This window comes from Sphaeramia orbicularis, chromosome 24, assembly GCF_902148855.1.
Source record: "Sphaeramia orbicularis chromosome 24, fSphaOr1.1, whole genome shotgun sequence".
Classification (NCBI taxonomy): domain Eukaryota; kingdom Metazoa; phylum Chordata; class Actinopteri; order Kurtiformes; family Apogonidae; genus Sphaeramia; species Sphaeramia orbicularis.
In genome coordinates, this window is record NC_043979.1 from 31,272,348 (window position 1) to 31,503,136 (window position 230,789).

Genomic DNA, 230,789 nt, shown 5'->3' on the forward strand with positions numbered 1-230,789 from the left:
TAAGTGATTTATCACCATTTATTCTAATGTTATTCTTTGTATTTTGCATTTTTTCAATGAAAATCAGGTATTTTCCCATATTTAGGAGGGGCGATTGAAAAGTTTTGAGCCTAACATGGAAAGGATTAAGATACGAAGACCAAATTTGGTCCATGAAATCTTTCACATATCTTAATCCTATCCACTAAATTTCTTGGTCATAGCAATCTTTTTCCTTGTTTTACAGCTCCCTGAACTTTCTGTATCAAGTGTTTCCTGAAAAATGGACGAACTTGAGTATTGGGCTGTCATTAAGTACGTGTACGACCTTTGCCTTCTTTGGGGTTGGTGACATGGGATGTTTCCATTGTTTTGACTGCTCCTTGGTCTCAGGCTGATAGTGATGGACCCAAGTCTCATCCATAGTCACAAATCAGCCCAATACTCAAGTTCATCCATTTTTCAGGAAACACTTGATACAGAAAGTTCAGGGAGCTGTAAAACAAGGAAAAAGATTGCTATGACCAAGAAATTTAGTGGATAGGATTAAGATATGTGAAAGATTTCATGGACCAAATTTGGTCTTCATATCTTAATCCTTTCCATGTTAGGCTCAAAACTTCTCAATCGCCCCTCGTAATTCACTGATCATGTAGATGTTCATAAAATCTCAGATTAAAGTTGTTATAATATCAGAACCAGAGAAAAATGAAGAAAAAGTGACTTTTTCAACAAAATCAATCATTAACTGAACACAAACCCAGTATCTCCATCCACTGTCATTGATCCAACTCCATGGGTTTTACTGGTGAATCAATGTTGTAGAAGATGACGGTGTTTCCAAGGTAACTACGGAGCCTCTGAACGTCCAAATGGGTCATATCTGATGACCATGAAAAGATGAGAAACTGTATTTTACACCAATTATTTACATGCATTGATAGGATTAGTGCAGTGTTTTTCAACCTTAGGGTTGCCTGAAAGTTCTTGTAATTGATTAAAAAAAAATTAAAAAATTACTAATAAAATAATTTTTTAATAATTCAATAAATATTTCGTAATATTAAAACACCACAAACTATTCCTATAAAAATCAAGTTCAAATAAAATGCAGGATATAATATCTGAGAGGGCATATCTTGACTGACGTGATCATGTGAGCACATGCGTTAGCTACAACGCTTCAACCTGCCCGGACACAGTTGCAGTCAGAAAACTGGACCGAACAGAATATATGTCCGTATACAATACATTATATAGCCTAAATGTCGTCTAAAATTAACTTTTACTTGCAACATTGTAAACTATTACGTGATCAAAAAAAAAAAAAAAAAATTAGTGAAAAAATGTCTCTGTTTTGAATATCTGGGGTCGCCAGAAATTTGTGATGTTAAAATGGGGTCATGAGCCAAAAAAGGTTGGGAACCACTGGATTAGTGGATCAACAGGTATTAAACAGTTACATCAGTGGATGGTTTAGGTCACCAGTGGCTGTTTGGGTCTTTATGGGTTAAACTAGATCAGGAGATGCTTTTTGGCTGTTGGCAGATATTTAGGTCTTTGAGGGTTGAGATATTTCTTTCCAGAATGAATGAGTTGTTTGGTGTCTGCTGCTTCAGCACTGCACTGACATGTATTACAATGGAAGGGAAGCTGTATAAGCCAATAATGTAATAACAACCGATAACGTAAGAACAGCCGATGTAATAAATTTGCTGTTTTTAAAATGTAATAGGCCAATAATGTAATATCTGGCCAAAAAGTCCTGAACCGATAACATACTAGCATTAGGTCAATAACGTTATAACTTATTACGTTATTGGCTCAGTCATTACATTTGCAAAGAATTTTTTTTTTACCAGGCCGATAACGTAATAACCAGCCAATAAGTTACAATGTTATTGGCCAAAAGTTATTACATTATCGATTCTGGACTTTTATTACGTTATTGGCCTATTACATTTTAAAAATAGCAAATTTATTACACTATCGGTCGTTATTATGTTATGGGCTGTTATTACATTACTGGCTTCTACAGAAGCATTAGTAGAAAATGCAAAAAAGACTAATAATGGGTCGTGACTTAAGAAACTGTATTTTTATAACAGATGTGAATAGTTTTGCGTCCATTCTTCGTTAGTGCTGTCCCAGTGTTGTAGCTACGTCCACCACCGTTCTGGAATAGAGATAAAAGTCATCTGGTTTGTTTGTCCAGTTCTTGGGCAACGCTGAATGCAGGATGTAGCAGTAGTGCCTTTGCAAAAATTGTCAGGAGAGAAGTTATTTTGATAGAACATGGGTGCATGAAGGAGCATAATATTAATATATGACTAAAAAAAAACAACAAACCCCCCCCCCACCCAAAAAAAAAAAACAACAGAAAAATTTGCATCTCAGTCAAAACTTGCCATTTTCAGGGTGTAGTTGCAGAATGGAGGTTATTATTTCTCGTAGCGACTGAAATATTCTCTTTTATTTCTGCATTAGTTTCTTATATCCATCCAGACTATGATGTAAATAAGATGAGCATTGAAGCACAGTGTTTGTGGTGAGTTAACACCTCACTGAATAAACACCAGCTCAAGCCTCAGGTATTGTTTAGTCCCGTTTTTTATCGTTATGGCATTTACCAATTTGACTTTACATCCCATGAGGATGGTGCAAAATTTTGTTTGTCCTTTAAAGATTTTCTATTTTAATATATTCCCCCAAGATTGTTATTCTTTCTTCATTGCTGTATTATTTATTACTGTGTCCAAACATTGTTTTTTCTGTTGTGTTAACATGTTGCATTCAGCTGGTTGTTAACAGTAATGTATAATAGGTTATATTTTGATATCATATGTTGGGGATTTTATACATTTTTAACCAATATGGCTGTTTATTTCACTGATTTCAATCCTAAATTATTTATTCAGTTGTGGTATCATCTCTCTGACTTCATATGTGCCCTTTCTTTGCACAAAATAATAATAAAATAATAATAAAAAAAAAAAAACAAAACAGGACTTAGATGCAACAATTCACAAAAATGCAATTCTAACCATCATTAAGTACTAGTCGACACATTATTTAGATAAAATAACTAAAAACGCCTCTGGATCTAAATGAAATCTGTCACGCTGACGACTATTTTTGAACTGTTTCATTAATTTAACACATTAAGACAGCAAATAAGCTCCCATGGTGTTTACTCCTCCTTCAGTAGAAACATGAAACTGGTTGACAAAACACAAACAAGGTCTGCATTGTTAAATATAGCCACAACAGTGACCCTGTCGATAAATACTAATTAGCTCAAGACAATAGAAAAGTATAAATAGAAAACAAAAAAAAAAAACTAAGCATTGTGTTTTTCATTTTAATAAGAACACCAGCAATTTAAAGCTACAAACAAAGTCTACAAGGGAAATTAATGACATCGAGGCAGTCAAGTAAAGGTTTCTGAAGTCCTTTAGAGTCTTTACAGTCTCATAAAGCAAACATGCTTAAGGTAAGAGAGCCTTAAAATGTCCGTACAGAGGATGAAAATGAGGCTGGTGATTTACAGGTGAAGTCCACAGGTGCCGGACCCCGGGCTATGGGATGGCCCGGTTGGGTCTCTTTGGAGGCGGAGGGGGCATTAGCTCCGAGTCCGGGTCGGGCGGGTGTCTCCGGTTCTGGGCTTGGACGCCACAGCGGTCCAGGAACTCCAGCAGGATTTCCTTAGTGACGGGCTCCTGGATGCTTTTACACACAGCTGGACAGAGATGAAGAAAACACATGCAGAGGAGGAAGGAAAAGGAAGGAAGTGAATACAGAGATGGAGAGCAGCTCACCCAGACGCTGAATGATGGCAAATTATGTTTCAATCAACTTCAAAAAAAAAAAAAAAAAAAAAAAAAAGTCCTGTCTGTTTCTGATCTATACTCTGCAAATACTACAGCTGGTTTAGGATCCAGTAGAATTTAAGTATTTTTTATTAATCTGCTTGACATGACTGATGAAGGAGGCTGAATTATTCATGCCTTATTTGTGACAATATAGAGGTGTACTGAACAAACACATGTAGCCTATGTGAAAAACACAAACACTCGCCTTAAGTTTCCACACGAGCATTGAAGGAGAATGCACACAGTATGAGCACAGTGGCCGCAAGTGGAACCCATGTGAGATATTTGATATCCTAGTTGGACGTCTAAGTGGTCCACACACCATCCACGTGCTGAAGGTGAACCAGTATGGCAGATCTTAGCAGCATCACAGGTACAAAGTCAGAGTTGGAAGACCCTCCGTTTTCTCTAAAGTCTCCCTTTTAGGAGCATTTCGGATTCCATGTCAGTTATGTCAAATGAGAGAGACAAGTCGACAAAACCAGAGCAGTGTGCTGCATTGGTTATATTTAAAGATTTTTAAAATGAAATTGGTCTCCTTCACTGTACTGAAAATGAATCGAAGCTAAATTTTTCTGTACTGTTACACCCCTACTGCAGACGGTTTAAGACTGTCATTATAACAGGTGGCCTCGGTGTATTCATGTTTTCTTTGCAATAAAAGTGTCAGAAAATGTCTTTTTTAACAATTTTTTTTTACCTTTGTTTTCAGGAAGAACTTCAATTTCAGTATCTGGCCATTAATTATTGTTATTACAGACAATAAATGCTCAAAACAGTGTGTTTTAGTAAAAAAGAAAAAAAACACACTTGAAGTATTCAGCATATACAGGGGTTGGACAAAATAATGGAAACACCTAACATTGTGGCATCGTAGAAGGTGTTTCCATTATTTTGTCCAACCCCTGTATATTAATCCGAAACAAGTTTAAATGTCCATAATGAAACTTTTTGAGATTGCAAAAATAAACTTTCAACTATTTTACATCTGCTCAAATATGCTTTTTGGTCTGCAACATTTTGCATCCCTATTATGACTTCATATTATTTTTTTTGTTATTTTCTGGTGTTTTTTAGCCTGTGTGGAAGTATCTGAAACAGTTCCTTTCTACTTATAATAGAGTCCACATAGCTGCTGTAAAGTGTTATATAGTGTTGGAAAGCTCAGGATCTCAGCGTTACGATACCGTTTGAATTTTGTGAATAATGTAAATGGTTCAGGACTTACAGTAATTTGAAAGCTGTAAAGTGCAAAATGCAGCGCTGGAGAGACTGCAGTTGTTAAAGGGCTAACTTCAAAAAGAAACACTATATTTCTTCTACTGTTTATAGTCACTGCAGCGCCGCCAAATGGTGACAATACAGTCTAGTCTAGTCACTCTAAACTGGTTTATGGAAATACCTGAAATATGCATCTGTATTCTCTACAGAAAACTAATGGCAATACATAATGGACATTTTGTGGACAGGTATTCCATTAGATGAGGATAATGAAAATTGTAAAATGCAGCGTAACTGCATCCAAAAGTTGCTGCAGGTATTTTATGGCTTTGCAATTCACTTTAACTTATTAAGCCTGGGCCAATTTGTTTCTAGTCAGAATCATTTTAATATAACACATAATGGATTAGCCGACAGCAGACGCTTCATTCATTTAAAACCAGGGATCAGAAAACAGAAAAGGCAAAATTTATAATCATCTCTTAATAACGTGACCTTTAATTTTACACTTTGTGTCGTTCAGTGAGTTTTAGGGGCAAAGAAATAATACTTGTACTGTTGGGTCTGTTTGTGTTTGCTTAGCGCTGCAAAATTTCTCTCATTGGTCTGTCTGTTTGTTAAATGATTCATGACATTTGCAGGTCTTGGACTGTTAGCTTATTTTAGATATTTTCCCATTTAACCTTTCTCTTGTGTTAGGGTTGCCACTGACCCATTTTAGGTTTTAAATGCATAAATGACCCACATAAAATTTGTGTATTGCATCAAGGCTTTTTGACTTTGCCAGAAACCTCTAATAAAAAAACAAACAAAAAAACAAAACAAAACAAACAAAAAAAAAAAACGAAAAAAAAAAAAAAAAAATCACCATATTATGAAATGCTCTGGTTGAATTTATGACCTTCGTGTTGTTAGGGTCAGTTTGACACAGTTATAAAAATAAGATTATAAAGCAATAATTAGAGCCAAAACTGAAATCATAAGTACAATGACAGCCAGCTCCTCTCCCAATCATGTGAATTTTCACTTTGCCTTGTTATACAGTACACCTGCACACAAACAAAACAAGCAAAACAAAACAAGCACAGACGGGCATGTCCACATGTGAGGTCCATTCAATGTAGAGTTGGTGACTGCAGAGTGCACATCAAAGGGTATACTGACAAAAAAAGGCCCAGAGGCTCACACCAAAAATATTAAAACCAATATTTTCATAGATAAGGAAGTCTAACAAGGTAACCAAGAGATGAGACACAAATTGGATGACAGATAGTGTATTTTACAGTTGATTTAAGACATGGGTCAAAACTGACCTGTTCACATAAGAGATGGGAACAGAAACTAACAAATGAGGAAGGTTAAGTGCTTGTTTGAGTTGTGTTCTGCGTTCTTCTGTTTACGTGGATGTATCTAATGTGTAGATTAATACAAGAGTTGCGTAGCATTACCATGGCAACAGACAGAAGCACCTCTTCCCAATAAATTCGAATGTTGAACTCGTTTTTGCTACTAGAAAAGATGATGATGAAAAAAATAACAAAATAGATAAGCAGAGGTACAAGTCTAGATTGTAAATTCTGAAGTCTCTACAATCTTTCCGTTCCTCGCTTGCAGACAGCGAGGGCGATTTCCTTTCTTCTTCTTTTCCTGTTTGAAACCTCTACTACTTCCACTTTATTACATCTCCCATTTTCATTTTTACATTTAAAAAGTGTCCGTAAGAAGTTACTGATAAACACTGACAAATTAATAAACACTTGTAGATGGCTTCCAACTACATTAAATGTGTTTAAATGAATGATAAACTATTTAATGGATGTTGAACCGTTTTCCGCAGCATCATGTAAATGAGTTGTTTTTTATTTTTCTAAACATAACAGTGTTATCAGCTCCAGGAGCAATATAGTGTTATTTATCTAGATTTTAGATTAAAGGTGCTTTTGCCACTGGGAGTCCGAGGCTGCAGCCACCGTGCGCCTCCAGATGTAAACCTCAATAACTCAAAACTATCTTTTCTATCTTCTTCTATCAGTGCAATTCATTCTTTAAATGCATTTTCTCTTGCTTCGGCTACTTGTTTTTATTGCTCCAATTTGTACAGTTGAGTACTGTTTTGTACACTGTGACGCCGGAGTTTAGGAAAGTGCTGCACAAATAGATACTGTGGTAAGCTTCTAGTTTTACATTTTCTCCATTAAATATTACTGTGTGTAGAAGCTGGTAGAGTTGTACATCTCTTGAAGAATGATTACTGAAACCAAACCTATTTTCTCAAAGGGATGAAACAAGATATTTAGCTTCAAGAAACAAGTAAAAATGATCAGTGCGTAAAAACAGAAGGAGAAAAAAAAGCAGAATACTGATTAACGTAATGAATAGATATCAATATTAACATTTTTACAACACAACATGCAAAATCTTTTTATCTTCATCAATAAATCCTGAATACGTAGCTATGTAGCGTTTCCCAACTGCAACAACTGCCTGATTCAGCAACAATTAAAGCAAATGAGAACACTGAGAGTAAACAGTGGAAGGCTGCAGGGTGGAAAATGAAAATAATGATCTGAAAGCTTCTAAAATCCTTCACAGGGTAGAGAGCTGAGTCAGGAGATGATTAGTTATTAGTATGTTAATGAATGAGTTGTCCTAGATTACAGTTTATCAAATTATGATCTAATGTGGACTGAAAATATTGATTAGTGCTGCTTGAACTGTCGTATAGTAGTAGATAGCTACTATGTGTAATATACAGCAGCTTTTCTAATCTGTTTACTATCTGTTATTTACATTATTAGGACTCTAAACGGATTTAACTGCATCATTAAGGAAGCAAAAGTAATGTGTTATGTTGTATAAATGTGAGATGGGGTTGGAATTTAACCCTTAGGAGTCTGAGCCTATTTTGGCCATTTTTGATTTTGCCTCTAAATACTATATAAAGAAATGTTTACTACACCCATGTTTGGTATCTTTTTTTTCAGCACAACTTCATCCATCTCATCTGCCTATTATTTTTCGCTTTAACCTACTATATCTACACAAAAGGACAAAAAACACAAAAAATATAAAATCCGATTTGAAAAATGTATATAACTTATTGCATAAATAACACAAAAGATGCTTAACGAACCTTTTCAGAGGCTTTAAAAGTGAATATTGGTTCCAAATATTTGGTATATAAAATCAAAATTGTATTAAATTAAAACTATACTCAAATATTTTACATAAAAGCATATCTTTACATAGGCGTTTTCTCCGGTTTTCTCACCCCCCCAGTCCTCCCAGTTTCCACATCCGGTTCAGGTGGGGGTCATTCTCACCCTTACCTGTAATGCTAATGCAGTCTGTGGATTAGATTTCACAGATCTGGCCATTTTTTTTACATTTTGAAAAAGGACAAAAAATGATGAAGATATGGTAAGAAATATAACCCCACCTCATTTTCATACTTTTATTCATGTTTGTTTTCTCTGAGTTCAAACCATCATATCTCCAGTTGTATTTGCTCTATCAACATCAAATAAAAAGTGGGAGAGTGTTTCATCTTTGCAGTTTCAAATGCAACTGTCCCCAGTGGTCTACGTGACCGACTTCTGATGCTACGACATGTTGAATATGTCATGTGATTGAGTCACAGGGCCATGACCGTGGACCCCTAAGGGTTAATAAGCTTTGTTCTTCCCACTCCTTTTTGAGCAATACATATTGAATTTATTGTTATTACAAGTGTGCATGACAATTGCTATACTGTCTTCATCACCTTTATTTATTAATGTATTTGCTCTGATATTAGTTCCTTGTACACATAAAAATGTTTAGTTTTTTCTTCAGCTCAGAACAATTAAATGAATGAAAAAAAAAAAAAAAGAACCGTCAATCTGATAAAACTGAACTATAAATAGGAAATTGTTTAGATTGTTTTTGGTTCAAAAGGGAGTAGATGAAGAAAACAATTTGTCTCAAACAAGTGAAAGGAGAAATCTGGGCATTAAATACGAGGCCAGACTGTGTGTGTGTGTGTGTTCCTCTTAGCGGTGAATACACACAACATCTGCCCCTAAACGCAGGAGCCTGAAAAATGAGCCTTTAATCGCAGGTTGTTATTCACTCTGGTTGATGCAGAGACGACTGTGAGATATTAATGAACAACTGTAGGACAGCGAAGGACATAGTCTCACCCATTGCCGTGTCGTAGGAGTTGGGGAAGCTCTTGTCGACTCTCTGCCTCATGAACACCCAGCTGTTGTTTGCGAAGGTGCACTCGATGATCTTGTTGTCGTATGGTTTCAGCTCTTTAGTGGCCTGTGCAGACAAACATGAAGGACACACATGGTTTGTACTTTTACAGACTGAAAAATACCAGGATGTTTTCATTCTCTTTGTATTAGCGCTATTGTCCATCTCTCCCCTGTGCGAGGTAATACGTCCGCTGATGTGACACAATATGATACAGTCCTTTACAAATCTTTCTTGTAGATATCCATTTTCAATTATATCTTCAAATTTAATACTGTTTTTAGTCATATTTTCATCAGTGGCAGAGTATACCAGTGCTTTTATTAGTAATTCTCTGTTTTTAACCAAAAGATATAATAATAATAATAACTTTATTTATATAGCACCTTTAAAAACTGAGTATACAAAGTGCTTTGACAGGCAAAGCAAAAGTGCACAACAGCAGAATAAAAACATAGCAAACAACACAACACAATGAAAGAGATGAGTACAGCAAACATGAAAACATGACTAACTTTGAATGTATCATAGTGGAGAGGGCAGAAATAACATAAAATGCTGCGGTCAGATCAACGTGAAATGGAGTGGAATAAAACAGCATCATGTATGTCAATATAAATGAATAACCAAAACGGTAAAATTAAATATTCAACATTAAAAACATTAGAAAGGGACATCACATGAAGGCAAGTCTATAAAAATGCGTTTTAAGAAGTGATTTAGTCTTAAAATAGTCTTGTTTAGACCAAAATCTTGTTTAAACCTATTATTAACTGGCAGCACATTACATTACCAGAACTTTATTCATATTATTATTATTTTTACCTGGCCTATAAGTGAGAATAAGCAAGTTCTATAACTTTGCTATTTATTGATCTACAGTTCAGATTAAAGTATTACAGTTCTGACCTTGTTTAAATGATTCCAAACAGATCTTTTAGTGACGCTATTGATAACATAAACTGTCAAGAAAACAGGTGATATATGGTTTTACTGTGGCTGATTTCTGGCTACAAACAGAGCTAAGCTAACAGAGCTATAATGTAAACTATCAGCTGATGCAGAAGGTGAAGTTATACAGTACAGTGTTATTTTGATCAATTGTCAAAATAACCAGCTATGAGTTTTTGTTAAAGAAAACTTTGATGATGCCATGATACGGATGTGTGTAAACAATGAGTTTTATACTTTATTCAGTGTGTGATACAGTCTGTGGATACATAGCATTGATTCATTGGTCCTTAGTATGCTCTGGGACATGATTTCCCCCTGCTGTCGAGCGTTTGGAATATTAATACTACACACAATACAACTCCTGTAACTATAATTTTAATACCTTCACATGTACAGGTTTTGGTATCTAGAAAAACCATGCTAGCTTGGATTAAACAAAAATACTTCAACATGCAGCAGGACATACTTGCATTTCAGGGGTAAAGCACTAGATGTAGTAATTCTATTTCTGACAAAGAAAAAGCAATGTTTTTATTCTGACAGCGTTTTAAACTAAAAGCCATCTCTGTCCAAGATTGTTTTTCGAAATTGTTTCAGAATCGTTTCCCTCATTTCAGAATTAGCCACCAACTGTTCTAACATGTCTGAAGTGCATATCGCATGACTAGCAGGGGTGCTGGTAACGCCACAGGACTTGGAAATTGTTAGACTGCTTGAATAACAGTGCGCCTGCTGTGAATGTAGAGAGTAACACCATGATAAAAGGCAGGATTTAAGTGCACAACAGCTGCTGGAAGAGGCAACAAGGATGGAATCGACTAAAACTGGCAATTTATGTTGGATTAGCAGCTGGTAGTCAAGGCTAACCCCCATATGATGTGGGCGTCTACATCTTCATCTCTACAAGACTGGTTTTTAGAGTCGGTTGAATGGAATAGTGGGTTTTGAGACATAAAGATTGTGGAGAATAGGCTGCAAAGCTCCAGTCAACTAGTTGTTACTTAAAGGTTCTTGAGGATTTAAGGTGCAATCAGATTGATCGAGGGGTTTGTGTATCAAGGTGAGGCAGCTGCATCTTTAACGTTAAACCTGTTCTGATTTATACTGAGTGTTAGAGCCCATGAATGTTTTAACATGCTAGTGTTATCATCCTACAGCCAAAAAGGGCAGAATGAACTGATACACAGCAGGTTTGACTGATCTCTATGAATTTATGGCGTCTGATTATTAAAAAAGCTCTCAGAGACACGCTGTTACATTGATGTCAAATGCGGGTGAATCGGTGGGTGGATGTCCTGACCCTGTGTCTCTAATGCAAACCCTCTGCATGAAAGGTTTTTAGAAGACATCAGGCGTTCAAACGGCAGCAAAAATGGGAGTAAGCAGTGCTGTACTGTGCATTTTTATATATGGCTTATGAACCAGACCAGGGCTGTCAAACTCATTTTACGAGGGCTGTTCAATAAGTTCATGGCCTCACCCAGAACAGAACACAGACTGATAATTTATATTTTATTTTTCAACATAATCTCCATTTACAGCAATGCATTTGGTCCATCGATGTTCAAGCGTCACTATCCCATCACGAAAGAATGTAACATCCTGTATTATAACAACCAGTATTTCTGGGTGAGGCCATGAACTTACTGAACGGCCCTCGTAGTTCAGGGGCCCAATGTGTACTCAAGTGGGCCAGAATAGTAAGTAAGTAAGTAATGAAAATGAATAACCATGTGCAACCTTAAATTTCTTAAGGAAAATAAGTGCAATTTCAACAATATTATGTCTTAGCTTATGAATAACACAACTTCCAGATCACAGTGGATACAGATATACAAATGCATTTAGTAACTAGGGATGTCCCGACCCAATCTAAAAGATTGGTAGTGGTTGCAGATCTGGCATTTTTTAGAAGATCGGATTGAATTTAGTCACGAGATTGACCCAATCCAGGCCTGGTTCTAGGGGAGGTCAAGAGGGAGCAATGCCTTCTTAAACAAACATCCTGACCCCCTCAAATGAAAAAGGAAAATGAGCTGCACAACAGCAGAAGACTTAGAGGAATTAGTAAAACATCTCAAGTTTCACTTTCAGTTTGTACGGTTGTATGGTCTGCATGTACTCATTGTGAGGTACGTACAGCACGGAATGCACCCCCTGTATAATCCCTGGAAGGACCTATCCATAGACGCGCGATAGCAGGTGTGGCAAACATAGGGCCCGTGGGCCAAAACTGGCCCACCAAAGGTTCTAATTTGGCCCACAGTATGAATTTGGAAAGTTCAAAAATTATACTAAAGTTAGTAAGAGTCAATGGTGTCATACTTGTTTAGTTCAGGTTCCACATTCACCCCAATTGTGATCTCAAGTAAAATAATAGCATAATAACCTAGAAATAATGACTCTAAATTTAAATCAAAATTTCATAGTAAAAAGTATTGGTATCAGCAAAACTAATCATTAAAAAAACTGGATCGGAAGCAAAAAAATCCAGATTGGGACATCACTATTGGTAACAGGGATTATATAGTTAAAATCACTCTTACTTCTCTTAAGACATTTCAGGTTCAGGTTCATATTTGTTCAGGTTATTCACATTTTATTGTGAAAGGATAGTTAGTAAATGTAAATATCATGTAATTTTACTTTTTTCATATTAAACCAAGAAGGAAATTGCGAGTTGCCATCATTTGCAGGTTATTTGACTGGAGATCACATTGGGCTGTATGTGGTCCCTGAAATAAAATGAGTCTGACACCCTTGACTGTTAATATCTCCAGTGTTATTTCTGCACTTGTTTACTGTTATATATGAGCCCTGAGCCTTGTTGTTCTGAGTCTTATGGTGTTACTCTGATCTTAACTTGTTCTGTTGTATTTATTTTTATTTATTTTACTGAATTTTTTTTTACTGTGCTCTTACTCTTTAATTGTTGCTGTGTTGTAAAGCCCTTTGATCAGAAGCGTTATATAACTAAAAATTATTAGTTTTATCATCACTTCACAAATTCATCTTGCAGGCCAGATTGGACCCTTTGGCGGGCTGGTTTGGGCACACAGGCCATATGTTTGGCACCCCTGAGCTAGACCAAGACATTCTGTTACTTGTCATTTTAATTTTCCTCATTTTGACAGAACAATTACACCAATAACCTATAATAAAATCTAAAATACATTGATTTCTTTTTGCTGCAGTGCTACTTAAGAGTCAAGGCGAACTCTGGTAGGTTCAGAGAGTGTCTGTATCTATAATGTAGCTTTCTACAAAGAGCAACAGTTCCTGCTCCACCTACTGAGGTACACAGGATCACTGACTTCTTACATCATGCTCTGCTTTGAAAACAAACTCGGCTCTACACGCTTGTACACATTGTAACACAGTTGAAGTATATGAAAATGGCACATGATACTGAAGATCAAGCATGAGTCAAAGAAGACATTTGAGCATCTGTTGTTTATTTGTCGAGGGACTGTGTCTCACTGACAGGATTCTCAACACTTGGAAAAAGTAAGTCTTATTGCTGCAAAGAAAGCAGAAAGCGAAGCTAAAATAGTCAAATGGGAACAATGGCACGAGCACAAAACAATACAGTGACATAATGGGTTATCATGAAGCTTTCATCTGCGATTTTCAACAAGAAATGCACCCGGATCTCCATTCTGTTACTGTACTGGTATTTGGACACTTTTAGAAGTGAAGAGCCTGACCTGCAGGGATCAGTGTGAACATGTCATTTCAATCCAAGGTCAGTGAGTGACCACTGCTGCCAGAAAAGCACCAGCGTTTGGCAAGATGTGAAAACACAAAGTAAGAGCTTGTCTGATCCTGTAGTGTGGGGCATCTGGGCTCGCAGTGGGTGTTGAAATCACAGAGGAAGCAAGAAAGTGTGCGAGGAAGGAAGACAGACAGAGAGGGAGGTAAAGGATTCTGGCTCAAGAGAGGAATACTGTTTGTGGCTTTTCGGAAAATAAACTTTATACATCATAAGCCTCCACAGTCCCTGAAAATGTATATTATTCTCCAAAATGCCTTTATTTGATTTTAGTTTGAAGATCGCCTTTGATAAGGTCGACTCTTATTCGAGCAACGGTTCATCACTGCTGGCAGACGAAACTAAAACGGTGACAGAAACACAAAGCTTTCCTGAAGCCCGACGCAGGAAGCTGCCAGAAAACTGAAGGGCAGTACAGGCAGGACGCAGAGCTGCAGGCTGGGATCTCTTCCCGCTGGTGAAGGGTGACATGTTGGCTGCCATTTTTCATCACCACTTGGTACTTAATCCAGCAAAATCTGTCTGATTATGGCACCACACATGTGCCACCAGTTAACAGGGACGTTGCCAGTCAAAACTTTAAGAAGCCAGTGTCATTAACGCAGAAGATGAAGAAGAGCTCTGTCTTTTATTCTTTACCTGGTGAGTTCACATTAGCACAACAGACCATCTGCTCCCAAAGACTCATGTGACATTTGATGACATTTGCAAAATAAATTCAGATTTTACATATCTAAAAAACTTGACGGATGAATGTTTGTATTTTTCTGCTAAAACCTGTTCTACTATTACTGAGAAAAATAATAAAATCAGTCCCATCCTGTTATTGGGGCTGGGTGATATGGCACAAATTAACTTTCTTATCTGTCAATATAAATAATGACCATGAGAAATTTCAGCTCACTAATTATTTGAGGTTTGAAATCTGACATTGCTCCCAATGGAGAGTTGAAGAAAGCAGAGGCTTATTTGGGTTTTTATGGTCAAAATGTGACAAACACTTCAGAAATGTTGACAACTATAATAAAACCTTTCTTTCCTTATCAGAATATATAACATTAGTATTAGTAAAATGACCATAAAACAACGCTGCGATTTATCCAAAAGTTGTCAAACTCTATAAACTCTTACTGCAAAGGAATTATAAGACAACATAGAAGGAGTGTCCTTCTGAAAGATGTGGAAACAGATCACATCAGTAATCAAATAATCGCTCTGTTTTAAGAGTGAAATGGAGCTTGTGCCAACTGGGTTTAAAAGCAAGACATATATTTGTTACAAACAGTAAGAGCAGGTAGTAAAAAAAAAGCAATACATAGAAAATGGTTGAGTAAAGAGTCTCCAATAAATCTTTAATAGATAGAAATAGATGAGGAAATGTACATTTTGGAAGGATTGACATGTGCCATTAAAATGTGAGAAATACTAGAAAAACTCATTCATTTTCTGAACCTGCTTTATCCTCACTAGGGTCACGGGGGTCACTGGAACCTATCCCAGCTACTTGTGGGTGAAGATGGGGTACACACTGGACATGTCTCCAGTTCATCACAGGGCTGACATATAGAGACAAACAACCACTCACCCTCACATTCACACCTATGGGCAATTTAGATTAACCGATGAACCTATCAGTGCATGTCTATGGATGGTGGGAGGAAGCCGGAGTACCTGGGGAGAATCCACGCAGACACAGGTAAACTCCACACAGAAAGGTCCCACCCCCATCGACTGGTGTTAGAATCGAACCCAGGACCTTCTTGCTGTGAGGCATGAGTGCTATCCACTGCAAAACCCTATTGGAAAAACTGGGGGTTTCATTTAGAACTTCAGCTTTTTCTTTTGTATATGTTTATTATGTATGTAGAATGTTGTTTAAATGGACTGATTGAGGGGATGTTAGGACATAAATGAGTAGAAAACCTTTGCCTCCTTAAAAATACCTTGGTTTTGCATGAAACAAGAATCTGTTATCAAACTAGAAACCCACACTATTATAATAATATTTTTAAAAATCATTTTAAAAAACAATAACATTGTTATTGATTTAAAACAACAAAAGCAAGAAAACCAAATATTAAAATATAATTAACTGTGCAGGTGAGAAAAAACTCCAAGACGTTTATAAAATTATTTCACTGTAACAAGAAAAAACACAATACGACAACAGACAAAGAAGACAAAAATAACTGTCAATAAATAAACAAGTAAAAACTCTGAAATATAGTCTTGTGTATGTTGCATTTTGAATATGGATGGATGCCATGATGAAAACACACATACATATACATCAGGGCTCGTGACTGCGACTGAATTACGGTCGCATGCGCCTGAGAATTTCGGTAGTGCAACTGTTTTTGAGATTACGATCGCACGGTGCGCCAATAAAAAAAATGAGCGAAAATTAATACGTGCGCCTAGAATAATGGCTGCAGAAGTAACTCGTCTGCTGAAAATAAACAAGCTCCACGCCCCGCTGACTGAAGTGGAAAATCTAGTCCCCGCCCCCTCGCGTGCGCAGGCGGCATAAACAAAGGGATCAAATAACTCCACCGACGTTTGAAACAATCTCCTGACTTCAGGCGTGGTGTAGACCACAGTGACTAAGGGTACGTTTACACGGCAACACTCCGCAAAGATTTCTCCTTTGCGTTATAAAATCATTCCGCGTTAAGACGCCGCCGCTATGATAACGATCTGCGTTAACATGAGTCCGCGAGGACGGCTGAATACGCTGTAGTGGCCATGCCAGACCAGTAGCTGGCGATGTAGAGCTGTAGTGAAACAGTGGTGGTAAAACAGGCGCCTGCGCACAAACAATTTCCGGTTTAGACAGCCTTTAAATGAGGAGAAGAAGAAGAAGAGGAGGAGGCGGACAACACTATTTACAAACAACAATGGCGAGTGGTCGTACAAAGACGCAGGACTTCTTTGTCTGGACAGACGAGCTGAGCACAGTTAGCAGCACGTATGTTGTTCTGAAACCGGCCATTGTTGTTGTGGTTGTTCCTTCTTTTTCTGCAGCTTTATTGTGTCATAGAGGCTGGCAAACCAGCTTGGAGGCGCTTTACCGCCACCAACTGGCCCGGAGTGGGTTAACTGGCGGTTGTTGGCTGCGCGCGCATGCGGTGACGTCATATTTTACCCCGGAACGCTCCGATTCGCGTTAACACGGAGCTGGAATGCGGAGCGTATCGATAACGTTCCACCCTGGACCCTGGTATCAAAAGTTTCCGAATTCAGGCACTCTAGGCACCGTTTCCATGTTAACAGAAGGCTAATCCGCGATGAAATCTTCCCGGAGTCGACTGAATCCGACGCCGTGTAAACGGCCCCTAAGGGCCTTTAGGCCATGAAATAAAAAAGTTGGTTGTTGCAAATAATGGTGTGATTCGTCTTTCTTCTCCAAGAACCAACTAAAGTACATACCACACATTGACAATTGTTTTGCACCTGTGTCAATGTAAGCTTTTTCTTTCATACTCTATTCAAATACTTTATTCTAGGTTGTTAACATTGCTTAAATACACATAGGAATATTACTTGGTATGGCCAAGAGTTTTGCTTGTTCTCCAAATTTTTTATATAATAGTGGTGCGCCTAGATTTTAGCCTGTGCTCCTAACTTTTTAGGGTTAGGTGCACAGTGCTCCTAGGTCAAAAAGTTAATTTTGAGCCCTGTACATGCACACAACTGAGATTACCACAGCATAATTAAAAAAAAAAAAAGTACATACAGATCCAGTGTTTCCATTAATTACTTAGATTGTGGTCACCCATTATCTCCTGCTGCACTCTAACACAACTCTAAAGCATCTGTATAAATTGGATTCAGCCTTATGGTATTTCTCATCATTATGTCTTCAGCAGCAGCAAAACAACACATTCCACAAACTCTACAGGTTTATGTGGACTAAAACTAAAGAGCTTAGTGAAGACAGATGCTTAAGTATCAGTGTAAACAGAATGAAGTTAACTCAGTAGCCTAGCAGCCTGTGATACTGACATTAATGTTACACAGGTCACTGCAATGCCCTCTGTAAAATACCATAATTACCATAATTATGTTGATGAATGGGTCATCGCTGTCATTTATTTTCTTAATGACATGATCCCATTGAACAGCAGATCATGTAAGAAATTAAAATCAATCATAACCTTTGACTGTGTGATCCCCTGGTCCAAACTACTACTATAAATACTCTGTAATAAAGTTGTTTTCTCCACAGATGGAGTCCTACAAAATCACTGCAAAAACATCATGAATCTCAGTTAAGGACCATGGACAGCTCACGGAGAGGGTTTCATTGGATCCCTTGAAACACTAAACAACAACAGCATTAATTCCATATCAAGTTGTGACAGGAACCAAAACAAACTCAAACAGAACAGTGGACTTTCCAACATCAAACCTTCGACCGTCTGTGCAGAACGCAGACAGTCAACCTGCTTGTGTATCACATATCCGGGTCTTTGTGCATCGATGCATTGGAACTGTGCGCGACAGCATATTACAGGATGTTCGCGCAGATCCCGACACAGATGAGTAAACATTCAAAGTTTGTAATTTCCTTGAATAGCAGTTTTTTTGTATTCCCTGACATGGCTCTGTGACTGACCTTGCCTTTGTTTCATGGCAGACTTAATCAGAACCAACCCAGGGGCCTGCGCCATTGAGGCACTCTGGCCCATTTTAATAAGAAGAAACTAAATGAAAGAATATATAAGTGGGCAGACATAAGATGCAAACACTCCAGTAGAGGGATGGTATCTAAACTAATATTCAGTGTTTCATATGCTTTCAAACATGACAATACATATTTTGCTATGAGGACTCACAATCAGTTTGGACTAAAGCATACTAAAAGTGTAAAGTCTAGACTCTCATATATGCATCACATGTTCTGTCTCTATTATTTAATTTCAAGAGTGAATTATAGCTACACATAAGGTCTTAACCCTTTTCAGACTGCCATTATAACAGGCTGCCTAGGTGTCTTCATGTTTTCTTTGCAATGAAAGTGTCAGAAAATGTATTTTTTGCCAATTCTTTTGCACCTTTTTTTTTCAGGAAGAACTTAACTTTCAATATCCGGACATTAATTATCATTATTATAAATGATAAATGCTTAAAACAGTGTGTTTTAGTAAAAAAGAAAAACGCGAACTTGAAGTTTTTAGCATATTTATTATCAGAAACAACTGTAAATGTACAAAACAAAACTTTTTGAGATTGCAGAAATAAACTTTCAGCTATTTTACATCTGCTAAAACATGCTTTTTGGTCTGGAACATTCAGCATCTATATTATTATTCTTCCCACCCCTTTTTGGCTTCTTCCCACCTCTTTTCAGGCATGTAAATAAAACTATTGTGCTTAATTGTTGACTTTTGTATTATTATTTATGTTTTGCTTGTTCACATATATGATAAATTTCATTACATGTTCAGAACAAATCACTAAATCACATATTTTTTGTTATTTCCAGGCATTTTTCAGCCTGTGTGGAAGTAAAACAGTTCCTTTTCACTTGTAATAGAGTCCCCCATCGCTGCCGTAAAGTGTTATATAGTGTCGGAAAGCTCAGAATGCTTTAAAGTGCAAAATGCAGCATCAAAGAGATTGCCGTTGTTAAAGGGTTAAATAGGTATGTCAGAGCAAAACAAACAACTCAGTGGTTCTACATCTTATTAAATGACGTCAACACAGGGTCTCTGGGGAATATGTATAACACCAATCATTATCCCACGCCCTCAGATTGACTGTCACATCATAACTGAGAAGGGACTTTCTATGATGAGAAAAACAAGGTAATAATGTGTAACCGAAGAAAATGAGGGGGAAGCAGACCTCACACTGTCAATTCTGCCTGTTAAACAAGTATGAATAGACCAAAAAAAAAACAAAACAAAAAAAAAAAACAGTGCACAGCCCACAGAATTGTGTTTACTTCCCAAACTTTTAACTGATTAGTTTGTTTTGTTATGGTACTTGATTGACTGTTATATTTTTGAAGTTTATTTTGTGGGCAGCGCATTTAATTATTCTGACAGTATTCATGATTAATACAATCCCCGCATTTACCAGACAACAGGTGTGGGCAACAGAGATTTGATAAATAAACCGAAAACTAAAGCCTATTCAGTGTCACATTTTCAACTCAGTGTCAATGCGATATGACTGATTAAAACTTATTCTTGTGAAACTTTTTCACTCTCATTAATGCCGTTGGTACAAATTGAGGAAATCAAAGATGAGGGAAAAAAATGCCGTCACATATTTCACCACTCAGCAGGTGAGGCGCACTTTGCCAAAATCGTGCAGCTTCATCAAAGCCGGCGGTCTCCGACGGGGAGCTGCTCTTATCTCCGTCTCTTGTGACGATATCTGTCACACACTATTCAAAGTATTTATGATTAATGAGCCTTACTCGCAGGCCACACACGGCGCAGCACAGGGAGCCGACTATGAAGCAGTGAAGCTAAACATGAATGCAGAATCAATAGTCATTACCTCCAACTTCTGCAAAATCCACCATTTTTAGAGTCACTACTGGAATAAAGCGCACAGCCTGAAGGACGGGCGTCACATTTTTCAGTAAAATGGAAATAAGCGTCCAGGGCTAAACAGTTGATGTTCACTGGGGGCTGATTCTCAGAAATCCGCATGCTATTATCGCCCACTTTACAGCAGAAATAAACATGTTTACAGCTTGGTCTCTATTGTTATGTGAAATGGCAATAATGTTATGTCGTAATAGCAGCGCCTCGTAGTTGGTGGGATAAAAATTATGTGAACATTGAGTCAGTGGATTTGATGTGCTGGACAGGGCAAATTGTGATGGATAGAAACTATGTTAGAATACACACCCAAACTGCAGGTCTTGTTGGGCGTTTCTGGTCTGCAGTGGTTAGGGTGTACTAAAAGAGACAGCCAGATCTCTACCCAATAAAAGCTATAATGTATGATCTGGCATTTTTACACTTTTCTTTTGTAATTTTAAAATGCTCCTAATAAGCGTGTGGCAAACTAAAGTGTAAAAGAAATCCACTAGGTTTTGAAACTCAAAAATGTTTCATTCTCATATATTTCTGATAAAAGTCTGACCAATCATTTTATTCGGTCCGAGTGAAATGATTGGACGAGCCTGGCTGAGCCTATTGTCTGTCATCGGTTGCCACATCCCACATCAGTTGCCAGTACCTCTGAATCTGACCTGTTTCACTGGCGCTTCTCCTCCTGTCTAGGGGTGTGACTGGATAGGACTCAAATGCAAGGTGTTGAAGGGAAAAAATGGATTTATTAACAGAAACAACTAAAGGGAACAAATAGAAAAACCCAATTGCAGCAGTCTGAGTCCGGTGAATGAAGGATGATGATAAAGTCTGGTTTAAGAACCCCTCAGAGTCGGGCATACTTGACTCTGCACGGACTCCACGTACTCGGTGTCACACAATGTAGGATGATGTGAATGCAGGACACTGTCACGAGAAACTGGTATGCTTGACTATGAAACCTCAAATGTCTGTGCTGCTCAAGGTCTGCCTGACTCTGTGTGAGCCTTTATTGTAGGTGATGACAATGATCCAGCGCTGCACAGACCAGACCCTTAAATACAGAGTCTCCTAATGATTAAGGAGCCCAGCAGGTGGATGATGTTGTGTTTGATTGTTGAGGGAGGGGTCCGTGGTCACACCAGAGCGGACCGCAACACCTCCGCCTCTACCTCTGCGTGCGTCAGTGGAGGAAGGAGCGTCAGATCTTGGGCAGAGGGAAGCAGGCAAGGCTTTGAAGGGAGGAGGGTTGCTTGTGTTCAAATTTTTACGAAGTGCTGTGCGACATGCCAGATCAGTAGGTATAGCTTTATACATCTGTGGGAATATAACTGCCAAATATTGTGCAGGTCCCCCTTTTAGCACAAAAACAGCTCTGACTTGAGACATGGACTCCCACAAGTCCTCTGAAGGTATGTTAATGTTATCAGGTACCAAGATGTTAGTAGCAAATCCCTTACATCCCATAAGGTGGAACAAGGGGCTTCCCTGGATCAGATAGAGATACAAATGCTCAGTTGAGGTGAGCTCTGGCTTTCTTTCTTTTGATAGGTACTAACCACTGCAGACTGGGAACAACCAACAAGACCTGCAGATTCATAATATGGCCCTTTTCAGAGCCATTCAGATCCTTATGCTTGTTCATTTTGCAAATTCCAACAGATGAACTTTGAGGTCTAACTTCTGTTCCATATGTGTTTTGAAAGTGAGAAATGTTTTCGTTTTGCCTCCGTACATCATGGTGGATCTGAAATGAAGCAATTGGGATGTGACTAAAGTGTGGATTTGCAGTTAAATCACAAATTAGGTGAGGTGAGGTGCCATGGTAACAAAATAATCAACATTATTGCCACTTCACCTGATGAATACTACCTTATATTATTGTGGCTTCAATTGGCGGTTATGTTGTATGCACCAAGATAAATACTCATATCTCCAGATATGCTGACATTACGTTCAACGGGGATTAAATACAATGTAAACAGACTTTAATCATACTAATTAAGATTACTTGATTACCAGTTCATTTTCTGACAAAACTGGGAGAAAACTAGGGTAAATGTGTTACCTTATATTTCGATTTCTTCTGCAGCTTTCCACTGGCAGACAGGGCTGACATTGTACCTGTGACACACTTTCACTGATTAATTTTTCAGGTACTGCCTTGCTTTTAATAATAAAACATTTTTAGCCAATGCTCAAAAAGTCTCTGTGGGTTTTAGTAAAGTAAACAGGCCAGTGACACAAAATGTTTTCACTTGGTGCTCTTTTGGATTATTTGCTCTTTTCGGGAGGCTGCGCTGATCATAAAAGCTGTCTTCCAAGATTCATTTTAGCCATTCCCTGTAGGTACAAACTGTGTAAGTAATTACAACAATAAGCAGCTCAACTGGAAGAAATGAGCCAATAAAAAGATTTTCATGAGGATATGGACGTTTTTCTAATTACCAGTAAAAGTTGGTTTGAGTTTCTTTTCTGGCTGCCAAGAGAATTTCAATGAGGTAGCAACTGGATGTGCCTCAAATTGCACGTTATCTGAGGTGACTAACAAACCTATAAGCAAGGCTGTAAATATGAAAACTCCTATGTGTGTGTGTGGTGTCCTGCAGGCTATAAAGCAACACTGACTGTGCAGAGGTGGCACTACATGACAGACATATCAGGAGTATTTTTTCAGGCAGCCAAAAGCACACGATGCCATGTCCTACATTGGAATGTAATTACTTTTTTTTTTTTTTTTTTTTAAGCATATTTGCACTCGGACTGACTGTGAAACACCCAGTCACCCCACAAAAATAGCAGCATGAAAGCTGACAGAATGACCTCAGGGCAAAGCAGCTTTTGCTCTGTATCCCTGAGAGAAGCTCAGGGACTGAGCAACAACACACAACCTCTACCTTGTTCAGTTACAAAGCCCAGGGCTGATACATGGGAATCTGGCACAACTCTAACAGAGGAAAAAAAAAAAAGAAGTAACAACTCACTCTACTATGACTATTTACAGGCCTATGAGTCATTTAGATGAAGCAAGATATTTCCATATATTGTAATGATGATATAGAAATCTACGCCCCTGTTCTCTGGCTCTGAATTCCCATATTACCATAATAGAGATGATCTGATCGTTATTGTGGAGTGTACTCGAGAGTGTTTGAGTTACTGTAGGTCAGAGGCCTGTGTGTGATCCCACATAACTGTAGACTCATACTGAGAATATGCACTGAGGCAATCCTCTAACTGTAGCAGAGAAAACCCCTCTGTCAAACCCACAGACAGTGCACTAAGGCTGAGTATAAATGGACAAAATAAGAGGAATCAATACAGTTCAGGAAAAAAGAAATAAGCAAAAAGGCGAGATGACATTTGGGCGAGAAAGGTTTGCATAAAAGAACACTTCATTTTTCAAAGTTAAAGTCTTAATATTCATACACTGTGGTTCAAACCCATGATAACTGTTACTGTTTAGATTAATCTGGCAATTCAGTCATTAATGTTTTGGTTTACCAGTGTCAGAACTGATCCAACAGTTACTGCAGGTTTTTAACCACTTTGGTATCTGAATGTCTTACAAAGCAAAGAAAAGCACAAACACCTAAGGGTTTTTTTCTTTTCTTTTGCAAGTGATTATTCCACACTTCAATGCATTTTTTTTTCAACTGTTGTTTTTGTTCTGATACTTTCAAACAGAGCACGGATATTAAACTGTGAAAAATCAACACTTTACTCAGACGAGTGAAGTTTTGGAGCTTTTGCACAAGAACAAAAGTGTCAACAAACACATTGCACACTGTTGTCTCAGTCATCACTGTCACGCCACCTTGTATTACACAAAAAAAGAAATGGAGCAGCATCACTGATCAGGATAGAGAGGAGATTATGTAACTTTATGTCATATTGTTCAAAAACTGGAGATTGTTTTTTTGCCTCGGCACAGAAAACAGATGACACACAATGATTATTAGAGCACTAGAGCAATTCTCTTGGAAATTTAATACAAGAGCCCTTCAACATGACCTTCTGATACTCAGTTTTTTGAATACTTATATTATTTCTTGTTATTGAGGGAATTAGATTTCTGTTGTCAGTGACTAAAAAAAACCCCTCTCTCTTTATTAAATTTGTGAAGCACACATTCCATGTGTCTTTTGCCCCATTTTCTCCTCACATTTGCAAAACCTTGGTAGTGTTACACATGACATTTGTGACAAATGCTGACAGTGGTCCTTCTTTACACATGCTGGCTTCACATCATAAATACTACAACTCTCAAAAATTCACATTGCCATCAGTTTATATAGTTTTGTTTTTCATGTTGTTTGTCACATTCTAAACATGCAAAGGCCTATACACCGGAAAACCAGAGCATATTTAACTTTTTTAAGGAGTTAAGGCTTCTTTTAAGACCATCTACATTTTTTTTGTGTCAGTTGAGTAAGACTGTCACAGCTGCGGAACAGAGGTCTGTATTTTAATTTTTTTCCCTAACAGACTGTGGCTCTTGCAGCTTTAATTAGGGATTACTCGATATAAGACACTGACTATTTATACACTATATTGCCAAAAGTATTTGCTCACCTGCCTTGACTCGCATATGAATTTAAGTGACATCCTATTTCTAGTCTATGGGGTTCAATATGACGTCGGTCCACCCTTTGCAGCTATAACAGCTTCCACTCTTCTGGGAAGGCTGTCCACAAGGTTTAGGAGTGTGTTCATGGGAATTTTTGACCATTCTTCCAGAAGCGCATTTGTGAGATCACACACTGATGTTGGACGAGAAGGCCTGGCTCTCAGTCTCCGCTCTAATTCATCCCAAAGGTGTTCTGTCGGGTCAAGGTCAGGACTCTGTGCAGGCCAGTCCAGTTCATCCACACCAGACTCTGTCATCCATGTCTTTATGGACCTTGCTTTGTGCACTGGTGCACAGTCATGTTGGAAGAGGAAGGGGCCAGCTCCAAACTGTTCCCACAAAGTTGGGAACATGGAATTGTCCCAAATGTCTTGGTATGCTGAAGCATTCACAGTTCCTTTCACTGAAACTAAGGGGCCAAGCCCAGCTCCTGAAAAACAACCCCACACTATAATCCCCCCACCACCAAACTTTACACTTGGCACAATGCGGTCCGACAAGTATCGTTCTCCTGGCGACCGCCAAACCCAGACCCGCTCATCAGATTGCCAGATGGAGAAGCGCGATTCGTCACCTCAAAGAATGCGCCTCCACTGCTCTAGAGTCCAGTGGTGGCGTGCTTTACACCACTGCATCCGGTGCTTTGCATTGCACTTGGTGATGTATGGCTTGGATGCAGCTGCTTGGCCATGGAAACCCATTCCATGAAGCTCTCTGCGCACTGTTCTTGAGCTAATCTGAAGGCCACATGAAGTTTGGAGGCCGATTGACTCTGCAGAAAGCTGGCGACCTCTTCGCACTATGCACCTCAGCATCCGCTGACCCCGCTCCGTCAGTTTACGTGGCCTACCACTTCGTGGCTGAGTTGCTGTCGTTCCCAAACACTTCCACTTTCTTATAATACAGCTGACAGTTGACTGTGGAATATTTAGGAACAAGGAAATTTCACGACTGGATTTGTTGCACAGGTGGCATCCTATCACAGTTCCACGCTGGAATTCACTGAGCCCCTGAGAACGACCCATTCTTTCACAAATGTTTGTAAAAGCAGTCTGCATGCCTAGGTGCTTGATTTTATACACCTGTGGCCATGGAAGGGATTGGAACACCTGATTCTGATTATTTGGATGGGTGAGCCAATACTTTTGGCAATATAGTGTATATTCTAAAGACATCTGTGGTTCGGACTTTGGTATAGTCATTTGTTTTGTGAATTTTCATGGGTCCGGTTCAAAATGAGCTGTTCATATATCCAATGTAGGAACAATAAGGGTTAAAAATGATGATGGGAATGATTCAAGTGTTTGGCTGGAGGTTTCTAATGCTCTGTTATTGTAAAGTTGTACCTCTGTAGTTGCTGAAGTACTCTCCAAGACAGTGTTTCCCAACCTTTTTGAGCTGCGGCACATATTTAACATTAGAAAAATCACAAGGCACACAACCAAACAAAAATGTCACATCTAGTCTCAATTTACTCATTCAATGTGAAACCTGGGCCTGTTTAGTTGAACACAAAGCTGATATTCTTGCAGGAATTTACGAAAGAAGTAGGCTGTTTGGAACGAGAAAGCTGAGAGGGGTGTGTCAGCGACCCCTCGGACGGACCCCCAGCTTACGAATTGAGATCCATATAATAGAGGCATGTCCCCCCACCCCAACTCGAACCACAGGTTCCATGGGTAACCCACTGATCCACGCATCACTAGTGAGGAGGGCTTTATGAACAGAACGCACCGCATTGGGGCCGGTTCACTTTCATTTTCACTTTGCAAAGGAAAACTGTTATTGTAGAGTGGATCATTGCTATGTGCAGTCATACGTATCTATATCACGCCGCTCTCTGGAGTACCAATCATTTGAAAGTGGATAATCTTCCACAGTGGTTTGGAAACACTGCTCTAGGATGTATTAAGAAACATCTCCATCTTTATTTGAGACTTTACTGTAAATGAACCAACTTCACTTAACAGCTTCCAACTGCTATAAATCTTCATGTCTCACAGTAACAGATGAAGAATAATCCTACTTGAGCTAAATAATGAGGGCCTTCTTTAAAATTCTGGCAGTGTATTTTTTGCTACATGCCTTCAACAAGACTAAGCTGTTGTGCCTTGCTAAAGGGAAACTGCAAGAGCACAGGGGGCTTTAGTTATCTGGCACAGGGCTGAATTGAACAAAACAACACATTTACTTTCTCACCTTCATCTTTGCAAAGGGCCTGTCATAGTTGCCGACGTACAGCAAGCCGACAGTCTGTGGAACCAGCCTACAAAGACAAAAAGATCATGGTTAACACCCACAACAGACTGAGCACTGGGTCTCAATACAAAGAGTATCCGAGTGGTAACAACGGTGCAATGGAATTGCTACTCTGCCTCCATTTTCCAGCTAGTAACAGAACAGCAGAGATGTGAGATTACACCTCTGAGCCCTTTCTGTCTCTTAGCACAGCTTGATGTTTCTAAATTTACAAAGACAGCCATGGTATGGGCACATTTAGAGTCTTAGGCAATAAAAAAATACAGATATTAGACAGTGAAATGTGGCTATTATACTGTATCTTCGAGGGCTGACTGTTAACCCTCAGCTAGTGAAGTCTTCAGTGTCTGTATTTCAGTGCTTTACATGATTTGTCCAAGCAGTATTTGTGTCTCATCCTAGAGATCACGCCCAACAGATGTCTTAATCACACACTGCTTCCTTATGTCCTTCCACTAAAAACACCCCCAATGTGCCTGTTGTTATTTCCAGACACTTTCTGTGCCGTTACGTGAGCCTTTTCCACTCCATCATTGTGGAGAATACTGGCTTCTATCCTTTCTCTGACCATTCTTAGTGCAGACAAAAAAGCAACAACTTATTCAGAGGCTTTTAAGGATTTCAATTTAGCGTCTACCCACGTTCCCTCCCATCGTCTGTAATGACAGCAGGAGAAGGAAGGAAGCAAAAGTGTGCATTAAAAGAGTCAAATAGCTGTGCAGTGATGGATACAGAAGTCTATTTGACTCATTCTTCTATTAATACATCACAGTAACATGTCACGTGCTGAATACGTGTGCTCCCATCATTCATATAATACAGGGGCTGAATTGTAAAATAATAATTAGCATGATATAATGTTACATCATTTCTGAGATATATATATATATATATATACACACACACACATATATATGTATATATATATATATATATATATATATATATATATATATATATATATATATACACATATATATATATGGGTAATTTTCCTTGACTGATTATTGCAATATAATCATACATACATTTTTGTGTCTTTAGGGTTTATTTCATTCACACTGTGAACAAAAACAAACATGATCGTCATGTTGTCTATGTGATGAATAAGAACTCTGATTGTGCTCATTTTATTTCTAAAGATTAATAATAAAAATGATAAAAAGAAGAACTAAATGACCAAACAAAAGTTCATCTTGTACAAAGTTTTAAGTCATTTTAATCTTGCTTTGTCTTTTGTATCACCTTCATCTCGTTATGTTCTTTACATTTTGTTCTTTTATGAGTCTTACTGTTCATTTCCATCTCATTACATCTCATGGTGTTTTCCTCTTACCGTGCCTTAAAATGTCTTCATGTCATGTCTTTTACATCATTTACATCTTATTATTTTCATTTACAGCAATGTGATCTCGCTTCACCTTTTACATTATTTTTATCTTGTTCTGTTTCTTATGACAACTTGTCTTGGTATGTCTGATTAGTCAGTATACTTTATTATGTCTTGGTGTATTGATAAAAAAGAACAGTGGATGAACTGTATATTGTGGAACCAGTAGGAGAAAGGCTGAAGAAATCAGTAAATTGAGTGGTGTATAATAGGAATTAGGTACGAACATATATGTTTATACTTGGGCCTAATGAAAATGTGTGTATGTTTTGTAATAATTGTAAAAATTGTGAATGTGCAACATTTTTTAAATAAAATGTATCTTTCTATATATAATGTTATGTCTTTTATGAGTCTCATAAAATGGTCTGGGGATCCTTCACCTTCTACTCAGGACCTAAAATTAGCCTTTAAGAAATATTATTTACTTTATTTACATCAACTGATATGAACCAAGGTTATAATAGCTTTGGATTTTTCATTATTGTTTCGTTTTATTTAGTTTTGACTTTTTTTTTCTCTAATTCAGTTAGTTTTAATTCATTTTTAGAGGAAGTTTGCTAGTTTTTATTAGTTTCCATTTTTTTCTAAATGCTTAGTTTCAGTTTAGTTTTAGTATTAATTTTAGTTTTGGCGTATCTTTTATCTTCCTCGCCATCATATTCCGATAAATCCCAGACAGGACTCTGCTGTCTCCCAACTTTAGTCTCCATGTTTCTGGGTAGTGGGGACAAGAAGACGACTCTAAACCACAAGTGATGAGAAGTGAAGTTTCGTATGGTGCCACTAGCTAAAATTGCTAGAGCAAAATAAATCGATTTCATATCAATCCGACATTGACAAAGACAAAAATGAAGGGAATTTTACCCATAATTTTTATACATTTTAGTTAGTTTTGTGAGCACATAATACAGTTTCAGTTAGTTATTGGTTTTTCTTTCAATTATAGTTTTTATTTATTTCAGTTAACGAAAATGTTTTTCTATTCTAGTTTTCGTCATTTCGTTAGTTTTCGTTAATGATAGTAACCTTGATATGAACATTTTAATCATGATAACATTGTTGCCTATCTGTACATTACACTACTTTACCAAAACTGAAAGAAAGTAGTTTCTAAAAACACCTCGAATATAAATATTTAACCAGCTGATGATGCTCTAATTTAATGACTTAATGAGTCAGATAAATTAATTTATAGTGAGAAAAAATAAGACAAGAACAAAAGCGAAAATGTTGTTAAATGTCACAGGGGTCTTTAAACAACATGCAATCAGACCTGTGTCACCGATCAGCAAGTGATTTATAGATTTATTAATAAAAATGTATGACAGGAATGTCATAAACAAACGACATGAAGCTCTGTGTAAAAAAGAACTGTGCGCAAATGAAAAAAAAAAAAAACCTTTTATAACCTGTGCCAACATAAAACATGACAAAATTGATGGGCTGCCTCTCGTAACATATCTGTCAATATTTCAGAGCAACACTTCATTTCGTTTCCCTCTATATTAAAAAGGAAATGTCTGTAATATTCTTATACGCATATTACCTTTTTATACTATATGAATAAACAATAAATCATCAGAACAACAAAAGTCGATTTGGTCTGACAAACGGCCCCTGCTCGTGTCTCAAAAAGACTGTTTTATGTCTTGAAATACCTTTGCATTCCTGTTTTATATTATTTTGCAGTGTGTATGAATTATGCTATCCAAACTTGCACCAAATATGGTTTAGGACTGAATGTCACAGACAGAGCTCTTCAGCATTAAAAGACAAATTAACATGATTTAGTAAATGAAAACACCACACTATACTTTGAGGTATAATATATAAGTATTCAGTGTGTTTGTGGACATCTCAGCTTTTGTTTCAGTGTTCTCAATGGTGTGTTCATGTAGATAAAACGGATCCAAATCCATAAATATTTATTCATACAGACTGTGAGCATAGGCCAAAAGCTAAAATGAGCCTTCACGCTAGTAACAATTTGAGTTTAAATGTGCTGAAAATGTAAGCTTGTGATTGCATGCCAAGTAGAGACAGCCGGGTCACCGACAGCACAAATCTTTCTTTTCATACTGAGAAATCCATTCACGGGTTCCAGAGTCCAAAGACAGGCTCTGTGTTTGTTTGTCAGAATGCTTTGTGTTTGCACCGACGGCTAAAACACTGCAAGCAGAGGCTCTTTGGACATCACAGATCCACCTGCTTAGAATTTCACGACAAATGCTTTTCCTCACTTGACTGCTTCTGTGTAACCTCTAAAAATGATGGCCACCTGTTGGCATTTTACTGTTACTCTTTCATCTTATTACAACTAATATTACATTATCTTTTATTGCGAGATGTGAGCACATGGCGCAGACGGGACGTTAGTACTTGCATGGATGTAGACTGAGATGGTCATGGTCTGAGGGTGAAAGCTGATTAATTATGTAATATTTAGACAAATTCCTTCAAGCGAAAAAATTCAACATGATCTGGAGTTAGTGTGTAAAATTTCTAGCTTGTGTTTGCAAACAGAACTGTTTAATCATGGCCCCTCCTCTGCACTCAGCCAGCAAGGTTAAGAAAGCAATAGTCTGCCTCCAGAGAGCAGTGAAATAGAAAATTAAAACATTTACTATTACTGTCACACCAGCCACATTGTAAAAAGAACACACACAGCTATGCAAAACTCAATCTGCATGTTTCAGAGGCAATATAGGCAATATTTTTGGGATGTGTGTCACCAACTGGTCTGTTAGAGGCCATAGGCTTAAAGGTTTGTGTGTATGCGTTTGTTTTGCTCCGAGTTTTGTTTCTAAGACAGAACTGTGCAGTAACGAAGAAGAGCAGAGAGAGGTGAGAGCTGTAAAATCTTTGTCTTTCCATTGTAAAAATCACTATGCGATGCTTTTACAGGTCAACTCTACTTGAACGGTCAATACGGACACTTAATAAACGATAATGTACTAAACTCTGCTGCTACCTCCCTCCTCATGTGCAATAATACCTCCTATTTATTTACCTGCTTCACTTATATACCACCAATAAGATCATATTTATGCTGTGTGTATATGTCTGCCTCAGTGTTAAATGCTGACTGATGTGTGTTTTTATTGTCTAGTCACTTTTAATTTGTCTTACATACTTTTATTGACTTTAAATTGTTTTTAGCTACCCTTATTTTGGATATAGCTTAAGTTTTCTTTTATGTTAAGCTTGATTTGCACTGACCTGAAGAGCACCTTGAATTTCGTCATGTGATGCCTTGTGCTAATATGATGACAATAAAGCTTCTTAATAAAAGTAAACCGGTCTTGTCATCATTTTTAAGTTTCAACCTTTGTATTTTCAATGCGTTGTACTTTTATTGTGTTGTTCTTTTATTCTTCTATTTGTATGTTTGTGATGTTTTTGTTATATGCCTTGGGACTACGGATATTTACGTCTGAGGTTGTTGAATACAGATGTTCATTTAATAAATTAAATGTTGGCTATGGTCTCTATAGGTAAATGCAAAAACCACACAGATAGAGGATCAGAAGTAACCTCTATAGTGTTATAGTCTATATAGTGTAAGGAAAATGTTCCATTAGTTATCTTCAACTTTGAATTTTCATCACTTAAACCAGTTTAGATGTTACTTTTTAAAAATTTTTTTACTGCTACAGCAACTTTTCATTCTAAATGCACTTTTTCGGTTGTAAAAGCCCTTGAAAAAGGATTTTTTGAGTGGTTTTTGGGGGCTGGAAGGGATTAATCATATTGAAATGAATTTCAATGGGGAAAATTGATTTGTAAAACGAGTAATTCCCAAAATTTGCACGGTCATGGAACAAATTAAATTTGTACTGTGACATTCCACTGTACAGAGAAAGTACCATGGTTGAGCATTGCTGTTATACGGTAACAATTACAAACAACCAACTACTATATTTTTTTTTTTTCACTAATTCCATTTTTTTCAAAAATTTTAAGTAATGACTAATTTATACAACAGAGTAACTAAATGAAAGACTTCCTAACACGCTGCACAGTTTACAGAATCTTTTCTCTCCGTAGGGGAAACAGATCCTCTGGCTATAATGTAAATTAGACTGCTTTTCACTGAAATATACTGCATAAAGAAAAACTCTGCACCACTGATCATAGGCTGCTGTTAACATAATTTTGGTGCTCTTACATCAGCTTTGATTGAAAGAGTACCTGACAAAGTACTGCTTCGTCTGCTGCAGATTCTTTTTACAAAATATAGATTTGGATGCAGTAATGACAGCTGAGTCGACAGACAAGAGACACCGCTAACAAGAAGTCTGGACGTTGGCCTCTAGAGAGCCTCTCCAACCAGTCAGACAGACCATTCTCCATTTCTGGCTTCTCAAAATCACTACACACCAAAAGACGGATGATGTAACCACCAGTCATTGCCTCACAACACTAGCTCAAATTATCCATAATTCAAGCGATCTATACAATACTTGAGACTGTTCAATTCTGCACTTGGGAGGGGCACTTGCATGCTTTCTGGAATTGCTTCATTTTTCCATTTTGTCCGTTTCTACCTCTCAACTCTTCCCGCCACACAGTAATCACAGTCTGCCTTTGTGCTTGCTTTGAGAAAAGGTAATAAAACTTGCAAGGCTGTGTGCCTCCATGGTACACAAAGATGAGCTCAAGGATTGATTGTGTGGGCTGATGAATAAACAGTTGTTACCTCCTTACATGTATGTCTGTATCCATCGCTCTGCCTTTCAGACAGTAACTAAGGAGAGATTTGAAAACCTACACCACTACCAAGGCCTTTCAAAGTGCCAGTAAATTCATTTTTCAGGGAAATATCAGAACATTCTCCAAAAGCAACAATAATCGTCTGTGTTCTCCCACACACAGGGAGGAGTCAAGATGCTGACTATCTGGCCTGCTGGTTGGCTTTGGAAAAGAATGAGCGACTGTGGCCGACTGTGATCCTGTCAGTCTGCTGATGGTGAATAGTGGCAGGCTCGTAGGCTACAAAGCTGGGACAGTCACCGAGGTCACCTGGCTCTCAGAGGAAAAGGCTGCGTGTCCAAAGAGCTCAGTGCCATGAGTCTGTTTGCTTTTCTGAGATGGCACTCACATAGTACACTGTGGAAATCGCACAGAGCAAGAAATGTGCATTGTGCCGACAGAAGAAAATTGTGTTTTCATTGCTAGCTGTAAATTACTTTTCTTTTCATAAAATATCTTAAAATGCTCTGGACCAGCCTGTTAGAAAATGACCAATTTCACAACTACTCTAGTTTTGCAGAATTTAAATAGACAGCCTTCCCAAACTTCAAATTACCTGCAAGTAGTCCATTGTCTGGGTCTAGTTTAGAATTGCTTTTTCTGCAGAGTTTTAATGTTTACCAGGATGAAGGCTGGGATGAGCAGCGGTGGATCTGAATAATTTATGCTGCAGAGGATAATAAACATAAAATGAGAGAATAAAAAATGACTGTTGTTTTTCTTTGCATTTACGTCAACTAAAAAAAGCTATGGACAAAAAGGTGTTTGTAGGCAACGGTGGAGTGAATGAGTTGTTCTGTTATATACTGTAGCAGCGCTGCAGCCCCATAAAGAGTGAACCCTAAGGCGGAAAGAAATGCAAGAAAAAAAAAAGGGATATCACAGAATAGAAAGATTAATGTCTAAGAAATGCAATGCTTTTCCGATTTGGACATGGACTCACATAGAAAATGCACGTGTGGATGTCTGAGTACCCGAGTGTGTCACAGAATGATAGGTGCTATTACAATCATCAGGCAGAGCGTTTCCCTGGCAACAGACTTACCCTTCTCCTCCGACTTTGGTGATCTTAAGGCGAAAGTCCACGGAGTTGAGGTTGGGGGGCTTCCACTTGAGGATGTCATCACACCTTCCCGGCTTGTATCTCTGCGGGGAAGAGTACAATTCATGAATAAATCACATTACAAGGATAAATAAATATTAAATCTTCTTTAATGGTAGACTGATGACATGTGGCTCCACAAGTAGTCAGTTCTTTCTGTCAACTCATAACAGTGCCGACTTAATGGCGAGGTAATTTGAGAGCTGAGCTGAATTTTTAAGCAACAGTCATAGTTAATGAACTGAAAAACCTCTCATATGAATTAGACTCCATTAGGATTCACCACTGTTATCTCACTGTGAAAAGCAGCACGACTTGGTTCGAGATTTGAAATTCATTGTTTTGGTTCCGACAAAACCATGAAATGCAAACAAATTTGTTACCAAAAAAAGAGAGAGCTAATTAAAGGATTTGTTTAAGTACTCCTCTTTTGAATTGCAATGGTTCTAAGTGGAAAATTGCTAGGGAGCACAAGTAGAAATATAATTACATGGTGACAAATACACAATGATTCAACATGATTACATTTTTTCTTTTCACATCACTACTAGGTTTTATTGTACTGTAGCTTATGACACATACCAAACATGCTTTCTTCTGTGGCCATCATTATGTGTGCGTGCATGACATTTAAAAAGACATGAGACAAGTACAGTGGAACATGAGAAATGTAAAGGCATGACGGGTGGAGGCGGGAACAGATGACCAGATTCTGTCACTGTCAGGTTGCCCGGTAACAGAAGTCTACTCCAAGGAGATGTGTGGAAAACAGACAGGATTCCTCAGGAGAACCTGCACTGTCACAGCACATGACCAAATGCGGAGTTCCTAGCTCCGCCAACGCACGCCTCTATGGCAGGACTTTGAAAAGAACTTCAAATCATCATGGACACAGAGAGAAACGTACCACTGCTTGTCAAAAAACCTACCCTACTCCTCCACAAACACAAGGCCTGGTGTCCTAGTTTGGCAAGCTGTTGGGTTGCTGAAACTGCATGAAAATCTCACAGTCTGACACAGAGTTCCTATGATGGTTTTGAAGCAATTCAGGACCAATATCCTTGAGAACTGGAGAATTCTGCAGCACTTACAGCACTGACACTGGATGATACTTTGCCCTTGAAAACAACAAGTGAAGGATGAGAAGACCGTGATTTCAAAGCCATGGTGTCACAAATCCTACAGCAGATATTTCCACTTATTTTCAACTACATTATGAAGACGGTATTTCTAAGGATCACTAGTTTTCGGTTTAAGGGTTTCTGCAGGTTTCAAATTAAACTGAAGATAAATTATTAAAGACGCAATTTAACACCATAAATGCAAAAAAGTACAGAGGATATGAAGTAGAATACAAGTCTGCTCAGAAAAATATTGGACGATTGCAGTCATTCACTAGTGACGTTTTACGGCTGTTCTATATTTTTCTGACCTCCCCATTAGAGCACTCTTCATGATTTCCAACAGGCTTCATTCAAGCACTACATGCGCTGTTCTTGAGTTAGATCCTGTTGAACGCGCACTTACTCAAATTAGATGAAAGTAGCGTTAAATGGAACCATTCTAGCTTATTACCTTTAGAAGTAGCTATTTCTATTTTTGAAACAGGAACTGGATATGTGAGCGCTATGACTGCTGGTTCCATGTTAGCTCCTGTTTAGTACTTTTGTTATAGTGAGATCACATTATTATTTATAATTAACTCATTTTGAGGCTTAATATTCAAACTGGTGGAATTTTCACGCTTATTAAGTATCCGAGGATGACCTGTAAGTTGTCACAGAGCAAATACCAACAAATACTACAGTTACTACATGTCCAGAATGATGCATATATAGTTAGAGGAAGAATTACTCAATTGCACCTTCCTGTCTAATGAGGTGAAAGTAAATGTCATGTGCACAAATGATGCTAAAATACAGACAATGATATAGGTTAAAAACTGAATTTGGGTGGCACAATACGCTCTGAACCCATGTGATAGATCCATCCATCAACGGTGTCCAGTGTTACAGCTTTACTATCAATACGAATGACACTGACAAGTCCAGAATTCTTTGATCCACTCGAATTGTGCGTCCTCAAGCTTACGTCATCCTTTTACCAATTAAGTGGTGTTTTTTTTGGAAGAAAATGTAATCTCTCTGTTCTGGTTCTAGTAATTGTTACCACTGTAATTATCATCATGGTTGTTATTGTTGGTATTGTTGATATTCTCTTGTGAGGGTCTTTGCCATCTTCTTTTTCCTTTTTCATCCCCCTTCTCTCCTCCACCTTTCTTCTCCTCCCCCCTGTTCCTTCATGTCAGGTTCGGCATCAAAATGTGGTTCAACAAAACTCAAAATAAAGACAGAAGAATATCAAGGGGAGCCTCATATACTTCATGAATTTTCCCTTGGCAAAGCAAATTTGTTCAGCACAAAAAGTAAGCCTGACCACCATTCTGTTGTTATGATGCTGGACAAGACAAATGAAGGGAAAAAAAAATGTAATCACACAAAGAAAATTGATCAGGAAGAATGACAAGTAAGGAAAATTGATTATGGTAATTGCATCAATAAGCTTTTATAGATTTCCATCACTAGCTGTCAAGAGGCAAACCCCAACAGGGAACTAATCACTCAATCATCATTTTCGAGGCTGCAATCCAAAAACAAGACCCCCTGCCCATGCATCTGCAAAGCTGAATACCAAAAGCATGTGAAATGTCTTGTCATTTGGGGAAGGATGCACTTGTTTGGTGCTGAAAAGTCATAAAAGCATGTCATGAACAGCCTATAACTCACTGTTATTGTAACGTGGGAGCGGTCTTATCAACTTAAAATCTTTAGCTAATGGCAAAAATCAAGAAATTAGAACTTTATAATAAAGTTAAGGCATGTCGACTTTGTCATTTTTTATGTAAAATGAAGGGAAGACGAGGACTGTGTGTCCGTCTGCTTTGTCAACGGCGGATCTCGCCGTGTGGGAGGTGGCCTTCATGTGCTTTTGAAACCAGCACACTCCACAAAGGCTATTCACTGCAGTTAGCTAGAGAGCAGGAAAAGAGGGCATGTCTCTTTTTTGAAGATCGTCTACAGAGTACATCTTTTCTTCTGGAAACGTGGGAGTGGAAAGGAACATTCTTCAACACACTTAGTTATGCGATATTGCACAGCTATGAAAATAAACTCTTCCGATATGACTTACTTCACTGATGCAGCTCTAATGTGAAATGAAATTCCTCATGACAGCTGCCTAAAGTGCTTCAGATTTTTAATGATTAAAAAGGAAATGCTACAGGACTTCATCAAAAGACAGTCACAATGTATGTTTACATGATTTATGTGCATTCCTATTGCACAATGAATAGCTGCGCCTTAAAATCCTGTCTTAAGATCTCAGAGCTGAGGCTTGTTTCTTATTCTGCATACTCAAGTGTCTATTTAATGTTCCACTAAAGCGAAATGTGCTTTAAATGAACTCAAGCCAGTAAAACCATGGCAACCACCTGATGAAAACCCAATCACACTGTATACTAAATAAACAGGCGACCTTCAATTTCATTTCAAAATGAAAAGAGCGCTACAGTCGTGCTTCCATTACTATTGTTAGCCTCGTCAATAAGCGACTGCGAATACAAAACAAGAGCTTTATTGCTGGAGTGCAAAACAGACCTTCAAACTCGACCTTGCATTCGGGAACACATCTCTCATTTATCAAATTCATTTTCATGTAATGGGGTTTCATTGCATGTAAATTGTCCATTTCAAACCAGAAATTCGAGTGACTGGCAGTCTGAGCAGAGGTAAAAAAGCAAATGAGAAGCACTCAGCAAAAGGAGAAAGCGCTTCTAAAAACTTTAGAAAGGAAGGGACAAATGCCAGCAAATGACTCTCATTTATTGTATAGCAAAGCAATTACACTGTCTTCAGAAATAGGCAGAAACATGGACGATAGTTAAATAGAGATCCCACACAGGGCTTACTTGTTAAACGGCATTCAGACTGGAAGCAAAATTCACTGTAGATGGGAATGTGTTTTAAACCATATTTGATGCCAGGTTTCAGCAAAACTTACAAAGAAAATTTAAAGGAGTGATATTTTGCTTTTTTTAAATGAAATTATTATTATATTTTAAAACCTTTCCCTGTGGTCTACATAAACTGTAAATGCTATGCTTGGGTCTGAATTCTTCATTAATTCAACTCCACAGGTCCATCTTCAACCCTATTTCTGAGTAATGACACCAGAAAGGTCGTTTTGAGTACTGGCCCTTTAAATGCACATGAGCCACTTCATGCCCCACCCCCTCCAGGTTGTTGACTGTGCTGTTCTATCCCGTTCAGCCATTTGTGTTCGTTATTACGACAACAACTGAACATTTTAGGTACTTGGCTTGAAGTTTGGACATATTTTCAGTATGGACTACAAATGGTGCTGCTGATAAATAATTAAGTTGTACTCGGAGAAATGTTCGTTGGAAGTCTTGACCTTATATGTGCAAATGTTGTGATGTAACTAGTTATAAAACATAACAAACTAGAAAAGTACTCGGAGAGCGCAGACCTCTGCCAAGGCAGATCAGTTCATTTTTTGACAAAAATTACTTTTTTTGCCTAAATCATCAAATACTCAATTTCTGGTTCCGTTTTTTTCTGTTTCCTGAAAAATCTGAAAAAATAACAATCAAGCGGTAACACGTGGACACATTTCATGTTCAACAGTCTCTGTAATGTAAGCAGAGTAACTTACATAAATGTATTATACTATTTGAGTAGGTATTTTGAAGCACTTCAACATGATGTAAAACAAAATTTGGGGAGATAAAATTTTTAGGTGAAAAATGTCAAATTACTGCTCATTAACATGTGGACTTGAAACGGACATCAATTTTTTAAGCTTTACGCAAACATTCAAAACATGCGGTTCTCGACAAATTGATATCAAGTAGGACAAAACCTTTTGGAGATTATGTTGAACTATGCTGAAAATAAATTTTGGAGTAAAATATTGAAAAATCTCATAAGAATGTGGTATTACGTGGACAGGCGGCCATAGTAACACATGGACGACTCTGTACCATTGTATACATCACCCAAAATATTGACTTATTTTTTAAAACAACAAGCCAGATATAATACCAATGCTTTATTTAATGTATTTAATACTAACACAGTGTTATTTACAACTTGTGGTGGTCCATACTGATATAGGGAAATTACAAATGACGGGTAATTTCTCGGTAACAGTTCACAGATATTCTTATTAAATGTGACCGGTGTATGAGTTCACAAACTTCATTCAGGATTTTAATTTCTCAAAGTAACAGACAGTCTTTTGCATGTCTTTTTGTTAATTTAATGCAGCCTAGCAGAAGGTTCGGAACTTCTCCTGTACTGTGTAAGTGGTATTTTTAAAAGGATAACAGTTCCATAAAATAGAGATCTTTAGCTAAAAAATGAGCCCACTTGATAAATGATGTGTGCAAATATACTTCTTCATGTTGATGTTCACTTTCGCTTAAGGGACCCAAAGGCAATTTAGGAAGGTGGTGATATTAAAGCAGCAAAGATTCTGGATGTTAGACCAATTTGTAGTTTGCATGATTTTACACCACATTTAATATAGCTTTGGGTCGCTGTGGCCTGGGGAAAATGAAGGAAATAGCAGGAATAGTGTCTGATAGTGCCTGGTGTTCCACGTTCTCTTGCAAAAAAATAATCTGTCATGTTCCTTCTACAATATGTCTGTTTGTGACCTTAATGACAATTTCCCTCCTTCACATGTTCTGTGTGGAAAATTACAAAGGCACATAAATAAATAATGAAGAGTGATGCTATAATGAGTGTGATTTGCATATATTTTCTATACTTCCAATGCATCATAATATAAAAGACAGATGCATATCTATTATGAAATAACATACTGTCATTATCCACTGGTAGGGGAGTGGAATTCTAGCAGTGCATCATATTCTGCCTGATCATCATATGTTTGTAGCCACTGTCCTGTGAGAGCAACGAATCTCCAGAGTAAACTTTTAATGAGCTCCTTAAAACAGCCTGTCTCAGCATTATGACTTAAGGAAAAGGAGAATGTTCCTAACACATCACAAGACACCTCCTTAAATTTATCAAACATTCAAAATCAGCATGTTTGGAAGTATGTGGTTATTCCTGCACAGTGGATGAAAAACTATAATCTGAAAAGAAACTAGAAGTGGACAGACAAATGTAGTGGAGGAAAAAATACAATGTAGTGAAGTAGATATATAAATTTGCAAAAGTAAAGAGTACTGGGTAAATGTACTTAGTTACATTTCACATTTGGTTGCATTTAATGAAACTGTTGACAGCTTTTAAAAAACTCCAGTATGAAATGACTCTGGGCATTGACGCCACCATAGCTGCAAATCTGCTGACTGTACAGTTTTCCATTTCTTCTTTAACTAAACTTTCTGACCAAGATAAAAAAAAAAACCTGAAACTTTCTTTCACCAACTACAGCATGTTCAAAGAAAGAAAAACACAACACAGCAAACAAACCTATAATGTTTGCTTGAGCATCAGAGGTATGAAGAGTATATTACAACCTTCAAGAAACCCACGCGGCGCTCATTCGAGTGCCCATCCGGCCGTCAGACAGATAATAACTTTATAGATGTTCCTGTCATAAGTGAAACACCGACTTTTTGCGACAAAAACAAAATGTAGCCCTTCCCTAACGTCAGTACCGGGAATAAATAGTCTGGAGACAGGGAGAGATAACAGCAAACAGGCAATGTGACAAGCTATTGAATGGCTGTGGATCAGAGATTTGTTACCCTTTTTAAAGTCCAGAAATAGCTGGGTTGCATTTGATCCAATCCATAATTCTACAGGAAGAAATAGGGCCTTATAATTTCCTCTCTTCTAAAAGTACAAGGAGGAAAACAAAGAAAGTGCATGCTACAGTTCATAAAAAATGAATTGTAGTTGAATATAAAAGCTGAATGATTAATTTTAGTTTCATTACTGACCTAAGAACTGTTGTTGTAAAGCTCTCTGCATCACTTGGAAAAAAAAAAGAAAAAAAAAAGGAAGATATTCATAGATGTCGATTATGTTAAGCCAAAGCCTCTCTAATAAATTATACAAATAACGTTATCTTTTTATATATGGAGACTTTGAAGAGAGTGCACACATAATTTAATGTTATCTAAAGCTGGGTACACATACTTTGCCACGATTGAGTTTAATTTGCACATCATGTGTGATGTATGAGCTGCACTAAACCAACAAGTAGCTCATCATGTCCTGTCAAGTTAAGAGATCAGAAAAGAAGAAGAAGCTTTAGGGTAAAATAAAGTTATTCTATACTCTAATTGGTGCTGGAATTTTGACCTGCTACAGTACAGATATTAAACAGCTACAACTGAATGTACCATGTAAGCACGATGCTAACTTCTTTGTTGATGGATTGATAGCGATTTTTTTTTTAATATTTACGGTTTATTTTTTATATTTACTGGGCTGGAACAGAATGTTTGGATATTCATTTATTGGGTGGGCATCCAGCTTCCAGTGACAAACACTAAAGTAATCTTGTAGCCACCTTTGAAATTAGATAAGAGCATTGCATCCTGTTACACACAGACTCCCTTTGTTGAGATAAGAGGGTCAACTTCCGCCCACTAACCAAGCATTAATGTGGCTAGGCTAGCGGGTTCATTTCAGTCTGTTTCCAGTGATGCTTTAGTCTGCCTGCCCTGATGGATTTCGGTTCATTCACTTTAACCTGCAGATCTTTGTGTGAGGTGTTTGCTGACATTAAGTCATAACGTCAGACATAAAGCATGCTGCCGTGAGTTTACCTCTGACCAAACTGGTACACTCATTTTGTCATGTCATGTTGTTCTATGTTTGTTTTTTTTCCTCATCTTTATAGTTTTCTTCATCTTGTTATGCAGTAGATAAATGTATGTTGGTGATGCTGAAGCCATGATGCTGTAAGTTCATGTGTTATGATGCTGGGATGAATTATGACAATATGACCCTGTAAATAATTAAAGATAGTGTGAAGATGTGTGAATTATGTGTCACTTACACTTTGTCACAATATTCACTTTCAATGAGTAAAAAACACAGCAGCCCGGAAAAAGGTATTAGGGCCAGCATTAATAGTAAACATAGTTAAACCATTACAAAGCTACAGCTATTTTTGTGGCAACTTTAAAATGATTTCCTAAATGATTTATAACAATTTATTATACAACTCTCTGAATTTTGCATTTTTCATTAAAAGTCAGATATTTTACTTTACTTTACCAACCTTGTAGATGTTCATAAAAGTGAGTAAATTCAAAGGTTATCATATCAAAACAGAAAACTAACAAAAAGTGACTTTTTCTGCAATATATATCATTAACTGAACATAAAAATAAGTAACTACAGCCACTACCATTTGTCAAACTACATGGGTTTTATTACTAAATCAGTGTTGCAGCAGATGACTGTGTTTCCACATTCACTACAGGGTTTCTGAACGTCTAAGTGGGTCATACCTGAAGCCATTGAAAAGCTGAGCAACTCACTTTTACCTGAATTATTTTAATTTATTAATAGGATTTAGCAGTTCAAAAGTTATTGGATATTTTACTTCAGTAGATGGTTTTGGCCGACGGTAGCTCCTTAGGTCGAGGGTTTATCGGTTTGACTGATAGTACCAATATTGTGCTTTTCTTAGAACTATCAGCAGAACTTTCTGCTGATGGTGGAATGCAATAATTGCAGTCTTCAAACTGAGACAACTCACTAAGCTGTAATACCTGTAGGCAAATAATCACTCCTACCTTGATTTCCACAGATCAATATTTAGTAATTCATCCAGTTTCTAATAAAGTGACAGATGGTTAATTTCAGATATGCATGTGTTTTCAGTGTCAATCTTTATTCAAGGATGACACTAGGTTTTCCCTGATTTAAACTGAGGTTATTAAATCAGTCTAGTAGGCTGATATATGGCTAAATGTGCTTTCAAATGAAAGGGTGCAGATAATTGAAGGTAGCTCCAGTCTGTGTCATGTGGATTAAGTAAGACTCTGATTGCAGGGTTTGTCTTCTGATTAGTGACTATTTGGTGGATCAACACAAGTCGCTTTTCCACTGGACATCTGCACAAAACTTTACCAATATTTACTAAATGTCAAAAAAACAGAAGTGCGTAATGTTGGTTTTTCCATTAAATCACAAATGCGATGATTTGTTTATTTATTATCGCGAGATGACACGAGAAGTCATTCCATAAACATGGCGATGAACGTAAATATGGTGTTGATTTACAGATGTATTCATTATTATCAGATATTACCCTTCTATCTTCTATTAAATTAAAAATGATTGGGTTTCCTGGTGTGTCCACACATACCACGACATGTTTCTTCATCTTCTTTGTTTGTTGTAACGTCCGTCAACATCCATTTTTTTAATTCACCCGACTCTAGCTGCGAAAAAAGGTCTTTCCATTGCAGTTTTGTGTGATATACCATTTGTGCTACACCGGAAAAACCACCTCTTGCCAGCGCAAAAACTTCTGACTTTTGGTGAAATTGTCATTTTTCCATTAGGTAAATTTTTATGCACAAGTTACATTTGCGCAATTTGATGGTCAATGGAAAAGCGACTACGAACAGAGATGACGGGCTACTGCTGGTTCTCAGGCTTCAGGAGGCTTTTTCATTATGACCACTCATTTATGTCCCTAAAGCACCTCAGCTAGTTGTCAACTGTGTGCCCAGCTTAACACATTTATATGAGTGGAAATCCTACATCTTCTTCTAAGTACTTCGCAATGAATGCAGTTTTAGATGTAATGATAGCAGTGACAAAAATATCTGTGATACAATTATTCACAAATACCTAAGAGCGCACTTAATATAAAGCTGATTGTCTGTAATTGTACGAATCACCGATGTTGTCAATAGTAGAAATTATACTAGACGCCATCCATAATTTACAAAAGCTCATTAAATGTAGAAAGCTTCATTCTACTGAAGGAAGAGAAGCTTGCTTGAGGGTGTGCTTTAAGATAAGCCCCTTGATTACAATGTTTTTCAAAGTCTCATTTCAATAACAGCTTTTTGCTCCCAGGCAAGACTTCTTGGTTAAGCGTGCTGAGGATTACAGACAAAAGGCTGGGCAAGTCCAATAAATCTGCTCCCTGGAGAAAAGCGCTCTCTGTTACAAGCTCAGACACACTGGCCCATTTCTTTGGCAAGTCACATTGATGCCGAGGGTGTGTTTGTGCGCACGGTCTCCTTTTTTTAAGGTTTAAATGTCCAAAATGGTGCTGACAGCGGAGATCTGCCAAGCAATATACAGGGTTAAGGAATAGAGTGGAAATTTAAAGATAAATCTTGAGAAACGGTCAACTGTTATGACGCATATATACTCTGAAGAAAAACAAAAATAACATAAAATTATAGTGATTTATGAAGACCATAAAATGCACAATAAAAATGATGTGACCTTCCTACAGACACACACATCTATATAGTTTAGTTTCTACCAATATGACTCAAAAGCTTTTATTCCAAAAGTCCAAACTTGGTATGAAATGGGCCCTCTGCAAGGCTTTAAAATGTGTCTAGAATAGAAACCATTAAAAAGATAGAAAAAGAAAATAAGTCGCATTTTTTACTCGCTTTGTACAGAGATCACCATCTGGAGTACTGTCCCATAAGTGATTCCGCCATCTGTGGAAACGGTTCCGTTATAAATTCAGAATCTCCCCCAAACAAAGACAAACACACTCCAAGGACGCCATGTGTTGGCTGAGATAACACACTCGGTGACCGCAGCCTCCTGCAGCGGCAACCTTTGTGCTCATATTAATGGACATTCACAGCAGCAAGACCCTGCTGAGATTAACCCTGAGACCAGCTTAATCCCAGTCACACAAGAAAAGATTAACGTTGCACTGGGTGGTGTAGTGAATGACAGAAATTGATGACTTTGGAAAAAAGATTGTAATTTGATGCAGTGCTGTCCCCGACAGACACTGGTGGCAGTAATTAGGACTGTCGTGATCATGACATTTTAGTTGAAGATTAAATGTAATGTGAATGCATACGACACCTTTCTCGATTCAAAGATCATACACATCATAATAGGATCAAATTACAATGCAGTAGATATTAATAATTCTACTTTTAATGCACTGTAGAATTACTTGTGCTTTGTTTTTGTAATGCAAGTACTGATGTGTGTCGATAGATGACAGATGACAAATAGATGATAGATAGATGATAGTCAGTCAGTATTCTTTAAAATATTGTGGCCCACATCTTTAGAATAATCACCGACCTGAACTTCAGTCAACATCTTCTTTATCATTATTTAAAAAGTATCTGAAAAGGACTCTAATTCATGAAAAAATGTAAGGCTGTATATCATTTGATCTGTATTTGATGATTTGTAATTTGATTTGTATTTTTGTTTTGTTTTTTTTACTTTAGTTTATTATTTCAGTTATATCGTATTTTTAAATTTTTTTTTTTTTTCCCCCGTGTATTGTTTATTTCCAAGGAGGTATTCACATAAGCCTTTTTTGGCTTCGAGGCTCTCCTGCACAATGATGTTACTTGTTTGAATGTTGTTTTTTAAATTTTTCTCTTGGTGTTTTATGATGTGCAAATAAATAAAATAAAAAAAAAGACAGACAGACAGACAGACAGCACACATTCAGTAACAATAGTATAATAGCACAGCAAACATGAGTAAAGACAAATATAACATAAGAGCAAAGACTATATACTGTACACTATAAATTAGAAGTATAAAAAGATCTGAAAAGAATCTCTATAATAACTGTAATGTGCTGAAAAATACCTGTAATGTGCAAAACAGTTGAAATCTTCCAATATTATAGATAAGCTATTCTCAGACCATTACCTGACCTTGAAAGCACTTGATAAATAAAGAGTTCAGATGTAGCAGGCTGATCAGAAGTGTGGCTGATATTGATGTTTAAATGTCAATTTGGCTGATACCCAAAGCCAGTATTGATGTTGTATTCTGTTAGAAGTGTGTATTCTGTTAGCTGTGCTCTACAATGTTATGTAAACCATTTATTGGTTTTGTTGTAATTTATTCCCCCTTTGTGCCACAAAACAAAGATGTCATTATAAAAAAAACATAGCTGAACCGTTTTAAAGACTTCTCACATTACATTATAACACCAGATAAAGTTCAGCCACTAGATCACTAAAATGACATCATATTTGCTGACACCACCCTTCGTCTGATATGTCTGTGCATCCCCAATGAAAACAAACGCATCAGTAACCATATTAAATCAAATATTAAACTGTTGACAGACAAATCCTCATTAAATTAAATCTAGGGTCAGCGAAAATGCAGATCTCAACTTAATAAAACTGTTTTCCACTTGGTATTGTTTGTCTAGTCTCATTAACCTGTGCTTTATTGTTACAAAAAAGTAAAGGGAGAATGTCTTGGCTTTTATAATTCCGATAATTTGTTTTTTATGTTCATTTTATGCCACCATTACAATACACATACAACAGTTTAAATATACACATATTCTCGAACTCTATGACAAACAGCAGCCATTTACTGGCATTCAACACCGATAAATAATACACAAATACATCTCTGTTTTCCCTTTAGGCTTTGTAAACAACAATCGCACGAGGCAGATGTGACTTAAATTATATACACAACATAAATTTAGAAGTACCTTGAGATCAACAACTGTTGGTGATAATTAGTCACTCAGATGTCACTGAAACACAGTAGAAGAAAGGCGAGATGATGTTGCAAAAGGAGCCAAAAATTATGTGGAAATAATGATGAAATATTACATTTCTTAGTCACTTCCAGCTGTTTTTATGCAGGTGAATAAAATACAATTCTAATGAATATGCAAAAGGACTGTGATTACCTCAAATTATTGCAATTATGGCCTCAACTAGCGCCGAGTAAAGCAATTAAAGCTATTCCTACTGTCGCATTTGCTTTAAACTACGGTGCATGTACAATTAACAAAGAAGCACTCTCATTAAATGCTAAGTTTGTTCATGCAAATTCAATATTTTCATTCCAATAGTTAAAAAGTGTACAAATACAGAAATTCAAATCTAATACCAACAGTCTCTTTGGTATCCAAGTGGGTCTATTCTTCCTTCATTTCACAAACTCATATTCATCTTAAGGTAATCTTGTCTCCCATACAAGAGGATACTAAACTGATCTACTGCATGACATTTAAATAAGATGCTGATGAAGGAAACAATCTTTGCTTTTATATTGAACTGAGAACATTGGGTTTTTGCTCCCTCAACTCTCAGTGCTTAACAATGACCGTTTCTTTAAATAGGTCGACATGCTGAGGAGATTTTAAAACAAGAACCACTATGTCAATCAATAATCCATTGTCACAAGCTAAAGGTCAAACTAGTACATGCATTTTAAAAAGTTCATTAATTCAGTAAACCGCTTAACCTGCAAAGTAAATCGCACTTTTTTCCTTCCTCTATAAATATTTAGCATCTAGCATGTCGATATTTATTATATGTTCCACTACATATTAGCCGTTGGTTTTACTTTATGTTTGAGTGTGCAGCTGCAAGAGGAAACTGTGGCAACTATTAGAACTGTGTTTGACTCGGACCTAAAGTTTGTTCAGAACACAGAGTCAATGGTCAAATGAGGTCAACAAAGGATCTACTTGTTGCAGAAGCTGAACTCTTTTTGTGTTTCTGAGGTCATTTTATCTTGTTTTTATCATTCTTTCATTGAAAGTCTTTTAATGTTTTCATTCATTTGCTGGTTCCATGGACTGTTTGTACAGGATAGAAACAGCTTGAACCAGATTGTTCAAAGTCTGTTCAAAGATTATTAAAGTTCAGCTGACGGACCTGAGCTCTCTCTGTGAGAAACATGTGGTCCATAAAGCCACATTTTCTTCCCCGACTTTTCTCTCATGCCCTCTGGACGGCGCTACTATGCACCCCCTAGGAAAACAAAGAGATAATCCAACTCATTTATTCCCCCAGCTATCAGGCTGCATAACCCTGGGAAGTGACTGAAGGTGATTTGATTTGCTATTTATTTGTTCATTTTCTGAACCCACTTTATCCTCACTAGGGTCACGGGGGTCACTTGGAGCCTATCCCAGCTACTTATGGGCAAAGGCGGGGTACACCCTGGACATTTCACCAGTTCATCGCAGGGCTGACAAATACAGACAAACAATCACTCTCACATTCACACCTATGGGCGATTTAGATTAACCAATTAACCTATCAGTGCATGTGTTTGGATGGTGGGAGGAAGCTGGAGTACACAGAAAGAACCCACGCAGACATTGGGAGAACATGCAAACTCCACACAGAAAGGTCCCACCCCCACTGACTGGTGTTGGAATCGAACCCAGGACCTTCTTGCTGTGAGGCTGCTATTTACTGTGTTTTTATTCTTTTTAGTATCTTCATCATTTAATTTAATTTCATTTAATTTCATTTCACTGTTGAACTTATTGCCCGGTTGTGGTTCTACGCTACTGACAGGTGAATGTGTATGTGGCTGTCATATGCTGCTATGAATGTTGTGCATTTGTTTGTTTGTCCCAGATTGTTTGGATGTCCAATAAGGCAGGGTAACTGTGAACTGAATTGCCCTTTGGGAATTAATAAGGTAGTCTGAATCTGAAAACAGTTCTTTTAGGTTTATATATATATATATATATATATATATATATATACATACACACACACACACACACACATACACATATATACATATATACATATATATACAGGGTGGGGAAGCAAAATTTACAATATTTTGAGGCAGGGATTGAAAGACAGTGTATGACCAGTTAGTTTATTGAAAGTCATGAGAATTTATTTGCCACAAGAAAATTGACATAATAGAAAATGTTTTTATTCTATGTGTCCTCCTTCTTTCTCAATAACTGCCTTCACACGCTTCCTGAAACTTGCACAAGTGTTCCTCAAATATTCGGGTAACTTCTCCCATTCTTCTTTAATAGTATCTTCCAGACTTTCTCGTAATAGTTTTGCTCATAGTCATTCTCTTCTTTCCATTATAAACAGTCTTTATGGACACTCCAACTATTTTTGAAATCTCCTTTGGTGTGACGAGTGCATTCAGCAAATCACACACTCTTTGACGTTTGCTTTCCTGATTACTCATATGGGCAAAAGTTTCTGAAAAGGTATGGATAATAGTGTTAGGTATGATTATGACATCAATATGTGTTTGGTTTCAAAATAATTGACATAGTGCCTGCTGAGAAAAAACAACTAAATGTTCATTGTAAATTTTGCTTCCCCACCCTGTGTGTGTGTGTGTGTGTGTGTGTGTGTGTGTGTGTGTGTGTGTATATATATATATATATATATATATATATATATATATATATATATATATATATATATATATATGTGTGTGTGTGTGTGTGTGTGTAAAATCACCAGCCAAAACCAGCACAGACAGAACATGTCCCTCCCTAAAAACAAAAACTAACTTTATAAACTTTACTTCATTAGTGGAGAACTCTTAAGGATGGCTTTCTGCTCCTGTGCACTTGCCATCTCATCAAATCTCATCAACTAATGAAGGTTAAGAGGGTCGACTCTGTGGCTCACCGACAGTCTTCAAAAGATCAGCGGAAACTTTACTTTGAAGCGGACCAAACACAACAGCAGATGAATCACTGGTATTTTATGTGTTTGTGTTCTGTCAGTCACCCTGCCTCCACCAGTTAAAGTTGTTAAGTGTTATTAACTTTTAAATATGTTTGTGCTGCTGTAAATGACACAGGGCTTTTTATGATGATACAGATGCCACAATCACACTGTTGTTTTCACAAGTCAATAGTAGTAGGATTGATGCAACTAATATATTCCAGATGGAGTCACTAAACTTACTTCAGTAACTTTGTTTTTTTTCCTCTTTTCATTTCACATTATGTTTGTGTTAGTTGAGTTAGTCCCATTAACATGCTGTTCAACTGTTTAATGTCACAGAAAAGGAAAGACAATTTCAGTATCATTGCCTCTTATGATTCCACATCAGATGGACTACTTGCAGAATCATTTAGTCACATTAGATACTCTGGTTTTGTTACAGCGCCAGGAACCAACTGCTGACCTGCATGAGTTTAGAGAGATTTCCTTCTGTCTGACTCATGAAATTGCATGAAATTTTGATTAAAACCAGATTGTATGCATGGCAGTTTACAAGAAGTGGCATGGAAAACTCTCCCAATGGTCGTAATTTCTGACAAGAACTGGTTATCGTGCACTGCCTTGCGGTGCTGTAAAGGGACTTGCATCTAATTCAAAGCTGAAAATTGAATAAGAGGATGAAATGGAACACCTGCAAACAAAATGGATTCATCTGAATGATGGTCCAGCCGTGCAATCCCTTTTCTTATTGACAGAGCATTTACACATTGCTGCAGCCGATTGTATTCCTGTTGGTTTAAAAGCAACCATCTCAACTGCAAAATCCCTGACCAAAACAAACCCTTGTTACCCGTGCATTCCTACTCCAACCCTGCAGTGTGGATGATGTCGCTGCGGTTTCCTCATCTGATTTCATAAACGCTTATTGCTCCAGACACACACATCCTAATATCCAGCACCTCTTTTTCTAGCACAGTTATTCATGAGACATTTGATCCATCACATTCACTGAGGCTACAGAGGACAAACGGCCCCTAAATTGAGGGTGGGCTGCTTCAAATGCAGCTACACTGATGTTCCTGGTCACGACTGTGTATGAAATGGAAATTCAATACAGTCTGATATTTTCCATTCAATGTCAAAGGCCTCGTCTACAACAAAATGTGCAACAAACTGAACATTCATACCCTATTTTCCCGTACAGGATTGTTATTAACACTAAAAATTCCCTTCTAGAAATAGCAAATTTCCATCCTGTTGGCAGCCTTCCCAATCTGGGAGGAGAACGTAATACCCCGGTACTAGAATACTGTATACTTTTTCAGCATTTTCATCAAAATAGGCACTTTTCAGCACATGCAGTGTCTATCATAATGATTAGGGGTGTTAGAAAATATCAGTTCTGCAATATATTGCGATATTTCATTTCACAATACTGTATTGTTATTAAAAATACTGTATCAATATTTTTATGCATTTATTCAAATGCAGATATGGCGGAGGTTCATTTTGGTTTTTTTGGTTTTCTTTATTGTTTATATCTTATTTATTATTATTTAACACTGTTTTACTAAATAATTGCTATTTGAAGCATCCTAAAAGTACTTTTCACTGTGTGAGAGGCAGATGTTAATTCCTTTGTTGGGATTGCACAAAAATAATGTTATGTTAGTTATGAACTAATAGAATATGAACATTTGAACAGGATCTTAAACTGTAATGTCTGTAAAACATAATTTAAGTTTCAACACAGGAACATTTTGTGATATATACCCTGTTGTGATCAAATAAAAATGTGTTTAGTATTTGTGCATATTCCTGGTGTAATTCAATTCTTCAAGGAAATAATCATTTTAAAAAGAGAAACAAACAAACAAAAAAATTGCCTTTTTAACAGTATCATGATATATTCTGATATATCGTATCGTGATGCTTGTATTGTGATTTGTATCGTATCTCCAGATTCTTGCCAATAAACACCCCAAATAATGATACATCTGACCAAAAGTAGTATCACTGTCTCAGCCCAAGTCACAGAACTCAGCTTCCTTTTGTGTTTGGTGCATTGAAACCAGTTATATAACATTAAAGTTCAAGAAAGGATTTTTTCCAGCTAGAAAAGACTGAGATAGTACTGTATGAAAAAAGGCAATAGGAGACAATGGGAGATACAAGCCCTTGCAAAATAAGACAGTACGTTGCAATATTGATCAAGGCCGTGCCACATAAATTAACCAGGTTGAGGGAAACATCTGCTTGGACATGAAATTCTTCTCCGTTTGTGTCGTGGTTGAATGAGAGAGCAGCTGGTTAAACTGGTCTCTGCCAGATTTCAGTGTCAGGTTGACTAAAAACCTTTGCTACCTGATGTTTAGAGCTACATTTAGACCCTTTATGATAATGACTTCATAGATTACAGAGAGGACAAAACAGACGACAATGCCCAATGATGAGAGGGGGAAAAAAACAACAAATGGTTTAGTATATCAGGTGCAAATTCCCAATTCCCAATCACAAGCTTTCTTTGGCTTTGAAAGGAGAATTAGTCATCTTTACTGCTAATCTGAGACCTGTTTACTCCCTATCCAATCAATAAACAATAGAATACCTACTTTAATAGTACTTAGCAGAAAATAATTGATAGTTCTTGGAATATTTATGAACTTTGCAGAATAAATGAAAATAAGACTACATGTTTTTTAAATAAAAAAATAATCTTAATCATATAATTGCAATACAATACAAAACACTTCACCTCCCTTCCATGGAAAACAAATACTAGGAATATTAGCCTTTATTCATTGTAGTGATTGCCACAGCCACTACAAGGGAACACACACACATACAGCCGCAAACATGATATCTTAAACCCTTGAATCACAGGATCTCTGTTTTGCACCGTTATCAGACTGAAATGCCTGTTGAGCTAAAAGTCAAACACAAAGCAGGTGCAAAAATGATTCCTGATTTCCCTGATTGGCCTCTATTCAGAGATGAAACGCACCTGAAGTGCATCACACCTGAGGAAAAGGACAGCAGTTGGATATTCTGTTGCTTACTCACCCTTGACTAGAGAAATGTCTGACATTTAAAGGATCTAAATAGAGAAGAAGGTCCAGACACAAAATATATGTTTTTGTAGACATTTGACATATGTTTTGCGATATAAATCAACTAAACCCATCAGCTTACTTTTGCTTTTATACATTTAGATTTAAAGTTTTGCTTCTGATTTTGCTTTGAGTGCCAATTTTCTCTGCTGTGGGTTGAGCTGTGTTAACGGCTCATTGTGTGCAAGAATAAAAAGGCCGAACAGAGGATGTGACAAACAATGTCATTTGTTCTTTTATCCTTCAAAACTTTTGCAACTTCATTAAATTAAGACTTTAATTACAGTACCTGAGAAAACTAAAGTGAAAACTTGTGGAAACTTCAAAACTTTAATAATAGAAGTAACATTCAACACTAATGTTAATGCTGCTCCTGTTGGCAATTTTATTTTACAAATCGGCTTGATGACTATGAAAAATGACCCACTGTAGTACTGTATCCTGCTTTTACAATTTACTGCTTGGGACACACCAAAACTGAGTATATTAGGCTGAGATTTTCGTGGTACAAAACCAGAAAATACAAAAGAAAGAGTAAAAACCCGATGTGGGTACAAACTAGGATACAGGTTTTTAACACTGACAATCAAATGTACAAGATTTCAGTAGCCTGCAGCTTTATCCTCCCCATTTAATATTGTCCTCACATCTAGAGACCTCTATGTCTTATTCCAGGGTCCAGGTTATGTTAAATGAAAAAAAAAAAACTGTATGAACATGACAGACACAAGTTATTGTTTGTTGTTCAGAAAACCGTCAATCAGCATTCCAAGCAAGGTCATTTCCCTCGTAACACAAGTGCCGTGTGCCTGCTGTGTTCTGTGTCGACGTCTTCCAGGGAGGCTTGTGTTGATGTGGATTTATGTAGGAGTGTGGTTTTCCTTTTACAATAACAGAGGGCAAGACTGATAAAGACAGTGACAAATGGTGGATGGTAGATGTGTCAAGCTGTCCAATTTTCATATAGAAGTTTGGTGAAAGAAAAAAGCTACGTCTGACAATCAACCTGTGGCAACAAGGCTGCCGCTTTTGAGAAAGTGACATGTTGTCAGACATAGATGAAGGCTTACCCCGCACGGCTGGAAGATAAGCCCGTCGACTTCGTGGCTGACCTGGGACGTGAAGCTGCCTTCCAGAAGCTGGAGAAGGAAAAAAAAAAAAGAAAAAAAAAAGAGTACGCTCTCAGTAAAGCAAAACTGATCAGTGATAAGAAGAATAGCTGAAATCTTCAGCTTGTAACTTATGATATAACATTGATTTATAAAGTTAACTGGAAAGACTGCAAACAGTGAGAGCCCGCCAAAAGTGAGGCAAGCATTGAATTTCAACATAACTGGAAGGCTAAGAAACCACAAAAACGGCAATGTTACAAGCAGCCTGATACCTTGTTTTCACTCCATTTAGCCCTGAAACTGAGCGCTAACCCCTTTGATTGATAATGCATGAATAGGAGATCAATATTTGTAACTTGATGGATCAGACTGTATACAGGAATAGCAACAAATCATTACGTTCTTGATGACGGGAATGACTGCCATGTCTTCCATTACCACCAACTAGCTGTTGCAGCAAAAAGGAACTTGCGGCACCATATTACACAAGGGATGCCCAGGGGATGCGGCAGAGCTACTGTACAATTAAAGCACATTTTCTACATCGTGGAGCACATCAACAGCCACAGTAGGAACAGTAAAGGCTGTGAAATAAGGCTCAGTATAAAAATATGTTCCAATTACTTTCCAAACAAAAACCTGTGTTGAAAAAAAAGGCTGTAAAATGTGAAAATCTCTGTGCAGTCAAGTAAAAATATGAAGAGGCAGCCTTTGGAGTGTTTCAACGTGGAGCTAGTCAAGGTTAGCGCAGGGCTCCATCTTCAGTGATTTCAGAAAGAAATGAAGCAGAAGATTTCTGAATCAGTTTGTTAATACTGAACCAGATAAGAGGTGTGTTTGTGGCCTTCAGAAAAATAAAACTAAGCATTGAGTTCCATGTGATGTCTCTTCACTGTTGAGGTTTAATATCGTACTGCATGGAAAGAAACCTTCTGCTACTGCTGCTGCTCGTGGGACGGTAGGAAATCAATCTAAAAACATATCATATGCCTTGGAAAATGTTCCTCAGTAATGTAATACCACATGCCAAATCTAATATATGACTGCGCATAAGTACACATGGCAGCTTGTGATGTGAGATTTTCAAAGGAGGGAAAAGTAACATAAACAGCAGAATCACAACTACTCATGAAATGTCAGATAAGGAAAAAAGTAATAAGTAAGAGAAAAACAACACTCAAGATTTAAAGTGCTGCAGAACTGAAATCTTAAGTAGAAATAGATTGGTTTATATAGTAGACTAATTACAAAAACTATGGAAAGAATGAAAAGAATGGAATAACCCTCCAGACTCTACAAAATCTGAAAATGGTATTTGGTACTGCTGTTAGCTTAGTCTCAGAACAGTGGAGCAGCTTCTACTAATTTACTGTATAAATACCAACAAGATTTTGTAGTTTTGCCTTAAAAACAAGAACAGCATCAGCAACAACACAGACAGGTAACAGGCAGAACAGCAAAAGACATGGCTCCAACACAAAATTGATCAAATATGGCAAGTTTGGTGAAAAAATATTGATAAGACATGCTGATTGTCATAAAAGAGCCATAACCAGAATATTGAAGAGCCTCCAAAATTTGGCTTATGGATATATATTGTCCATTATATATATATATATATATATATATATATATATATATATATATATATATATATATATATATATATGTACACACACACACACACACACACATTCAGAGTGCCCCTTTCTCTAAGATATGCAACCAAAAATGTGAAAAATACTAAAAAAACTAAAAATATTATTTAAATGATCAAGTAATTTCTCTCTTGTACACTTGTATAATTTGTTTTTTGTTTCTCTAAGGCAGTGGTTCCCAACCTTTTTTGGCTCGTGACCCCATTTTAACATCACAAATTTCTGGCGACCCCAGACATTCAAAACAGACATTTTTTTGCTGAAATTAATCTGTTTTTGGTTATGCAATAGTTTGCTATATATGTTGCAAATAAATGTTCATTTTAGACAACATTTAGCCTATATAATTATTATGGATGGAGGCAGAAAAGCCAGGTGTAGATTACTGCACAAAGTGAGAATTTTATTTTCCTTGGTCAGGATATGTACAGTCAGTCCAGCTTGGATTTACAAGGCTGCAAAGTAATACTGAAAAAACAATAACTCAAACTATGAATTATGAAAGAGCTGCAGCATCTTAAACCAGCCACAATGAACATTTGAAAGATAAACAGTACCACAGTGCTTCAGTTTCAGCTTCAGAGTTTGTCATGTCTTTTATGTATTATGATTGTCTCACTCAACTCACCATATATTTTTATTAATAAGTTTTTACTCTTATTTTTATCAATTACTAGAAATTTCCGGCGACCCCAAGGTTAACAAACACTGCTCTAAGGCTATCAGACTGGACTTGACATCATAAAAATGACTAGAAAACAAGTTTTAGAACACAAACTCTCAGATGTGGAAACCTTACATTTGCAACTGATGTTCCAATAATGTATATTCATGCAGAGGGGTAAATATAGTTTAGAAGGCAGGATATTACAGCGGTCAATAAAGTAGAAAGCTTTTGCATTAGTGCACTACACTGGATATCAGATATCACATGAAACCCATCACGATGGACACAAAACCAGAAAGCAATACATTTCAGCAGTGCAGAAAGGTACTGAAAGGTGGAACAACAATATCGTCCTTTGAGTGGAGTTTTATAACGTACCGCATCTCATCTCCTGTCTGAAAGATATGAAATGAAATGATTAAATTTTAATTAACTACGTCTGCACTGTGGATGTTTGACTGGAAGGTATTGGGAGTGTTTAGTAGATATGAGGACTGTCAACAATAATCTAAGCCAAGATGAGCAACAAACACATTCACTCCTGTGATGTAAAGAGACAAACAAAATTATAATGTCATTCATAAATAAAAGACCGGGTGTCATATGTAGGGAGGCAAACTGAGTCACACATAGCGGATCCCATCTTTGTCGGCACCCCGCTGGGTGATATTTATGTGTGAATGTATACGATTTGTTGCTTCGTGGATTTATCTATTTTCTGTATCACACCTACCCTTTAGATTTCACAATATCAGAAATCTGTTGAAATGTTTAAGATGACTATTTTGGTTTTTGTATGATACCAATTTAGTCTCAGGTATTATATATTTACGATGATATTTATGATTCCAGCCTGAAGTTAGTTTATGGTCTATTCAGTTGTATTTACTGATCTAATTTTGTGATTTTTATCATGCAAATTACTTTTATGTTGCCGATTTTTGTAAAGTAAAACACCTTGTAGCCATGAGAAAAAATGTAACGTTATTAAAATCTAATTTAACTCAACAAATTGACACTAGATGGTCCAATTTTTAAGTTTTTCTGAGTTTTCTCCAATTTTTTTTGGTTTGTTTTCTCCATACACCTTGGAAATGGGCGGAAAGTTGTGCTACCTATTTTATTTCTTCACACAGAAGCACTGTAAAGCCTACAAGAGCCAGAGTGTGGCCTGTTCATTTTGCCCTGTATTAGTCCAAATTATTCTGCAGCTCAGAGGATAACCACTTCTGATAGCACCTTTTATCTTCTGCAAAACAGCTCTTTGAAGTGTTCAGACACTGCCGCAAAATACACCACGTTATTTTCTGCAAAGTAGGGCATTTAGTCTCATTTTGAGATGAATGAAGACGGAAAGATAATAGTGAATGCATAATGTCATAATGTATAATGTATGTCCAAATGTCAGAATTAGCAGGTAGAACACACTATTGTGTGTCTGCAGGGCAAAGCTTTGAGTCAGGGTCTGTTTCATTTTTAAGCCGCGGGAAAATCTCACATTCTTGCTAAATGCTGAAGATACTAAACATGACTATTTTTCAGAGGATGTATTTCAGGGAAGTAAGTGAAGTCATCGGTCCTTAGAGGAGAGCTGCATACATTTATCTAAAGCAACAGAAGACTGTTAGGTCTCCGCTGAATCTACAAAGAAAGAAGGCAGAGCAACATCAGTGCTCTCTAGAATGATGAATGAGTCACAGCAGATCACACAAGCTTGACAATCATGCTGACATGGAGAAGGCAGATAGCCAGACTAAAAAGAACCGGGGCCTTTATGAGGGAACGGCATGTAGGCGGCAAGATCTGGGAGTTCCATTTCAGTTCTCTTGCCATCTTAGCACACCCACCCACCACCTTCGGCAAGCGCAGTCAACCTTGGATGGAGAGATGAGCAGAAAGAAGACTTCCACTCACACATCCTCCTACAGTAAGGAAGTTCCGTGGAGCGATAATGCAGAGGGGAGGGGGAGGGGGCAGCGACCCTGCTTTTATGGTAAACCTCTTTAGGAAGGAAACACAAAGCTGCGCCTGGTACAGTAGGGTTGCGTAGGCGAAGGCGAACTGCACAGCCCCATTAAGAGATCAAGCTGTCATTGTACACTTCAGGGCAGAGACGGGATAACGGAAGTGCTTGTGGAGACAAATCAGTCACTAACATACTAAGGAGAGACTTCTCTCCAGAGAGAATCAACGTCATGGTGATGGAAGTTGCACCATTCTTGTTCACCGTTTTATTTTTAGACACACAAAACGGCAAAGACACAAAGAGTGACATTCGGCTTGGTGATTGCCAAGTGTATGTCTGCACCTTTATTATCATATTGCTTTATGTAGGGTTGTTTTTAATTTTGTAGCCAAACTACAAAAACATTCATTCTAGTTTTCTAAATTAATGACAGATGATGTATAATCATCTTATAAAATGTTGAAATATGACAATATGCAATGAAAACCTAAAAAAAAAAAAAAAAAAAAAAAAAAATCAAGGTTGCAGAATACCGCTGGTCCAGGTTGGTTTTATTTTTCCAAAATCCTAGTTTTACTGTTTATTTTAGTCTGAGGCAGATGTTTTTGTATGTATGTAAGTTTGAAATAAAAGAAGAAAATAACCAAATCTATAGTTATATTAAACAGAACAAACTGTAAACATAACATAAAATCACAAATATATGAGGGAAAACTTTGGGCAAATTCCCTGCCCCTAATCATTACAACACACTGATATGATCTCTTAAAATATTCATGCACACGCTGTTTCGTAACAACGCTATACTGAACATTTTAACGTATGTGAAATGGATTTGCAGTAGAATCTATTTTTACTGGTTAAACCTGCAGTGGGTGTAGGGTTGTGTGCATCACAGCTTAAGTCAGATAGTGAGTTTTTCCTTTCATGATTGCTTTGTGTCTTTGGTTTTTGACCCAGTACAGCACAGTGAACCCGTAAGTCCTTCCAAACAGTTAGTGTAATATGTGTCAGTTTACATCTACAGACGACAGTAAGCAATGAAAGGGATAAAGTTACTAAGCAACCTCCAGCTGGAACTGAAAAAACATCCATCGGAGTCAGCAGGGAGTTGATGTTCAATAGGTCAATAGGCTTGAATCGCTCATCTTTTCTTATTTTCCCTTTACTTTTATCATTTCTCTATCATTCAGTCTGCTATTTCAGTCTTTTGTCAGCTGTTAAATTTTAAAATCCAGACTGTCCATAAGCTAGACTTTCTCCTTCTATAGGCTATTGGCAGAGTAATTTTAAGAAATACAGACACTTTTTGACCCTTCCAAGTAAAAGGGCGGCGCATATCTCGCATTCCGCTTAGGTGTGACGCACACAGTCTGTGCTTTGGCTGACACCCCACAAAGTATAAGGCAAAACATATGTCTGTGCATGCATATATGGAGATATAGCTGAAATTCTTGAATACTGCATTTCACAGGGAGTGTGTGTGAAATTCGCTCCCATTATCAACAAGAAAGCAGATATTAGGAGTTTTGTAGAACTGGCCGAATTAAAGTGACGCAAATAATGATGGAAAAATATCATTACGTGAATGCATCCCAGAGATACAAATGAGCAAAAACTTAGTGACAGGTACAAAATGGTTTCAGACTCTTGAGTAGTGTTGGAAGATATGAAGAGTGGCTTATTCTACAACGACTTGAATGTTTAATTTCATTGTGTTTGATTAATACAGACAGGGTTTGCTTGGTCCCACAAAATGATACATGTGCAAAGGGTAAATGATTTATATAGTGCTTGCTTCAACATGGTAGAACAGAGCTCACAAATATACAGACATCCCCACAACTTTGTCATTGCTGCCCTTTTGGAATAAAATTTTGATAATGTAGTGAAATCACACATGTAGAATATTATTGTTTGTGATATTACAAATAGAGTAAATTGTGGGTAATGTCATGAAGTTGTGTTATAAAGATATTGCCAGCAATAGGAAGCGTACTCAGAGTTAATACCAGTTTTAATATGATATGCCGGTTATACTGTGAATGCATCCCAGAGATACAAATGAGCAAAACTTAGTGACAGGTACATTTCAGACTCTTGAGTAGTGTTGGAAGATATGAAGAGTGGCTTATTCTACAACGACTTGAATGTTTAATTTCATTGTGTTTGATTAATACAGACAGGGTTTGCTTGGTCCCACAAAATGATACATGTGCAAAGGGTAAATGATTTATATAGTGCTTGCTTCAACATGGTAGAACAGAGCTCACAAATATCCAGACATCCCCACAACTTTGTCATTGCTGCCTTTTTTAAATACATTTTTGATAATGTAGTGAACTCATACAAGTTAATTATTATTGTTTGTGATGATGCAAATAGAGTAAATTGTGGGTAATGTCATGAAGTTGTGCTCTAAAGATATTGCCAGTAATAAGAAGTGTAGTCACAGTTAATACCTGTTTCTCTCTACCCAGTGATCTGCACAGTTTCTAGCAGCAAACGCTATTAGAGGAAAGAGACCATTTCATCCAATAGATTGTTAGCACTAATTTTGTATTTTTAGATTTTATGTGGGGAAACTTGGGTATAATTTGAAATCCCATTTCCTGGTTTGGATAAACTGCCATTGCTAAAATAAGATACAATATCAGCAGAGATTAGAAGAAAACTAAGTAAGCTTTTACAATCTACTACCTGAACTCAAGGTGTCATGTGCTGACACTTGGATAACAACCTGACACAAGGTGTACTGACAGACACCATGTCTTTGTTTAACTATGAGCAATTAGCAAACCCAAATGAATGAATGAATGAATCTCAGCACCATAACAGGTGTGAGTGGCAAGAACACAGCAACGTGCAAAAATGTCCCATTGTGAGTGAAGAATCCATTTCTGTACGCTAAGTGAATTTTTCAGGCTGTCACCATGAAATAAAATAATAAAACAAACAAGTGAGGTGAAGAGAATGTGATTCTTACAAGTGATTTCACACTACACAATAGATTCATGTTGGCAAATAAATAAAAGAATTGCATGCAGGAAACAACTTTTTCGAGTCTATGCATTATGGATACAAGTGGAGTGTTACAATGATATGATGTGGCTCAGTTTCTGTGCAATATCAGGAGCTGTTCCTCAGCACACCTGGACTAATATTATGCACAGTCCATTCCTGAGGCCTTTGTGTTTCATATCTGCTCCCGGCTTATCCCCAGCGCTCTGAGAAGGTTTAGATGCGGGGGCTGAATCAAAGGCGGAGGAGGAGGATTGATATTCCAGTCAGACCACAGGGCTGTTGCTGGAGGCTCCTTTAAAGCCTAATGTGAATGGCACTCTGAAGCTGGTGTGCAGTGCCCTATTAAATGAAAAGCCCACATCAGAGTGTGCAGGCTGGGCTGCTGAACCACCAGCTGGCCCTGAGTCAAACAAGGTGATTCGGTCTGAAGAAGTCGAATACCTTTTGGTTCATCCAGGTCATTTCATAAGAAAAGTAATCATGATTAAATTTCCACATTTATTTTCAGTGACAAGCCAATGAGGAACAAAGACATTAATGCTTGGAGGAATAAAACTGTAAGGGCCGGTATAGGACTAGAACAGGCGAGAATGATGAGTAATAACTGGGCACAGTGTGAAATTGAACTGTGTAATGAGAAAAACCTGTGGTGAACTGGACAGGTGTTATGATGTGTGTCGAGCAGTTATTACTGCATCGAAATTCATAATTTGAGAACGACCTGGGAACTGATTGAAGATTAATATGCAAAAGGTCAACTTTAATTGTGTTGTGACGGAAATTTTACAGTGTAGCTGCATAGTTATTGCCACAGTATGTGGTTGCTTTTCAAGGCAGCATTCTATCACCTAAGTTAGAATGTGCTGTAATGTGTGTTCTCTATCAGATAGGGATGGATGGCTGAACCCCGACCTTACTGTTAACTCTTGTTTTGTCTTGGACTCCTTAAATTCACCAGGCAAGGCTAACCCTTGCCCTCCCTCCTTCGGTGATCTTATGGATTTACTACTCTGGGTCAGCTCTCTTTAGTTTTCTCCAATAAAGTCTTTGTTCTTTCACTATGAGTTGTTCATTCCATTGCAGACTGGTTGCACTCTGTGGATTTGTGAATCCTCTGTATAGAGCTTCAATAAATTACACAAAGACAAGGTTCTATCCAATTGAAATGACTCTGGTTTAACATTTTTTGAGGGAGATAAATGTTAGGATTTCACAGAGACCATCTCTAAATAAATAAAAGAATTCACCAGAATTGTTCATTTAAGGAGCACAGAAAACCAGAAACCTTATTTTCTAAAACAAAACAAAACAAAACACAGCAAAACAAGAAAATAAGCAAAGACACCACAAGCCAATTAAACCACACCTGCAATGCAAGATTGTAACTGAGTTGTTGTGGCTCACTTTAACTACTTCTAAAAATAATTGGCAATGAAGTTCTTTAATGTAACATTAGGCATTTCATTCATTTATTTACTCATTCTCCAAACTGCTAAACCTCATCTTCTCTAGAAAATCATAGTTTTCTGCTTCTCTGCAATATTTATGCACATTTAAGCTTGTTTGTGTTGCAGGGTGCTAATTTTCTTTTTGCTTATTTATGACTCAACCAAATTTAAGTCTTCAACATAAATTTGCATGCTCAAAAAATTATAGATTACACACTAAAAGCATGATGCTCATTATCACTATTTTGTTGACATTTTATCCAACTGTTTTTGAACTGAATGAATGAATCTATGGGTATTATTCAAAAGGAGGGTTTGTTTCTGAGCTACCATTTCATTTCACATTAGAATATATTCATTTTTCAGGTTGTTTTTAGTAGAGTTTGGCAATACACCATATTAATATGATTAATCAAGGTTTTGCTTTCTGAAAGTGATGGAAAATGTCTATGTTGCAAAATCAAGATTATTCCTTTGGAGATCTTCTGAAAAAATAAAACAAAACGAGCAAAAAAAAAAACCCAAAACAAAATCAAAATGCAACCTGTTTACATGTTGTAATATACCAATAGTGAATGTGTTTCTCTGATCATATGCAACACATAGATTATGTAAAGGAAAAGCAAGTCTGAATCATGTTTTCCTTCAGTTATTGCAGCCAGAAAACAAGTATTATAAAAATATAGATAAACCTATGTATATCTGTAATAAATCTGTCATATGTCATGATACATATTTTATAAATCCTGTACAATTTATCACATTTCTATCTTTGAAGCAGATCATTTCTTAACAAAAAAAAAAAAAAAGAGACCAGTGTATTTTCTCCATGACAAAAAAGAAGACATAGTAACTTACAAATTACTGGTGTTAACAATTTCATTAAAATGTACACTGCTTGGACATAAAACCAGATTTAAAAGATTTTTGTATTTTAATTGTGAGCACACATTCAGTAGATTAATCACAGGACCTCACACTTGTCGTTTATACAAATCAGTTTCAGCATGGTGATTCCATGGACCTCACTATCATGTGATCAAACGTGACTTCAGAGCAAATCACATTTAGCATGCCTTGACCCAGAAGGGTTTAAATCAAGGGTTATCCTGCGTACAAGGGAATACAAATGACAAAGAGTAGAAATGGGCTCATGCCACTGTTGGGTTGTAAAGTGCATGTGGAACGAGTTGTGCAGCAGCTTCAGTCACACTGATGAGAATGGAAGTGTATTCAAGCTGTGATTTACCATGAAGCAGCTCTTAGGTCACGCCAAGGTAAATCTCAGAGCTTTCATAAGGACAGTCATGCGTTGTTATTTGATGGACAGAGAAGTGAAACGGACATCAATATTGACCGATACAATAAACCATAGAATATTGAGTTATCATGGAGAAGTGGCTAATTCATGTCTGTGCTGGGGCTGTATACCACAGCTAGTCTGAAACGTCACCACCCGTCTCCAGGAGAGAGAAGATAAACCGACAACCACAAACGCACAGCGGTGCCGAGCACAGCCCACACACTCAGACGCATTTATACAGACTGCAGACAGAGAGTCAGAGTGAAGAGGCAACAACCAGGAGGCAGCTCCTCACTGGGTCCAACACTGTGATGTATCGTACAAGGGATTGTCTGTCCTGACTGAGATAAATGCTATGGTTGGCTGTTAGACAGAGAGAAAAATCTTGCTTTTCGGGTTTGAAGGTGCTCAAAGAATTTGTTCTGCTTAGCTGAGTGTCGAGATGGAGCCAACTCATCAGGATTTAGCCGCGGATTAGACATTATTTCATTCAGAGCAGTCGAATGAATCTTATACTGGTCTATTGGATTGTAGAACTGAAACACAGCCTTCCAAACCAAAAACACTTACATACAATAGATTTAACCATATATGCATGTGTCACACACTTGTAGTAACACTACATATTTACTTAAACTGAGGAGTGGAGTGGGCGGGCTCACAAACCTAATTGAATTAAGTGAAATTGCACTGAATTTACCAGCTGCACCTTTCAGTATCTATTAGTGTAAAAATAATGTGAAATATAATCAGTGAAATATATTTTATTTGTGGAGGTCTGGAAATTTGAGACAGCTAGTTGACATTCATCGTGTTTACATGTGAAAATAGAAGATACAATTGAGCTCAAATGGATCAAAATTAGACAGTCAAAATGATCTTAGAAGGATTGAAATATTCACAAAGAAAACATTTAGAACAAATACTATGAAATCCTACATGTCTGTCAGAAGAGTAGATCTATGGAACAGCTGCAGAGATGAGTTGAAACTGTACGTCTCTCTCTTATCTTAAAAAAAAAAAATTAAATATGACTCTTAATAGATATATGAACTTGAAGTCTTAAGTTTGTATGTAACATTTAATATTTATTTCAGTGCTCATATTGTTTTCATTGTTGGTGTGTGAATATGTTGTCAAAGCTGATGACGTGGTGTAGGAAAATGTATAAACGGTAGGCAAAATAAGCAGAAAGCTTCAGCCCACTCCTTTTCAGTCTGACTGTACAAATTAATTATTTAATTAGTGAAGTTTGTATTGTAAATTTTGTTTCATTGAGTGATTTGTTGGATCTTTGGACTGGACGAATCTGTGGACTGTATTTGTTCTACAGACTGAAATAAAAAAAAAAACAAAACAAAACAGACTGATAGAGAAAAAACACACAGTACCTGAAAAATATAATTATTATAATTACCAGTGCAGCCTCTGACTAATTTCTGGGGGCTTTAGCTAACAGGGTTTGTGCAGGTTTCAGCACGTTAAATTTGACACTTTTAAGACCTTTTCAAAACCATTGTGAAATGTAATTTAACACCTATTTTTCACATCCTCTCGCTCTGGAGATAAAGAATGAATGAATGAAGATGATTTCTAGGTATGAATCTATAAGAATAACTTGGGAAGTTTTCACATTAAACTTTCCTAGTTGGACTATTTTTTTGCTGAAGATGCAGCAGATTCCAAATTCATTATCTTCAACAGGCGTCAAACCAGACAACCAACCTTTGAGAATGTCAACAGTGTGTTTTGCAAAGCTTGTATGTAGCTTAACTCATATTATAATATCTTTGGGGCTGAAACACATGAGTCCTGTGCTCAACATAGGCTAGCCAGAGTTTCTTAAGTGGATTTTTAGACAGTAGCTATGTGTGAAATCTCAATCCACACACCACTTGAGGAAAAGTTTATTATAACATCTATCCAATGATCCAAAATCCAGACTGCTGAACATCTGGGAAGCTAGTCACATGTCAACCAATAAGCCAAACACTGAACACCAGCTGATATGTGGTTGACCTTACTCTCCACTGTCTACACGGTATTAATGAAACAGTGATTGTAAAACTGTCTCTTTAATGTCTAGAACGAAGAAACATTTCTAGAAATCTAAAATAAATCTGCATTAAATTGTCTGAGATGAGATTTCCTGAATATCAAAAAAAACTCTTGTTTAGGTCAATAAATAGAAAGAATGTCATGACATGGGTCAAATAGAAAAGGCAGACGGTGGTCTACTGGCTCAGCTGGAAAACCGCAGAAATTTGATGATAGATGGAGGTTGACCTGACCCAGAGACGGCGTGTTTGTTTCCATGAGTACATCAACGCTATGCCTGGAAGGCACAAGGAGAGCAGGATTGCGCAGACAAACAAAACGAACCTCTACACTCCATAATGCCACATACTCAGCTACGCTCTCGCCCCAGTGGCTATGACCTTTACTGTATAGATGTACTGTGCATCATCAGATGTTGCATAATGTCTTGGAGGCTTTGAAGAAAACAAAAAAAAAAAAAAAAAAAATCTCAAAGCAGCAGAGGTAAACAAACATTAGTCATTCCATGTCGTGTGTTCTTCCAGGCAGCATAAACCCTTATACAACAGTCAACATGTTTCCCTCTGTGAGTGGGTGCAGCACAGGAGGGAGTGGATGCAGGTGATGAAGTGCATCTCGTTTCTGAACCTGACCACAGAGGATGGGAGGTGCAGACAGATACTGCAGTAAAATTTGATAAACAGAGGATGTGCTGAGCTATGAGAAGTCAACTGGTAATCTCTTCCTGCCAAAGGATTCCCACACTGTTACATTTTATTAGAGCAAATACAACTGAAGCTTTATACTGATGGTCAATAAGGCTGAAACCCAGAGGAAATTCTTTATCATCCAAGACATTACCTCATTTCTCCAATTAGCAACAGCTTTTTAGTATTTTAGTTTGTTAATGTCGTCTTTCAGATTGATTTCAGATTAGTTTTAGGATGCTTCCACACCTACCACTTTGGTCTGGCTCAAACTGAACCATTGTTTGTTTACAGCATAAATGTTTTTTTTTAAGGACTTTTGGACCAATTAAGTTCCTCCTTAAAATGGCAACTGTCCAATGCTATGTTATTACCACATACTTATTTTATAATTTATATTAAGCAATGGTGCCCACAGACATAAATATTTATATACTTTGTCACTTACTATGTGCCAATCATTAATCCACGCCCTTCATCAACTAGAAACATTACACTATCATTGTTTATCCCTGGTTAAATCATAATTCACTTGAATGTTAGCTAAACATAACAATATCATTCATAATCACTCATTCATGTAGATATATATAATTGTTTATTCATCTATTATATTATTACAGAACCAGAACAACAAACTTATTTGGTTTTAGAGGAGGGCATCATCATTTTTCTTTTTTTCCTTTTCCAAAAACTACTCACGGTTAAATGTTAGCGTTACAAATTAAATGCAGATTAACCTTTTGGATTTAGTAGGGTTTATTAACAATAAAGGACACACATAAATATAATTTGTGGTGAACATTTTGTTTCAGGATGTTTGAGAACTTGAGAAGCGATTTCTTTATGACTATCAGATTATTGTGACTAAGTGATATAAATGATGCACATCAGATATTTTTAATAGTTATAAAATACCAAAGATGTAGAAAGAAAGGACTGCAGTATGCATTTGGGAGCTAATTACATTATGTTCCATGAATGATTATATCAATAAATACTCCCCTGTTCTTAGGTAAGACAGTGGCTCACATTAGGTTAGCAAACAATGAAAAACGTGTTTGAAATCAGTCATACCAGTGTTTCTTTAATGCGATTACAGTATTTACACAGAAATGACACACAACTTCCTAACATAAAGCTAACAAGAATAACTGAATAATAATGTTTAGCTATCTTTGTTTGCTATCGGTGTGCTAACAGATCTAATGCTGGTTAACATCTTACCTCAGAGCAAACAAAGGTGTTGCCATACACTGCTGTATTATCTGACTGAATGAAAGACAGAGGTGATAAGATTCCCAAGGACAGATATATAAAGTGTGGTACACAATGCTGTCTGTCATCCACTGATCTCCATTCAAAGTGATTCAAGCCCATTTCGGTCTAAAAACTTTACACCACTTTCGTATTATTGTTTATGTCGAGCATTTACAGAATATACGCAAGTTTAAAATTCCAAAATCATTCATTTACACTCGAAAAGGAGCGAGAAGAAGAAAACTTATTTAATCCCACCCCCATTCTCATCACCAAATAACTTAACATAATTTACATTTTAAATACTCACTCCTGTCCTTAGACTTCAAACCAGAACAATGAACAAAATAGGCCTATACCAAATTAGAATAAACTCATTCGAAAGTATTGACATTATATAACCAAAATGTGTGTGAAAAACCACTCAAAGTACAGCGAGAAGTAGCTGACAACATCCCTTATTTTGGTGTGTCATGCCTGGTCGCAAAATTACAGTGTGAAACCAAACCTGATCAAATCATCCTGGAACTTTTGTTTGTACTCACTGGTGTAAAAAAGCTCTTAGTTAGCCTTATGAGTGCATAGAAGTTTTAGTTTGAATTAAGGAAAGACCAATGTCATAGCTAATATCAGTATTTTTGCTGCTGCTAACTGTGAAATTACCCCACAGTGGGATAAATAAAATAAAATCTTATCTTATTATTAGCATATAGAATGTTGTTTATCTTATATTATATTTGGCAGTGACATTTTTAATAGTGTATCCCTAGCTTTAATTTTAAGAGGTGACGAGTCTTAGTTTGTATTTAGTTTTAGTATTAAATGTTTCAGGTAATATGAGAAAAGCTTTGACAAGAAGCTGAAAAAAGTATTCACAACACACAACACCAAATATGATGCTATTAAAAGGCCCCATGTTGTGCTAAAACAGTTTTCTTTTTGTAGATCAGGAACCACTGCCAGTTTTAGCTCTCAACTATAATAACCCTGCTGTGGAGTGAGAGAAGAACATGGAAATCGAAATCTAAGCGCCATGCAGACATCTTAATTAGTGTTTGGGTTAATACAACAGGTACATTATCTCAAACAGAGAGCTCAGATTCAATACAATACCAAAGCTCATTTATTTCATCGAACAACAAAGAATTGTAAGGGAAATAAAACAAAAAGCAGAACTTTCCCTACAGTCGGAGATGAGAGAGCTGGCAGAGGTGTGAGGTCAGTGAGCAGCACTAAACCTGGAGACAGACAGCACTCAGCTAATGAGACATGTTGTAAAGCCCAGCACTACAAACCTATTAAAGCATGGAAAACAGGATTCTGACACACACTTACGGTGACAAGTGGAAACCAAGAGAGGAGGACATTTACATAGAATCAAGGACTATTGAAGATGGAAGAGGATGGTGAGTCAGGAAAAGATGAACACTTGACATCCTTTTTATATTCTACACACGAGGAAATGCTTTTGTTTGACAAGTATAATGAAAGTGCCAGCCACCGTTGCTCTGCACCACACACATTTTTTCACCTTGTCACTGCTCTCAATTATAATTATCTGAACCTGAACGCGATTTGTGCCTGACCTTTTGAAGTTCGTCCATTTAGATTAAACTTTATCTAGTGCCTCAAACATGGCAACAGGATCTCTGGCATTACACAGATAAGTTATTAGTTTAATCTTAAAAATAAATGCACTGTGTTTTGGGGATTTGAAATGCATATACATTAGATAAATCATGCAATGCATCAGTGCTGGGCTTAGTTCCCAACACTGATTCGTCATCCTCCCTAGTGGCGAGCTTGGTTAGGTTTGTTTATCCTGTACACATAGACTCAGAGCTTCACATCAGCCACAGGTGACCTTCACCAAGCAGCAAAACACATAAATAATGACAGAAGACAGTTATTATAGTTTGGAAAATGTCAGTATTTATTTTAGTTTGGCTTTGGATTTCAGTTGAGTGGTTTTATTTACATTTTGAATAACTGTCTAGTTGGAGTTTAGTTTCAGTGTTAGTTTTTATGACAAGCTGCATTTTATAGAATCTGAAAAAGTTATGATGAAACAGTAAATGACATAAAATGGGAGATTTTTTTGCCCAGAGAAAGTTTGTGAAGCACTTACATTCCTAATCTAGGAAGAAAACAAATAAAAAAAAAGATGCATTTTGGCATTGGTCACTATTGTTTTTATCTGACATTCACTACTTCTTGTCTGCTCCACTACAGCAGGAATGTGTGTAAAACTACATAGTGCTATCTTAGGAATGACTTTTTTCAACATCAACAAACAACCCAAATCCAACACAAACTCCATATAAGCACATAAACATATGTAAAGTATAAGAGATGAGGCTGAGATAGAGAAAATGTCTAACGCTAATCTAATCGAATACTGGTGGGACTGGAGTTTACATTGGCAAAGTTGTTTATTGTATCCAGTTTGCAATATTTGTTTGTTGTTATTAATATAGTTTTCTTATTATTATTACTTACATACTTATATTACTTATTGCTCATATATCATTGTTATGACTATTACTATTATAATTTTATTATAATTATTTGTTCTATTATTATAAAACTATACATATATACATATTGTTCCATTATTATGACATAATTACTTATTTCTTATTATTACTACTTCATTATTTATTTTTACATGTACTTTCTAATTAGCAATTGTCTGGTTTTCACTATTGTTTTTTTTTTATAGTTATTGTTATTACTATTTTCCTTCCTTTTGTCTTTGTAGTTCTTCTTATATGTATACATTCGGTGTTGTGCTGCTACTGGAACCTTAATTTCCTGAGGGCTCTGTCCAATGGATCAACAAAGTTCTGTCTAATCTAAATCTAATCCAATCTAAGTGATACACATTGGGTACGGTTACATGATGTTTTTTAAATCAGATTTATTTTTCCAGAAGAAATTAATCCGGAACTGAAGTACTTTCTCTTCTGTTTACATGGAAATGTTGAACCCGAATAAAGGTTTACATGAGAAATGTTTACTCAGTTCTCGCAGCCCTTCTGTTAGCTTAGCTTAGCATAGTCACTGCATTCCCATGGTCACACGTAGCCAGTTTTTTAAAGGGGATTTGTTGTCTTTTGTAAGTGATTTTGTGAAATCCGATTCTCCCTAATTATTTCTTTAGATCCGTGACTTACTGCATTCATACAATCTTGGGACTGTTGTGTTGACGGAAGCAGGAAAATCTTTTTGTTGGAAGGGAAGCATGCGCTAAATTAGCTTTGCTTTACCATTTTAGCTTTGCATTAGTTTTTATTTCCCAAGATTTTATTCCTGTAGTAAGTCACATTGCCATGATTTGAGCCTCAATTTGTGATCATATTGACCCCACCGGACTAAAGTAATGATTAGGGAGAACTGAATTTCACAAAATCACTCATAAAATACTACAAATCACCTATAAAAGCCTGGCTACGTCTGACCATAGGAATGACGCGATTATGCTAAGCTAGGCTAAGCTAAACTAACGGAAGGGCTGCGAGAACAAGGCAATCGGTGCACTGCAGTGCAAACTGTTTTGCCCACTTATCGAACTCATTAGTGCATGACAAATGAATTAATAAAAAACAAGTGGTGGACTATTCCCTCAGGGTTTTCCAGGCTGGTAGATCCCATCAGAATAGCCCACTGGAATGGTTTGGGTTGACTAGACTGCATTGCATATTCTTCCGCCAGCGCAGAATGTGTGCGTCATCGCGACAGGACAAGACAATGAGCATGTGCAGAATGGCAGGAATAAAGTCCATACAGAATAAAGGGTTTACATGTCCGAGGAATAATTTAGCCCAGAATCAAAAGTGGATTAAACCAGTGACTTTAATCGGGTTTAAATTTAATCCAAATTTTTCTTTTTCAACTGGAATAAGGTGTTTACATGGGCATCTGAAATAGGATCTAACCTTTAATCAGTTTAAACCTTGAATAAAAGTTGTCATGTAAACGCACTGATTGTATCTTTAAATTACTGGGTTTTTCCAGACTGTTAGTTTCAATCCCAGTCTTTAGATACCTCCGCCAAGGAGGTTATGTTTTTGCCAGGGTTTGTTTGTTAGTTTGTCTGTTTGTTTGTTTGTCTGTCCGTTAGTGTGCAACATAACTCAAAAAGTTATGGACAGATTTTGATGAAATTTTCAGGGTTTGTTGGAAATGGGATAAGGAAGAAATGATTAAATTTTGGTGGTGATCGGGGGTGGGGGGGCCCACGGGGGGGGGGGGGCGCAGACCAGAAAATTTCATCAAAATCTGTCCATAACTTTTTGAGTTATGTTGCACACTAACGGATAGACAAATAAACAAACAGACAGACAAACAAACCCTGGCAAAAACATAACCTCCTTGGCGTGGGGGGGCCCACGGGGGGGGCCACTGATCAGCCTTGGTGGAGGTCTGCGCTCTCCGAGTGCTTCTAGTTAGTTTATTTTTTATGCCAAAAAACCAAACCAAGAATCAATAATGTCTTCTAAGGTTTTACAGATACAGATATGGTTTTGCTCTCAAATACATGACTTTTGTTTTTTTTCCCTGACTGTTTGGGCTTTATCAGTTATTATCCTTCCTTGATTCCCCAGGCCTCTTTCACATGAACCCTTCCAGAAGAAAACAAGAAGTCACCCTTGAACACTGAATTACATGTCATTCTGTTCTTGATGCCTCTGTTTGCAGCTTTTGATGCGACCGACTACACTGACAAGGGTCCAACCATTATCTGAACAATTTGAGATCATTCCCATGTCCAGCTGCAACACTAACACCCTTCATCATTTGACATGTGTCTCAGGTGTGTTCGAAAGCTCAGAGATTATTACAGAGACTTTCATTTTGTGTTAAAATGTTTTAGATGTTTGAAAACGTACAGGGCTGGAAGTGTTTAGTGCAGCTAAAAGTCAGGTGTGGAATCAAGTACGACCCCACAAGCAATCAAAAGGCAGCAGTGAATAATAAATGGAGGAAATTATCTACTACATTGGATGTTTGTGTAAGTAGGGTCACACACCACAGGATAATTTTCTTGTTTGAGAACTGCAGCTGCAAATGTGTTCATTACACAACATCTGACTCACAAGAAAATCAGCCAGACAAAAATGGCAATTTAAAGCACATCAACCAATGTGATTTCAAAGTGCATTGACCCACTCCACTATTTGCATTCTTGTGGAAGTGAGTTGTCTTTGCCATTTTGTATTCAGTACATACACTTAACCTTAATCTCACTCAGTGTGATTAGGTTCAAGCTCCATGAAAAGCCTGCAATCTTGTGAAACAATCTTTTCAGGCCCCTATCCAATCTCAGTTCTGCAAAGTATTTCAAGATTAGATCAACTCTCAGGTAAGGAAAGTCATTCTTTTACCTGAAGCCTTTCTGTTACTTCACCTGTAGAGAACTTATCTCAGCTCCTGGGAGGAGGTGGGACTGAAAGGGTGATGTCTTGGGGTCAATTGATGATATTAATCTCCTGATGCTGAGCTTTTCTCTGTGGAAACCTTAATTTCATTCTAGGTGTGATAAATGAGCAGGGATATTAAATGTTTGGAAAATGGCAGAGAAAAATTAACACTATCTAATTTCCTTATTTTAATTGTCATGTTAAAAGACTGACTTCATTAAATCAGGATACACCGTGAGTTGCATTTAATCACTGCACGCTGTGCAAATGTGAGTCGCATACAAACATACCTAACTAAAAGTTTAATATAGATGACAATAAAGATTCATATTTACAAAGTTTTATGGAAAATCATGAAGATTTACAGTTTGTGGGTGTAACAAAAAAAGAATATATTGAGAGGAAAGAGTCTAGAACAGCTCATTTTAAATGAAGGTAGATGCTACCAACTATGTCATATTCTATCCACTTAGAACATCTCAGTAGGGGTTTCCTACACTGTGAATCCACTTAAAACATTCAGGTACACAAATTAAATTGATGCAATTCATTACAAAGCCCATTTTTCAGTTGGGGAATTTTCCCTACACATTTTTTAAGACAAATTTAGGAAAATGTCTTGGTTGTGTTTGTAAATCGAACTGTTTAAATCTACACTGCAAAACTCTTTGGGATGTTCTAAAGCTATCACCGGTACAATGTTCTGACAACAGTATATATGGTCTTTTTTTTTTTTTTTTTTTTTTTTGTGGTATATTTTTTTCCCCGATAAAACAAGCTGAGACATTGACTTGTGTCATTTTAGAAAATGTTCTAACTTGTAAATTCAAACCATTTTATTGAGTCTCTATTGTAAGAGGTTATACAGAAGCTTTCTGATGAAATCAAGGGCCGAATACAAGTTCAGACAAGATTTTGTTAAACTATTTTGTTAAACTACTTTCCTGAACTGAATATATGGATTGTAATGAAAAAAGTTTTGGATAGGTGAGACTTTTTTGACTTGTCAGGTCCACTCCCTCTGAAAATTGCAAATTTGATCTTCAGCTCCTGGTAGCCCCAAGACTATAAAACTCATTTTTATAATCCCACGTGGAATAGATTTTCTTTTTTTGACGATGGAAAAGGAGTCGATGAAAACTGCCACAAAATTACCAACTGCTTTCACTGGGCTGAAAAATGACTAGAAATCTAATCCTTGGCTTAATATTTAATTCCTTGGAAAAAGAAATATACAGACTTCTTGCCAAGGATGACATTTCACTGTTATGTATTGTGAATACTAAGCCCTATAATGTATATTTGAAGAATATATTAAATCGCTGAAATAATTATACAGTGCTACACAGTACAATAGGAAAATAACACGTTTTCTTTGCTTTTGACACACATTAGAGAGTGAAAACAAGAGCTCATTTGGCAGCAGTGTTGCTGCTTAAAGACCTCCTCCGTATAGGAGAGAAATGTGAACAGCATTATGATCAGGAGAGGGATAGACACAGAAATTATTCATGAAGTGGGAATAGTAGAACTGACAGTGTCTTCTGCATGCACTAAAACCACATGAGAAACATATAACTATGCTGACTAGTTGACACTGTCCAGACATGTCAACAACTGCTATGTTTATTACCACTGAATTACATACATTCAAGGGTGATGGGAAAAAAAAGTATTTATTCTGCATTCAGACTCCAAACTTGCAAAAAGCTTTCAAAAGCACAATATTTCATGCTAAATTATGTTAGTCCACATTTTTTGAAAAAATGTGAGAAATAGGTATATTTATTCTAGTTAGATTTATTCTCATTCAAGAGGGTGAAGCCTGTCGACTGCAGTATTGCAATGACATCGATATTTGTTTGAAAAGTCTCAGCAACTGTTAGAATGAATGAGATAAATGTATAACGTGATCCCTTGACTTTTCTAAAACTAACATCAGGTCAGAATTTATTACCTCTTCCAAGGAGGTTACGGGACCACTACTGGCTTACCAGTCAATCTGATTGTCAAAAGGATTACACAAAAACTGCTGATTTTCATGAAGACGGGGGTAGAGTAGGGCATGGGCCAAGGACAGACCAGCAAAAAGGGATCCACATACTTGAGAAGCTGGTCGATTTTTTTTTTTTGTCACTTGCTTTAATATAACTTAGAATGGACACTGTAAATTAACTTCCAATCCAGTATGGTAGAAAATTAGCTCTGCTCCATTGCACAATAATGTTGCAATGGAACAAACAATTAGCTTTCAGTCAGTGAACGTTCTTTGTCAGTGATGTCAAATGACAAAAAGGAGAACAAAGCTCATGATTTATGGTTTGTGGTTTAATAATGTTGTGGCACAAAAAGATGGGCGGAATATTTGCTTTGGGAGAGGACTGTGCTCTTTGGTTTTGGTTAAACATCAAATACTGTGTATATTTTAAGTATACATAGCATTTATTACATGACTTACTACCAATTTGTAAAGTACATGCCACTAAACAGATCTGATATTTTGGTTTTTGACGCCAAAGCATGTAAAATGTGCAAGTAGCAAACATCAAATGAAAATAACCAACTTTGCAAGCATCAGTGTTTTCCAAGAGGAAGACCCTTTCGCTACGAACTTCCACTAAATTCAGAATCACTCTCATAATACATTTTCTCAGCCAAGTCTATTTGACAAACAAAAGAGGGGAAATTCCCCAAATATAGTATCTGGTTGTCCCAATGTACAAATTGTTCCTTACAAAAAGGGGTCTTTGTAAGATAACTGCACTAGTAGCGGAAGCAAAAGGATAAATGTCCCAAGTGGTGGGGCAATGGCAGCATGAATGGCTAAGTGTCGGAGACGAAAAACAGCAGCCTAGCAACAGACAAAAGCAATCATACAACTGCAGCTTGAGACTGAAACATCCCTAACAGGAGTTTCTGGTCAATATGCCATGAAGTGGATGGTTGTGCTGCTATGAATTAATGAGCCAGATTCCACTTTTCCTTTGAATGTCACACACAACAGAGATATGACTGTATGGGGAGCAGATGGCCACTGTATAACACAATAGAGCAGTCAGAAACCAGACGTAGTCCTAGTGACTTCATTTCTTGGGTATCCTCATCAACATGCCCCTCAAAGAGTGGGGGGTGATCCCTTGCAAAGTTTCATACCAAAGTCCAGACCAGAGGTAAGCCGACCATTCATAATAGGGATTTTTTCAAAAACAAGTACACCAACATATCAGTGTTGGCAGCGGAAGACATGTGACAGCACCAGAAATGTCAACAACTTTACCCCTCCGTATACTTTGATCATCAGTGAATTTGCAGCGCCAAGATTTCCGACTGATCTTGGCTCAAGTAAGACATCAAATCAACTGTGCTTCGACCTCCCACAGACCTGATATTAGGGCACAAAACCAAGCCTTTGAGGAAGGTTTAACAGCTTTTCAAAGGATGAAAGCTCTGTTGTCTTCAGTCTGCTGTAAGTCCTATCCTAAAACCTCAACAGCAATAATTCCTTTCTGATATGACAAAGGAAATGCAAAGAATATGATACTTTGAACAAAGTTTATTAGACAGTTAAATAATAATATTTCTACTAATCTACTTCTGCCTTATTAACATTAAGTCTAGCACTGAAAAATAATTATGAAAAGGTACTGTCATTATCAGTGGAAGTCTTAGAAATTTTGGCACTGCAAAAAAAGATGTATGAAAGCCAAAATGCTTCCAACAGTAGAGTACTTGAAAAAGATTTTACTTTATATAAATCCTCTCTCGTCGTCTAATCGACAAGGATGCATTAATATGAGCAGTTCTTAGCCAACTACCTGTAGCCTCTCCAACAAGCAAATTGTAATATAACCACATCAAATTACACCGAGGTCACATGGGTTGTGCTCAGCCAAAGTGGGTAACCCAGTGTTTTCTAAAAAGACCAACAGAAACATGCCTGAAGGAGCTGACTAACACTAATCATACATTTTACACTGTGTTGGAAACAGATCATGTTGGGATGTAAAAAAATGTAGAGATGCGATTCAGTGCCTTCAGTTTGAGAAGACCCTGGAACTATATACACGAGGCAATAGGAGCAGATTTAATAACAACAGCCTCTGACTTAAGTGTTAGATTTTACTAATAATCGGTTAATAATCGGCTGGAGTAAACTATTTCAAATCAGTTCGTTACAAAATCAAACAGGTTTTATTATTATTATTTTTATTGCTAGAAGTCACATTCCCACTCATTAGATGCCTCAAGTGACCGCAAAAGCCCACTAGGGCCAATGAATTATTGTGACTCCAGTCCACTTGGTGGCAGAAATGCATCTCTGTGCTGGTTTGATAACTAAATAATAACAAGCAGCAATGCAATGTCTCCTGTTGCAATCAACTATAAAACTGATTCAACTTAATAGTACTTAATGCAGATCGTCTTTATTATTATGCAGATACCCCCACCCTCTACTCAAATGTGATCTTCATGCTGTCAGTTTGGCACTAAATTACTCATGGGTCATCAGACATTACCAGCTCTATTAGTCTGTATAAAAAACATAATATTGTGTTCATTATGTTGTCATAATGTTGGCGCTATATAAATCCAATCCATTATTATTATTATTATTATTATATTGCTAATAACTAAAGTTGGATCTAGCAACGACAACATCAGCATAGTTTGCTGACAAAGGACCCAATTTAATTAGACCCAGGGTGTCATAATGAAAAATATCGAGTCAGGTGGATGACTATCAGCCCAGCTCCTGCATCAGACTGTACCCAACAAACTAGAAACTGACTCAACTCCACACAAAGCCACTGGACCACATTAAGACTAGTGCCTGGGGTGAGGGTTCTTTGTGTCTGGGCTTAAAGTAGGCCAGTCCGTGAAACAGCTTAACTAATTCAGCTTTTTTTAAAACCTTGATTTCCTGCAGCTTTAAGCATGAAGAAAAAAAAAAGTCCAACTCTATTCCCAAAAGTTAATCTACCAGTTATCAACTAGTGCCTGTGTACCGTGTGAATGATTACTATACAAAGCTGAAGCACCCATGAGGTTTGTATTTGAACAATGGTACTTCTACAATAAACTCCACTTGGCTGTTTCTGCTCTATCAGAAAGTTCTACCCCTGCGGCAAGCCTTTTCAACGGCCAATAGTTTGGGCTCGAGAGAAAAGTTTTAACCCTTAGTCATGGGGACAGGCTTTCTTGTTGCAAACAAACTTATGTCTTTTCCAAGACCTTCCATCCACAGAGACTTTGAAAGGTTTTTTCAGGCTGCTCACTGGAGATCAATTTGTTTTGTGGGTCATATAAACTGCAACTCCTAACTTTTCAAAGAAATATGAAAAACAGGACATATGTTTTCTTGACAAGGTCACATCTGTGGAAAATAATGGAGACAAAAAATGTCCTGGAAAGTGAAAAGCAACCCTTTGTTCACATTACCTTGCGTGACGCATGAATGTCAAAGAAGGGCTTATTTCGGACGCTGAATGGTTCCTTGGTTTTGTCAATCTGTCCGGTCTTCATTTTTTCCATCCGAGGGGAAATGATTTCCTTTTCTATGCATACTAGTCGGATGTTGAAATCACACTGGCCAACAGGCTGACCCTGAAATACAGAGAGAAAAAAAACAAACATATAATTTAGGTGTACAGAATACAAAAGAGGTAGTCGCTTATCTCTCTCTCTCTCTCAATATGTATAGTGTTCCACTGGTCAGGGTCTACAATAGAAGGTCCACATTTGCTAATGGCTGGGCTTGTATTGATTCTTCACAATATGTTTCCCTTTTCTTTGTGTCCTTGGTTTTTTCCTTTATTTAAGATACATATAATCACCTACTTGATGTCAGAGAAATGGTTATTGATCTTGAATATAAAACACCAATAAAATAAAACTGAAAAACTGAACAAAAAATAGATGCATTCATTAATTTTGCTTCTGATTAAAGTTAGTGCGTACCATCCTAAACCTCCAGACCCTGAATATCAAAACTTATATTTAAGACTTATTATTATTATTACGTTATTACAACTCTAGGATTCCACAAGGACCTTGAATTGGACAAGTAAAAAGCAAGTAAAGCAACATATACATGACACTGGTACTACAGGATTTTTGCAAGTATCACAAAATTATGACACTGGTGCACTGCTAAGCTGTTAGGTAAGCTCTGAAATAAAAGACACAACAGTGTGCCATGTAGTAAAATGAAGATTGCGTGACAAGTTGTTGAAAGTCCAATTTGAGTAGGCCCGACACTGGTGTAGAAGATGTTTTGCATGGCAGCTGTGCTCATATGTAGCATAATGAACACAGTGTATAACTAGCACTATATAGGTGGCAAGAACAATAATATCCTATCATATCCTCCTGAGACCCAGCAATCCATTTTTGTCCTCTGTAGGGGACAAAAGTTTGACAGTTTTACATAAATAAAAAAATGCTGTTCATTGCAAAAGACATTCCATTAAAAAAGACAAATAAATTGAAAAAATTTAAAAAATGTTTCTGGAAAAAAAAAAAGAAGATGCATTACGCAGTTTCCAATCAAGACAATTGTTTAATTTAAAAACGCTAAACATTTCACTTTCCTGGGTCTCAGGAGGTTAAGGGCAGCAACTAACAATTATTTTCATTATCAGTTAATTTAACTTTTATTAAATCAGAAATCTTAAAAACTCTTGCTCAAGGGGCGCCTTGCCAAGAAGGCACGTAGTTAATCACAAATTTGTTTCTTGATTAATGAATCAGTTGCTTGGTTTACACAGTCTGAGAAAAATACTGATCAGTGTTTTCCAAAGCCATAGATGACATACTCAAATGTCTTGTTTGGTCTGCAAGGCAAAGATCGTCAATCAGCCGCAGAGAAGTGGAATAATAAGAATATATCAAAATATATGAAACGGGAATCAAAACATTTTGAGTTCTTCAAAAAATAACCTAAAACTGATTATTGGAAAAGAGTTGTTTGGGATTTATTCAGTAGTTGACAAGTATTGACATGATAAAATAATTCTTTCTGCTTTATCCTCAACATATTCTGCACACATTCACAGATCAACTCCAGTGGCCTGACCATCGCTGCTTCTCAAACAGACAGGGCCACTAAGTCAGACCGGGGGACTTACATAGCCCATCTGGCGCTCCACAGTCTTTATGGCATGAAAAAGTGTTTAAGTTTCTGACCATTTATTAATAAAGAAGCTTGGAAGAAAATAACAGCCAAGTAACACGGCCAAATATTCAAATATGACAGCACAGACATTTTCAAGTGCTAAAGGAGCAGGAGACTTGTGATATGACCACCGGGAAACAGCAAAGCCAATTGACAGTCACCACCACATCTCTCAGTTGCTCAATTGACAAAGCGATTAAAAATAATGACTCACATTTGACTTTTTATCGACAAAGACAAAGAATATTACTGAGAGGAGGAAAAATAATTAGTCTGTTCTGAATTCCTGCCAGATGGACATGAACTAAATGTATGACAACAATCTGACATTTCATATTTTTCACAACTTATGAGAAGAACAAAAAAGAAGCCCAAAGTTAGTCGGCAAGCTGCCACTACTTTTTTTTTTTTTTGCCAACAGACAGAAAAAGAACAAGAGGCAAATATTTTCCAATGTCGTGTAGCCTAGTGTAAGAAGGAAAACATTTCAAAATGCCTTTCATCCATCTCAAAATTATTTTACTTATTTAGTCATTTTATCAAAATACTACACTCTTGCTGCCCGATTACCATGAATCCTAATTTCAAACATATTTCAGGATTCATTCACATTTTTCAAGGTCAAATTCAAGCACTTTTCAAGCACTTTTAAGGGTCATTTTCTAATTTTCCCAGCACAGCACCTTATCACTGGGGTAAAATACATATCTACAGGAATACATATACTCATAATTATTTTTTTTCACTTTTTACCACAATGATGTACATTGTATTAGAGCTGCACAATATATTGTTTGAGCATTGGCATCATGATGTACGTTTGCGCAACAGCCACATCGCAGGTCCTGCAATATAGGAGGTACGGCTGTGTATTGGCAAGAATCTGGCGAAATGATACAAATCACAATACTAGGATCACGATACAATATATCATGATATACCATGATACTGTTGTTTCTTTTTTTTTAAATGATTATTTCCTTGAAGAATTAAATTACACCAGAAAATCTGTACAAATACTCAACACATTTTTATCTGATCACAACAGGATCTAATGCTACATCACAAAATGTTCCTGTGTTAAAACTTAAATGATGTTTTACAGACATTACAGTTTAAGATCCTGTCTGTGTTAAAACTTAAATGATGTTTTACAGACATTACAGTTTAAGATCCTGTTCAAATGTTCATATTCTATTAGTTCAGAACTAACATCAGAACATTATTTTTGTGCAATCCCAACAAAGGAACTAATGTTATTTAATAAAAGAGTTTTAAATAATAATAAATAAAATATAAGCAAAAAAGAAAAACAAAATTGAACCACCACAATATCTGCATTTGAATAAATACCTAAAAATATTGATACAGTACTTTTTAATATTGATACAGTATTGTGAAATGAAATATCGCGATATATTGCAGAACTGATATTTTCTTACACCCCTAATAGGAGGCAAATGAACTCAATGTGTTCTCATCCAATATCAACTAGGGTACCTGACACACACTGGGTACAACGATCCACCAATCACAATTTTTCTAAATCAGTTTGCCGGAGCAGACCACACCCTGGAACATGGAGTGAGTCGCTGGTAACAACACTGAAAAATGAGCAACGAAAACAAGAAAAAAAATCACCAAAAATAAAGACTTAGCGCCAAAAAGAAAAGCAACGTCAATTATCTAGAATTATTTCGGCTACAAGGATGATACTGAAACACGTGTTCTGTGTCGACAGTGCCTTGCACCTGTCGCCACAACGAGCAGAAACACGACTAATTTGTTTGACCATTTACGGTCTGCACCACACAACAATTATCTCCTCCAGAGTATTTTTTCATATCGCAGGGTTAAAATAAATTGTGAAAAATATCATTCAGCCCTACATTGTATTATGCTAAAAACATCAAACATTATGATTCATAATAGCAAAAAATTGAGAAATTAAAGGAGAACACAAGCTTTTATCCAAAAAATAAAGAAAGCCACTTCTTCAGACACACTTGCACCAAGACAAAGATCAAAAAAAAATTTATCTGGAGTCGACCTGAGAGCACTTGGTAATTTTCTTTTTTGACATAAAACTTTCTTTTTCAAAATGTATCACCTTTCTGTAAGTAGCTTTGGTTATAATTACAAGCACTTTCAAGCACTTAAACAAAAATTCAACCACTTTTCAGACCTTGAAAACACAACATTGAAACTCAAGCATTTTCAAGGGTTTCAAGCACCCATACAAACTCTGATATCTATATATTTATATTAACGTCTTTGCAGTTTTAGGACATATTTCCTACATTAACAAATGCTGTTTTAAAACTGCTCCAACAAAATAAGTAACAAAAATTAATACGACATAGAAATTGATGTATTTACACCTTCACTGTTGCTACACCAGTGGGTTATGGATCAATATTTCTCAATCTATAGCAAGAGACACTGAAAAGGAAGGTGTGACTTGGGAGACCATTTGTATTCAGCTCTGTCGCTGTGGATAAAGGCCACTCATCTCCTCAAGCACTTTTGGTAGAAATCTATGGAAACTGCATTTTTTTCAAAGTGGATAAGACAGCAGACAGTCAATATTTTGTTAAGTCCAGATGGAATTAATACGGCAGATGACAGCAAAATCAAAAGGATCGTTTTACATCTAAAGGTGTACTTGGACAGATATAAGTAAGCAAACATAAATACAATCGTGCATCCTCTATAATCTATCCTTTCAGTGCTTTTCCAAATTCAAACAAAATCTAGCTGAATGAATCTGACAAGAGGCATCTTCAAGCAATTACTACTGGCCAAAAGTGTCTGTGATGACTGCAAAAATCATAGCTGAGTCCAGTGGGTGTGATTATATGTACAAAGTGTGAAAATCAACGCAATCATTAGCGCCTCTAAGCTGCTGTGAAAGACAGGAGTTTTGCTTCTTTAATGAGGAAAAACAAGCAGAGTTGAATTAATCAGATGCATTTTAAGCAAAACACAAGACACAGTTTGGAAATCAATTCAAGCAATTATTCTCTTATCAAAATGCAGACTATATGAAGAAGATGTGAAGCTTCTAAGATGGATTAAATGTAACGTTTTTACTCTATTTATCCTGAAATAACCATGTTTGATAATTGGACTTACTTACTGTCCAGAAAACCTACAATGTCCAGTGGTATGTCACAAATACCACTTCTAATCCTAAAACTGCTTTATGTATTTCAGTGCCGGTGTGTATATGCGTGCGCTACAACAGTCATATGTCAGCTATAAATACAGCCACATAGAAAAAAGTTTAACAGACTCTAATTAAGGCCAGATTGGTTTTGAGGACTTTTGAAGATTTTTTTTTTTCCTTTTAGGGTGCTTGCAAAATTCACACTACGTTCTGCTGGAGCAACAGCTGGTATGTCCCACACATTCTGCACCATCTGTCTGCTGTGTCATCAAGACAGAACAAGATGTAAGTGTGGATGATTCAAGGCATGTGCTGGTTGGGCCTGTTTAACAGGAAATCATGGCAATTAAGAATCATGTTAATCCAACATTACCATAAAGATCTCCCTGAGTGTAAGTGAAATCTCTGAATGACCTCTGTCTTCGCGACCATTATTTTTGTTCCAGTCTACAATTCCATTCTTGTTGCACACAATGATGCACTGATAACTAAAACATGTACCTTCCATTTATGCTTTTTCTGCTACTCCACAGTGTCCTGCTGTCATGACTGTGGGTTTGTACAAAGCCAGAGGTTATTTCAGTTTTTTTTTGTTTTTTTTTTTTTTTTAGAGCTGGAGTACAGAGAACATCAGCTGACTTAACAAAGCAACAGAGGTCTTTACGTGACCCGACAGTGATCTTTTAAGTTACCTCACTGTCTATTGTCTATCTATGGCCGATTACATATACGCCAAATATAAAATTTTCAGTCTAATAAGTCGGACAGAGTGAATCATGACACAAATCCAACATCATCATCTTGAATTCAGAGCCGCTACCTACTAAATTCAAGGTGCACATAAACATAACATCATGGAATATGAATTCACTGGTGCATTCAGAACAACAGATCAAAATGAGAGATTAAAACTGGTCAGAAATCTGACGGCAAGTACAGTTCGGTGCATTGCGTAACCATTTTCACGGGTAAACTGCGCTGAGTGCATAAAGAATCTATATATAAATGCACATTAAATGTTAAACAGCAGAGAGCTGCAGAGTAAGATATGACACATCCTCGAGCATGAGGCTGGAAAACCGAAAGGATGAAGTCAAGTGTGATGCTAAAAAATGATAGCGCTGGGTGTTGAAAACCTTATATTTGGAATAATCCAGTACAGTGCATATTATACATTAGAAATACAAACATCAAGAAACCAGACAGTGAAAGCTTAATGTGCAGCTTCCCTTGGGAAATTGGAAACATAAGGGCTTTCAGACCAGTTTAAATCACATACTTTGTAGCTGCAGAGAGATACTACACAAGTGTTATTTGCAGCAACATCACAGCTCTAGCTGCTTGTTTATTACTACCATCACTAGGAATGGAAATGTAATTCAGTGTTAGAATTCAGATGGCAGATCAAAATGTGAACCCAGAATTTTGTCATTGTTAAGCATTACAAAAGGAGTAAAAAAAAAAAAAGTCGTTACTAAATGTACACCTTTAAGGGCAAGATTAATGACCTGCATAGGAGAGATTAAGCATCTTTATCACCTTTTACCAGGACCTACCATTATGAGATAGGATCTTAACTCTGGCTTTGGGAGAGTTACTTTGTACAACAAATATAAGCTGGCAGGAATTTTATTTTATTCTGTAAGAGCCCCTGAAGCCTACTGTTCTTGCTCTTCTATGAGTCACTTTAATGCTGAGCTGGGCTTCACCTCGAGGAGCTGAATTACAACAACAAAAATAGCATTCATAACAAAGCAAAAACTGTCAGGTCGCAGTGATTTGCAAGTAAATTAAATAGATTGAGGTTAAAGCCTTTGTTTTCTACCAGAAGCCGGAGTACAATAAAACCTCCGCACCTGAATTAGTGTTCATGTACATACAATTACTTACACAGCTGGTATGTGACTCCTTTTGTTGCACATACAAGCAAATTTGTTCTATCAGTTCATCCTACCCTACCCTATCCTACCCTACCCTATAGTCTGATTGGTGCTTACATTCTTCTTCACTGAATGCAGATAGCGGGAGCGTGACATGTCCCTGTATAAACATGATAAACTTAGTTCTGTAATCATCCTTAAGAAAAATCAAAGCCTTGCAAAATACTGTTAATTCTAAGGAGACTACTGATTCTTTCTTCAAGACAAATGCTTGGATGATCAACACTGTAGGTAAATGCAACACCACAATCCTGACCCAACATCTTTGGTGAGGGCGCCCTTACCTGATGAGCCAACTAACACATAAATAAATACATATAAACACATAAATAAGCACTTGGGGAGAATACCTTGTCCAATATCTGTCTCAGATCATTTTAAATAATGATAAAATGGCCATGTAATGCATTGCATTTTTTTTCTTCTTCAAATTCTAGTAATTGATATAAAATACTTACTAATAAAAAATATATGGTGAGTTGAGAGAAACAATCACAATACATAACAGACATGACAAACTCTGAAGCTGAAACTGAAGCACTGTGGAACTGTTTATCTGTCAAATGTTCATTGTGGTTGGTTTCAGATGCTGCAGCTCTTTCATAATTCATAGTTTGAGTTATTGTTTGTTCAGTATTAACTGTCAGCTTTGTAAATACAAGCTGGACTGACTGTACATATCCTGACCAAGGAAAATAAAATTCTCACTTTGTGCAGTAATCTACACCTGGCTTTTCTGCCTCCGTACATAATAATATACATTATATAGACTAAATGTTGTCTAAAATCAACATTTATTTGCAACATAGTATGGCAAACTATTACATGACCAAAAACAAATTAATTTTAGCAATAAAAATGTCCCTGTTTTCACAGAAATTTGTGATGATAAAATGGGGTCACAAACCAAAAAAGGTTGGGAACCACTGATCTAGATGAATTAATTTTGCTTCACTAATGAATTAATTTTCTACACACCTACCTCTTCTCAATATTCTCATACACAACCTTAACACCTACACACACACCTACGCATGTAGAAGTCAAAATATTAATTCTAACTTGTTTTTGTTACCGTCTGAATTGTTGATATGTTTTCTTGAAGTGAAAAAACAAGAACATGTCTAGTAGAATGAAAACAACTCTTACTCTTAGACCAGAAATACAGGAAGAATGACAGAATTGAAGAATTGTTTTGATGTTTTTTTTAACGATTATGTCTATTGAACGTTCACTCTTCATCTTGTCTCATCCTTGTTATATCACACAAATTAAGACAATACAACTAGAAGATGGCAGAATGTACATTTGTTCATGAACATGTTCATCACTTTCTAATTACTCTGAAGAGAGTTATGAATAGACAAGAGACAGTTAATAATGGAAAAGTATTTGACAGCTGGTGTTTGTTTTACATGACTGCAAAATCTTGGCAAATTTTGGATCCACTTAAATTATCCGCTGGTGTGAAAAAGCTAGAGTGGAACCAAGACTTATCTGCAGCAAGTGAAGGTATAAAGTGTATCTATGTTAAAGCACTGCAGCGACATCAATTTTTGTTGATGTGACAGCAGATCGGTAGTGGGATGTGACTATAGAGGAGCTTGGGTGCGTCATCACAGAAGTGTTGCCGTAGTTCATCGAGGAGTGATGCAGTCAAGGAACTATTCTTAGAGCTGAAATATCTGCATAACCACAGCCTGTAACGAAGTGAACTGATGCGTTTGTGGTGAAGCATTGCCTCAAATGATGAGATAAAATTTTGAACATTCCTCGCTGCTCTGCTTTTAATCTGACTAAGCTAATTATGGCATTTGATTTGGCACCTAAAGCTAGATGAGTTTTGGCAAGACACGTGTCAAGCGTGAACTTTCAAGGTTTTATTTCAAGATAACAGCTTTCAATGGAATATAAAATTAAGGGCGTATTTGTAATTGTTGTTACCTTCATCACATCTTGTCAGTTCGCCCACAGTGGGGGAGCTGACAGAGACTGACAAGCAGAAACAATTTTTCCGAAGATAAAAAAAGTCTTTTATATAGCAGGGGCCAAAACAGAAAATTCACACTAAGTCTTAGGACAACAGTGAGGGTCAGTCAATAGCATGGAAGGAGAGGCAACACTCAAAATAGCAGCACTCTGTAAAAAGACTCAGAAAATCAATGCATACACCATTGACCTGCATTCAGGCTGTGAAATATGACAATATATAGAAGCTATACAGTACAACAGGCATAATATCACACCTGCTGAGAGGTGGAAGTGTCATAATGTTGATGGGTCAATGGGTGATACAGCAAGTTGAACATTAAGTCCTCTGTGTTAATGTTTTTGACAAGGGAATCAGATCATCCTCAAACATACAGGTGTTATTGGATGTTCCCAGTCTGTAGTGGTTTAAACTGGTCTGAAGAAGGACCAGTCAAGCCTCAGTCCAGTCAAGCATCTGTGGAATGTGCATGTCTGCCATATAAATCAGCTCTTAAAGAGGCTCCAGATCGACACAAATAATCTGCTACTAACGTCTTGGTGCCAGATGCCACAAAACACCTTCAAAGGTCTCGTGGAGTCCATGCCTTGGGTTTCAGAACCAAAAGGGGACCTGTGCAATGCTAGGCAGGTGGTAATAATGTTCCCATAGACACTTGTCTGAATTGAGAACATTGGGGCAAAAGCCATCTGCAAGGTGTCATGTGCTGTGTAATGCAAATGATCAATCCAGCAGTGCGTAACAGAGTCATTGTATGCTGTTGTTAGTCCAAGTTATTAACCACAATTACAGCTGAGCTTCCTGAACCAAAACAAAAACACTTTAATTAAGAGAGGCTTTTAAGTTCTGACTTGGCAGACGAGTGAGCTGTTAAACACACCTGTCCATCAAACCCTGGCACGCCTGAAATTAAAACCTTGTATTCAACCGTAAAGTTTTATTAATGAAGCAATAACTAACAGATAGACCACAAGAACACTCATATTAGACAGTCCAAATACAAATGACACCAGAGTGACCCCAGGAAAAGAGAGGCACAAAGAGCCATGTCTTCTAGGAGCCAACCCTGATGACTGCCATCGGTATTAGACTTTAAGATTTTTTGACACCGATTTAATTTTGGAACTGTGGTCCTTGTCCTTAGGATCTGAGCAGAGGTCGCAGAAGGACAAATATTATTTAAGTCAAGCTGAAGTGCAGATAATTATGTATAAAAGTAGAAGTACTGATTCAACATTTTTATTCAAGTAAAAATGAAGAATGACAGGCTCTGAAAATGAAAAGTGAGTAACTGAAGGACACTTCTACCAAATGTTTCTATGCAAAAGAAAATTCAAAGTCACATCATAATAATCATATAGAGTGAAGACTATTAATCAACTGTGACTTCTATAGGAATAGAAAAAAAAAGAACATTAATTAAAACTCAAATTGGTTTTCAGTCTCAGCCAATGGAATTATTATGAAGGCTTTTCTTTGGTGCAGTCACCCTTTCTAGTCTGTTTTGTCTTGCTGAACTTTTGATCATTTTTTAATTTACAAAGTAAAAAATATCAAGGATACCGATGGAATGCACTATTACCAGTGCAAACAAGCCTACTTGGAAAATGAAAAAGAGCAAAAGTAAACAAATTAGTGTTAAAACATATCAGTGGAAGTATGAGTAAGAGCTGGTAAGAAAAATAAATTTTAAGTCATACACCTGGCATCCCTATTTAAGTACAGTAAGTATTTGTTCTTGTCACTCTCCACCCCTGCATGTGAGATATTCATCCTAACCTGTGTAGTGCCTCTAAATGTAACACATTTATTCCAATCAAGATCCTCACAAGTGAATAAAACCCTCAACACAAATCTAAACCACCAAACATGACAGGAAGACACTACTTTCCATTACAGTCTAATCAAAAGCCTTCCAGTATTGTGCTTCACCCAACTTTCCAAATAAGTTTGATGCCAGGCAAGGTCATGGGCTTAGCAGGTGGTTTGTTCTCCCTCCTGCTGCATTTCCATCCCCAGTCTCAGGATGGAGCCTTGATGCCAAAGAGCCCACTGAAGATAATGGAGAAGGCTAATAATGGGCCAGCTAGGATCAATACCACAGCGTTTTACTGATGGCTTGGGGAGTCATGTGGCGCTGCTAACCTCTGCACCGCCTTGCAAAGACGATCCCTTCACCACCGGAGCCTTTATTGAGCCACTTGCTTGTGTGATCCTCTGATCGATAAAGCAAGGAGGCGACAGACAAACATAATGGCTGAAGTAACCTCCCTCACCACATCCCCTAATATTCATCAAATTTTTATAAGGAAGAGAGCCGAGCCGAGTTAAGGGAGGACTGCAGGCTCGCTTGTCCCTGTGCCTGCCTGCTTGTCATTAGCAGCATGCAGATCAGCCGAAGGGATGCATTAATTTACAGTTTGGAGACGTGTTGGCAATTAACAGCCTTGTAACGTTGTCCTCAGGCTGTTCTCATGGAAAACGGTCAAGACAAGAATAATATGAGCCGAGAAACACGCTACATGAAGGGTTTCTGTAGGGTTAATTTAGTCCTACACTAGATGACGTTTTAACTGATTTCAATGCAAATTTCCACAGTTGGAAAAAAAAATCATGAGACTTTGATGGAGATGATGTGCACTCACAGTATTATTGGTTTAACCCAAAAGGACCCAGTGTTACTTTTGTGGCAGTTCCCAAATGAATTTTTCTCTATATTTAACCTTCCTTAAGTGATTTCTCACCATTTATTGTAATATTATCTTGTGTATTTGTTTGATTGATGTATTTATTTCGAATATGAATGTCAAAACAGAAGAAAACAAATTAACAAACCACTTAAACATCACACATAAGACATGTAACACATATTTGAAAAGGAGTGAGACGAAGCATAACTTCTAAACTCCCACCCCTTCTCCTTATATAATTAATAATACTAATAATCTTCCTAGTCTAAGCGTATCTTCACTATATACTATAATATGACTGTTATTTATTATTAAATAATTTGGTTTCTGGCTTTATATTCTTATGAACAAATACAATATGATTTACATAAACACGTAATACAATAACACATATATATTTGTGCTTTTCAGTGAAAATAAGGTATTTTCCGACATTTAATTTAATAATCATGATGAGGAAAGTTGATGGTTATTATATTAAAAACAAAGAAAAATGAAGAGAAAGTGACTTTTTCAGCAAAAATATAAACAACTGAACATAAACTAAGTGTCTCCATCCACAGTCATTGATCAAACTACATGGGTTTTACTGGTCAATCAATGTTTTTGAAGATGACAGCATTTCCACGGTAACTACAGAGATTCTGACCATCCAAATCTGATGATCATGACAAGATGATAAACTGCATTTTACACTAATTATTTACATGTATTGATAAAATTAGTGGATCAACAGGTATTAAACAGTTTAGATCAGTAGATGCTTTTGGTAGACGGTGGATGTTCAGTTCTTTATGGGTTAAGTTGGTCATAAAACACTTTTATTCCTGGCTTGACATTCAGACATGATCAAACCTGTTTAATATCATAAATTATTCTAAGTTTTAAGCTTTGCCTCATGCAGTAGTCAAATGAACATAGTCAACAACCGATAGATTTGTCCTTGAGCATAAAAGAGGAAGCAGCACACATCATAAATTAAATATTTCAATTTATACAGTATAATATCAACAGGATCCACCACCAAAAGTGATGTTAGAGCCACAGACTGATAATGATGATGATGTGTTTTTCTTTCTCTGTGGATAAATCATTTAAGTAGTTTTAGCACCCCCTCCAGGCATGACAGTTGGTCATTTACATACCTTGCTAAATCAGAATTTTATTTTTCTTCTTTTAATAGAGCCAAAACCTCAAATGCAAATGACACAAACTGTGAATTTTATGCACTACATCCAAAAATCCAATGATTCTAGATAACTACTGTTGTGTTGAGATGAAGCTTGAAAAACAAAAAGACTCATTACAACAAAATCTAACTCATAAGTAGTAATTAGATTCCCAGTGTTTACAAAGTCTGTGTGAAAAAGTCAGACACACTGGAGTCTTTTCACACTCTTCTAGTTTACTGTGGGCATGAGTTAGATTTAAGACTCCAACAGACATTTTTGCCACATTATGAATGAAATTTATAACCTCGCTGTAAATATTAAGTGGATCGCTCTGGGTCAGACCTTGGTAATGTCAGGTGTTTGCTGATGGATGTGTTTTCAGGATATGCAGTGTGTGGGGGGCTGTTTTCCAATAAAGCAGACTTCAAAGTTACTCTTTTCAACAGGCTTCAAACAAGCATTAAAGGTGCTGCCCTCAAGTAGCTCTTGTTGCACTTACATACACCTGTATTAGACAAAAGTGTTATTAAATTAGTTTAAGTTATTGTTTCCAGATGCAGACATTTTTTGATGATGTGGTTGTCAGTTGTGGTGGTTTTGTTCAACACACTTATGTAGGATTAATTCATTTTATTCCAGACAATTGATTTAAAGAAGAAAATTATAAAATGAACAATAACTTCATAATTCAATCAGCTTTTTAAGATTCAGTAACTAACAATGAGTGACGTGTAGGGGTGAAGCCCCTCCCCTTTGGTGGCTGCAACAAATGCAAAAGCCATTTGTTAGCTCAAAGGCTGCCATGTTTAATTTGTCCAATCTGGGATTTTTTTTAGTTAAGATGATAATAACTTTAGCCCACCCTTAAAAATAGGCCAAAATAATGTTAATGATGTTGTTTGCTATAAAACGGAGAAAAAGAAGTAGTCTGTCTGGAGCTATGGTAGAAATATGACAGACTCCACAGAGGTGACCTGCTCCCTCTGAAGATATAAATGGCTCATTGTAAGCTAATGAAAACACAATGACTCTCATTTTCAGGCAATTACACGCTGATGAAAACATAACTATGAATATTATATTTCATTTCTATAATTAGATCCCCTAAATCTTCCACAAGGAATGTGTGAGATCCAAAAAAAAGAGCATATTTTTCAGTTTTATACTTTTATAGCAGTATTAAACCCATTTTTATATGCATACAGTAATATACCAGGGTAACTACTGCTGCCCAACTTTAATCCCCAATGATGAATAAAAATGACTCAACTGACATCACTGAAGATTTGTATTAATATTTGAATTGTATATCAAAAATGATTTTCCAAGTGATTCATCAAAAAATAGACCCATGCTCAAAAAAAAAAAAAAAAAAAAAAAAAAAAACGCTAATAAATATTCGGCAAGGGTGGGATTAAGTTTAACTGTAGTGTGTGGTTCAGGTGAGGCTTTAATCTGTGATGGGATGTGGGGTCATGCATGCCTGACAGCACTTGTCCTCAAATACAGTAGAACTTGGATGAACTCTGCTTTGAGGTGCCTGCTCTAGCCTTCAGAAAGCTGAAATTGCAATTTTTCAGAATTGTAGAGAAGCTAATTCCATTACTTTCAATTCCTGCAGCTTCCTGATGTACAGCCAAGGACATAGTTCTTATTACTTGAGATCACAGATACACAGCGAATGGACAAAATGTGAATTACAACTGGATCAAAAAAAAAAAAAAGGTGAGATCAGAACGGACAGCTGAAAGTCATGCTTCTGAGCTTGTTGTAAAGTCTCGATATGTGGCTGGATCTAGAGGATTTTCAGCCGCATTCAGAAGAGACAGGTCAAAGAAAAGGCAACACATTCTCAAAAGGCCGGGCTACTCACATTGAATTTGATGATGTCGTATATCAAATACCGAGGGACGGGCTGACCATTCACCTTGTCTATGATCATCTCCTGTAGAGATAAAGACAAGAGTCAGGTCAAGAGAGGGGACAGAGTAAAAAGGAGGCAGAGATGTACATTTACAAGTGCTTTACAAAGACACAGAGTTACAAAGATAAAGTGAAGAAGAATACAGCAGCAGAGACAGACTCCAGGCCAAAGCTTGTCTTTATATCACAGCAGACTGAAAATGCAGTGTAGCAAACAGCGGGGTGCTGAGGGGTGAGCCCTCTCAAGGGTACATACAGTATTTCCAAATAACAAAATAAAAAGTGGAGATGCCTACAGCAGTGAGATGGAACAAGCAAGAAATTTGGGTGCGGGGTGCGTGTCTGAGGAGGGGAGGGAGGAGGTGGATTCGAAGTGGAAAGACATGAAGCAGAAATAGCACTGTGCATCTATTATGCAGAGCTCTCAAGTTGAAAGTCAGGTGCAGTGGTAGTGCAGGACCTCCAGTCCACACATGACTGGAACTGTTACACAACCACTGGATAAAGGGAGAGTAGAGAGGAAAGCAATGAGCTGAGTAACTCTGATGGTTAGTGGTTCATAAATTTGAGAATAAAGCCCAACATTTTGGTGACTATATTCATCCCCCTTCACTTGATAAAATATTTAGGTTACTACTAACCGGACTATACTGCTGACAGATAAAATAGTAGTAGGTAAGTAAAACTTTTGCAGCAAAACAGCATTTGGAACTGTCTATGTTAACGCAATCCTGTTGAGGAGGTGCTAGAATGTATACCCTGTCAGATCATGAAGTTCTTATATATAATAAAGAGATGTGGCCAGATGAGCATGTGGTAAAATATTGCAACTTGTTTTTAGATTATAGCCTTGGGTCAAAATATTTCTCAGTATCTGTGTGAAGGTAATATTTGAGCTTCTGTCACTTACAATGCTGCCACCCTACAAGTTGCACTAATGTTTTTAAAGTGTTCTTTTAATTACTGTTACTCCCATGCTCACTGTATCCTTCAGACTATATCTACTGTTTCTAAATACACACGCATGAAACTTTCAGTGCTGCATTATTCTAAATTTGTTTTAAAAAAACCTAGAGATGTCTGCCATTTTTCTTTCAAATTTAACAGCCAGCTAAAAAGTCTTGTGCTCTCTTGGAAAATCCTTAGGACTCATAAATTTTTGATGTTGCACAAACATCACAGGTTGCACAGGACATAAAACAAGAGTAGAAATATGGGTTTCAGAGGGACAGTGGTAGAAGAAGTACTCAGATCTTTTACTTGAGTTAGGGCTGCACAATTTTGGCAAAAAATAAAATCCAGATTTTTTCCTCTAAAAACTCGATTTTCAATTTTTGGGTAAAACTGCACTGCTCCCTATCTCAAATCTGTAATGGTAACAGGGGATGGGCCCACAGAAGTTTTATTTATTTATTTTTCATTAAATCTTTATTGAATGAAGTAGAGTATACAAACAATATATACAACAAGAAAATAACATAAGTTTGCCAGGGGGAATACACTACAATACAATGTCCAAATCAGAGCAAATACTGATGGTTTTTATAGCCTTTTTGTTTCCAGATTTATCTAACAGCTTTAAATAAAGTTCAACATCTTTCAAAAAATAAATAATATTTGGTTTTATGCTCCAGAACTTCCTTTTTTTTTCTCCTTTTTGGGGTATCTGGGCCCACAGAAGTGATACCACTGTAAGACAGGCATCAGTAATGTGTGCGTGGACTATGTAATATAAGTGATCCCCATGTGGTTCTATTTAAATTGGGGGATCCGTGTGTGGAAGAGACTGACCTAGGACACGCTGAAGGGATTATATCCCCAGAGCTGGTGGATGTGTCTGGGCAGAGAGCTGTCTGGGCTCCTCTGCTGAGGCTGCTGACCTTGCGACCTGGACCCGGATCGGAAGAAGACTGTATGGTACGGATCCAGGACAGCATAAGATGAGTGATCCCCATGCAGCTATATTTAAATTACGGGATCCGTGCGTGAAACCATGGCTTACATTGGTATCACTACCGCGGGTTCATAAACAGATTTAATGTCCCGTCATTCTGAGATGGCTATCACAGATAGAAGAAAAAGTCTACAGTAGGCCGTGGGCGCGCAGCCCGGTGGCGTGCAGCCAGGAGGCACAAGAAAGATGAAATTGATTTGATGATTTACCTTTTTTAAAAATCGTCCGGATTAAAAAATCCAATTTCAATTTAAAATCGATTAATCGTGCAGCCCTAACTTGAGTCAAAGTGCAAATACCACAATGTGAAAATACTCCAGTACAACCTCTGCATTCAAAACCTTAACTAAAAATAAGGGTGCAAGTATATTTAATCAGAAAAATGTGCTTAAAGTATGAAAAGTAAAAGTAGTCGGAGCAAATATGTCTCTTCCCGTCAGGGATTTGCCATTTATTACTAGCCCTATATAATGTTTTTGGAGTCATATTACAGCTACATTAGTGTGTATACTACAATTTATGCCTGAAAGAGTTATCTTAATCCCTTTATAGGGTGTTGGGTAGTTTAATCTACAGCAAAGCAACACATTTTATCAAGGTCATCATATGTTTGTTGCATATTTCTAAAAAAAAAAAAAAAAAAGTTGACATTTAATAAATATAGCTAATAAAACAGCCCTATTTGCATCATTATGACAATATATATTCTAGCTAATCATAAAGGATTTAAAAGAGCACATTTAGCTCATGAAGGATGACACATTTGAACATATTTTGAGATGGTTTTCACTGGGCAGGGAGTATGAAGGAGACTGAGGTAGGTCCCATTTTACCAACAAAATTAACACAAACTATTAATTAAGTACACATCTCCTGAATTCGGGTTGGGCACGAATCTTGCGAGCTGTTATCTTTTAGCAGGACTGCAAATTATGCTATATAAGTTTGGATTTTACTCAGAGCGATAATCAGAGAGATAATTTTGAGCTGCAGCCATTTGTATATTGGCTTTAACAGTGGTGGTGGGTTTCCCAGTTTCAAAAATCTACTGTTTGGCTTGAAATGTGCATCCATTCTGGCTGATATGATTATTCAATACAGTGAATATCGCATAACAAAAGGGCCATACGTAACGTTCTGTTGCCAAAGCCGGAGCTCGAATGAAGAAAAGAGAGCAAATGGCAGGCATGCATTGCCCTGTAGGAGGAGTTCAGGGGAGAAATGATGTCATTCGTGGAGGCAGTCATCATTATGCATCTGGTGCATTGAACCATTGCACAGACAGACAGCAATGGGTGAATACATTAATGTGACCAAAGAAACCCACCAAGAATTCAATCTACACTGTGCAGTCATCCAATACTGAAAGTCAAGTTGATGTAAAGCTCATTAAAACTGTACTACAAAACACCATATAAAGACAAAGACAGTGCCTTCGGGCTAAAGATGAAACATATCAGACAACGCAGCTGGGCTTCAACAAGGCTTCATCGTAAACAGGCGAACACTGCCTCTCTGAACCGGGAGCCAGAAGCATCAACAGATGAATAAACACGAGTCAAAACAAACCTTGTAGCAATCTAAACACACATCCTCACATAGCTCCTTCAAAGAAACACTAATACACTGCAATTAGATGGCCTGTGTTAGCGAGGAAGCTAAATTCACCGCATCCATCAGCAGCTGCTAAGCCAAGAGGAGGCGCACAAACTATTTTACATAAAATGGCTAAACAAGGCCTCGAGGAAAACACAAAGCACAGCCGGCAACTTATTCGTCATCTACCACCATACACAAACAGAGGGAGACAAGTATAATCAAATCAAACCACTACATGAACACACACCAATTTCTGTGTCTCTGTCTTCAGTTGGGGGGTGTGATGGTGATGACTCATGCATGTGCACCTGCTGCTGGGGGGGGGTGCGCTGCACCCTTTGTGACCTAAATCACACAAACATGCCAAGAAAAGTCTCAGTCTGGTAACAGGGCGAGAAGTCAAAAGCCTCTACTGCTGCCACAGGGATCTCACTGCTAAGCACTACAACATTACACAACGAGGTGCCGAAAGGAACCAGTGGGGAAAAAGTTCTGTAAAGGACAAGGAAGATCATCTCCAGCTGTCTTTGACAGCCGTCACTAAGTTTTCACAACTGATGTCAATTATCTGCAAGAATGAGCAGTGGGGACAGAACCAGAGTGTTACAAGGCTGAAAATAGAGGGTTATACAAGTCTGACAAAGAAAGAAAAGAAAGTCAGAGTCCATTCAACTTTTGAATGGAATTTGACTTTAGGAATAAATTTTAAAAATGAGGTATAACACAAATGCATTTATAAAAAAACCTATTCAAATTAATGATGATTTCTATACAGAAGCGCATAAAAAATTAAAAGGTTCAATGTGTAAGATTTAGGGATCCAATTCCAGAACAGGGTTCCTACAGGTTTCTACAAGTTAAATTTAAGACTTTTAAAGAACTTTTTAAGACTACTTAGAACAGAATTTATTGCCCATTCCATGGCCTTACTGTCAGAAATTTGTGACTCCTAGAATTTAGGAAAATGCACTGATTTACTCCAATGCCTTGATTCCCTCCATTCTGAGTCATTTCTCACTGGGGGCTGCAAAATTAGCGATAATTGGTTCCTAATTGTTTCAATAGAAATTGTAGGGTCGGAATGGGTGGAACTGACTCGACTAACATTACTTTCTTTGTAGCTTGGACATTTCCTAGACACGTTTAAACACGATTCAGCGAACAAGTTTACGGCAACATAACTTAAGACCTACCACATGACTTTTTTAAGGTATAAAATGCAGATTTGGAAATACAAGACTTTTAAGACTTTTTAAGCCTCCACGGGAACCCTGAAGAAATATAGTAAAATATTCAGAAATACTGTAAATCCGTTTATAATGAAACAAAAATAAGAAATCTTGTGCTTTTATTACCTTCAATTGTGTATGTCAACAGAGGGAGTGGTCCCCTCCAAAATATCTGCCATGTTTCTATAGAAGCTCACGCCTGACTTGGTTTTATTTATTTAGCAGAATCAGACATTACAATCAACATCGAGTTAATACGCAAGTCATTAAAAGGCCAAAACAAACAATGGCTTTAAAGAGGACATTTTGGTGGACACTGTAGTGGAGGTAAAGGCAAGGGGCGGGATTGAACTTCATACACTGAACCTTCATACGCACAGAAAACAGGAAGGTGCTTCTATGTCCGCTAGTTTTTAACCACTGGGCATTGAGTGCAAATATGAAGTAATTGCTGAAGACCAATGTAATCTCTGTGTTTTTAATTTGGAATTCCAAGGCCCTTTGCTCAATGAGATGAGGAATTATTTGCTTGAAAAGATCCAAGTGAATAATGTTACTTTGATAAGGCCGTCTACTGATATGATCAGTTGGTTTTTAATGTGGAGACTTTTGTTTTGGCAAGATTTATAGAGGGTGCCTGGCAGCTGAGACAGCACACACACTGTATCCAATAAAACAGGGCATTTCTGTTGGCTAAATTGAATGTTCTGAAATGTACATTCAATTTAGAATTTGTGGAGACATACATTTCTCATGTGGCCATCTGAGCTAACTTGTCTTGTAAGCCTATATGGGCAGAGAGGTGCAGGGCACTCAAACATCAATTAATATCAGATTTTCAGATAACTAAGAGAGACGCCAATATGTCATAACAAGAACAACACGGACGAAAATGAAAATGATAGAGGAAGCCGACTCACCCCGTCCAATAGTGTGTTTGATAAATGGATGCGTGGATCCTTCCGGAAAGGAAACTCTAAGTTCGCTATGTGGAAGATAGTGTTGTCTCTGTCGATCATGAACACTTCATTTTTCCCGTTGATCAGCATCATGTACCTGTGGGAGAAGAGAAAAGTCCATTACTAAATGTACATATAGGCCATAAAAACTTTGTGTGTGCATTTATAAACTGTACAGTAGCAATACTGCTCTGAGAATTTAAATGGAATACAAAATACATGGTGTATTATTGATTCAACAGGCATGATTTTTAATTATAGCACGTTTTGTTTAGAATTACCATCCAATTACAACAACTACTGTGACTGTTTTTTTTTTTTTTTTTTTTAACAATCTGAGCTTTTTCTGCCAATTTTCCTTCCACCAGATAAACACCGGTGCCTAAAATTGATTTTAATTTGTTTATTTGGATAACTTAATATGATAATAAGGCTTTAAAGCACAATTGCCAGGAAAACAAAAGTAACAACATTTGGGATCCACTCAGCTCAACAAAACAACAAAGACTGTGTACCTCTGGTAGTTTGCAAATTGGCTTGTTTGATTCAAATCACACAAAGGGGTGAGCTTTTATCATGTCTGACAAAAGACAGAAAAAAATGCAAACTGGTACCTGCCAATTACAGCATTTTACCAAATCAAAGCTTTAATCTTGCTGTGTTATCTAGTTGTCAGTGCAGACACAAAGATTTTTGAGAACAAGTAACTTTTTCCGGTCACAACTCGAAAGAATTTTAGATTTAAAGGAGTGATATTTTGCTTTTTTAAATGGAATTATACATTTTACACAACCTGTAAATGCTGTGTTTGGGTCTGAATTCTTCATTAATTCAACTCCACAGGTCCATCTTCAAACCCATTTCTGAGTAATGACATCAGAAATGTCATTTTGAGTGGTGGCCCTTTAAATGCAAATGAGCCACTTCATACCCCACCCCCTTCAGGTTGTTGGCTGTGCTGCTCTGTCCCGTTCAACCAACAGCTGAACATTTTAGGTAATCGGCCCGAAGTGTGGACATATTTTTAGTATGGAGTACAACCGCTGCTGCTGACAAACGATTATGGTGTACTCTGAGAAATGTTCGTCGGAAGTCTTGACCTTATATGTACAAATATCGGGACTTAACTAGCTATAGACATAACAAATTAAGAACGAATTTAAACAGGTTGTAGAAATCTACTCGATTTTTGTCAAAATGAATATAAAGATAGCTTTGCAGCACCTGGAGGGTTCAAGTTCAAACTTTTTGAACTATTAGGGTCCCCCAAATATACAAATAAATGTACCAAAGAATAATAAAAGTGGGTTTAGCAAAATATGACCCCTTTAAGAAAAAACTATGATAAACACTTAGAACTTTATGATACCACTTTTGTTTACATCTACCAAAAAAACTGAATTTAAGTACCTGAAGCCATGCAAATGTTATTTTTTCCTTCTTACACTACAGCACAAACCAATTGTATTTTCCATTACAATATCCTTTCCTGCACCAACACAAACCTCTAACATGAGGGAGATTACTCTATCTCCAAATTGCATACATCACCAGAGCAAGGTAATTTGTTTGCATAAGCAGGAAGCTTAACAAATCCTTGGCCAGCCTTTGCAAGTGAGAGAATATGAAAAACAAAATTTCATTTCCACAATCTGCTACAAATTCAAATTCTACAGGAGTAAAACATTACATTAACATAGAGAAGAGTCATTGTGGAGCAGTGACAATGCAAAAATGTTTTGTTTTACCTTTTTACGTGATCAAGCACAATAGATTACAACAATTCTGTAATATATACTGTATATTGTACGCAGATTTAATGGTTATATTCAATGTAATCCATCTTGTTCAACATGATTAAAAGCTCTGCCTCGTCATGTTAAGTTCAGTTTAATTCTGGATACTTGTCCTGCCTGAACAAACTGACAACTGCTCATTATTTCAGTTCAGTTTATTGCCATTTACAGTAGAAAACCATATTGGAAAAAAGGTGCAAAATAAGCTCAAACTGCAGTCAACATTTAAATAGACACACAATACACAGATCTGAAAGACACACATGAAACACAAACACCGTTGTGATAAAAACACAAAGAAAAAGAAGCGAATAAATAAATAAATATGCAAGAAAAGTACATAAAACTAGAGTGCACTATTCAAAGGTAATACAGCCTGTGGGGAAAAGCTCTTTGCATGGTGAAATGTTGTACACTTAATTGAGTGGTAGCGTTTTCTGGAGGGAAGAAGTTCAAACATGTCACTGGCAGGATGGTGAGTGGGGTCATTTAGGATACAGAATGCCTGAGAAAGAAGTCTGTTTGTAAATGTCCTCGAGGACAGGCAGCTCACACCCAACTGTCCTGCAAGCAGAACGTACCACCCTGTTTAGGGCTTTCTTTTCTTTTACTGTGAGATTTCCAAACCACACAGTAATAGAGTTAAGAATCAGACTTGCTACAGGACAACGATAAAAGTTAAAAGAATCTGTTTGTTAAAAGTGAATTCCTTCATTTTACTTGGGAAGAAAAGACACTGATGTGACTTTTTGGCAATATTGCTGGTGTTTGAGCTCCAGCTCAAATCGCACCAAAAAACTGTCCACTGTTTTTACTGATTGAAACAGGTAAATGAGCATTCCTTTTGCTAAAATCAAATACAAGCTCATATGTTTTTGATGTATTTAGTCTTAGGTTGTTTACCTCACTTCAACAGATAATACTGTTTATCTCTGATCTGTAGTGAGATTCATCATTATTGCTAACGAGACCAATGATAGTTGTGTCATCAGCAAACGTAATGATCAGATTATCAGAATGAGTCACAACACATGCGGCTGTGCCTCAGTTGGTAGAGCGGGTTGTCCAAAGACCAAAGGGTTGGCGGTTTCAATCCTGGCTCCGACTGAACACTACAGACAGCGAACCCTAAACTGCTCCCAGTAGGGTCTGGTGGCGGCAGCCGCCAACTAGTATATGAATGCGTGTGTGAATGGGTGAATGTGAGGCCTTGTAAAGCGCTTTGGGCACCATGAAGGTGTATAAAAAGTTCAGTCCATTTACCATTTACAACACAGTCATATTTGACAAGTTCATCTGATGTAAAACTACCAGTTTCATTTCTATATTTTATCTAACCCTTTATTTTATTGACTTATCCAAATGCAGAATCAGTCCCAAAAATGGCTGCTATTATTGGCACATCAGTTGGTAGAGTAAGAGTAAAATACATAATGCTGCAATAAAATGAATTAAATTAATTAAGATGGGAAGTCTTTTGTTTTGCTATACTGAGACAAGCGACAGTGTTTTGATGGGAGAAAAACTAACTCGGTTGTGTGTTTGTTTATGAGATGAACTTTATTAGTCCCTCCTGGGAAAATCAACAACACATAATAGTATTTGATTTGTTTAATGTGTTGGGTCTCTGGCTGGATAAAATTTGGTATTAAGAGAAATTGTTAAGGTTATCTTAACAGAGAAATCAACATTCTCCAACTTAAGAGGTCATCCCTAATGAGGTAGGAAGCAAAATGCATTCATTATATCTGGTTTGGACACTGGGATTGTTATGACCATTCACATGCGTTGTACAAGGCGTCAAATTTCTATTTTTGGGTTTCGAGCTGGAAGTGTGGTAACCCCTGCTGTATTATCTCTCTCTTGAGGAAAGCCTGGCCAAACAAATGTGTAAATTTGCTGGCATGGCAAAACCGAAGAATTATATCATTAAAAGACAACAAGGAAGATAAATGAGACAAAATCAAGTTCAAGGAGTGCAATTATACTCTTGTTTTGCATTCACCATTACTATTAATCATTTATTTCTTCATGAGCCTTGCTGTAATTAAGAAAAGAATAAACAAACATAAATTGTATTTCTCCATGTCAGTGTTGATTATGCTGGGTGACTAAAAATACTACGTCAATATTAAAGATATGTGACTCCATTTTTACTGCTATTGGTTTGTTTCTGTCAGTGTGAAGAAAACTGTTACAAATCCATGGTCACCACAGCGGATTTCATGGCAGTACAATGTAAGGATGAAACTGTTATTTTGTCGGCACATCACCAAGTCGTGGCTGTAGTAAAATGAGTATCATGTGAAGCCAAAAGAGAAACTCTTAAGACATATTGCAGGAAAATTACTTTTTCATCCACATGCTCACTCGAGCGAGAGACTCAAAAACTAGGGTGCGGTGACTATTGGACTGTTAAAATAGCTGTCAAAATAGGCAAGCTTACAAGCATGGGTCAGGATATGAGCATTTGGCTGGTATTAATTTGACTCTGCTCTTGCTCTACAGTATGCTGAAAAGGTGTGCACAGTTACTGGAGCATAAAGATCACACAATGCGATACAACTTCACCTCTTACACTCTTCATTTCATGTGCTTTTTTTCGCCAACTTCTTTCTTAGAATACACCCAAAACAAACTACTGGGTCCAATCGAGCAAAAGTGAACATTAACATAAAAAACATGACATATAAATGCAAAAGAGTAATGTAAAAGGAAGAGGGACATATATACTATTAATAATATTTTAAAGAGAGGGGGTGGGATTAAATAAATTGCACTTCTTCACACCCCTTTTCAGGCATGTAAATGGAACTACTGTGCTGTTCATCTTTCTAAGATTGTTATGATTGTTAATATTTGTATTATTATGTATGTTTTGCTTGTTTGCATATATGTTAAATTTCATTGCATGTTCATAATAAATCACTAAATCAAATCAAAAAGTATACTTGCACACATCATTTGTCAAGTGGGCTCATTTTTTAGCGAAAGATCTTTAGCTAGATTTTTAGCTAAAAGACCAATTATAGAAAAAAGTCTTCTGAGGCTGACTGCTACAGACTTCAAAACAGTACAGGAGAAGTTCCAAACCTTCTGCTACACTGCATTAAATTAGCAAAAAAAACATGCAAAAGACTGTCTATTACTTTGAGAAATTAAAATTCTGAGTGATGAAGTTTGTGAATTCATGCAATGGTCACATTTAATAAGACTATCTGTGAGCTGTTACCGAGAAACTACTCTTCATTTGTAATTTATCTATATCAGTATGGACCACCATAAATTGTAAATAACACTGTGTTAGCATTAAATAAATTAAATAAATCATTGTGCTTATATCTGGTGGCTTGTTTTACAAAATAAGTCAACATTTTGGGTGATGCATACAATGGTCAAGAGTCATCCACGTTACCATGGCAGCCTGTCCATGTGTTGCCGCATTCTCATGTCCATAAAACAGAGACTTTTCAATATTTTACTCCAAAATGTATTTTCAGCATAGCTGAACATAATATGTAAAAGGTTTTGTCCTACTTGATATCAATTTCTGTCGAGAACCACATGTTTTGAATGTTTGCGTAAAGCTTAAAAAAAATTGATGTCCGTTACAAGTCCACATTTTACCGAGCAGTAATTTGACATTTTTTACCTAAAATGTTATCTCCTCAAATTTTATTATACATAATATTAAAGTGCTTCTAAATACCTACTCAAATCTGTATAATACATGCATATAAGTTACTCTGCTTCCATGACAGAGACTGTTGAACACAAAAGGTCTCCACGTGTTACCGCTTGATCAGACCCTATCGTTTCTGGAGTTCAATGCTGTAAAACTCATCTAGTAACATGCTTTGTATCATATGACGTGATCTTATACGACCACATACGGACTATATAGTTGTTAAGCCTTTAACAGTTTCAAGCAAATTAACCTTCTCTGAATGTGCCGTTTAATTTAGAGACCAGTTTTAAGTGTGGCATTTAATGGAACGCTTAAAACTTAATTTTACAAAGCCAGATAAGTTATCTGTGCACTCTAAAAATTCAGAATGGGGTGAAGTAACATTTGGTAAATAAGTAATAACTTAGTGATATTAATGCATTAAAATACCCTAATTAAACTGGTACTAACACATGTCACTGGGATAGTGAGTTTATTTCATCACATTTCATTTAAAGTGATATTTTAGTGCCTATCTGCACTTATAAGTGTTTAGTTTAAGTCTGCTTTAATTTGCAGAGTGCTGAAGAAATAATGACAAAGAATTACAGTGAGTCCATCAGCTGCAGGTCCGGCTTCTGAATTCAGTGAGAATACAGTGCGTTTAATTAATACAAATGCTTTAGTTAGTCTAAAAACATTTGACTCATTATAAAAGCCCCAGCGGGACAAATTAGGCAGCAACGATCAAGGTAATTAATGGAAACACGACAGGAAAAATGCAAACTAATGTTTACTTCATTTAGACATTGTCAAAATATTGTAATAAGGCCAGTCCACAATAACAAAAAGCTATCACACAGAGCTTGAGCCTCCACAAACCAAAGAAAAAATAAAGCAAACTACTTATAATTCGCCTACATTTTATAGGTGAGAAAATTGTGATTCAGATCATCGATGGTGATTCTACCTACCACATCTGAAAACTATGAATATTCACTACTAAATAAAGGGTTCACCACTGTAATTAGATATAGAATACAAAAACAGTAACTACAGGATACATATATTAAACACAATAGGAGTCACATTATTTGTACAGATGGGAATCCTGAATAATAGCCAAAAAAGTCTGACTTTAGATAAAGCACTGAGGACAAAAGTTTATCATTTAATCGACAGAGTGGGTGGATTAGTCAGTGTTGGCAGACGTGAAGCAAGACAGAATCCTTGATCCTCCCTTCTGCTGAATCCCAAAGACAAGCTGAAAAGACGAGCCACACCCAAAAACACAGGCCCCATTGTCTCCTTTATGTTACCCTCCACAAAAAGCTCCCAAACAATAACTGCAACACACAGTTACTGTTGTAATATCTTTATTCAGCTGCTTGGTTAACACTGTAATTTACCAGACTGGAGGCTTTTCTGTTTATAGGAATGTAGAAATATGACAGAAACACACTCCTTGTATCATGTATAGATTTATTTTGATATAAAAGACTTCATTTCTGGTAAATGAAGTCCAATGAAGTAACACAGCGATATGCATTTACTGGTTTTGCAGTCACTATAAAAAAAAAATGAAATGTATAAATGCCTGCGCAGCTGCAACAAGCAATCATTACCAATAAAAATTAATTTGTGGTTTACTTTTACTATTATTTTTTTCATTATCTAACATGCTCAAAATTACCTGAATGGTCAATTAATTGCTTTAGCATAAATGATCTTGTAGTGCTCAGTTTTGTGTTCACTGTTAATTAATGAAAATAAATTTGTGTTATCTCTATAGTTCTCAGAGGCATGCCATAATGTGACTGACATGGCTGTAAAAATGGCTATTGACAGATGTACTTGTTTAGCAGTGTGGTGACTTCATTACCAACCTCTGAACCCAATTACACTCAGCAGGCTGTATTATAAAGTGAAATACCAAGAGCTGAATGAAGGCGCTAGCTTCAGACTAGCAACCTAATGAGCAGCGCAGTCCTGCTACATCTTGAAAGGTCAAGCATCCTAATCAATGCAACTCAAAGTACTGAGATAATTAGCCTCCATTTTACCATATTAGAGAATCCGTGCAGTGGAGATGTGTGGAGGGCTTTGATGACACATACTTGAATGGACATACACCTTTTAGGAAAAGCAAAGTCTGATGGTAGAGACTGATGTGGAATGAACCGCTTCCCCTCTGACAAAGCTATGCATCATCTCTCATACCTGCTGTGTCTCTGCACCATTATCACACTGGGATTAGATGTAATAAATATGCCATCAGTGCCAGCTGGTTCAAAGTGGGAAACTTGACAAGCTGCCAAGAGTGAGTGTATGTGCAGAATACTACACCCGCAGATAAAAGTCGGCACGGAAAACAGAGTTGTACCTAGGGCTGACGGGATATTGAAATCCGAGTTGCCGATTCTCATGCAATTAAGCTGTAATTACCAATATTTTCTATTCTGTTAACTTTATGCCGCCGTTGTAGTGAGTCAAATAAGTTTTAATGAGCACATGCGGTTTATAAAGAGCCATTTATTGACAGACATAACTAAAAATTATATTTCTCATGCCTTTAGTTAATAAAAAATTAACAAGGCAGAAATTACTTAAATATGCAACAATAGAATTATGACTTTCACCCCAAGTTGTTTTTGCTGGGACTGCTACCTGGAGATGTGTAAGAGAAAGAAGACAAATACCTGTTTAAAATTCTTATAATTGCTTCCAAAAAGGCCATTACAAGGAACTGGCTCAAAACGGATGCACCCCGTGAGGATCAGTGGCTATACTAGAGGAAATCTACTCTATGGAAAGATTGACTTATTACCGATGGCTCAAGACACATATCTTCATAAAGCACTGGAGAAAATGGCTGGACTATAAACAAAACAATGCATGATTACTACTGTGTGTCATTTCAATATTTTGTGTTCAACCAGTTACCCCAAGTTTCTGTGTTGTATTGTCTGTTGATACAACAAAAAAAAAGTATTAAAAAAATGCAACCACAGAAGAAAAATTTTAATAAAGCATGTTTGACTGTGAAAGCCTCAAAAAAAAGTGAATGAACAAATGTGGTATAATTCAAATATTAAAAAAATCATTAGTGGAAACATTGGAGTAAGTTGCAAAACCTGAATAAACGTCCATGATGCAGCAATAGAATGTTATTGAAAGAGTGCCAGTAATAATGGTAAAAAAAAACCCAAAACATTTCAAAATAAAAGAGCTATGACAATTAGATAATAATTATTATCTGCCCTTATTAAATCATGTCTAAAAAAAGCACTTTTTCTCATTGGCTTTTAATCAATGAGTTGGCTGGGTTTTTTTTTAGATTTTCTATGTTGTTTTCACCAGATGTGAATTTGTCTTTGTTTTTATGTTGGGTGTATTTTGTTGTACTTAGCCCACTTTGCATCTTGTACTATCACTGTTTTATTTTTTTTCCCTTGTTTGATGATTCGTGTATGGCACTTTGGCCAACTGTAAAGTTTTTAAAATGCTTTATAAATAAAGTTGGTAATATGGTATGGTATTAATTGTGATGGGCCTAGCTGTATGTTTATGTATAACAAAAATACAGAATGAAGTACATCCACAATGATTTTCTGCATTATGGTAAAATAGAGGACAAAATATTGGGAATCTAAAAGAAGCAAAATTTCAGTAAGTTTCAAAGTCAGTTTGCCACTAATAATGACATTTACAACTCCATAAAAAGTGTCCTGAAAGCCACACAAATGTCATGATAGCTCTAATAATAAATTGCAGTTTTTCTTTGAAGGTACATGTCTGTTTTGTAAAACGAAACTATGACACACGACACAAGCCAAGTGTAAATTACCTCGAGAGTAAAAGCACAGTGTGGTGTAAAATTGCTCTCCAGATGTGAGGAAAAACTCTTCTCAGTGGCCACCATGACAGCTCAATTTCCACAAACACAATGAATATGCAGTTACTGATGTAGATCCATGTGAGGTTGGGTGGAGATAACAAGAAAAAAACATCATCTTTGCCATTAATGTGGCAATCACAATAATAGCTGTTTTTTTTTTTTTCTTTTGGGGGGGGGTCTTTAAAGGATGAGGGGGGATACAGTAAAAAAAAAAAACGAATTTCCATTATAGTTCTCAGAAACACACTTTTCAGCTACAAGAAATCAATAATGCACCCACACTTGTAAACTTGGCCTTCTGTCCCATTTTAGTCTCTAGAAACGATAAAACCGGACCATTTCAGAAACTAGTGGACCGAAAAGTCCAAATCTTTACTCAAGTACAATTTGCATAATGTGAAAGTAAAGGCATTCAACAGCTTAACAGAGTAAATGTATAAGTAATATCTGTAAAATGAAGTGATTGCACAGTAAAATGGCCCATCTCAGTGTTTTATGATGTTTTTGGATGCATTTCAGCAAGTTTATTTTGCTTAGGAAGTAAGAAAATTTCTAACATTTTAGGAGTCCTAAGCTGTATAAAATGGATAGATTCAAATAAAGTACAAAAAATCGCCTTCAATTTTTTTCCTGGTTAAAGGTGCGGGAGACTTTTGTGACCAATTTTTCATCAAATCCGTAAAACCTCAGTCATAGCCTAAGTGTCACGAATCTGTAAGTCTTTCTGTGATTACTCACCTGAATCTCTTGCATTACAGTGAACAATTTCAAAGTGCCATCCACCATAAACAAACCATGTGTTTACAAACAGAGCCAGGAGGTCACTCGGGCATCTTCAGAATTTTGTCGCAATGTGCATTGTGGGAAACGGAGTTTTGCGCAGCCGCCTAGCAGTGGCAACTGCTACAGACACATCGCGGAAACAGCAGGAGCTCCCTTCCCTCTATGCATATTCCTCCAGCCGTTTCTGCGTTTCAGCCGTTTCCGTCTTGTGTTTGTTTCATCCATATAATATCATATGGTTGTGCTGCCGCTGTCAGGCGGCTGCACGAACCTCCCTTTCCCACAATGCACGTCGTGACAAAATTCCGGAGATGCCCGAGTTACCTCCCGGCACTGTTTGTGAACACATGGTTTGTTTATGGTGGATGGCTCTAAGACAGTGTTCACCATAATGCACGAGATTCAGGTGAGTAATCACAGAAAGACTTACAGATTTGTGATACTTGGGCTATGACTGGAGTTCTACAGATCTGATGAAAAACTGGTCACGAAAGTCTCCCGCACCTTTAAATGTAGACAACTGAGCTACATGTCATATCTGCAAACTGAGGGGGAAAACAAAAAATATAGAGATGGGAAAGACTGGTGTTCGGAGTAAAAGCCAGATACAGTTCTATGTCTTTGGACCTGGTGGAAATGGATATACAATGAAAAAACATGGATGCAAAAAAAAAAAAAAAAAAAAGCAAATCTCAGTATATGCAAATTTCAAATAAGGATTCCCATGGATAGGAGGATCTTGTCACACAAAGGGATGAGATCTTTTATTTCTGTGAAGGAACAATGTCTGAGAAGATCAAACAGATAGGCTGAGTGTCACTACAGAGAAGATCTGTCAACCAGTGCAGACACAACAAGGTCTGCACTGAGCAGAAGTGTTCCCCTGCTGTCTAATTGGCCAGTTAGCCATGGATAACGCTGTCAAGTATGTTCAGAAGAAAGCAGAGGGAGACCATTAGTGCTGCGTAACTCCCAGTGGTCCTCTTCTTCATCACAGCTCGACCCTCTTCATCCTTCCCTCTCTGTGTTATATTAACAGCAGACACTGTAGTCTTTTTTTCTGCCCAATCAGAAAATATTCTACCTAATGTGTTCCTTCATTCACACAAGTATGGGTTCCTCTCTCGCTGTTTTTTTTTTTTTTTTTGTTCTTTTTCCTTTTTTCCTGCTTTTTTTTTCTGATGGGTGCTGTGAGCCTCAGATTTTATCCTTATCCCCGAGTCTTGTCCCCGGAGCACTTTAGCCCTAATGAGGCACAGACGGCCATTGTGTCTCTGCTGGTCTAGTCCTGCAGCATGACTGACAGCAGCTGAACTCCAGGGGAGGCCTCAAATCAAATCCAGCAGCTTTGCACATTATTAGCGAACCGTCAACGGGGCAGGACAATAGAGTCAACAGAGAGTAAAATATGAACAAAGGACAACTAAAAACAAACTAATAAAAAAGTATGTATTGCTATTTAATATAATGGTGCCAGTGTTAAATCTGTTTTGGACAGGTTGCATATCGTTGACTGATTTTCAAGATGGGACAGAGGTGAAGCCGAAATATCTGGATCCCCCTCCTTGCTTCTAGCTGTAGTAAAGGTCGTTAAGCCCAACTCCTGGGTAATGTAGTGTAATGTATGTAAATATATGTTTGTATATTTACATCCATTTTTATTGTTGTCAGTTTTCATTATCTATGCTCTTCAGGAAATGTGTTTTTTATTTGCAATGCTGCACTAATCATGTTTGTTTGCAGTCATGTATACCCTGATTAATAAAAATATGTATTTTTTTAAAGTATGTCTACTGGTGACGGCCTCCCTTTTGTATTCTTTCAAACACCTTCCCGATAAATTCAGCTTTTCAGTACTGACTCTTTCATTACGTTTAAAGGGTAAAAGGATGGTGTTTCTCCTTAAGACCAAATATGAAGGCTTTTCCTTTGCCCATTCATCCCTACCAGAGGGGATCTTTGTCTTTAATCCAGCTGACCATATATAGGAGCCATGAGTCGCCACCTGCGCAAAACCCATTAGTGTGACTCACATTCTATATGAGCTGCGGATCTGTTCAAACAAGCACCCTTCAGAACAAAACTGTTTGAATGGAGAGTGACGGTTTCAGCGTTACTTGGTTTCTCCACTGTCTCCATGTATTCAGGGGACTAGAAGAACATTCTGTCACATTCATTCCAATGGGAGAAGTAAACATGATCGATGGATTGTGACTGACTCTTCTTCTCCCAAGTCACCCAGGTAACATTTAACTCATTTTCCACATACCCTCTGAACATTCTATGCCAAGTGTGTCTTAAGATGGACTGATGAGGTTAAAATGGAGTAGGTTTCTGTCTCAAGAAGGAACACAAATGTCATCTGAAGATGGTAAAAATCACAAAATATAAAATGGTGTTTGTTACCTGTAAAAGATATGATATACATGTTTATTATTGTATTTATTATTCTACTTTCATACGATTAAATGACATTTGCAACGCATGTCGATTCAGGAAATGGGAAGTGATCAATATATGCCAAATGTCTGAATGAGAAAATGCTCATTTCAGGAATATGCCATTTATTTAACACATACTGGATTAGATTTATATAGCACTTTTCTATTAAGGCATACTCGAGGCACATGACTAGGACAGAGCAGGATTCGAACCACCAACCCTTCAATTATTAGACAACCCGCTCTACCTCCTGAGCCACAGCCGCCCCAACACGTCTATTTCACAACATTTTGAACAACAGTGGAAGATTACTGTACATTTAAACGTACAGGTACATACATATTGAAACTTGATCTAAAATCTTTAAGCACATGTCCAATGAAATGATCCTCAAGTTGATTTTCTTTCCTCTAAGGCAGATTTGTTTTCATATTCTAATCACTTTGTTAAGTCTGATGGGTTATTTGGTTAAAAAAAAAAAAAAAAAAAAAAGGGTAGTAAACAGTTGTAGTGACCATCCCTACCATGCAAACTCTTGCTCCAAACTGAACATCCCAGAATTGACATGGCAGCTCCCATGTTTGCACGACTTTGGGTTCATTTTTAAAAAGGAGGCTGCACCATGTCTCCCATTTTTGTATAAACTTTAGGCTACAAAAATAAGTGTATTTTAAATGTGAATGCCGCCGCATATTCTCTTTTTCTGCATAAAAATGATGCAAAACATGATTAGATGATCCCAATTCCTAAAAAAAAAAAATCAATGTATTAATTTTCTTATTGTGACAAATGACATATTTATGGGAGGTAATGTGCAAATTTGGTGATGTTTTCAGTCATATTAATGGTTTAAAAAAAACAAAAGAGGCAAAATTGCATTGTCTAGTAGACTTCCCAAAAAGTCTCATTTTATGACGAGGTTTTTTTATTTAATTTTGGAATGACAGACCAGACACACCACCAGAAATGTGACAGAAATCATTTACAAACTCATCATACTAACGAGGAGTGACAAATCAAAATGGAGAGCTTAGCAAGTTGGTGCCAAGTGTTTCACTAACAGCAGCAAAGCTTGTATTTTCTCAGTCAAAGCTTGGCGTAACGGCATTACAGCTGTCGTACTTCTCTTGCCAGTGCTTTCTCTGATATAAAGCTGAACAGAACAGGTGTACGGGAAAACAAATTCATCTAATGCAGTTTACAAATCCCCAGTAATATTCCCCTGCTTTTGATTGTGCAAGAAAAAAAGTATCCCATATTTACTATAGCTGTCATTTTGAGCCACAATGTGGAAAATTCAACCCAAAGATTTAGTCAAAATAATTTCTTGGTGTGGTCCAAAGAACAGATACTGTAAGTCAGTGTTTTTCAACCTTGGGGTCGGGAACCCATGTGGGGTCGACTGGAATTCAAATGGGGTCGCCTGAAATTTGTAGTAATTGATAAAAATTACAAAATAAAACCTTACTAATAAAAAATAAAAAAAAATGTATGGTGAGTCGAGAGAGACAATCACAATACATAAAAGACATGACAAACTGTGAAGCTGAAACTGAAGCACTGTGGTACTGTTTATCTTTCAAAAGTTCATTGTGGCCTGTTTAAGATGCTGCAGCTTTTTCATAATTCATAGTTTGAGTAATTGTTTGTTCCGTATTAACTGTCAGCCTTGTAAATACAAGCTGGACTGACTGTACATATCCTGACCAAGTAAAATAAAATTCTTACTTTGTGCACTAATCTCAACCTGGCTTTTCTGCCTCCGCCCATAATAATACACATTATATAGACTAAATGTCATCTAAAATTAACGTTTATTTGCAACATAGTATAGCAAACAATTACATGATCAAAAACAAATTAATTTTAGGAAAAAAAAAGTCTCTGTTTTGAATGTCTGGGGTCGCCACAAATTTGTGATGTTAAAATGGGGTCATGAGCCAAAAAAGGTTGGAAACCACTGCTATAAGTCAACCAGATAATCAATAGAGTCTGGTTACTTTGTCAACTATAACAGAAAAACCAATAGGATTATTGAGTTCTCAAGTGAAAACACATGACAGAAGTGGCAGAAAGATGCAACTTGCACTTTCTCTAATAAAGTCCAACTTGAGCAGCATTGTTTGTTTAAGTCCCGAGGACATAATTGGCCGCTCTGCCTCCTCCTCTTCCTTTCCGGGGCACAAACCAATCTAGCCCTGACAGAAGGCTCAACAACAAGATGATTAAAAACTCAACTCCGTCTATGTCTCCCCTTTTGGCAAATCCACTGATTTTGCTGTCCTTTCCAAAGCCTATTAGAAGCCACCCCCCTTTGGCACATGGCAGGCAGTGACAGTTTCTTCCCTCTTATGACTGGTCTGTGCGGCAAGGACGACTGCATATTTTAGGAAACTTTCTTGCTATTGTGCTATTGAGCATGACAGTTAAATTGTCAGGTGCCTTGAAGTCACACATGTAATAGTTCTTTGGAATGCCTTTAGCTTTGATTACAAGACACGTTCACCATAATCCTGTTTACATCCATAGCTGCATAAATTTCCCATCAATATCTTGTAATGATGATGGCTGAGTCAGACCACGGTGTAGTCTTCTAAAGCATATCCCAAAGATTGTCATTGGTGTTAAGGATTGGACTCTGTGGTGGCCAATCCATGTGTAAAAATGATGTCTCATGCTCCCTAAGCTACTCTTTCACAATCCTGATGAGCCCAGTTGTTTCTGGCATTGTCCAATCTATGCCTTATAATAGACTGAGAGTTGTTTAAGGAATGAGAAGCTACTCACTGCATCGGTTAGAGTTAAAGAACTTGTTGAGAGAAAAAAAAAAAAAATTAATCACTGCAGTAATTAAACCCAAGTGTAGACTCTAACTTGGCCAGGTTGTGTATTTGCCATTAGCTATAAGAAACGACACCCATTCCATCCATTTGAGACGGTGAATCAGTGTCCAAAGTCATTTAAACTTGGCATTTCCCATAAAGAAAATAACACCTTTAAAGTGGAAATTGCTCATTATAAAAGTTAAAATGCCCTCCACAATAAGTTCTTATCTACATCTGTTCCAACAAAGGAAAGACAGAGTCATTTAAAATATGTAATGCTTAAAGAGACCCAGTGGCAATATGCAAAAAGAGAATTATTCCGGACCACCTTGAAAAGCCAAATTTCCTACTAAAAATCAATCTCTGGTCTTAAAAATGCCACTAGCTAAAAGGACATTTAATAAGAAATTCTCAGCATAGTCAAGGCAATGCATAATATGAAAGACAAATTAAGCTCACACAGTATGACTGCAATCAGTACATCTCACTGAAAATGCTCATAACCTCAGGACCCATCAATCCTGTCTGACACATAGCGAGTGTTCCACATATTAAAGAGTAACTACTGTCTGAAAAATGGAAATACATAACATAAAAGACCGAGTTATCAGCGATGTTCTTAAAAACCATCATATTACATCAGACGATAGAGTCAATCTCTTTGACCTGCTAAAGGTTTTTTTTTTTTTTCTAAATATTGCTCACTTTTGATGTTTTCTCTTCTGTTCAACAATATGAAATATAATTCTTCATGTCACTCCTGACCCAGATACAAAGTAGTTCAGCATTTTAGCATTTCAAGGCCTCTGCTAATCATATATCTTTCGAAAACACCATATATCTTAAAAGACAAAGAAAAAACATTTGTATTTCCTCTGCTTACACCATAACACATCATATTATTACATTACATTATCCTTTGGTGTAAACAGAAATACTTGGCGTGTAATAGACAATCACTGCTTGTGTTGCTGCTGTGTGATCTGTAGTAGAAAAGCAACACAACTGTGGAGCGTGTGAACAAAGCTTTAGCTAAACCTGCTCACTTACAGGACACCTGCTCAGCCCGGCTCATTTTATTCATGCCATAACTCAGTTTCTCCCTTATGATGGCTATTTCTCCTTATTTATCTCTTTGCTGCCAGCAGGCCTGGAATAAGGCTGTGATCTGTCATATGTGTACAAATTCATATTTTCAACCACGCTGTGATCAAAGTGAACATCACTATCCATATTTCTTAGCATTAAGCTCTTTTTTGACCTCATAAAGTATTCATTTTCTTTGCACATTAATTATATCTAGTTGTTGACCTGCAAGTTGCTGTTTGAAGCTAATTTTTCATACTTTATCATTCCAGAGTACCTACGACAAAAATGGCCAAAAAATTATATTTAAACTACAATAAATCTGTTTTTATGTTCTAATATGACAACAACGCAGAGAAGCCTGAATACTTGTGTCTTCATTTGTACATCAGTTGTCCATAGCAACCAGATTTAATGAAAACCAACACCTGTAGGATTCTAATAATAAAAGTCAGATGGATTTCTTGCTTCACTTTTCACCACTCTGTCCTCATCCTCTCTTATGAAACAAACAGCACACAAAGGCCAAACTTGTACGAAAGCCTCGGTGTCTTGTAGTCACCAATAATGTTATTCCGAAAGCTCTGATCCATTGCTCAGCTTGTTGAAATGAGGTAATATGAGGCTTTCTGTGAAGACCAGGCTGTCCCTTATATAGAGAATAAAAACCCTTTCGTTTTCACCATATGCCTATAATGGAAGCCCCAAGGAGAGTGCTACTTTATTGCCTGCATCCAGACCACAGTGACTATCCACATCATAACACTGCATCTATTCTGCAAATTCCTCAGTCTTTTGTCAGTCATATCGCGTGTAAATTTCCCAAGACCTAAACAGAAATATCATGATGGGGGGGGGGGGGGACGACGACACTGTTCTCAGCTAGAAGCTCAAATAAGCAACAAATAAAAAATAGAGGCATTGACAGGAGACTGGCACACCACAGAAAAAAAAGAAAAATATAAAAGAGAGAGAAAACTTTTATCATGCAAATATACTGAAGTGGAAGTTTTGAGGTTATTCAAACATGTCAGGAAACGAATAGAACTCCAACTTTCCAGAGTGGAGTGTCACATCCAGGAGTAAGGGGACTTTCTTTATGATAGCATAAGGCGTAGGGCTGTATCACATTCCCAGAGGAATAATACATAAGTTATGTGATTCCAACATCCTCTCAAGAAATGCCTTCTGATATACCCTCCAGCTGTAAAGGCACTGTGGTGAGGTGAGGTTCTACTATCAAGTGCAGCACATCTCCTTTTGCACATGATAAAAACAGTGACAGGCAGGAAGCTGCATGAACTTGGACAGCACTAACATTATGTATGATAATGACCAATGTAGTGATGTTTAATTCACATACTGACTGCAATGACAACTCTTCCTTCTTAGCTCCACCATTTGTTCAACACTACAGTGTCTCGGGTACACCAGGCCAATGTAAGAGTCCACATATCGTCATGTCTCTCTATTTTACGAGGAAGCTCACTGACATAATGCATTCCCAAGCATGTTTATCCCATCATTAAACATCAGAACTAAGTGCTTAACCCTTAACATAAGGTAACAATTAGAACCTTAATCCTAAAACAAAGTCTGAACCTTTGAAAAGACATTGCGAGGAATGGCTGAAATGTCCTCCCATTTCCACATCAAAATACCTTCACAAATATTTATAAAAACTAAAAATTATGTCCACACAAATATACAGTTACAACCATACAGAACGTACAAGACAAACTTGATTAAATTACTCTTGGGATGAATAAATGATACTCTTTCCATTACACTGACACAAAGCAGCTTCTGGTGAGACTAAACTCTAAAATACACCAGTGGGTGGGACTGGTTGTGACTCACAGAGGCAACAACTAGACCAGAACCACTATAAGGTCTACCTCCATAAGAAACAGCAACACTATTGTTCAACTGAAATCAAAGTAAATCATGATGTAATGCAAAGCCAACCTTAACCGAACAATTCAGGACTAATTAAAGGACGAGGAAGGCGCGACACCATATTTGCAGAGTTAGACCAACAGTGATGACTCACTACCTTTCGAAGTCCATTCATGTGTTTCAGCGGAAAAAAAAGGGCAGATCCTGGGAATTTTTGTTAACATTAAAGCGTACGCTCTACTGAATGACCTTCTATTTCTTTTATTTTAATGATTTTTTTTACATTAGTATCTGACATAAGTCTTGGTACTTTTACTTTCTTTATTACTTTTATTCTCAGATTTACTATAAGAATAGGGAAGAAACTGCCTTCATTACACACAGTTTCTTTCCAAGGGTTACTGATCTGGCTTGTATTATTAGGAAGTTAAATTTTACATAGCAAGTCTACTGACTCATGAAATAAGTTTCTTGGTTTTATATATGAGTTTCTGTTGAATGCCAAGTCCAGGATTGTTCTTCTAAGTACAGAGAACAAGCAGCATGTCATAAAATATTTTCCAAAGCATGCGTATCATACAATTGAAGGATGATCTGGACCTAGTAAAGTAACCCTCTATTTTTCCACAGCAGTATAACTTCTACACTAACATGCAAGGAAAATACAATTAAGGACAAGAGCTTGGAAATTCTATTACACAGTCTACACAAATATAGGAATCGAGCTTTGTAACTAAGCGTTTGGAGATGATAATATGGATTAGTCTCTTGGACAGAGGTCAAATTTGTACTGTGCTAGTCTCACATTTACAGGAAATTAAAACACAATATGCTAAATTCTGAGATTGGCTACACTCATTAAATATTCACCAGCGCGCTGCACATAGCCACCAGTAAGAGAGAAAGAGCAGACAACGGGAATACTAAACCCCGTTTCCCCTTAACACTAGCTTTTGGCAACAGAGACACAAAACAGGAGAAAACAACAAATTCACTCAGGGATGTGACGGGAAAGAAGAAAGGCCTTGCTGCATATTTCATTCAACATGGGGAAAGGGACAATTGGACACAGTCAGCCTGTGGAGCCTGTGGGTGCAACTGTGAAGCCACTATTCCACTTTCCAACTCTCTGCAGTTACACAGTGGCCATTCAGGTTTATTAGCTATATGAAGATACTGAAATTAAAACCTAATGAGTAGCTAACAAGGACTGAAGGTGAATTAAGCTTTCACCAGGCCATATGTTTGCCGTAATTGGGCTAAAATTCCACATGATCCTTTCAGCACATTGCAATTGAGCCAGCCTAATAGGAATCAAAACCTCAACACCTCCTCTTGACTGCAATAAGGCTTATAATATGGGGACTAGAAAAAAAAAAAGAAATTCTACACATTTCTACTTATAAACTCTCCACAGAAGCTACATGGCAGTTTCCCTACTTGCAGTATTTTGGTAATGAAACAGCATATATTTATCTATAAATATTTATAGACAGGAAAAAAGAGAGTCTGCCTGTTCTGGTTGTAATACCTCGGATGCATAAAATCTCATGACACAGAAATTCAGTAAATTCAGATCCAAATTAGCACTGATTGCAAAATGAGAAGCACCAGGATGCCCATTAAAAATTAATGTTGGTTTGTATACCGGTTTCTAAAAATGAGACCCCCTTATAATTTCAAACAAAGTAGAAATAAATGATTAATTTGTGCTACTAGGCGGTTTTACAAACTACTTTTATATGCAGAAGTTGATGTGGATAGTGGTCAATGGCTGATATTAGGCTTCTGCACTACTTAGGGAAAATAGAAGCTCAAATGAGAAAAAAAAAAAAAAAAAAACATCGCTCATGAGTAGATTTTATGTTTTTAGTTTGATCAATTCTACGTTTATTGACGAATTACTCGAGTTTGATCTGCAATGACTCATTTTTATTACTTTGACTTAAATGGTCAGTTCAGTGGTTATCCTACTTCTGATACAGTCAGAGATGAATATTAAGTAAAGTGTTGTCAGTGTCAAAATGTTTTGGGGCCTGAGCCTCCCCCAAGAGGACATGGGATGAAACACCCCTCTCAAGTATGTTAATTATGTTTGCTTTTAAAAACCCATTATCAGTAATCAAAGCAAAGAGTATATACACAGCACTGGCATACAGCTTTGGAAATACTGATCGGACCCTGTGACTACAAAAAGTCAACATCTGTCAGCCTTCAGGGTTTCTGATGTGCAAATGTAAGGCAAAGGACACATGACATGTTGCTTTACAAGTTCAGTACAGAAATAAACAGTTTTTAAAGTAATGAAAAAACAAAGACCAAAAAAAAAAAAACGTTTTCTCACAAGCATATAACAAGTAAATAAATTAAAACAAGCAAAAAGAAATCATTAATATTTCAAGAAGCTAGAAAAGGTCATGCTGAAGGTCTGTTTTATTCAAATGATCTAATAATTATTTCCAAAGGTGTATGAAGTCGTCTGCCACAACTACATCACAAATTAACTCAACTACAGTCAATGGTCAACAGTATGGACATAAACAACGATAAAGCAAAGCACAAGGCATGTGGTGAGCCAATTATTTACTTGTATGGACAATTAAAATAACCTCTGGACAAGGCATTTGTGTCTGGATTGTGTGGCTGTGCTTGAGGTGTGAAGTGAGATGGTCCAATAGTAACTGGATGGTGGATAGTGTTATGCTCTTAGACATATAAAACAATAAAATTAAAAACACAGCTTGTTTAGTAAAATACATATAATATATATAATAACACAGGTGCATGTTTGCCTCCACAACACTTAGCTTAAGCCTTGGGTGTCAAACAGGAGGACTGCTGGTGAAAACCAGCCCGCCAAAGGGTCCAATCTGGCTCGTGGGATGAAATTACGAAATGTAAAAATTACCCTGAAGACGTTAACAATCATTTTAGTTCAGGGGCCGCATTCAGCCCAATTTGATCTCAAGTGGGTGGGAACAGTAAAACAATATCATAATAACTTATTGCCTAAATACTGACAACTCCAAAGTCTTCTCTTTGTTTGGTGTAATAAAAAAAAAAAGTAAAATTACATGAAAATGTTTACAATGTTTACAACTGAAATCCTTTCACAAAAAATGTGAATAACCTGAACTTCCTCCTACTCCTTTTCAAATATGCAAATGAAGTCATATTTTGTTTTCATGTATATTTATAAACTTTCATCTTTTCTTGAAATCTGTTTTATTTCTAGGAACTAACGTAGGATCATTGTGTTTGTTTTGTTGCATATTGGAAATAAACTGAAGTGAACAAATATGAACAACTTGATATGTGTATTTGTAGATTCAATGTGATATGTAAATAATAATACACATGTGAAAATGATAAACTGAAGCATAATATTGTTAAAACTGCACTTATTTTTCTTCATAAAACTCAGTTTTTTCATAGTCGTGCAAGTTTTTTTAAAGGATAGTTTGTAGATGTAAACTTTTTCCTAATGCAATTTTACTTTTTTCTCCACTCTAAAACATACAGGAAAGTTTGGAGTTGATATTATTCATTTACTATTATGGTATTACTTTACTGGTCCAGCCTATTTCAGATCACAATGGGAGGATGTGGCCCCTAAACTAAAATGAATTTGACACCCCCGGTTTAAGTGTCTTTATGATTTAAGACTGTTTTAATGAACCTCGGTGGATCATAGACAAATGTATTGCATGTGCATAGTAAATGCAGGAAAACATCTCATACTTTGTCAGAGTTCAGTCAACGCTTGAAAAAAATTCCAGTCCACAGCCCTACACATACTATGCCTCATGAATGGGAAGAGAAACCGATCGGTGCCATGAAGGATAAAAAGCAGATATCTGTACAGAAACACATGGACAAGTGTGACGCTGTAAAGAAAACCCATAACATTTGACTCACCGTGTACCATCCGCTTTCCAGCTGACTTTGTATGGATTCTGCTCCAAGAAACGAAGGTTTTGTCGATCCATGGACACAGGCTGGGCGCCAGGAAAACCAGACCTGGGAGAAAAAAAGAGTACACACTGGACTTATACGTTTGCTATTATTTATCATTAAATAGCAGCCTTCAGCAATATATGCACCTTGGTTCTGTTGAAAACTCAAAAATAACGACAAACTAGTAACCAAATATGAGTTGAAAAAGGCAGAAATTTGGCTAAAACAGCAGTCACTGAGCCCGTTTACATGACCATAAAAATCCAATAACTGGGAGTAATCCGATAATTGTAATAATCAGATCTGACACTTTAACATGCACTTCAGAAATGTGATAATCAAAAAACCCTGGTTGAGAAATTTCAGTCCTTTATTAAATTTCTTTCAGAGCATGTATGTAAATAATGATGGTGGACTCAAACTTCCTATTATTGTCTTCCAGTCACATTTGATAATGTCACTTCTATTTTCTATGATTTAACCATTTTTCCACATGTACAGGTGTAAAAGAATGAAATCAGATTCACAGGTATATGTGTACAAAGACATTAGAGTATTTGGGGAGAAATCCAGGTGCCCTGATCCAATTAATCAGAATCAGATGACTGCCGTTATCTGATAAAGCATATCAGATTATGCCGTTTATACGATCACCTCAATAATCTGATAACTCTAGAAAACAGATAATGTTTGGAGTAATAATGTGCATGTGAATTGGTTCATTGTCTATTTATGCCTACAATTAGGGGTGTGTATTGGCAAGAATCTGGCGATACAATATATCATGATACTGTTAAAAAGGAAATTTTTTTGTTTGTTTCTTTTTTAAAATGATTATTTCCTGGAAGAATTGAATTACATCAGAAATATGCACAAATACTACACACATTTTTATTTGATCATAACAGGATCTAGTGCTATATCACAAAATTTTCCTCTATTAAAACTTAAATTATGTTTAACAGACATTACAGTTAAAGATCCTGCTCAAATGTTCATATTCTATTAGTTCATAACTAACATTATAACATTATTTTTGTGCAATTCCAACAAAGAAACTAACATCTGCCTCTTTCAGACAGTAAAAAGTGCTTTTAGGATGCTTCAAATACCCATTATTTAATAAAATAGTGTTAAATAATAATAAATAAGATATAAACAATAAAGAAGAACAAAAAACAAAAATGAACCTCCACTATATCTGCATTTGAATAAATACCTAAAAATATTGATACAGTACTTTTTAAAATCAATACAGTATTGTGAAATGAAATATCGCAATATATAGCAGAACCGATATTGTCTAACACCCCTACCTATAATAAGGAAATGTAAGAAAAAGTTAGCGGAAAGAAAAAGAAAAAAAAAAAACTGGGTAAGATTCAGGTAGTGAAAATAGCTCCGTGGACTGTTGCCTTAGCGGTGAGGTGACAAGGCAGTACAGCTGACTCCATACTATTTCATTAAACAAGCTGAAAGTGCATGTTTTTAAAAAGAAACAAAAAAAAAAATCATCTACCCGCTGTCTAAAAGTGTCAAAATCGAGAAAAAAGTGATTTAAGACAAATGACTCAGTCTGTGCACAATAGAGAACACCCACATACTGTACATGTACACAGACGCACACCGATTCCTAGAAGGGGGAGTGGGGGGGGCTCTTACTTGTCCCACTCGGTCATCTCCTGACACATTCTTTGGACCTCTCCTAGTTTTGGTTGCGTGGTGATCTGCGTGACTCCTCTCACCGTGACACCTTCAAGGAATACTGCACCCTAGCCAGCAAAAAAAGACAGAAAACAGAGGGTTAAAAAAACTCGATAGGAATAGGAAGAACTATCGGTTTCCTCCTACACAGGTGACACTTCTCCACACAGCTGTTTCTTTGCTTTGTAAATCCCAATATGCAGAGACAGCGGGTTGCAATATAATGAATATGGCTTTCATTTTGACCTCTCCATTTTCAGAACCGTTCTCCCAAATCATTTTATGAGTTCTCCTCGCAGAGCCTATTCTTCTGCTTCGGCTCCCGGGAAACAGGACTCGACTTAACGCCTACCCTTTCCACAGTCCGTCAACACCTCCACCTCTGCTCTCCTTTTTAATGCAGAAATTAACTCGTATCTGCTTTGACAGAACAGCTGAAGATATCTGTGCCACTCCTTTCCAGCCAGCAGTCATTAATCCACGCTAACCTCCTTTCCTTTACTGCAGGTATTTCTCACTTGACATGACCCTTTTCCTCTCATTCTTGCCAGATGATTAATAGAAACAGGTATAATATGGAAATATATGCCAATTAAACGGAAATAGCTGTGGCATGATAATTTAAAGTATGTCACCCCCCTAGTACCATTAGTGGATATGTTGTGACTAATTATGGCTGTGGCGAGAAGGGAAAATTCAGCAGTAGCCATAAATATTACACCCACACACACCTTAATTCCTAAAGAGGCGGAGTGTGTTAGTGCAAGTTTAACCTCAGTCATTTCAATATATGGTGCATTCACTTCTTTATGCCTAGCCAGGTGAGAATAATGGATTAATTTATCGCGTCAGCTGATTTTATTTTATTTTTCAGGGCTGTACAGTACGAAAATTTCCGTTGCATTTGCTACTAAAAATCATTCTGTGCAAAGAGAAATAGGCATCCACTAGCACAAGTGCAAAGAATTTGCACTGGTACCATATCTAAAATAGTGGGGAAAACTAGGCTACATTACTGTCTCTTGTCCTATTCATCAGTTGTTGGAACAATGCTACATGGGAGTTGTAGTTCTAAGTGTGTACTGTCCTTCCCAATCTGAATACAAAAGAACTACACTTCTGGGTAAACGTTCCCGCATTCAATGATGTGTGCCGGGAAACCCCGACATTTGTATTATTTTTTTACATTAAAACTAAGAACAAGAAGAAGCCTCAAGCAAAATGAAGAGGTATTGTTCTGTAGTTTCTACCTCAGTATGTCTTGAAAACGGGGATAAAAGATGTTGTTTGGAGGACAATAGTACTACAGCATTTACGGAGTCTAACGATGAATCTTCTTCACACATCGCTTCTCCATCGGACCGGGCTGTCTCCTCTGATACAAAAATGTATTGATTCAACCCTCAGTGGTTAAAAGATTTCCCCTGGCTTGTATTCGATCGGACCAAAAAGGCAATGTTTCGTAGGCTTTGTATGGCGCCATCTGTCTGATTGAATTTACGAGCGATGTGCGTCTCTCTCCCTCTCACTCTCTCTCAAACCTTCGAACAGTATAAGCCCCAAAGTTTTCAAGCACAGTGAAGCATATTGTTTAGTCAAACTGAACTTTATACATTTTTGTTCAGTGAAATCCATTTTGAATTATGGGACTGATTAGAATTGTTTCTTGTCAATAAGCCATATCTAATTCAGCCCAGCACAGACTGTTCACTGATGCGCATTGAAAACATAGTACTGTTGATTTTTCATATTTAAAAATGTTTAAATTCATCCTGTTGTGTTCAGGTGGAGGTAAAATAAAGGTTAAAGACTCAGTTTAATTGTTGTTCAACATTGTTAGAATTTCTGATCCGTATCAAATTAATTTACCTACTAAATTTTTTGACTTGCTAGCACCAGCGCTACCACCTAAAAAAGTAAGCATACAGCCCTGTTTTTATTCTTTTTAAAGCAAAATGCCGAAATAACATATTACTTCAGCATAACAAATTACTTCTTAAATCTGTAAAATGCCAGAAAAATTGTGAACAAATCTTGATCAATGTTACAACTTAAGTATATACACAAGATGGAGTGACAGTGGTTTCAATGGTTCTCCTTTTGCACTGCAGAAACAAAATAATAAACAAACTGGCCCAAAGGAGCTTAAAAAACCCACCTGCTTCTTTCAAATAAGCTGAGTGGGAAGGACCAGACACCAAGTGGTGGTTCAGAGTTGTAGGGTGTGTGTGCAGAAAAAAATAAATAAAATAAAAAAAATAAATAAAAAAATCAGATGCGCTAAAACATGGAGGAAGCAAAAACAAAACAAACACATTTTTTTGGTAGGGTTGGTCTCAAGCTATGAATGTTTAAGGAGCACAAGCTGAACAAATTGAAACATTTCCGATCCTTGATTTTCCATAACCGCTAAATCCCCTGGAGGGTTGCAGGGGGCTAAAGCCCACCTACAGGAAATTTAGACTAACCAAATAAACTACTAAGGTGGATGTCTTTGGACTGTGGGAGGAGGTCAGAGTATCTGGAGAGAACCCACGCAGACACATGGATAACATATGAAACTTGGTCTTGTTCACTTTTTTCCACTTTTCTGTTGCTTCTTTCCTATTGATTTGAAGTTGTTGTATCTGAAAATTACATATGAACACAACTCAGATCTCTGTGTGTCATTACGTTTTCTTCCACCCATCCATCATCACTATCTTAGTTCAGGATGTATTAACTATGCACTATATCAGGAAACCTATTATTAATTAGCCCAAATTTGTAATATGCACAAAAAAAAGGCAGAGTAGTGTTTTCAATCTTCACGTCCCAAGTGTTTAAATCAAGTTTGACGACTTTTCTTACAGCCAAGTGGACGCCCACCAGTCTGACTCTGGTGCAAGCCACTCAACCAAGAGACAGTATTCCTACCAAGAGACAGTATTCCTTAATGACAGTCAAGTAATGCAGTCTGCTGGAACTGCTGCTCTCTCCTCTGGCTTCTTTCCTGTAGACTCCTCTACTGTATTACATTTGGTACTATTAGATTTGCTTTGATACTGGTTTTCAGTAAGCCCTGTGTAATAACAGTGATAAATAACTGTTCTACAGTTTCTATTTTGGTGTCATTGTAATTGGAACAGATGTTTCCACTCTGTCACCTCTAGGTTTTAATGTCTTTGCTTTCTGCTGCATGAGCATAGGTGTTTCTGCATTTTTGTAGCTCGTGCACTGATAAGTTGTGATGGTGGAGAGATCACTTGACTTAAAGGTTCCTTTAATGTTCTAATTACTATAAACTTGTCTGGATGAGAGCAACAGCTAAATATGAGCTGCAAGAAGAAAGGTGATAATGCAACATGTCTGATGTCTCCAAAGAGCACTAATTGCAGGTTTGCATTAGGATAGCAGGAACATTTTTTGTGATCAAAATTATACCTTTGCTAGTAGTTAAGGAGAGCAAAAGTGGCACGGTCCCTTGATTTGTGCATCGCATTAATCGTATTATTAAATATAGCTGAACTTGAGGGTGAAAGAAGGTCTGCCTACAGACTCCATTACACTGCATGATAGCTGTGTCGTGCAGAGAGGAACCAATGGATTTTCTACTTAACAGTCCATTTCCCCGCTCGAGTCTTACCAGTTTTAGCTTCTCTTTCTTTCGTTTTCCCGGTCCTGACCCAGAGGAGCTTGGGCCCGACTCTTGACTGACCGCGTTGCCGTCATCGTCCACGTCCCCCTCATCATCATCAAAGCACCACTCAGGCAGTGCAGGGGCAGGAGGCGTGTCCTCCTCATCACCATAGCGACGGAAAAGCTCTTTGAGATAGTCTCCCTTGTAGATCCCTGGGGCCCGAGCCTGGCCGAATGCAGCCACAGCTGCCTCGATACTGATAGTAGAAGAAAATAAAGACAAGGTGCCTTTTCATAAATGGTCCATTTCTTTATTGGTTTCGCTCCATAGGTGATATACTATTAAGAGGATTCTCTCAAATGGATTTGGATTTGGGGATTCAATGTTTCAGAACGAATTACTTGCAAATACTCAATATGGAAATCTGATATTGAAATGAAAATGGAAACTGTGTAATAATCTCACGATATAAATTACAGCCACAGCCCATAAAAAATGTATATACCCATTTGTAGACCTATAAACAAATGAATAAATAAATACACTCTAGACAGTGCCAACATGTAATTTAAAAGACCTGACATTTCTGGATGCAGAAATTCAGGCTTCTGTAGAGAAATGAAAAGATCTACAAACAGCTCCTCAAATAAATGATACCAAAAGCTCATAAAAAAAAGAAAATTATGGATGGAAAATAAAAGTCCTGATTTGTCTGAAGAGATTATATTGGCCTGCTCAACTTACATGAACATTGTCTGACAGAAAAATTAATGTCTGTCATGTTGTTGACAGGGAATTTGCTTACACACATCAGTTATCACTCACTTTCTGTTCTGACGCAGTGTTTTCTGCAAGTGAATGGTGAAACAGATTTCAGTCTTTGCAACTACACCATCAGCCATGACAACCCAATAATATTCCAAATGCTTGAGTTTTTGACATCTTGGTAGTATAATGTAGTACAAGCTTATATCCAATTGAAGCCACGTGTGCAATTAATATCAATATCACAAGTGTAATAAAGTGTCAGTACAGCAGTATAGGTTTCTATATTTTAACTTGATTCATTATTTTCAAATGTAATACATATCACAGGGTTGGTTTTTGTAATGCAGCTCTGGTTTCAGCTACAAAAAAAAACTTCCATGTACCAGTTTTAAAGGCATAAGACTCCGTTTGGGGACTGTGGTTCTCAGAAGATTTAATCCACAGGAAATAGTGGGAGGTGGGAGGGTTTATCCAGCCTACATGTCTGCAGCTTCTGGGGATTCTGCTTTCGAAGACTGCTGCTCCACCTCTGACTAAAGACACATCCTCATCCTCCTTTGCTCAGATGCTTTAAATTATTTATCCGTCGTGTCCTGGGGTGGTGAGCTCAGTCACTAACCAACAAGCGCCTTTTGTGAAGCCAATGATGATTAGGACTGACAGTGCAAGTTCACACAACATCACATACACACAAGAGGAGGACGAGATAGAATTATCGACCCAAAAAGACTGTCAGGACCTGGAGTTTCTCAGAATCCTGACACCCGCTGGTCAGGGGGCTCCCTGTATGGTTTGTGCTATCATGCAAGACGTCTACCTCACGCAGTGTGGAGATTGTAAAATGAAACTGCACGAACTAAGACCTTACCTCCAGTCCATCTTTTCCACCAGGTAAGCACATATCAGAAAGCCTGTCCGATTGAAGCCATGCGTGCAGTGAACACCTTTGAGAGAGCAAAAACAGGCACAGACACAAGAAAAAAAAAAATATCAGAAGCCAACTTAAATTTACATCCACACTGAATTGTATGTGTTTGTTAGATAAACTCAATGAATCTTTCCTCGTAAAACTTAATGTAGCATAATGTGTACGAGGCCACTCGGCAGGTTAGTACAATCTTATTCAGTGTTTTCCCTTCTGATATGAATAACATAAGCTCTTGCTGAGATGAAGTGACACATGGACTATGTTTTGACTTTCAGAAGGTGCATCAGTGAAAAATCTTACAAGCAGATCTCTCTCTGTATAGAAGGGGGTCTCGCCATTTAAACACATCAAAAATCAGTCTAACACCAGCCTATGCGTACACAGGCGACATCCACAGATTGACAAAACATCCAGGGAGGTAGAGAGTAGATGAAAAGGGCACAGGAAAAGGAAAACAGAGAAAATGTGTAGTCTTTATATTTAACTGAATGGGACAAACAAAACTCCAGAAAAAAAGAAAAAGCCTGCCTAAAGGCACAAGCAACCCTGTGAAGATCTCACTCAATTTTGTTTCAAGAAAGTGTTGGAGTAAAAGAAAGAAAGAAACATTCTCCTAATTTTGGATCAGGGCAGCAATCTCACAAACAAATACTGTTCAGCAGGTGCACAGCAGGAATAAAACAACACAAAATAAAACCATCTGAATCTCAAATTTCCCCTGCATCATAAGCTTGCCTGGCAAAGCCAACGCTGATGAAGATGAAACGAGCTGCATGGAGGATGGCGATCACATTTACCAGCCCAAATGTCTAATTTCGACATGTGCACCACAGAGACAACAAAGCTTCATCACCAGCTGGCTAAAGAGAGGACAACGCTGAGATGACATTCACACATTCTGCTTGGATGTTCAAGCAGTTAGTAAGTAAGAGCAGATAGGAGCAGAATTACAAAACACTGGGAGGAAGGTATAAGAGAGCACCCTGCTGTCACTCGTATGAAAGTGCAACTTCAACATCCATGTGTACTTAGCTGTGTCCCCGCAGGTTGCCCTGAGGCGACAAGAGTCACAGCAAATTATTATTCCAAACCCAGCTTTTACAATGACAAGTACCAGTGAGATGTGTAGAAACAAGACAAACAAGGCATGGCAATGTTATTCAGCTAGAAACACAACATAAATGACAGTGCGGAAGTATTATAATAGAGAATAACAATCAATAAAATAAGAGGGAATAATGTTATATGAACCATGTCAATTAAAGTCACTGTTTGAAATGTGTTATAGAGTTCCTTGAATAGCTGTTTCAGAATAAATACATACCACAAGGACATTAACATATTGATATTCAGTTCATTTTTCAGCCATGCAAAATACTATAGGTAATAATAGAATTCACACTCCAGCATCCTTTGTACAACAAAAATAAGAACCAGCCTAAAGGCATATCAACACAGCTTTTGCCCTTAAACTAAAATTATTTTTATGTAAAACTCCTACGTACTTATATAACCAGCTAATACATAAAAACAACAAACTAGTCACGTGTATGCTTTGCTTCAGGCATTCGTCTTTACAAGGGTGTTGGCTGGACAATAATATAAAAGTAAATGTGGAAATGTGCTACATACATCTGAGAGTGACAGCTGAGTACGTATAGGGCATTAACTTACAGCGGTTATTCTGTAACCATCAGTAGAGGACCAGATGTAATAGAAAGCTGTCTAATGTGATTCACGATATGAATATTTAAATTGCTTTCTGAAAAAATACTAATAAAACATATTTATGTAACACACGTACATGCGGGTACACATATAAAACAAGCACCCTGGCATTTGCACCTATACAACTTTAGAGTCAGGATGCCCTCTAGTGGAGACATAAGGTAATATACAGTGGCCAACATTCAAGTATAAATGTACAGTGTCTTGGAAAAAGGTATTAGTTCAACCACTTCTGAAAAAGTTAAAACAAATAACCTTCTCTCACTCACTAGATCATGTATTTATGCATGTTAACGAGTACTTAGTGGAATACTTGAACTTGAACTATACGGTGTCAAAAAGCAAAGAAAAATCACAAAACCAACATTCAAGCTAAATACCACTCAGACACTACAAGATGTAACGACATTGAATTTTGTCTACAAAAATAAACACATAAACATTTAAACAAAGATGTTTAAAAGTGGTTTTACCTATAAGTTCTGTAGGATTCTTCTCCATGAAATGTTCACAGAGCCTGATGAACATTGTAGTCGTCTCTTTCGAAGGGCATTCTCCATGGCTAAAACAAATACAACAGTAACAGTCAGACAAGAAGTGGCGTGTGTTATGTTGCCAGTACATAGTATTGATGAGGATAACAGATGATGACAATATCAGTAATTTACTCGTACCCTTTACACTGAAGTTTCACGTATTTTATGCCATCTTTTTCAATGTCGCTGCGCTCATAAAACCGAGTGGTGTTTGTCAAATCCACAAGCAAACCCATTTTTACCTGAGGAAAGACAAAAAAAGTCACAAAATACATTTTTTCATATCTAAATATTATTCAGTTTAGAGCTGACAAGAACAGTCATGAATGAGAAACAATTCTTTCTCAAGTAGCGATATGCCCAATGTTCCACATTTTTTTATGTGTGTATCTTTAGTAATTTGACGGTTTAGGAAATTATGGGGGATAGAGTTTATTGCAGCCCTGGGTCAATTAACACATTATTCTCAGTCTTCACAGAATACTCACTTTCAGACTTTTTAGGTAGTTTGACAGCATGCTCGGGTGAAACCTGTTCTCCTCTGCAACTTGCTCATCATATTTGGGACCCAACATAGTTTTCATTGGCAAGAATTTACCTGGAAAAGAACAAATTATGGATGAGAGAGCAAAAAGTGAAAATGTCCAACCAGATGAAAGGCATAGTTACAGCTTTGCTTTAACCTCAGTAGCTACAGCTACAGGGTATCTATAGCTTAATTAATTGACTGATTATTAATATAGTTAAAAAAAAAAAAAATGTAATCCAACAGACTGTACAACATTATCACCAGTGACACAATTTGATTACTCTAACTGAAATTACAAACTTAGAAAGTAACTTCATAATTCATTCATTCATTATCTGAATACGATTTATCCTCTGTAGGGTCGCAGTGGTCACTGGATCCTATCCCAGCAAGTTATGGGCCAAAGTGGGGTACACCCTGGATGTGTTGCAGTTCATCATAGACTTACAGAGACAAACAGTCACTCTAACATTCACACCTATGGGCAATTTAGATTAACCAATTAACCTATCAGTGTATGTCTTTGGATGGTGGGAGGAAGCTGGAGTACCTGAAGAGAACCCAGAGAGCATGTAAACCCCACACAGAAAGGTCCCACCCCCATCAACTGGTGTTGGAATCAAACCCAGGACCTTCTTGCTGTGAGGCACGGGTGCTATCCACTGCACCACCGTGTCGTGTAACTTCATAATACATATTATTAATATTCCACACTCTCAACAGCAGGGATATGTTACATATCACACAATATACTTATGGCAACCAAAAACCACCAGCACTTCCAAACTATGTATCTAACACCCACTGAATAAAATATAAAGCCCATTGTTTACACACATGTGTATTATGGTATCGTCAAATTTTCTTCTTAATAAAGTATTCCAGCTGCTTATTTTGACAGTTAATCATAATAACACTGTGTCTTATAATGTTCACATGCTGTGTCAGATGATAGTTGTTTTTAGAGAGAAAACGGTTACAGTACAACCTCTATTTTCTGTACGATTTGTTGTCAGTAGCTACACAAAAGATTTGTTTGGAATCATTCAAACAAGGTAAGAACGTTCACTGTTTATTATTATTATTATTATTATTATTATTAATAATAATAATAATAATAATAATAATAATAATAATAATAATAATAATGAATTACATTTATATAGTCCTTTTCTATGAACGCATACTCAAAGTGCATACAGTGGATCCATTATTCATTCACTCACACATTTACACTCTGGTTTAGTCTGAGCCATGGATCAACAACAAAAGGACAAGTTAGCAAAGATAATAACTTTATACCTTCATAAACCGTGTACAAAAAACACTGACTTCAGCATCAAATTCCATTTCTTTTCATTTAGAGCTGTGTCCAGAGGTTAAGACAACAAACAGTGCTTCTCACGCTTGTCATTTTCTTTGACTCTTAATGTTGTTTTTCAGCGGTTCACATCCAATCTTCATCAAAGTGATGCTTTAGTCAAACATCCAGTGGTGGTAGTTAGTTTTCTTCACCATGAGACAAGCAGATTGGCTCACTGGTTCCTCTAATGGTCACATTAATCCATCGGACTGTGACTTAGGTAGATTCAGTTCATATACTGTATCTGCAATGCAATACATAGGTGTCTTTGGCATAACCTCAGAACTCTATTACAAACACTGTAATGATACTTCCAGGTATTTTTCTTATTAAATATTCTAATTTTTAAAGGTAGAAATTCAACAGATAGGCCTTTTAATGATCTGAATCACGCATGAAATAACATACAAACTTGGCATTATATCCAATATAACCCAGCAACTGTCTACATAGTATTTACTTATGCACTGGAATAACACATGTACCCCTGCGCTGATCCACAATAAATACGTAAAGTTCCAATCAAATGTATGAAGCCGGATGACGGCCACTACACAACTCAGCAGTACACACTTATTTGTTTTGACACGTGATGCAGTGACAAGCTAGCCAACTCGATCAACTCTTTTCCACTGTATTTCTCCATTTATTCTCGTCAAATACAACACAACACATAACACAAACACTCTTCATATTTAAATCGTGTGTGTTTAAGTCAAATTTGGCAGGTCTGCTTGAAGTTGGCGACGTGTTAGCTACAGGTGCCAAAATGCTCACCAGCGCATATCCGCTAAAACCACACTCTCTTACAGATATTAACAAAAGAATTAACGCTAAAATGCTCTCGTTTGACTTCGTTTCTTATAAACACTGGGAATTCTTGAAACAATTTAGCATTCTGATGTTAAGTGGTTCAATCTAAATCCACACCAACCATCCATTCATTTATGAGACAGCACTGTTGATGCTAACATAGCAATGTTTAAAGACTGAAAGATGACTCGAAATAGTTGGGTGGTAAATACTTGTTTTATCGGAGCATATGAAAAACTATTAAAATTACAATTATAACCATTTAGAGACGGTAAACATGTGTGCATGAAGTGCGACAGATACACATGAGTTGCACTAGGCTAACCAGGCTAACGCTAAAGCTAGCTAATGTGTCTGTTTGTGTTTATGCTCTTACCTGCCACAGGCTGTCCTCTTCGGGGACAGTTCCTCCACCGAGGAGGGGGTCCGGTGTGTGACATATTCAGGAGGGTTTTGGAGCAGTGAATATGTCAAAGAGTATAAACGCGTGTCACAAGTTAGCTTGTAGCTGGATGCTCCCTCTGTAAGTCCTGCAGTAACACCGGACTGACGTTCACTCAAGCACCGTGGATTCAAGGCCCTTTAGCTAATATTTGAGGGCAGTCATCCAACAAGTTTCAGCCCTATCAACCTTCTGACGGGCTGGTAGACTTCTACACGTAGCATAGGTTTTTAAGAATCACGGCAAATTACATTCCAAAAATGTCGTTATGTATTTAGTCCGTTTCGGATGGCAAGTGTCCAGTTGTTAGCAGTTAGCTAGCATAGCGTAATCGGTAAGCATCCGCGCCAATCCAGTGCTAGCTGCAGCTAAAGTGTTAGCCTTCTAGTTCAGACCGATATTAACTGCAGTTCTGGCTGATTTCTGCGTTATACTGCCACCTGCAGGTATATAAGAGAAACAATAAAAACTGCAAAACGTAATCGATGAGTATGAAGCGGATTAGACTATATAAGAAACAACATATAAGAGAAATTTTTCAAAATAAAAATAGGTTTTCTCCACGAGGAAAATTTTATTGGCGCTCTTATTTCGAGGACATAGACTGGGAAAAAAACATGGCTTTTATCTCACAAATACTGCATCCATAACAAAGTAAAAGAAATTCATTTCAAAATTCTTCACAAGATATATCCTGTCAACTCTTTCATTTCAAAATTCAAGGATGTGGATAACTCCTGTGTTTTTTGTGGACATGCTGATAAAACTTTAAACCATTTTTTTTTTTAAATATAATGTCACAAAGCAATTTTGGTCTAACCTTTGTTCTCATATCTTCACCCAAGTTAACATGTCATACTGTTTTTCTCTGAAAGATATTATTTGTTATTATGAAAATAAGGACAAATGTCTCCAATATTTAGTTAATTTTTTTATTTTATTGGGTAAATATTTTATTCATAAACAAAAATTTTCAGCCTCCAAACCAACCTTTCCTCATTTTTTAATTGAATTTAATTCACTTCACAAATCATTAACCTTTGTTAATAATAATAATAATAAAAAAAATAAGACATTCCTTGATAGTTATGATAAGTTATTTAATGTTTCCTCTGACAGTTGATGAAAATTTTAGGTGAGAAATTATTTATGTATGTATGTATGTATGTATGTATGTATGTATGTATGTATGTATGTATGTATGTATGTATTTATTTATTTTTTGTATATGAATTCTTGAAAATGTATTCCATGCATATATTGATTTTATGATTGTTTTTTGTTTTTATATATATATTCTCTTGTATGTATTGTGTTATATACTAAATGTTTGACAAAGTTTTATATTGATATTCAAATAAAGTTATATAAAAAAAAAAACTATATAAGAAACACCAACTTTTTCTAAAATTGAGTGGTCAAAAGCATGGTCATTACCATATAAACACTGTGTTACAAACAAAATTAGAATTTTACATCTCAGAGTTTTACATAACATATATCCCTCCAACGCTATATTGTGTCGATTTTATGATGTGGAAGAAATATGTAACTTTTGTCAATCTGAATCTGAATCTACTTTACACTTATTCTTTTTATGTGAACATTCTTCTAATTTTTGGTCCAAAATTGAAAATTATATCATATCTAAAAGTAACAATAAAATAAATATAACATCCCAAAATGTAATTACATATTTTAAACATGATACTAACAATCTAGAATTTATTGTAAATTTATTCATATTATTTGGAAAATTTCATATACATAAAAACAAATATACTAAAACACACCCAAATTTTAAAATCTTCCTATTAGAATTTGAAAATTATATTAAATCTTTAGAATTCATATATAATAATAATAAAAAAAAAAGCACTAACACATTGGCTATTTATAAACAATTTTTCAATACTGACTGAACTCTCTGTTGCATTTATTTATTTATATTTGTCAGATTTATTATTTATTTACTTATTTGCTTTTTTTTAATAATTTGTATTTTATGCTTTGTATTTTTAAATCTCTGCATTATTTTCTTAAACTTATATGTTCAAATGCTTTTTCTCTTTCGACATCTTGATGTTTGTTTAAAATTTTGTACTGTATACTCAAATGTCGTTAATAAAGTTGTTAATTAAAAAAAAAGACTATATAAGAAACACGATATTACCATATAAATACAGTATTTCAAACAAAATTAGAATTTTACATCTCAAAATTTTACATAACGTATATCCCTCCAATGTTAATTTGTCTCGCTTCTCTGAGGTGGAAGAAATATGTAACTTTTGTCATACTTACTCTGAAAATACTTTACACTTATTCTTTTTATGTGAACATTTTTTTTTTTTATTTCTGGTCCAAAGTTGAAAAATATATCATATATAAAAGTAATAATAAGATAAATATAACATCCCAAAATGTAATTATATATTTTAAACATGATATTCAAAATTTAGAATTTGTTGTAAATTTGTTCATCTTATTTGGAAAATTTCATATACATAAAAATAAATACACTAAAACACACCCAAATTTTAAAATCTTCCTATTGGAATTTGAAAATTATATTAAATCTTTAGAATTTATCCATTAAAAAAAAAAAAGCTCTAACACCCTAACTATTTATAAACAATTATTTAATATTGACTGAACTCTCTGTTGTATTTATTTCTTTATATTGGTTAGATCTGTTATTTTTATTTTATTTTTTTTATACTATTATTTGTATATTATGCTTTGTATCTTTCTGTATCTTTCATTATTTTCTTAAACTTATATGTTCAAATGATTTTTCCTTTTGACGTCTTGTTTGTTCAAATTTTCGTACTGTATTCAATAAAGTTGGAAAAAAAGACTATATGAAAACATAAGAAAATATGAATAGGCCTATATGTTAAAGTTACTTTTATGTTGAGTTATTTTGTTATAGAAAAAAAAGTCATTCATTCTTGTTGCTATCAGCCCTTTAAATGACACACTGTAATTTGCAATTTGTGTTATTAGTTGACTTCTGTTTAGTTGGTGTATATTAATTACTGTTGGCTAAAGACCAAATCACCCCCCATAATAAAGAAACCTTGAATCTTTATACAGTAGTGGAAAAAAAGTTTTTGGACACCCTTAAATTTTACATAATCTCAAATAATATCATGAAAAATGGGCTGAAAAATCCTTTTTGTGTCTCAGAAGGTGTGGCTGGATCAGACAGATGCAAATAAATGCAAGTTGTTATTATCATTTTTTTATTAACATGAAAAAAAAATGGCAAAACTAAATTCTGACCTAAATGGAGCAGTGCATGAGCAGAACCATGTTGTTTACAGAATGGCACAATACTTGGCAGAGTTCATTGACTTAAGAGTAATTCTTTATGCAATATATCACAAATGCATCAGATGTCCAAAAACCTTTTTCCACCACTGTATAAGAAAAATCACATGTACAATAGAAACAACAAACAGTGTCAAATAGAACTGCAAAACTGGGGACTGCTTATCGTCTAGCACAGTGTTTTTCAACCTTGGGGTCGGGACCCCACGTGGGGTTACCTGGAATTCAAATGGGGTCGTCTGAAATTTCTAGTAATTGCTAAAAAAATAAAAAATAAATGAAAAATAAAAAAAACTTACTAAGAAAAAAAATATATGGTGAGTTGAGAGAAACAATCACAGTAAAAGACACGACAAACTGTGAAGCTGAAGCTGCAGCTCTTTCATAATTCATAGTTTGAGTTATTGTTTTTTCAGTGATAATTATCAGCCTTGTAAATCCAAGCTGGACTGACTGCACATATCCTGACCAAAGAAAATAAAATTCTCACTTTGTGCAGTAATCTACACCTGACTTTTCTGCCTCCGTCCATAATAATATACATTAGTCTAAATGTCATCTTAAAATTAACGTTTATTTACAACATAGTATAGCAAACTATTACATGATCAAAAACAAATGAATTTTAGCCAAAAAACAGAAAAGTCTCTGTTTTGAATGTCTGGGGTTGCCAGAATTTTGTGATTTTGAAATGGGATCATGAGCCAAAAAAGGTTGGGAACCACTGGTCTAGCACTTCAAATCACATCTGGTTCAATTTTTTATATGGGATACAGTACAAAGAGAATGTTTTCATATGCATCTGTTTGCCAGACTGTCTGCAGGTTAACTCATTTCATGCCTTCTCACTACAATCCACTGTTCAATAATACTTCAAAATACCTGCAAATAAATGTGAAAAGCACACGATATTTATCTTCTTGTATTGATTTTCTGTAAACAGTATCTTCAGTGTCTATATCATTTTTTAAAGACTGTATTTAAAAGACAAACTGCAAAGATGAACGGCTCCACATTGTTAAGCAGTTTATTATTTTAACAAATCCATATCTTAAATGTAACAGAGAACATACAAAATGAGAACCGTGTTTCAATACATAAGATAGCTAATACGATGATGGTTATAATAGCTCATATTTCGGTAATAGTCAGCAAGCAGCAGATGGCAAATCCTAGCTTTATAATACAAAATGTATATTTACTTGTTTTGTCACAGGACTTTAATTACCCAATATCATGTGGTGGTCCTTGACTTATATACTGTACACATACCATCACAAATCTTTACTTCTGATTTACAGTAATTACTGGCTATGCTTAATACAGTCCGAATCAGGAAAATGCTCTAGTTTCATAGAAGTCTTCAAATACAGTATGCAGCGTTATCCTGTATGAGTTAACTTCAGAAAGTATGAGTTAAGTTGAAAATGAAAACACTGCTGCTTCAGTCATAGTTGAATGGATTGACTTAACATTTTCACGTGCAGCAGGTTTCCACTTGACTCATCTGCGTTGTTCAAACATGTCCAGAGTTACATAAACCGTTTGCGGCTTCATCGGAAGCAGACGTTGCCTACTGGTCTTAGTGGCAGAAATTTCTACTGCGTTCTGGCTCCGATATGGGTTGAAAGGACTGCCCTCTACAGGTAACAGGGCTGTGTTTTCCCCAGGAGAGGATGGCTGTGGGGTCTCTGCGGTGTCAGCTTGTGTTTCGCACTGTGGGTCTGAGGCAGCAACTGAGCCTGGATCAGTGATATCCTCTGTCTGGTTACTAACTGGATTAACGTTTGGATTACATTCGGTGGTAGCTGGAGGGGGAGGAGTGGGAGTTTCCAGAGGTTCCTCAGTGTAAACTCTTTCACAGATGCTTTCAGATGGGTTACTGAATGGATAAAGGGCACACGTTCCCTGTGGATAAATCAAACACCCACACATACAGAATAAACATGAAACATGTTTTCAAGCTTTTCAAAACTTAAGTTAAGGTCACTGAATATGGTCAAATTTTAACTCTATTATGAGACTACACGTTTCATTTACTTCTTTTTTTTGGTCAAATTTTACTTTCATTTCTTTTCTTGAGATGATGCATAGCCTATCATATTCCCACATGGAGATTAATCATGTTTATGTCTACTTGCATCTGGTATCTACACCACTTTGTTCAAATGTTTCTTGATTTCAGCCCGGTGGGATATGACAAACCACAGCAAAAGATAAAAACAAGTACTTTCTCAAGCCACACATTTCCTCATATGGTTTTAAAACAGTGTACTGACTTTTTGGGTGCCTGTAGATGGCCACAGTGCAACAGAACTGAGGCCAGGGTTGGGCACTGGCTTCTCGTTGAATTTCTTCCACCTAGAAAAGCAGAATATTATGATTAATATAATTTACAAGCATCTTCATAAATTTCAACCAGCATTTCACAAAAGAAGTGACAAAACAAGGATGCAACTTACTGAATTCCACAGCATAAACCAAGAGATAATATGAGGATGATAATGATACTTCCAGATATACTGAGGACTATGATCAGCCCGGGATCTACAAAAAAAAAAAAAAAAAATTACAACAATAACAATAACTCGTCGTAGCAAGACCATAATGATTCACATACCTGACACGCACAAATCAATGTAATGTGATTCTAGTTTATAATAACAGTTTCTTTTCTCTTTCAATAACTAAAAACACATAAATATATCATAATAATATATTTAAGCACATACTGGATATAGAACCTGGCTTGTTTTTACACAGATTTACTGTTTGTCTCCTTTTTTACTTAGAGCTGCTCTTTTGGCCAAGGTCTTCACGCATTAGAGCTTTGCTTATTGTTGCTTTAACAAGAAAAAATGTTGACTGTTGACCGTGAAAAAACAGCAGGACTGTTTTGTGACCTTCGCTGATTACCACAGAGAACTGCGGGTACGAACCAAAGGGAAGACGCTGTTGTCAAAGTCCTGTTGCTTCAGGTGGTTAAAATATTGGCAACAGTGAGAGGAGCTTCTCTCAGCAGTTGCTTTGAGTTGAACGTTGGCCTGGTTGGACAACGACAGCTGCTGAGAGTGTTTCAGACAGGTTTACGGTCTTCCTAAACAGGTGTGGTGTGTCATTTTAAAAGACTGAAAAGAACTAAGAGTGGGAATAAGTTTGCATTTATTATTCCAAGCTTTTTAAGTGATAAGCACTAACAGCACCACAGCATTCACTGATTCCTGAGGGTAATGCTAATGATGCTGATGCTGTTGGGTCTTCACTCACCAGTTCTGTAGGACTGTGTTTTAGGTGGTTGGTGTTAAAACAACACATATAATAATGCATTTATAGACTATTGGTGTTGGGTAGGTTACTTTTGACATGTAAGAGGCTGCAGAACCACACTATAATGTAATGTCCAAGCTGTGATATATGGCCAAAAATGTTACCAGGATGAAAAATTTTATATTATCAAGTATCATAATAAATGTCAAATCACTACTTTGCATTTTAATGAATTATTTTTGGTTATGAGGTGAAACATATGGTAATGTGTAATTTATAACCATGCTTTTTAACCAGAACATGACCACACAATAGTCAAACAGTGACCATTCAAAACAGTTCTAATCAAAATTTTTTTCAACATCCAAATACACAGCAGTAAATTAACATTTTGCATTCCATTTGGCAGCATAAATAAAAGCCTAAAAAACAAAAGCAGGTACACTGTAATAACAGTAACTGTTATGTCACAGTAATGTAAGTATGTTCTCCATTAAAGTAATGTTATATATGATGATGTTGTGATTACTGTTCTAACAAACATATTAAACCAGAGAATAAAGTTGAAATGTCCTAACACATGAGTTGTAACACATGGTGACTGTCAACCGTTCCATTGCTTGTCTGCCATTGAGCAATCCTGCTGTTTGACAGAAAAGCAAAGTTATGTGCGTAGTTTTCGATAAAAACCCACATAACTCCTCAACGGCTGTGGTTGTCCTCACACAACATGAGAGACAATGTAGATGCAGACATTTTAAAACAGTCTTGTGTAAGTGCATAGACAACTTACCAAATCTTTTGGTTTCAAAGAGCCGTTCGTTGCTTGTGGTAGTTCCGGTGGGACCCGTAGCTTTGACTTGCACTCTGTACTGAGTGTTTGGATCTAGATTTTTCAAAACAATGCTCTCCCTTGCGCTGTCTACAGTTACATCTAGGAAACAAACCGTCATAGAATATCTTTAAAGCAACACTGAAGAAAAAAAACATCATTAAAAAATATGTTCTCAGTCTGTGGTGGACTTACTAAACTCTGGTACAAGCTGCGTCCCGTAGAAGATTGTGTAATTGACAACAACCCCACTGCACACCTCCTGTGACTTTATATTCCAGCTCACCTGGGCACTTCTGTCATAGGTCTGAACAGTAGTGATAGTAACATTCCCTGGATCTGCCAAGAACATGTTTTGAAGATCAGATTGGTAGAACATTTTATCTGATTTCTTCAGAATTAAAAAAACAAACAAAAAAAAAGTCAAAAAAAAAATAAAAAATACAGAAATATGTACCTCCTACTCTGGAGCAGATCTGAGAAACTTGTGTGCCATGACCGATCTTATCTGCAAAGAGTGGAGTTACCGTCATATTGTACGGCGTCTTATCCAGGAGGTCTGGAAAAAACACAAAGAGCTGTTATCAGGGTTTCTGCAGGTATCAGCAAATCTAAGTTAATGCTTTTTAATGCCACTTTAAACAAACTGAATGCCCATGTCCAACTGCAGATACAGTTTTATATATAGTTTTATGACCGTTTACCGTCGACAGCTTTTACCCAGGTTCTAAATAGTTCCTCCTTCAATCACTTCTGCTGAAACTTGCATTTTCCCATTTTTCCAACATTTACTAATATTCCCTCCATTCTTTTGCTATGGCATGAGCACGATCACAGCACGTTGCATTCCAAGCATCCGGTGTTGTGACTTCATGCATCAGCCATAAACAATAGCAAATTAAAGGGTTCTGCCTGTCAATCCTCACGCTATACTTCCAATCAAAATTATTAAATCTTTATATAATCAAAATAAATCGTGAATAACAATGCTTTTTTTCCATCAAGTGTATTTAATTTTTTAATGCCTCTGGACATCAAATTTAATGCTTTTTAATGCCATTTAAGGCCTTAATTATTATAAAATCTATTTAATGACTTTTAATGCTAACGCAGAAACCCTGTGTTATGAAACAACAACTTATGCAGCATAGGGTATATCAAAATGTATTGCAGTGGTTGGGCTTTCCCTGTTTTCTATTGGTGCTTCTTGTTTTTTTCCTTTGTTTGCAGGAACTAGTAGAACATCTTTCTGCGTTATAGTTCTCAAAAAATCCACTTTATCCACATCATCTCCAATAATAAGTGCCTTCTGTCTAATGCATAATAGAGCAGCTTTTAAAAGCTCATTTCCACCAGTATGTCCATTAACAGATGACTGAGATGACAAACGATAAGGAAGAAATAGCGTTGGTAAACGAAGACACTGAGTTATGTCCAGTCTGCATGCATTTGATGACGACTTAAGTTCTTCCACATCTATTTCGACCTCCACTATCGAGCAATGTTTTGTATTTGAAGACCCTGTTACTACAGGGTGGGGAAGCAAAATTTACAATATTTTGAGGCAGGGATTGAAAGACAGTGTATGACCAGTTAGTTTATTGAAAGTCATGAGAATTTATTTGCCACAAGAAAATCTATATAATAGAAAATGTTTTTATTCTATGTGTCCTCCTTCTTTCTCAATAACTGCCTTCACACACTTCCTGAAACTTGCGCAAGTGTTCCTCAAGTATTCGGGTGACAACTTCTCCCATTCTTCTTTAATAGTATCTTCCAGACTTTCTCGTAATAGTTTTGCTCATAGTCATTCTCTTCTTTCCATTATAAACAGTCTTTATGGACACTCCAACTATTTTTGAAATCTCCTTTGGTGTGACGAGTGCATTCAGCAAATCACACACTCTTTGACGTTTGTTTTCCTGATTACTCATATGGGCAAAAGTTTCTGAAAAGGTATGGATAATAGTGTTAGGTATGATTATGACATCAATATATGTTTGGTTTCAAAACAACTGACGTAGTGCCTGCTGAGAAAAAACAACTAAATGTTCATTGTAAATTTTGCTTCCCCACCCTGTACAAGTACTGAAGTCACATTTTTGGACAATTCAAGTTGAGCATATACACATGTTGTATTTGTTTAGCTAAGTCCACCCTATAAATATTTTTGAACAGATTTTTTGGGGTTTTTTTAGCACCAGGGACTTCATTTGTTCTCTTAATTTACCAAATAGTGTTGCGTTGGAGAATTTGCTCTCCTTCCAGTGGTAATCATTCCCATCATGGGTCCAGTGAATCATGTAGCCAGTAACATCTGGAACAGACCTCCACATGACCAGAAAACTGCGATTAAGATTAAAGGTCTGAATGTCGGTAACTTGAGGAAAGCCTGCCAAAGTAAAGACAACATGTCAAGAAGCAAATAGTTAGAAAATAAATCATCAACATTAACCCATAAAGACCCAAACATACATTGGCGACCAAAACCATTTACTGATGTATAATGTTTAATACCTATTGATCCACTAATCCTATCAATACATGCAAATAATTGGTGTAAAATGCAGTTTGTCATCTTTTCATAGTCATCAGATATGACCCATTTGGACGTCTAGAGGCTCCATCATCTTCTACAACAGGGATTCACCAGTAAAACCCATGGAGTTGGATCAATGACAGTGGATGAAGACATTTGGTTTATGTTCAGTTAATGACAGATTTGCTGGAAAAGTCAATTTTTCTTCCTTTTTCTCTGTTTCTGACACAATAACCCTCAACTTTGATCTGAAGTTTTTATAAGCATCTACATGATCAGTGAATTAAATATAGGGAAATACATGATTTTCAATGAAAAATGGCAAAATACAGAGGATAATATTATAATAAATAGTGATAAATCACTTAAGAATGGCCAAATAAAGACCAAGGCTGAATCCCAATTCACCCCTTACCCCTCCGTTTTGCGCGTATATGTGAATAGGAGTGTGTATTGGCAAGAATCTGCCTATGCAATACAAATCACAATGCTTGGATCATGATACGATACATTATGATATATCACAACATATCACAATACTGTTTAAAAGGCAGTTTTTTATTGGTTTTGTTTCTTTTTTAAAAAATTATTTCCTGGAAGAATGGAATTACACCAGAAATATGCACAAATACTAAAAACATTTTTATTTGATCACAGCAGGATCTAATGCCATATCACAAAATTTGTTAAATCTGTTAAAACTTAAATTATGTTTTACAGACATTCCAGTTTAAGATCCTGTTCAAATGTTCATATTCTATTAGTTCACAACTAACATCATAACTTTATTTTTGTGCAATCCCAACAAAGGAACTAACATTATTTAATAAAAGAGTGTTAAATAATAATAAATAAAATATAAACAAAAAAGAAAAACAAAAACGAACCTCCACAATATCTGCATTTGAATAAATACCTAAAAATATCGATACAGTACTTTTTAATATCGACACAGTATTGTGAAATGAAATATCACGATATACCGCAGAACCGATATTTTCTTACACCCCTACATGTGAAGGAGTAGTGTTGTACCGATTGTCAATTAGACAGAGGGGAGGGGCTAAGGCGGAGGGCTGTATAGTCCTCGAAATGGATATACAGGGTGACCCAAAAAAACGGGAATTTTTGAAGTGTGTATTGGCAGACATGAGCAAGTGGCAGCACTGCGAGACAGTGACCTTGAGCAAGTAAACACACCGCCATTTTAGTAACCATTGGCGGCTGTGCGAGAATTGTTCGGTAACCGTGTGATCTCAAGATTCGGTAACGTTCCCTGGCCCCCTAGATCGCCAGATTTGTCCGTTTGTGATTTTTTCTTGTGGGGCTATCTCAAGAGTAAAGTGTACACGACTCGACCAAGAACTCTGGATGAGTTAAAACAGAGAATTCAGGTTGAAATTCACAGTATCTCAGCTGAGATGTTGCAGCGGTCAACGAGGAATCTCAACAGCAGATTTCAAGAATGCATTCGTACAGGAGGACGCCATCTACAGGAAGTAATTTTTAAAAAATGAAAATTCCATCATTGTTTCTTAAATGGCATGTTTCAAGGTTTCAATTACTATGAATAAAATATTTTTCTTCCATTACTCTTGGTTTTATTGGATTGTTAAAAAGTTCCCGTTTTTTTGTGTCACCCTGTATTTCAGGACCACACTATGAACGGAGAGGTATGAGAAATTTCCCATAATTCTGTTCGAATCACTGGCAAGATGGACGTAAAGAGCCAAAAAGTGCAGCAGTGTAATGAAAGAAACACACAAAAGTACATATTTTCTTCATAAACAACTTAATCATTTGATGATTGATTTGATGACTGCTGATGATGTAACAGGTCTCGAAGGGTTGTCCCATTTCATAGGGGAGTGTTTCAACCCCTACCCCTTGCAGCTCTGTTTCAAGGGGTAGTGCTAAGTGCAAGGGCCAAGGGGGAAGGTATGAATTGGAATTGGGCCCAAAATACACTTGGGAACTGCCTAAAAAGTAGCTCTGGGTCTTTATGGGTTAAACCACCACAATGAACAATCTGTTGACGTCCATTAAAAAAAAAAATCAATAGCACTCACTCTCTGCAATAGCTGGAACATAAAACGAGCCTTGTGCCAGCACGGCGTCATCATGGAAAATTGTGAGGATTATTCTGTGCGCATGTTGATCCACAGTAATATCACAAGATGAATTTTCACATAAAGTACTTGCATAATTTACTCCATACATGGCCTCACTGGGCGGCATCAGTTTGACAGTGTAATTAAATGTGCCTTCACATCTTGACAGATTCGCCTGCAAGATACAATAAAATTAATAATTTTAATAAGTGTGTGAGTGACTTTAAGTGATGTTATATTAAAGCAGCGACGAGTGGCTGTCATACCTTCCACATGACATGAACGTTTCGGACTCCACTGTTTTCTGGTTCAGATACTGTCCTCCACAAGTGCAGGTTGACGTCCCTTTCTGTGAAAATTTACAAAATGTTTAAAACTGTATTTAAATACAAGTTTGTAGGTATGTTCCTTTTCAACTGACAGCTTTCACATTAGAGTTTTATTATCCAGTGAAAACCATGAAAATCAAATGTACTGAGTTGGAAATTTTGTGGTAAATTCAAGGAAAAAATGTTCCGGAATGGTTCGAAAAAAATCATCTTACTTCTTAAACTAAATAAACTTTTAAAAAACTGGATTATCTAGGAACATATTGGCACAAATCTGAATACATGACAAGATTTTTTAAGAGATACATGAGCTCTTAAACATGTAAACCAGTAAAGTGCAATTTACACATTAATGTAGAAGTAACATGATTCTAAAAACATCATTTCACTGCACAAATGTTGTATATGTATACTTTTCACACTTTAAGAATTGCTGCTGATAATATTTAAATAATTTTACCTTTTCATGTAATTTAGTGCTGTACTGGTGCTTTGACTTAGATAAAGGATCTGAATATATCACTAGCACTGAAAATATGCCTATTTGAACACTCACACCTTTAATTATCCAAGAGCTAGTGTTATCCATACAAAATAGACTTTTTTCACTGTGGATACGTGGGCTGGTTTAGGCATAAAAACACATGTGTAATAGTTATGAATAAAATGTGATGCTTCCCTTTTACAGGTATCAGATTTAGGTGTGTGAAATACTTGCTTCAGTTCACTACTACTGCTACTACTACTACTACTGCTATTACTACTACTACTACTACTATTACTACTACTACTACCACCACTACAATTACTATTACTAGTACTACTACTACCACCACTACTATTACTACTACTACCACCACTACAATTACTATTGCTATTACTACTACTACTACTACTACTACTACTACCACCACCACTACAATTACTATTACTATTACTACTATTACTACTACTACTACTACTACTACCACCACTACAATGACTACTACTTCCACCGCTACAATTACTACTACTATTACTACTACTTCCACCACTACTATTACTACTACTATTACTGTTACTACCACTACGACTACTAATACTACTACTACCACTACTACTACTACTACTACTACTACTACTACTACTATTACTACCACTACGACTACTATTATGACTACTACTTCTGCGACTACTACTGCTATTGCTACGACTATTACTACTGCTACCACTACTATTGCCATTACTATTACTACTACTACTACTACTACTACGACTACCACTACTACTACTACTACCACCATTACTATTACTACTACTACTACTACTACTACTACTACTACCACTACGACTATTACCACTACTACTACTATTACTACTACTACCACTACTACTACTACTACTACTACTATTACAACGACTACTACTACTGCTACCACTACTATTACCATTATTATTACTACTACTATTACTACTACTATTACTACTACTACCACCACTACAATTACTATTACTACTACTACTACTACTATTACTACTACTATTACTACCACTATGACTACTACTACTACTACTACTACCACTACTATTACGACTACTACTACTGCTACTACTACTACTACTACGACTACTACGACTGCGACCACTACTATTACCATTACTATTACTACTACTACTACTACCATTACGATTACTACTACTAGTACTACTACTACTACTACTACTACTACCATTACTATTACTACTACTACTACTACTACTACTACTACTACTACTACTACTACTACCACCACCACTACAATTACTATTACTATTACTACTATTACTACTACTACTACTACTACTACCACCGCTACAATGACTACTACTTCCACCGCTACAATTACTACTACTATTACTACTACTTCCACCACTACTATTACTACTACTATTACTGTTACTACCACTACGACTACTAATACTACTACTACCACTACTACTACTACTACTACTACTACTACTACTACTACTACTATTACTACCACTACAACTACTATTATGACTACTACTTCTGCGACTACTACTGCTATTGCTACGACTATTACTACTGCTACCACTACTATTGCCATTACTATTACTACTACTACTACTACTACGACTACCACTACTACTACTACTACCACCATTACTATTACTACTACTACTACTACTACTACTACTACTACCACTACGACTATTACCACTACTACAACTATTACTACTACTACCACTACTACTACTACTACTACTATTACAACGACTACTACTACTGCTACCACTACTATTACCATTATTATTACTACTACTATTACTACTACTACCACCACTACAATTACTATTACTACTACTACTACTACTACTATTACTACTACTATTACTACTACTACCACTACTACTACTACGACTACTACTACTACTACTACCACTACTATTACGACTACTACTACTGCTACTACTACTACTACTACGACTACTACGACTGCTACCACTACTATTACCATTACTATTACTACTACTACTACTACTACTACTACTACTACTACTACGATTACTACTACTAGTACTACTACTACTACTATTACTATTACTACTACTACTACTACTACTACTACTACTACCATTACTATTACTACTACGACTACTACTACTACTACTACTACTACTACTACCATTACTATTACTACTACTACTACTACTAGTACTATTACTACCACTACTACTACTACTACCTCCAGTTGCTCCCTTTAAGGGTCTCTAGAGCAGATCATCTGCTTCCATCTGACCCTGTCTTCTGTATCTTGTTCTTTCACACCACCTACCTGCATGTCCTCCTTCACCACATCCATAAATCTCCTCTTTACCTCCATCTTCATCATCCCTCTATCAATATATTCACTGTCCTCAACCATCTCGGTCTGTCCCCTCTCACTTTGTCCCCAAAACCTCCAACCTGAGCTGTACCTCTGATGCGTTTGTACCTTATTCTGTCCATCCTTGTCACTCTCATTAAAAAAATCTCAACATCTTCAAGTGTGCCTCCTGCCTTTTCATCAGTGTAGCCGTCTCTAAACTGTACAACATCGCTGGTCTCACTACCATCCTGTACACCTTTCCTTTAATTCTCACAGATGCTTTTTTTTTTTTTTTTATCACACATCACTTCTGACACTCCCTGGTTCCTGACTGTTTCCCTTTCCAGTTCTCTTCTGGGAATACAAAATGGAACTATCATTATTAATATGAGTAACAGCTATGTGTTGCTTTCTTTCACATTCTCATCACAATGTTAGGTGTGGCAAGCAAACCCCTTTAACCCTATCAGGCTGCCCGCGGGCCGAAAAAATTATATTAATATTCATCTCCTATAAAAATATAATAAATCAGGGCAATGAATGTTTTTTTCAACTTTTGCTCAAAGTTCAGACCCTAATGTTAATAAAAGTACATCAAAAGTGTATTTTAGTGCAAACTTTAATGTTCAAACATGATTTTTAATCTTTGTGAGGTGAAATATACGTTATTAAAAATCACCGACACGAACAATTAATTTATGCATATCATCGTCAATCCAGCTGAAAAAAACCAGGCGAGGATAAAAAATTCCAATTTCTCTTTTAGTTTGTTACAGTTTTCACTCAGGCATAGTAATAGATACAACATTTTAAACAATGGGAATAGATTCTCTGAGGTCTCTAAATGTCCATAGACACCAAGAACATCCATATGAACCTTATTATTGTGAAGTAATTCTTCATTTACTTTGGGTATGTCTTTTTAGGTGTTTTCCCCTGAAAATATGGTCAGGGTTAAACAGGTGATACTATGGCAGTTAAATTTAGTCATTGCTTGTGACTAACACGAACACATAGTTGCAAGTTGGACGGAAAAACAAAGTATCTGTGAAAAACGAATCCCAACCTGCAAAGCTGCATGACGCACTTTTTTTTTTGCTACAAGCTGAGTCTTAAACCATTTGCACACAAGATCTAACGTGTCCTTTAGTTCAATTACTTTAGGTGATTTTCTTTCTCAAAGTAGTACTTCTAGATTCCATGTTGCGCAGGAAAAAATGCAGGTTTTTGTATTTCAAATAAATCCAAATGTAAATTTTACTGACTGTTATCGGAACTATTAGCAGCATAAATGGCTGACTCTGTGTTGTTCTTAGTTTAGACAAATATGTGGGTAGAGAAAGAAAGTGAATCCAAATGTATCTGTATTCATGATTGAGTACGATAAAATACTATGACTCATAGACTTTTACAGTAACCAGATCATTAGAACCTACCGTAACCAATTATCAAGATGGCATCATGAGTGCTAAGAGTGATTCTAAAACTGTCTAGACTATGACAGGCAAACATTGTTCTTACTTCTTAGTTTTGTCCGTACTGTCTTCTCCTGGCTCCAGTTGCTCCATGGGGCATGTTTTAAGGCACATCGGACAGAAACGTGGTAGTCCGTGCAGGATTCAACATTTTTAATGGTTATATTTAAAGCCTCAATGTCCACCACCTATGTTGAAAAAAAGAGAAAAAACAAAGTCATGTTCTACAAAAAATACTGAATGTTCACATATAGATACAAATGTTATCTATATGTGTGTGTGTATATATATATATATATATATATATATATATATATATATATTTACACACAGGGTGGGGAAGCAAAATTTACAATATTTTGAGGCAGGGATTGAAAGACAGTGTATGACCACTTAGTTTATTGAAAGTCATGAGAATTTATTTGCCACAAGAAAATCTATATAATAGAAAATGTTTTTATTCTATGTGTCCTCCTTCTTTCTCAATAACTGCCTTCACACGCTTCCTGAAACTTGCACAAGTGTTCCTCAAGTATTCGGGTGACAACTTCTCCCATTCTTCTTTAATAGTATCTTCCAGACTTTTTCGTAATAGTTTTGCTCATAGTCATTCTCTTCTTTCCATTATAAACAGTCTTTATGGACACTCCAACTATTTTTGAAATCTCCTTTGGTGTGACGAGTGCATTCAGCAAATCACACACTCTTTGACGTTTGTTTTCCTGATTACTCATATGGGCAAAAGTTTCTGAAAAGGTATGGATAATAGTGTTAGGTATGATTATGACATCAATATATGTTTGGTTTCAAAACAATTGATGTAGTGCCTGCTGAGAAAAAACAACTAAATGTTCATTGTAAATTTTGCTTCCCCACCCTGTATATGTACAAATGTATTAAAAAAATAAAATATTACTTGATCTGATTTGAGGTGACTAGCGCAAATAAAGATATTTTGTACTTTGCAAAGATCTCATAGGAGTGTTTATGCTGATGTGAGATGCTTAGGCATTTAAACCTTTATCTCTTACCTCTGGAGTCTCTTCACCAAAAGCCTGGAAGATAAATAAATCTGAATCACCATGAGAAGTTTTCAAACATATGTTAAATCAAACACTATAGATTTTATAGCTTTATCCCCCCTCTACATACAAAAAAATATTTAAAAAACTAGAAAAGCACTCGGAGAGCATCGACCTCTGCCAAGGCAGATCAGCCCTCCCCCCCGAATCACCACCAATCATTTGTTCCTTGTGCCAGTATCAACATTTCCTGAAAATTTCATCCAAATCTATCCATAACTTTTTGAGTTATCTTGCTAACAAACAAACAAACAAACAAAACATAATCTCCGCTGTTCCTTGAGAAAAAAAAAACAGAAGAAAGGGAATGATCTGCCTGTGGTCTTTCTCTATATTGAACCTTCCCTAAGTAATCATTATTTAGTGTTTTATCCTCTGTGTTTTTAGTGAAAATCAGGTGTTTTCCTATGTTTGATTTACTGACCATAAGGATGTTCATAAAAGCTAAGAGTAAATTCAAACGTTACTATATCAAAACAGACAAAACTTAAGAAAAGATGACTTTTTCAGCAAAATATATCATTAACTGAATGGCAGAACAAGCATCTACAACCACTGCCATTTCTCAAAATGCATAAGTTTGGCTGGCGAATCAATCAATGTTGCAGAGTACGATGATGTTTCTGCCTTCACTATAGATCCTCTCAACATTAAAATAAGAAAATAATATCTGATGCTGCTGACAACATTTAATTTCACCTGTATTATTTCAGTGTATTTATAGGATTAGTGGTTTTTAAGTTTTTAAGCATTTTAGATCAGTAGATGCTTTTGGTCGCAGCAGTTGTTTAGGTCTTTGAAGGTTAAATAAAAGTGTTAGGTCTTGCTGCACCAGCACATAAAACTTAATTCAGACCAGAAAAGTAGACTTAACATCATCTGCTGTTTTAATATTACCACTACTGTGCATGTTAGGGAAATTGTTTGCACTTTGACTTGGGAACCTCTGTACTCAGTGCACAATGAAGCAGGAAATCCTTCAAAAAAGGAAGGAAATACACAACTGTATTAAAACCTCTAATGCCACCACTAATATTGTTTAATACAGCGTTCTTATCCATGTGCAGCAGGTGATATCGCCCACAGACACACCAAAAAGCACACCCACAGTATGCACCACATTCTATTTTACTATTTTACTTGATAAGTAACTGACACCACACTCTTCTACATGATAGTATATAATGACACACAGGACGTACCTTTCTGTATTTGACTTGACATGGACCCAATTCTCCTCTTTCTAACTGGTTCCACTTAACTAACAGATGATCAGAGAAAGCAGTCACATGCACCTTCCGTGGAATAATTTTCACTGGAGAAATATAATCATAATAGCACATTAATAGCAGGAATGTGCATCAAATGTTATTAAGAAATATGCAATCATCTGCACAATCTACTCTATGTTACTTACATATGTGTAGAGGATCAAAATTATAGGGGTCAGACTCCGCTTGCCAAGCAGTAGTTTCAGCACGTACAATGACAGTGCTGCTCTCTAAAAGGGATATGTTTTTATCGACACCATTTACATACTTGGTTGTGCAGTTTGTTGCATGTGATTCACAAAGTTTTTTCTGTTCACTGTCAGGTGAGATCCTAAAAGAAAAACAGATTGAATTAGATACATGAGTCAACAAGGTAAATGTAAAAACAATGCATGTATGAAGAAAATGCACAGAACTCACAGAAGTACAGTGTAGTTTATTTTCAGTGAAGAATTACTATGATGTTCCCAGCTGCAGGTAAATTTGTCTGGTAAACCTTGCAATGTCCGATAGTTTTCTGAATGCAAGATGCACGATAATTTGCGGGGTCTTGCTACAAAAGAAGCATATCAGCATTTTTAGGTTAGGCAAGGCAAGGCAGGTTTAGTTGTATGGCACATTTCATATGTGCGTACTTTATATAAAACATTAAAAGCATTACAGCAAAGCATGAAAGAAAAGGCCATTTAAAAATAAAAGAAAATCAAAACAAGCTCAAATAGAATAAGACATAAGAATAAGAGCAGGAAAAATGCCATAAATAAAAGTTATAGAGATGTAAAGAAAATTAACAATTTTTAGTTTTTAATGAGCGTCAAATAGAAAAGTCTTCCATAATCTGAGCCAATGGCATCTGAACTAGAGTCGCGGAAAAAGTTATTAGACCACCAAAAGTCATCAAAAACAATGGTTATGAAATCAAGTACTAACTCCTGTGTGTATCATGTGACTAAAACAGACAAAAAAGAAAACATGGAATGCCTAAAAGCACTGTTCTTGTCAGTACAATGCCATAGCTACTGACGGAAGAACTGAAGTGATTTTGGTTTTTATCAAGAAAACCATGGATAATGGCTAGATATCAGCTATGAAATTAAACTCTTATGAGCTATTTTTTGTTGTTATCATTATATTTACCCTAATAAATGTACCTATAGCTGTACCAGGCATTAAAATGAACAAGAAATTTAAGAAAACAAGGGTGGTCTGATAATTTTTTCCACAACTGTAGATGTTGAATAGCAGAGGCCCAAAAATGGAACCTTGAGGGACTCCATAGGTCATTTTTGCTTGCATAGATTTGTAGATACCTATACATAAAAAAATAGTCTCTGTCTTTTGAATAGGACTTGAACCAGTTAAGCACTATGCCAGAGTCCCATCCAGTTTTTTCAGCCAACCTACTAATATGTTACTGTAGACTCTGTCAAAAGCAGGACTGATATCCAATAATACCAAGACTGAAATTTTGCCATTATCTGAGCTCATACAGATGTCACTGAAGACCTTAACAAGAGCTGTTTGAGTGCTGTGGTGTGACTGAAAACTTGATTCGAAAACATCAAAACAGTTGTTTGGTGTCAGGAAGTTAAACTGTAAACTGAAAGACAGCTTTTTCAATGATTTTTACTGAGAAATGGAGAGTTTGATAAAGGCATATAATTGGTCATTAGCTCATTTTTTGCAGGTATCTACCAGTTAGAATGTCAGACAGTACCAAGAAGAAAAAAGAGCTTCTTACTGAATGTTCTGATGGTAGTCCCTCTGAGGACTTGCTGATTATTGACACTATGGCATAGCAGTGTAGCTCTTTCGTAATTAAAGTTCCTGAGTTGTAGGACTGTATCTGAGGAGTTTTCAATCCGCTGTGACAAGCTCCCATCAACAAGTTTATCATTCAGTGTCCAGAAGACTTCCCCAGGGACACAAGAACTCCGGCACACTATGGTAGCGTTGGATCCCACGGCAATGTATGGATCTTTTGGCACAATGCTGCAGATGTTGTCAAGCCAGCCTGCAGGAAAATGCACATTGAAGAATAAATCAATCTCACTCTCTCTGAAATTTCTGATTTCAGATTTGGAGTTAGAATGCCAGATGTCGTCAAGACCAGATTTTATTTACTGCAGCAGCAGATGAACAGTGACACTGAGAACCAGAGCTATTTTTGCTGTTTAGAGGATGCATATGAATCACCAATCAATTGAATAACTAATCAATTTTAAGTAATTCATCAAAAACTAAAGGACTTTCGACTGAACACACTGAACTAGGTCAATGCCAAAAGCATAGTTACCTATTATTAACTCGTCAACCTACTAGTCATTAATGTCATCATTAATCATTAATTTAATAATATTGCTCATATCTTTTCAGTCATCAAGAAGGGTAAGTGTTTCTAATTATTATGTTATACATTAAACTTAGTTTAATGTATCACTTAATTTAAGTGATACATTAAACTAATTTCTTTTAAGGAGTTTCTTTTCTTTTCTCTTTTTTCTTTCGAGACGTTGGATCAGAATGTGATTCCTTAAAGACTCATTCATTTAATGCTTTGTTTATACTTTTACCAGATGCCTTTTTTTTTTAAATGTGCTAAAACATGCATGTGACTAAGTAACTCTACATTGATATAACTAGACTACAAGTAAAATGCCTCCAGAATAAATGCAGGAAAACATACCAAGTTTGAGTCACTAGTAAAGAAAAATTACACGAAAAATGCTGGTTGGATGTGATTTCCAAAGATACAGTTTTGGGCCAAAATGTGAAATGCTGAGAATTAATGACAGAATGGGTTTTACTTGAAAGGAATGTTTGTCTCAGAGCTACCAAATGTACTTCAAAACACTGTCTGCACATTACAATGCATTCAATTTTCAGGTTCTTTCTAGTGGGAGATTTATAAATCTATTGTATAAATGTACATAAACCAAAATATATGTGCAGATAATAATCATAAAAATATATATATATATATACAGTATATATATATATATATATATATCTATATACACACTATATATATATACTACATATATATATGTAAACCAGTGTAGATGGTCATTCAGAATACTTACTGAATTACATGTACTGCATTCAGTCTTTACATTGCCATCATTCTAGATCGAAACCTTTTCCTGTAAATTGGGTGACATGACACTTGTGCTCCTTTGATTCTAAGACCTCAAAATGTTTTCTCTGCTTTAAGGTATTAAAACAATATCATTACATATGCATAATGTTTTAAATATCTGAATAAAGCATACAATGCATGGTTTTTGAAGGTCTAATTTGTGGTTATGCCATATGAAGTATTCTTAAAATATAAGATGAGATCTGAGGCATAGTAAAGGACACCAGCCTCTTCAACATTCTTTAGAATTCTATGTAAACAATAATGCTGAAATGAAAGTACAACTAAACAAGCTCTTCTCAGAACACTGTAATGAAACCAAGTTTTACTCATCACAATAAATATCAAATAAAACAGTGTACTTACCAACACCAAAAGAAGAAAACAGGATCAGAATGAACAGGATTAGACATGAATACATCGTTTAAGCCTCAAACCAGAGGAGAAATCTCCCTGATAAACAGACTACATGGACAGATCTTACATATCCGAGTGTGTTGATGAGAAATGTCTGTAATCTTCAGTCTGTCTGTAAACGCAGTTCCATTTTCATGTCTACATGTCCGCCAGTGTGAAGCCTGAGAGGAACTGAAGAAAACCCTGAAATAAACTGGAGCTATTGCCCAACTGGAAACACTGTGAATAAAGAGGAAGTGGAGTAACTTGTTGGATGAGACGACGACAAGCACACTTTGGTAATCTGAGTCAGTTTATTCTCTGGTGGGTTTGAAAGTACATTCTGAAGATGAAACCACTCCACATCAACAACAACTTCTGTACTTATGGACTGATCCATAATAATAGTCTGTAGAGGGTTTATTTATGAATCTCATAACTGCACAAAAAGATTCATATAAGGAGAACAGATTACACAAGCACCACTTATAAAATGATTATATATTAAAACTAAGACATATTAGCTATTTCCTAGGTAAAATGATGAAACAACAGTCTACTATTGCAATACTTTGTTCACCAGAAGAGTTCATGCAAATTTTGTGGTCACAGCCTAGAATGACAACTCTGGTGTGCACGCCTTCTTTAACAGTGATTTAACAGAGTATTTGCCTACACCCATGCCATAACTCCATCAAAAAATTATATGACTAATAACCAACCACCTACCTGTCCATGCTTCACCTGCACGTGGCATGCTAGTGCACTATTTTTGTGTTCATACAGCACCATCTAGTGGATGATGCACGCACCTACAAAGGTTATTATGTATACAATAGATATGGCATGATGCAGAACTTACTTAACCAATAGTACACAAAATATTTAATAATTTTTTTTTAGTTAGTGTTAAGAAGAGAATAATATAGTACAGTGCAAAAGTGTCAGGCCACAATTAGGCTTATTGTTTCAGTTATAATGGTTTCAAATGCCTCTTATTTTTTACGACATGGCTACTTTCTATGATGGAAGCAGAGTTGGCACTTCACACCATTTTATTAGGGTTCTTTTTTTCCCCACGTGATTTTTATACTATGAACATATTTTCTCTATTTTTCTGTAAATATGCTGCTAAATAAATATGTTAGTGTCTACGGAAAAAAAACATTGGCATAGTACTGTAATACATTCGTATTTCATACGGTTTTAAGTATTTTATTGAGGACTTGATATTATTGCTATTATATGTGACACTACTGTGACATTATTATGTTTATTACTACATTATATTACTATTTTTGTGAAATTATATTATTATATATGTTGAAGAAAAATCACAAAACCTGGTTCAAAGTTTGCTGCGATGAGTGTAGCTTTATTTAGTGTTCCGGAGCACGGTGAGAGTACCGATGCAGACAGAGTCTGTTTCAGTAGTCTGACCCCGAATCTACATTTTCAGATGGTATTTATACAGTTACTTCAAAGCAGTCAACAGAAAACAAAAGACAAACAAAGTAATAAAGAAAAAGGGGGTTGTACTTCAGGAAGGAGACAAGAGAATTTACTTTCAGGGGAAAGGGGAGGGGGTCGCACTTCAGGAAGGGGGGGGTTCACACCAAGGGAAGGGAGGGTAAGTCTCTCAGACCTGATGGAGGCATCTTAACATATTATCAAAACACCACTGGTTAATACTAAACAGGTTAGCTTGGCAGGGAACATGAAACAAAAGGATGCTTTCTGTGCTCTCAAACAAAAGGGTGCCGTCTGTGTTCTCAAATCACAAATTTTCTTCCTCATATGTTTCATACTGTTGAATTGACTTGTTGAAAATAAACGTTTCTTGTGTCGTTTTGTGACCAAATAAAACCAAATAAGTTCTTGTTCAAAACACTTTAAACTTGTATATTTGTTTTTTTAAATGCTTTATTCAAACATTCAATATACAAAAAGGCACAAACATTGCACAACCGCATATTCGTTGTACATAACGGCACAGACGGTGCGCAAACACCAATTGAAGTGTCCAAAAAAATGACATACACATGTTCTCAGCAGTCGAATAAATAACAAAAAAACATAAATAAACATAAGAAAAATAAATTAAATAAGTAAAAATAACATTAACTCACTTCCTCTTTAAACCACAAATCGTATAAATTGACAGTTTTTATGGTCTTCATTGAATCTAAATGTCTCACTGCTTTGATGTATTCTTTAAATTCACAATTAAAACGAATAAAACAGGGGGTTACTTTGGACATTCTACTTCTGTGTATGTGAAATTTTCCATACAAAATTAATAAATTAAGAAAAAATTCAATTTTGTCATTGTTGAGATCAAAATAAGTGATAATGTTTTTACATTCCACCTTCACACTTATTTTAATTTTGCACAGAATATAACTTTCTAATCGAGACCAGAACTCACTTGAATGTACACAGTAATAAAATGAATGTGTTATTTTTTTCTGATTCATTGTTACAGAAAGTGCACTTATTCTCTAAAAACTTAGAGAGATATAAGTTTGTTATATATATATTGTGCTTTAAACTTGTATAACTTCATATTTTATGTGAACCTGTTACACAAAACCGGAAGATCTTCGTTGACATCCGGTCCTGTTTGTTAGCTTAGTTAGCTTAGCATAAGCAGCTATACCGTTACTTATCGACTGCTCATAAACTGTTGTTAGTTAACTTTATTAGTTACATTTTTAATTTGCTTTTATTCCCTTTTACTATGTTTGTTAAGTGAGGGCGAAAATATTATCTACAGTGGCTACAGTAAACAACACACCACCGCCTGTTAAGCTGAAAAGTTTGTGCCGAACTACTTCCGGGTTAATTTTGTAACTACCCTTAACAGACTATACCACCCTGTTACCTTGTCCCAGCTGTTGACCTGTCATCGGCACCGTCGTCCATGTCCACCGCGGTGCTTGTAGCCGCTGTCGTCGGCGGTGGGGTGCTCTTCCTGATGCGGCGTTTGTTTCCACAGCAGAAGAAAGTGGTGAAACTGCTCCAGTATTCCGCCGACACGATGCGAGGAAAGACGGTCATCGTCACCGGAGCTAACAGCGGGATAGGAAAGGCCTTGGCCGGGGAACTGCTGAAGCTCCAGGCCCGGGTCATCATGGCATGTCGGGACCAGGGCAGCGCCGAACAGGCAGCCCAGGACATCAAGAAACAAGCGGGACCAGAACAAGGGGAAGTGGTCATCAAACACCTGGATCTGGCCTCACTTCGATCAGTCCGAAAATTCTGTGAAGAAATCAATGCGGTAAGGTGTGATGGTATTTGTAAACAGCAGACAGGGTGCGCTTAAACTGAATTACTGTATAAGTATTTTTTTTTTTTTGCAGTGATTATCTAGTTCATTCCTTTTGTGCAACATGACAAAAGAAATAACCTATGGAAACGAGTTGCTGTCCGTGGTGCTGAAATGTAGTAGATCCCATGAACCATGACTCTACAGAAATTAGTTTAATCACCTACTTGGTGAGACACACTCCTAATATTATTTTATTCTTATAAATCCTCTTTCATAAACACATTTTCTGGCTTGCCTTTTCTTTCTCATAATCAACCTTTTCCCTCCTTTTACCGCTGGGTGTCTCAGTACATGCCATAACAGACTACGTTGATTTTTAGTAGTGATACCATTAAATAGCTTCCAAATAGGCCCCAAAGCATCGGTGTCAAACTTAATTTAGTTCAGGGGCCACATGCATTTTTGATTTGATGTCAAGCAGGCTGGACCAGTAAAATAACAGCATAATAACCTATAAATTATGACAGGTCCAGATTTCTCTCTCTGTTTTTGTGCAAAAAAGTAAAATGACATCGTGAAAATGTATTTTTCTGAAGAAAAATAAGTGTATTTTAACAGTATTATGCCTCACTTTATCATTAACACATGTACTTTACAGCTTACAGATGTCTGTGGATCTACAAAGGTACAAAACATTTGTAACGGGCATCTGGAAATACAAAATATATTATATAACTTTATGATCAAAACAACTTGTCAAGACTCCCTTGACTTAATATCAATATCTTCTGTGTAATTTTTGCACTTCACAAATTCATCCTTTGGGATGAATTGAGCCTTTTGGCGGGCTTGAAATTAAACCATGTGAGAAGTTCAGAAGGGAAAATCACAAATTAATGTTGGTGGTAGAAAATCACTAACATCTGAAATATGATCAGACTGCTTTTTGCAAGATGTTATAATCCAAAAAGGTCAGAAACTACAGGTTTACTCTTAAACAACATGTTGTATTTTAAAAGCTAGTTATATCCAAATATAAACTGTCAGACAAATTTAGTTTAGTAGAAAGCACAGCGTTTGCCTCTGAGATCTAGAGGGAGGAATGTCCGAAGTTAAATAAAATGGAAGATTTCAAATAAAATACAAGATCCTTACCTATATACTCTAATGAGTAAGTACTTAATATAAAGATTTAAAAATTATTTCTCCGACAATGAAAACTGTGATGTTTTTAAAGGTTTTTTTAACTTTCTCTTACCCTTTAGGAGGAAAGCAAGATTGACATACTCGTCAATAATGCAGGCATCTTCCGGTGTCCCTACACAAAGACAGAGGATGGTTTTGAGATGCAGCTTGGTGTGAACCACCTCGGTCACTTCCTCCTCACCCACCTCCTGCTGGACCTCCTGAAGCGCTCCACCCCCAGCCGCATCGTTGTGGTCTCCTCGAAACTTTATAAGAGCGGCCACATTAACTTTGATGACCTGAACAGTGAAGTAAACTATAATAAGTCCTTCTGCTATAGTCAGAGCAAGTTGGCCAACCTGCTGTTCACACTCGAACTGGCTCGCCAACTGGAGGGTACAGGGGTCACAGTCAATGCTCTAACCCCCGGCATTGTGAGGACCAGACTAGGCAGGCATGTCCAAATCCCTCTGCTGGCAAAGCCGCTCTTCTACCTTGCCTCACTGGTCTTTTTCAGAAGCCCACTGGAAGGAGCCCAGACTCCACTGTATCTGGCCTGCTCCCCAGAGGTGGAGGGAGTGTCGGGGAAGTGTTTCGCTGATTGCGAGGAGGAGGAGCTGATGGCCAAAGCTACAGATGACCAGGCAGCCAAGAAATTGTGGGACATAAGCAGTAGGATGGTTGGACTCACTAACTGAGCACAGTCCTGTAGTTTTGACATTACTTGGGGAACTGCCCTCTTGGGGATATAAGCATTAATGGACTGCCATACTGTGCCAATGGAGTGTGTAAATTAAGTTTCTCAGAGCAAGAGCACTGAGTGTACACTGCAGTGAGTTGATCAGGTGATTTATAAAGCCATGCAATGCACATGGTCTTTCTAGAAAGTCAATAAACGTGGAGAAAAAAAAAAAGATGTAAAAACTTGACTGTGTAAGATTTGGGAGGATCTAAGTCCAGAAATTGATATCATGTTAATTAAGTCATTGTAGAATCATCTAAAAATAAGAATCAAATGAACCAATTATAGGGAGCGGGTCCCCTCTGCTGACTCCCATCATGTTGTGCTGTAGTGTTTTTACAGTTGCTTAGAATGGATTTCTTTTTTGTCTCCATTTTATAGCATGCGGCTTCCAGCTTCAAGGTACATTACCATCAACTGCTATATGTGAGTGTGGACCAGAGTTAACATCCGCTTAACCTAAAAACCCAGAACGGACAAAACAAGCACTGTCTCTACTGAGGATTTCATGTTTACTGCAGTCACTCTCACGCAGGTTAATGAGAGGTGGTTTGCAGTCTGTAGCTTCATCTATACGTCACAAAATTATACAAACTGACTCTTTAATATCATTGCAAACAGGCCAAAACAGAATTAAAGTTGCTTGTTTATTGTATAAAAGAAGTGCCTGGTTGGTCTTATTTGTTGGTGTATAAATAAAACAAAAAACTGTCAGTGTCTCTTCATAATGACCTGACGATTCTCAAAAACTTGTAGATCAAAGTGAGAGGAGCCGTTTCTTCATATCACTCATCAAAGACAAGCTGAAGTTTCATTTTTCCTCCATTGTGAGGTCACGTTACTGCTTGTTCTGTGCAAATCGTTGGAACAACTTGAAATGCAAACCCATTTCTAGTTCAACTATTGTATTGAATGCTGAATTTATGCCTACTTAGACATGCACTTTTTGCAAATGGAGGTGGGGGGACAGCTGTTAATCTGGTTTTATCCCTTGATGTGTTTTTTTCTGCTGTGTCTGGAACAATAAGGTTGTCAGTGTACGTCAGCAAGATGTTGGTACGCTGCCCCTTTAACAGTATGGAATGAAAGAAGGTGACGCTATTCCTTCAGTGTGAACTTTTGGTATATAAGAACAAGTATTACAAAATAAAATAATGTCTGAAATGATCTGAATGTTTCTACTGTGCTTTATCAGAGGCAGCAGGAAAACTGGTGCTTTATGTTTTAAATTACAGTGGAGATCAGATGTTTACATGCATCAAAAAATTTACATGGACATTCTGCAGGATGTTGAACCAAAGATGAAAAGTTAAGTAGCAATCAGTGGACATGAACATAAGAATACAAAAGTTTTACATAGTTTTGTCTATCTTACAATCTGTAACGGCAAAGTGCAATTACATATCTGCTTAAATCTCGCTAAAACCAATAATAATAAACAATAATATATTAGTCTCATAATTAATTTTACCTTTCTAAAGGTTCCAAAATTCAAACCCAAAGAAGTTATCCATTCACAGTTTGTTGACATCTACTGGAAAATTAACATTAAACTAAGCTTTACTTAATGTTTGAGACATTTAAGGACCTTTATTATAAGAGGTATTCCTGTTATTTCGTTCACTCCCCATATTGTACAGTTAACATGTCAGAGGAGTACATGCAAATTTTCCTGCCTGTTTGTCTGTCTGTCTGTCCAATTCTGTCCAATTTTGTCTAATTTGTCCGATCAGTTTTTGTTGATTACATTATCTGTTCACTGCTTACTTCACAATATTAGGGCTATCACAGTATAAGGGATGGGGTGGATGTGGGTCAGTTGGGAGTAATCACTGTTTGTAAATAATTTAAATTTAAAATAAAGTTGTCCACCGATGAGGGGGAGTGGTGGCGGGCCAAAAAGGGAAAAAAAAAAAAAAAAAAAAAAGAGTACATGCAAGTGGGTGGGAAACCTTGAGATACTGTAGCACACATAATCACTGCACACTGTACAGTTTGCTTATGTTCCTAGTTGCACAAAAAGAAACAAAGTTCTTTTCTGTTGATAATGGCAAACATTCATCTTTACTAACCTATTTTTAAACCCTAACAGTGATTAAATATGGCTTTGCAGTGACTCAGCAAACACACACCACATGATGCAGCTTTGAATGATTAAAGGTCCTCTCAGTTCAGTCATCTCTTGCTCCATTTTCTGTGATACGGAAAACATATAATTATCCTAAATTAAATCATTTATTATCAGTGACTCTTCTTAAAAGCAAGAAGACATAAATCCATGACATCTCAGCCATACAGTATTTGCACACGGTTGTACTTAAACATGAAAACAGGCTTGACCTTGTATGTATAATTTGTGCTTTATTATGCGAACAAAACAACCAAAATATATAAACATGCATCAAAGAAACAGGGTTACAGTGGCTTGATGGGGTGTGGGCATCCAAATCTGAGGTAGAATGGGGCAGGAAAACCTCTCCATGGGATATCGAAGAGTAAAAAAAGAAAATAATACTCACTGCTAAGACAGATGTTTACATCTCAAAACCATCAAATAACAACATAACACACCCATCAATACTGTCAAGTTCAATTAACAAAACAAAAAAAAAAAAGAAAACTAAATGTAGGTTTTTCATTAAGTGACTCAGTTTTTTGTTGTCTTCAACATTCAAATCTTCACAAGGCCTGTTGTGACAGCTTTGTTTCAGCTGCTTAAAATAATGATCGAAACTAATCTATGTGCAGTTTATGTGGGCATCAAGTCTCAATTAAAATACCTCTCTGAGTTCTCTAATATATGAGTGGCAGTTTTTAATTTATTTACAAGTTCCAGGTTTATCAAGTTTTGCATTTGTTTGATTGTTTTTAGATGCATTCCTTGTGAATGGCTACATACAAAATATATCACTCAATTTGTAGATATAAGTATATATTTATACATTTGTAGTTTAAATACACACATTCTTACAAATTTTAAGGGCTGCTTAAGCTCCACTACTCCAATTGCTGCCCTCAGACTCAGCTTTAGTGAAAACGTTTGCCATCCACTGCCGCACAATCAAAGCTTTTGAATAATAAGCAATAATTACATATTCAGGATACTGAATTATTTGGCTCCTGGCTTCTATTCAAACCATTTTCTATCAAAATGATCATGCTAGTAAAAGTTGTAGCTGAACATACAACCATACACCAGGGCTCTAATGTCTTATCAAATAATATACCTGATTGGAAAGTCCTTCAGTTCAGAAGCGTTCCGTATAGCTGGGCCTTGGTCAGACTGTCTTTCCTGGAAAGTCCCAGGGAGCCAAATTTTTGGTTGTAAGGGGGAGGAGGAGGCGGAGCTGGTGGTGGGGATGGGCTCACCTCAGCAGGCAGGCTGTGCATCTCCACTTGATAGTGCTGCAAATCTGCTGCCATCTCCAGGGACCTCTGGTTCAGAGACTCAGTGGAGCTGTTTGGGCTGGGATCTACATAATCCGTGCTCTGGCCTCCAGCTGCCACATTGCCCTCCCTGTCTTTGGAGCTCCCTGAGTGGTAGAGGCTGTGCTCTGACCCTTGGCTGTCCTCTGCTCGGTACAAGTGAGCTTGGCTGTGTGTCTGTCGCAGCCCTGGACTGCATTCAGGACTGGGGCTTGCAGCCACCCACACTGGGTCCATGACACCCGCTCCATGGTGGTAGTAGTCAGCCCCCTCTTGGAAGCTGCTGTAGAGCGGGCCAAGGCGGATCTTAGCAGGCCTCACGGAGAAGTGCTGCTCTGAGAAGCTGTACGGCGAGGCCCGGCCTGGGCTGCGGTAGGTGTGAGCGCTCAAGTCTTCCACACTGAGTTGTCTCCAGCGGCCTATCAGCTCCTCCTCCTCTGGGGCTAATGTGCTGCCTCGGCGGCTGTCTCCATAGGCAACACTCGGGGAGGAGGAGGGAGGGAGTGGCTCGTAAGGCTCACTGAAACAGGAGGACATGGTGCGGCTGTAGACAGGAGAGCTCCCATTCTGGTGGTGGCTCAGCTCCGTCTGTGGGAAGGAATGAGCGTTGGCAAAACCTCTTGGACTGTCCCGTTCCCAGGATGAGTCACTCTTCCTCTCATAGTCCGCTGCATCTCTCCACTCCATGTAGAGGGAATGGTGGCGTGGGGAGGAGGCTGCGCTGCTAGGCGGGCCGTTGCCTTTGTCTTCTGACCCCCCTGCACTGAAGCTGGAGTAGGAGCTGGAACCTGTACCCAGTGTGGCAGGAAACTTTGCAAAGTGCTCCTGAGAGAAGCCAGCCCTCAAGCCCACAGAGCCTTCCTCTGGGTTACTGTCGGTCGAGTTCTGGGGCCCGTACAGCAGCTTCCTCTGACCGTGAAGGTCCATGCTGGGCCGCCGCTCACGGTGCCGCTCATCTGGGCAGTACAAGGCTGTGTCACTGCTGTACAGGTCAGACTTGTAAGCTGCACGGAGCCCCAGGCGCCCTCCGGGGCCGATGCTCTCTAAAATAAAAGCATGTTCCTGGGCTTGTGGGCTGGGGGAACGGGAAGCCTGGCTACTACTGCACGCTTCGTCTGGCTTCTCAAGCACTTTGGCAATTAGAGAGGCGGGGACAGTGTCAGCGTAGGTGTGACAAAGAGGAGACTCCTCCATATGCATGGTCAGTCGCTCCTGGAAATCAGCAGGCAGCTAAAGGTGAGAGAAAAAAAAAGCATCAAGTCAATACTGGATTGACTAAAGAAGTTCTTGCACACATTCATAGGCCTTTGACACTTTAATAAAACGTTCTAAACACCTTATTTACCCAAGATAAAACAAGGGCTTTTACACTTTTAGCGAACCACTTACAGGGACCCTTTCATAACTGTAGTAATGATTAAGCATATGTTTATTATCCTGTGGTTTCAGATGCAATTAGAACTGCAGTATTTGTATTTAAAAACTTTTCAACCTTAACATTTCAGCCTTTTAAAACACCCTGCAAGTTTGATTGGCCAACATGGACATAAACAATACGCTTGTTTAATTGGTGCAAATACTGTAGACGTCTTTGATTTCCTTGTGTTGAGTTACTTTGAGAATCCCAGAGCCCACTTTGAGAACCTTTGTTAATACTATACAATATGTTACACTACAATAATAAGAGAATCTGTGATTTTTAGTATGGAAAGTCATTCATTAGACTCAAATGATATGTACACGTCTAGAAATGAAAGATTCCACTGGTGTTACTATTTAGAGTGCAAGGATTGGGTAAACAAATTCATTTATAAAACCTATTTATTTTAGAAACTACTAAGAACATTTTTCTCAAATTTTGAATAGACAGCATGTATTGGCAGAATAAAAAATGCAGTGTTTTCAGAAGAATATTGCAAAGAAAACCAGTTCATATTCATTTTTAAACCTAATGCTTTTAAGAAAGAGGTAAAAATCAGAAGCTTAACCCTAATTTTCAATCAAAGCTTTCTTGCATCTTGGCATTCTCTGCACTTGTCTCTCATATTGCTGTTGGATGCTTTACACCACACCAGCTGCTAAAATTCAACAGGTCGACTTTATTTGATAACTTCTATCGTTCCATCTTTCTTTTGGTCACATTCCAGAGGTTTTCAATTGGTTCTGGATTTGGAGATTTGGGGTGGTATCTTCATTTATTTTTCCAGAGCTGCAGCATCCTTTCCAAACTGCGAAAACAGACTGTTTCTAGCTGTCACAGGTGCTGTCTTTCCAGCGTTGTGGTATGTGTGTCAGTATGCCACATAGTAGTAGATGATTTTTCATAATGACACCATAGTACCCACACATATGCATTCCCCCGAACTGACTCAAATAATTGTGTTCATGACTGCAGTAAAAAAAAAAAAAAAAAAAAGAAAGATGCCTTGACAAAAACAACTCTAAGCGAACACAAAGGCAAACTGAGATGCTTTTCTAGTAGAAGACAGACATTGTTCTATTCTAAGCGTTTTTCCAAAAAAAAAAAAAAAGCGTTCATCTACTATCTCTACCTCTCCATAGCAACAAGCATTAAAACCAACTGCAGCACATCATCAACAAGAATCTAGTCAGTTGCTCCTAATTAGCAATAAACTCAAGCTAATTATAACTTTGTAGATGGAGAAAAGACAAAACAACTCTGAGTACATGAAAAGGCATTTTACCATAACAGTTTTATCACAGCTTTGACCAAACTAAATGTCACTTAATTACTGTCCACACATTTTTCATTTTAGGTTTGTTTTTCAGATCAAAACAAGCTATTATGCAGTGTTCAGAAACTCAAGCCTGTCATTGTATATCCTCTGTGTGCTTGTTTTGCAGCAAAACAAACGACTAAAGCACTTCAGTAGGCGCTGAAGAGCCACTGCACTTCTGGAAATGCTGCAGCATCATTCATCAATATGCTTTCGATTAGCTCCCACCCACAGGACCAGCAGAGATGTGGACATACAGGGGGAGCATGTATAGCCTCTGACCCCCCCAGTGTTTGGCAGGAAGCCAATAGAACTCTTTTTCACTCTATAACCAATCCTATACTGTGCACAGTGAGCGTATGCATCTGTTTGTGTGTACATTTCATGTGTAGGGGGATATTTAACGACTCTTATGCAATCGATGCAGTTTGTATTGATATTTCCATTCCGCCATATGGGCAGAATGTGGACGGGCATTCTTGAGCGTCATGGACAAATGCCAGCTTTGAAATCCACCGCTGTCACATGGGCAAGGCCCAAGGCCCAAGGCTGATGCAGCGGAAACTGGCGCCAAATTGGCCTGGCATTAAAACACTCATCAATACACGCACATCTCTTTACAACTGGGGTAGCATGACCAGGCTGCAGATTACTCTCTATTTACATTTTGCTACATTCAGTAGTTTCAGCCCCTTGAACATTAATTTGTCTCTGCCACTTCTTTGCCATGAAGTTATTTCACTGGTGCGTCATTCTCAATCATTGTCAGTTATATGATTTCCGAGCCTGGTGCAGTATAATTACACTTTAAATTAACTGCATATGAAGTGACAGGAAGGAAACAAAGTAAGATCCCTAATATAATGCACAGTCCAGTTGCATTAACATCCTAATGAACACAAAAACAAAATTTGTGTTATTCTTACTTTGCATGCCAAGCCCACATGTGATTTCAATTTCCTGGATAAAATCAGATGAAAACATAAAGTGTGATACTTCACTCTGACTTATAATAAATGGATTTTGCTTGGATTATTAAAACTAGGGGCATTCTACCTGTGGTGCCATTGTACGATAGCGGCATCCCATGGTGCAACAGCGGCATTGCACCCGTACGCCCTCCCGTGTTGCAACATTGGGACACCGGGACTCGCGTCGGACACAGAACGTCCATTATAGTTGGACGATGCGCTTAAGCATGGCTGCATGGCTGCACAAAAACAACAAATCTAGCAGTAAAGATGCAAGTAGAAGCCCCTGCATGCTTTTAAACCCTAAGTCTCCTTCCAAATCAAAAACCACAGTGACATTTAAACTGATCTTTGATAGAGTTTTTTGCAATATTACTGCATTTCTACATGAGAGGGGCATAAAAGTTATAGTATAATAATGTAAAACAATGCCATGTTTTGTTTTCCAGTGATACACATCCATTTCAAACCAGTGGTTATTACATAGACAGTTTGATTTGTCCATTGTGTATCTTTTTTAAGTCCAGTTCCTCTCTGTGTTTCTCAGATTGAGAATATTTAACAGTCTCTTGGTTTTGGTTTTTCTCAGAGTTGTTATCATTACTTTTATGTTGTATCTACTGGCTCACAAAAGGCAAGATGACCTTAACATTTGAAACAGTCAAGACACCAAAGGTTTTTTTTTTTTTTTTTTCCCCCCACATCTCATATCGCAAGCTAAACATTCAGCTGAGGGGCCTGTATCACTCACATCTCTTCTCTTCATAAATCACAGCCATTTTTCTAAAATTGTTTCTTTTTGACTGGTTCGCACTTAATGTCAAGGCAGAAAAGGCTCATATAAAAGGCTCTGTGACTTTCTGAAAGTAAGAAGTTAAATGGATTCTTTTTGAGCTGGGATTTGATTGAAACTTGAATAAAAGAGAAGGATCGGGTAAAACATTTATGCAGAATAGATTAACTGCACTGGACACTAGTTGTAAAATTAAGATTTGAGCTTAAATATGAGACAAGATGGAAAATTCAGGGTATGTCTTACCTCAGACAGCTGGGCTCTGTAAAGGGACTTGTTGCACTGGAGAAGCTGAGCGGCTAGGTTACAGTCTTTCCTGTACAGCTCCTATGGGGGTGCAGCATCATTGCAAGATCAAATTGTGAAAATAACATAATCAAAAACAAGTGGCATAATTACATCAGTGGTTCTCAACCTTTTTGGCTCGTGACCCCAATTTAACATCACAAATTTCTGGCTGCCCCAGACATTAAAAACAGACTTTTTTTTGCTAAAATTAATTTGTTTTTGATCACGTAATAATTTGTTATACTATGCTGCAAATAAACGTTAATTTTAGATGACATTTAGTCTTTATAATGTATATTATTATGGATGGAGGCAGAAAAGCCAGGTGTAGATTACTGCACAAAGTGAGAATGTTATTTTCCTTGGTCAGGATATGTACAGTCAGTCCAGCTTGTGTTTACAAGGCTGACAATTAATACTGAACAAACAAGAACTCAAACTATGAATTACGAAAGAGCTGCAGCATCTGAAACCGACCACAGTGAACATTTGAAAGATAAACAGTACCACAGTGCTTCAGTTTCAGCTTCAGAGTTTGTCATGTCTTTTATGTATTGTGATTATCTCTCTCAACTCACCATATATTTTTTAAAATTAATTTTTTTTTTTTTTTTTAATCAATTACTAGAAATTTCAGGCAACCCCATTTGAATTCCAGGTGACCCCAAGTTTGAAAAAACACTGAATTACGTGGTTTAGTTAATCATGGTTAATGTTTGAGGAAATTTAACTACTTTATGGTCTTTATTGTTTAGAAAAGAAACCAACATAGCTAAAATGTGCTGCCACAAACAGGAATCAGGGTTAAAGATGCATATAAAGAAATGAACTTACACTAACATGGTTGATGTGTGAAATCAGTCGTTTATTTCGAGTGCAGTACTTTTTATTTCTTCATTTGTTTATTTAAGGATCCCCATTAGTCTCTACCAAAGTACAGACTATTCTTCCTGGGGTCCATTCCCAATATTAAAGTATTACAATTTTTACATTTACAAAGCATATAGACAGAAAAAAAAAAACAACAAAAAACATAGTTATATTAATTTATCATTGTTTCATTACTGATTACAGATTTCTTATAATTTAAAGGAGGTTTACTAGATGGGAAGCACAATTGTATTAATAAAACTAAAACTACAGATGTTTTTACCAAAATGGGCCCCAGTCATTTGATATTTTTTCCACTTGTGGTTTAAGAGAATTGATTCTTGTTTCATTTTTATTATGCATATTCTTTAGGGTTTCTCTTTGTCCCCTCTCGCTCTACTCCCGCTCTTGAACATGATTAAATCTAATGCTTTTACAATGTCTTAAATCAGTCTTGTTGTGAAGCTATATATGGACATTACAAGACCAGGCCTGCTCTTTAATGCATTTACACCCACACAGTACCATGAACTGAAGACATGAGTGACTGTAATCTACTGCACTGAATGACAAATGGTGTTCAAAATAGGATCTAAAAAAAAAAAAAAAAAGCATATGACGCTTTATATCCCATTAAGCACTTGATATTATAATGTGGTTTTATGATTGGATGACTTGAAAGGTCAACTTATTTTCCACCCTGACTTTTAACATGTTCTCCATTTTTGTGTTCTTATACTGTCTATATTTTGTATTTTCTGAGCCCATGACACCAACAGACTCGATAAAATTATCAAGAAAGCTGGCTCTGCAATCAGTCTCAGGCTTGACAATTTTAGGACTGTTGTGGAGAGGAGGATGCTTGAGAAACCGATCTCAATCATAGACAACGATGAGCACCCTCTTCCACCACACACTGGACAGACAGCGGAGCACCTTCTCAAACGGGCAGATAGAGGAAATCTTACCTGCCACATGCCATTTCACTTTACAATAACTCACCACTGCTTAATGTTTAAAGCGTGGTCATGAACCTATTTTCATTTAAATGTCATTTTGCACCTTCATCATACTGAACATTACAGATTGTTTTACATTTCAGCACATTACAGTTAATGATCCAGGTTTTTTTTTTTTTTTTGTTACGTCTAATTTATTATGTATAGTGTTTACTCAATTCTATTTTTGTCTGTCTGTCTATCTATCTATCTATTACAAATTTATAACAAAATTTTTTAAAAACAGTCAAAATCGACACTTTATTTACAAGATACATTTTGTAACAGGACACCCCAGAAGCAGTCCTCTGCTTATAAATGGGTGCCTTTAAACATGTGAGGAGAGACACAATTTACATTATAATCTTTAACAAATTAAAATGTTCAAAATAACTACAAACATATTTCAAAATATAAAATGTTTACTATGTTCCCTTAGACATGTGATGAGAAAGACAATTTACATTATAATCTTTAATAAATTAAAATGTTCAAAATAACTACAAACATATTTCAAAATATAAAATATTTTACTATCTACGCTTAGACATGTGATGAGAAAGACAATTTACATTATAATCTCTAATACATTAAAATGTTCTAAATAACTACAAACATATTTTAAAATATTTACCTATCTGTAAATATTTTTCTCAATTTAATAGTCAGTCATGTGGCTTTATCCACATAAATAAAAAGTTTACACGATTTGTATATCAGCCATGATCTCTCTCTCTCTCTCTCTCTCTCTCTCTCTCTCCCCCATCTATCTATCTATCTATCTATCTATCTATCTATCTATCTATCTATCTATCTATCTATCTATCTATCTATCTATCTATCTATCTATCTATCTATCTATCTATCTATCTATCTATCTATCTATCTATCTATCTATCTATCTATCTATCTATCCATCCGTCTATCTGTCTGTCTGTCTGTCTGTCTGTCTGTCTGTCTGTCTATCTATCTATCTATCTATCGATCTATCGATCTATCTATCTATAGTTATGTCTTTCTGCAGTTCCAATTGACCGAATAAACACTAGAAAGCTGAAGTTGAAGACTCAAAAGGAATGTTACGGTCGAGAGGAAACATAGAGCTCTTACATTGTCCTCTCGAAGCTTCTCAATGGTGAGCTTTGCCTCCATCAGGTGGTTGTTGAGAACAATGATCTCTCTACTCAGAGCTCGCTTCTCATCATCGTGGTGCTGGGACTGCCAAAAGAAAAATGAGTTAATACTTTAAATATTTACCACATGCATCACAGCTTTCAGTTTTTTGTTTTTTTTTCAAATTCAGCTCTGATTACACTGATTGCATCTTCTATGATTTGTCTTTTTAGGGACTTTGTTGCTCAAAAATCATGTGAGGTGTGTTTCGTAAAAAGACTAATACAATTACACTGAGTTGTTTCGTTTTGGTGTTTTTTCTCCACGTTCCTATATTGTAGTTTTTCAGTTTTATTGTCCAAAGTTTGCTGCTATCAGGATGTTTTCATATTCAGTTTTTAAGTGGGAAATGGTTTATGTGCTAAACTAATATCGGAGTTCAATGCAACCAACAGGGTTTGTGGCATCATAACATTTTGTAGCCAACTGATATATAATATGATATACTGTATAATATGCAGCATTTAACAGTAATGCATGTGTATCCTCTGTAGGGGACAAAAGTTTGACAGTTTTACTTAAAAAAAAAAATGCAGTTCATGGCAAAGGACATTCCATTAAAAAATAAATAAATAAATATATTTTTAAAAAAATGAAAAAAATGTATCTGAAAAAACTGTTGTATTATGCAGTTTCCAATCAAGGCAATTGTTTAATATAGAAAAGCTAAAATTTTCACTTTCCTGGATCTCAAGAGGGTATACAGTACACATAGCTACATTATAAATGATAAAATTTAGAGTATAAGAAGTATCATGTGTACCTACAGGGTGGGGAAGCAAAATTTACAATGAACATTTAGTTGTTTTTTCTCAGCAGGCACTACGTCAGTTGTTTTGAAACCAAACATATATTGATGTCATAATCATACCTAACACTATTATCCATACCTTTTCAGAAACTTTTGCCCATATGAGTAATCAGGAAAGCAAACGTCAAAGAGTGTGTGATTTGCTGAATGCACTTGTCACACCAAAGGAGATTTCAAAAATAGTTGGAGTGCCCATAAAGACTGTTTATAATGTAAAGAAGAGAATGACTATGAGCAAAACTATTACGAGAAAGTCTGGAAGATACTATTAAAGAAGAATGGGAGAAGTTGTCACCCGAATATTTGAGGAACACTTGCACAAGTTTCAGGAAGCGTGTGAAGGCAGTTATTGAGAAAGAAGGAGGACACATGGAATAGAAACATTTTCTATTATGTAAATTTTCTTGTGGCAAATAAATTCTCATGACTTTCAATAAACTAATTGGTCATACACTGTCTTTCAATCCCTGCCTCAAAATATTGTAAATTTTGCTTCCCCACCCTGTATATTAAGAATTTGTGAATTTTTCCATGAAGGGTGAGGCAAAGATGTCATTTTCACATATTCATTAACAGAAATGAACATATTTTGAAGTAAAAACACCTCAAATTCAAATTTTAGTCACAATCAAGTGTTTTCCCTGTTATTACCTGTCAAGAGGTGATCTCAGACATTTCAGTAATTAATTAATAATTACACTTGTCATCTAGCCGCTGAAGGGTGTACAAAATCTGGTCAAAAACGACTCTATTGAGAATTGAAGAGCAACAAACCATCATGTAGGTTTACTTTTGGTTACTATGAGAAACAAGGAAACTGTGACGTCAGCGTAGTGAGGAGCAGTTCCTTGCCGATGCCTAAAAGATACTGCCCCTACCTGGCACTAAAAATAAAACCGTTTTGGTGCATGAAGCATACATTTCCCTCATGTGTGTTAAAGTGTGTAAAAGTTTAGTGTTTTTCTCTCTCCAGGCTTTAGCTCTAAGGAATAAGCTGAGCAGTGCAGACGTTCTCTGTCTCTCACTGTGTTTATCTGGCTTGTAATTACATTCTGTATACTTGTGGAAGACCAAGGGGGTCAGATGGGTTTGTGGCACCTCAGGAGTAAACAAGCTTTACGATTAGAGAGAAACTTACTCAGCACCTCTCTCACCCTTGAGGAGGGAAATACGTGAGATGAATCAATGCCAGCTGATGAGGACACTTCAGAAGAAGAAGAAGAAGGAGAAGAAGGAGGAGGTGGAGAAGGAGGAGAAGAAGAAGAGGAAGAAGAAGAAGGAGAAGGAGAAGAAGGAGAAGGAGAAGAAGGAGGAGGGGGAGAAGAAGAAGGAAGAGGAGGAGGAGGAGAAGGAGAAGAAGAAGGAGGAGGAGGAGAAGAGGAAGAAGGAGAAGAAGGAGGAGGAGGAGGAGAATGAGAAGAAGAAGAAGGAAGAGGAGGAGGGGGAGAAGGAGAAGAAGAAGGAGGAGAAGAATGAGAAGAAGAAGAAAGAAGAGGAGGAGGAGAAGGAGAAGAAGAAGGAGGAGGAGGAAAAGAATGAGAAGAAGAAGGAAGAGGAGGAGGAGAAGAAGAAGGAGGAGGAAAATGAGAAGGAGGAGGAGGAGAAGGAGAAGAAGAAGGAGGAGAAGGAGGAGAAGAAGAAGGAGGAGGAGAAGAAGAAGAAGAAGGAGGAGGAGAACAAGAAGGAAGAGGAGGAGGAGGAGAAGAAGAAGAAGAAGGAGGAGGAGGAGAAGAAGGAGGAGAAGGAGAAGAAGAAGGAGAAGAAGAAGATGGAGGAGAAGAAGAAAAAGAAGAAGTAGAAGAAGAAGAAGATGGAGGAGGAGGAGAAGAAGAAAAAGAAGAAGTAGAAGAAGAAGAATGCTTGTATGTATTTTTTTTTCTTCTTCTTCTTTTGAAATGAGCATTCCCCAAACCTCCTGCTAACCCCTCAGCTCCTTCTCATCACTGCTCTGTAATCACAACACCACCCATGCTGCTGATTATCTTGTGCTGTAACAGACGCATTCAGGGAACACTTTCAGCTGTCTATTCAACAGAAAAGACACCTGATGGTCATACAGTGTTCTCAGACGGGCTAGTTAATTGTATCTTTCCACTGGCAAAAGCAGTTGTCTGACAAATGAAGTGAGGTGCGGTGAACTGAGGAACAATGGGTTTGCTATCACTCTGCCACTGGAAGGAGGACAGCCAATTGTAATAAGCCATAATTAATGTCAGTGTTACCAACAGCGGGGCATTCATATTCAAATGGGCTCTCAGAGTGTTCTCCACCATCTCGAAAGCTCATGACATTCCTCCGCGCTTCTCTTATTTTTACGTCTACAGGTACTTAACCGGGAATAAGGATGTAAACACACACAAACACACACTGACACATATGCTGGTGAACACACTTACATTTCTGTGGATCTTTTCCTCCAGATCTTGGTTGATCCTCTGCAGTGCTGAGTAGCTGCTTTGTATTCTAAACAACACAATAAATGACATTGCTCACTTGCAGACAATAGTTTCTACATGCACACATTGTATATACTGGGGCAAACTCCTATCCGCACTGAAAATATGCATATCAGCAGGCTCAGCAATATACGACGAAGAGCTACATCTTATGCCACGGTTTCAGTTTATAGACTCTGTAAGAGCTGTTTTAACATCACGCTGACCTCATTCTGCTCACAGGATGATTAAGTGAATGTTTAATTATATGATGTGCACAGCCATATGGTATCTGGCAACTTTTTTGGGCAACGTTCCCAACTGCGGTAGTTAGTAAATGTCATTGGTCACATGATGTTTATAGGAATAGCACAAAAAAATGATCAGACCATCAAAAGTCATCAAAAACAGCGGTTATGCAATCAAGTACTAACTCCTCTGTGTATCATGTTACTAAAACGGACAGAAAAGAAAACATGGAATGCCTAAAAGCACTGTTTTTGTCAGTACAATGACATAGATATTGATGTAAGAACTGAAGTGATTTTGGTTAATATCAAGAAAACATAGAAAATGTCTAGATATCAGCTCGGAAATTAAACTCTTATGAGCTATTTTTGTTGTTATTGTGTTTAAATGTGTCTAGGAAATGTTATTAGTTGACTCCGTCCCGCCCAATCCAACCTGACAATCTATACTGCGACTAAAATTTACTTAGGGGGTCAAATGAGTGGCCATTTTTGTCAAAAAAAAAAAAAAGTTGTAAGAAATGCATAGAACTGTGTTGAAATAATGCTAATACATTTGTGCACAGACTACTGACATGATTTGACAGTGGAAGCTATATTTTCAGAAATATTGATTTTTGAATAACACGTGTACTGTATGTGAAAACTTTTGCTGGTGGACGGACGTGACATTACCCATGATGATCTGGTCAGTACCAGTACTTTATTAGTAATAAACTTATATACTTACTATTGCTAATTATCCTCTTATTCATAAATGTTAGTATTGTGGATCTAAAGCAATGATAGTTTAACAAAAACACAAAATGTGGCAGTGGACAGATGTGACATGGTTGTTCCAGATCCCATCATACTGATGCTAGGCAACCATGTCACCGTTTCCACAAATGATCCCTGTGTAAAAACTAGTATCAAAATTATTTATTGTGTAGTTTATCATCATACTAAAGAGTAAATAACAATATAGAATTGTTATTTCTTTATAAAAATGCTTATTATTAGAAAACTGTTGATTTAAAAAGTGACGTGTGACATTCTTCATGTATGTATTGGCGTAACATAAGCAGGATGGATCAGCACCATACTCCATATTGCAACCTGTAAAAATAAAACATGTGATACGTAGTATAGAATCTTGTAAGAAAAATTGGGGAATCTAAAAGAATAGAATATTTGTTTTTCAGGTAAATTCAGTTAAAATATAACTTGGCCATTTGTGACATGAAAATATAGCATTAATTGTGATGAAATTGGACATTTTAGACCTGAAAACATAGTTCATATTACCATCAACATGTTGCAACAGAACTGAAATCCTGTAAATTTGCATAACTTGCATTTACCAACAAAAAGTTCCTTTGGGGATTCACTTACATTGATTTCTTATGCACAAAGACATAAATAAGACCTCTAAGCAAATTTTAGCCGACTTAGCAAACAGTTATCGCTAACTTTGCAGGCCCCGGTGAGAAATGATTAGGAATGGTGAGAATCAAGGCATTGGAGTAGATAAATACATTTTTCTAAGTTCTAGGAGTCATGACTTTTTGCCAGTATGGTCATGAAATAGCCATTAAATTCCGTTTGAAGTAGTATCAAAAAGTGTTGAATGACTGTCTCTATCTCTTGAAGAAAAACTAGTTAATGATCTTGACTCATTCTCTTGCTAGATGCTGTCGTCGCCTTCACAAGTTAATCCAGACTCTACCACATGCAAACTCGATACATTGAGCTGCTGTCGTTAGTAAATGTCATTGGTCACATGATGTTTATAGGAATAGCAAAAACAAAAAAAAAAATTAAACCATCAAAAGCCATCAGAAACAATGGTTATGCAATTATAATAATATATTTATACAGAATGTAGAAAAGACAAAAATAGTTTCATTACCAGGAACCAATAACATTCAGAATCTGTTGTTCCACTACTCGTTCATATACTCACTGCAGAGTAACAGTACTGATTCAGACTAAAAAAAAGAACTTGGCAAGAATGGCAGCTACTTTGGTAGTGCTTTATTATAGGAGTACTTAATTTATTAGGGAGTTTCCTAGAAAGAAGTACTTGTAGAACAAATTAGAAAGAAAATGCCTTCTACTAATACTAACTCCTGTGTGTATTATGTGACTAATACAGACAGAAAAGAAAACATGGAATACCTAAAAACACTGTTGTGATGTTTACACTTACTGATTCATTTCACTATTATGTTGTCTTATAGGAGCATATTTTTATTTTTCCACTTTCATTTCTGTGATTATTAGTATGTTGGACTAACATGAAAATATGTCACTAGAGATTAAAATTTATTATTAGTGTATTGATAAACTTTTCATGCTAATTTCAAACACACTTTTACTGGTGCTACAGGAAATACTTCCATATTTTTTGTCTTTCATGCCTTTTTTCATACAATTTTGACCCTTACACCTCTTTATCTCAAATAGCCAAACTCATGAATTGCTCAGAATCAAACAGAGAATAATTATTTACAGACTTACTGGACAACAAACATTTTATATGCTAATTATTTTTGCCCTACAGGCCTTTGGTTATAGTCCAACTAAAGTCATGCCTATTATGCAATCTGCTTTTGATATTTTGAAGAAATCTGAGTGCACTTATATTAATACAGAATTATACAAACAAAATAGTTTCATTACCAGGAACTAATAATATTCAGAATCTGTTGTTCCACTACTTGTTCATATACTCACTGCAGAGTAACAGTACTGATTCAGACTAAAAAAAAAAAGAACTTGGCAAGAATGGCAGCTACTTTGGTAGTGCTTTATTATAGGAGTACTTAATTTATTAGGGAGTCCTAGAAAGAAGCACTTCTAGAGCAAATTAGACAGAAAAGGCCTTCTTGTATTGGAAGAAAGCGTCGTTCTCCTGGATGGAATCTTATTGAGTGAATGTTTAATTATATGATGTGCACAGCCATATGGAATCTGGCAACTTTTTGGGCAATGTTCCCAACTGCAGTAGTTAGTAAATATCATTGGTCACATGATGTTTATAGGAATAGCAGAAAAAAAATGATTAGACCATCAAAAGTCATCAAAAACTATGGTTATGCAATCAAATACTAACTCCTGTGTGTATTGTGTGACTAAAACAGACAGAAAAGAAAACATGGAATGCCTAAAAGCACTGTTGTGATGTTTACACTTACTGATTCATTTCACTATTGTAATGTCTTATAGGAGCATATTTTATTTTTCCACTCTCATTTCTGTGATTATTAGTATGTTGGACTAACATGAAAATATGTCACTAGAGATTAAAATACATTATTAATATATTAATAAACATTTCATGTTAATTTCAAACACAGTTTTACTGGTGCTACAGGAAATACTTCCATATTTTTTGTCCTTTATGCCTTTTTTCATACAATTTTGACCCTTACACCTCTTTATCTCAAATAGCCAAACTCATGAATTGCTCAGAATCAAACAGAGAATAATTATTTACAGACTTACTGGACAACAAACATTTTATATGCTAATTATTTTTGCCCTACAGGCCTTTGGTTATAGTCCAACTAAAGTCATGCCTATTATGCAATCTGCTTTTGATATTTTGAAGAAATCTGAGTGCACTTATATTAATACAGAATTATACAAACAAAATAGTTTCATTACCAGGAACTAATAATATTCAGAATCTGTTGTTCCACTACTTGTTCATATACTCACTGCAGAGTAACAGTACTGATTCAGACTAAAAAAAAAAAGAACTTGGCAAGAATGGCAGCTACTTTGGTAGTGCTTTATTATAGGAGTACTTAATTTATTAGGGAGTCCTAGAAAGAATTACTTGTAGAGCAAATTAGAAAGAAAATGCCTTCTTGTATTGGAAGAAAGCTTTGTTCTCCTGGATGGAACCTTATTGAGATGCACTTCTTGTCTTTCCATTCTGAAACAACTTCATGCAGTTTGTGCCTCGTATTTCATTAGAGGTGATAAATGTCATACTTGTCATTACGAAATATTTGGAAAAGTCAGTTGGTCCTCATTAGCAACAAAAGAAGATTATATACTGTTCTTTTTATCTCAGCTATAAGACTTTCCTCACTGTATCAAAGCTTCTGTTCACAAGACGTACAAACTGTAGATACCCATGGGTAAATACTCTGTTAGGAAAGTTCAGTGCAATACACGTATTAAAGTAGGGGTGTCAAACATATGGCCCTAGGCCCAAAACTGGCCCACTAAAGGGTCCAATTTGGCCTGTGGGATAAAACTGTGAGCATCAGGGGTTATACAGGGTGTTCCATAAGTTTCCATACATAGGAGACATAATACATTCCTTACATATATGGTTCTAACATGTATTTCTTTATATTTCAGATAACATTTGAATAAAGAGCAACGAATTGAAATCATCCTGATGGCCGGTTCAGCAAGCAGTCGTATGGTTGCAAGCGCATTTAACAGAAAACATGGGACGAGTATCACACACGACACTGTGGCAAAACTTATTGTCAAGTTCAAAAAAACAGGAAGTGTTTTGGATCAATTTGTTCCTGACAAAATGGCAGTCATATAGAGCATATTATATAAATAAAAATGGTCTATGTCAAGAAACGTTTATTTTTCCTATGTATGGAGACTTATGGGACACCCTGTATATTGACATTTTATTTCAGGGGTCACATACAGTCCTATGTGAACTCAAGTGGGTCAGACAAGTAAAATAATAACATAATAACCTATACATGATGGCAACTCCAAATTTTTTCCTTGGTTTAATGCAAAAAAAGAATATTTTTACAAACTATCAATTCACAATAAAATGTGGGTAGCAATAAGAACAATATGAACATGTCACAACCATGTCTTAAGAAAAATAAGTGAGATTTTAACAATAATTAGTTTAATTTATTTCATTCATGGTTGTGCATTTCATCAGCAGGCATTCAATAATCATCAGGTGAACAAACATGTACACACCCATGCTCAAAAAGGAGCAGGATGAAGAAAATCTTATATTTCCTTCCCCCTTCTAAATAATCATAGCCTTAATGGTTAGCCATACATAACTAGCTATAAAATTATACTGTATAAAGTCAGACAAGCCAAACTAAATACATCCAAAGATAATAAAAAATGAATTCAAAATGAATAAAAAACCAAGTGCAAAACTACATATCCAGGAAGTACAAAACAAACAAAACATAGGTAAATATATACCTGACAAAATGATGCAAAACAATTACGATACCAGACAAAAATAAGCAAATAAATATGTCACAAGATGCAATGCAAATACCAAGCAAAATGTAAAAACAACTGTTCATATAATTTCATTGTTCTTTCTTTATACACTTTCTTCAGTTTCGTTACATTAACAAAGTTTTGTGCTTTTGTAGATCCTCTGTGATCTGTAAGTTGTAATTCACATAAATATATAAGAAGATAAGACATAATATTGTTAAATTTACACTTATTTTTCTGACTGTTCATGCTTGTTCGTATTATTCACATTTTATTGTGAAAGAATAGTTTGTAAATGTAAACCTTTTCATTCTGTAATTTTACCTTCTTCACACTAAAATAAAAAAAAAAAAAACAGAGTTGTCATTCTTTATAGGCTCTTATGCTATTATTTTACTGGTTCGGACTCAATTGAGATTAAATTGGGCTCAAACTGGGCCCCTGAACGTTAATCCTTTTGACGCCCCTGCATTAAAGCTACAGTCTGCAATATTTTTTTTCTGGCATCATAAGAACCTTTTAGAGTATTGTAATTCAAGAGATTCAGTTTTTAGGAAATCTAACCCATGAAAGGATTGAGAGCTGTGATGTCCAATCTGTCAGACTCATTTCCATGCCAGTTGGTTTCTGGGAGAAAAGCTTTAGGAAGTCAGATGAAGCAGTACGCAGTGAAAAAGGGAAAATGATGACTTTTAGCGTTTTCCTATTATTCATGGGTTTTAGTCTTTTAGTGTTTAGATAAGACAATAACGTTATTTGGGTAAATATAGGAAAAAGCCCTAGGTAGATCATAGTTGACAATGGTACAACAGATGCCTTATGCTGAGACTCGATGGCTTATCACAGAAGAAACATGGCATCTTTTTTACTTATAATCTGTTGGCTTCAGTTTTCTATAGCTACATGGAACACTGTGTCTTTATATTGAGTCTATGCTGAGGGCAGAGGAGGTGAGCTCCAGGGGGAGGGGGTGTATTTTCTCCTCACAGGTCAGACGCCTGTCAGTGTTTGACACAAAGTCAAGTTTAGAAGGTGGGCTAACAGTAGCAGATCCATCACACCATGCTCTTTGTGTTATTAGCTGCTGCATCATGTACTCCATTGGGACAGGACTCTAGAACATTTTAATCCCATTGCCATCATATTTCTTAAACCTGTTTCAGCTGTTGTTACATCCTCACAGATCCCTGTTTGCCTGATACATCCCATTTTCCACATATATCCTTGCACTTTCTAAAACACTGTTATTTATTTTCAGTATTAATGTATCATCAAATTCTTGTGCACATTTAACAAATGTAGTGCTTAGGATTTTTTTTTTTTTTTTTGAATGAATGAATGAATGTTTATTTCAGTTAAATACAAAATACAAAACACATACATATTAAAAAAACAAACAAACAAAAATAAAATTAACACATTTTGTAACTGAAAAAGGAAGAGGCTGAAGCCGGAGGCTTATTTCTGCTTCTCCTATTTACATCCTTAGTCCATGTCCACACCTTAAGTTGCAGCAGATAAATACTTAAACTTAAATTATACTACATTCAGTGTAATAAGTTATTTTGTAATCATATTACTTTCATAGCCCTTCATAATTTGACCAATTAAATTCTTTTTGAAACTCAACAGTGAGCTACACAATTTCACTTCATCCTTCAGTTTGTTCCATAGCTTGACACCAATAACTGAAACACTGTGATATTTAACATTTGTTCTTACTTTACATTTTTCAAACACAAACATCCCTCTTAAATTATAATGTCCTTCTCTTAACTTAAACATTTTCTGAATACAAAAAGGAAGGTGTTTACTTTTAACGCGAAACATAAATTCCTTTGTTTTTAAATATACAATGTCAAGAAATTTTAGTAAACCAGATTCTACAAAAAGTGGATTACTTGATTGGAGATAATCAGCTTTGTTTATGACTCTAATAGCTTTTTTTTGGAGTTTAATTATTGGGTCTAAATTAGTCTTATACACATTGCCCCATATTTCCACACAGTATGACATATATGGCATTACAAGTGAACAATACAACATATGCAAACATTTTTTGCTTAACGAGTCTCGAGTTTTATTTCTGCCTACTCCAGCTTTAACAGCCACTGATGATCTAAACCATCAACTGATCTAAAATGTTTAATAACCTCTGATCTACTAATCCTATTAATCCATGTAAATAATTAGTGTAAAATGCAGTTTGCCATCTTTTCATGGTCATCAAATATGACCCATTTGGACATTCAGAGACTCCGTAGTGAACGTGGAAACACCGTCATCTACTACAACATGGATTCACCAGTAAAACCCATGGAGTTGGATCAATGACAGTGAATAAAGACACTTGGTTTATATTCAGATAATGATGTATTTTGCTGAAAAAGTAACTTTTTTTTCTGTTTTTGACATTATAACCTTTAAGTTTACTCTGAGCTTTTAAGAACATTAACGTGATCAGTAAATGAAATGAAGGATGTTCACTGAAAAAACACAAAATACAAAGGATAATGTCATAATAAATGATGATAAACCACTTAACCTCCTAAGACCCACTGTCCACCACAAAGGACATTCCATAAAAAATTTAAAAACTGCATCTGAAAAAACTGTTGCATCATGATGTTTCCAATATAGACGCTTATTTAGTAAAAAACAAAAAATCTTGTACTTAGCCGACATTTCCTGGGTCTTAGGAGGTTAAGACCAGTTAAATATAGAGAAAAACATATTTTGGAACTGCCACAAAAGTAGCACTTAGTCTTTAACCACATCTCACTGGGCATTTTACCTCATAGAACAACTTAAAATTTTAACTTTAGAAATATCTAGATCAGGGGTGTCAAACTCATTTAGTTCAGGGGCCACAATCAGGCAAGTTAGACCCCAAGTGGGCTGAACCAGTAAAATACTAACATAATGATAAATAAATAATGTCAATTCCAAACTTTTTTCTATGTTTTAGAGTGAAAAAGGTCAAAAATGACATCATGAAAATGTTTTCATCCACAAACAATCCTTTGAAACAATGTGAATAACATAAACAGACTAAAATTTCGTAAGAAAAATAGGTGGGATTTTTACAATATTATTGCTTCAGTTTATCATTTACACATGTACATTAGAACTTACAGATCACAGTGGATCTACAAATACACAAAACATTTACAGGGTGGGGAAGCAAAATTTACAATGAACATTTAGTTGTTTTTTCTCAGCAGGCACTATGTCAATTGTTTTGAAACCAAACGTATATTGATGTCATAATCATACCTAACACTATTATTCATACCTTTTCAGAAACTTTTGCCCATATGAGTAATCAGGAAAGCAAACGTCAAAGAGTGTGTGATTTGCTGAATGCACTCGTCACACCAAAGGAGATTTCAAAAATAGTTGGAGTGTCCATAAAGACTGTTTATAATGTAAAGAAGAGAATGACTATGAGCAAAACTATTACGAGAAAGTCTGGAAGATACTATTAAAGAAGAACGGGAGAAGTTGTCACTCGAATATTTGAGGAACACTTGCGCAAGTTTCAGGAAGCGTGTGAAGGCAGTTATTGAGAAAGGAGGACACATAGAATAAAAACATTTTCTATTATGTCAATTTTCCTGTGGCAAATAAATTCTCATGACTTTCAATAAACTAATTGGTCATGCACTGTCTTTCAATCCCTGCCTCAAAATATTGTAAATTTTGCTTCCCCACCCTGTAGTAACAGACATAATATTTTAAAATTGCACTTTTTAACACATTTCAGGTTATTCATGGATTTTCAGAAATGATAGTTTGTTTTAGTGTAAATACAGTAAAATTACATGAAAATATTTACATTTTCAAGGAGAAAATTTGGAGTTGCCATTATTTATAGGTTATTATGACAGTATTTTACTGGTCTGACCCAGTTGAGAATGAACTGGTCTGAATGTGGAACCTGAAATAAAATGACTGTTAATATCTTATGGGTTATTTTTGCATTTCACAAATTCATCCCACGGGCCGGACTGGACCCTATGGTGGGCCAGATTTGGCCCCCGGGCTGCATGTTTGACACCCCTGATCTAGATGAATTTTCTTGTGTGATATAACCATGTACATTCTCTAATATTTCCCATATTTAAAAAAAGAATTTAGATGGTACAAACGCAACACACAGTAAAGAAGAATTAGAGTTAAAATCCTCAATCATAATCCAGTTTCTTAAACCTCCAAGCACACATGGAACTATTTTCTTGCCCAGCTTTACTGGAGTACGATAATAAACCCCATGCATGCCTACCTGCGCAGTTTATCAGTAAACTTGTCCAGCTCTTCCTGTGCTCGGCGCAGCTCTGTTTCCAGATACTGCCGCGTGGAGTCAAACTCACTCTGCAGCAGCTCCAGCTTGTGTGTAGTGTAGGAAAGCCTCTTCCGTAAGTCCTCTTTCTGCTCCAGCAAAGAGCTACAAACACACACACATACACACACAGAGCAAATGTCTGTGAAATGGAAATAACGAGCTTGTAACTAGGGTATATGTTCATCTAAATTGACTAAAAGGCTTACATATCTTTTTAATATACCCCAGAACAGCCATGCAGCGGTGATGAGAACATCATGAGAGGGTGATAAAAGCTGAGAAGTTGTGTGTAAAAATGCTTTGTATGGAGAAAACATAGGACCTAAAGTCAGATTCTTAATTAAACATCTAACAGGGGGACAGTGATGCTGTGTTTTTAAAGTCATTATATCTTTGAGCATTAGAGCTTTTTGCAGCTTGAAAGCTCTGCAGCACATCACAGAAACCCAATCAGTGTGAGTGAGATTGGTCCCACCGAAAAAAGGGAGGGTGGAATCTGTGATGAAATATGAGCCAATGAGCACTAATACATCATAAGAATAGACTCTGAAGGGTCAGATTTACTGAACAGCGATACCCCCCACATGTAATTCAGCAAGACAGCACAATGATGACTATTTTTAGAGTATGTGCATTACCTGGGTTTCAATCTAATAAAAGGGCAAGTGTGTGTAGAAAAAGAGGAAATGTCTGTTGCGGTGATGGATCTGAGTGTGCACGGCTGGGCTTAATGGACCCTGTATTGACGGACAGATGGAGGAAGGAGGGTAATGACTCTATCTGCAGCCAGATAACAAATAGTAACGAGTGGATGGAGATGTGGTCATGTCGCTCTTTTCACTTCCTCTCTTTGTCTCGTTTTCGCTTTTTTAACGAGATTACGGTCACGGAAGGCGGAGGCTGCCAGAGAGACAGGAAAATAATCAGGGACAGATTCCTTTCATTGCTTTCAGGTCACCAAATGGAGGTATCATCCTGTTTCCATCCTATTAATATGCATGATAATATTGGTGCCATCAGCAGGATGGAAAGTGGAGTGGGTCAACCCACAGAACTACAGTTTATGGGACTAAATACCTACTTCAGAGACAAATTAGTTTTGTGATTCTCGTTATGTAAAGCGCGTATAGTTGTAATATTTCACTCTACTTTCATATTAGAGCAGTTATTTATACTTGTAAACTGAAAAAAACTTAATGCTTACAGTTTTATGTAAGTTTCTACTGCTGAAGTCAACTTTTATTTCAGTTCTATTTTAGGAGAAACATCTGATCTTGACTAAATAAGACAAACTAATGTAAATACTAATGTAAAACCAGAATTTGGATTTTGTGATTATATAAAAAACACAAATTTTCCGATGTTATGCCAATGCCTTTGACTGTGTATTTACAATCAGAAGATAATATGTGTTTAACTGGTTCAAGAATAATGGGAAGAATAAACCTAAGCATAAGTAATAGTGGGTTATGACAGTTTTCCGCTGTAGGAACCAACTGTTTTTGCCATCTTTTTTTGGGTTGAAGCCCCTTGGGACCTGGTTTCCATTTCAGAAACATATGAGTTAAATCATTCACAATGCCCAGCACTTACATAGGTGGGAAAAATCAATGTGCAAGTGAAGGAAATGAGTTTTGAGTGACTTTTCATCTGCTTTAATCAAGTCCTTAACTAGTTGATCACAATGTGGCGTGTTATGTCTCCAGAAAATGTTGCACCGCTGGCACAAAGGAATCGGAGTCTGTTCATTCTAGAGAGCTGAACCTTTAGGAAAATATAGAATCACCAAAGAGTTCTCCAATATGGGTCCCAATGAAGGTTTTATATAGTATTTTCAGCTTTGCATAACTTTGGACTGCACCAGATATCTCTTTCAGGTATCGAAAGCCTTATGAATTTATAGAACTAATACACCGGATGTATTTGTATATAGTTGTGCTGCTAATGACAGTATGTTGACTTGTGCAAACATTGAAGAAATTTTAGGTTCTTAATTCACTTATATTTGACTAGTGTTAACATTTAAAACAGAATTGACACACTGGCTGAGAGGAATCAGGACACAGAATAAACTTTCAACCGGCATTTTCAAATAAAAGTATTTGTGCAGCAGAAAATAGGCCTTAACTTCAACAAATTATATACATATTAACCCTTTAAGTGCCAAAGTTGCAATTTTTCAACAAGCAACATACAGTAACTGAATGAAACAATCAGCTTTTTAAAATTTTTTTATATTTTTGGAGAAAAAAAAAAACCTTTGTTACCTGTTTTATTGATGTAACACTAATAATAAGAGCTCTTAATTTGTCACATTTTAACATTTTTATTGCTATTGTGGATTGTCTATTAAGTCAGGTTTGAGTGATGTTCGGAAGTATAGTTGTTGACGTCATAAATTGTGGTTTTCTCTATAGGTTTGTGCAGGTGTTGGCCATTGTACTTTTTTTATTCCATAAAGACACTATGCATTGTTGCAGAATTTTGGAACTATATTACTGCAATAGCTAGTAACAGGGGTATGGAACAGAAAGAAAAAAAAGCTTCTTTAGTTTATGCTCTGGTCAAAACACTTAAGTGCAGCAACTCCATCTTATGTCGACAAGTAAAACAGCATACATTTGAGTCTAAACCATTTTCTGGAGTGGTCATTTATAGTTACAGTTATGCAAATGAGGCATGAGCACAGTGAACTGACTCTTAATTATTCAAATTAAACAAAATACCTGAAGCTGCCAAATGCTACAGATGCAGCAAATATGTCCTGCAGATTTGCACAAATCTGCTCTGGAGGGTGAAATTTCACAGTTTGATTTATCTAAACTCTTCCAACCTTTTTCATCAGGGTTTTCAATTACAAGTCGTTTATACTGTTGCAACACTAAAATGTGTCTGTTTTCAACCTAGTATTTTTGTTGTAAAAAAAAAAAAAAAAAAAAGTCAAACAAAACTCTCAGCTCAATCATCACTAATCACAAATGCTAGAAAAGAAGTCGTGCTCATGATGCCCCATCATATGGAACAATTCAACCAAATCACAGCAAACCTGTGTGCTCTTACCACAAAAAACTTTTAAAACTGGATTTCATGGAACATCCAAGCACTACTTTCACCTGATCTGTTTGCTCTTCTTGATTCATTTATCATTTTTCCTAGTTAGATAACTTATTAGTTTCATTCTGAATTTCGTTTCATAGTTTTGTCGATTCTTATTTATCTCTACGTGCACTGCTTACAATGTTTGTTTTGTTTTGTTTTTGACTTATTTCCTTCTTTTAATTAATTTTGTTTATTTATGATTGTGTATCATATTAGACACTGTAAGTACTTTTTTTTTTTAATTTCAAGTCTTTGGGGAGGCCCACGATAAACCACTTTGGTTTTTGGCTTCCCTGGCATGTCTTTTACTGTTATTATTATTGTGTTTTTATTGTCTTGTATACATGCGAATGAACAGTAAACATAAACATAAACATGCAGATGATCTGATCCTGGATTGGTTTAAAAATGCTACCGTTTTCATAGAAAGTTGCTGCATCTATAACCAAGGAAGTGAGGGCAGAAACAAATCCCTCCCTGCAGAATGATTCAGTGACTGTCTCTACTGGCTAGATGGCATTTTAGTGCTGCATTACCCAGCAGCCCCCACCTCCTCACCTTCTGCTTGTCTGTGATTGGCAGATATTAGCAGGGGAATACAGGTGTTTGTTGTTTGATAGAGGATGAGTTTACGTGAAGTAGCTCCAGGGATGAAAAATCCCCCATTAGTGATCTCCTGTGTGAACAGGAGCTGAGTCAGACATAATGAGTGCTTTCATTCTGCTGAGATGAGATGACGAGGCAGCATGACTTCTCAGCTTGGAGAGGCGGGATGAGGCAGCTTTAGCACCACTGGACAGCGAGAGGAGACACCTCGTGGGCGGATGAACGGACAAACATAAAAAAAAAAAAAAAAAAACGAGGATGGATGGAAATATGGCGGCTGATAGATTCACTCTTACCTCTTTTTGGGATGTTTGCCGCCATTTCGGGGGACTTTTAAGGCGGTTTTGCCAATGTATATCTTTTTCATGGTTTGTCTTTGTTCCTTCCCTCTCATGTGTTTATAGGGGTTGACCACAGGGAGCTCGCATGTGTCTAAGTTTTCCAAAGGAAGCCAGCTAAGTCTGGCCTGCAGAGCTACTGACTGCTCTACCTGTGTTGACCCTGCCAAACAAAGCAAACACAGGTTGGCAAGTGTTAGTGATTTCAGCAAGAGATCCTGTCTGAAGGACAAAATATTAAAACTTCTGGAGTAAAGGCGCTCATATTTTGCACTGACAGACATTTTAATGGCAAAATTCCCCACAGCTCTGTCCTTGGCAAAGAAAAGATGAAACAGAACAAACTCCACTGAAGTAACACATTGCTTTAGAGGTCAGTGTTTCTTGAAGATTAAAATGAACCCTTTGTCACACTCCCCTCAAAACAAGAATATTTCAGTGCTTGTTTCTGAAATGTTTGGTTTTTATTGCGGAAAAGGAATTTTCTGTTTATACTGAGAGATTCCAAATTTTTCCATGTGGATCCAAGAAAAGATTTTAATTTCACCATTTTTCATTCAACTTCATTTTAAATACACGTTATTATTTTTTATTATGTTTTCTACATTGATGAGGTCCCTAAGCTAATTTGAGGTGTTTTTTTTGCTGTACTTTATGTCACATTGCATCCTTTTCCTGCAAAGGTTAAGTAGGAGGGAAAACGACACCACGAATCAATGACAGGTGATAAATATCATCCTAACGTCTCAAAGCTCTTTTGTGTCTTTTCCAAAAAACTTCATCAAGAAAGCATTATAATAATACACATCACAATGCATATATTCACTGTTGGAAAATGTATTTAGTTTATGCATTATTATAAAACTTATTACAACTTTAATAATAAACTTATTAATCACATGTCTTTTTTTAAGCTAATTTGAGGTGTTTTTTGCTGTACTTTATGTCACATTGCATCCTTTTCCTGTAAAGGTTAAGTTGGTGGGAAAATGACACCACAAATAAACGACAGGTGATAAATATCATCCTAAGGTCTCAGTCCATTGGATGACAGCTCCAAAAAACTTTGTCAATAAAGCCAATTTAATAATATACATCACAATGCGTATATTCACTGTTGTAAAAGTTATTTAGTTTATGCATTATTATAAAACTTACAACTTTTATTAATAAACATATTAATCACATGTCTTAAACCAGACAATAAGGCCTAACTCAGGCTTTTTTACCTCCATAACAGCACTCAGCACTAATCCCTGTTAAACTTCTATTAATAGTTCTCATTTACAACTTGAATCTGTGTTTCCAGCTCAATTTTTGAGTTCTTACTGCCAAACAAATGGAGCCTGTCTAGACACAAACACAACTCCTTGTAAGTCATCCAGCCCTTGATAGTGTTGCACTCATATTTATCCCAACTGCTTTGCTTTTTCTGTTCAGAAATATGCCAAATAAGGCGTGCCTGCCCAGTTAAAAGATGCAAAAAATCAGAATGAATGTTTTTACTAAAAGACTAGAGTAAATCTGCATCTCACTGTAATCACCAATACTGTGATGAGTAATTTATTGGCATTTTTTTATTCCAATAACTTGCATTTTGTGATTTGTTACTCTCTAGCACAGGGGAGTCAGATTAATTTAGTTCAGGGGCCACAATCAGGCAAGTTAGACCCCAAGTGGGCTGAACCAGTAAAATACTAACATAATGATAAATAAATAATGTCAATTCCAAACTTTCTTCTATGTTTTAGAGTGAAAAAGGTCAAAAATGACATCATGAAAATGTTCTCATCTACAAACTATCCTTTGAAACAATGTGAATAACATAAACAAACTAAAATTTTGTAAGAAAAATAAGTGCGATTTTTACAATATTATTGCTTCAGTTTATCATTTACACATGTACATTATAATTTACAGATCACAGTGGACCTACAAATACACAAAGCATTTAGTAACAGACATAATATTTTAAAATCGCACTTCTTAACACATTTCAGGTTGTTCATATTTCTTCAGGTTATTCATGGTTTTTGAGAAATGATAGTTTGTTTTAGTGTAAATACAGTAAAATTACATGAAAATATTTACATTTTCAAGGAGAAAATTTGGAGTTGCCATTATTTATAGGTTATTATGACAGTATTTTACTGTTCTGACCCAGTTGAGAATGAATTGGTCTGAATGTGGAACCTGAAATAAAATGACTGTTAATATCTTATGAGTAATTTTTGCATTTCACAAATTCATTCCATGGGCTGGACTGGACCCTATGGTGGGCCGGATTTGGCCCCAGGGCTGCATGTTTGACACCCCTGCTCTAGCATATGCAGTCGCGGAAAAAAGTATCAGACTACCCCTTGTTTTCTTCAGTTGTACAACTAAAGGTACATTTGTTTGGACAAATATAATGAGAACAACAAAAATAGCTCATTAGAGTTTAATTTCAGAGCTGATATTTAGCCATTTTCCATGTTTTCTTGATAATAACCAAAATCACTTCAGTTCTTACATCAATAACTATGGCATTATATTGACAAAAACAGTGCTTTTAGGTATTCCAGGTTTTCTTTTCTGTCTGTTTTAGTCACATGATACACAGGAGCTAGTACTTGATTGCATAACCATAACCATTGTTTCTGATGACGTCTGATGGTCTAATAATTTTTTCCACGACTGTATATATCACATCTCCCTCGCCTAATATACCTTGTCCAAACACAGCTGACATGAATTCAAAGCCACACTCATAGAATTTGACAAGGCCGTCTGACTGAATGTTTTCTTTGTAAAATATATTTCTTCCTTCCACAGCCCTGTGCATCTCCACTGTATTCGCAGCACAGGTGCAGGCGTCATCTCACGCACAAACGGTGCGAGTTATTAGATGAGACAGCCCCGTCAAAGCTTGATCAAAGCTCCTCTGATCCGAGCGCTGGACTGTCCACTCCACAAAGAAACAATGACAGTTTGTGGGTGTGACTGCAGTGCAGCAAGGGGCCGCGGAGATGAGGGAAGCATCATGTTTGCGGATGTTACGTTCGTTAATACCGTACATACGTATACAAACGTGTGTTAAAGCCCGATGACATAGAGAAACGTGTTGATCCCGATGACATCCAGTTGTTGGGAGGTGATTTATGCTGCTGGGTGAGGAGGCAGAGAGACATGTACTCCTCCAGATGGTGACAGCTCACCACCGCCACTGGAGCCTTCACTCCAGCTGCTCCCCTCTGAGTCATAGCACACCGGCTCTGAATATGTGTGTGCACGAGTGTGTGTGAAAGATTTGGTGTACGTGAACATCTCTCTAAGGTATGTGCAAAGCATTGTTTTGCAGCAAAGTGAGGGAATGTTAATTTCCACGTCTATAAATGTGCTTAAATGTGAGTATCTGTATTTGTTTACTCTGTATTTCCATGACACCTGCATATCTGTGTGTGCATGTGTTTATAAGCTGCGGCATCAGCTCTGCCCATTCAATTCCCTTCTCCCAGGAATGAAATAAAGCAACAGTATGTACCATTTAAGTCAAAACAGGACAGCTGTTAGCAACACATCTCATGTCACATCAAACCGCCAACACACAACACCTGCTCACTCATTCACTGGCTTTTTTACTCTGTCTTCTTTAGCCGATCCTCACACTGCAGCAAAAACCATAGACAGGGCTTGTTCAGATGGCGCTGCCTGCCACCCACTCGTGCCACGCTGACATTTGAGAGGAACTCAGAGCATTGAAAAGAAGAGGAAGGGGAGGTGGTAGTGGAGGAGGAGGAGGAAGAAGAGGAGGAGGAGGACATTAAAGTTAGGGAGTGTTGAAGGGGGGAGTGATGAGAGAGAAATACAAAATTCAAAAAAAAAAAAAGCAGGAAGCATATGGAGGGAAGTATTTACTAACCAGAGGAGCTGGCCTTTTGCATTTTAGACGGGCAAACTGGAGAGGCCGTCGCCAAATGGGAGAGTGGAAATGAAGCCTCCGCTGTGTATCCTCATCATTTTTCCTCCTCCCCGCTTTTTCTCGCCTTCTGCTTGCCTGATCGCATCTACCTTGCATTTAGATTGGCTCTCAGGAAAAGCCCTTATCACAGGCCCAGACCTCAGCATTAAAGCGGGGGAACCCAAGTGGCTGACTCATCCAGCAGTAAGCAGAGAGAAAAGAGGAAGAAGAGGAGGAAGAAGCCACTCTTTCAATCCCATATGCCATAAGATTAACTAGGTAGCTAACCTGCAGCAGTCACTCAGGAGTGACATGTGGGGGATGACTCAACCATACTCCAATGATGTTACTACTGTGTGTGTGGGTTTGTGTGTGACTCTGACCTGCACTGATTAACTCAGGACCTAAGTAGTTACACATCAACTAGCAACATCATTACCAGCAGCGGGGGATAATGACCCGCTGAACGGATTTCATGTGCCGCTGATGGCACTCAGCACAAGGGAGTGTGTAATCATGACACCCGTCCCGAGAGAAATTCCAAATGAGCAGAAGAGGGGATGTAGGCTAGCGGAGCTTCAAAAGAAAACATAAAAATATACACGCCGAGACCCAAAAAGCCAACACATGGAGTCCAACTGTAGCAACACCACATGCAAAAATACATCTTTTAGTAATTATAGAAATGTCCCGACTTCAGCTGAGGGGTTCTCAGTACTCCGCCAAGGAAGTTATATTATTGCCAGGGTTTGTTTGTTTGTTTGTTGGTTAGTTAGCAACATAACTGAAAAAGTTTGATGAAAGTTTCAGGAAATGTCCAAAATGGGACGAGTAACAAATGATTCGATTTTGGGAATGATCCGGATTACTATCTGGATCCAGGAATTTTTTAAAGGATTCTTTATCATTGGGAGATAGGGATATTTTCAACATATATATATATATACACATATATATATATATATATATATATATATATATATATATATATATATATATATATATATATACACACACACACACACACACACACACTATATATATATATATATATATATATATATATATATATATATATATATATGTATGTGTAACCCCACAATGAATGGTCAGAGTGCTTGGTAAAAAAAAAAACAAAAACAAAATAAGTTCCCAACAGGTTCTACAAGATATTGATGATTGATCTGGAGCCTCACAAAATTCTGGATACCATGATCCAGAACAGGAAAAAATTGTAGTTTGGGAATTTTCATCTTAATATGGGAACAAATTAGGGTATTGACATGCAACAAACACCAAATTATTGGGAGATAGGGATATTTTCATTTCCATTGTGATAGTAATAATATATATATTTTTTTGGTAAGAGGTAGTTCTATTTCATGTAATGTTCTCTCCTAATAAAGACATTTATCGGTTGTTGTCAAATCAGTTTTATTTGAATGGATGAAATGTTTTTATTTTGGAAGATGTTACCTGTATGTCATGTAATGATGTGCTCTTCTACTAAATGCATATATATCGGTTGTTAATAAATTGCATAAACTGTATCGTTCAACTAATATATTTGTTATTTTTATATCTTGGCAAAACACATGAAATAGAGGAAAGCACAATAAAAAAGACAATAATATCAATGCTAAGGGTCTAAGTCCAAAGTCCCGGTATTATTTTTAGTAGATCACAGCATGGGAGACTGAGCTGCCTTGGCGGAGGTCTGCGCTCTCTGAGTGCTTTTCTAGTTTTGGATTAAGATCTTGTTTTTTTGTCATAAACATGATCATTATCTCAATGCGCTATGAGTAGGGGTGTAAGAAAATTTCGGCTCTGCAATATATCGCGATATTTCATTTCACAATACTGTGTCAATATTAAAAAGTACTGTATCAATATTTTTAGGTATTTATTCAAATGCAGATATGGTGGAGGTTCATTTTTGTTTTTCTTTATTGTTTATATCTTATTTATTATTATTGAACACTGTTTTATTAAATAATGGTTATTTGAAGCATCCTAAAAGCACGTTTTTACTGTCTGAGAGAGGCAGATGTTAGTTGCTTAGTTGGGACTGCACAAAAATAATGTTATAATGTTAGTTATGAACTAATAGAATAAGAACATTTGAGCAGGATCTTGAACTGTAATGTCTGTAAAACATAATTTAAGTTTTAACAGAGGAAAATTTTGTGATATCGCATTAGCTTCTGTTGTGATCAAATAAAAATGTGTTTAGTATTTGTGCATATTTCTGGTGGAATTCAATTCTTCAAGGAAATGATCATTTTAAAAAAAGAAGTAAACAAAAATTGCCTTTTTAACAGTGTCATGATATATCGTGGTATATTGTATCATGATCCTAGTATTGTGATTTGTATCGTATCGCCAGATTCTTGCCAATACACAGCCCTAGCTATGAGTAAAAGTTCATGGGATTTATGATAGAAATAACATTTGCAGTAACACTACTTTGTGCTCATCTATTTGTTAACCCAGTTATTTTGTGTTATGTTGTCACTAATGGTGTCTGTGTTGTTTTAATCTTGCTGTCTGGGCTGCATTTTTTATGAAAGATCCTCTATGAATAAACTGAAGTTGGGTTGAGATGCATATTAAGGTCCATCAGATGTTAAGATACTGCACATTTTATGATACTATTAAACTGGATACTACGTACAGCTCTGGAAGGCTCTCATGGCAGCACTTTGTACCACAGGATGTTGCCAGATGATGTTAAATTATGTAAGTTTGGCAGGTTTTACTGCTTTGCAGGACAACCTTGCATTCATTTGCCATAGGGATGCACTCAAAAGAAGGCATGTTGTTGTAAAATCTATTGTAGGTCCTTAGTATAATTATTCAGTTCAAGATTCAAGATACTTTACTGTCATTCAACATATGACATGTAGAATAATAGTGAAGTAAGGCTGACATTTAAAAAGAACCACACACATTTAAATAGACAAAACACGCAATTTAAATAGACGCTGTGTATTGCACGGATCACTATTATTTATTTATTTATTTGTTTGTTTATTTTTTAAGTGGGAACTGCGGATGAAAATTAGCACTGATGCTAACTCTGACATATTTACAAGTTTGTACTGAAATGGAATGTATAAATGTGTTCATTAATGTGCACTGTCCCGACCAAAAAAAGATACATACATCCAAAAACATGTATTTAAATAAAATAATAAAATAAAAAAACAACAAAAGCAGAATGCAGAGAGTAATAATAATGAATAAATGGGCATAGAGCAGGGGTGTCAAACTCATTTTGGTTCAGGGGCCATATTTAGCCCAATTTGATCTCAAGCAGGCCAGACTAGTAAAATAATGACTTAATAACCTATAAATAATGACAAATCCAAGTTTTTATTTTTGTTTTAGTCCAAAAAAACCCCAATTAAATTATAAAAATATTTACATTTTACAAAAAAGATGTGAAGAACCTGAAAAAACAGAAATTTCATTTGAAAAATTAGTGCAATTTTAACAATATTATGCCTCGACTTATTATTTGTACATGTACATTTACACACAATGTTCCATAAACATTTGGTAACAGGCAGAATACTGTTAAAATTTTGGAGTTCGGAACTAAAATTTGAACAATTCCTACAATATTCCATCTCTTATTATAAACACAGCGACAGATCACGGCATAATGTGCATAAATGCACAAAACATTTAGTAACAGGCAGAATATTGTTAAAATTACTAATTTCAGGTTGTTCATCTTTGCTTTTATTTATGTATTTATTTGCATTTTATTGTGAAAGAACAGTTTTGTAAATGTAAATATTTTCACAGTGTAATGTTATTTTTTTTCGCTTAAAAATTTTCCACATAATTTTTCACAAAGTAAATTTGTCATTGTCATTATTTATGGGTTATTGTGTTGTTATTTTTACTGTAGATCACATTGGTCTGTATGTGGAACCTAAACCAAAATGATTTTTGGCAACCTTGACTGTTCAGGTTAATTTTTGCACTTTCATCCCGCGGGCCGGAATGGAACCTTTGGCGGGCCAGATTTGGCCCCCGGGCCGCATGTTTGACACCTGTGGCATAGAGAGTGAGGAGAAAGTGACAGAAACATATTATTGTACATTGTAATTGTGATAACTGCTGTTATTGTATTGCACTTAAATGAAACAGCATCAGGGTGAGTTATTGTTCAGTTATAGTTTGAGTTATAAATGTACTGAAAAGCTTGAAAAACCTAAACTTTGTGCTTTTTTTTCCTAAAACCAACAGAGACAACACAACCACAAAATACATAAAAATGCTGTTACCTAAAGTTATTTTCTGAGAGTTTGTTGACAGGCTATGTGAGAATATACCAGAGAGGCAATATGTGCGCAAACACACTAAGTGTATTAAGCACATGCTGTTCTACAAAACAGCATCAGCCTCCAGACAGGAAAATCATGTTTCAGTGCCAGTAAATCCTTTTGAGAGCTGGCCTATCAAAACTACTGAGACCTCATCTTCTTCTGACCCAGAATCCATACACTTGCAGAAACTTTAGGAAACCTCTCACTTATTTTGAACTCACAAAGTTTGAAGCTTCCTTGTTATCGCTTTGTGTTCCAAATCAATGATTCTAAATTGCTTTTTGCATTTCAATTTTTTTTTACATAACTTGATAATAAAAGAAACCCAAATTCAACCCTGCAAAGCTGTTGTTCGTCCACTTTTCCTCATTCACACACCACTTTTTTTTTTAGTTTCTGATTCGCTTGCTGAGCAACACTGTTCCAAATAAAAACAGGTTGCTAAATACTGTGGCGTTTAGCTTTTTTGTCACACTCGACACAAAAACAAACAAACAAAAAAAAAAAGGCCAGGATTTGCCATCCTTTCAGCCACAGCCGAAAAGGAGATGGGACGGAGGAGCGCGAGCGGATTTCAAAAGGGTTCAGCTCATTAAAAATAGAACAGACACAAGCGCACATATGCTGACACACAAATACACACACACCTCCCATCATCAAAACATATTGTTTACAAGTGGAGCTCGAATGGACAGGTAGTGATTAGACACAACAAAGGATCCACCTCTGCAAAATGTGCTTTCCTGCATCGTTTTACTCTGTTTCCATGTGTCTGTGTGTGCACGTGTGCGTGTGTGTGTCAATAAGTGTTTGCCCTGATACACATATATAGCAGGCGGCTCAGATGTACTTACTGCTCCATCCATGACTCTCAAGAGGCATCCTAAAAAGGCTCGACTCAGGGATGCATAAATGGTGCTTTTACAAAAAAACACATTGAGAAAATATAGAAAGCAATATAGCACTAACAGCTTTCGAGCGCTGCACCATTAACGTGTGCCAAATAAAAAAAAAGCATGTAAACTATGACCTCCTGCTTGAGATCATCAGTATCTAACAAGCAGCAGACATTAAACCGGGTATTTTTAGAAACGCATTGATTTATTAATTCCCTCACAGTTTCTCTTCATTTGTTTGTTTACTGTGTGCGTTGTGAACTTCTTGACTTCATAAACAAACTTAAATGTCAGGAGAGACGTCTAAATGTTAAAATACAAATCTAATCCACTATGATTACATGTAAACAAGTTTATGTTTTGCTAAAAGGAATGAACTCTGTTCCCAAAAAAATCTTCATTTACATCCGTTACTGTTGTTAAATACATGCAAAAACTGCAGACAGTGTCTTTGCATTCTTTAATATTACATTAAACCCAGGGATATCTCAATCAAATCAGTAACAAAAGATGTAGTTGATGTCATTAGTCACTTTTCCATTGGACATACGTGCAAAATTTTACAGATATTTACTAAATGTCAAAAAAAACAGAGGTGCTTAATGTCCATTTTTACATTAAATCACAAATGCAATGATTTGTTTATTTATTATCGCAAGATGACACGAGAAGTCATTCCATAAACATGACGATGAACAGAACTATCTGTTGTTCTAATTCTAGAATTCTCATTATCTCTCCATCCTCTATCCCATCCCATACCAAATTCAAAAATGATTTGGTTTCCTTCTGTTTGTTTGTTTTAAAAGTCTCTTTCTTCGCTTGTTGTAACATCCATCAACATCCATTTTTTTTGTTCACGTGACTAGTTGCGCAAAAACGTCTTTCCATTGCAGTTTTGTGTGATATACCAATTTTGCTACGCCTGATAAACCACATCTTGCAAGCTCAAAACTTTTTTTAGTTTAGGAGTTTTAGTGAAACTGTTGTTTTGCCATTAGTCAATTTTTTATGCGCAAGTTATATTTGCGCAATTTGAGGGTCAGTGGAAAAGCAACTATTGTGAAGGAGTGTGGCACCATGGGAGTTGTTTTTATCACCACTGCAGTTAAACATCTATAATGGCTTTTCCATTGAACATCTGTGCAAAACTTTACTGATATTTACTAAATGTGGAAAAAACAGAAGTTTTGTATGTCAGTTGTTGTATGTCAGTTTTTCCATTAAATCAAAAAAGCAATGATTTGTTTATTTATTATCACGAGGTGACATGAGAAGCCATTCCATAAAAATGGTGACAAATGTAAATATCGTGTTGATTTACAGATATATTCATTATTATACATTACCTCTCTATGCCGTACTAAATTAAAAAATGATTCAGTTTCCTGATGTGTCCACACATACTGCACCATGTTTCTTTTAAAACTCTTTGTCACTTGTTGTAACTTCTGTCAACACCCGTTTTTTTATTCATGTGATTCTAGTTGCAGAAAAAGGTCTTTCCATTGCAGTTTTGCGTGATATACCAATTGCACTACACCCACAAAAACACCTCTTGCTAGCGCAAAAACTTTTTTGGGTGAAATTGTTGTTTTTCCATTAGGCAAATTTATGCGCAAGTTATATTTACACAATTTGAGGGTCTATGGAAAAGTCACTTATGTTATGGGGTTTAGAAAGACATGAGGTGATGGAGTAAAGTTTTAGTCATGTTACATTTAATGATGTATATCTGTCTTATTTCTCTACACTGTAAACAAGTAATGTTTAATATTACATTTAGTAAAGGTGATATGACACTAAAAACAAGTTACCAAATGAAACAGGCAATAAAATTAAATAAAATGGCAGATTTCTCTGAATTTCAACATTGGGGAAACATCTGATTTAATGCCAGCTTAAAAGTCAACAGGACTTGGTCATTCTTAAATGTTTTAAAGCATAAAAGTGACATATTATAGTTATAGATTCACTTCATGGGCCTTTATGCCAGAAAATACCAGTTTTAACATAAACCGTGGATTTGTTTAAAATTTCATTTCACATAAAACTGACTGAGGCTGAGCTGTGATAGCTGCGTTATTCAATAAAGCCATTGAAGCATTTACATGGCTGACTGCTTCAACATCACAAGGAATAAATCTGACCTGAATGATGATCTGACCGCTGGTGCTGAGGAGGCCAAAGGGGGAGGAGGAAAAATGGGGTTGAGATGATAAGACTCACTTAATGATCCCCAGAGGAGCTGTCAGGACAGAGTTACCCCGAGACAGAGTGGGAGTGGGAGGCGGGCCGCTCAGACCACAGAGGACACAAGGTGCATTAATGTGTTCGACCAACACCGTCCACTTAGGCAGATCAGAACTAACCTCTATCCTCAATGGAACAGTCTGGGAACTCCTCCACACCACTTTCACAAATACACGTCTACCACCCCTCTGCTCTATCACCACTTCATCTGCTTCAATAGACGCCCAATTTATCAAGGGAGACACAACTAGCGCTTTAAACATTTGCAGCCACTTCAGTGTTTTTAAAAAGTTTCTAAATGATGCTTTCACCTCAAATACCACACAGTCCTGGACTTCAAACTTGGGATATGAAACATAATCAGTTGGTTGTTCGTGCTTAGTCAGAATTTAGTCTGATATGTGTAGGATTTGTTGAGTACTTGTGGCAGTGTTTTTCAACCTTGGGGTCGGGACCCAAGTGGGGTCGCCTGGAATTCAAATGGGATTGCCTGAAATTTCTAATAATTGATTAAAAAAAAAAAAAACTTACTGAAGTGGCAAGGTTTCACTGTAAAAGGATCAACGTTATTACAATGCAAACTTTGGTGCTGCTGGTGGATATACACCCCAGGTGAGCCTTAAAATAAGACCCTCTTTCCTCCTCATTTCAGTTTAACCCCTTGAACACTGGTTTCAGATGTTTGTGGTGCAAGATTTTATCAGTTTGAGAAAGATTTGTGAATTGTGCCAACCAACTTAAAAAAGGGGATTGGGAGCAGTTAATGCAGTGTTTTTGAACCTTGGGGTTGGGACCCCATGTGGGGTCGCCTGGAATTTCTAGTAATTGATAAAAAAACATAAAAAAAAAAAAAGTAAAAGTTACTAATAAAAAATTATATTATATAGACTAAATGTTGTCTAAAATTAACGTTTATTTGCAACATTTTATAGCAAACTATTACATGATCAAAAACAAATTAATTTTAGCAAAAAAAAAAAAAAGTCTCCAATTTGAATGTCTGGGGTTGCCAGTAATTTGTGATGTTAAAATGGGGTCACGAGCCAAAAAGGTTGGAAACCACTAACTTATGGGATCTGACATGGGAATTTAGGGTGTGGAGAAGGATGGGGGTAAAGGGGTGGGACAATATAAGTTAAACTTCATCCTGCTCCCTTTTGAATATGTTTTCTTTTTATATTAAATTTTCTTGTTGTTTTGGTTTTAATGTTATATTTAAAACAACAAATATGACTCAAAGGTCAGAAAATATTAAGAATGTTTTTCCCAAAAATGATCCTTTCATGCAGGCTCATCATTTTACTTATCATCTACATTATCTGAAACTGTCAGGCTTATTCAAATAATATTATCTACACAAAATTAACCCTTAAATACCTAAAACTATTTTTGTGGTGACTTCCAACTGAATTTTTTCCTGCAGTTATCACTATTTATTATTTCATATACTGTATTTTTTAGTGAAAAGCAAGTATTTTCCTGTATTAATTTAATTAACATGTTGATGGTCATAAAAACGCAGAGAAAATTCAAAGGTTATTTTATGAGAACAGAGAAAGCAAAAGCAAATGTGACTTTTTCAGCAAAATATATCAGTAACCTATAAAGACCAGCGACCAAAACCATCTACTGATCTAAACTGTTTCATACCTGTTGATCCAATAATCCTATCAATACATGTAACTAACTGAGGTAAAAAGCAGTTTCTCAGCTTTAAATCATAATCAGATATGACCCATTTGGATGGTCAAAGGCTCCGTATGAACGTGGAAACACCGTCATCTTCTACGACATTGATTCACCAGTAAAACCCATGGAGTTGGATCAATGACAGTGGATAGATACACTTGTTTTTACATTCAGTTATTGACGGCTTTGCTGAAAAAGTCACTTTTTCTTCTATTTTTTTCTATTTCTGATATAATAACCTTTAAATTTACTCTAAGTTTTCATGAAAATCTACATGATCAGTGAATGAAATACAGTAAAATACATGATTTACTTACAAAAATGCAAAATACAGATGATAGCTAATATTAGCATAAATGGCCATACGTCACTTAAAAATGGTTAAATATAGAGACAACCACCATTACGTGTCACAGCTGAACGTGTCATAGCTTGACTTCTTTTTTGATTTAACCCAAAAAAGACCTAAACAGCCACTGGTGACCAAAAACATACTAACCTAAAATATTTATTAAATTCTGAACCATTAAACCGATTAAAACAGTTAAATAATTCTGGGAAAATGCAGTTTCTCAGCTTTTCATAGTCATCAGATATGACCCATTTGGACGTTCAGAAGCTCAGTAGTGAAAATGGAAACACTGTCATCTTCTATAACATTGACTCACCAGGAAAACCCACGGAGTTTGACAAATGATAGTGGTTGTAGATGCTTGTTTTTACAGTGAGTTATTAATTAAAGTGATTAATTCTTAGAACTTTACTCTGAGTTTTGATGATCGTCTATGATCAATAAATTAAACACAGGAAAATACATGATTTTTATAGAAAAATACAAAATATAGAGGTTCAAATGTTAACAAATGGCGCTCAGAAAGGTTAAATACAGAGAAAAATTCATTCAAAAACTGCCACAAAAGTAGCACTTGGTCTTTATGGGTTAAATAATTGAAAGAAAGATAGTTCAATGCAATTATTCACATTTGAGCCAAAATGTCTTATCTCAACTCCAATGTCCTGAAAATCTAAAGCTGTGAAAAACTTTTGTTTTCCCTCCACCCAAGGACATTGTTTCATCATCACTCCTCCAAACAGCGGCATAATCACGTAGTTCAATCTTGCGCTGTCAATCAGCCGAAAGAGCAGCTGTCACTTTTTTCTCAGGTGGTGTCAGTCTTATTTTCAAAATAAAACCCGAGCATCTTTCAGCCGGGGATCAGCATTTGACGTGTGTTGAACTATTGAGAGAAATTCTTTCAAACTTTAAATCTGTTTAGTCTCCATTGCTCTGCTCCAGTGCGTCTCCATGTAATGTGTACATGTCTATCTACACCACAGGGTCTTAAATACAGGAGCCCAGCCAAGAGAGGGACAGAATTTGCAAAGGAGAGCAAGACTGAGCGCAAGAGAGGGGAGAAATTTCAGGACATTTCATCATTTAGACTGGAAGGCGAGATATGGGGGTGGATGTGCGGGTGGATGTAGAGGCAGGGTCAGGCCCACAGGTGCAGCCAGATTCCTACTTAACCTCATCACAACTTCATCAAAGGCTACAGGTGACCTTGTTTCCCATTCAACAAAGAGAAATGAGAAAAGGTGCAACACTCCTCGTCTTTATCTTACAAGTGCTGCTATAATTCAATTAAAGCTGTGACACAAAGGTGAGGACAATTGATGCCTCTTATTGGAGAAACACCCCATCAGATTAATTACCCCTCATTGGCTGGTTTAAACGGCTTTTAAAATGTAATCTGCCTGAAATCGTAATAATACCATCAGTAATCGAACACAAAAGCGAGTGCTCTGGATCTATTTCCATCTGTGCAGGATTAATAATGGTTCATTAGTATTAATTAAATCGTGTCTACTGTAGGACAGTGAGGTAAAAGCAAGACAGAGAAAGAGATATGAAAGGTTGGAGGGAAAAAAAAATTACAAAAAAGCAGATCCTTTCTTGCATCTTGTTTGCACTGCGCTCGGCTGCTTTAATTTCCTGTGTAATGCAACTTTAATCAGAAAAGCGAGCGAGCACTTGTAATTTTGTAATGAGCTCATTAAAATCTGTTTTTGCAGGCATGTGAACTCATCACTTCAGCTATCACCTTGGTTTTCATATTAAACATTTGACACTGGTTTAAATATATAAAAATCATGAATCAGAGCTACTATTTTATAGGTAATCGTACAAGTAAAGCAGCAGTGTAATGCAGGGTAATTAATCAGTTTTATAGGTGCATTCCGACAGGTGACAGGAACCATAAAAACATTTGTGAATTCACTGAGACACATTTCAGATGGATTCACAAACCTTCTTGATTGAAATCGTAGACAAAAAAAAAAAGCTTTTACAGTAACACCACAAACGCTGCAGTGAATTTTCTAGCCAAGAATTCCCTGCATTCAGCCAAAAAAAAAAAAAAAAGCAAGAAAGAAAGAATGAACACCTTTTTATCTTTAACAAACTATCAAAAAAAAAAAGCAGCACTGCATTACAGAGAGCACGAACTGACAGGGAGAGCGCACATGCAGCCACATCACATACAGATGATCACACACACATTCATACACACACAGATAGAGAAAGAGAGAGAGGGAAAGCTACAGATGCAAACCAAGGCAGCTTTGTAATCCAAATCAAAGATGCAAAGAGTGAAACTGTACCTTCCGCTCACGCACAGCTTCATCCTGGAGACTGAGAGATAAAAAAATCCTGCTGCCTGAGCCTCGGCAGAGATGGAGAAAACCCCTCTCTGTATGCTATCTGGATTGGCTTACCCAGCTCTCCCTAAAGCTCAGAGAAACCCCACTACATGTACACCCCACCACCACCACCACCACCACCACCACTGCCGCCGCCGCCACCACCACCACCTCCACCACTCCAACAGCAGCAGCAGAAGCAGAAGCAGCAGTCAGGAGGGAAGACAGAGGGGGAGTGAGACTGTGCAAGAGTGGAAGAGAGAGACAGAGAGGAAGAGTGGGAGGGAAGGAGCTTAAAGGAAGAAGACAGGGAGAAAGCGGGGGCGTGATGATGGAGCCCTGAAAGATTTGTGCAGAGAAGGGAGAGAGAGAGAGAGGGAGAGAGGGAAAGAGAGAGGGAGGGGAGAAGGGAGAAGGGAGAAGCTTACCTGATAGCGTCTATGTTGTTCATGTCTTCGTCAGGCACCTAACAGAAATGACAGCACATTAGTTAGAAGGGGACCCATCACACACACACACACACACACACACACACACACACACACACACACATGCACAAAAAAAAAAAAAACTGGCCCAGAAGGTGCCAGCAGTGAAGAGCCGCACGCACTTATCTGAAGAGAAACAAAACCACATACATATTCAGCAGGCACGCTCTCTGATTCTCTCTGTTTTTGTTTATGTTTCTCTCTTCTCTACTCCCCCCCTTCCATCCCTCTGCCTGCTCCCTCATTCGCTCCTTCCCCTCTGCTCCATCATGCAATCATCATCATCATCATCATCATCATCATCATCATTGGGCTGCACCCAGGCCGACTATATCTGTGCTTACTTGAGGTGAGAAGAGAACGATCATTTCATACTAGGAGTGTGAGAGGAGAAAGTGAGAAAGAGGGAAGGAGGGAAAACAGGGAAGTAAGTAAGAAGGGAGGGAGGGAGGGAGGGAGGGAGGGAGGAGAGTGGAAAGCTCCATTGCAGCCAGACTGCAGATACATGGCAAGCCCCCCCATGAGGGATACTGGCAGCAACTCAATATCCCTGTCGAGGAGAGAAAGGGGATGTAAAGAAGAGATAGAGAAGTGGTGGTAGTGATGTTAGGGGGAAAGAAAACAGGGGAGTTAAGAGGGGGGGGGGGGGGGAACAGGTGGTCCAATCTGTTGAATGTTCCATCTCAAGTCTTGGGGGCTGTTAAGATGAATTTCATACAGGTCTGCCGGCCCTCTTCTGAAGGTAATGAATTATGCATAATCTTGTGAATCCTCCCCATGAATTATCGTTTCATTCAGATTTAGGGTGCAGGTCTGATCAAGTGTGGCGTCCACTGCTGCTACTTTTTCATGTCTCACGTGGATGTTTAACGAATACTGGAAAATTAATCTGTAGCAGTGAAAGGGGAGTGGGACTGTGTCTGCGCGCGCTTGGTGTTATTAATTAAGGAAGCAACCGTTGCAAATAGATTATTATGTCTTTAGGGTCAACGGGAAACGTAGTTGAGAGTAGCAGCGGAAGGGAAAGTGCTTTCAAGCTCTGGGAGATGCTTAACGAATTGAGTTTGTGTCTTCAACAGAAGGTTGTGTGCCTGTGAAGAATTTTCCGTTACCGCGCTCACACAAGTACAAGGACTTGTGTGAGGAGATGGAACTTTGCAAGGAGATGCACACACACACAGACACACACGCACACACACACACACACACACACACGCACACACACGCACACATACACACACACACACTACACTGAGATGAACACCAACAGACTCACATGCCTGCCTCACAGCCCCCACACCACCCACCTTTTTTCAAGCAGTTGCTAAGGTGACGGCAAAGGCTGAATTTTAATCAGACAATAAATTAAGGCAATGTGATCTTCTCCTTTATTATTAAATGGCAGCCGTGCTGATTCTGAGATCTGTCAGGTATGTTTTGGATCCAAGAGAGGGACACTGACAGACTGCAGATCAGGTTAACAACTCTGTAAACATGTGGAGTGGCTTGTTCAGACATGCTTTACACTGTCCGAACGATGAAAAATATAGTGGCAGCGTTTAAATTGCACACATTAAGCCATCAACTTAATAATTCTATGTGTTTTATAACAGGAAATAGGACCTGTAATGTAACAGTAGTCACGTTTTCCATTGACCCTCAAATTGTGCAAATATAACTTGCACATAAAAATTTACCTAATGGAAAAACGACAATTTTGCCGAAAGTTTCATTTTTCGATTAAAAGTTTTTGCGCTGGCAAGAGGTGGTTTTTCAGGTGTAGCACAAATGGTATATCACGCAAAACTGCAATGGAAAGACCTTTTTTTGCAACTAGAGTCACGTGAATTTAAAAAACGGATGTTAGAATGACTGCATCATTACAAATGAAAATGGATCTTTTTAAGCGGAGATGGCACATGGTTGAAGACTATTTGTATAATTAAACTTTTTGGGTTGTTGACGAGAATTGCTCTTATAAGCCCTGACATGAGGTGTTTTGTATTTATATAGATGTGTGCATATGTATACGAATATATGAATATTTCGATATTTGGCAATGTATCTATAGATGTAGTATAATATCTGTAACAATAATAATACTATGTGGTGTAATTTATTTATTTTATTTTATTTTTTTTATTCATGTCTTGTCCCAGATGTTTTGTTCTGTTTTATATTATGCAAAAATCTAAATAAAAAGTTTAAAAAAACAAAAAACAAAAAAAAACAGATATTGATGGACCTTACAACAAATGAAGAAGAAACATGTCGGGGTATTTGGGATGTAACGATATGAAAATCTCATATCACGGTTATTGTGACCAAAATTGTCACGGTTATAATTATTATCGCAGTATTGTTGAAATTGTGCTAAAATGTTCAAAATGTACTTATACACACACTGAAATAATTTAACCAAGTTGTATTTTGAAAAAAAAACAAAAAAAAACCCAACAACAACAATAAAAAAATAAATAAAATAAAATAATTGTCACAATGCACTTTCTCTTGACAGAAACATTCAAGTATTAACCCTTTGGGGTCTGGGCCTATTTTGGCCGTTTTTCAGTACTTTTGATTTTGCCTTTATATTCTATATAAACAAATGTTTACTATAGCCATGTTTGGTATCTTTTTTTTAAGCACTACTTCATTTATATCAACTGCTATTATTTTTTTCACTTTAACCTACTATATCAACACAAAAGGCCAGAAAAAAAACAAAAAAATTGTATATAATTTATTGCAAAAATAACACAAAGATGTTTAACGAACCTTTTCAAAGACTTTAAAAGTGAATATTGGTTCCAAATATCAGGCAAGGGTTTTTCTTAATCGGGGAACAGGGGCGCTGCGCCCTCATAGTTTCGGCTAGCGCCCCCTTACCGACATTACAACATTATTATACTTCTAACAGAAAAATAAGTTACTCTTCGATTGGTTGCTTTAAAAAATTGCAGGAGGGCCACTAGAGTTACAATAACCCTCTCAGACAGCCTCAGAATGTTCCATTTTTACCTCAGTTTTTCAAAAGGGAAACCCCCCTTCCACACCATCCCCCCCAGCTTGGTCACTTCGCTCCCTCTCCTACCTGTGCTCCTTCTTACTAATTTTTTCCACCATATTTACATTCGCCGCCATGTTTATGGAATGACTTCTGGTGTCATCTCACGATAATAAATAAACAAATCATCGCATTTGTGATTTAATGGAAAAAGCGACATTACGCACTTCTGTTTTGTCCACATTTAGTAAATATCGGTAAAGTTTTGCACAGATGTCCAATGGAAAAGCGACTATTGTTTAAGCATTATCAGCTCCTATTGATGTGAATATACAGGGTGGGGAAGCAAAATTTACAATGAACATTTAGTTGTTTTTTCTCAGCAGGCACTACGTCCATTGTTTTGAAACCAAACATATATTGATGTCATAATCATACCTAACACTATTATCCATACCTTTTCAGAAACTTTTGCCCATATGAGTAATCAGGAAAGCAAACGTCAAAGAGTGTGTGATTTGCTGAATGCACTCGTCACACCAAAGGAGATTTCAAAAATAGTTGGAGTGTCCATAAAGACTGTTTATAATGGAAAGAAGAGAATGACTATGAGCAAAACTATTACGAGAAAGTCTGGAAGATACTATTAAAGAAGAACGGGAGAAGTTACCCGAATATTTGAGGAACACTTGTGCAAGTTTCAGGAAGCGTGTGAAGGCAGTTATTGAGAAAGAAGGAGGACACATAGAATAAAAACATTTTCTATTATGTCAATTTTCTTGTGGCAAATAAATTCTCATGACTTTCAATAAACTAATTGGTCATACACTGTCTTTCAATCCCTGCCTCAAAATATTGTAAATTTTGCTTCCCCACCCTGTATGCTTAGACTACAGTCATGGAGCCTTCATCGAGGCCTGTTCCTGTGAAATGTACGCCACTTCTATAAGTCTGGAAATACCACCAGTTGCTATTGCCGAGAAAAAACAGTTGTATAAACAGGTCATCTACATCTGCAGACATTTTAGCAAGGTTACGTCTCAAGCTGAGTAAATGATGGATGTCACAAAATAAATGCTGGTGAGTGGGCTGAGTCACTAAATGACTGCATTGTTCGGTGGAGATTGTTTGCGTGGAGGAGCTGGTGACGGGTAGAATGCTAATGAGCACACCACAGAGTCTGCTCACAGGTCAGTTTGAAATACCAGTGCTGTGCTGACTTGCATAATCACTTTTTCTGCACTCATTGATCAGCTGATTGGTCACATGTCTGAATGGATCACATGGACAGCTCACACCTCAGGTCTGAAGTGGTGTTTAGCGACAGTGTGGCTGAGTGGATGGTGGTGTGGGCTGTTCTGTTAGTCAGATGGTCTATCACTTCAGCAGAGTTGAGGAAGCTACTTTGAAAGAATAGCCTTGCAAACTACCATCTAATTCACACTGGAAGGAGACGAACAACAGCAAAACTAACTCAGGGAGAAATGTGGTTCGGTTAAATACACAGTATGTGTTCTGCTGGTAGGTGTCTCTCAATTGAAACAGCAGCAGATGATTTCAGTTGCAGCACATTGCACAGCCATATCATCATCATAACTTTATACTGTCAAAAACTATGTGTCAGTCAGAGGATTTCAGGCAAATTCACAAAACACGTGTCATTTCATTCTGGTGAAATAGCCACAAAGGACATTTAACATTAATGTTAAATAACAAATCAACAAATAATATCGACAGCAAGGATGTCAAACTCATTTTCGTTCAGGGGCCACATACACCTAATCTGACCTCAAGTGGGCTGGAACGTTAACCCTTTCATGCATGAATTATGAGAACCTTAATCAAGATTTTTTTCCTGAGTGCTTTTATTCCTCTTCAGGCATGAAAAAAAAAAAAAAAAAAACAGGGCAATTGATTTTTTAGGACCTTATTTTTCATTTGTTACAAAAAATGTCCACTCAGCTGGACACCATGTATTTAACCCTTTCATGCATGAATTATGAGAACCTTAGTCAATATTTTTTTCTTGATTGTTTTTATTCCTCTTTAGGCATGAAAAAAGCAATGCAATTTATTTATTTATTTTTCTTTTAATGAACCTATTTTTCGTGGCGTTACAAAAATGTCCACTCAGCTGGACACCATGCATTTAATTTTTGAAGCAAAGAAACATGTATATAAAACTCATCATCAGAAAGTGATATACTGTGTAAAAACTATGAAATAAAAACATTTTTAATGAGTGCTAATCATGTTTTCTCACATTTTTTTCATACTCTAATACTAGTTATTACTCATTTCATGAATATAATATCCTCCTGAGACCCAGGAAATTGACAATTTTAGCTTTTTTACATTAAAAAATTATCTTGATTGGAAACTGCATAATGCAATAGTTTTTTCAGATACATTTTAAAAATACTTTTTATTTTTTGATGTTTTATATGGAATGTCCTTTGCAATGGACAGTATTTTTAAGTTAAACTGTCAAACTTTTGTCCCCTACAGAGGACAAAATATATTGCTGGGTCTCAGGAGGATACACAAAAAAACCCAAAACTTTTTGTTTCAGAAAACTGTTAATTACATTCTAATAACAATTAGCAATTGATTTACACTAAAACATGTTACTGCAGATCAGGTTTATCAAGAGCAGCAAAGTTACAATAATTGTATGAATTGCAGTGTTTGGGATGATGCATAAGCTCCACTGTGTTGGCTGATATGGAACTAAAACAACAAACTCCATGAATATACAATAGAACAGCTGTAGAATAACTGTCCATTGTAGTGACCACTATGCATGAAAGGGTTAATTTTTGAAGCAAAGAAACATGTATTTGCTGATATACTGTGAGAAAACTATGATATAAAAGCATTTTTAATTTTGCTAATCTGATGTTTTTAACATTTTAACATACCTGCATGGAGATAATATGAAAAAAAACCAACAAAAACAAAACCAAACAAAACTGTTAATTACAGTCTAATAACACTTAGCATTTTTTTTTTTTTTTACACTCAAACATGTTAATGCAGATCAGGTTTATCTAGAACAGTAAAGTTACAGTAATGGTATGAATGTCAGTGTATGGGATGATACATAAGCATCCTCTGTTTTGGCTGATATGGAACTAAAACAACAAACCTATGAATATACAAGAGAACACCTTTGAACAGCTGTCCACTCTAGTGACCACCATGCATGAAAGGGTTAAAGTAATAGTATAATAAGTAATTTTCTTTTCGTTTTAGTACAAAAAGTATTACATTTCCAAAATATCCTTAAATAAAAAATGTGAATAACCTGAACTTCCATGAACAACCTGAAATTTCTTAAGAAAAATAACTGCACATTTGACCATATTATGCTGCAGCTTATTAGTTAAATGAAAAAATTAAATAAGGTCCGCACAACCTGTGAGCTCCCAAAGAATGTATTACCATGGGTGACGTTTCATGCTGACGCCCTTCATCAGACCACATCAACAGATCACACAGCTGTTTATATAGAGTACTTAAATGCAATGTCACGTGACAGGTAATGCACGACATCTCATATAATCAAAACAAAACGTAAGGTTTTTTAAAAATTTATAATAGATCATATAAATATAACAATCAAATCTTTTAAATAAATACAAATACAGTGATCCAGCCACGTTAAATTCATGAAAATATAGATACAAACAGACAAATATAATGATGAAATTAGACTGAATTAATGCAAATTCATTAATAGTCTATGGTGATCAAGTTACTTTAACCCTTTCATGCATGAATTATGAGAACCTTGGTCAAGATTTTTTTCCTGAATGTTTTTATTCCTCTTTAGGCATGAAAAAAAACCAATGTGATTGACTTTTTTTTAATGAACCTATTTTTTATGGCGTTACAAAAATGTCTGCTCAGCTGGACACCATATGTTTAATTTTTGAAGCAAAGAAACATGTATTTAAAATGGAATAACAGAAAGTGATAAACTGTGTGAAAACTATGAAATAAAAACTGTTTTTAATGCAGTTAATCTAGTGTTTGCTCACATTTGATCAAACTCTAATACTAGTTATTAAATATTATGGTATTGTTATTAGATAATATGCATTAAAAAAAAAAACCTTTTTGTTTAAGAAAACATTTAATTAAAGTCTAATAACAACTAGCACTTGATTTAGACTCAACATGTTACTGCAGATCAGGTTTACCAGGTTTATATCACAACTGTAAGTGTTCTATCTGCACTCTTCTCTTTTACTTTATTTTAATTGATTATTATTTATGTTTATTGATTATGTTTTAATTGTAATTGTGTATTTTTAACCTGTCTCTTTTCCATTTTTGTAAAGCACGTACATGATTTGTACTATACGAATAAATTTGCGTTATCAAGAACAGCAAAGTTACCGTAATTGTATGAATGTCAGCGTATGTGATGATGCATAAGTGTCCACTGTGTTGGCTGATATGGAACTAAAACAACAAAACCCATGAATATACAAGAGAACAGCTGTAGAGTACCCGTCTACTGTAGTGACCACTATACATGAAAGGGTTAAGTTAAATTCATATAGTAACAAATTGTTTTAAAGTCATATAAATTCATGTTATAATGTCCAGTTTACTTGAAATTCATACAATAACCAAGTTGTTTTAAAGTCATATAAGTCCATGATATTACACTGACCAAGTTACTTTAAATTCAGGTTGTGCGGACCTTATTTTATGCTTATATGCATTACAACTTACAGACCACAGCTGATCTACAAATACACAAAACATTCAGTTACAGGCGTCTGGAATTGAAAAATGTAGAATTTAGTTTGATTGTCAATGTCTTTTGTGTAATCTTTGCAAATTCATCCTGAGGGCCCATGGGGCATATGTTTGACACCTATGAGCTACAATGAAAATGTGCAGTGGGCTGTTACATGTTAAAAAATTAAAGTATGTCTAGATTTAAATATTTTTGGAAACTTAAAGTAAGTAAACAAGTCAAGAAGTTAAATAAAATAGGCCTGTAGCCATACTGTCTGGTCAACTAAAACTACCTACAAACAATCAATTAAATTCCAAATAAACTCCACATAGCAAGAATATAAATGGGCAAATATCTAAAACAAGCTAACAGTCTGAGACCAGTGTATGTCATGAATAATTTAATAAAACAACAAACCAATGTGACAAACTTTCCAGAGCTAAGCTGAAACTAAGCAGATCCAACAGTACAAGTGTTATTTCTCTACCACTAAAACTCACCAAACAACACGAAGAAGAGCAAAAATAAATGTCTCAATATGAAGCCTTACCTTTGCTTGTTTCTGATCATAACTTGGTTTTATATGAATAAACCTTTTGCTCTGGGTTAATCCATTGTTTTGTGTTACACTGAAATGATTCCCACTGGAAACAAATGGCCCGGGGTTTAACAGGTTGCAAATATACACTGTAAGCCCGGAATTTGTATTTACTAAAATGCTTTAATTACAATGCACTTAAATGATTTAAGTTTTATGACATTACTATAAAATGTTAAGTATATTCTACTAATTTGTAGACATAGTTGAAAGTACGAAAAAGTTTAAGTTGAATGGAATTAAATCACTAAGTTTTAGTCATGACCACACCTTTTTATCTTCGCATTGCATTGTGGGTATTGGGCATGTTGTTGAAAATATGTTATTTTTATGTGCAGGGGTTCAGCGGGGTTGTGGGGTTAGTGTTCATTTGGATTTAATGTGTGTATGGCAGTGTTTATTGGCCTTTTTGTGTTTGTTTTTGTATTTTTGAAGAGCTGCACCATGAGTCAGAGCCATAGGAAGAACAATGGGTTTCCTGTTCATCTGAAATTATAGCTTTTTGAAGAAAATGTTAATGTTCTGTCAAAATAAGAGCACTTCCTGTATGGGCAAATGACATCGAGCCAACTGTCATTCATGACACAATATATTGAGTTGAATAATTTCATAACTATTTTGGTCAAGAATAGGATTTTGAGTTTGATTAGTTTAAAAAAAGTTGTTTAATCAGTGATAAGTTAATCTGGCTGCAATAGAGAAACTTAGTCAGTGTAACCTAAAATGCTGAGTTGAATGGTTGGACAGTGGGGTTGATTTTACAACAGATTTAAAGCACAAATAACTTGTCTTTTAGTGTTTTCTACTTAATACTTTAAGTTTAATACTTTTAGCATAAAGTTGAACCTACTTAAACCAACTGATTAGTCGATCATTACTTAAATCATTTAAGTGCAATCACTTGCCTCAAATTTTTTGAATAAACTCTACTTTTCCGGGTTTACAGTGTATAATGAAATGGTTCAATCATGTGTCAGTACAAAAATGCATGCATGTGGCCGTGGTGGAGCTGATGTGCTGAAGTGCATCAAAATGAGGAAACAAGCTGATTTTTAGTGACTTTGAACATAATGTGGTTGTTGAGTCAAGACTTCTGGTTTGAGTATTTCAGAAACTGCTGATCTCCTGGGAGTTTCACACACAACCGTCTCTATGGTTTACAGAGAATGATCCGGAAGAGAGAAAATATCTAGTGAGCAGTAGTTCCCTAGGTGGAAGTGTTTTATTGATGCCAGAGGTCAGAGGAGAATGGCCAGACAGGTCCATGCTCATATAAAGGCAGCAGGAACTCTAATACCCACTAGTTACAACCGAAGTATGGAGAGGAGGATCTCTGAACACACGACATGTTGATTCTTGAAACAGATGGGCTTCAGCAGCAGGAGATCTGACTGGGCACCACGGGTAACAACAGGAAACTGGGGCTACAGTTACAACATTGGCTGCATAAATGCCATGAAGAATTAAGGCAGATCTGAAGGTAAAAGGGAGTTCAACCCAGTACTGGGAAGCTGTACCTAATAAAGTGGCCACTGAGTGCATTTTATACATACAATCATGGAAAAACTTCTCAGAAACCATAAAAATTTTACACAATCTCAAACGTTATCATGAAATATTAGTGGAAGATTCTTTTCTGTGTTTCAAAAGCCACTTCAAAGGAATATATTTATTTTATTGTTAAGAAGTAAAAATAGCCAAACTAAATTCTTGACATCCCTGGATTCTTCACATCCCTGGATGTGTTTAATTATCTTATCGAAACATCCAGTTTTGACCTTGACGGAACAGTGCATGTGCAGAAGGGAGCATGTGGGTTTGGAGAATGGAACCATACTTGGCAGAGTTCAATGACTAAGAGTGATTCTAAAAGCAATATATCACAAGTGCATGGGATATCCAAAAACGTTTTTCCACCACTGTGTATTATTGTCTACTTGTTCATTAAAGGAGTGATATTTAGCTTTTTTTTTAAATGGAATTATGCATTTTAAAACATTTCCCTGTGGTCTATATAAACTAAATGCTATGCTTGGGTCTGAATTCTTCATTAGTTAAACTCCACAGGTCCATCCAGGGTGTTGACCATGCTTCTCTGTCCCGTTCAGCCACTTGTGTTCATTAATACAATCAACAGCTGAACATTTTAGGTAATCGACTCGAAGTTTGGACATATTTTCAGTATGGACTACAACCGCTGCTGCTGACAAACAATTATGGCATACTCTGAGAAATGTTTGTTGGAAGTCTTGATCTTATATGTGCAAATGTCATTATGCAACTAGTTATACACGTAACAAATTAAGCAGGAATTAAAATGGGTTGTACAGGGGTTGGACAAAATAATGGAAACACCTTCACCTCAAGATGATAATGGCCCAATCCATACAGCTAGAATTGTTAAAGAATGGCATGAGGAACATTCTAATGAAGTTGAGCATCTCGTATGGCCGGCACAGTCCCCAGACCTCAACATTATTGAGCATTTATGGTCAGTTTTAGAGATTCAAGTAAGACGTAGATTTCCACCGCCATCGTCTCTAAAAGAGCTGGAGGGTATTCTAACTGAAGAATGGCTTCAAATTCCTCTGGAAACAATTCACAAGTTGTATGAATCAATACCTCGGAGAATTGAGGCTGTAATTGCCGCAAAAGGTGGACCTACACCGTATTAAATTATAATTTATTGATTTTTTAAGGTGTTTCCATTATTTTGTCCAACCCCTGTAGAAATCTACTTGATTTTTGCCAAAATGAAAGATAGCTTTGCAGCACCTGGAGGGTTCAAATTCAAACGTTATAAACTACTAGGGTCCAAATACACAAATAAATGTACCAAAGACTAATAAAAGTGGGTTTAGCAAAATATGACCCAAGCCCTTTCGCCCTTAGCCCGTGGGTCAAAAAAAATTATATTAATATTCATCTACTATAAAAATATAATAAATCAGGACAATGGATGTTTTTTTCAACTTTTGCTCAAAGTTTAGACCCTAATGTTAATAAAAGTACATCAAAAGTGTATTTTAGTGCAAACTTTAATGTTCAAACATGATTTTTAATCTTTGTGGGGTGAAATATACGCTATTAAAAATCTCTGACACGAACAATTAATTTATGCATATCATCGTCAATCCAGCCGAAAAAAAACAGGCGAGGATAAAAAATTTTAATTTCTCTTTTAGTTTGTTACAGTTTACTCAGGCATAGTAATAGATACAATATTTTAGACAATGGGAATAGATTCTGTGAGGTCTCTAAATGTCCATAGACACCAAGAACATCCATATGAACCTTATTATTGTGAAGTAATTCTTCATTTACTTTGAATATGTCTTTTTAGGCGTTTTTCCCCTGAAAATATGGTCAGGGTTAAACAGGTTTAATGCACTTCTACTTGTGCAATGACAATTAAGTTAAATCTGATTTATTGTAAATGCAAGGTTTCCAAAAAATGTGTTTTGTGAGGTCACAGCAACCTTGAAATTTGACCTCTGGCCACCAAATCGCAGTGAACATTTGCGCTAGATTTCAAGAAATTCCACCAAGCTGCTCCGATGTTGTCAGATTTTTAAATATACTGGGGACCAGAGTCGCATAGACACAACTTAAAGGGGTGATATTCTGCTAAACCCACTTTTATTAGTCTTTGGTTCATTTATTTGTGTATTTGGACCCTAATAGTTGAAAAAGTTTGAATTTGAATCCTCCAGGTGCTGCAAAGCTATCTTTATATTCATTTTGGCAAAAATCGAGTGGATTTCTACAACCCGTTGAAATGCCTTCTTAATTTGTTACGTCACGACATTTGCACATATAAGGTCAAGACTTCCGACGAACATTTCTCCGAGTACGACATAATTGTTTGTCAGCAGCAGTGGTTGTAGTCCATACTGAAAATATGTCCAAACTTTGAGCCAATTACCAAAAATGTTCAGTTGTTGGTTAAATGGGACAGAGCAACACAGTCAACAACCTGGAGGGGGTGGGGTGTGAAGTGACTCATTTGCATTTAAAGGCCCGGCGCTCAAAACAACCTTTCTGGTGTCATTACTCAGAAATAGGGTTAAAGATGGACCTGTGGAGTTGAATTAATGAAGAATTCAGACCCAAGCATAGCATTTACAGTTTATGTAGACCACAGGGAAAGGTTTTAAAATGCATAAAAAAAAAGCAAAATGTCACTCCTTTAAGACATGTAATATGAATAATATAAGAAATACGATACACAATATGCAATAGAACAAAAGCTTCCACTCTAGTGCAAAATATTTCCTGTAATAGAATTTGGTGATTCCTCTCAGGCTCCATATGTCTGCCCTTTTGTACATGTCCTGTAGAAAGGTCAGGTGAGAGGTGGGGGCGGCATGATGGTCAGGGGGAAAATAAAGGGGGCAGGGCTGGGCAAAGACTGTTCAGCTACAGTAGAAATAAAAATCAAAAGCTATTCCTTTCTTTTTATTAGCCAAAGGTTTAGTCTGTAGTTTCAGTACCTAACAAGTCAAGCAAAAAAGTCATTTAACTTCTTGAATCATTATACAAACATGAAGCTGAACTACCAGTGCACTCAAACCTAAAGGTTGAACCAGCTGAATCTCTGAATGGATTTGCATGTAACTGATCCTATTTTAACAACTATGATAACCTTCTGACTATTTTTCTTATATACCGTTGCGGAAAAAAATTATTACACCATCAAAAGTCATCAAAAACAATGCTTATGCAATCAAGTATTAACTCCTGTGTGTATCCTGTGACTAAAACAGACAGAAAAGAAAACCTGGAATGCCTAAAAGCACTGTTTTTGTCAGTACAGTGCCATAGATATTGATGTAAGAACTGAAGTGATTTTGGTTATTATCAAGAAAAAACATGGAAAATAGCTGGATATCAGCTCTGAAATGAAAGTCTTATGAGCTATTTTTGTTGTTATCATTATATTTGTCCAAACAAATGTACCTTTAGTTGTGCCAGGCATTCAAATGAACAAGAAACTGAAGAAAACAAAGGTGTTCTAATCATTTTTCCGCGACTGTATCTCAAGAGCTGTTGGATGGATTGCAGTTACACTCTACATCTAGTGCCAACATCAGATCAAAATTTCACTTATGATCAAATAATGCTATACTAATGCATATTTAATCAGTAAATATGTCTTCTTTTATCGTCATTTTCTACTTTTCTTCTAGGCTGCCACTGTAAAAACCAAACACATTTTCCACTCCTCTTTGTCCTCTAAATAATGAAGCTGAAAAATAAATCAGAAACAGCTCAATCAAATCATCAAAAAACCTAATTTATTCAGATATTTTTTGTGAGAAATAATTTCTGTTTCAATCACAACATATGTTCAGAGGCCTGGCTTTGATTAAAGACGGGGGTGACTTTCATCACTCACCATGTTGATGCCCCTGGGCAGAGAGACAGATCTGTAGGGGTATCTGGGGAAGTCATGATGAAACTCCAGAAAAGGACTGTTCATGTTGAACCCTTGACAGAACTGCGGAGGAGGTGGAATCACGGTTTTCTCGTCTATCTCCAAAAGCGTCGGCGCCTCTGCTTTTACCTCCGGGTCATGCGGCTCATCATCTCTCCTCACTGTGTCGATGTCAGTTTCCAGATACTTTTTCTGCGAAGGGTCAGGAGGACTTGGCTCTTCTTGGATCTTCTGCTCGGGTACAGAGCTCTGCTGCTTGGCCATTGAGCGGGGCAGCCTGGGGCTCTGCTGGGTCACACTTTGGATTGTGTCGTAAAGCTGAACTAGTTCTGTGGTGGTACTGGTAGAGCTGGAGGGGGAGACTGGTTTCCCAAATGCCTGAAGGCTGTTTGGGTCGAGCACATTGGACGTCACTTCATCTAGAAACTGCGAGAACTTCAGTTTGGCTTCAACCCTTTCCTCCAGCAGCCACTGTAGTTTTAGACTTTTACTGCTGGCATTTGTCTGTGTGCAGCCCCTCCCCTGATGCACTCCTCCCCTCTCTGGCCATGCATGGACTTTGTTATGATTTCGACCTCCTCCCTGCTCAGCCTGAGGGTAATTTCGGCCTCTTCTCTCCTCTTTAAGTCGACTCTCGAAAACTTCCTGGCTCTGTTTCTTGATGGAGTTGTGCAGGAGGCAGGTCACTCCTGAACTCCAGCTGTGCAGGCTACTGGTCCCAGTGCTGCCAGTCCTGCTGCTGCCTATGGTGCTACTCGGGCTGGACGGCAAACTCGAGGATGAACAGTTAGAAGAGGGGTCAATCAGGTCTTCCAGCCAGATCTCTTCCCTGAAAGCAGAAGAGGAGGCCCAGGGTTTGTGCTGTGACCTCCCCTGTTTGGGTGTCCCTCTCTGGGGGAGGATGAAGGTAGTGTTGCTTGTTCCATCCATCGGGACGAGTGGTATCTGCACGGTTCTGCTCTTTCCCTAAATGTTGCAACTGGCAGATGATCCACGGTTCAGTGGACAGCTCCCAATTTTCGAGAGTTCTACCCCAATCCTGCCTCATTATTGTGTAAGCCTGACCTAGTAGAGATCCAATACGTTTTACTCTAGGCTGAACAGATGGCCTCCGTCAATGCCAGAATAACCCCCCGCTATGTCAGGCAAGGACATTAGTAAGTTAAAATTTAATGTAGAGAATAAAGATATCCAGTTAAGTCAGCCGAAACAAAACTTGCAGTGATTTTGTTGTTGTTGTTGTTGTTTTTGGCCTTCAGTACAAACCTCTGCTTATAGTGAGATATTTTGAGGCTAAAATCAGCACCAGAGAAAATCTCAGCTGGTTTGCCATTAATCTGCAGAAGCTTCAGGTTCAGGTTTAATGAGAGAAATAGTACAATGCCAGCAAGTGTCTCTGTTAGATGAGCAGGGCTTACTCTGAGGGTGTTGTTCTTAATTAGATCATCTATTGATAGCAGAGTCAGGCAAAGCTTTTTCAGCTCTTTCCAGGTCAGCGGACGTAGAAAAGCATCGATCCGAACGAGCACGTGGACAAACAGAAAAAAAAAAAAACAAATGGAAAAAAATGGAAGAGCTTGTTAAATAACAGTTTACCATATGCTTCATTAACAGAAGATTAATGCATATTAAAAAAGTAAAATTAATCAGTAAATGTAGCCTTGGAAATTGTACAGTTAAATAAATTCATATTTAATATTGGCATCTTCTGCTGACTTATTTAAAACATCCTGTGCATATAATCTGCATTACAAGGACAGCTTTCACATACAGAATAGTTTATTCATGTGGGCATACTGTAGCTGTAATGTTCATCAATATTCAGGTGGTTACATAACTGCATCAATAACACCTCTGTTAGTTGGTGTATGGGAGGCATGGAGAAGATCGGGATTGGTGAATGAGTGGCAGCCGTTTGACGGAAATGGGGGGGAAAAATCGCCAACAAACACTAAACAAGGTCGGCTGGAGTCTCCTCTAAGTGAGACCCTAATCCAGTCCAGTGGTTAAATAATGAATGCTTGTACAAGACTGAACTGAAAAAGTGGGCTCATTAGTGTCTTTACATCCTCTAGAATATGCAACAAGGGGAAACCACCCAGGGTAGCATGCAGAATTCCAACTCCTGGTCTTTTTCAATGTGCAAAGGGCTGTACCACAGGCTACAGAGATTTCATAACTATAAGACTTTTAATATTCCAGGCCATTATGATCATAATTTGATGTCTGAGCATAAGACCACAGAGGAGACCTTCAACTTGTCCTATCTTTTACCCAAAGACTCCACTCGGATCAGACAGGGATAATATACTGTACTGTGCATCTTGTCATGCAGGAGCCAGACTGTTTCAGTCTCCTGGGGTATCATTAGCGGCGCATCTGATATGTAGGGTTTTAGCCATGAATAGGTGGCCTTCAGTGCGCATGCGTTCCTCCAAACTTGGGCCCCACAACCTGCCTTCTGCTGCAGCCGAGCCAACTCACAGGACACCCTGGGGACCACCCTGTCTGGTACCAGGGAGGAGCACCAAGCCTTCAATACAAAGACATATCTCTATAACATTTTCCCCCTTTTGGTTCTTTCTTCAGGCCCTCTCTATTGTGCCTCCATTTCTCACCATTTTCAGACTTTCCAGGCAGGCTCAGGCCTTTGCTATGATGAATGTCTTTAATAATCTCTTTTCAATCTCAGGAGGTGGAGCGGGGTGGGAGCCAATTTAGAAGTATCGCCCTGACGGGAGAGACTGTCAGCCCGTGGCTGCCCAGAGGTAATGGTGCTGAAATGGATTCCTGCTACAAGCGCAGAGGTGGAGATAATTGGTGATGCTTGCTTGCTCAGTGGTTGCACACTGCTTTCTCTTGCTGGCTAGTTGTGTTGCTGCCTGGCTAGGGTGAGCCTCTGCAGGGGCCAAATCTGTGTCCCTTACTAAGCCTGTAGAGTGGACTCAACGCCACAGATGATCAGCTCCGGCCGTGAAGACACATGGCTTTGTGCCGCTCAGCTGTTTATATGGCACAGTGTCTTGTCTCATCGAGGCCTGCCCTTCCTGTCAGATCAGGACACTGCTGTCACCCATCTGTCCAAACAGCACCATGCTAAACACTGACTGGACAGGAGGTCTGACCGGCCAGCGTCTTACTCTCCAGAGTCATTGTAGTTTTCAAGTCTTCAGGAGTTTTTACTTTTTTTTGTGTGTGTATCTTTTTCTTTTAATGTAAGTTTAGTTTTTAGTTTTGGTTAGTTTTACAAGTCCAGAGGAACTGACTTGTTTTGGATTAAGTTTTGTTTTTAATTTAACTGTAGTTGGTTTTACAGGTGTTTGGATGGTTTTACTTTCATTTTGAGGAATTGACAAGTTTTGACAACCATTGACAACTTCCATTTTTATTTTGTTGTAGTCTTGATTTATAGCTGTAAAATGTAGGATTGAAGAATGCTGTTCAATAGGATTACAAAAGCACGGTTTATTAAAGGTAATGTGAAAAACCATTATGTTGTGATCTGTGATCACTCTAATTTTTAATCTTTAAAATTTTTTTTCTAGCAGGACAAACAGGTACAGCATCATTTGATGGTGAAATTGAAATCAAAGCTAAAAATGTACCTTCAATTGTATTTTGTTTCACTTTGTGTTGAATGGTTCATTGCAGTTTTTTTTTTTTTTTAATTTTCATGTTTTTGGAACTGCTCTCTTAGTTTTAATTGAATTTAAAGGTTCAGTAGTTCAATATGTAATATTTGTATAAGCTCCTGTTGGATTTGATCATTTGGTTCCAGATTGTTTGCATCTATAATAACATATTACTATGACAATTTCTGAAAAAATCCTCAAAAAACTTTGTCAGTGCCTCTCTTCTGCTCCTCTACAGTCGCAGCATTGTTCAAGATGAACTACTGTCAGCTCAGAAATGCTGTCAGCTAACATCAGTGAAAGCACTCACATGTATGAATGTTTAACCTTTAACAAAACTACTTTTTAAGTGTTAGTGTTAGTTTTAGTCTTACTTTCAATTATAAAAGCCCAGTGCTCTTCCCATTTATCTTGTTGTTGAATTACAGACATAAAATACATCACTGAACATATATCAGAGGTGACAATGACAAAGGGAGGGTTGATCACACTTTAAAGTAGAAAATGCTGAAGGGAAAAACAACCCTCCATTTTTTTTCTTTTTTTTTTTTTATTTAACCTTGCAGCGTTTAATGGTGTTACTGTATAAACTGATAAAATGTGTCAGTGAATTAATAGCTTGTATGAGTACACCAGGAAGCCCAGTTTAAGACTGAAAGCAATGTACTGTCAGATCACTGCTCCCCTGTTCTGTTCTTCTGTTTTTTAAAGCAGCAGGCAAACCAGCAATTGATTTCAGATTCTTAGAAGCATTTTCAGAGAATCACTTAACCTGTTCCCGTTTTTAAGTCTTGAATATCGGATCTTCGGGTATGGAGCTTATTAACAGTGTCTTGTCGATGATGGCTAACAGGTGCACTTGTGAAAAGCCAAGATGAGGAAACAGCAAGTCGATGTGGCATCAGTAATCCATCTCATGCAGAGTCACTTGTCGATGCCTCCGGACCTGTGGGGTCGCTTTCAGAGAAGCACACTGTGCAATCAAATGAGAATGGGCTAAATTGAATAAGGGCCAGCTCATTCTGGAGGTGTAGAGATAGGTTTCCTGGGATCCCTGCAGAACACACAGTTATGTCTGCAATAACATCAGTCAGACAGCAATTACAGAAGCACATAATGCATACCGTAAGGGCGCCGAGCATCTGCTTCAAACAGGAAGTGTGTTAGCTTAGACAAAAACAGGCATGCCTTAATCTTTACAAAGCATACATCAGCAGCTCTGTGCCAGATCAAAAGCTTCAGGAATGGAAATTTACTGTCTTCATTAACATGGTTCACTTTACAGCATCTCAATCTATAGCTCCCACTCTTGGAGTTTGGGATGGATGCATACTGAATTAATGTTTCTATAAGGACTTGCTGCTGTGGAATGGGACCAGCTGACCTCAATACATGTCATTATCATACCACAGTTAACTGTCAACAGACACAGAGCTTGTCACATCACTGTGTGTACTCCTCAGTCACACAGCAAATGGTGGCTGTAGCACCATGCTGTAGTCATCACGAGTCCAGACAGGCTTAATGTTTGAACAGATGAATGTCCACTTTCACAAACCCAAACTTCATTTAGAAGAACTCTGCAGATAGAGAATTCAAGATATAGTGTCTTATGTGGAGTTTATGGAAACTCCAGCAAAAACTTTTAGATATTTTGCACTCCACCAAGAGAGTTTACAGAATATGTATAACATTTCAAAAGCTTACAACAATATTTAATGTCACTAATAACTCAATTTGCAACATAAAATGAATACAAGGGTCATTTTTTTTCACATCATGCATGAAAGCATGCAAAAGTCAGTGTTGAACAAATTCTACATGTGAAGTGATGATCTACAGACAAATAGGTTTCTAGTGTGTTATATTTGGAGAATTGCTATTACAAATGGACATTTTACCATAACACTTTGTTTGTCAAGTCCATCTGCAGAGAGTATTTAAACTGTTTCAGCAGCTTGTGTTCAATACTCAAAATCCAATTATAAAGAGAAATATAAGTAAAAAGTGTGAAAGGTCAATTTTCATTGGTAAATGAATGTACAGTTGAAATTTGGAATCTCGCCTAATAAGTTGTTGAAATGTTCCAAATATTGTAAACGAACTTTTATCCAAAAACTCACCTAATGCCACCTTCAGTGATCTAGTTTGCTCATGTCACATTTCACCTTCATATGAAATTAAGTAAAATGATCATTTCATTCATTCATTCATACATTCATTCATTCATTATCTGAACCCACTTTATCCTCACTGGGGTCACAGGGGTCGCTGGAGCCTATCCCAGCTTCTTATGGGCAAAGGCAGGGTACACCCTGGACATGTCACCAGTTCATGGCAGGGCTGTGATCATGTTGTTATCCCCTACAAACATATACACCTAAACTTGAGGATCTTAAAGTTTGACTTTTAATGCGTTTTTCTGCTTCGGCTCAGACCAGTATATTACATCATCTTCCTTTTACCATGTTCTTATATTTGCAGGACACAAAGAGTTATTAAAAAGATATCAATTATGCATTTTGTGTTTAATAAATGTTCTCAAGATATTTAGCACACAGGCACCAAGGCACCCACCAAGGCAAAAATTGGTCTAAATAAATTACTTTCAGAAAACCTCTACCTACAAGATCCTGGCCACCAACCAAGAAAACATATTTAGAGCAAATTGCTTGTCAAGAAGATAAATGCAGCAGTGGTGGATGAGAGCACTGTTTCCACGGTTATTTTTTCTGTAACTTTTCTTGTGGCATCCTCATGGACACACATGCTTATGCAGACACATACACACAGAGAATGGGTGCCAATTATAGTAACAGTGTGATGAGGTTTCTCATACTGAGCCCCATGCTACCTTTGCCTCTAATCCTTTGTTATTAATTATATCTTCAACAAGCCTACACAGTTCTTGTGGTGTCAGCACTGAGTATCCATGGCAACAGCCGGTTGGTCCCAGCTCTCAGGGATGCACACTCTGTGCTGCCTGACAAAACTGTGCCTCGCTGCATAGATGCTCCACTGACAACATGAATAAGTCAACTGTAGAAAATATAATAAAATTAAAATAAATCCAGCATCCTTGAGTGTTGAGCCTTAAGCCTCACAAGCTTCTCCTCATGCTCAGTCTCTCCTGTTCAGGGAGCGACACTCGCAGCCATTACCATAGTGACCGAAGTGTAGAAATGCCTGTTGCTAAATTCAAGCCCCACAGGAGGGATTATACATACATTTTCACAAAATACACAAATTCAATGCTTAGCTTTCAGGCATTGCACCATTTGAAGTATGCAAAAAAAAAAAAAAAAGAAAAGAAAAGCAGCTGCAACAATCCGTGAAATACTATATCTGTTATGTCTAAATTATTGATGGATTAAAACAGACACAGGATAGAAGATACAAAGGTTTCACAGCCACACACAGTATGTAGTAACAAATAACACCAATGCAGTGTTATTTGTTACTACATACTGTGTGTGTAGCAAGAAATAGCACAGATACAGTGTTATCCTTAGTTTGTGTCTGTGCTGTATTAAACACTCTACAATCTAAGCAATTAATTTAATTTAATTTTCTTTATTTAGTCAGGATGATCAAGATCTCACTTGCAAAAAACACTTGAGTACAATATTTATTTACATACACATTGTAAAATGGATCAGTCAGACTGGGCAGTAAACAGTAGTTAAAACAGATGCAAGTACTGTTAAAATAAAAGCAGAGGCCAGTAGAGGTTTAAAGTAGCTCATCTGAATAATTTTTTTTTTAGTTTCCAATCTGTGTTGCTGGTTATTCCTGCAGGATGGTGCAAAATAGTGTTAATTCAGGGGTCAGGAATTTTTAAGATCGCCATCTCCTGTGACCTGGAGTGATAATGAAGAGTTCTATACTTAAGTATGGATGTTAAATACAGTGGTAATTTGGATGGTAAAGCCTGGAAGATGAATGAACAAATGTGGAGGTGTGTCCTAGTTGACAGGGGAGCTCAAATAAAAGGTTACATATGTTAGAAAATGTGATAAAATTGGATCCAAATTGCGCTGCATTTGTTAGTTTTATATGCCTTGTAGGTTCCTGTGCCACACATGTATTTTGTGTGTCAGTACATATGTACTTTTATTATCTCTTTTAATAGCTTACATGATTATAGTTGTATTTTAATTGTTTGTGAATTAACATAAACTAAACAGAGGTGAATCCACGTTTGCAAACATACACCATGATATCCTTGTTGTATTGATGGATCTATCTTACATAAAAGACTAATTTAAGACCTTGAACGCTAAATTTGTTATTAATCTATTTGGAAGAGCAAGGTGCTAATATCTCATTAATTGCCAATTAAGCCTAATGTTTACTCATTTACAACAATTTGCATGTTGTTGTTCTTGGTAATGAGTTTTGTGCAATGCAGAACCAAAAAGAATGAATGTATTTCGGTCATTACCTAGTTTCTTATTTTCCTATCGCCTTTCAAAATATAGTGCATGTGTGAATCAAGCTGATGTCATTTGTTGATATTTTTAGCCTTCTTTGTTCTGTACACTATACATAAATGTACAGGCATTCTTGGGCTGATCCTATTCACTGTAGAGCCTCTGCTATATCTAGTTAAGCAGGAGCGCCCCCTTCTGGCTTGCTTTGTCACCTACATGTACCAGGAGGAGAGTAGGATGTTCATCAGCTAAAAGGGTGGACACAGAAGTACAGGAAGGAGAAGTGATGAGCCTGAAGATATTCTGCTGACATTTGCCCTCAGGTGGTTACTTTAACCCTCCGGTATCCCGTCCACCAAGGCCCTTACTAAGAACCAAATGTGCCTTTTTGGCACACTTGTGGAATAATGTCAAAAAGTTTTTCATACAGTTTGTTTTTAATTCTTTTACACTTTTTTCTATTTCATCAACTTGAGCCATAAATAAAAATACCAAATACTCAATAACTGTCACATTTTTTAACCCTTTAAATGCCGTGTTTGTAATGTAAACAAACCATTTTTTTGGAATCAAAAAACACACACAAAAATATTTTTGTTTCAATATACTACATAAAAAGTGGATCACATATTATTTGATTTTTCATCCTGGCATATGTCACTGATTAACTCCAACATTGGTTAATTTGCATTATTATTTTTGGCACTAGGTCAAATGTTCAAAAATACTAGCATCTGTCACCAAGTGTGCGTAAAATGCACACCTATAAATCAAACTATTAAATATTGTATATTGATTTATTTTTCTGCTCTAATTTGATTTTATTTTTGTAAATCAAGGCCAGCCCTAATCATACATATCAAATAATCATTCATTTTACATTTTTTTTTTAACCCTTTAAACAATCTCTTTTCATCATGATGTCGCTACATTTTTTGATGCAAAAACACAAAACGTTTTTTTTTTCTTTTTTTTTTTCAGAATACTACAGAAAAATTGTATTACATATTATTTGATTTTTGCAGCCTGGCATATGTCAATGATTAACAGCAACATTAACAATGTTAATAAAATAATTTAGACCCTCACCTCTCAAATGAAGCCCAGATATCACTAAAAGCATGATTTATGCATTAATGGCTTACGGATCAAAAACATTGGTTATAATGGAAGAAATAGTGCGTTTTAGGCACACTTGGGAGACAGATGCTAGTCTGGTAATTTTCTTTTGTTTACAATGTGCAAATTTTAGTTGGTGGCCAGAATTTTAAAGATCATGCAAAAATGAAATGTAGCTGGGATAGGCTCCAAGCGACCCCCGTGACCCTAGTGAGGATAAAGCGGGTTCAGAAAATGAATGAATGAATGAATGAATGCAAAAATGAACAACTTTTGAATTCTAACCTTATTTAAATTGTGAAAAAAAATATGAAGTTTTTTAACACGAAGTGCAAAGTGTGCCTAAAAGGTGCACTTGGATACCGGAAGATTAAGACGGGGGTAACTCCACACCGAATAAGAAGCAGAAAACAAACAACAAAAGGTCCACAACTCCTGCTAAAATGCACAAACACGACAAAGTCAAACTGTGCGTGTTTTTTAATTCATTTGCCTTTACAGTATGTGCTCAGTACACTCTGTATTAAAGCAGATTTTGAGTACAGGCAAGATACATTCAATACAATGCAAAGGTGCAAACATTTTATATTG

General features: G+C 36.7%; 4 protein-coding genes across 5 annotated transcripts; 1 reads left to right on the forward strand and 3 right to left on the reverse strand.

The window, feature by feature from the left end:
* Window positions 1–3,320: 3,320 nt before the first annotated feature.
* Window positions 3,321–135,110, reverse strand: rngtt (RNA guanylyltransferase and 5'-phosphatase). 2 transcript variants are annotated; one of them, XM_030128822.1, is made up of 16 exons: window positions 134,656–135,109; window positions 132,063–132,172; window positions 131,713–131,816; window positions 131,512–131,600; window positions 129,251–129,326; window positions 127,621–127,870; window positions 123,954–124,063; window positions 122,253–122,354; window positions 99,900–100,035; window positions 94,148–94,219; window positions 79,579–79,743; window positions 54,605–54,673; window positions 34,671–34,771; window positions 27,421–27,487; window positions 9,254–9,377; window positions 3,321–3,718 (listed from the first exon to the last, which is right to left on the reverse strand). In XM_030128822.1, exons 1-16 carry the CDS (start codon window positions 134,717–134,719, stop codon window positions 3,558–3,560), a joined length of 1,800 nt encoding a protein of 599 aa, XP_029984682.1. In that variant the 5' UTR covers window positions 134,720–135,109; the 3' UTR covers window positions 3,321–3,557. The 2 variants fall into 2 exon arrangements, with proteins under 2 accessions (XP_029984682.1, XP_029984683.1); XM_030128823.1 differs by lacking the exon at window positions 54,605–54,673 and having other exon boundaries at window positions 134,656–135,110.
* A 3,960-nt stretch (window positions 135,111–139,070) lies between these two features.
* On the reverse strand, window positions 139,071–157,562 carry LOC115415661 (interleukin-31 receptor subunit alpha-like). Its single transcript, XM_030129328.1, has 16 exons — window positions 157,318–157,562; window positions 155,554–155,826; window positions 154,233–154,365; window positions 153,959–154,143; window positions 153,744–153,856; window positions 152,491–152,514; window positions 151,506–151,647; window positions 147,073–147,155; window positions 146,765–146,981; window positions 144,387–144,548; window positions 142,614–142,715; window positions 142,352–142,495; window positions 142,118–142,258; window positions 140,520–140,604; window positions 140,337–140,418; window positions 139,071–139,965 (listed from the first exon to the last, which is right to left on the reverse strand). Exons 1-16 carry the CDS (start codon window positions 157,370–157,372, stop codon window positions 139,561–139,563), a joined length of 2,346 nt encoding a protein of 781 aa, XP_029985188.1. The 5' UTR covers window positions 157,373–157,562; the 3' UTR covers window positions 139,071–139,560.
* A 2,492-nt stretch (window positions 157,563–160,054) lies between these two features.
* rdh14b (retinol dehydrogenase 14b) lies at window positions 160,055–163,712 on the forward strand. The gene is made up of 2 exons (XM_030128875.1): window positions 160,055–160,627; window positions 161,884–163,712. Exons 1-2 carry the CDS (start codon window positions 160,271–160,273, stop codon window positions 162,499–162,501), a joined length of 975 nt encoding a protein of 324 aa, XP_029984735.1. The 5' UTR covers window positions 160,055–160,270; the 3' UTR covers window positions 162,502–163,712.
* A 1,174-nt stretch (window positions 163,713–164,886) lies between these two features.
* On the reverse strand, window positions 164,887–221,974 carry LOC115415327 (brain-enriched guanylate kinase-associated protein). The gene is made up of 7 exons (XM_030128855.1): window positions 220,976–221,974; window positions 207,157–207,194; window positions 186,808–186,969; window positions 177,010–177,076; window positions 173,740–173,847; window positions 170,720–170,800; window positions 164,887–167,201 (listed from the first exon to the last, which is right to left on the reverse strand). The coding sequence occupies exons 1-7, from the start codon at window positions 221,942–221,944 to the stop codon at window positions 165,789–165,791; spliced, it is 2,838 nt and encodes a 945-aa protein (XP_029984715.1). The 5' UTR covers window positions 221,945–221,974; the 3' UTR covers window positions 164,887–165,788.
* Window positions 221,975–230,789: the final 8,815 nt, after the last annotated feature.

What these genes read in the sequence shown, in the direction of transcription:
- rngtt (XM_030128822.1), bottom strand. Translation starts at nt 134,719, where the DNA reads ATGTCACACACCGGACCCCCTCCTCGGTGGAGGAACTGTCCCCGAAGA. An exon ending in ACTACCTAAAAAGTCTGAAA is followed by an intron (nt 131,817 to 132,062) that starts GTGAGTATTCTG and finishes GTCTTTCCTCAG; the next exon opens with GTAAAAATGGGTTTGCTTGT. An exon ending in CTCCTACGACACGGCAATGG is followed by an intron (nt 3,719 to 9,253) that starts GTGAGACTATGT and finishes ATCTCTGTCCAG; the next exon opens with CTGTGTGTAAAAGCATCCAG.
- LOC115415661 (XM_030129328.1), bottom strand. Translation starts at nt 157,372, where the DNA reads ATGTATTCATGTCTAATCCTGTTCATTCTGATCCTGTTTTCTTCTTTT. An exon ending in ATAAACTACACTGTACTTCT is followed by an intron (nt 154,144 to 154,232) that starts GTGAGTTCTGTG and finishes TTTTTCTTTTAG; the next exon opens with GATCTCACCTGACAGTGAAC. An exon ending in GCAGCTTGTACCAGAGTTTA is followed by an intron (nt 142,259 to 142,351) that starts GTAAGTCCACCA and finishes TTTGTTTCCTAG; the next exon opens with ATGTAACTGTAGACAGCGCA.
- rdh14b (XM_030128875.1), top strand. Translation starts at nt 160,271, where the DNA reads ATGTCCACCGCGGTGCTTGTAGCCGCTGTCGTCGGCGGTGGGGTGCTC. An exon ending in TCTGTGAAGAAATCAATGCG is followed by an intron (nt 160,628 to 161,883) that starts GTAAGGTGTGAT and finishes CTTACCCTTTAG; the next exon opens with GAGGAAAGCAAGATTGACAT.
- LOC115415327 (XM_030128855.1), bottom strand. Translation starts at nt 221,944, where the DNA reads ATGGATGGAACAAGCAACACTACCTTCATCCTCCCCCAGAGAGGGACA. An exon ending in TTTACTGATAAACTGCGCAG is followed by an intron (nt 177,077 to 186,807) that starts GTAGGCATGCAT and finishes TGTGTTGTTTAG; the next exon opens with AATACAAAGCAGCTACTCAG. An exon ending in ACAGAGCCCAGCTGTCTGAG is followed by an intron (nt 167,202 to 170,719) that starts GTAAGACATACC and finishes TCTCACCTTTAG; the next exon opens with CTGCCTGCTGATTTCCAGGA.